This window comes from Canis lupus, chromosome 10 (assembly GCF_011100685.1).
Source record: "Canis lupus familiaris isolate Mischka breed German Shepherd chromosome 10, alternate assembly UU_Cfam_GSD_1.0, whole genome shotgun sequence".
NCBI lineage: Eukaryota > Metazoa > Chordata > Mammalia > Carnivora > Canidae > Canis > Canis lupus.
In genome coordinates, this window is record NC_049231.1 from 56,629,522 (window position 1) to 56,845,520 (window position 215,999).

Here is a 215,999-nt window from a genome sequence, read left to right on the forward strand (position 1 = left end):
AGAGTGAACTGTGGGGATGGTCCAGCATCTGTGCAGAGAGGAGGATTGGGAAGAGGGTCCAGTTTCCGGGATGCCTGTATACCTACTTTTACCCCAACTTCTAGCACACTAGGTCAACTTTTGTCTATCAGTCACATAGGGTTTCTGTGATTTTCTTTCATTTGGCTTTACACCTTTTGAAAACCACCACCTAATATCAACCACACTAAGCGCTGTCCATGTTTTTGCTCTGTGTCGGATGCTATCTTGGCTACATCATGTAGGACGCTTTCCTCAAGGAGTTTACAGTCTCTCTGGAAATCCCAATTTTATGTAATGGTATAAAGGAGGAAACAAAATAGGGTAGGACTTCAGTGTTAAATGATGTGTTGGGGATACAAGTGACTCACAGTTTTAAAGTGGAAAAAAGATTCCTGGGCTTTAGAGGGTGAAGATCCACGTCAAAAGTTATAGAAATTTCTACCTGAAAAAAGTGATATTTGAGCATAAGTTTAGAGAAGGAGAGAATTTGAGTGAGTGGGGAAGGCATTCCAAGCTGTGAGAAAGACCCTAAACAGAGGTATAGAGTTAGGAACGCTCAAGGTCAATTTGAGAAACAATAAATAGAGAAAACATATGCATGACTGACAGTGTTTCCCATTTTTTAAATTACTTATTCAGACAGTATCCTGAGCAAGAACAATTTCCTGTGGTTTATAAATAGGTACCAGTTATTTTAGTGGAACATAATGCTGATGATCATTCATGGAATGTTCCACAGAGACTTCAGTTTTCTGAGGACCAGGGAGAAAATGTATAAATGTTTAAGGAATGGTCCAGAACATGAAACACCATTAATAAAAATCAAATACAACACTTACACAGAAACTTAGTGTTCTTAACGAGGTCCTTGTCTCCTTTGCTCTTTCTCCCTCCTGGATTTGTTCCTGATTTATGATGCGGAGGGCCCAAGGCTTCAGATGACATGTACCTCTGGATATGAAAGAATGAGAATAGAAATTGGGAGATAATAAAATGGATACAAGAGATGACATCATTTTTCTGAGCTCATAGAATGGGTGGTGCCAATGTTATGATTCGGAATGCCTATCTCATGTTTTCTTTCACCCAAGATTTCCTATCCAATTCCAAAACCAAGAAGCCACTAGAATGGTACAGAATCTCAATTCCAGTGATTCCTAAGATGAGAACATTTTTATGAGGCTGATATATTTCATAGGTTGGAGATCCCAGCTCCCCATGCTTGAGAAACATTCCAATGTGTATGACCATGTTATAGGTCACGCAAAAGAAAGAAGATATTTGTATTCATTATGGTTATGGTTATGGATGGATTTGTATTTTATTGGAATTAGTTAGCATCACTCTCAATTTTCCTGTGCTGTTCTATTTTTTATTGTTTCCATAGCATTTGTATCTACATATTGTTCATTTTGGCCTACAAAAGATTATGAGTGAATACATCTTTTTTATTTGTGTTTTTCCTTTGGGTTCCTCTTTCTATAGGCTTAGGGCAAAAGAAGTGATGGTTATCCTAAATTTTCCCTAAATTTATCCTAAATCTTATCCTAAATTTGTAGCAGCAGCAAAGTATTTTATTATAAAAACTTCCTTAGGAAAAATATCCAACAGTTAATCTTGTCTATATCTGAAGAGATCCTTAACAAATATCTCCAAAAAGTATGAAATGATACTGCCACTAGTGATTTTACAGGTTTTTGCAAGAACTTGGAGTTGTATATAAGCCTCTACCCACACCCCAGCTCTCTAAATAAGAATGAATGCTATAAAGTTGTCTTCTTGTTCTTATAGTTGGGTTATTTTATGGGTTAACAAAATCAGTACCGATAGCCTTTCTGGACATTCCAATAATCCTCCCACAAGTTAAAAAAAAATACTCCTAAAATTGAAAAGGAAGTTCCATTCAACTTATCAAATGTAATAACAATTGCCTACAAAAAACTTCCTTTGACAGACAGAATTTGTAGTCAGTAAAAGAGTTATTTTCACACAGCGCTCAAGATTTACAGGATCCTTTCTTAATGACAAAGGGTTTCCTTGGTCTACTCATGCCGTGTGGGTAAGTTTTACATTTCATGAGGCAATTTGAAGGAAAGGGTGAAGATATGTATGTTTGTATGTATGTGTGTATGTATGTATTTACTTAAGACAGAGAGCATGTGCAGGAGGGGGGTGGGGAAGAGCAGCAGAGGGAGAGAGAGGATCCCAAGCAGGCTCCACGCCCAATCCCACAACCCTGAGATCAAGACCCCAGCCGAAATTATGAGTTGGACACCTACCCAACTGAGCCATCCGAGTCCCCCAAAGGTATTCTTTTTGAACATACTGTCTTTTATGGTGATACAATAGCAACATCAGATTATAAATTAACACTAGCTAATCAGAAATTAAATTTACAGGCATAACCTAAAAAGCATGGCCAACATATACTTTTTGGTTCCCAACACCCCAACATCTTTATCTTGAGGTGTGAGGGAACTAGGATAGAAATTGGTAGATTTGTACTTTAGAAACCAAATCAGGTTTTCCCATTTTGATACTTAAAGACAAAGTCAGAAAGCAAAACCAAACTGAAACAAAACGTATCTGTTTTCTTGGATATGGAAGTTTAGATAACTTGTGTGCGGTCCTCAGAAAGCAAGATTCCAGTGCTCTTCATATTTTAACGTTATAGACCTGTAAACAGTGCCTGTATGCCCAGCTGATCAGGAAACACAGCTTTCTTTCCTTTCTCCAGTATGTTCTCTCCAGGCATTGCCAAACTCATATACCTCCCAGCACTATTTCCACCGAATGTGACTTGAACGAAGGGCTTGGGAGTGGTGGCACAAGAGAGCATCTTGGTAACCTTAGTTTTGTAAACGTGAGATGTAACATTTACCTCTTGGTTGATTTATGAAGCATGGAAGTGTATTAAGATCTCTGTGAAAATCTGCAATTAAATTAAGGTCTAACTTTGTTGATCTTAGCATTTCCCAAGCTTAGTTGACCACGAACACCATTCCTCTCTAGGCTGTGCACCAGGATTCTGTGGGCTACGTTTGGATAAACGTCAACCTGGGCACGAGCACTGGTTTTCATTCAGACACGGGCCTCAGAGGCTCTCTTTGCCACTTGATAGCTCTGAGAGTCTGAGCAAATTACTTTCCCTCTCAGAAACCTGTTCCCCATCTGAATTATGTGGAAAATAATATGTATCTTACACGATTTTTTGAAGATGCAATATATGCTCAATAAACATTTATCTCCTTCTGTTTACAAACATGGTAGTATAAATCTTTCTGGGTTTCGACATGCATTCCAATATCTTCTCTAATAGGACTATCTTTCTCCAGTCTCATCTCCCAGGAACATGGGGAAGTGTTAACAACACCGCTTTAGAGTCAGACTCTGTAGAATGTAATCTTAATAACTGTATGACATATGACTTGAGTAAGTCATCAGCCCTCTCTGTGCCTCAGTGTCCCCACCTGTAAAATGGGAATAGTAATGGTACTTCCTTCAGGTTGTGAAGATTAAAGGCTAGTGTTGATAAAGTACTAAGAATAACACCTGGCATTGTTCAGAATACACATGGTGCACGTTCAATACTCTATTAAAGCTTCTAGTAGTCTCATTTTCTAATCATATGCTGCTCCAGCCATACTAGACCCCTTGCTACCCAGAGATACTTGATGCTTTCCCATATCCATATTTGTGCTCATGCCTTTCCTCATCTTTTCTTCCCAGTGAAATCATCTATCCTTTCAGGCCTGCCATGCATGCTACCTGCAAGAGGAAGCCTTTCCAGATTTTCCCTAACCAGGTGTCTTCCTGCACCAGGGGATCCCCATGGGGCTTTGTAGTGCCCATGGGGCTTTGTAGTACCCTCCTGGTTCCACGGGGCTTTGTAGTGCCCATGGGGCTTTGTAGTGCCCTCCTGGTTCTTTTTTTTTTTTTTTTTTTAAGATTTACTTATTTATTTATGTTAGACATAGAGAGAGAGAGAGAGAGGGGTGCAGAGATACAGGAGGAGGGAGAAGCAGGCTCCATGCCGGGAGCCCAACGCGGGACTCGATCCCAGGACTCCAGGATTGTGCCCTGGGCCAAAGGCAGGCGCCAAACTGCTAAGCCACCCAGGGATCCCCCTGCCCTCCTGGTTCTTACCATGTTCGACTCTGTATTCAGTTTTATATTCCTGGAGGAGCACTATGCACACATACACACATGACACTCATCACCCAGTAGTGTGATCTAGCAGGTACAACTTCAGGCTGAGAATCAGTAAACTTGGACTCTGGTCTCAGGCCAACCACTCTGTAAACCTGGGCAAGTTACTTTACAGGAACTTTGGTTGCCCCTCTCTTAAAACAGTGGGTTGGATTAGGCCAGCTCTAAAGCCTGTTCTTATCTCTACCCTTCTGTAAGTCTAGTACACACCCCAGCCATCTAGAAGCCTGTGGAATTTTAAGAGAACAGAAGGGACAAAGCTTGAGCCAGAAATGTCTGATCAGAAACCCTTATTTGCACTGTTTATAAAAGCAAAAGACTGAAGCAATCCAAATAGATAAAGTGTGGCGTATCATGGAATATTATGCAGCTGTAACAACAACAAGGGATAAGGAACCTTACCATAAGGAAAGCTGAGGAGGAATGACCTCCAGGAAGCATGAAGTGAAAAAAAAAACCCAAAAAACCCAAGGTGCAAAACAGTGTTTTTAGAACGCTGCCTGTTGTATGATAAAGAGAGGAAATTATAAGAATATACATTTGATTTAATTTATATAGGCCTAAAAAGACACTGGCCAGGTGCCCTTGGAAGAGTACACACAAAAAATGTTAAAAATGTTACCCATAGGAAATGGGGTGGAGTATAGAGTGGGTGGGAATAGGGGAAGAGTGAGAATTTCGAAGCACTCCTTTTTTTTTTTTTTAAGATTTTATTTATTCATGAGAGACAGAGACAGAGGCAGAGACACAGGCAGAGGGAGAAGCAGGCTCCATGCAGGGAGCCCGATGTGGGACTCGATCCCCAGTCTCCAGGATCACGCCCTGGGCCGAAGGCGGTGCCAAACCGCTGAGCCACCTGGGCTGCCCCGAAGCACTCCTTTTAATACCATTTTGATTATGTATGTATGAGTGTAATCTCTACACCCAGCGTGGAACTCGAACTCACAACCCTGAGATCAAGAGTTGCATGCTCTTCCTACTGAGCCAGCCAGGCACCTGTACCATTTTGATTTTTTTTTTAAAGATTTATTTATTTATTCACGAGAGACGGAGCGAGAGAGAGAGAGAGAGAGAGAGAGAGAGAGGCAGAGACACAGGTAGAGGGAGAAGCAGGCTCCATGCAGGGAGCCCGACATGGGACTCGATCCCGGGTCCCCGAGATCACACCCCGGGCCGAAGGTGATGCTAAACCTCTGAGCCACCCGGGCTGCCCCCATTTTGATTTTTTAATCAAAAAAATGTGATTTTTTTGTGAATGTATTGCCTCGTCAAAGAAAAAGTTAAAAGAGAAACCTCTGACTGTGACAGTGATTTGCAACAAAAACAAATCTTATTTGTACTTTTCAGTGAGGCTAGGGTCCAACTAAAGAATGATGTGCTAATTTATTGCTGAAGCCTTCTAGAATATGAATCCCCATGACATACTTGTCAGTGGAAAGGTGAAATGTTGGCCCTTTGGGTGTTTTTGGAGTTTTCTTCTCAAGCCAGCCACCTTGGTTCCCTAGTTCATGTCACCCGATGTAGACTCTCAGCAACCAGAGGCTTCCACTCATTTGGGATGTAGCCAGTGGTCAAGCAAAAGGTCTTGGGCTGCAATATCAGCACCCCCTGTTCATTCTGGAGGATCTGGAGAATTTTGTTGAGGAGAGGAGGGTGCAGCCTAGCAAATTCTCAAATCCTCTTAGAGGGCAAATAGAGGAACAGAGGACTCCGAGAAGGCTCTGAGGATGGTTAAAGATGATAGCTAGCGTCTACCCTCCACCTAAGACACAGTTCAGGGAGTGCTTTCAGAGAACTTTTCCAGCTTGCCTACAGAATCTACCCCTCAGAGAGTGTAGACCTTCCTCCCAAATGGGTGAAATTCCACGTTCTTTTCTAATTTAAGTAACCCACCACCCTAAGAAACTTAGACCTGTAGATATTTTTGTTTCTCCCACAGAGTCCCGCAGCAATGAGAAATCCAATGCATGGCATTGTCAGCTCGCTTTGGCCCCAGGTCCCATTTGGAGAGAATCCTGAGGTGAAATGACTTGCAGCTGAGGTAGGCCCATGCTTAGCCAGCACGTACTCCAGCAAACCCCAGCACTCACTCTTGGCTCCTCCTGGGAAGGCTTCAGAAGAGTTTTTCAAAGCAGACCTTGTAAAAACAAATACCCCCACCACTACCCCCATCTCCTGTCCCCTTCAGAAAACAAACAACAATACTGCTCTGTTCACCGGACACAGGGGGATTTTCTGTTTCAAGTATTTTTTCTTATTTCATATTGGCAGCACTTGTTAAGGAACCGATGACTTTCAAGTTGCATGAACTTTGAAACATAAGCATATAAGAATCCAGGTGCTTAAAACTTCCTCACACTCAGATACATCCTTATAGCCTTCATCTAAAAAAGTCTTTAAAGTTTTATTAAAATGATTTCAGTTAGAAAAAGAATGCCTTCCATTCCATATTTTGAGTTATTATGTTTGCTTTTAAAGCTTATAAGCAAAATATCTTGAGATCCTATTTCTTTTCTCAGACTTAGAAACAAACTTAGAAACTGGGTGTCAGATCTGGGTTTGAATTTTGTTTTCATCACTTAGGAGCTGTAAGACCTCAGACAACTAACCCAATTGATTTTGCCCCAATTTCCTCATTGGTAAAATGGGGTAATAATAGTATGAATATATGTAATAAACAGTTAATTAATAGTAAAATGAGTACATGTACTTAGAGTTCCTAGAGATATACATGAGTGACAAAAATAACAGTGTTAAACAATAAAAATTATTATGCTTTGGGGCACTTGGGTGGCTCAGTCAGTTAAGCAACTGACTCTTGATCTCAGCTCGGGTCTTGATCTCAGGGTGGTGAGTTCAGGCCCTGCATTGGGTTCTGTGCTGGGTGTGGACCTTACTTAAAAAAAAAAAAATATTTATCATACTTCTTATCTCATTTGGAGGAAATGCTTACAAACTGAAATTGATTAAATTACAGTATTTTCTCATTTTTGTGATCCTTTAAGGGTTCCAATTCCAGTCTTAAATAAATGCTTATCATTAAAATTAAACTCTTGTTTGCTCTAGCCTGTGTATAAAAAGAAAAAACCCAAGAGGAGAAACCAGCCTGCCAACCATGAGAACCAAGCAAGGAAAGAATTTCATTGCCTCCACAGCAAATGTTCAGATAGTCTCAGTATTGTATTGTCATGCCATGAGAATGAGGCATAGCATTTATGCTGTGACTGGGCATCCCCACCCACTGAGAATCTGAGGGCATAGGATAGGAAATGAGGATACTCGAACATCAAAAATATAATTCGGGGGCAAAATGGTCAAGATCTAATCACTCAATCCAGACAGAAGAGTTTTTCCTCAAACCAGTAGCATGTTAAACTTGTCTGACCTCTGTGGGGAAGTGATTTTTCTTTTTTCTTTGTTCCTCACCCATCAGCCTATGAATTTCTGCAATTTCTCGAATGAATTCTAGGCATGAGTCTAGCCCACTTCTGGAATCCTGTACACAGTGTGGCAAACTATGTCAAATTAGAGGGGTGGGGTTATCTTGAGGCAATGGTCTTCTGTTATTGCCAAGGTCATCTTTGGACTTCCAAAAGAATGACACCAGTCATGAAAATATTAGCCATGCCTGCCTCCTGTTCACAAAGAGCAGCATGGCTTGCCACCCATAGATATCAAGGCCATTGTGATAGAGGCACTACGGAAAGCCTGGAAGTTGGAATCTTGACCTCACTTTGGATTCTTGATTGGTAGCATATTCCAAATTTTAGTTACTTTTCTTCAGTTTTCCTGAATCTAGTGAGGAGGCCAATTATTGGAGTCCTCATTGACAATGTCTGGAACAAAGTTGTCCAATAGAAATATAATGAAAGCCACATACGTAATTTAAAATTTTTGCAATAACTGTATTTGAACAAATAAAAAGAAATGGTAAAGTTAATTTTAAAAATAGATTTTATTTAACCCATTATACCCAAGGTAATATCATTGCAACATATAATGGATATTTTAAAAATTGACATATTTTACTTTTTTTTTTACTAAGTCTTTGAATCTGATATGTATGTAGATTTCACAAAATTTACAGCTAAAGCAAGTGGATTCAAGTATCTAAGTTGTTCCAAACACAGTTAAAAATTTTCTAATAACTGAAACCAAGATCCAATTTTTAAATTTAAATCTCAGTTTATTAAAATTAAATAAAATTAGAAATTCAGTTTCTCTGTCATTCCAGCCACATTTCTAGTGGCTACTGTATGAGAAAGTGCAGAGAGAGAAAATGAAGAAAGAGGGTGCAATGTTTTATGGAGGGTCATCACACTTGGAGCTCATCCTCAGTTGGTACATGCCAAAGGGAGGTTCCAGGTAGCTTTTTTCCCCCTCTAATTTCTTCTTTGTTCCCAACAATAAAGACTCAGAGTCACTTTTATATTTCTGTGGTGGAATAATTAGACTCAAACTGCCTGAAAATAGGCAAGTGGAGTAATCAGCTTATATATGAGAAGTAAATTGTGACAAACCCTTTTACAAGAGGAGCACGTAGGAAAGTTTTAAAGAACGTGCATAAGCCCATTTATCTGAGGTGACAAGTAGTTCATTGGTTATTGAAAAATGATGTTGAAGTTGAAAAAGACTTTCACTTTTGAATTAAATTTTTTAATTTAGGTGAAATCCAGATAACATAAACCTAATCATTTTCTTTTTTAAAAAAAGATTTTATTTATTTATTCATGAGAGACACACAGAGAGAGGCAGAGACACAGGCAGAGAGAGAAGCAGGCTCCCTGTGGGGAGCCCAATGCTGAGACTTGATCCCAGGACCCTGGGATTACCACCTGAGCCAAAGGAAGATGTTCAACCACTGAACCACTCAGGTGCCCCAAAACTAACCATTTTAAAGTAAACATTTCAGTGGCATTTAGTATATTCATCAACTACCACCTCATAATTCTAGAACACTTTCATCACCCCCAAATAAAATCCCATACCAATTACGTAGTTATACGGCATCCTCTCCCCTGCTCTTCCCCCAGTCCCTGGCAACTGTCAGTCTTTGTTCTATCTCTATGGATTTACCTATTCTGGATATTTTAGATAAATAGAATCATATAATATGTGACTTTTTGTGTCTGTTTTTTCCCCAGATTGTAGCATGTATCAGTACTTCATTCCTTTTATGGCTGAAAACTATTCCATTGTATGTATATACCACATTTTAATTCATCCATTGATCGATATTCAGGTTGTTTCTACCTTTTGACTATGGTGAATAGCGCTATTATGAACATTTGTGTACAAGTGTTTGTTTGAGTACCTGTTTTCAGTTCTTTTGGGCACATACCTAGGAATGGAATTGCTGGGTATGATACTTGCTGATACTTGTTATTTTCTTTCTTTTTTTTTTTTTTAAAGTAAAACCATCATAGAGGGTGTGAAATGGTATTTCATAGTGGTTTTGTGTTTTTCTAATGACTAATAATGTTGAACATATTTTCATGTGCTTAAAGGCCATTTATGTATCTTCTTTGGAGGAAATTCTATTCGGGTCCTTTGCCCATTTCTGAAATGGATTGTCTCTTTGTTGCTGAGTTGTAAGAGTTCTTTATATATTATGGATACTGGCCCTTTATCAGTTGTATAATCTGCAAATACATTTCTGTTGTTCTCTAGATTGCTTTTTCATTTTCTTGATAATGTTTTTTGATACACAAAAGTTTTAAATTTAGATAAAGTCCATTTGTCTATTTTTATTGTTATTGCTCATGCTATTGTGTCATACCTAATAATTCATTGCCTAATCTTTGAGGCACATCTTGAAAAAAATAGACTCATATCTGGAAAAGGACATAAAATTTTACTTTACTTGAAACCTTTGAATGTACATTCACCTGCTAATCTGTTAATAGTCAAAGGGTTTCTTCCAACATGTTTACTGAGTGAAAGACCACTTTGTTTTTGCATAAGCCACAGCTATCTGATACACTTTGATTTCTTTTAAGTTGACTAAAAACTTAGAGACACTTTGCAAAGCAACTTGACTCTGGCTATTTCAAGGATTTTATAATTTCCATTCCTACTTAAATTTTATTGCTATCTTGTCCACATATAAATTGATGATGGTATTTTTAGCCTTTAATCAGACATTTAAAAATGTGCAACTTAGTTATTATTGAAAGGAGTCTCTGCACATTCATATTTAATTGGTTTATGTAATGTTCAATTATAATAAGTATAATTATTAAGCAAAATAGGTTCAATTGTAATAAGTATAACTGGTATAAATAAATTTGGGAATAAACCCAACTGGCTTGGTAAATATATAGCACAATGGTGGGACTTGAAAAATATAGGTATAGCAGAGTATTGCCTACAGTCAAAGTATGCTTGATATGCCATGGATGTCAGTCAATATGCTCACAACACAGAGGGAATGAACAGTGTAATCCACCAAGTGTGTTAGCTGAAAAAGGATTAAGAGAGTATTTATTATTCTAGAGTTCTTGATTTAGAATTATTTAAAACATTTTTATTTTCATTTTTTTAGGAGAGTTTTAAAACTGGTAAGATATACATGACATAAAATTAACCATTTTTTGCCCTTTTAAGTGTACAGTTCAATGGCATTAAGTACACTTCACAATGCTGTGCAAACATTACCACCATCCATCTCAAGAACTCTTTCATCTTGCAAACAGAATTACTTTTTAATAATATGCAATGCCAAGCACACAGCTCTGATATGCTATTTTCTAAGCAGATACCAGTGGCACTTTGTAGCAGTGCGAACTTAGGTAGCTCATTTAACCTACTGGTGTCTTCAGTTTCTAACCTATAAAATGGGGTTAATATCTTCTCCACAGAACTAACAAAAAGAACAAAAATATATTTGCTAAAGCGCTTTGAAAACTGGAAAGCATTTTACAATTGCTACTTACGGTTATTTTTATTAATAGAAAATTTAAGGATTCATAGAAAGCTGAGTCCACTCATTCTCATCATTTTATAAATATTATTTCTACATATTTAGGTTATTCAGATCTATCATCATACATATATTTTACTTGTTTATTTGTTTGTTGATTGACTGATTGACTTCCATCCTACTAGAAGACCCATGAGGGCAGTGATTTTTTTTACTGTTTTACCCATTGCTCTATTTCAGAGCCTAGAACAGATTAAGGCATATATATTTCTTTTTTTTTTTTTTTTAAGATTTTATTTATTTATTTGAGAGAGAGAGACCACGAGGTGAGGGCAGGGAGGCAGAGGGAGAGGGAGAGGCAGACTTTCTGCTGAGCAGGGTGCCATCATGGGGTTCGATCCCAGGACCCCCAAGATCATGACCTGAGCTGAAGGCAGATGCTTAACCGACTGGGCCACCCAGGTGCCCCAAGGCATATATATTTCTTGAATAAATGAAAGAGTGAATTATTCTATACATCAGTAACTATGATATTAGTGCTCAAAAACTACTCACTCATGATATTGTCAGCTCAAACATGTAAGTCTTTAGGCTTTCCCAGTGCAAAATTAGTATGTGTGAAGCCCCAAGTAGAACATTTCTACTTTGAGGAAACTTCTCAGACTAGTTCAGAGTTGAAAGGAAGTCAAGTTTTGGAGTAAATAGAGATGAAAAATATTATTCAAATTTTCAAAATGTGTTCTGAATTTAACATTTTAGGTTATTATCAGTACAATAAGAGATAGGTTTTAATTGGGTTAATTTAATGTAACCAAAGAGATACTGTAAGTAATCATTCTTTTCTAAATAAAACAGGCAGACTCAACTTATTGTTTTATCAATGTCTGGTTTCAAGTGGAGCTATATGACTTGCTTTGGCAAATGAAATGTTGAGTGGAGGTAACCTTATGTCATTTCTGGGTGGGAGTATTTAGTTGCTGGTACTTAGCCCTCCATCATGCTCTTCCCTTACAGTAAAGAGTGTAGAGGTACCTACTGACATGGAGGTACCATAAGATTATTCTGGAATGCTGAGCTGACACATAGAAGGCAGCCTTCCCCAGAGAGTCTCTTGGAATCACAGCTGATTTTATATAAGCAATAAATTAACCTTTGCTGATTTGGAACTTGTGTATTATACTAAGATTTGGGAATAGTGTATTATAACATAACCTAGTCTATAGTGACATATATATATATTGACAATATTTTGCCCTACATTTTTAAAATAAATTTATTTTTTATTGGTGTTGAATTTGCCAACATATAGAATAACACCCAGTGCTCATCCCATCAAGTACCCCCCTCAGTGTGCGTCACCCAGTCACCCCACCCCCCGCCCACCTCCCCTTCCACTACCCCTGGTTCGTTTCCCAGAGTGAGGAGTCTCTCATGTTCTGTCTCCCTCCTTGATATTTCCCACTCATTTTTTCTCCTTTCCCCTTTATTCCCTTTCACTATTTTTTATATTCCCCAAATGAATGAGACCATATAATGTTTGTCCTTCTCCGATTGACTTACTTCACTCAGCACAATACCCTCCAGTTCCATCCACATTGAAGCAAATGGTGAGTATTTGTCGTTTCTAATGGCTGAGTAATATTCCATTGTATACATAGACCACATCTTCTTTATCCATTCATCTTTCGTTGGACACCGAGGCTCCTTCCACAGTTTGGCTATTGTGGACATTGCTGCTAGAAACATTGGGGTGCAGGTGTCCCGGGGTTTCACTGCATCTGTATCTTTGGGGTAAATCCCCAGCAGTGCACTTGCTGGGTGGTAGGGCAGATCTATTTTTAACTTGCCCTACATTTTTAATGGAAAGTTAAAATAACAATTTATATATGAATATATATATACATTCTATGGGAGAAAAAGCCATATATAATTATGTGGTTTTAAAAATGGAGAGTAGTACTATAGTGTTACAGACACGGTATCAATGAGTTCTAGGTTCCTTTAAATCATCTTGATTTCTGATGTGAGGAAGAACTTCAACAAAGCTGCTTCTAAGGTATTTGAGAATAATCTTTTTGAGTTATCATGATTACTAAGGCTTTTCATCTTTTTCTAGATTCTTTCCTTTCACAGAAATATATGCCTTCTTCAATAATCTCTCCATATTTAGACTATCTTTTCTTTGACCTGTTACTTTTTTTTTTTTTTTTTTGGTCAGTGGTCTACTGGGTTCTCCTAGATGATGATTTTTTTTTCCACCAAAGGGTAAGAATTCAAAATTGTGAGTGATTTATAGTGTATTTATAGTGAAAGTCTGGTGAGAACTCAGGTATTTATAGTGCAACTCCGAATCCTTGCCTTTTACATTTTTGAAATACTTTGGCACTTTACTAGAGTACCTTGCTAAGGTTGCGTGTGCCCTCCCTTTTCGAAAGAAATTTTAAAAAATTAAGTGGGAGTGGAATGGGGTAGGGGCAATGACTCACTCATCGAATGAAGATTTATTCAAGTACTGTTATCTGTGATAAAGGAAGCTGTTAAGAGTCACCATTTCTGAATAATATTGGAAGAATTTAAACAGGCATTTTCCAGAATTGCCATTGTTTTCTTTGGTATTTCATTAACATTGTGGGTGGGGAAGTGCTGCTGAGGGCCACGGAGCAAAATAAGTGAAAGGGAAACAGCTTTCATTCCTGGTGGATTTCCTGTATTACCTAATGAGGGCAGCCACTTACATGTTGATTCTGTACAATTCAATTCAACAAATATTTTTTGAGCACCTCCTAAGTGCCTGCTAGGTACAAACAGTGAACAAACAGACAGACAATAGAACCCTGTCCTTGGGAGAGTTCACCTTCTGGAGGTGTTGATCAACTGATAAAAATGTCAAATTATTTGCTTTTCCCAGTAGTCTTTCCTATGTATCGGAAGTGATCATTGGTACAAACATTCAAACTCGATGGTGAAGCACCGAGAGGAAAAATCCTCTTCACTCTGGTGGAACAATCTCATTTAGATTCATGCTAAAAGATTCATTTAAAAAATACGTGCAAAACCAGAAACCTATCAACCCCCACTCGATTTGCGACATAAGCATGATGTATTTATCTTTGCTTTTAAATTCAGGGGTTGAGGGGCGGATCTTCAGGGAGAAGGGCCCTCTTCCCTCTGAAAGCTCACAGTGCCGCCGCTGGGCACCTACACGGCAGGCCGAACGTCAGTTTCCCTGGATGCTGCTCTCTAAAGAGCGTTTCTATTCGTGGACGCGGGGATGACACCATCTTTTCTCCCCAGCAGTGGCGGTTCTAGAATTTCTACATGGCCTGGGGGATCGGCTGGGTGGGCGGGCAAGCTGATGGAGAAGGGGCGTCGGCACGCGCCCGAGGCCCGGCGTCTGCGGGTCGGAGGGAGAAGCGACGCCCCGAAGCCATCGCGGGGCTGGCACTGCAGCCCGGAGGACCCCACTCCGCCAGGCTGGCTCGGGAAGGGCGCCCGGGCCAGGTGAAAGGGAGCCAGGACGCCCGGAGGCGGGACTTGCACAGACCACTTGTAGGGTCCGTTCGCAGATTCCCGGAGGGACCGGGGGAAGACGCCCTCACAACGAGGGGGAAGAGCTCGACTTGGCCGAGGAACCTCTCCCTGCCCCCCGCGCCCCCGCCCCCGCCCAAGGTTTCCCACGGAGAGGTCCCCGTCGCCCTGCATCAGGCTGGGCGGAACCCGGACCGCATCACCACCTAAAGCCTAAAACCAGCCCCCGACACCCCAACACTCCGCCGCCCTCCGAACGCAGACATCGCGGGCGAAAAGAGGCTGCACAAATCACGTAGAAAATTAGGCTGCCCCTTTCCAAGGCGATAATCAAATTAGCCTCAAATTAAACGTGAAATTGGCCCTCGCCGGCCGCGGGGACAAAGCCCCCATTGTCCCTGGGCCCGGGTAGCGGCGGCGGCGGTGGCGGTGCCCACCCAGCCTAGGCCAGCAGCCCCGCTGGGTCCCCCCGCGGAGGGCGAGGGCGAGGGCGAGGTCGGCGGCGGGCGGCGGGCGGCGGGCCGGGGCAGCGCCCGAGCTCGGCCAGCGCGCGCAGCAGGCGCGGGGGGCGGAGGGCGCGGGGGGGCGCTGCGGGGCTCCGGGCGGCGCCGAGCGGGGGCGCCGCGGCGAGCCGAGCGGAGCGCGCAGGGCGTGCGGGAGGGAGCGGGGCGCGCGCCGGGCTGCGCGCTCCCGGCGTCCGCGCCGCCTCTCCCCGCCCCTCGCCCCCTCCCGGCCTGCGCCCTCCCCCTCTCCCCCCGCCCCGCGCTCCCGCCCAGCCCCCGGAATCAGTGCAGCTGTCGCCGTGCAGGCTGCGGATTCCTCCAGTCCCTCCCTCGGCCGCCTCTCCGCCCGGAGCGAGCGCGCAGCCCCGCGCAGCAGCGCCCACCGGTCCCGTCCTGTGAGCCCCGGCCCCAGCCGCGGACAGCCCCGCGGAGTCGCCTCCCGGCCCACCCGCCCGGCCGCCGAGGAGCGGGAGGAGGACGGGACCCCGGCGCCCCCACCCCCTGACCCGCGGGAGGTAGGTAGATGCGGGGGGGGGGGCGGGCTGGAAGATGCCAACTCACTGGGGCTGCCTCCGGGCGGGCTCCCGGGCGGCGGGAGGGCAGGAGGAGGGGCGCGGGCCCGGGCCGGGAGGACGCCGCTGCCTCGCCGCTGCCCCGCCGCTGCCCCGCCGCTGGCCCGGCGCCCCGGGAGCGGCGTGGGGGCAGGGAGGCTGCGGAGCCCGGGCGGGGGCGGCCGCGGAGCCGGGGGCTCCGGTGCTTATTCGTGCGCGGGCGCTGCGGGCAGGGGCGGCGGGTCCGCAGTGGGGCGGCCGCAGCTCCCCCGCGCGCACCGCGCCCGCCCAGCCCCATCCTCGGGCGCAGCGGCGCCGATTCCTCCTCTGCCTCCGCCGCCGCCTCCCTCCCGCCGGGCGCAGCGGCCCCTGCACGGGGGTGGGTGCGGAGGGCGCAGCGGGGGGCGCGTATTCTCGGGCGCCCTCCCTGCGGCCGGGGCGGCGGGGGCGCAGTGGCCGGGGGATGCGGCCAGGCGTGGTCCCCGCTGCGCCGCGCTGCAGCTGAGCCGGAGGCGGCGGCCCCCCCGCGCCCGCCGCCTGCCCCCCGCCCTCTCCCCGTCCCCACTCTCCCAGGGCTGGGCGTGAGCCGCCTCGGGGCGCCCGCCCTCCAGCTCCAGCCACCGGCCCCTCAACAGGTTTGTACCAGCGCGGGGACCCTCCGGGCCGGCCCTGGGGCGCGGGGGTGGGCCGGGAGCCCCTCTGGTCCTCATCCCTCCCACCGCGCCCGCGGCCCTCTTTTTTTATTTTTATTTTTTGATTTTCTTGGTGGGGGGAGCCTTCCCTTTGTTTTTGCGAGAGGAGAGCTGCCAAGTGCCCGCCGTCCGGTGGGGAGGGGAGCGCTGGCGAGGTCAGAATCCGACCCAGGTCCGTGGTCTTCCCCATCCGGAGCGGGGCCCCAGAGCGGGGACAGGGCGGGGGGGGGGGGGTGCAGCAGAGGAGCCGAAGGGATGCGGTGGGGGTTAGCTGGGCGGGGAGGCGCGTTTTTGGCAAGATGGACGGCTCCCGGTGCCCTCGCCGTGATGCAGCACAATGCCGCAGCCTCGCAGCCTCCCCCGGTTCTCGCTGCCGGGCCCGGCCCCCGCCCGGCCCCACCCAGGCCCGGGGCCGCCGCTGCCGCGAGCCTGTCCTGCTGCTTCAGCGGGATGTGGCGGCCGGAGGACCGGGTCCCCGAGCCGTGGGCGTGGGGCGGGGCGGGCCTGCCGTTGGGGTGACCCCGCCCGCCCGGGTGGGGGGCTGTGCTCGGACGGAGGGGCGTCCTGCGGCGCCAATGCAGGCTGGGGGCCGGCCTGCGAGCTCCCCGAGGTACCTGAGCGGCAGGGAGGGGCTGCGGTGCGCGGGCCGCGGGGTGCGCAGGCAGTGGTGCAGTCGGTATCGCGAGTCGCAGGGCGGTTCTGTGCATCACCCACAGCCGGTGACTACAGCCCGGCCACCACCGATTTCTTCGTTTGTGAAAAAAGTTGATTAATTGAAGCTTCGGTAGCGATGACGTTACAGGACCTCTGTCTTCGGTCAGTTCCTATTAAGAATATGAATGTTCCTACAGGAAACCATTTTATTTTTTGAGACGGGATGATTGATGTGTTTTAGTTCTTACGTATCTGAGACATTTTAAAAAATGTTAAGGTTCGGTCCGTTGTTTTAAAAGGAGCGTATTTTTTGACGGATGGTGAATTGTCTCTTTAACCTGTGTTTGCTTTGCGTGCATCATTTGCCTTTTTTTTTTTTTTTTCCTGTAAATCAAGCACAGTTAACAGATTTGGATTCTTTTTTTTTTCTTTTTTTTTTTAAGATTATTAGGTGAGTGGTGTGATTGTTGCTAAATTGGTATTCAGATTGATGTGGCTAGCCAGGTTAAGCATCCTGTCATGACTAATGGGATTATCATGGCAACTGACTGCGTTTGTGTTTGTATGTATTTTTTGTGTACATATTTTTTTTTTTTTTGCAGATCTAGCCTAGGAGGGGGATTGGAGAGAGGCAGACCACCAAGGCCTCTGTGGCTGGTATCTGGTCAGAAGGAGATGATTCCCAGTGTCCTTATCTGTTTAGGTTGGGAACACGGGATTTCTCTTCTAAATGTCACTGCTACAATTAATTTATTCAATGCAGGATGGCAAATGGGATGCATCTAAATGTCCCCTCTTCTAAAATGTCTCTGTGAAAAAGGGAATTTCAGTATGCTGACTGGAAGGGAAGGTCAATGTTTCAACGCAAGGGCATGTCTACTTTTGTTTTTAAAAAATCTCTAATGCATTCAGCTCAGTGGCATTTGATTTTATGCGTCTCTGCAGAGTAGAACTGAACGTAAATTGCGTGGTTTACGTGCATTATTTTGAGTTTCTCTAATAGAGGGCTGTTAAAATGTAAGATTTTTTTGAATTTGGGTTTCATCATTGCTTCGGTTGTATAAAATTGTGATGTGTGAAGATGCTTGGGAGTATTGTTTCCATGGATTACCCAGACATTTTGGATTTATTATGTTGTAAAAAATATCCTGTGTTGATGGCGCAGGGGTTTAGCTGTTCTGACTTACACACCAGGTGCAGAATTCTGTTAGGTTACAGTCTTTGTAACTGTGTCATCTCTGGACTAACCAAACCCTTCATCTGAGAGTAAGTGTTGGGACAGTGAGGGAGCTGCTGTCACTTGGTCGGCTCCTGCTGTGCAGGCTTTCTGTGCAGAGCATCTCTCCGGGTGAGACTAGTAACAACAGTCTGTGATGTTGTAGGAGCGAGTAAGAAGACCTCACTCTACTTGTGACACATCCTTAGCAGAGCCTTGGCATTGGCGTTTCTTTGGAAGAGTTTGAGTGGTTATTGAGTGCGGTATGTATGAAAGCATGACTCTACGTGTAGAAGTATTATTTTGAGATGGAAGGATTTTACTACTACTAAACAAACAGACATGATGAGTGGAAAGTATTTGATGTGGTTTCAATTAAAATAATAAACTTTTTGTTAAGAGCCTATTAGAATTCGAGAGCTATTCGCACATACATTACGTATGTATACAGTGCTGTGATGCTCCTTTAATTATGTTGGGCCATGACAAACATCTGCGTTATAATCAGTCTTTAATTACTGTCCTGTGGATTTCCTTATGGCAGTCCTGGCTTCTTCAATACCACTGGGAAACCGTTCTTCCAAAAGGAAAGGGCTAATACTCCTTCTGGAAAGGCTACTTCTGTAGGTTTGTCGAAGTGAGTAAAACTTCTCTCGTGGATTTCTCTTTCAAGTTTTCAGGCTTTGCTCTCTCAGAGTACCTTTTCTTTTTCTTCTTTTTATTTTAATGTTTTATGAGAGAGAGAGGGAGGGTGAGAGAGAGAAAGAACACTGTGGGGAGCTGCAGAGGGAGAGGTGAGAAGCAGGGAGCCCGATGGGGGTACTCAATCCCAGGACCCTGGGATCATGACCTGAGCCAAAGGCAGCCGCTTAGCGTATTGAGCCACCCAGGCGCCCGTCTCAGAACACCTTTTCTTTGCAAAAGATCTAGTTTAGTATTCTTGATTTTTCTGGTAACAGTTATCCTGTACCCAGCTTTATATAGTGTAGGAATAGTATCATCCATTTCTTTATCTTGGTGGAGAAAATGAAACTCCCAATTAGAGACACCCATACTTCTGTTTTTAGACATCATTGGAGCAGGTGTTTCGTAATGTCTCCTGCTATGGTAGTAAGGTTTGTGGAACAGCCACATCAGGAGCTTGTTAGAAGTGCAGATTCTTCGAGGTCTCATCCCAGACCTATCCAATCAGAATTTGCATTTTAACAAGACCCCTAAGTGACTTGTGTATGCTTGTTAAATGGAGAAACTGCTCTACTCCTTCAGCCAAGGTACCTCCATATCAAAAGGTTCCTTCTAGTATCTTTCTTTTGTCTTTATTTTTGCTGAAGTATCAGCACATTTTCCCCCTTCTGTCTCTAAGTGGTGTTGAAGAAAAGGATGCGTGATTGTAAATCATTTATTTTTATTTATTTATTTTTTTTGTAAATCATTTAATACAGAAATACTTCACAAAGTTTTTTTAATTTTTAGGTGGAAGAGCCCTATTTTTTTAATAGTTTATTTAGATTACTCAGGTTTTTCAGTTCTTTTCTAGAATACCTCTACAGTTGAAAAACAGTCTCCCCTCCCTGCCTAGGAAAAAAGGCATTGGCTTTGAGACCGCAGAAACTGGAGTCCAGGAAGCTACACCCCTGAGGATAAGGTCCCCTCAGCCCCCTTTGTTGTCCTCTGACATCTTGTTCTCTGTCATCAGGAACTTCTCCTGGTATATTCAGTGGCTTGCCCTTCTGAATGTCTTTTTAAAGTGATTTGTACATGCAAAATAATACTCCTGAAAGATACATTACAGAATCATAAACCAGCGGACACTCAGGCAACCACCACCTAGAGGAGAACCTTATTATCATATATTCATAGTACCCTGTGTGACCCTCTGTCACCCCGTCTGAAGCAACCACTGTCCTGAGTTTTATGCTTACCATCCCCTTGCTCTTCTTTATGGGTTGTCCTTTAAAAAAAAAAATCTTACTTTGTATGGTTTTGAACTTTATGTTAAAGAAATTACACTTTACATATTTTTCTGTGATTTGCACTTTTAGATAAACATTATATTCCTGAGATTCATTCCTTTTGTGGCTGTGGTTCATTCAGTTTTGCTGCTGTATAGTATTCTACTACAGCTTATTGATTCCTCCTGTAGATAGAGATTTAGACTGGTTCAGTTTTTTTGCTCTTATAAAAAGGCTGCTGTGAATATGTCTTCTACTTGTCTCTTAATACATGTGTGGAGATAGATGCAAACACACACCTTATTTGTCTCTTTCTCTGAAGAATGAAATTTGTTGGATGATTGGGTGTGTATATCATCAACCTTACTAGATATGCTGAACTATTTTTCTCGAGTGATTGAACTACTTGTATTCCTACTAGTAGTGTACATGTTACGATCATTCCATAATTTTGTCAGACTACTTCATTTACCAGACTTTAAAATGTCCTGTTGATATTTTTGAAACGTTAACTCATTGTGCTTTTTATTTGCCATTTCCCTGGTTATTGAGGTTAGGTATATATATTATTGGCCGTTTGGGTTCCTCCTTTTGTGAAGTGCCTATTAAGCTTTTTGCCTATTTATCTTTTAGATTTGTTTCTTATTGATTTTGTAGGAATTCCTTATGGAGATTGCCTGCTACTCCTTGTGGATTATATGCGTTTAAAAATTATCTCCCAGTGTGTGTTTTTGTTTTTAAAAACTCTTTGTGGTTTCTTTTGATGAATAGTCGTTCATAATTCCAGTAGAGTCGTAATCGGTTCTGGTCCTTTAAGGTTTGTGAGCACAATTTTGTTATTGCAGGAGAATTTTTTTCAATTGGGAAATAACATTAGTTTTGGAGTCAAACAGATCTGGGCTCAGATCCTAATGCTTTTGTATACTAGCCTGTGGCCACAGCTAGGTTCTGGCCTTAGGCTAGTCCATTACTCTTGAAACCACAGTTTCCTTATCAGTAAAATGGAAATGATAATACTTCCTTATACAGTGTTAGGTACATAGTAGGTGTTCGGTTAATAATAGGTCCACTAGTTTCTCTTCAAACTGCCTGAGCCACTGACCTCTTTTAAATGCTTTCAAAAACTACCTTGATATTTTTATGTCAAAAGAGCTAATCAACAGCTTATTCTGTAATATATCTTTTTAAGAGGCTGTGTTACAGCAGAATTTGTATATTGATCAGCACAGGCTATAAAGACCACTTACGGGAAACCCTTTGTCAGCTGAGGTTCCTGTTCTAGAAAGTAGTGTAATTATAGCTCTTTTTACCCAGAAGCATGTATACTACTGTTCTGTCTTTGCTGTTACTCTAAGATTACTCTGCAGTATTGTTTTTGATGCAGTAAACAATTATTGGATATCTTCTTTTGCCAGGGCTTGAAATTGGGTTAAAGTGATGGTGGTGTGGGCTGGTTTAATGGTAAGATTTAGTTCCTGAACATAATGACCATATGCTTTACTGTACAGAATATATTCTCTGTATGTCCCCAGGAGATAAAAGACTTCTTGTTGATTTGGTGTGTGACTTTGGCAAGCCATTTACCTTTCTGGTCTGGCTCTAAATTTATAAAATGAAAAACTTAGATGAAATTATAGTGGGGGGTTAAAACCTGGCATGTGGGCACCATTCCCTCCCTCCCTGGCAGACCTAGAAAATCAGCCACGACACTCTTTTTCCATAGAGCTGAGATAGAGGCTCAGTAACATTCTCAATATGGTATTCTGGGCAGTAACTACCATTAGATTGGATCTCATGCCTAATTTTTTTTTTAAATTTTTATTTATTTATGATAGTCACAGAGAGAGAGAGAGAGAGAGATAGGCAGAGACACAGGCAGAGGGAGAAGCAGGCTCCATGCACCGGGAGCCCGATGTGGGATTCGATCCCGGGTCTCCAGGATCACGCCCTGGGCCAAAGGCAGGCGCTAAACTCAGCCACCCAGGGATCCCCTCATACCTAATTTTTAAGATCCTGTATATCCCTAAAATTCTGTGATGGTAAGATATTAGAGTGACACAGCACTCTGGCAGAGTTCAAAATAGAGTGGAACAGGAAGAAACCAAGAGCAGGGAGACAGGAAATAGGTGGTTATAAGGGTCCAGAGGTTAAGGGAGCAGGTTATGGTGGTAGCCAAGGGAATGAGAAGGAGGGGAGACAGAGGAGAAAGGCTGTGATGGCCCAATCCTGTGCCAACTGCTTGTACAGTGAATAGATGGGAGGTGACCTAAGTGGATGAGGACACCATGTGTAGGCTGAGTGACCTTGGGTAAACTACCTTGATCTCTCTGTGTCCCTCAGTTCTCTATCTGCATGGTGATGCCTATCACAAAGGATTATTAAAGCTAAGTGAGATAATCTACGGTCTATCCACAATACATTTTAATTATCATGAGACATGGACATTTTGCTTAGTTTATTTCAATTTTATGTTTTCTTTCAAATAAATATTTTGATTTATTCAGAAAAGATACATTCCAGTAAACAATACCATCATTCAGATAAATAATGCTAAGTTCACTCTACATTAAACTTGTCCTTATGTGTCATGTCTAAATTATAGGAAAGGCAAACCTAACTAATACTTATTTTTAACAAACAAGGAAACACTAAAACCCTACTATTTGGGGAAAGGATATGAACAGATAGTTTGTAAAAGAAGAAATCAAGGAAGCTGATAACTAGAACTATATTAAATTGTTCAAACTCACCAGTAATGTGAAACCCAAAACAATTAGATTAATTTTCCCACTATAATTGGTGGGTAAATAATGCTCTCTGGGATGCTATGAAATAGGAGCTCCACATTACCTATTGGGAGAATATTTGGATTAATACAAACAGTAGAAAACACTGGGCGTGCGCTCTCTCTCTACACACACACACACACACACACACACACGGAAACTGTAAATGTTTATACTTTTTTTAATGTTTATACTTTTTACAGTGAAATCGCACTTGTAGTTCTGTTAATCTAGAAGAAAGAAATAAAGATAAGGACAGAGGTGTTTTTGTTTTTGTTTTAGACTTTATTTACTTGACAGTGTGAGCACAAGCAGGGGGAGTAGCAGGCTGAGGGAGCGGGAGAAGCAGGCTCCCCCGGAGCAGGGAGCCTCAATGCAGAGCTCCATCCCGGGATCCTGGGATCATGACCTGAGCAAAAGCAGAAGCTTAACCGACTGAGCCACCTAGGCGCCCAAGGGCAGAGGTTTTTAAACAAGGATTTTCTTACCAGTATTTATAGTGAAAAAGCAAATGAGACATGCTCAAATTATGGCACAGGGTTCGAATGGAATTCGGTATAGTGCTTAAAATAATAGCTTGGTAGAATACTGCTGAGTTGGGAAAATGCTAACAATATAATAATCAGTGGAAATACCTTTATACAAAGCTATGTAATAGGGTATAGGTCCAGTTTTGTTATATTAAATAAGACTGGAAGGAAATACACTAAAATGTTAATGCTTTGCATGGTGGCTTGATGGGTGATTTCCTCTCTTACAAGAAAGGAAATCCTATGACTTAATGTTTCTTTCTCATTCTGAGTTTTGAAATCTTTTACAAATAGAGTACAGTAAACATAATAGACTACCATGTCGACGGTTTTTTAATAATCAAAAAATCAAGCAACACTTAATTGTAAGGAAAAAGGGAAAGAAAAAAACCTGGCCCCTTATATATCATTATTAAGGAATAGTTTAAACTTCTAAAGGATTGTGTTATCTGTCCTTCTGTACACGTTTCTAAGAGCAGAGGAAAAATGAGTAGGTTAGCATCTTTAGGGTATAAATCTGAGAGAAAAGTAGAGCATTCAGATGTGATGGAAGGCTGATTTGACTACACTAACCTGAGTAGAGCTGAAAAGGTGGGGAAGACCAGGCAGGATTCTTTAGTCTTTCCAAACCGCACGCTTAGACAAAGAGGGCAATGGGATTCTGTGACATTCCTGTTCTCACTTGTGGGAGCCCAAGCACCACTGCTGAAGCTAATTTTGTAACCCTAGGACCATCATGTTTCATTGGAATTGCTCAGGAAAGTAGACGAAATTCTAAATGAAAGTTTTAAAATAAAAATAACTCCAGATTTATATTACTTCCAATTAATGGTTTCTTACCATTTGGGAATATTGTAGGCTAAGAGTGAGAGGAATGAATTTTAATAATATCCTTCCTTCTATATACGAAAGGAAATTCTTATGTATGCGTATATATGATATTGCTTCTCTCTCTTGATCACATGGGTGAGAAAGAGAGATAGGTGTATGTATGATTGAGTAATCTCCACCATGAAAGGAGGCAGAGGGCTATTTTAAGACTTCTAAACTGGGGAATTTTGTGGAGATAACATTTTAAAAGTGGGTCTCAGGAATGAATCACACTGCCCTTCATCTTTGGGGGAAATGTTTGGGATGAAATAGTTCTTCTGTTTTATTGCCCAAATTCCCAACTGTAATGGCACTTTGTAAAAGGTAGCTTGTAGAAATGAACTAATTTACTTCCACAAATTTTGTGTTTTTTTCTACCATCAATTATAGGTGGTTGATTGAGAAGAGTTTTAGGCTAAAATAAGATATTAGAATTTCAAGATTACTTTAAAATTGACTTTTGTTTATAGGTGTCATAATTCCATTCTTTATAAACTTTAAGCTATGAGATTAAACACCTGAATTACTTTTAGGACCATTTTACATTTCTGATGTAGAATCTTCCTTCTGTTTCTGATCTTTAACTTGAAGCCATTGGTTGGGCTGTAAAGTCTGTATTAGAACATCATTACAGATTTTTACCAACAGATGAACTAGGATGAAATGCAGAATGATGTATAAATAAGCGTAATTTATTCTTTGGCAGCATATATGTATAATTAAATATGCCTATGTTTAGAAAGTGGCTCTCTCTTGGTGATGGGATTATGGAAGAGTTCTAATTTCATCTCTCCACATTTCCCAAATTTTTGGAAGTACTTGACAATAAACTCTTGCTTTTTATCAAAAAATAACCTAACACCATGATAAGCCTCATTTTAGATGGATAAAAGCTAGCAAGTAAAAAGATTATCAGCTAAATATACCCTTTGCTATTCATTTTTTTTTCTGCCAGAACTTAAAGAAAACCAGTCTTAATACTAAAAGTGTAAAGAGTGCTGAAATTCTGAAAAAAAATTTTCCATTCCTTATTTAAATGCGCAGTTTGTTAGACTCTTGGTATTTTATTACTTCCACAGAGTGTGGGAAAAGATGGTAGGAACTGGGCCACAAGGGAGCCGGGTAAAAACATCCTCCAGGAGATCAGCCTCTATGGCTATTGCCTCTGGCTCTGAGTGACAGTTTCTTGTTGTTTCCTTACCCTCTTGGGTAGCAGTTTAGGGATAATTGTTGTCCTAGTATGTTTGCTTCAAGGCCAAATCTGAACATTCAAGAGCTGTACATTTTTCTGGAATGTTCTTTTATCAGCTGTACTGTTTTTGGGGTGGGATGATACATATTCTTACCATGGTTTACTCCCCCTCCCTCTCTTACTTAAAGGGGAAGGAAAACCTAGATTCTTCCCTAAAACAATGTTTACTTATTTTGATCTGTGATGTTTAAACATTTTCCATTGTATTTTTAAATCTGTAACATGGGAGTGCTTTTATAGTGAGTACAATAGTCTTAAAAGTTAAAATATTCATTTTTTAACCTTAGAATCCTTGAATATTTGACAGGGTCTGCTACCCTATACAGTATGCATAGTTTTTTCTGAATGGCTTATGAAGAATATGTATTTTCATAGTTATAAATTAGCATAAAATCATCTAACATAAAAGCTTTAAAATATTTAATTACCAAAATAATAAATGTTTATTGTAGATCATATGCAAAACAAAAGTGAATACAAAGAAGAAAATTGAAATTCCAGTGACTCCCAGCAGCAGGCAGTTAACATTTTGGTTTTTAGCCTATTAAACTTTTTCCCTGTGCTGCATACTCCTCTCACAAATAAGGGCCACATTCTCAATCTTAGGCTAAAGATGTCAAATTTTGGCAGTCTAAATAATCACTTGATGATCTTTATTCCTGTCAATACACGTAGCATGACAAAACATAAAATCTTACTACTGGTCTTATTTATAGCTATGGCATGGACACTGTTGCCCTGAGCTGTTTTTAGTGGTAGGGATGTTAAAATGGTAAAGAAACAGAAAATCCAGATTTTATTATAGATACGTTTCTTCTTTGAAAAAAAATTTTTTTATAGTGGAAAAATACCAGAAGTTAAGTTCTCATTAGTTAATGTGTGCTTTCTGTTTTGTTTTGGAAGGAATTCTCATCAGAGTTGCATTAATTCCCTTGAGGGACATCTCCATACGCTTCGGACAACATCTGATTTTACTTTTATCTTCAGATTTCAGAGAATCTTTAAAACAGCTACCTCAAGAGTGTTACACATGGAATGGACATGGTTATTAGAATATTGGTTTTCAGGGTAATTGTATGTACTGAGCCAGTTTTGGTTGTAACTATTGAAAGCATACACTAGAGCTCAAGTTTCTTAGGGTCCTGTATTGGTTGAATTCTTTAAAATTCTATCTTTGGATCTAGGATCTGTTTCAAGGAGAAAAGGCAAGGTACTTACTAGATTATGCAAGCCAGTTTAAGCCCTGGGACATTGTATGGATGGAGGTGACTTGCTAGCACTTCTTTGTGGCCTTAATTCTATTTGGCCTCTCCTGAAGAAGGTGCTAAGAGGGTTTTTTCATGGGCTTAGGGAAAGGAGTGGGAAGGGAGGTGAAATCCCCTTTCACTAGGAGAGAAAGCCCTTTCTGGCAGTTTCTATGCAGTACTTTGTGGTTATTAGTCTTGGTTGGAGTAGTAGACCTGCATGAAAAGTGGCAAATGTAGAATACTGTAAATGTTTATACTTTTTCTTTCTTTCTTTCCAGGTTTTTCTTAAACTTTCTTCCAGGTTTAAACACCGAAGGCCAGTGGTAGCTCCTTTTACAGTTTAGACTGAAACTTGGCTGGGCCTGGTGATAGATGGAGCAGGATGGGGGGGTTGGGGCTCAGCTGTACTACATGGACTTCCTCTCTCCAAATAAGGGATTCTTCAGAAACTCCCAACCTGATGGGAATCATTCTTTTTGAGGACAGTCACAAATTACCAAGGGAAATGCTTGATGGTTAATGTGCCTGGGCTGTCTGAAGCCTGGGGTAGGGATCTCAGTGAACTTCCAGGCAGCTGCACACATTGGGTCTAGCGCTTGGGGAGGCAGGGTTGAGGCGTTGCTCACAGTGGTCCCTGCACCCCAGGGTAGGGGGATGCAGAGGGGCTGGAAGGTGGCCTTATCTGGACTTCTGAATGGATGAGTACACCTGTCACTTTTTTAGGAAGCAAGTGGTGGTCAGAAGTATCAGTTGGGTAACTTCTCTGAGAGGGGCCTGGTCCTTCTCACAGTGGGGTGACAACTCTTTGCTGCCAGCTGTCCTTAAATACCCAACTTATCTCCTGGGGTGGAGTCAAGGATGACCATGATCCTGGAGCAAAGACATTCGTGTGCCTTTTGAGCAGAAAAGAAGCTAGCCCACGCTTTGTGTTTTATTCTTTGTTTTAAAGGTAGGTTTTGTTTTTGTTTTTGTTTTTTTGTCTGATTGCTTGTTTTTAAATCAGTACCCACTATTAAAGGAATTTCTGAGTTTCCCTGATAATTGGGATGATTTCTCATTTTTGAAATGTTTACTTTGCTTTCGAAGTGTGTGCTCCTGACTTCAAGAACACTGATTTTCATCCTAGCTCTTAAAATCTCATTCGTAAAGGTTGAAAGTTTAATTAGAGAACAGGTTAATTTATCATCTTATTCTTGAGGAAGACTATTCTTATCTATCAGTTGAGTATTTTATATATATATATATATATATATAGACACATATATACATATGTACATGTTTTCAGCTCTGAAGAATTACTTGGTTAGCGTATGTCTACATGAATATTGTATTTCTAAATTATAGTATGTATTTTTGTTGGGCTCTACTCTTATTAAAGGAAACTTGTTCATGTAAATAAATCTTTAGTGGATTATATTTGAGAACTGATTCTCAGTCTTCTCAACTTTTAAAGTAAGTAGATATTTAACGTAAAGAGTATATTGATAGCTGGCCTATCACTGGAATGTTATGCAGCTGTGCAGAGCATGAGGATCAGATGTGCTAATTAAATATATTTTTTTAGCAAGAATGGAATGTAGCAGCATGTGGTTAACCATTCCAGTTTGTTTTTGAAGAGGACTTTTTTTTTTTTTTGGCCAAATATTAACAATTAGAGAGTACTTGGCTTAGAGGATGTATTGCTAGGTTAAATTATTTTTTAAAGGAAGTAATGGGACTCATTAAATACTGAGATGATCCTTTAAAAAATACACTGATTAATCTGCTTTAAAATGTAAGCAGTTAGAATAAGACTAGGGTTTAGTATCTGTAGTTAAGGCATTTCTTTTTTAAGATTTGATCTTGCTTTTTTACCCCTCCATATCAGTTCTCTTTCCTTAATTGGTTAGTATTCGACCTTTTTTGGGGGAGTGGAATACAGATTTCTCCCAAGTTTGAGCAGTATTCTGATACTTGTTTTGGGGGCCAGTGTAAACTGGATCATTTGGACTAAACTGTATCCACACAGATGGTGGTCTTACTTTTTTTTAGTCAGACATTGTGCAAAGTGATCTGATGGGAATAAATGGCAGGTTGGTTGTGTAATGTGGCAACATCTTACTTAGTGTGTCTTTAGAGATAAGTGGGATGTGATTCCAGCAAGGCTGTGCATAAGAAGTTGGAATGCGTTGGAGAACTGCCAAGAGATTGGGAGCAAACTGTATGACAAGCACTAATGCAGCCTTGGCCTGTCTTAAAATAGCTACAGTTCAACAAAATATCTTGAAACTTGTCATTTCACTTGAGCAAAATCACTCCTCTAAATGTATTACCAAGAAATAGAAATGGTTGCTATCCACCTTAGTTTAGTTGCATTTCTTTTTATTTACGTTTTGTTCCAACAAAAATAAAAAGGTAAAAAAGATGAAAAAAAAAGGATAAAAAATCTTGTGCCTCTATGCAGGAAAATACTTCTGTGTAACATATTATCTTGCGTAGTTTTATCTAGACTAATTAGTGATGTATTATCCCAAATGTCACCTTGAGGTTCCCCTGCCCAACTCATCCCACTTGCTAAATGTAGTTTGAATAGAAATTTGAGCCCTGAAGGCAAAAAAAAAAAAGCCTTGTATTTCATATGTCTGATAGTCATGGGGATATGAATGATTGATGTTTGAACATTAGAACCTTGTAGAAGCATAGTAAAGGGCATTGGTTACTGTCCTGTGGAACCTTTTGGTTTTTTTCTTTGCTTATTCCTTTTTTGACTCTGTATTAAGTTTTTGCAGTTTATCTGCAGTACTTGATTCTTGTTTGTAATTGATTTACTTTCTAATTCTGTTCTCTCCATTTTAAAAATATAGGCTTGTTTTTTGAAATCAAGATGATACAAACAAAGGAGTTAGGGGTGTGCAGTCTTTAGGAGGGGGTCCTATACAGGTTTGAGCCTGATGGTAACACGATCAATCAGCACCTGCAGAGGGTGAGGGATGTCTAGGTGTAGAGGCTGCCTGAGGAGATAATCCAATCACCTCATCTATTAGCTTGGGTACTGTGAAGATGACGCTTTTTAAAAAGCATTATTTAGATGACTGAGTGGAAATAAAATTAGAACAGAATGGACCTGGATGTTAAATGTATTATGAAAACAGTGAGTGAACTTTCTCTAGAAGGGCTTAAATATAAATTTTTATAAAGAATTTCTTGAAAGATGTTATTACCAGATATCTTAATTATCTTCTAACTTAAAATCCATTTGAAATTTGGACATAGACTAATTGCAGTAATTTTATAAGCCTTTTTTGCGTACCCTGCAGAATGGCTTTGTTTCTTAGATATTTCTGTCGTCAAATTTATAAGTTCTGAATTTTGCTTTGTCACTTTCAGTATCTTACACAGATTTTAGAGGACCTGTTCGTATATGGAAACATTATTTCTGGCTCTTATGTAAGTGCCTTTATACAGAGATTTGTAGTTTATACTAATTAGGCTTTTAGTCAGTAGAATTGAGGCTATTTTTCTAGGTAGGCTTTTAGAATATGTAAGCAACATTTTGTGTTTTTACAGTGTGGAAAAATATTTTTTGGAAAACGTGGAGGGAGATACTTAGCTTCTTTAGAGGTATTATCTTTTCATTCTTGGATGGCAAATGAATTTATATGGTATTATTGACAGTTTGGAATATTTATTGAGCCCATGAATTCTAAATTTATGTTTTTATTTCTCCCTTCTTTTACATATTCCTTGCTTTTAAACACACTCTTGCATAGCCGGATTGGTAAATTGAGTTCAGAAGATGTGAACAATCAGGCAGAATCACCAGTTTTTTTTTTTTTTTTTTTACTTAACACTCCATTATTTGATCTGCTTGTGAAACTCTGCTTTGGATAGTTTTCCCCTCAGATCATCCATTGAATTGGAGTATGTATTCCTTTAATCTTGCGAGAGATTTCAAGAAGGCAAAAAGTAAAATATTTGAATATCCTCTTCGTGGGTTATTGTCGGAATTAAAAAATTCATCTCAATTTTATGCCTGCATATTGGATGTCATCTCTCTGTGTTTGTATGCCTTGTATTGGCACAGGCTCATAAGACTGGCAACAAATATTTAGCATTTAAGATATTCCAGACATAAAAATTTATGGAATTTGCTTATAAATGTTAGGAGTTGTACAGAACAAAGCCAGGGTTTTAGTTGGCTCTTTGTGCAGGGTGAAGGCAGATGGAATCATTACAGAAATCTGCTGCAGATTTCTGGAGTAGACAGGTGAGGGCCACATGGAAGTTCATACCAGGGGTAGATGGAGTAATGAGTTGGTTTATGAAATGCTAGCCATCTTAGATGTTTCTACAGCTGTTGTCAGCTAGCTGAAAATAAATTCAGCTTGTTGGAAGGGTAAGAGTTTTGCTATCTGAATAGGCCTGCATAAAATAGTGCTCAGGTGCCCATAACAATGTCTATTTTAACACTATTAGAATAAAAAGTGGTAATAAGCCAAATGCCTATCATTGGTAAGTTAGAGAAGGGAATATTTTGGAGGCAGTCCAATGTAGTGGTTAAAAGTGCTGACCTAGGGGCTGCCTGGGTCTGAATCCCAAGTACAGGAGGGACTCACTTTGTGACATTGGGTATGTCATTAATCCTACTCTGTCTCAGTTTCTTCATCTCTAAGATGGGGGCACTGATAATGCAGACCTTAGAGAGTTCTTAGGATTAAATAAGTTGGTATAAGTAATGTGACAGTCTAATGCATGGCAAATATATAACTATTAGTTATTATATTGACAAAGATATTACTGAAAACATTCTAATATAGGGAGCTTAATATAAAAGAATAAAAGTAGAACACAGGGTTATTTATTTATTAAATTTTTAAGATTTAAATTCAATTAGCCAACATATAGCACATCATCAGTTTCAGATGTGTTCAGTAATTCATCAATTGCGTATAATACCAGTGCTCATCACATCATGTGCCTGCCTTAATCCTCATCACCCAGTTACCCCATTCTCCCCTCCAGCACTCTCAGTTTGTTTCCCAGAGTTAAGAGTCTCTCATGGTTTTTCTCGCTATCTGATTTCTTCCCATTCAGTTCTCCCTCCCTTCCCTTATGATCCTCTTGCACTATTTCTTATATTCCACATGAGTGAAACCATATGATAATTGTCTTTCTCTGACTTATTTCACTCAGCATAATATCCTCCAGTTGCATCCACATCAATATAAATGGTAGGTATTTGTCCTTCCCCAATGGCTAAGTAATACTTCATTGTGTGCGTATACACACACACACACACACACACACCACATCTTTATCCATTCATCTGTAGAAGGATGTCTCGGCTCTTCCCACAGTTTGGCTGTTAAGAACCAAAGATTATTTAAATGGTAATCTCCACTATGTGGAAAAACACACACACAAAAAGGAGGAAATACCCCAAATCTTAATTTTTTGTGGAGTATGGTAGTATTGTGATTTTTGTTTTCCTTTAAGTGCTTTTCTGTATTTTCCAATGTTCACTAATAATCGTGTCTTTTATAATTTGAAAAAATAAGCTTTTTTAAAAGTCCATGTCACTCCTTGCAAATAATTAGTATGTTAATTATAAGAACATCCTGTTTATTCTTTGCAAGTTCTGACCTACTATTTGGCCAAAGTTTGCCTCCTAATTGTACAATACTTTCACTTTCTTATAAAGTGCCTCAGGGTAAGGAAACTCCAAACTATTTTTTTTAATTTTATGACTTAGATTTTTCTAATTCAGATTAATGGCATATTAAAAAGAGCATAGACACATGTTGTTGCATGAGTGCCATTTATTAGTGATGTTTGGTTTTCTCATATGAAGGGGAGATGATGCCAACAATTATCATCTACCAACTATCACAGTGTCAGGACTAAATGCAGTAATACGTACTCATTTCTGGGACATTACATGCACTCACTAAGAGATGCTACTACCTTCATTGCAAGTGTCCTACCCACTCTTGCCAATAAACAAACTAAATTTGGTCACTTCTTGTTTTTTTTTTTTTTTTTTTAAGATTTTTATTTATCCATTCATGAGAGATGCAGAGGGAGAGGCAGAGACACAGGCAGAGGGAGAGGCAGGCTCCATGCAGGGAGCCTGATGTGGGACTCAATCCGGGGATTCTGGGATCATGTCCTAAAGCCAAAGCCAGCCGCTCAACCGCTGAGCCACCCAGGTGTCCCAAATTTGGTCACTTCAAATTAGTCATACCATGGTGTTTAGTTTTAACTTGCTGATCTTTAGTGTTTAATTTACGATTCTGTAGACTAAAGTGGGTTTCTTAAAAATTCATTCTTAATATGCTTATTCTACTATGCTATATAATTCACATATTTTTGTGTGTTTATTTTGCCACTTCCAATCAGTTTACATAGCTCTAGTCAAGACTGTTCCACTCCATACTGTATCAGGCAGTGTAAGCTTGATACTGCAGTGACAAGCATCTCCAAAATCTCAGTGGCTCAAAGCCATAGATGTCCTTTTCTCATTCATGGTATATGTCCATCATAGGAAAGCAGGGGGCTCGGCTCTACCGTTTTCTAGCTTGGGAACCCCAGGCTGATGGGTCATACAAAAACCATTAGCCAGGACTAGTCACATGACCCTGCCCAACTGCAAGGGGAGCAGGCAAGTGTAATCCATGCATGTGACCAGAAAGAAGAGACTGGGTATGTGTGATCATTAGAAGTTTCTGACCAAACATAGATAACAGAGTAGCTGCTATGGTCTGGCTTTACATTTCCCGTCGGGTTCTTTGAAGTACTAGCTTTATCATATATGCTAACGTGTGTTATTTAAAAAGAGAGTGCTAGGCTAAGTCAAATATGATAGATTTCTTTAGTGAAGCACTTCTCAGAGCTTTCATAAGCTAATAGGCATTCTGGCGGGGAGAGAAAAAATATATGGTGTTTCCCAAACCTACCTGACCTTGGAATTTTTTTTTCCGTAGATATTCTTAGGCTTGGGGTTCATAGAATATGCTTTGGGGTATGCTAGTCTGTTCTCATACAGAGCAAAAATACTAGAGATTCATTTAATTATTACATACATTAGGAAGAACCTTTGTTTTTGTTGTTAGTAGAGTTGATTATTTGAAGAGTCTGATTTCTACTGCAATGAATCAAATTGCAGTTTGGTGGGGTATTTTTGTTTTTCTGTTTTTGTTTTTTTTTTTTTACTCATTGGTTACATGCTCATGTTGAATCTGCAGGATATTTTCTTCATTGAATTGCTTTTGTATTCTAAACTTACCTTTGAAAAGAGAAAGGTAAACATGACCTTACATCTTAGTTGTTAGAAAAGATTAAATTGGTTTGAACAGATGACCCAAACACACATAATTTTTTATTGGCTTCAACATTTTTCTTGGTTCCCTCTGACTTTCCATAACAAATTTTCTAGAAGTTTTGACACTACTGAAATGAGGGCTCTGATAAGAAGCAGAAAGACAACTTTTGTCAAGTGGTATTACATATTTCTCTACCAGAAGGCTTTGGATTTAAACACGGTATTTGTTGCCAGGGATTTTATGCCTGCATATGTAACAAATCTCAGTATGGAAGTTTTCATTTAAATGTGGCTGTAAACTTCATGTAATAAAACTTTAGGTAAGAAGAACCTCTTCCTGTTTCATAAGTATGCATAAGTAAAACTTCATAATGACCAACTCCCCAGACCTTTGAGTTTATGGCTTTTCTTTTGTCTTTTTTTTTTTTTTAAGTGATGAATTCAGTTTCTATTAGAAATTTTGAAATCCGGGCAGCCCAGTGGCTCAGCGGTTTAGCGCCACCTTCAGCCCAGGGTGTGATCCTGGAGACCCGGATCAAGTCCCATGTTGGGCTCCTTGCATGGAGCCTGCTTCTCCCTCTGCCTGTGTCTCTGCCTCTCTCTCCCTCTGTGTCTCTCATGAATAAATAAAATCTTAAAAAAATTTTTTTTTGAATTCCAGGCTACGAATTCATTTTTAATTTTGTCTTTGTTTTTTCCTTTGTAAGTGAACAGGTGCAGAGGGCAATTGTTGTTTCCTGATAGCAAAGACACTTAAATCTGTCAGCTAACTCAGTAGTACCGCGCCACCCAGCCGCTTTCCCACTGCCATTATAGTTGGGACCTGACCAGTAAACCTGCCTTTTGAAGGTAACATACTAGGATTTGAGGCAGGAAAAACCTTTAGAGCCACTGTTCCCAGTCTTGTCCTTCTTGTTGACTTTAGTTCCATTTTAGAGAAAGCATTCATGATCCATCACAAAAACAAACATTAGAAAGCATTTTTTCACGTGGCCTGGGGCTGACAGAAGTCAAACTTAATATTTCCAGGAGCATTACAAATATGAGGGCCATTGCTGCTCCCCACAGGTCTATTCCAAGCCTACTCCCAGGACCCTTGCCTGTGGCAGGTTTTCCAGGCGTCTGATGACCTCAGATGCTTGTGTTGGGTTTCAGTAAAGGTAGCCTTTGGCTAGGTCTGCTTTTGAGAGAGGATTGTTTATTTCCTTACCTTTAGGGACTTGTAATATGCCCCATCATGGACCTTTTGGACCTGCTAGGAAGCCAGCTGTTAGGAGGTTTGTGGTAATGATTACACATTGCAGGTGGCAGCTCATGGTCATATGGTAGAGAATAAGTAGACTTAGAAACTTGAGAGCTGGGTGGGACCATGTGGATCTTAGCACCTCCGTGCCTTTGTGTAAAGGAGACAAGCTTGGAGAGGCCAGGTGAAGCCACACAGACTGGTGGTAAGGGCTTGAAATCACCACCTCTGATTATTTGGGCCACTTGCAATGCATTTTAAAATTACACGCATGAGGTGAAGGTATGAGTTAATACTCATGTTTGCTGTTTTCACGCTGTCAAACTAGCATTGATGTTTATTGGGAAACATTTATTGGGAAAACAGATTGTTTTACCATAGATTAAAAAAAATAAGAGGGATCCCTGGGTGGCTCGGCAGTTTAGTGCCTGCCTTTGGCCCAGGGCGTGATCCTGGAGACCCGGGATCGAGTCCCACGTCGGGCTCCCTACATGGAGCCTGCTTCTCCCTCTGCCTGTGTCTCTGCCTCTCTCTCTCTCTCTCTGTGTGTGTCTCATGAATAAATAAATAAAATCTGAAAAAATAAAAAATAAGAGAGTTGTTTTTGAGTTAGGGGAAAAAGGAATGCCCATTGTGAATGGAACTAAAAGTTGGCATGTACAGTATACCCACCTTTGTCTTAATAGAAAGAGCAAACAGCTGTGACCTGGCTGCCCAGACTAGGCTGGAGGAAGGTGAAGGTCATTCCAAAGTAGAAAAGGATCTGGTTAAATATTACTTTGTTAAGTTGAATGTGTTTAAAAATGTTCAGACCCAGGGATGTGGATACAGACAAACTGAGGAATTCTCTGTGCCCACACATGGTTTGTGCTGTGAATTAAAGGAGGATAAAGGACAGTTTTGAAAAACGTGATCCTTACCAGCCCCCCATCCCCTCTACCCCACATTAATTTGTACGCATGTAGGAAATCTGGGTTATGACGGGTAGAAGTAAAAAGAACAAATCCCATTGTCCCAGTCTTCTCCTATGAAGGTAAGACTGGGGAGACTATCTTACAGTGGTCAGGTTCTCTTTCTGGAGCCACACTACCCAATGGAAACCTGCCTCTGCTGGTTACTGAGTGTGGATCTTTGGTACATGAGCATATAATTTATCATCCAAAACAACAGGCATAAACTTGGGCTATCCGAGGCAAAGCAGGTAATATGGTCACCTAGCCTTACCAAATTATTCCATCTCCACAGTCTCATTTCCTTCACATTGTAAAACGGGTGTGATGATAGGAGTCCCTTCTTAGGGGATTTGGATTGAGTACAATAGAATGCATAAAGTATTTGGAATGTTGCTTGGCACATAGTAACTGTTCAGTAGAGTCAGCTATTTTTTTTTTGTAAAGACTTTATTTATTCATGACAGAGAGAGAGAGAGAGAGAGAGAGGCAGAGACACAGACAGAGGGAGAAGCCGGCTCCATGTAGGAAGCCCGATGTGGTACTCGATTCCAGGTCTCTCGGATCACACCCCGGGCTGAAGGCTTCACTAAACCACTGGGCCACTAGGGCTGCCCAGTAGAGTCAACTATTAAAAAAAGACTATTATTTAGGATATTTAATTCACATAATAACCACTTATATATTCAGTTTACTTTCTGCTCACTTCATATTATTTCTCCATAGCAGATGTTGCTTCTAATTTTATTGAGTGAATAATAACATTTACTAATGACTTCTTCCACTTATGGAACCTACTCAGACTTAATTGTCTTGCTTTATCTGAGCCCTTTACTCCAATAAAAGCCCTGAAAGTAAAATTTACTGTTACCGTGTCAGCTACCCAGGTATCTGCCACTTAGTTATGTAATTAGCATCTGTGGTCCAGAGAAGGAAGGGCATTGGGGCGCTTGTTTATCCGGTTGTGGGAAATTAGTAATCATACTAGAGATACAGTTTTTATAGTTGGCTCTGAGATATAGGAATGGTTGGGTGGTTGAGTGAGGGAGATGCCAAAACTATGTCGCCTTTTTACCTCTCTCAAGTTGGATTTTCCCAGCACAGTGATATGCAGGGTTGCCAGATTTAAGAAAAACAAAGAAACCATAGTGCCCAGTTAAATTTGAATTCCAGATAAACAGCATGTCTTTTTTAGTATAAGTATATTCCATGTAATATTTGAGGCATACTTACACTAAAAATCCATTGTTTATCTCAAAGTCATCTTCAATTTGGCATTCTGTATTTGTCTGGCCATCTAGTCCTGCAGTCTGAGACTTTTTACCATATTCAATCTAACCCACATTCGGATATATATATACAAAAGTATAGTCCAGTGCCTATTGCAAATTTTGCGTGAACTTTAAAAACGTCTGTGTGTTTTACTCTCTGTTGGAATGGGCAGTTCGAGAAGTTGTTATGAGGAGCTGCTGCCGGGTATCCACTAAGGCCAAGATGGAAAGGAATATAGTCTGGTTTGCCACAGCAGCAGGAATTACATTTGCTCTGTGAGAGCTTCTTGGCTGTGAGTATGGATGGACTTAAGCCAGCCCTTTCTCCTTGGAGGGAAGTTAGTTGGTTAAGGTGAGCTGCTGAAGCCTTGGTCAACTTCAAGGAGTTTTCGATTTTGTGACTGAATTACATTAGTAATAATGTGGAAAATGAGGGGTGAGTTTTGGGTCATTTATGCTTCACTTCCTCCATATAGAAGGAACAACTTTTACTGTCATGAAGAGTGACCTTCAGATATTCTTCCCATTAAACTCTCCTCTTCCTGTTTTTGACTTTCGATGCTGCTGCCTAGAAAATGCTGGTGAATTTTATGCTTCAGCCTTGGAACTCTGTCAGCATTCAACCTGAAGGGCACTGTATGCCTTTGGGAAATGTTGATTGGAAGATTAGAGGCTGCAGGAACCTGTCTATTTGCTTTTCCTTTTTTTTTTTTTTTTTTTTTTTTTTTACACTCTGGGTATAATGCCTCTGTTAAATCTCAGAGAAAAAGCTTCACCAGGTTAATGTTACACTTGGTGAAATTAGTAATGGCGACAGAAGGCTGGGATTATGCCTACTGGAGAAGAGTGAGCCAGAGCACATGGGTTTTGGACCTTTTGGACCAGTATTGACTTTTTAATTGCTGCCATTTAAAAAGTTTAATGTATTAAATGAAAAGGTACAAGTTTCAGGTTATCCTTTCAGGAAAATGAACAGGGGCAAGAGCTTACTGTTGACACAGATAGTATGTGGGTGGGTTAGCCAAGGGAAAATAATCCAATTAGAGCTGTTTGTTCCAAGTACCGGATCTGGAGGTGTATTTTGTTGTTAACTGGTGGCTTTCCAGAAAATAAATTATTTGTATGCAGAGACTTAGGCTAGCCAGGCCTCAGATGCCGATAGTTATTTTGAAAAACTCTTTTCCTTCCTTGTTTTACTTTCCTTTTTGAGCTGTCTCCTTTACTACTCATTGCTTTCTTAGCCCATTCCTTTTGGACATGGTTTTGCTCTTGAAGAAATTCTTGTAAATTTGTTGTAGTCTTGTAGGATTGACTTGCATGATGAGTGGAATATTTGGCCTAATTGCTTACATAGGTTCATGTATTGTTGGATGAGGATTGCCTGTTAATGGTGGAAATGTTCACATTTTAGAACAGTGATTCTCCATCTTGGCAGCACATTGACTCACCTGAGGATCCTTTAAAAATGCAGATGTCTGGTCCCCACCCCCAGAAAATTGTCTTTCATTATTTAGAGGTACAGAATGGGCAGCAAGACTCTGAAGAGCTCCCTAGATGATTCTCCCATACAGCCAAGTTTGCATACTATCCTCTGGTCTACTCTCAGGATCATAGCTCGGGCATACAGATGTCCTTGGCTACTTACATTCATGTTAATTAAAGGTAACTAAAACTTAAAATTCAGTTCCTCAGTCACACTAGCCACATTCCAAGTGCTCGGTAGCCACATAAGGTTCACGGCTACTGTTTTGGACAGTGAAGATCTAGAATGTTCCCATTGTGGCAGAATGTTTAGATTTAGGTTAGGCACGCCCTGTAGGATGTCAACAAAACAGAGTGAAGCCATAAACATTTGAGAGGTCTGACACAGGAAAGACAGGCTTGGAATCAAGCTAATCCTACAGGACCTGCCAGTACTGAATTACCAGATACGTTTTTAGCAGCCTTTTTCTCAATGGCCCTTTGGCACCAGGAGCCCTGCAGCAGTTGGTGCGATGGATTATGTGTGGCATCTTGCTGAAAGGCCCTGTTTAAAGCAAGCTGGCCTGAAGGGGTGTGGTAAGGGTGGAGGGCAGGAAAATGTGAACTCTGAGGAGTCCAGGGCCAGGAAGGAGAGAATGAAGCTTTATTCCTGCAGAGCTGAGGAACTGCCCTTAAAGGGACCGAAGCATTGAGAATTTGGGGTAAAACGAGGTGAGAGGGAAAAAGTCCCTGTGTTGAGGAAATATCTTCCCCATTTGTTTGCCTTCTTGGCTCATGTCTCATGCCTGGGAGAGAAGAGAACTAGGTGATGCTAGCTCATATTTCCAGTACTATTTCTATGGTGGGTTCCTGTATTCTCGAGGGGGCAGATGGGAGTTGAGAGGATGGGATCAAACTAGATCATTTTTTATTCAGACATATCACATAAAATCCAAGTAGGGTAGGGTCAAGGAAAAAGAAAACAGTAGAGGAAAAATGAAGTATGCTGAAGGATGTATATTTTCTAAGTGATGCTTTCCTCAGGCAAGCTCTTTTTCTAGAATCTGCCTTCTTTCTGAAATCTACTTCTTCTTCTTTATTTTTGGCAGCATGTTAAATTCTGTTCCTCTTCATTCCCAGAATGCTGTTTTTTTTGCCTCATTATAAAGGGTGGGATGTCACATGTCCTGCTTGGTCATACCAGCTGGGGTGAGCATTGAGGGTGATCTCTTGAGACCTGTTTCCTCAGATTTCAGTGTCCTGCATTATCTCATCCTAGTGGCTTCTTTGTGATTTATAGTTTCCTCCGTCCCTTCACCATTAAAAAAAAGTCCTATCTCTTGTTATATTTTTGGCTGCAGAATAACTCCAGATGGTACATTTTGTATAGGGAAAAAAAAGTAACAGAATTTTTCACACTTTTCTGTGAATTAGTTTCCTACTTTCAGTTTTAATGAAGTTACTAATCTTACAGAGGACTCATTTGTAAAGAGACTAATCATGAACAAACATGCTTGTAAACAATATTCCATTGGCAAAAGTTAAGAGTATTATTTTCCTTACATCTTTGTATCATTTGTTACTGTCTTCCATCTTTAGCATCAGATGCTAAAATAATCCAATTTTCTCGAGATAGAAAATTAAGAAAATGAACTTTTAATGATTGGGTTTGACATTGAGAAATGAGTTCCAAAAATGAGATCAAATAAAATGATGCAATTGAAAGTACTTTGAAAAACACATGGTAATATAGAGATGTAAGTTACTGATTTTTACAGTTGTAATTCTGACTTGAGAGCTGATCTGTTTCAGATGATGAAGAGCTTTTGCAAAGAGCAGGCATACAAAAAACCCTAATTGGGCATGTTTTGCAAAATATTACTGAGTGTGGATTATTTATAGAAAATGTTCTTTCCTTTGAAATGATCTTTTTACTGTGGTTTTGAATTAGTTGGATTTTTCTGGATCATGGAGAGGACCTATGATCTATTCTTTGAGCCTACCTTTTCTTTTTTAATTTTTTTTTTAATTTTTTTGAGAGAGAGTGCAGGAGAGGGAGAATCTCAAGCAGGCTCCCCCGCCCAGCAGGGGTGCTCACATGTGGCTTGATCTCATCATCATGAGATCCTGACCTGAGCCAAATCAAGAGTCGGATGCCTAATCAACTGAGCCATTCAGGCACCTCTGAGCCTTACTTATTTTTAATTCTCACTGTTTTTCTAAGAGTTTGAGAAACACCTGAGCATTCATCATTCATGCTGATCTCATAGGACTACCCTAAGAATCTGTTTAGCTTTACCAGGTTGATGATGCAGAGAATAGGAAACACTTTCAGATATCTTATAGACAGATCGTTAATTCCAAAAATATTTAAAAGGCCTTCTCTGGTTTGCTGTAATTTAGGTAGCTCCACAAAAAAGGGAACAATCTTGAAATCATAGAAATGGTGACAAGAAAGTTCTTTCACAAGGTAGTTTCTCCAGAAATTTCTGATTGGGAATAAGTGCTTTAAAATAACTTGGATGCTCTGATTAATCCACAACATCTGAATTTTCCCTCAGTAGTGTATGTATTTTATGGAACTAAATTGGACCATTTCCTCAGCAGCCTAGATGGGCGTGAGCTTCAGTTAGAATGTTGAGTGCTTCTCTTTGCTGGGCTCTGTGTTGGCACCAGGGACCAGAAATGAGACAGTTTTGCCCTCATAGGACAAATGTTCAGAGGAGGAGGGAACCAATAGCAAGTCCTTGTCATTGGTGTAACTGTGGACACAGGATTGGGATGTCTTATTCAGATAGATAACCGATATGAGGTGCTAGGAACAACTTTCTGATAAAGGATGGTGCCTGAGATGATTGTGAAAGAATGAATGGTGTTAGCTGGAAAGACGAGGGTGTGGAGGAGTCTCTGCCCTAGGGAGTAGCGTGCACAAAGCCACCGAGAAAGGTAGTGTGCTTGGGGGAAGAGTTCTCTGGCTGGAGCAGAGGGAGTGTGCTGAATGTGGCTGAGGCAAGGTTAAAGGTCTCACATACCTTGAAAAGAGGTTTTGCCTCAAAGATGAAGGGGAAGGGTTTTGAAAGATTTTAGGCAAGTTTGTGTTTTTCAAAGCTCACTCGAGCTCCAGTATGGAAAAGAATAAATTTCATGAGGGCAAAATGGCCGAGTGTAGGCGGTAATTCAGTCAAGAAACCGTGAGGGACTTTACCAAAGTTAGGGTTATAGTTCTTAATTGGTGGGGGGCTGGTCCAGAGAAATTGTTAATGGAAGACCTGTAGACTGACAGGAAGGCTGAATCCCCGAGCCACTGCGTCACTGTGAGGGTTTACCTTCTCTTCCACGTGGTCCTACGTTAGGAAGAGTCTCTAAATCCCCAGTCAGAGATTGAAGATTGCCCACATTATTAACGGGTCTTTATAATTTTCAAATATTTTCTCTTCTGATTACTCCACAATTAAGTCAAAAAAATTTATTACCTACTAGGTATTATGATTCGAACAGTTGTGGTTAATGTTGTTGGTGAAGAACTGATTGGAAATTGTTGGTCATATTATGTAAGGATAATTTTTTAGGGTGAGTTTTTTTTTTAGGTAAATAATGTACCTGAGGAGTAAAATTTTCAAATCATATTTTAAGTGTCTCCTAGCCAGGCACCATTTAAATTAATTTTCTTAAAATTCTATGGTTTGAGAAATTATTTTTAAGTAACTGACTTCTGATTTCTCTTTTCTGAATCCTAATGTTCTTATTAAGCTTTACTTAGAGGCCCTTAAAGAAACCTACGTTCTGTATTGCTGATGATCATAATTCTTTAGATGTTTCCAGAGAAATAATGTGGTATTTTAGGAGTTAAAAAAAAAAAAACAAACAAAAAAACAAACAAAACCCGGGGGATCCCTGGGTAGCTTAGTGCTTTAGTGCCCGCCTTTGGCCCAGGGCGTGATCCTTGGAGTCCTGGGATCGAGTCCCATGTTGGGCTCCTGCGTGGAGCCTGCTTCTCCCTCTGCCTCTCTCTCTCTCTCTGTCTCTCATGAATAAATAAATAAAATCTTAAAAAAACCCTATAAAATATTTGTTTTGAGGAATACATTATAATGTACATTATAATTTTTAAAAAACTTTTAAGACATGGGTCTCAATCTCAGGACTCTAGGATCATGCCCTGAGCCAAAGGCAGATGCTCAACCGTTGAGCCACCCAGGCATCACTAAAAAAAACCCCTTCTGATTAGGAAAGTAATACATTTAAGAATTTTCCTGTAATCCTGAGGCCATCCCTTATTAACATTTTGATATATATACTTCTTCCCAGTCTTTTTAATTCGTACTTGCTCATGCACATACACTCACATAATTATACTATAGTTTTTAAATAATTGTGCTGCTTCTATTACATCATAAGTTGTATCCATTTGAAAATAATTTTTGAATATTTTTTTTCATGGCTGTGTAAAGTACCCATACAGCATTCTATTACTGGGCATTCAGGTTGTCTTCAACTTTTTTGCTGCTATAAAAAGCCCTGTGATAAGCATCACCGCATTTACATTTATTGTATTTGAAGATTTTATTTTTTAATTTATTTCAGTCAGCGTGAGTGTGCACATGCACATGTGAGAGGGAGTGAGGGAGAGGGACAAATAGACTCTGTGCTGAGCGAGGAACTTAACACAGGGCACGATCTCACAACCCTCAGATCATGACCTGAGCCAAAATCAAGAGCTGAACGCTTCCCCTAAGATCAGGAACAAGACAGGGATGTCCACTCTCACCACTGCTATTCAACATAGTACTAGAAGTCCTAGCCTCAGCCATCAGGCAACAAAAAGAAATAAAAGGCATTCAAATCGGCAAAGAAGAAGTCAAACTCTCCCTCTTCGCAGATGACATGATACTATACATAGAAAACCCAAAAGACTCTACCCCAAGATTGCTAGAACTCATACAGCAATTCTGCGTGTGGCAGGATACAAAATCAATGCCCAGAAGTCAGTGGCATTTCTATAACAATGAGACTGAAGAAGGAGAAATTAAGGAGTCAATCCCATTTACAATTGCACCCAAAAGCATCAGATACCTAGGAATAAACCTAACCAAAGAGGTAAAGGATCTATACCCTGTAAACTACAGAACACTTCTGAAAGAAATTGAGGAAGACACAAAGAGATGGAAAAATATATTCCATGCTCATGGATTGGCAGAATTAATACTGTGAAAATGTCAATGCTACCCAGGGCAATTTACACGTTTAATGCAAACCCTATCAAAATACCATGGACTTTCTTCAGAGAGTTGGAACAAATCATCTTAAGATTTGTGTGGAATCAGAAAGGACCCCGAATAGCCAGGGGAATATTCAAAAAGAAAACCAGAGCCGGGGGCATCACAATGCTGGATTTCAGGTTGTACTACAAAGCTGTGGTCATCAAGACAGTGTGGTACTGGCACAAAAACAGACACATAGATCAGTGGAACAGAATAGAGAATCCAGAAGTGGACCCTCAACTTTATGGTCAACTAATATTCGACAAAGCAGGAAAAAAGTCTCTTCAATAAATGGTGCTGGGAAAATTGGACATCCATATGCAGAAGAATGAAACTAGACCACTCTCTTGCACCATACACAAAGATAAACTCAAAATGGATGAAAGATCTAAATGTGAGACAAGATTCCATCAAAATCCTAGAGGAGAACACAGGCAACACCCTTTTTGAACTTGGCCACAGCAACTTCTTGCAAGATACATCTATGAAGGCAAGGGAAACAAAAGCAAAAATGAATATTTGGGACTTCATCAAGATAAGAAGCTTCTGCACAGCCAAAGAAACAGTCAACAAAACTAAAAGACAACCTACAGAATGGGAGCAGATATTTGCAAATGACCTATCAGATAAAGGGCCAGTATCCAAGATCTAGAAAGAACTTATCAAACTCAACAGCAAAGAAACAAACAATCCAATCATGAAATGGGTAAAAGACATGAAGAGAAATCTCACAGAGGAAGACATAGACATGGCCACCAAGCACATGAGAAAATGCTCCGCATCACTTGCCATCAGGGAAATACAAATCAAAACCACAATGAGATACCACCTAACACCAGTGAGAATGGGGAAAATTAACAAGGCAGGAAACAACACATGTTGGAGAGGATGTGGAGAAGGGGGAACCCTCTTGCACCGTTGGTGGGAATGTGAACTGGTGCAGCCACTCTGGAAAACTGTGTGGAGGTTCCTCAGAGAGTTAAAAATAGACCTGCCCTACGACCCAGCAATTGCACTGCTGGGGATTTACCCCAAGGATACAGATGCAGTGAAACGCCGGACACCTGCACCCCGATGTTTATAGCAGCAATGGCCACAATAGCCAAGGTGAATAGCCAACGTGAATGGATAAAGAAGATGGTCTCTGTATACAATGGAATATTACTCAGCCGTTAGGAACGACAAATACCCACCATTTGCTTCGACGTGGATGGACCTGGAGGGTATTATGTTGAGTGAAATAAGTCAATTGGAGAAGGACAAACATTATATGGTCTCATTCATTTGGGGAATATAAAAAATAGTGAAAGGGAATAAAGGGGAAAGGAGAAAAAATAAGTGGAAAATATCAGAGAGGGAGACAGAACATGAGAGACTCCTAACTCTGGGAAACAAACAAGGGGTAATGGAAAGGGAGGTGGGTGGGAGGTGGGGGTGACTGGGTGATGGGCACTGAGGGGGGCACTTGATGGGATGAGCACTGGGTGTTATGCTATATGTTGGTAAATTGAACCCCAATAAAAAGAAATTAAAAAAGAGTCGAACGCTTAACCAACAGAGCCACCCAGACCCCCAACATTACGTTCAAATTTTTATCTGATTTCACCTTCCCTGTAGATTCCTAAGAGGGAAATTCCTGGATCTAAGGCATTTTATTTAACACCTGTTCTAAGGTTATGTGTTCCTGTGCCTCCTGCAGGTGTCTGAGTTACTACCCTGGTGTTGTCTGACTTAATTCTGTGGCAGATGCCTTCAAGACTAAGCCGGCTGGTAACAATTTTACATGGGATTTGGTTTTTGTTACTTGAAAGGTTTGCTTCTGTAGCATTTATGTAAATTACAGTGGTCTTCATGCTGAGGAATCATGGGCATGTGTCTTAGGTCTCAAGCAAAGCTACTCCCAGCCTGCGGTAGAAATATAATTGACTGCTGGGTAGATTTCCTTGTTTTTCATGTGGAATGAGAATGAAATTTATTGGTTTGTATAAACTAGAGCAGAAAAGTTAATAGAAGTAATACAAGCTGTCTGACTCTGTTTAGCTCTATTATGCTTTTATACTTACAGTGTTTAAAACTGTGTTTAGAAAAGTGTTATGCAGTGTGATGTATCCACAGAACATTGAATAGAGTGTTTACCAGAAAACCCAATCTTTTGAAGTTTAGGTAGAACCAAAGAGCAGTATTCTTATAATTTCCACTGTATTCCAGATTACTCTTACTTTTATATTATATAAACTGTATGCTTTTATCTGTTCTGAATTTAAATAGGTTTAAGTTGGGGGAGAGGGTCCTAGACTAAGAATATTTCCATGTAGAAATGCTTTTTCTATTTTTAGCTCAAGTTGTATTTACTGGTGAATAGCCTTTTAAAGGAGAGGCCCTTAAGTCTCACATCTAATTTTGGGTCCCAGTAGGGTAGCTGTCAAAGGCACAGAAAGTTAACATAACTTCAACAAAGTCACATGAGTGGGTTACTGTCTTTTCTCAGAACACATACAAAGAAAGGGTCCTTCTTCAAGACTGACATAATCAGTGTCATGCTCTTTCTCACAGCACCACTGTAGAGAATTACAGAGAAAGAAGCAATTAAATGGTGCCATCCAAATCCTGAAAAGAAGGAGGTTCAATGTAGGGGAATTGGGCAATGGATACAGTGCAAATTTTTATATAACTCTAATTGATATAGGCGTGACTCATTTGAAGTTAAAAAACATCAAATGTGAAGACTGAATTTTAAAAGTTACAGAAAAGGATTATTCACATTATAAAATGACTCATCCCTTGTAAAAGGATTTATTATCTCTCTTTTAAAAGGATATTCCCCTAGTGCATTTGGGTACTTGTCTGTTCATTGTGTTTTGTTTTTTGTGTTTTTATTTAAGATTTTATTTATTCATTTTAGTAAGAGAGAAAGAATACGAGTTGGAGGGACAGAGGGAGAGGGAAAGAGAATCTCAAGCTGACTTGTGCTGAGTGTGGAACTTCTGCATGGGGCTTGATCTCATGACCCTGAGCAGAAACCAAGAGTTGGACGTTTAACTGACTATGACACCCAGGAGCCCCTGTTGTTGTTTTTTGGTGGGGTTTTTATTGGCTTTTTTTTTTTTTTTCAGTTAAATTAGAGTACTCCATGATGAAGTTTCTTAAAAAAGTACTGTATGACCTATGGAATGACCCAGGTGTTCTGCACGGTGTTTATCCAAGAGAGATGAAAGCAGGTGTCCACACAGAAACTTGTACACAGATGTTCATAGCTGCTTTATTTGTAGTAGCCCCAAACCAGAAACAGTTCAAATGTTCATCACAGGTGAATGTATAAATAAACTGTGTTGTACGTGTATAAGGGAATACTACTCAGATATAAAAAAAAGATGAACTATTATTGTCTATAACGACATGGCTCAATCTCAGAAGGATTATGAAGAAGCCAGACAGAAAAAATCATACTGTATGATTCTGTTTATAGAGAATATACAAACTAATCCAGATCCAGAAAGCAGATCTTTGGTTGTCTGGGGTAGGGGATGGGAATAAGGGAATTGGGACAAGAGGATGGACCACAGAAGAGTATGAGGAAACTCCTTGTAGTGATGGATATGCTCATCGATTATGGTAGTGGTTTCATAGGTGTATACATATGTCAAAACTTATCAAATTGTGTAACTTATATATGTGCCATTCATTGTATTTCTTATATGTCAATTATACCTTAGTAAGTCCCCTCTCCTCCTGTCTGCTGGCTCCACTACTCTGTTGTATGCCCTCTAACCCACTTCAAAGTCCAGAACATAGGCAAGAATGGGTCAGCATTATAGTCCAGAGTGCAGAATGCTGGAGTATGTGGGCATAGGGGTATAGTGAAAGCCCTTGCAGGATGTAAGCTTGAGCTGAATGTGAGAGAGGGGTGTTGGAGCAGTCTGGGAACTGCTTGGATGAGGGTATATGTAGGTTTATGGCAGGGGATGAGATGGGAAAAGCAGGGGCCTTGTATGTTTTTCATAGTGTGAAGAATGTTGAAAGCCCTGGAGCATCACTGATGGGGAAAGACCAAATCAGCTCAGAGCCCTTACCCGAATCTGGGAAAATGAAAAGGCAGGAATCTCAGGTTTAGAGCTCAGGGAACCCTTAGAAGATGCTACTTCACAGTCTGTTTGAAGAGTGTTTCTGCCGGAGAGAACCCTGTTATCCAAGAGGGAGCTGTCTTGCCAGGCTGTACTCTGTCCAAGAAACTGCACACCACATTGGAATCCCACCTGTACAAATACTTAAAATTTCTCATTTCAAAAATTAAAGTGTTCTTTGTAGAAACTAAGGAGAATATAGTTTTCTTAAGAAAAATAAGAAAATTTAAATTGCCTTGTGTACCACCACCCAGTGCTAACTTTTAACATTTTGGTATATACTATTCCAGATGAAGTATGTTTTCAAACAAAAATAGGATCATAACATACGTATTTTGTTACCTGCTATTTTATCTGATAATTGTTCCATATTTTACATATATATAATAATGTTTTTATTTTATGCATGAGTCTACATAATATATATATGTAAATATCATATATATCATGATTTATTTAACCAAGCTCCTTTTGGGGATTTTTTGTTGTTGTTAAAACATTTTTAAAATTCTGGGAACATCAGGATTTTATTTAAAAAGGAAATCAAAGAATGTACAGTTTATTAGAATTTTGTTCAGACATGTGCTTTTTTTTATGTCACAGAAAAATAGCCTTGGTCTACTGGATGTTATTACTAAACAAAGGGGAGAGAGGTCCATTTTTAGAGTTACACACAGGAACATACAGTGGTTCTTTGTTACTCAGTGATAATTATTTCATCTGTGTTGTTCACAGAAAGTAACCATTGATGTGAACTCTATTGTTTCTAAGGAAGATTTCTTCCTTATCAGAAATAAGAAGTATAAATAAATTAAAAAGTATAAATATCAGAAATAAGTTAAAAAGTATAAATAACAATAATAGTTAACATTTTTTGAATGTCCCTTGTAATGTAAATATTTTATGTGCATTAACTCAATTCTCAAAACAGTTGTATGAGATACAGGTTCAATTATTATTCCTGTTTTATAGATAAATTGAAGTACAGAGGTTAGTAGATTACCCAAATAAGTGATCCATTTAGATTATGCAAACCTACTCAGTGTCAATGTCACTAGTAAGCAGAGACATGCAGATTGTATAGTGCTGGTGGGAAAGTGCCTTTCTGTAGGGCGATAGATTCTCTTCTAGAAATTTATCCTAAGAAAATAACGGGCAAGGTTACAATGATATAACCACATTCATGAAAAAATATTGGGAACAGTTGTCCACAAAATTGCGTCTTATACTAGGGACTTGGTTAAATACAGTATATTTATACTGTTGAAAACTGCTCAGCTATTGAAAGTGATGGTTTGGGCATATGTTTCCAGAAATAATTGTTGAGGAAAAGTAAATAGGGGTAAAGATGTAGTGTGGAACGTGATGATCCAACATCTATGCACACTCAGCGCCTCCTTGTAGGTATTACGGCTCCCTGCCAGGAACCAGCATACTCTGCCTCCTCTGTTCTTTTGCAGTGCCAGAGAAACTAGTCATCTTTTGACTTAGAGGATGCATCTCCAGAGAACCTCTGAAGTTTCTGTTGAGGAACCCTCTAGGGTTTTCTGAAAATAAGCATCATAAATGCTTGGTTTAGAAAAGAGAGAGAAGGAATGACGAATATCTTTTGTTATAGATCTTCTGTTAACTTCATTTAACAAATGCAGAATCAGGATTTTACAACTGGGAAGTTCAGCCACAGCAGAGCTAGGAATTTTTCTTTTCCCTGTCTTCTGTAAGCCTGCCTGAGTACCTTCCTTTCCTCCCCTTGAGACTTGCTCTACTCTTTACCTCTTTAATGTCACGTCCTACCAGAATTTACCTATCCAGGGTCTCATTTTGCCTTAAGTCCCCTTGCATACAGATGTTTCATTGAACAATGAATGACTCGGTGTGTTACCCTTCTTAGGTAGTTTAACTTGAAGGACTGCCTTTTTCATTAACCACCCCCCCCAACCTCTCCCCTTTATGGCAGCTCACCCTGAATTCTTCTCCAAGACAGAGAATTTAAAGGCTGTCTTGATACCCAAAACTTTGTTTCTTGTGTTACAGAAAGAACCTAGTGTGGTGTGCTTTGTACATTTTGAAAAATATCTGCAAATATTTTGAGAACTGAATTTTGGGAATGGCTATCCTCTGGCTGAACCCTGCTTACAAAATCCATAAATACAGTGTTTCAGTTCTTCACAGCAGGACAGGTGCAAGTGTGCGCCAGTGAGCTTGCAGCCAGAGACCATTTCTGCAAACATCCTGCCAGGAGAAGAGTAGAGAAAAACAAAAGGGAAAAAAAAAAGTTTTAGTTGGCTTTCTTGTTGAGGGCATCCATCAAGAATCATGGTGCTGTCAACTGCTTTTATATATATTTTTACTTAAAGAGTAGGTTTTAGAGTCCCTATTGGAAAAACCCTTTGTGTTACGTTTTATTAGGTTGGGTTAGGCATGGAGATGGGACTTGAGGTCTGGAGCCAGACCCACATCATGAGGCAGCAATAGAGTCTTGCCTAAGAGCACAGACTCCTGCTTCCAGTGGGGCTTCCTGCAGTGATGGAAGTGTTCTTCATCTGTGCTGTTCAGTATGGTAGCCATGAGCCACATGTGGCTTCTTCGTGCATATGGCCAGTACACTGAGGAGCTGAATTTTAAATTGGACAGCATAGGATAGTAGACACAGAATCTGGGTCACTTGGGTTCACATCCCAACTCCACTAATGTTACCTCTTTGACCTTTGATCTGTGCTACAATTTTCTCATCTGTAAAATACAAAAAATATAATAGTCCCTTCCCTTGTAAAGGTTGTGTGAGGATTAAATGAGTTAACGTTTGTAAAGGGCTTAGGCCTGGCACACAGAGCTATGTAAGCATTAAATAATGCAAATGTACATACCTCCATGAAGTTAAAAATCAAATCCGATCCATACTGTATTTTCTTTTTTTTTTTTTTTTAAGATTTTAGTTATTTATCTGAGAGAGAGAAGCAGATTCCCCGCTGAGCAGGGAACCCAATGTGGGGCTCAATCCCAGGACCCCAGGATCACGACCTAAGCCAAAGGCAGACAGACACTCAACCGACGGAGCCACCGAGGTGTCCCCATGTTGTATTTTCTTTCAAGAAGCTCCCAAGCATCAACAGTGTATTTTTCTTAAAATCCTTTAAATACAGTGGAGATCAGAAAAAGTCATTTATTCTCTAATTACTTATCGAGTACTTACTTTGCGCTGAATGCTATGCCAGATGCTGGAGATAAACACCGGATGGCAGGGGGACGAAAGAGACCTGTTCTTACCCCTCACCCTAATAAAATACTTAATAGTCTCGCAGAGTTATGTCATCTAATGGATATGGAACATTAGATTGGGATGGGACTTCAGAAGTAGGGTAAATGTTCAGATGTAGACTTGGAAACCTGGAGCTACTGTGCGAGCTCCCGGCCGGCTGGTTGTGCTTTCAGCTTTCCTCTTCTTTCTGCTAACTCATGCTTCTCATTGCACCTGTGGGGCCAGGTGTGCCCTGAGGAGCTCATGGCCTGCTTCACAAGCCTGGCTGTAAAGTTACCCTGTGTTCTCTGCTGTGAAGGGTTGATCTTTCAATTCTCAGATGATGATCCTTCTCCTGTTTGGGATCCTGTTTATAAAATAGTGGCAATCTGATTTAGTAGTTTTTATGTTGGCTTTAATTTTCACTCCTTAGCCAAAAAAAAGTTGGAAAACCATGTTGCTCCCTTCATTTTTTGTTTGTTTGTTTAACTTTCCAGGTTCATGAGTTGGAAAAGTCTCTGCTGGACCCTGTCACTGCATTTGGTTTGTGTAAACCTTTTTTTTTTTTTTTAAATAATGTCCCAACATTTATGAAGTACTAAAAATGAGAGGCCTTGAACCATAATTGACTTGACATGAAGTGGACAAAATGAAGGAAGGTTGACTGGTGGTTTGCCTGTTGATTGGCTTTCTGCACTTGCTAAAGAAGTGGAGAGAGGAGAAGAGAATCCACCAGTTTGCTTTACATATGAAAAGTATTAAAATGTCAGCCACTGACATAAGAAAAATTGTTTAAAGTTAAGTCTCTAAATGATGTCCTAAAAACACAACATTTGTAATTATCTAATTAAACTAATAAAGGCTACAGGTAATAGAAGTAATATGGGACGCATTTTCTGGCAGATAAACCTTGAGGAACGCTCACATCTGCACATGATTACGAAGCCCTGTTGCTCCTTCACCTTCCCCCTTCCTTAGCCCACATTTCTCACTATGAACTAATAGTACATAACAATAAAATCCTGGATGGCAGCCAACACTGAGTTTTGGCTAACTTTTAGAGTGTTTGTGAAAGTTGAAAAAGCAATGCAGCTGTTACACTGGGTACTTTCCAATGGAGGATATGTTTTCCAGATGAAAACGCAAATAGTAATTGAAATGTAATCAGTATTTTTGGCATCTTGGTATTATAATTCTTTTCACTTTTTGTTATGTTAATTGTTCATTTCTTAAGATTTGTTTTGTACTTTACTGTGGTCCATAATAGGCTAAAAATGAGGGAACGAACGAATGTTTTATTTAGGCAGTTGGTCGTTCTTTGTTTTCAAAGAAAACAATGACAAGTAGTCTCTCTCATTTGTTAGCCGAAGCCTTCAATAACCACAACGTGTTCGTTTTAAGATATTTTATTGTGAGGTTCATGTTTCAGGCCACAAGAGGGAAGAAAATCTAAATCCCAAATACAGTAAATACAGTATCTAAATTTTAGAGTGGACTAGAAACTTCTAGGACATTCAGGTTAGGCTGCAACATCAGTGTTCCTCAGGTGTTCTCGGGGCCAGGCTGGCTGGAGATGCCCCTTCCTCTGACACACTTGCCTCACACAGTGATGAGCTCACCTTTTTTTTTTTTGCCCCATCCACACCCTAGCAGGGGAGGAATGCAGATGGCAGATGATTTCACTGATATTTGGGGCTTAAGAAGGCTTTTGTATCGTTTAAGCTACGAGGGCCTCTAGTTGATCAGTAAATCTCAGCCCTTAGGTTTAAAGGGCTCCATGCCCACCCAACACCTGAGCCTAATTAAGTAACAGAATCATCACGAGGAATTGTGATGTTCGGCTTGGGCTGGGAACCACTGTTCCAGTCCAGACCTCTTTACAGATGGGGAAACCGAGGCCCTGAGCCTCAAGGTGACGTGTCCCAAGGCCCCTTCTGGGACCGGCCTGAACATAGGATACCTGGTTTCTGGAAGGGGTGTCAGAGTCTCTGATTCCAGATCTCTGGTGAGCTCCTCAGCCTCCTGGCCCCATGGAGAGCCTGGCCAGGCGGCAACAGTCAACAGAGAGTTGGACCCCAGTGAGGATGAAGCATTGATCACCCCATCCAAGGAGAAACTGCCCTCCGTTTTCCCGCTGGAGCTCCCACATTCCTCAGTGAGAGGCATGATAAACGTCCTCAGGTTCTGCTCTATTTTGTTCCCCCCCAGAAACAGAGAGGTTTGTAATTAGCTAAAATGAGACAGCAGCTTCCAGACCACTTGCTGTTTATCACAGAAGAGTCTTCGGAATAGCCAGTCACTTTTGCATATGTTACAAACCTCTTTCTCCCCTTTTAGGGAATAATACATATTATTTCGGCAGTGTTGGACATAACTGATGATTTCCAATGCCGCCTGTGTCCATTAAGGATAGTTTAAAGCAGTTAAGTGCTAACCAGGCTGGACAGCAAGGTGCAGGTCCGTGGTATCAAAAAGAGGGATTGCACCCCATGGACTCTGAAGTGGTCTGCTCCAGCCCTGGTTGTGTTGGGGGCCTTGTGTGAAATGCCCTCGTGGCTTGCCTGCTTCTGCCGGCCGCTTGGGTCAGTGCTGCAGCTGCACAGGGACTGTGGTAACCTGGTGGAGCAGCCTGCCCGGGAGGGGCTGGCCTTGTGGGACAAGAGGAAACAGATAGGGAGCGACTTCTGTGTATAGAGACTTTTTGGAGAAAAATCTGATCACATTTTTGCTAAGTTTTTACAGCTCGCTGAGAATTTGTGCCGTGGGTGATCATTTAGCATATTTTGGGACATTCGATAAACACATTTGAAAGCAAGACTGGATTAAAGGGCTCCCAGACCTGCCATTAATCCTTGTAATATGACAGCATCCTTTTCCACATGTAAAATTCGGAGAAATAAAGACAATAAAAATATATTTTTCTTTTAAAGGATATCAGAATTCATTCATCTCTTATCTAAAAGACACTTACTGGCCTCTGATATGGGGACCCCCCCCCCCATCCCCATCTCCACCCCTCACCATGAGAGACAGTAGCTATGATGTTCGGGAAGCTGGTGGTTTTCTGCTTTGTGGCCCCGAAGGCCTCACCTCTGCTATCATCTGGAAGCTGATGGTGAAGGTTTGTTATTCTTGTCAGGAGCCGGTTCCAGAGACCTAAGGAATGTAGCCGGTAATGGGCAGCTGGCATCAATTTAGTGCTGTGGGATGGTCAGGCTGACAGAGTGGTCTGGCTGGACCTGCCCACCCCTCCTGCGTGAGTAGTTGGTTTACATCAGAGGAGGCTGCTCCTGACATTGCTGTCTGTTTCTGGCAAGGGAGGCATGGCAAGAGATGCAGGATACCTCCTGCTATTTAGAGGAAATGAAATAAATACTTCAGAGAATACCTTTTGGGGCTGGGATGTGTATACATGGGTGACAGCTCCCAGCCTGCTTTTCCTGCAAGGTTCTGTGCATAGAGAAAGATTAATGGACTTAGCCTGAAGTCAGACAGAGGTGTGTTAATGAAAAATCTACCTCAGTGTAAAACCAAGGGCATACTCTGGCTTTGTTCTGTGTGTGTGTGTGTGCGCGCGTGCGCGCTTTTTGGAATGAAAGCAAGGGGGAGTGTCTCCTCCATTTGTAAAGCCTGCTGAGCTGGTTAGCAAGAACTTTCTGGAACTTCCAGAGGGAAGTTCCTAGAGAGTGGGTGAGTGGTAAGCAGTTGCATTGAAGAGGACCAACGCTTGTTGGCCTTGTCTCCATTAGGAGCCAAGGGGGGAGCTCTGCACAGACTCCTGAGCTAGTACATCACCCAGCTCACCTTGAGAAGAAGGCACTTGTTGTCATTGCCATGTTCCCTCCGTGGCGGTGAGGCAGGAGAAGCACTGATATTCCCTGCCTGTGTAGCTGACCTCTTCCCTGGCACAGCAGTCACTCTGGATTTGACACAAAGAAGGATTTTAACAACTGAGTACATTTTAGTCTTCTGGTCGGTGATTGCTAAGTTAAAAAAATCTTGCCCTGTGGAGCTTATTCTCTTGGGCTGATTAATTTTTTTAAAGGGCTGATTAATTTAAAAATGTTTTTTTTGGAGCCTGGTCAACTAGTCTCACCTGCCCCAGGACTGGAGTCTCCATTCTGATGTATATTATACTCCCATTTCTTCGCAGGCTCTATTTGAAGGTAGAAGGATCTCATGGGAACTTGGCCAGTCTTTACTCCACTGTGTAAGCCACTGGCTGCCTTCCATAGTGTGAGGGGTCTCTGCCCCCTGGGTTAGTGCCTTTGCAGTCAGAGCAAACTAAGCAGACCAGTACTTTCCCTGTTGGTCCTCCTCTAGGCACAGTGGGGCAAGTCGTGTTTTAGAAAAGTCTCTGACACTGGCTGCCTACTCCTTCCCCTGGAGGATCCGGGGATTTAGCAGAATTTGAAAGTATCCAAGGCTTAGAGGCAAGAAATCTCCATAAGCATGAAAATGACCATCCTTGTAGGTTACTATTTTGATCCTTGCTCTCATCACTGGTCTCACAAATAGGTCTTTCATTCCTGGTCTTTCAACATACCAACCCTTTTTGAGAAAACAGCAGTATCAAAAACATCACCAGAAAGCAAAACCAGACAACTTCTGGCAGAGAAACTACTAAATGCCTAATTTTTCATCATCCTATAGCTGAGTATGGTTAAAGAGAATGGCTTTCCCATACTTTCTTGATGCTTCCAAAAGTATTCATTTACTTTTTTCAGAAATGTTTTGGTGCAGTCATGATCTGCCTTTAGAAAGCAGGTAAGATAACACTTCCAGGAACTGTATTTAAAACAACCATAGCAAAACAAATTCCATAGCTGATGTGGTACCTTGGATATTATTTTTTTAAAGATTTATTTATTTGAGAGAGTGTGAGTGGAGGGAGGGGCAGAAAGGAGAGGGAGAGAATCTCAAGCAGACTCCCCACCAATCATGGAGCCTTTGCTACTTGGGGCTGGATCCTGGTACCCTGAGATCATGACCTGAGCCAAAATCGAGAGTCAGACGCTCAACCGACTGAATCACCCAGGTGCCCTTGATGCCTTGGTTATTTGATTTGGTTTGTCACCAACTCATTTTTTGAGGATGTAGCTACAAAATGACCAGTGCTAGATGTGTGTGTATTGACTTTACACTAGGTGGGACCGATGAGTTTACATCCCCTCCACTAGAGCAGAAACTGGATCAGAGAATCACCAAATAATCTCTTAAGGAAACTACTCGAAATGTAATGCCCTTCTCCCTAAACTGAAGAAGCAAAGAGCGGTTTCATTTAAACAGTATAAACAAAGGATTTATGAAGCACATTATATTCTGACATTCCAACTTTCTTAAATAAAAACTTTTGCTTTTTCACATCTATATAGATGTCAAGAATGCCTCTGCCTTTTGCTTAGGACAACACCATACTCAATAATATGTTCTGAGTGACAGCATCGGCAGTAGTTTCTAATTGAAAGTTTTCTTAGAGGACACCTGGGTGGCTCAGTCCTTTGAGTGTCTACCTTCAGCTCAGGTCATGATCCCAGGGTCCTGGGATTGAGCCCCACGTTGGGCTCCCTGTTCAGTGGGGAGTCTGCTTCTACCTCTCCCTCTGCCTCTCTCTCTACTTATGCTCTTTCTGCTTTGTCTCTCAAATAAAATATTTTTTTAAATAGTTTTATAAAGAACATATGTTTTAGTTGGTACTTTATGATATTAATAAAAGTATAAGGTTGTCTAGTAAAATAATTATTTTGATAAACATTTTCAATGGTGCACTTGAGATTAATGTTTATATCAAAATGCAAAAAAAAACAAAAAAAACAAAATGCAAAAGCCAATTTCGAAATTTTTTGCCCATTTTTTTTTCCAGCGGGGTTGTGCAATCCGATGAAAATATTTAAAAATGTTTGCAGAAGAGTACTTTTGTTTTAAAGAGAATCAAAATATGTGGAAACACAAAGACTGACTATAATTAAGGTAATAGAGATTCAGTTAAAAATAGGAATGGAAAAGTCATTCTTTTGAAATATGTCTTGAGCCCCATTGAAGAGAGTATCATGCATACCTTGGGAACCAAGTTTCAAGTACTGTAGTACTACTACAGGGTGCTGATCACAAGAATGGTTAATACTTTGTGGTTAACCAAATCATAGTGGCCTGCTGGTTGGAAGCATTCATGTATAGCCCGGCTTCCCACACGGTACTTGGTTTCCTCTCCAACTTTCCTGTCAAATGCTACTTAACCACCCTGTGTGAACTGCTGGTGATAGGGGAACCAGCTCTCCAGGCAACCCTCTGCATTTTTGGAGAGCTCAAGTTGTTAGAAAGCGCTTTCTAACCCTGAGTCACTATGAATTTGTTGCTTCCTGTCTGCCAAGGAATTTGTGGCAGCCAGTGCCCACATGAGGCCTCTTGAAGCTCCTTATAGATACATGCCCAATGTCCCCTTAAGACTTTTCCCCTTGTGAGGTCCTAGCTCCAGGGCCTGGACTCCCAGGTGTCTTTTTTTTTTTTTTTTTTTCTTCTTCCCAGGTGTCTTAAGAGCCTGGCTACCCCTTTCTCAATACTCAATACAGGATTGGTCAGTGCCCTGGGGTGTAACTTCATTTCTAACAACCAAACTATGTTTGCACTACCTGCTGCTGGTACTTTCGATTGAGCTTACCATATTTTCTTTGGACTGCTGTCAATTTTCACCTCTTCCAACTGTGGGTACTTTAAATGTCTAAATGGACTACTGTATGTGTTTTTGAACAGTTTTGAGTCTCCTCTGGGTCCAAGGTCCTTCACTGTACTAACTATACTTTCTGAGGTAGTGAGGAAAGTCTTGTTGGTGCCTGGGCCCTCGGTTATGACTCTGCCCATAACTTTTACCTTTGAGCCCACACCCCTTGAGTATGGCTGTTAAGACAGCGATGTGATTTTTATTTGGGGAATTCATCTCTGTAATTTAAATAGACATTTGAAGTTGTCATTTGAAGTTTTTCTTTTGGTTAGTGAGGGAAGGTTAAAAGTGGTAATGTGGTAAATATAGTAAGAAAAAGAAATGCAGATAATTCTTGACCATTGAGGGGTTTATTTTAGAATTTTTTTTTTTTTTTTTTTTTTTTTTTAGTATTTACAGCTTTCATTTGAACAAATTTACCATTGGACCCATTAGAATTTTTTTTTTTCTTTTTACAGCAAGAAAGTAAGGAAAGTGGTAGGGAAAGTGCTTGTAATACTCTTGGAAGATGAGAAGATTTTAAAGCTTATTCATTAAATTTTTTTGAAGGATCAAATATTCAGGGAACTTTTATTTTTAAAGGGTAAATCAAGGGATCCCTGGGTGGCGCAGCGGTTTGGCGCCTGCCTTTGGCCCAGGGCGCGATTCTGGAGACCCAGGATCGAATCCCACATCGGGCTCCCAGTGCATGGAGCCTGCTTCTCCCTCTGCCTATGTCTCTGCCCCTCTCTCTCTCTCTCTGTGACTATCATAAATAAATAAAAAAAAAATACTTTAAAGGGTAAATCAAATAAGGCATTGCTTTCATTGACCCAAACATGCATGCATAATCCATCCTTAATATAAAATGTACTCAGTTAGAAAATTACATGTGAAATACAAAGGGAATTCAACTTTACATATGTAAAATGATTGCTAGCTGTAGCAATTTAACAGTCAAATTAATGAAGACATTGTACAATTAAGAAAAAAAAAACCCAAACCCTAACATCTTAAAGTCAATTGTCTATAGTAAACCAGGGGAAATTCTAATATGGAATGGTTTGACTCAAAGCAAAAATAAGGTACCTGCTATAAATTTAGAACAATAACTTTCATTTTTAAAGTTACAAGAAAATAGTATTAGCCAATCAAGACACTTGCTTCAAAGAGGGAAACAAGTTCAGGGTTATTGTCTGTTATGTGCTGGGTATTGTATGTAGGGTTACATTGATAAAAAAGAGAGAGGGGGACACCTGGGTGGCTCAGTCGTTGAGCATCTGCCTTCGGCCCAGGGTGAGTCCCACATCAGGCTCTCTGCATGAAGCCTGCTTCTTCCTCTGCCTGTGTCTCTGCCTCTCTTTCTGTGTGTCTCTCATGAATAAATAAGATCTTTAAAAAAAAGAGAGAGGGGAAATGCCTAATAGTTCATGGAGAGTACAGTGTATAAGGTGAGGTAGTCATTTAACAAATAATCACACATGTAATTATTTTCTGTATATGCCATGAGGAAAAGACACTAGCAAGAGCATGTAATAGGAGGCCTTGAGTTGGGACTGGGAACTTCAAAAAAGCCTTCCTAGAGAAGGTGATGTTTAGGCTGACCTGGTTCTGTTAACCTAATCTTTAAAATCATAAGTTATTAAAAGATAATAGTTCTGTTGCTAATGAGATCAGAAAGCCTTCCTTAATTACAGGATCCTTTTTGGATTGGCCTTAGCCTTTGAGGGCATGAAAGACAGCATCAGAGTTCATTCAGACATCCCTAAATGTCTGGCCACCACTGGGGTACCCACCCCCTCCCCCTGATTTTTTTTCTACACAGAATCCGAATGCTAACAGAATTTATTGCCTCCAGCTCTCAACTTTGCTCATCCTGTTCGTTCTTTACTCTGTTGTTGAGTTTGGCAAATGAAGTAACTAACTTCTTTGAAAGCATTTGGGAACGGGATAAACAAAATGCATGTTATGTTATAGATATTTTGGGGAGTAGAAAACTGGTTTATTAATAACACTTCAAGGAGATGAAAGTCTAGGTTTGAATTTGTTCAAGCGAGGAGTTCAAAAATGCAGTTTCCAAAATCATATCACTAGAGGAGCTTTTAAAGACAATACTCTGAATGCTCTAGTTCTTGTTCTTTTAAGCCTATTTTCTGCTGTTGGGGGAACAAGGAAAGTTGCTGGTTTCCTTTGCTCTGGAACCTGATTACAGACTTGACCAGATGAAACCTTATTTTCATTTTGAAGTGATTTGAGCAATAGCAAATTTGAATTGCAGACCCATGCCTCTGTAGCTTTGGATAGGCCATGCTTTATTCTATGCCTTTGTGAGAAGTTTGGTGGGGTGCTGGGTTGGTGGTTCAGTTGGTCAGATTATGGTCTGGCCCTTGTGGTAGATGTGTTTGGTCACCTATGATGAATGCACGCCCTTAGTTGTGTATCAGAGAGCTCCTCCGTGATGCTAAACTTAGCATTTGAACACTGTGGCTCCTTTTTCTCACCTATTAGTGTTTAAATATTTTGGAAAGCCAAATGGATCTCCACATTTACTTTAACTGACCTCTGTTACCAAACTTCACATTGAGCCCCTTTGGAATCAAGCTTTTGAAAGTAATGTGCAGAATTCTAATGGATTTCAGCCTATGTAAATTGTTAAAAGTTGTTTTTTCTTAAAAGTTTTTTTCAAATTGATCAGACCTAAATTTTAGTAATAGAGGCTTGATCATGTTAAAATGATAATTATTGGAATGTTTTTTTCTGGAATCAATGTCACTTCTCTTTTCCAAGTATCATAGCCCAACCTTTAGTCATTTTGTTCATTTGAAAGGTTACAGAGTTCTAAGTGAGTTTGGGAAACATTTACCAGGCATATACCTGGAAAAGGCTTGCTACTGAAGCATTAACCCAAGCGGTGAGAATTATTTGAACTGATCTCTGAGAAAATTTAACCAGTAATATTTAAACCTTGGGATTTGGATATTAGACATGCCTAGAATTTAGGTCACTTTGCAAAGGGGGATGATTCTTAAAACATTATGTATTAAGATTTATTTATTTATTTATTTATTTATTTATTTATTTATTTATTTATTTATTTATTTATTTATTCCAGATGAGATTGTGAAATTAGTGGTTACTCCATTCCTATCCAAATATGACCTATCTTATTTTGCAACATTTGAAAACAAACTTCTTGCAAAAATGCCTCCTTTCCTAAGTGAAATTGAGTGAAGAGAAGGTAGCCCCTTATGTAACACTGAGAATTTTACTGGGTCCAGGATATATATTAGGCAGAAAGAAGCAATGCGTTTCAGAGTTGTTTCATAATTGTTTTTGAGCACCTGCTGTAGTTTAAGCAAGATATGTTGGTGCTGGTGTATAGCAATGAACAGAACAGAGAGGATCTTAGGGTATGTGTGTGTGCGCTACATTCTTCATTTCCTACAGTGTTACTTTTCATTGCCATTTTACATATTTCCTTCATTTGGTCACTATTCCAGGTAGTGGAGATTGGCATTTTCACTTGATAGATTTGCAGAGAATTTTGGCCCATGGCTACTTTAGAAGGAAAAGTCAGCTTCCCAAATAGAAAACACATTATTGCTCCTCTATTGTTTGGGCACACGTGATACTGACTTATGAAATTTCACAAACAATAACACAGTGAAATGCCAGACTCACTGAAATTCAGGATCAGCAGTTTGGCAGCAGTACCATTACGCCTATATTGTAATGTAATTTAAAACTATCTGGGAATAAGAGACCCAAATATTTATAGTTGACTCAGAAACCCCCACATTGGCCATCAGATCTTTGTGTTAGGTCTGCACTGAGTTAGTGATTTCAATTTTAATTGCTTCTCTCTATAAGGAGAATAAAAACAGGTTTGGCCTTTAATTGCCAGTGAGAAATATTCATATATTTAGTAGAAATTATTGAATATTTTTGTTTGATTCAATTTAGGTGGTTTTGAGACTTACAGATAGACATTGGAAAAGCTCTAATCTGTTTTCAAAATAAAGCTAAAAAAAAATTTAGGACTTGCAGATTTATATTTAGAATCTAAATGGTATCACAGGCAAGAAAAGAAGCAAGGTATTTTCTTTAAAAATTTAATATACAGGGGCACCTGGGTGGCTCAGTGGTTGAGTGTCTGCTTTTGGCTTAGGTTGTGATCCTGGGGTCCTGGGATTGAGTCTCATATCGGGCTCCCTGCAGAGAGTCTGCATCTCCCTCTGCTTATGTCTCTGCCTCTTTCTTTCTGTCTCTCATGAATAAATAAATTTTTAAAATCTTTAAAAAAAGAATAAAATTTTAATATACAAATAGTAAAAGAATAAATTTCTACTCAGTATATTAAGAATTTTCATTTAAGGTACTCAAATAATAATTCTTTTATAATTCCACTGTTTTTTCATGCAGTTTACCTTATAAAATTGAAGAAGGTCTGAGAGAGGCCTTGTTTTCCCCCTTACATTTTAATCCTCCTTGTAGAAATCTGCTTTTGGTCATTGTGTAATACAAATTATTAAGCTATAGAGATAAATTCTTTTTAATAGAGTGCTTTAAAATAAATTATGGCCAGTATACTGTTTGCTGGTGAAATCTTTTAAAATAATAAATTTCCTTTATAATAAGGGTTAATTTTGCTCCTCAAAGAATCTGGGTCTGTTTTATAAGGACACTAATAATCACCTCCAAATGCCATCACATTGGGCATTAGGATTTAAAATAAATTATGGAGGGACATAAACATTCGGTCTGCAGCAGGTGCTTTGTAATAGGTGCTTTAATTTGTGAATATTTTAGACAGAAGATGGCTAAATCATCATCATTTTGCTTAATAACATATATTAGTGTTTGGGGAGAGTAACCTACTATGAATTTTTACATCAAAGACATGATATGTAGGATAGGAAAGTTCTTTCTACAAAGAAATGTGTTCTTCATCTTCCTATCTTCTAAGGCTACTTTTAAGTCTTTGTTTACTTAAAGGTGATATGTGTTTTTTCTCAGCTTGGCCGTGCATTTCAACCTTTTTTTCGTTAATCCTTTTCTCCACAAAGGAGTCTTTTAGATACTTTTTTAAAGATACTTTTCCCCCTAATCTCCCATCCATGAAATTTTAATCCTACTCTGTAGATACTCTGTATCTTACCTCAAAAAAAGCACATTTTTTTGGCCCCCTCTCCAAAATAGGGTTAATAAGGCCTTTGGCTGGCTCAGTCAATAGAGCATGTGATGTGATCTTGGGGTTGTGGGTTCAAGCCCCACATTGACTGTAGAGATTACTTTAAGAAAATACAAAATAAAATAAATAATAAAATAAATAAAGTAGAGGGCATCTGGATGGCTTAATCGGTGAAGTGTCTGCTCAGGTCTTGATTGAGTCCATGTCTGGCTCTCTGCTCAGTGGGGAGCCTGCTTCTTCTCTCCTGCTCCCCCTGCTTATGCTGTCTCAATCTCTCTCTCTGTCAAATAAATCGTAAAAAAAAAAAAAAAAAAAACAATAAAAAAACAACCCAACAAATAAATGAGGTAGGGCTAATAATATTATCTACCTCAAAGGGCTGCTGGGAAGGACTGAATGAAAAAGCAAGTAAAAGTATTATGCCCACAAAAAGTAAGCCAGTATGAAAATTAAACTATTTTAAATACTATTAGCATTTTCTGATGATTTGTTAGACTCATCTGCTTTCTGTATTTTAAAGATTAGATTGAATTCTTGTGGCTCAGGTTTCAGAGGTAACAAAGATATTATAGATTTTGAGCTCATAGCTGTATATGATATGATCTAGTTGTTTAACTGGGCCCTGGTTTCCCCATTTCATTAATTAAGAGAGAAAACAAGTTGGTTGAAACGTTGAATATGCCTATGATCCTAATAAATGTAAATGGATTGTATTTGCCCACAAAAATGACAGAAACACTTGGATTAGATTTAAAAAATAAGAGACATAAGTAAAACCTAAAACAAAATAGAAGGTGAAATAGTAGAATGGAAAAGATAAACCAGGCATATATTACTATCAATAAACATAGATTTATTAACATGTGAATAGGGAGAAAATAGGCTATTTCAGGGTTAACAACCTATCAAGAAGATAAAATAGTTATGATTTGTATGTATCCAGGGAATTATAAGGAAAATTTGATAACTCCACACTCAGTGGGAGATTTTAACCTATTCTGTCATTGATAAATAAAACAAATGAAAGTTAGTGTACAGTATTGGAGACCACCTTTGTTAACGGTGGTTAATTATTAAATAGGTCTCTGAGCATACTTCTCTCTCAGAGTGTTCTTGTTCTATGAATATTTGGCTAGTTTATACAACTGTATCATACTTTTTGTATAGTTGATGTGTTTCTGTAAAGCTTCAAGTAAACTGGTAATTTTAAAAGTGAATGATACTGGGGTGCCTGGCTGGCTCAGTTGGTAGAGCCTGTGACTCTTGATCTCATGAGTTTAAGCCCCATTTTGGGCATAGAGCTTACTTAAAAAAAAAAAAAGTGAAAAAATTCACTTTTATAAAATACTAGGTACCTGACTTTGTTGTCACTCTAGAACTCACCATTTATGTATTGGTTTTGTGAGCAGACAACTCTGGATATTTAAGATGGAGTCTTGGACTTTATTGTGAAGCCAGCTTCATGAACCTGAATAACAGTAGGTTTGCTGGGTTTATCCAACCCTGTGATTTCTTGCAGCTATTTCTCTTTGTTGGCCATTTTGTGCGTGCTGCAGAATGCCTCAGTGGGCACATTACAAACAGGGTGTGACTCAAGTCTTACTTTCTGGAGGCAGAGCAGTTGAGAGGGTTGGGGCAGATCTCTCCTGGGTCTCTTCCTGGAAATTGTCAGACCCACAGCTTGATCTCTTCAAAGTCCCTGAGCAGAATTTTTTTTTAAAGATAGCACACCAGCATTCCGCCGTATGCTTTTTCAAGTCTTTTATGAGTAAAGTGGGAGGGTTTTAAGTGTTTGCAGAACATTTGGGTCTGTGGCTTCTGCCAAAATAATTGTTAGCATATGGGTTTCTTCCTCAAAAAGGATTGGCAAATGTTAGTTACCGTTTTCATTTTCATTTAATTTATTAGAGCCTTTAATTAAAATTGGATATTAAGGAGGTGTGTGTGTGTGCGCGCATGATGTGTATGTGTATAGTGCCAGTGAAAATCCCATTTATTCTCTACTTGTTGCTTTACTTCTGAAATCTGAGTACTTCAGACAATTCTTTTGTTGGGTTAAAACTAAATTAAAAAGGGAAACATAAATTTTAATATGTACAAGGAGAAGCACCTTATTAAATCTCTTCACATTTATCAGCAGCCTAGTCTAAAACTGTGACTTCCTTGAAAACAGAGTGCCCAGGAGATCTATGTAGCTCAAATGAATATGTGTTTTGGCCTTTGTGCCTAATAAAGATAGTACCAGAGTGGCAGCTTGAACTGACATTGCGCCTGTGCCCTCACCTTCCAGACCTCCACCTACCAGTTTCCTAGCCAGCCACAAATAAATAATTAGCAAGCATTTAATGCTTGCTTCTAAGCACCCCACTAGGAGTTGAGAAGATATAAGGACAATATGATGGGAACATGACCTCAAGAGCCTAGTGACAATAAGTAAATAGAAGTTTTGTACTCATGAGAAAGTCTGATAAGTGATAGGTCAGTGGTGTATAAGGTGTCTTGCAAGGGAGGACATATGCAGGGTTATCCAAGGTTGTCTTCATTCAGACCAGGAGGTAGTGGTAACTGATATGGGGTAGCTTCCTGGATAAGGTGATACCTAAGCTAGGATTTGTGGGGAGAGGAAAAAGCTATTTCCAGGTCATTTGGAGGTAAGTCAAGAGCCTCCTCACTTTTTTTGTTTTCTCAGGAGCTACCAGAGCTTAGGACAGGAATATTGAGACCAGGCTGGAGAAGCTGATCAGAGTCCCCTCGTGAATCGTCCCCTTTCTTCTTCAAAGGTTTCTGGGCATTATTCTGAAGGCGTATGCCTCAGTGGGTTTTAGTCACAGGATTGAAATGATTAGAGTTCATTTGAGAAAGGTCCCTCTGGTGGCAATGTTGGGGAAAGGATAGGGATTAAAATTTGAGGTGAGTTGCTGGTAAAAGAAAAAAACTGTTGCTTGAGCTAACTCCTGAGGTATCAGGAAAACCAAGCAGCCTTGGGAGCTGAAGATGGGAGATTGGGGAGAGGTGAGGGAGCATTGCAAGGTGTCTAGCTGAGGTAGCTGGGAGAAAGAAGGGTGCCATTCATTGAGAGAGTGATGGAAAGGAAATGGGGTCTGGAGGGAGGAATTATGGGCTTAGTTTTAGATACAGACCTGGTGAACCTTGGATTTAGCGGTCCAAGGAGCAGCTGTGTCCAGAAAGGAGGAGCCAAAGATTAGGGGGTGGGTAACGTCACCCAGGGAGATTTTGTGCAGAAACAGAAGCACAGGAAACAAGGCAGTGGAAAAGAATAAAACCCTGTGCATTTATCCAATATCTATATCACCTGGAAAACAGATTTAGCACCTTGGAAAATAAACAGACATTTAAAAAAAAACAGATATTTTCCCTCTGGGCTTTGCCAGGTATTGATTTATGGAATTTTAATCAATAAAGAGGCAAACTAATAGAATACTACTGAAACTTGGAATAGTAATGTTCTAGCTTTTTTTTTTTTTTTTGATGGTTATGACCATATGCATGGAGCATATGCACAAGCTATAAGAACCTATTTGCCTTCTGGGTCTAGGGTAATCATTTCCTCATCTATATTTCTGTTTTGCTTTGCCAGTTTGAAGAAATAAAATTATTGTCTTCTTACTGAAGCAGGAAATGATGAACCTTTTGAATTTTTTGTATCTTTTAGAAAATTCCAGTTTATAGGATGTAGGGCTAGAGAAGAATAATTCAGTGACGGGATTTTGGTTTGCATATTCCTTGTTTTTACACATGCATGTGCACATGCACGCGCACACACACACAGACTTAGGGCAGGGAAGGTAGGTATGCACTCTTAACCATCTTCTCAAAACCTAGCCCCTAGCCACAAAAACTTGGGTATTATTTATATTGCACCCAGGATATTACTGATTTTTATTTACTTGGGGATTATTTAATGAGTTCCTGCTGTGGTGATCAAGTCAGAATCTGGGCCCTCACTAAGTGCATTGGGGGCATTGAGAACTGTTCTCTGAGAGAGTCGATGGTCTTGCCAACCTTACACACTCCTCTCTTGCTTTTCAAGTGGCAGACCCACCAGGCAGATGGCCAGCTTTCTGTTCTTCTGTCCTCCTAATCTTCCCACAGCCATTTCAGAAGTACAGATTATTTCACTGGCTGTGGGGACAAATGGCTGATAGAACCTTGGGAAAATCTAGCCCTTTATAGATAACCTACTGGAGACACCTCTGTGTGTGATATAAACTGTCCTCTCAGCTGGCACTTGTTGAAGTGGGTTGGGGTATAATGGTGTTTCCAGTGTGTTGGGCTTTTTGGAATCCCCGTGCTACGGGCACACTCATCCATGTCTTTCCTTGACTCTGACTTTTCCTTTACCCTTAGTTAGGTCACATCTTTGACTATGGCCCTGCTGGGGTTTGGGATGTTTTGCTTTAACATTGCCCTGGGTGGGGGAGGAGGGAGAAAAGCTTCCATTATAAAAAAAAAATCAGCTGTTTGATAAGGATATTATCTTAGGACAGATGGAGCATACTGAAGAAAAAAATGACTCTGATATCCAAGTACTTAGACACTCAAGTGAAATACTGGATAAAAGGAATAACTAACAGCATTGATATTTCTTTTGGACACAGACTTCTGCTTCCCACTTTCCTCTTTGAGGAAAAATGGTGTTGTTAAAGAACAAACCATTAAGGAAGAATTTTTAGGACAAAATGTACTTACGTGGTTTGAACAACTTATTTAAAGCTTAGGGAAAGGATTAGCACTTGCTTGTTTAGAAATCTGTGGAAAGCAGTCACTGATCTGGGGATAAGTCAGTGGTAGGAAGAGGGACACATGGGGGAAATGGTTGTAGTTGGACTTAGGGAGTCCGGTGTGGGAGTCAGCATAGGTTAGTGGTGGCCCTGGAGGCCCTAGTGTGGCATGTTCTCATTGGTCAGCAGGTGGCACCAAATAGCCAGCACTAATCCCGAGAGGTATGTAGTGTTTAGATTTCACCTTGGGTTGGGTTAAATTGCACTTTCTCTACTTGCAGAAATTTGGAATTCATAGTGCCTTCACATTTTTTTCCTGTAGAGACAGCATCCTCCAACGCTGAATTTTATGAAACCCTTTGTATTGACATAGTTATGAAAACTAATCACCTCCAAGGTCAAATGGTACATGACACTATTGACTTTTCTGTTTTTTTGAAGGGCGTTATGACTCAGTGTTAAAAGCAACCAACAGTAAGATCAATAGAATATACGTATTGGCCTAGGTTTCCATAATTTTTTGTGTTTTTATGAAATTGGTAAATACATTACTAATGTACATGTTAAAATTAATCTACTGGTAAGTTTATACTGCTGGGATTGATTATATCTATGAGTATCCAGGATTTTACTCCCATCCAGAGCGACAGTGGGTAATTATATGGGTCATTGGCTTCTTCATTCCTCCAACAAGCTGTCTGTTTCTCAACATAATGTCTTTCCTTTGCCTGGAATGCTATTTCTCTTGATCTGAGTGTGACCTGTTCTTTTTGACATTGAGATCTCAGTTTAAATACTAACTCAGAGAGGCTTTCCTTGACCACCAGATCTGAAATAGTCTTAAACTTTCTTAAACTGAGATGTAATTGATGTATAACATTATGTAAGTTTAAGGTGTACAGAATGTTGATTTATTTCTGTATTGCAATATGATCACTGTAGCATTAGCTAATGCATTTATCATATTATGTAATTAATATTTTTTCTTTTCTTTTTGGTGGTAGTGGTGTGAACAATAAGATCTATCTAGTCTTTTAACTTTGAAATTTATGAAACAGTGTGGTCAATCACCGACTCTATTGCCTCGCTCCACTTTTTATTTTCTCCCAACTATTTTGCCTTGTGTGCTTCTTGTCCGACGACTCCTAACAAGGCCTTAGACTTTCCTGGGGCTGAATCCTTATCTTGTTTACTGTTATCCCTGGCATTTGAAACAATGCTGAGCATGTAGTAAAGCTCTTAGTACATTCTGGTTCAGCGGATGCATCATAGCTGCATTGAAGAGGGAAGTAGCTAGAGCCTAAGATGGTCTCCCCTGCAGGACCCCTATGCAGGACCCTGACCAGATGGAGGGAATGCTCCCCACAACCAACCCTTAAAGGTCCAATAAAATAAAATAAAATAAAATAAAATTAAATTAAATTAAATTAAATTAAATTAAATTAAATAAAGGTCCAATAAAATGACTCAACCACTGGAAAAAAAAAAAGAAGAAGAAGAGGGAAGTAGCTATATTTAAAGCTAAAAGTATTCTCATAATTCTCTGAGGGTATTTTGATAAAGTGAGGATAGCAGTGGACCAAGAGTTGAGGCCTAGATTCTTGTTTCTTATTTGTTCCTGTAAAATCCTGTGCCCCCTGGTAGGTCCCTGAGAACTGGGTATTGGTCATAGAATTTGTAAATAATAGCAGTATAGGGATCCCTGGGTGGCGCAGCGGTTTAGCGCCTGCCTTTGGCCCAGGGCGCGATCCTGGAGACCCGGGATCGAATCCCACGTCAGGCTCCTGGCGCATGGAGCCTGCTTCTCCCTCTGCCTGTGTCTCTGCCTCTCTCTCTCTCTCTCTCTATCATAAAAAAAAAAAAAAATTAAAAAAAATAGCAGTATAAATAATTGCAGTCATTTCTTATTGAGCCTCTATTATGCACTGAAACTGTCCTTGTTGACTTCCATTTACTATCTCATTTGATTGTTGGCACAAATTTTCTAATAGGAAAATGAGATATTTAGGTGAAATGATCTGTTCTCTTATATAACATTGTAATAATTTCTAAGAGAAGCTAAAAGGTTATAGTTAATAGTGGTATAGAGTAGAAATAAATGAGTTCATTCAGAAGCCCCACGTAGGTATTCATCTAGCTCTGATAAAATTTTATTTTTTAAAGGTTTTATTTATTTATTCATGAGAGACACAGAGAGAAAGGCAGAGACATAGGCAGGAAGAAGCAGGCTCCTCGCAGGGAGCCCAATGAGGGACTTGATCCCAGATCCCAGGATCACGCCTTGAGCTCAAAGCAGACACTCAACCACTGAGCCACCCAGGTGCCCCTCCAATAAAACCGTAAAATTGCAAAGCTTAAACTTTATGAAGAGGGTAGAAACCCATCCTGTATTGGGTATCTGTATCTCACTCAGTCCTCTCAACATGGAGACTATCATTCCTCTTTAATGGTGGGGGAGACTGAGGCTCAGAGATGTTAAGTACCCTGGCCAAGGTCACACATGTGTTATGAGGCAGTGGTGAAGTTCAAAATCAGCTTTGCTTGACTCCAGAAATCTGTTCTTGATTGGTAGCAAGAGTTTCAGCTCCTACTCACCTTTATCCCAGCGGGTTTCATGGGCACCCAGTGCATATTAGATGTCTAAATAGGTTTTCTTTCTCTTTCTCAAAGAACTCTAAGAAGGATCTGATGTGGAGGAGCAGCTGAGACAGTTCAAGATGACGACCACAGTAGCCACAGACTATGACAACATTGAGATCCAACAGCAGTACAGCGATGTCAACAACCGCTGGGATGTGGACGACTGGGACAACGAGAACAGTTCTGCAAGGCTCTTCGAGCGGTCCCGCATCAAGGCTCTGGCAGGTAAGTCTTCTTGGGCCCTGTTAGAGGCCCACGGGCCCTTAGAGCTCTGTTTAAAATCACCCACCCTGTCTCCCCTATAAGAAAGTCAGCTTGCCTCTACTTAAATATGTCCCAGGAGGGCAAGCTGACCATTGCATAAAATAGACAGCTCCATATTTGGAGACTGTCCATCCTAAGCCAAAATGATTGATTTTTCAAACTGCCCTGGGTTTATAGGGATTCTCTTCTTTTTTAATATTTCAAAATAATGCAACATACTGGACTATATGTGGAGAAATATACAAATTAGCCTGTGTGCTGAGTTCCTGTGATACAGTGGTTGACCTGGCCTGTCACAATAATAGAATACTTTGAGTGACCAAGGAGAATTTGTGTCACATGCAAGGGTTTTAGATGTAAAAGAGCAATATCATAATCTGGTAAGGGCACATTTAATACTGTAACAGGTAAGTTTGCCATTGATTTATTAAAGTCAGCAGGAACACAGCCTTCCTTTTGTGATTTCTCACTTGCAGTTGAATACTTAGAACACACTTTCACCCTAGCCCTAATTGGGGTGGGCAGTGTCTTGTCCTGAAATTGCCCTGAAAATCCAGAAAAGGTTCCATCATGACGAAAACTAAGCAGTTCTGAATATATTTAAACCACAGATCAGAGTGGAGTCTATTTGAGGTCTTGCATCTGTACTTTGAGATTTCAAATCAAATGATTTCCTAATGAGAAAAGTGGGTTAATGATTTTTTTCTTAATATCTTTGATTATTATCCATAAATTGTAACCATGTAAGCCAGGTAAGCTTTTTGTTAATTTTTCATATAGCTTTTCTTGTTACCTTTATGGTGTAATCTGATTATGATGTATGTGTCATTCAGAATTCTCTTGATGGTAAGCAAAAGTAAAGTGATCTTTCTTTGAGCTTGCCTGATTTAAGGGCATAAATGAGTGATTAAACAGAGAGTCACTCTAGAAGATTTTCTAGCTTATTCATTAACATGGAACCTTATGAAAACCATAATCCTGACTTGTGCTGTGGATTGATTTGTACTTTAATCTCTTAACGTCTTTTTCTTGAGTCTTCATTTAAGTCTTTAGGTCAGTATCATATTGGTGGCAAATTAGGTTTGATCATGAGTCATTTACTTTCTGGTTCTAGACTGTTACGTATTATCTCCCTTTTAAGGAGAACTGTATCTGCAGTTGTAGAGTAGTTCCTTGCTCTTTGTATCTACTCTTTCGTGCAGTTCCAAGGGAGATTCCCACCTCTCCTTAGTATTGATCAGTTGTCCTAACCCTAGGGTGGCTTTCCCTCTGTGTTGTCTAGGTCCCTGAACTACTATAGTTATGATAGTAATAGCATTTATCGTGATGCTTACTGGTGCAGGTACTGTTGTATATATTAACAGTTAATCCTATAACAACCACATATGAGAGGTGTTATTATTATCTACAGTGTATAGACGAGGAAACTAAGACCTAGAGAAATTAAGTAGCTTGCCCAAGGTCACACTGCTTATAAGTGGCTAAGGCAGACTGGCTCCAAAGTGTATACATTCCTATTTTTCTATATTCAGTGGAATATAAAATGATTCAAAGCTCATTGGCATAGAGTATTGATAATGGGTAATTGAAACATGTTTTTAAAAAGATCTTTAAAAGGCTCAGGAATGAATCTTGTGATCTAGAAGAAGTCATGAGTAACCATGACAAGTTATTGAAAAGAAAATGTGTTGCCTCCAGGTTAAATGATGTTTAGAAAAGAAAAAAAAAATGCTTTCAGTGAATCCAGAAAATATCAGGAAAACTATGTTTATTCAAGTTTCTTATCATCTGACTTCCCATTCTGTGGGGACAGAAAAATCTCTGAGCTCTCTAAGAGTCTTGTATACTGAAAAAAAGAGTAACAGAATTAAAAAAAAGAGAATAGTCCAGCAGTGTCTGGAACACTGGTTTCACAATGTGAGCATGCATCATAATCACCTGGTCATCTCGTTAATTGCTGGGCCCACCCCACAGAGTTTCTGAATCAGTAAGTCTAGGATGGGGCTTGATAATAAGTATTTCCATCAGGTTCCCAGGTGTTGCTGATGTGGCTGATCTGGGGAATCACATTTCGACACTGGTGTCGAGTATTGATGGTTGACTGGTCTCTTTCCCTGGGTGTCTGAAACCATTACATCTAGACCTAGTTAAAGTCTAGTAAGAATTAAAGTATCAAACTCAACAGTTATGTTAAAGGCACACTTTAATGTGGGAGTGGTGTGGAAGGCTGGTACCTCATTTTGAGAAAAGAGAAGTATCTTACTGCCTCCTTATAGGGAAGTTGCATAGTGACAGATCCAGCGTGAGGGAATGCTGTTGTAGGGTTTCTGTTACAAATGCATGTTCTAAAGTGAGGAATCTTGGCTAGCACAGTAGAAATGTATATAACAAGTTTCCTGTTCCTCTTAAATGCTCTACATGTTGAGTCTTCTCTAGACTTCAATCTGAATTCTGAAGTGATATATAAAAGACATTACTGCAGGAATTCATCTTTTTACAGCACATCTTGTATTGATAGTGTAACCACCACCTTGGATTTTGTCCTTTACTAAGGCAAACTGCTTGCTACTAATTTTTACCCAGTTTACAAATATTTTCTATGATTAGGCTGCTGTGTATATAATAGATGTTTTATACATGTAACATACTATTATATATGAAATATTGTATATTCTTTCTATGAGTTATAAAAACTGTTCTTTCAGTTTTACTTGCCTTCTTCCTCTTGCTTTTAACTTTGTGGTATAATAAGAAATAAGTTTTGTTTTTGTCCTCAGTCCTGGCACAGAACTCCTAAAAGCCTCGGAATTTGCTGAGTGTCTTTCGTTACTCCTGAAAAGCCTTCTTCCTCACACCTGGATATATGTTAATGGAGGTGACTTTAGAGGAAGGCCTCTAGATAGCGTTAGGATGGGATTGGTCACTGAAATGACCAAATAATGATAAGGTGGAAACATTCAGCCCCAACCACCAACCTCTGGGAAAGAGGGGGGCCTGGAGATTGAGTTTAATCTCAATGGCTGATTTAATCCGTCGTATCTACATCTTGAAACTTCCATAAAACCTCCTAAATGACATGATTTGGAGAGCTTCTGGATTGGGGAACACATTAGTGTGTTGGGATGGTGGTGGGTCCTGAGAGGACCTGAAAGTTCTACACTCCACACCGTACCTTGCATATAGACCTCTTCCATTTGGCTGTTTCTAAATTGTGTCCTTTATAATAAACCAGCAAACATAAGTATTTTCCTGAGTTCTGTGAGTTGTCCTAGTAAATTTTTGAACCCGAGGGGGGGATGTTCATGGGAACCTATGAACTTAGAGCTCTCAGTCAGAAGTATGGCTTGTGTCTGGCATCTGAAGTGGAGGCAGTCTTGGGAGACAGATCTCTTAAGCTGGAGGATCTGCGCCAGCTCCAGGCAGTTAGTGTCAGAATTGAATCACATTCTGGGACACCCGTTTGGTGTCGGAGTATCAAACTCAATAAGATATTTCACAGAGGAGATGGCCTCTCTGGTACAGTGTGGAACATGTCTGTGTTTTAAAGACGTAGGAATCAAGCCTGCCGTCACTTGTCAAGTGCCGGTTTATCCTCACAAAGATGAGTCTGGAGCTGGGTCATTTCCATTGCCCAGGGAGCTTTGCATCTTTCCATTTTCCTTAGACTTTTTTGCTTGAAAATTAGTAAGATTGACAGCTCAGTCACTCATCACCCCTCCTGTTCTTTAGTATCCGAAAGAAACACACGTGGAATCCTAGGGAACTGAACTCTGCAGTCTTCATAACGTGTCTGAGGAATCTCCTGGGGGAGTTGGAAACAGCAGCTTTTTCTCAGCAGTAGAGAAGAGCTTCCTATGAAAGTTTTCCCCTCACTCTAGTTAGGTGAAGGGGAGCAGGTCTCTCAAATCATTAGGTTGTAAAAGGTCAAGACTTAGGAATGTTTTAGAAGGTAATGACTGTTGTCACGTGTTCACAAATTTAATATATATATGAGGCTGGGGAAATTTATGCCTATGCCTGAATGTGTACTCCCATTTATAATTTAGAAGTAAGATGAGAAAAATTTGGTACATCGTGTTGTGTAGCAGAGATCATGCCATGCAGATTCAGCCTTAAGGCAGAGTGCTGTGAAGTGACTTTTATGCATTCTGTAAATGATTTCCCGCATCCCATGATGGCATACCCACATTCCTGACCTCTGACCAAATTGCCCCAGTAGTATGGAACATGTGGTGATGAAGAAAGTGATTCAAAATAAGCTGGGCTTTTTGCAAAGCAGCATTTTATTTGAAATGAAAATATAAAAGCTAATCTTCTAAAGGAATGTAAAAGGTAAATGTTTTCTTTTTACAAGTGATGTGTTTATGGTTGGAGGTTATATTTTTGTACAATCAACACAAACTGGGGTAAGTAGGAAAACTAATCTTTTAAAAACTACATTTCACTTGAAAATATTGATAAAGTTGGGGCACCTGGGTGGTTCGGTTTGTTGAACATCCTAACTCTTAGATTTTGGCTCAGGTCATGATCTGAGGGTCATGGGATTGAGTGCCCCCCCCCCCCCCCCCCCCCAGCATGGAGCCTGTTTAAGATTTTCTGTCTCTGTTTCCCTCTGTCCCTCTTCCTCCTTCCCCTCCCCCTGCTAGCACATGCTCTTTCTCTCAAAAAAATTTTTTTTTGATAAATTAGAATTAATATCTTTATACCAACACTCATAACAGTGAATTTTAAAACTTAGGAGGGTATACACCAAAATAGTATTTCTGAATGACTTTCCTTTGTATTTACCTGTATTTGAATTTTTTCCTGAAGTAAAATCTGAACTATTTTGTAATGAGGAAAACAAAGCATAAAAACAAAATCTTATATCATATTCAGGAGTTTTAATTTTCCCCCCAAAATCATAATATAGAAAAGTGGTAGGAAAAAGCCTGTATATAAATGAATATTTTTTAAAAAGACAGAAATTAAAAACAAAGTTCCTTTGGGAATTGTCACTCATCAACATTTATGAGCTAAAATTATGTCTAAGAGCCTTTCTACTAAGCTTTGGACTTGGCAGGAGAAATTGACCTTGAGTATCATGGTTAGTAGAGCATCAAGGACAGCTGATAACCATAGAAAAATAAGCTGAAGGCACCTAATTGTATCCTTCCCCCCCATGGAAAATCTAAGTTATTAGTTGCTATATGTATAGGCCAGACTCCTGTTAAACATAGTCATTTGAGTGACCAAGAATTTTGGTGGAGCATTTAATCTGCTAAACCACCGATATGTTTTAAATATTTAGAACATTGTTGTCTAAAAGAAATTTAATACTAGCCACTTGTGATTTTTAACTTTCTAAGTAAGATATTTTGGTTAATCAGATCATCCAATATATTATCAAATCAATGTACAGTCAGTATAAGAAGTTAGCAAGATACTTTACATTTTTTTCAACTAAGTCTTTGAAATCTAATATGTATTTTGCTGCCCACGTTTCTTACGGTCAGTAGTCACGTGTGGCCAAGGGTTACCGATTTGGACAGTGCAACTCGAGTGCCTTCACACACTTTTGTTGGCTAAAACTTTATAGATCCTGCCAAAAAACCGTGAGCTTTAAAACAGTATCAAGTATTTGGTCTAGGGTATGTTTATAAAGCAGTAAGTAGTTGGCCACTTGGCTATATGTGAATTAAAATTCTGATCAGGAATAATGCATCAGTTGAATCATTATTGTAAAAATGAATACTTCTCTTTTTGTGCTTCCACTATGATTATTAAGTGGATGTAAGGTAGCAACAGACAGATCCTCTAGCACATCTACACGCTGTTGTTTCAGCTGAAAATTTGGCACTGATCTCAAGCACTGTTTTTGGATGTAGAGGACTGAATAGTACACTTGTTTAAAAATGCTTAATTCAAGGTCCCCCATAAGTTGAGATTCACTAATGTAGGAGGGAGCACAGTAGTCCAGATTTTTAATGCATATGGTACACTTTTGAAAAAAATTTCCTGGGACATGGTCCAAATGTTCTCACTTAATATTCATATCTTCTTATCTCTGAGTATTTCCCCCCAAAGTGAAAATCAACTTTTATCTCTTCTTTAAAATAGTAGTCTGCCCTTTCTCCCAGCAAGTAGGTCAGAGTTTATGTTTTGATATCTCGACACCTAAGAAGCCTTCATGTTTGGCCCAAACTGAGTATAGCGGTGTTTCCTGGCAGGAGGAGCACATTCTTCCTCTAACCCCAAGCCTTATTCCCGCTGCTGTGTGGGTGGATCCTCCTGGTCTTACAGGTGATTGAGGCCCCCCCCCACAGGCCCTGTCACTGTTGGGGCCTTCTAATTTGTAATCTCCAGGAGTGCAGAACATTTCTCTGGGCCTAAATTATGATGCTCATTAAAATTAGTAGGGAAACTATGGGCAGCCAGGGTGGCTCAGCAGTTTAGCGCTGCCTTCAGCCCAGGGCCTGATCCTGGGGACCCAGGATGGAGTCCCACGTCGGGCTCCCTGTGTGGAGCCTGCTTTTCTCTCTGCCTGTCTCTGCCTCTCTCTCTCTCTCTCTCTGTCTCTCATGAATAAATAAATAACATTTTTAAAAAAAACAAAAAACAAAAAACAAAAAAATACCCCAAATTCAGACTCAAGGTTTTCTCAGAAGGAAAAGAGCTGAATTCCACATACTGAGAACTGGAGCAGGGCTTGCCATCACTTTTTACCCAGTGGCTGCAAATTTCAAGCTATCATTAAAGTTATGTACTTAAATTATTTACTTAGTTCCAGAATAGATTGACCTGTACATAGATGGAGGAAAACGTGCTTTAAAACCTTAAAAGATTTTTTAAGTTTACCTTTTCCGAGAGATATCTTAATGTCCTTTCTACCTACAATCATGAGTTTTTAATGAGGTGGTTTAGATATTGGCTTTATATTTTTTATGATCTCATATAATATGATGATTTTACTTAGAAACTTTGCAGAATTGGACTGATAATTCACCATCCACTGCCCCTGCCAAAATGAATATTTATTAATTTATGTGTATTCACACACACACACACACACATATATACATGTATAAAATATTTGACTTCTTTCTAGTGAGAGTACAAAGCCAGCATGCTATTGAATACATAAAGAGATTTGTAAAACTTGGTCTAGAATTGTCTCATTAGGAAGATAAAACTGATTTACATGAAACATTAACTAAACATGTATGCAAATACCAGAGGGGTAGTAGTATAGACAACTCATGTAATTTAGAGGGAAAGGGTGATCACACGAGGAAAAACTCAAGTCATTTTAAGAGGATGGATGGAGTTATGTAAAGAACATTGGAACTTGGGGAGGGGCTGGAGCTCGAACCTTGGCACAGCTGCTTTGTTTCCACCGCCATAAAACCGAAGAGGCTAGGCTGCAGATCGCTGATGATCCTTTTCATTGAAACAAAAAGTCTGCTTTTGGCTTCTCAAGCTTGGATTCATTCCTCTAAAATTCGTTGAGATCTTTTCTTATTTGCACACCCTTCTGCCCTGTTTAGATGGAACACTTCTATGGCCCCAGGGAGAGGCTTCTTGCATGATGAAATGGGTTTTTATAGTCAGGATTAATAGGGCTTTAATAGCTATCCATTATTTTACTCATTCACTCTTGAAGCTGTTTCCCTACATTTTGCATTATTTGAGATTATTTGAGAGGCATGGTCCCTAGCGCACAGTAAGTATACTATTATTTGCAAAATCTGAATCTGAAAGAGCATTTCCTACCAAAGAGGTTCATGAAAACTGTTGAGGAGAAAGTCAGTTTAGGTCATTACATGTAGTTCCAGGTTATACTCTCCATCCATTTTCCTGTGTACATACAGCTTCAGTTGTTTCATGACCATTGAAGGCAAGAATTGTTTCTTGCTTGGGTACAGTTCTCGGGTTTTCTTTCCTTCCCTTTCCTCTGACTGCTGGAGACAACCCATCCCCACTCTGGCAGTCAGCCTGGGTTCCTGCTACTACTGTTCCTTGTTCCCTTCACATTCCATTCTCACCTTAGCAATGCTGACATCCCATAGTCGCTCTGGTGAATGATCCTGGTGGGGAGCACCAGCCTGCCACTCCCCTCTTTCATTATACTTCACACCAGTCCCTGTTCCTAACCCATCCCCCACACTCCCATACCTGCCCATTCCTGCCCATCTTCTAGAGTCCTATTCTCATTTCACAGGCACCTGGCAGGACTTCCCTTGGTCCTCTTGCTCTTATTCCTCTTACTCTACCCATAGCCTTTGCCTTAACTCCTATTCGCACCCCACCAGAATACTTAACTCAGACTCTTACTTTTAAGGAACCCATCACCATTTCTTTTTATTTATTTTTAAAGATTTTATTTATTTATTCACAAGAGACAGAGAGAGAGAGAGAGGCAGAGACATAGGTGGAGGGAGAAGCAGGCTCCCCGCAGGGAGCCTGATGCAGAACTCAATCCCAGAACCCCGGGATCAGGATCTGAGCCAAAGGCAGACGCTCAACCACTGAGCCACCCAGGTGTCCCTCCAATCACCATTTCTGTGAGAAAATCCCATACATTTCATGGGTAATTTGTGAATGAATTTATTAGAGAATATAACCTATCTTTTGTTGGGGACTGCCTGGGTAAGCAAGAGGAAAAACTTAAGATTTTTTTTTTCTTCTCCTAGGTTTTTTCTGGGTCTCAATCTGCAAATGTGCCCCAGCCCCATCTGTCTGACTTTTAAATATCAGCTTTATTGAGATCTAATTTACATATCATAAAATTTACTTCTGTAAAGTATACACTTTAGTGGTTTTTAATACACTCACAGAGCTATGCAACAATCACTACTAATTCCAGAACACTGTTGTAACCCCAGAAAGAAATCCCATACACATTAGCAGTCACTTCCCATTTTCCCACTCTGTCTAGCTTCAGGCAGCCACTACTCTGCTTTCTGACTATGAATTTATTCTGGGCATTTGATATAAATGAAAACAGGTTATATGTGGCCTTTTGTGACTGGGTTTCTTTTACTTAACAACATTTTCAGGGTTCATCTCTGTTATTGCATATATCAGCACTTCGTGTCTCCCTCTGCTTTTTTTTTTTTTAAAGATTTTTTTTAATTTATTCATTAGAAACACACACAGAAAGAGAGAGAGAGAGAGAGAGAGAGAGAGAGGCAGAGACACAGGCAGAGGGAGAAGCAGGCTCCATGCAGGGAGCCTGATGTGGGACTCAATCCTGAGACTTCAGAATCAAGCCCTGGGCTGAGGGCAGGCGCTAAACCGCTGAGCCACCCAGGGATCCTGTCCTTCTGCTTTTTTTTTTTTTTTTTTTAAGATTTTATTTATTTATTCATGAGAGACACAGAGAAAGGCAGAGACATAGGCAGAGGGAGAAGTAGGCTCCCCACGAGGAGCCTGAATGCAGAACTAGATCCCAGGACTCCAGGATTACCATCTGAGCCAAAGGCAGATGCTCAATCACCGAGCCACCCATGTGCCCTTCTCACAAGACATATCTAGTAAGAAGTTGCTACAGCCAGTTTCAAAGAGGTTACTGCATTCTCGTCCATGACTTTGGTGCCTCCCTGTCTCATCACTGACTTTAACATTTTGATTTTTATGTATTTTAGTGTTGCTTTATGTCTATTCTGACTGGGGTTTGTTTAGCTTCTTGGATGTGTGAGTAAAGGTTTTAACCAAATTTAGAAAATTCTCTACTTTTTTTTTTTTTTTTCTTTCCCAAAGCTACCCTTTCAGCTTCCCCTCTTTTTGGATCCAATTACACGTTAGAATACAATTATTGTCTCAGCTCACTGTGGGTATTTTTATGTACAATCTTTTTCTTTAGTCTCTGTGCTTCCTTTCTACTTCTATGTCTTCACATTCACTAATCTTCTATAGTGTCTAATTTGCTACTAGTTCCATTCAATGTACTTTTTACTTTATATGTATTTTTTCTTTATACATGTTAATTTTATAATGTTCTCTATCTCCTATTTCTCTCTTCGTCATGCTCATTCTTATTTTATCTTCTTGAATCTATGGCACATATTTATAATAGTTTTATATTTGTAAATGCCTTTTTCTGATTATGTCTTCTCTGTCATTTATGAGCCTGTTACTATTGATTGTATTTTCTTATGATTTTAAGGAATATTTTACAGCTTCATTGACAGGATCCTTGAAGTTGTGAATTTTATCTTACTGAATGCTAGATTTTGTTGCATTTCTTTAAGTAATGTTGAACTCTATTCTGGTGCACAATTAATACTCAGGATCAGTTGAATCCTTGCTTTTAAGTTTCTTACGGTGACTTTGAGCAGCCAGCCATTAGTTGAGAGTAAATTTAATCCCTCTATTAAATACTAATCGAGCAGTTCCTGGGAGCAGGTCCATTGTAGATATCTGAAAGTATTATGGACTTAGGAACTTCTTCATTTCATTGTTTGGTGTCTCATGTGGTCATTATTTGTTGCTTTTATTAAATTCACATACATAGTTTAACTCCTTCACCAGTTTCTACTAAAGTAGACCTGTGAACAGGTTACCATCATAGGAAGATAAAAAGAGAAAATATAACTTACATACAGGTCATTTGTAAAGTCCTGTATGGTTTAAAAATAAAACATGGCACATGGTAAGAAAAAAACAAAGTGTCAAAAAGTAGGGTTTTTTTTATTAATGCAGTTCAAAGATCTAAGGTCTTATTTAACCATCGTCTTCGTTGATACCATTCAGTTTAGTTTTCTGATTTGTAGAGATTGATGCTGGGTAGATGTTAAATAGTTTCTTAAATTACATCTTGATTTTTTTTGACACCAAGTTGATTAAAGAAGATGGTTTTGATTATTAAACTGCATATTTGTCAGTTTTGACATGATCCCATTAAATAGTAATCTACTGGGAAGGATCTGGGTACAAGGTAATAAGCATTTGACTGTGTCTTCTGTTGGCTTCTCTGAAAAGAATCCTGCATTCAAAGTTATTTTTGGTTAGTTCTTTCTGGTTGTCAGGAACAGAAATTCACTTGAATTATCTGAATAAAAAGGATATGAGTGTGATGGAATAAGGGAGGAGTGGGGGAGGGTTGGTGCAAAATTTCAGGCTTACGAGACCTAGAAATCCTTTAGCAACCTGAGGCTGCTGTGGTGCTGGAGGCAGATTCTCCCTCTTTCACCTGAGCTGTGTGCCTCATTTGTGGGAACCCTGCGCATAGTAATAATGTCTGCCCCTTCCTAACTCAGCTCATACATGGCTTTGGTGTACTGTAGTTCCAGATCTCCCTCTTGCCAGTCTGTTCTCTTTTTATCTCATTGCCAGATAACTAAATATCCTGGTTTTCTCTAGTTTAGATTTCTGTGAGGTTGAATATGGAGATGGGGCTCTCATTTGGCTCAATAATCTTTTTATACCAGTATCTAGTGACCAGCTAGGTACTTAAAAATGATTACATACATATTTTTTTTTTATTTACATTTTAAGGAGGCTCCACACCCAGTGTGGGGCTCAAATTCACGACCCTGAGATCTAGAGTCACATGCTCTGCAGACTGAGCCAGCCAGGTGCCCCTACAAATGATTACTTTTAGAAGAGGGGTCCATGGGGTGCCTGGTTGGCTCAGTCAGTTAAGTGTGTGTCCGACTCTTGATATTGGCTCAGTTCAGGATCTTGGGGTTGTAGGATTGAACCCCATGTCAGACTCTATGCTGGCTGTGGAGCCTGCTTGGGATTTTCTCTGTCCCCTGTCTCTCTGCCCTTCCCTTGTTCACACGCTTTCTCCCCCCCCTTTCTCTCTCACCTGACCATAAAAAGAAAAAAGAAGATGATGTATCTGCAATACTGGTGAAGAGCAGGAAGCCATATGTACAAAACACACTAGCCTCATCCATCCACAACTTAGAGGGCATTTGGCTGGCATTTAGAGGCTATGGTTGGCCTTTCTTCTTTTTTTAAGATTATTTATTTATTTATTTGAGAGAGAGAGAGAGAGAGCGAGCAGGAGTGAGGTGGGGAGGAGCAGAGGGAGAGGGAGAAGCAGACTCCTTACTAAGCAGGGAGCCTGATGTTTGGCCCAATTCCAGGACCCTGGGATCACAACCTGAGTCAAAGGCAGATGTTTAACTGATGGAGCCACCCAGGCACCCCTATGATTGGCATTTCAAATGCAGAATTGTGGTGTGGTGGAAGACTGTACTTTATATTGGGACTTTTGGAGAAAGACGCTGGGGCATTCTGCTTGAACAAGCAGAGTTACCCAGCCAATCCAAGGGCAAGGCAGGGTATAGACAGGCCCTGGAACCACAGAAATTAAGGCTTTCCATCTCTCAGTCTCTTGTTTTTAGCTTCTGCCTCCCCCCTTGGAGGTAGTCCTCCAGGTGACAGAAATAGGATTGTTGTCTGCCCCTGTACTTTGCTATATCCACCACTCTCCTCGTTCTTCTAGTTCCAGTTGGAAACATGATGTGGTAGTGGTGGAGTTTGATAGGAAGGCTTTGACCAAGGGGCTACTCCTGAACCAGTGAACTGTGGTGCAGAGTATGGCAGCTGTCTCTGGAAGCATATGCACCTGTTCCTGAAAATGGAGGTGAGTGCTGGGTAGATGACAGTAAGTAACAATAAATATTCACAGCACATTTTCAGATAGGTTGATGTTCTTGATTCAGAAATAAAACTTATAAAAATGACAAGGTGACTTTTGCTATTGTCTGATTGCTTTCTTTTAAAAAAAAAAAAAAAGAAAGAAAAAAAAGAGGAGTGCCTGGGTGGCTCAGTCAGTTAAGCATCTGCCGCCTTTGGCTCAGGTCATGATCTCAGGGTCATAGGATTGAGTCCTGCGTTGGGCTCCGTGCTTAGTGGGGGTCTGCTTCTCCCTCTCCCTCTGCCCTCCCCATATCCCACCGCTGTGTGTGCTCTTTAGTGCTCTCTCTCTCTCTTTCTCTGTCTCTCTCTCAAATAAATAAATAAATAAATAAATAAATAAATAAATAAATAAATAAAATAAATCTTTGGAAAAAACAACAACCAATAATGTACAGCTTCCTTTAAGATCATTGAAAAAAATAAAGTTCATGAAGAGAAATGAACATTATTATCATTTCAGCTTTTTGAATATTCCTGTAGTAAGATGCTTCATTTGCACCTAGGTTGTTAACTTGTGAATTTGACAATATGGTTACTTTGAAACAGTCTCTCCCATTCTGTCTTCTTGAGGCCTCAAGAATCCGCACACCGCACACCGTTCTTAGAGTATGACAGGTGCCCAGTAACAGAGCATCATTCCAATTTTTTTAGCATTACAACAATGTAAACACCATATTAACATGCTCCTTACCCACATTTCATCTATTTTGGGGAAATAGATCATGTGTATAAAATAAGCAGTAAATGTGACAGGATTACATAGAAGTAAGTGTTGTGATGCTTCCCCAAAAGCTAAATCTTTTCTTCTTCATGTTGAAAAACATGTCTCCTTTCTGCAATTCCTCTTCCTTATTCTCATTGGTGTAATCTTCAAGGGAATTTGCTGAGCTTGAGTTTTTACCTTTTTCCTGCAAACCTGTGAATTTTCAGAACCCTGAGGTAGTGACATCATTGGGGGGATGGACACATGTTATTGGGTGAGGCTGAGAAAAATTTTGCCACACAGGTTTAAATTTCTGCAGACTCCTTAGATTTCTTGAGCACCTGTGTGAAATTGCTTTACTAGCCCCATGATTGTGTCTGCAGGCATCTAACAGCCTCTGAGAGATGTCGAGCCATATGCCAGTCGCCAGCCCTCCCTGCATTACATGTTACCTATTGGATCACCCTTCAGGAAGCCCAAGCCTCTCCACTATATCTACCCTGAGCCCCAGCTCCCCTGTGAAGCCATCTCCTGGGTGGTTCACACTGACCTTTTCAAGAAACTTCTTTGGCCGTTGTATTTCTATGTCCCACCTCCTGAGCCCTGTTAGTTTCATGTGTGTGCCTAAGGTGAGTGGCGCCATTTTCTCTCTCCAGCCGATCACTAAACTCCTTGAAGGTAGTGACAAAAATACTTCTTTCAGCATTTCCTCCAGTGCCTCATGTAAATCAAAATGCAATTAAGTGCTTTTACTTGTCAGATTGAGGAGTTCATTCATGGTCAGAGCTACCAAGGATCCCACTTCATTTGAGGAAAATTGGCTCCTAATTTCTGTGATACCCATCAAAAAGTTAGTTTCATATATTTAAGAATTTTACATTAAAGGGTAAGAGATCACTCCTTTTAAAAGTTTGACACTATCTTTTGAGATACTTTTGATGCATATTATTGAAACACTTTTTTAACTTTTTAGTAATAAGCTGAAACAGAGCAGGTTGATTATTAGAGTCTGGAGTTTAATCTTTCTCTCCCCCAAGAGTATTTGTCTTAGACTTTCATTCTTGTAGGATCTCATCTCACTACTACAATATTAACTTCTAGAGATGCTTTTGGAAGTTTGGGGGCATCACTTTCAAGCTGGTACAAACCATTACACAGAGGATCAGGTCTCTTTCACATGATGCTCTCACTCTGGCCCCTGCTTCCTTTGTGCTGCAAGTGTGTGCCTGTAGGGTTTTACACTTTATTGGCCAGAAAAGCTAGAGCTAAAGTGTGTCCACTCCTTCCTCAAGTCGTTGCAGTGTTTCTGGACCTCTTTCAAAAGCTCTCTCTTTATCTTCCATGTTTCAGGATACTAAAGGTGCTTGATGAGGGCACCTCTAAAGAGGCACTCACTCCTAGGTTGGCCTGCAGTTTGCCTATGTCTTTCCATGTGTCAGGTAGCCTCGAGTGGCTGCCAGCAGTTGGAGTTTGATAATTTAATGGTTCATTACAAATTTATAAATGCTGGCCACAGTTGCCCTCCTGGAATAATGTCTTGTGACTTTAAGGACATAGGGAATTTGGTGAATATGGTGGCCAAGCATGACAGGGAAATGGAACGCTATAATCATAGTTTATGGTTCCTAGAATACTTTTGTTTCACTACAGCAGCCAAAAGCCATTCATCTGTCCCTCAGACTAGGCTACTAGTAGACTAGAGTGCTGTTGTCATTGTTGTTGTTTTAACCAGTATGTAATTTAAACCTTTTCTTCTTTGGTTAACAACAACAAAAACTATCTAGCAACTTTCTAGGTCCACAGCACTGGCAGTGTGTCATTTAGCCAGCTCAGCCGTTCATGAGTTTTTATCTTTTTTTTTAGATAGGTTTGACAGTTCCATGGGTTGGCAGTCCTGAAGCTGATTTTGGAGAAGTGAGTTTACGGACCGAATCAATTAGCCCCTTTATATGTCCCTATTATGAAAACACAAAATTTTATACTTGGAATTGGCCACTCTGGATTAGTGTGTGCTTCCAGCTTCTTCCCTGAGCCTCTAAACATACCATCCGTGGAGCTGTCTCTGAGCATTTGAAGGCCAGCGTTGGTAGGGATGCTTGTAAATAATGTAGAGGTATTCAAGACTGCCTTGAGAAATACAGGATGGAGAAGAGGCAAGGCTGGACAATGCACTTGATACTTACTCGAAACCCAAAACCCACAGCACTGAATTAACAGGTGTGCTTGTGCAGCTTTCTTTGTGCATTTAATCAGGCATAATTTTCAGGTGTGCCCACATGAAGATCCTTTTTTTTTTTTTTTTTTAAGCACCCCCCCCCCCTTCACATTCAGGGAGCCATTTTAATTGGCACACCTAACACCATTGTTGTCTGAATTTTATTACGGAGGTTGAAGTTTCTATGTTTTTTAAACTGAACAGAAGAAAACTTCAGACTGATCATGGTGATCTAATCTATAACTGGCTTAAGATTTTGACAGAAAAAAATTTGAGCACAGTATCAAATGGGAATATATTTTACATGGTAATCCATACACACAAAAATTTATGTATATGGTTATGTTGCTGTATTCACCCACTTTTAAGTTTCACAATATAATGCTGAACTTGAATTCATGAGATGCTATGATATTTTCTGTTCTATCCCACTTTTTAAAATGCTATTGATCTACTAATTAGAGTTTTTAACAGGAAACCCTGTGGTAGCAGGTGCATTTAAAAGGACATCAAAGTGGCCTCTCTGTTTTTAAGCTGTGTGAATCATGATTATTAAATGAGTAAGGTGAGTAAGGTTTTTTATTTTTTTGTTCATTTATTAATGAATGACTAAGTGAGGTTTTATTGAACACCTACCAGGTACTGTGATTAGTATTAGAAGTACAAAGATAGATGATTAAGTGAACACAAATCTGTGGTCAGCATAGAAGATTTTCATTTCTGATGGGAGAGGCAGCATCAGTAGATAGGGAATTTTAGGCTCAGCAAATGGTGCCATGAATGGTGTGATGGTGCCTGGTTCTCTCAGGGAACCATGTGCAGAGGTACAGAAGGAGCTCAAGGTAAAAGTACACCAGCAGATGAGGAGGGCCTTGAATGCCATGCCAAGGACTTCAGCTTTTATCCTTTTGGCCAGCGGTTTTCAACATTTAGCCCAGGAGAATTTGTATTTTCAGATAGAATTTAATTTGGTGCCTTACTATGTTAAATGGCAAACTTGGAGCCAACCTGAATGAAACAGAGTGGTCTCCCCTAGATTTCCACCTCCAGGGGTCCTGAAGCCCCTGATGACTTAACCTGAGAACCAGTGGAGGCCCTGGACATGTGTCTGATGAGGAGCTCTCTGGGGACATTGTGGGGGATGGCTTGAAAGAATGGCTGGAGGGAGAGGAGCCATCTTAGGAGAATGTCTTATTTGTCCAGGGAAAAGGCGAGGAAGAGACCCTGAAGTTGGAGCAGTGGCAGGGGTCTTGAGAGAGCAAGGACTCAAACTGTTGAGGTAGAGCCCCGGGGACGTGCTGTCCAGTGGGCTGTGGAACACAGGAATGGGAGGAGGGAGGAACACGAGTTTGATTTTGGTTACGTATATAAAAGCTGCATGCTGAGTTTTTCTTTTGGTGCCAGAGGCTTGGGGTAGATGAGGGTTGCGTCGGGTATGTCGGTCATGAATCTGCAAAGCAGGCTACTATTGGGTTGGTTTGTTTGCTTTCCTCTATCACATAGCCTCCAATTTTTAGGATCCTATCACATTCTCCTTAGCTCATATTAGTCTGTATTCTGTCCAGCATTTGGAAACTGTATGGGCCCCCACGCTCTCTCAATCTGCCTTTCTGGATGTGTGTTTAGAGGTCCCCCTAGGGCCTGAGCACCCAGTGTTCTGGGGGTCTGCATTCAGGCACCCAGGACTATGTACCTCAGGGCTGATGCTGAGAAAGGAAAATGGCTTTAGAGGCCTGGGGTCCAAGATTAAATCCCTGTTTAGTACTTACCAGCTCTAAGGTGGTGAATAAGTTCTAGAGAATGAGAATTGTAAAGTCCACCTTGTGGGATTGTTGAGAGATCTTACAGTAATGTGGAAGGCACCTGGCTCCATGTCTGTATGCAGTAGGTGTGCATGTGAGGTATTAATTACAACATTTCACTATGAAAATAAACCTTCTGGGGCACCTGGGTGGCTCAGTCAGTTAAGCTTCTGACTCTTGATTTCAGCTCAGGTCATGATCTCAGGGTTGTGAGATCAGACCCAGCATCGGGCTCTGCACTGCTGAGCATGGACACTTTGTGGGATTCTTTCTTTCTATCTCTCCTCTGCCCCTCCCTCACTTGCTCACTCTCTCTAAAAAAAAACTTCTAAAGAGAGGGCTCCTCTCTCCTTCTGCAAGGAGGCCTTACGTATTGAGAAATTTTATATATATATATATATATATATATATATATATTTTTTTTTTTTTTTAAGATTATGTGTATGTATTCACGAGAGACCCACAAAGAGAGGAGGAGACACAGGCAGAGGGAGAAGCAGGCTCCATGCAGGGAGCCCAATGTGGGACTCGACCCCAGAACTTCAGGATCATATCCTGAGCCAAAGGCAGATGCTCAACTGCTGAACCACCCAGGCGTCCTGAGAAATATTATATTAATGCAAGGCGGAAGACGAGAAGTCAAGGTGGGAAAGCAAGAACACTCAAAGAGCACATGTCATGTTCTGGTGGCCTAAAGACAGTGGTGACCTGTGGCTGACGGCTGTGGTGTTTAGAGGGCATTGTGACCTTAGGCTGCCTTCTGGAGGGGCAGGAAAAGCACTGAAAAAGACTTCCATTTTCTTAATTAAAAAAACAAAAAAACAAAAAAAAAAAACATACACACAACCTGTTATGTCCCATATGTTTGCATCTTCTCTTACATTTACCTGTTTAACATTTATACTCTCTGCACATTAAAATGATCACAACTTCTAAATATTTACTGTGAGAATGATTCCGGGGGAAAGTGCAGTAAAAACATTTAACAACTTTTCTTAGAACGGAGGTTGAGGAGTTACTCCCCGCCCTCCCCTCCCCCTGCAAACAGCCAAGAAAGTTGGGGGTGGGGGAGAGAAAGATGGAAATGGAGTGAGAGACCTGTGTTCCCTGGAGGAAGAGAGACATGCTCAGTGAAGAAAATCCCAATTGAACAGACTGGTTCTGACTGGAGGAGGGCTGGTCCTTTGTGGGGGTTATTTCATTTTAGTGAGTGTTCCTCCTTGTTTAGACAGCTGTATTTTGGTATCGGGGGTAATAAAGAAGAAATATTACTAGGTTTTCAGTGGGATTACTTATAATACTTAAAATTTGTGGATCACTTTCATCTTGGAGAAGATTATAAAAATATTACTATAACATTAACAATAGTCTTAAGCAGGGGGCATTAGCCCCATTTTACAGATTTCAAAATGAGGGTTTCTGACCTGGGTTATTTGTCCCAGCCTGCTTGCTTTAGTACTCATAAATCAGAGGCTCCTGTGGTCCAGGGTGGTCATTGAAAGCCTCCAATGCCTGTCTTTGGCCTGCTTTTTGTTGTTGTTGTTGTTGTTTTTAAGATTTTATTTATTTGGGGGATCCCTGGGTGGCTCAGCAGTTTCGTGCCTGCCTTCGGCCCAGGGCGCGATCCTGGAGACCCGGGATCAAGTCACGCGTTGGGCTCCCGGCATGGAGCCTGCTTCTCCCTCTACCTGTGTCTCTGCCCCTCTCTCTCTCTATGTCTATCATAAATAATAATAATAATAAAAGATTTTATTTATTTATTCATGAGAGATACAGAGGGAGAGGCAGAGGGAGAAGCAAGCTCCCTGTGGGGAGCCCAGTGAGGGACTTGATCCCAGGACCCTGGGATCACAACAGGAGCCGAAGGCAGACATTGAACCACTGAGCCACCCAGGTGCCCGTGGCTTGCCTTTTCTAACTCTATTGGAAATTGCTCTCCTTTGAATATGTATTTGTAGGTCTCTGAATGTCCTTTAATTCATGGGGCAGTAGAAATCTTGTACGTCTCCTTACAGTTATTCCGTAGTAGAGAATCATGACTAAGACGGAGATCCCTTGAGTAAACTTAGTAGATGAGAATTGTTGAAGGAACAGAAATTAGAGCACAGTTTTTTTGTGTTTTGATTTTAAGTAGTGAATACTCATTTGTCACAGTGGCATCAGTGGTGATTGAGCTTATTTTAAAAACCTTTCTCAATAGGACACACATTTCCTGTACTTAACAGAAAAGCAGAGTTAAGAATCTGATATTTGACAGTATTTTTTTCTTTTTGTTTGGGTCAAGCACAAGTGAAATGTGACCAGGTTGAAGGCCGAAATGACATATATATGCAAACATTTGTGTTAAATAGTATACTAAAAGGATACAGAATGAATTGTTTTACATGATATGGAAATACACACTTAATCCTATATATGACTCTTGGTAGGTTGCACAACCTGAAAAAAAACAAACAAACCAAGTACTTTTCATTTTTAAGAAGGATAAAATTAAATAAGTGAAGGTATCCTAAGACCCTACCAAGTGACAGATACAGGCTGGGCACTTTTATGTAACATGCTTACTATCTAGGGAAAACAGTTTTTTAGTTCACAGAGTTTCAAAAAATTGTGTGTTTGTTCACTCATTTAAAGTAAGCTCTATGCCCAGTGTGGGACTTGAACTCATAATGCTAAGATCAAGGATTGTGTGCTATCCCGACTGAGTCAGCTACGCGGCTCTGCATCACACAGGATTTTTATGATATTTACAGAAGTGGCTTCAGATAGCAGGCCATTGTGGGTACTGTTATTGCTGTCTGGACATCTGGCGCCACCGAGCCTGGGTAGTGGAGACATGAGAGAAGTCATCCAACTCTCTTCCTCAGTTCCTTCATTTGCAAAATGAGGCGTGAGCTGGTTAGATCCCAGGGTCCCTTAGGCCTCTAAGATTGTGTGAGAGCTCCTGGGCAGTTAGCAGGGTAACATCCTCTTGTTACCAAGGTGAGTTTTGGCCTTTTCCTGGTGGTTTCTGTGTATTCAGTGAGAAGCAAACTGTGCATGGATATAAGGATGATAGCAACCTTTGTCCTTCTCCAGGAAATAAATGCCATATGACTCAGACAGAAGACGTAAGTCCTAGGCTCTTGTTAATTTTTTTGTTACCTTTTTATGTTTGATGAGTCAGAAATGCAGGTTCTTATAAAGTGTTACTGAATCTTTGATTATAATCACTTCAAATTACAGACCCCTTTCCTGTGTAATGATTTTTACCATTTGCCCTTCCATAATTTAATAGGCAAGATAGGAGGACATCTTGATCAGTAAAAACCTTGGTCTGTTGCTTCGTGAGCCCTCGTTACACTAAAATTCTTCTTTTTTTTTTCTAACTTTTTAAAAAATTTTTTAAAAAATTTATTTATGATAGTCACACACAGAGAGAGAGAGAGAGAGGCAGAGACACAGGCAGAGGGAGAAGCAGGCTCCATGCACCGGGAGCCTGATGTGGGATTCGATCCCGGGTCTCCAAGATCACGCCCTGGGCCAAAGGCAGGCGCCAAACTGCTGCGCCACCCAGGGATCCCTCTAACTTTTATTTAGTAAGTAATCTCTATCCACAATATGGGGCTCAAACGTACAACCCTGAGTTTGGGAGTCACATGCTCCACTAACTGAGCCAGCCAGGGGCCTCTATGCTAAAATTATTCTTGACAGAAAACTATATGTGCCCCACAGTGACAGGACATCAGTATTCTCTAGCTGGGTGGGCAAATATAAGTATTGTTGGGCAGTTGACACTAGAATACCACAAAACCTTAGAGTAAGGAAAACCTGTCTATTTAATGTCCACCAGGGTGATCCTGTGCACATGTGGGCCTGTGTGTACATACACACACCCACACCCAAAGTGTGTCAGTGTGTACACTCCTTAACTATAGTTTCTGTGACTGGCCTCCTTCGTGATGTCGAACTAATGACTTCACATGACATCTTCCAGGTTCATCCATGTTGTGGCATGTGACAGGACTGCCTTCTTTTTTAAGGCCGAATAATACTCTGTTGTATGTATGTGCCACATTTTCTTTATCCATTCATTCATCAGTGGACATTTCGGTTTTTTCTACTTCTCAGCTCTTGTGAATAATGCTGTAGTGAGTATTGGCGTGCAAATATCTCTGAGTTATTGCTTTCAGGTCTTTTTTTTTCTTGGATATATACCCAGAAGTGGGATCACTGTAGCATATGTAATTCTATTTTTAATTTTCTGAGGCTCCTCCATACCATTTTCCACAGCAGCTGTGCCATTTTACATTCCTACCAACAGTGCACAGGCATTCCAATTTCTCCACATTCTTTACTGAAGCTTTTATTATGTTATAAAATAAAGTATAGTGGAGAAAGGCACCTATCATGGTCAGAATTTGTGTTTTTTCCTGGTAGATGGTAATTAAGAGGGCAATAAAAATGGTTATAAAAGGTGAGTAGAGAGGTGATTGTAGATGAACATGTTAGGCTTGAGAAAAGAGGTTAGTCTTCTCTTAGCTCACATCACTCCTTACTGGTTACTAAAATTCTGGTATTAATCAAGGCACATGAGTGGCTCAGTGGTTGAGCATCTGCCTTTGGCTCACGTCGTGATCCTGGGACAAGATGGAGTCCTGCATCATCAGGCTCCCCACAGGGAGGCTGCTTCTTCCTCTGCCTATGTCTCTGCCTCTCTCTCCGTGTCTTTCATGAATGAACAAATAAAATCTTAAAAAATTCTGGTATTAATCAATGAATCCATTTGTTAGATGTTTTTAAAAAATGCTTCCTAAATAAACGGTTTCCTCAGGATACCATAAGAATTATAAAGAAAAATCCAGTGCAGAAACTGAAAGTTCATTGGGGCTGACAGTGTGTTTGATTCTGTGTTGGTCTTTCAGGTAAGATTGAAGCTGTCCATGATCTGGGTCTTCATTCTGTCTGTGTTGGGACATGCAGGATATCAGAGAACATGGAAAATAAGGGTCATCTGCCACTTGGTTTGAGAGCCTGTTGGCTCCACGTTGGTGGAATCTGGAAGATGAGGTGGGAGAGGGATGAAGATGGGCTTTTTCTGATTTTGAATCCTGGGCCCACTTCCCTGACAGCTGTGAGAAATGCCTGCCACTTCCTCTGTCCTCAGCTCCTGGATTGGCCTAGAAATGAAAGATAGCAGGAATTCAGAAGGCCTACTTTGTGACTTCTGGCATGCAGTAACTTACTGTGTATCTCTGGGCATACCTCTCTGTGCCCCATTCTCCTTCTCTATAAATGAAATGGCTGGCTTAGGTAAATTCTGGGAAAGACCTTCTTGACACCTATTAGGAGGTTGAGCTCTCATCTTCTATTTGTGAAGGGTTAACCTGTAGACCAACGGGTGTTACATAAGGTGGAGTAGGCTTTGCAGTTCTCCGTATGGTGCCAACTCCCTCACAGAGCCTTTACTCTGTTCAGGCTTCTGTTCTGTGTTCAGGCTTCTGAAATGGCGAGTCGTTTTCAAGCAGCTGCTGCTTAGAGGACCCTGGGCCTGGGGTTCGGAGTGAAGGTTATCCAAGAATTGCATCTGCCCTAAAATAAGTTGTGATGTATTTCCAAGAGCATTATATCCAGAGAACTATAGAGCTTTTCAATTTCAGATCCCCTGGTTTTTAGGGAGAAAATTAGAGAAGCCAAGGGACTGGCTCAGGGTCACGAGGCCAGTTAGTGACAAAAGCTGAGACTGGATTCCATTTTTCACTTCTCTCGAGTCTGTGACTGGTGCACTTTTCATTATTTTAATTAGGTTGATAAGACGGGTGCACAAGAAAAGCAATACTCTAGGGCAGTGCATGATAGGTGCCAGACAAGGGGGGTTGACGGTGCTGGTATAGGGTTTCTGAGAAGGAGCAATCATGTTAGCTGGGATAATCTGGGAAATCCTCCCGGAAGAGGGAAGTTTTGAGCTTGGCTTAGAGGATAGATAGACTTTAGACAAAGGAAGGGGAGCACCCAGAGCAGTGGTATGGAGATAGGAAAGCCCAAAACAGGTAGTGGGATGTGGATCAAGCTTAGCTGAAGCAGAGGGACAAGGAAGAGGAAGGGACCGAGGACTGGCATTTAAATATTGAGTATCTGTCGTGTCTTGCACAGTGTCTGGTCCTTTACCCCTGTCATTTCAGCGTCCGGAGTGGGGAAGTGACACCCTGACCAATGCTTTTGTTTGAGGGCATCACGTTTTCACCCCATCAGTACTTGGGATCTGTCTTCCTTAGAGTAGAAGTTACTTTGACCTAGGGGAAAGTACCTGGTTAAAAATGGAGAGAAGAAAAGTGGGAAGAGTCGTTTGTTTCTGCAAAGAAGGTCAGAGGTAGTCGATAGTCAGTAATTCTTTCATAGTAAGCAAGCCTGGAGTCTGCCTCCCAGCTAATGGCAGCTGGCGGGCCTTGGCGCTCCTGAGTGACCAGGCTGTCCATGAATTATTCAGGGCCCGTGCCCAGTGAGTGGCTGCCTAGCGAAGTCTTGTGGGAAGGAGGCTGTGTTATCTCGTTGAGAGATTGGCAGAAGCTCAGGTGCTGAAGAGGAAGAAATGACTGCACCCTTAAAATATTTCACATTTTAACATGCCAGGGCCGCACACAGTGTTCCATAGCCCTACAACCGGGTAATCAGGACCTGTTTTTCAAAGAGGAAGAAATACCCCCCCCCCTCCCACCCCTAATTAACAAATACAATAACCTACTCTCTCATGTTACTGTGGCACTTGTTGGCAGGGATTTGGCTAGAAGCCACATTAAAATTGCAGATAAGACAGTAGAGCCACAGAGTGTGTTCGTGTGGGAGAAACCCTACTTCGCTCTGTTTTTATCTCAGCCAAGAAGAGAGACGGTATTGATCCATTGGGAATGGTACTTTCTGTAATTGTCACTGTTACTGTCACTAACTTGCATTTGTTATACGCTACTGTGTGTGTGTGTGTGTTACCCCACCCATCTGTCCATTCGAATGACCTATTTTCTTAGCTTAGTTGACAGTGCCTACAGAGAAGAAATCACTTCTCCAAACTTGGTGGGTCCCTCCAGTGGCCTGTGTTCCCAGATGGGCCTGAGCACATGTTAGATAGGTTGACTTTTACTCTCTGTAGACCAGGAGGTATGGGGCTTGTGCCCTGACGATGAGGCTCGCATCCCTTCACTTCCTCTTCTTCCCTCTTTGCATGCCTGTTTAACATGCTTTCACCTTTTCTCATTACAGCCAATCTATGGTAAGCTTCTGGAAAAGGTAACACGGGTATGAAGACCTGAAGGCAGGGTCCAGAGGCCTATTTTCACTAGGAGTAGATTTGTAGCTCCTCTCTTCCAGTTTTTACCCATGAGTCATGCTACCAGGAAACGGCGTCTTCTCACTGCCCCATCTGCTTCCTTGTAAAACTCTGGCCTGATGGCTGTGAACACCTGTGTGTGTCAGCCTTTTTCCCTCCATGTTGGAGGTGGGAAGCAGAACCGAAAATCCTGGGCAAGAGCAGGCCTGGCCCCGGCCGCATTCCTCAGATGTTCTTTTCCTTTGAACCACTCTGCCTGTAGCATAGGAGCCCAGTCTTGGCTCTGGGTGGTGTTTGATTCACAGGCATAGCAACACCTGTTTGCCAAAGGTGGGGCCTCTGGACTGGGGCATTCTTTTGCCCATACAGGGGAGCTTTGCATGTGCAGGTAACAGACGCGATAAGAATGCAGGGATAAGGTTTGGCTGGGGTAGATTATTCAATAAACTACATTCCTTGGGTACTTGTTATTGAGTGTAACTTGCCATTTTTCTCCTTCTCAGCAGAGATATCAGGTACTTTATATTCGTTTCTGCTGTGACCAGCTAAACAAGAAATGGACTAAAGATATAAATGGGAATTAGATTTGTTCTGGTATTTCAGATGCAGCTGTGTAACTAGATAATTTCGTAGAAGGGATGCGCGCGCGCACGTGTGTGTGTGTGTGTGTGTGAGAAAAAAAAATCCATATCCTCCGGGGAACAGAGCTAGCAGTTGCTGGAGATGAAAAATGCCTTTAGTCTTCCGTTTAATTTTTCGTCTGGGTATTCTAAGTCCTGAAATATCAAATGTTAGCCTCACCTCAAACATTGGCCTTTGTAAAAACATAGGCCCTTTTTAACTTGTTTCATAGTGAATGTTGTGTTCTTGTTATCCGTGAGGTATTACTGCTTTATTTTTATTATAAAATATGATTTTGAATATGCCTTTCCCAGTGCAAAATGGGGTAAGTGAAAGAGAAGGGAATGGGGTTTGTGAGTACTTCCCAGGTGGAGGACTGGTCTTACATTCTGAATTGCCCTTGTCCAGAAATCCAGAGGGGTACCACTCTAGGCCCTGGCCTGAGATCAGTGATGGTACAGGAAACCTACAACATCCTCCAGCCGGTAGTCTCCTTGGTTGAAGAGTTGGCTGAAGGTGATGGTAGAATTAGTTTTCGAAATTTCCTCTGTGAGGAGTTTAAATCCTAGCTGCTCAGACAGCGTGGCTGTCTTCCCAACATTTCACTTTACTAAACATTTCTCAGTTACAGAAGAACTCTGTGAAGTTGGTCCCGTTACTGTGTCAACATCTTAGGCTCGGGGACTCAGAGTTAGAAACTAGCAGAGCCAGATTCCTAGATCCCAAGTCAGTTTTTAAGCACCTTTCTTCCTCTAAACCCTGACCCAAATGCTCTGTGGGTGGTGCTCTGGGAGGAAGCAGGGGAATGATCTAAGCCCTGATCTCCAGGAGCCCATGAGGTCCTAAGGAAGCACTGCTGACTGCTTCCAGCTGCCCAGGCTGTGGGTCCTGTGTGCAAGGTGCTGCTGGGGAGAAAGGGAGATGTTCTGGAAGGGGTGGCAGGAGCTAGCAGTGGCACAGAGATGTGTTCTCATAGTGGGGCTTGTTGAAAAAAAATTTTTTTTTTTTTTTTTTTTTTTTTTTTCCGGGAGGGCAGGGGAAGAAGGTTTCTGGTAATTCTGTTTTCTATTTTTGACTGGATTCATGGTGGTATGTTTGATTAGTTGGTTGAGCTTTCTGGTACATGGGGAATTTCCCTTTGAATAAGGGATGGGTTTTTGAGAATACACTTACTGAGGCAGGCTTTGGGAGAAAGGACAGTGGTAAGTAGGTAGTAAGAGGGTGGGAGGCTCTCTGGGCATTATACAGTAGAGGGGAGGCAGAAAAAGAATGCCCACAAGACTGGGAGAAGTTGGCAGGAGGCTGGTTGGAAGAGACGGTGGGTGGGCCAGAGAGGTGAGACAGATCACATAAGCTTCAGCTCCAGGGAGCATAAATGCACTGGCATAATTTGGAGCCTGCATCTCTATCTGGCCACACCAGCGGAAGAGGATTATTTTAGTAAAATTATTTTGGTTTCCTATAAAGAAACACTCAGGAGAAATTGGCTGTGGTCGTCCAGCTGTTGTGCAGATGAAGGAAAGGCAGATCTGGAAAGGGCAGAAAATTTGACAAAAACAGTTTATATGTGAAGCCTTGAATTCTGTCCCTCCCTGTTCCCACCCCCTTCTTGCCCAGCTCTTGGGTTGGTTTTTCAAGTTCTTGAATGTGTACAGACCCCATCACATCTTAGCCTGTTGGCCATCCTCTCCCAGGCATTGCAGTCTTGCTAATGTTTAGATGTTCAGGAAATGAACACTCCATAGTTTACCCTTTGAAAGTTGCTGTAATGCAGGGAAAGTGTTTGTCTTTTTTCTTCTCTTTCTCATTTATTTTTAACTTCTCAGACTTCATAAAACCTCTTGGAACAAACGTTCGTTGGCTTAATCTCACCCCTTAGTGTTCCCATTCATATGCTACATGCTAAATCATACAGGATCTTAGAGTAGAGGTCCTTCACGTATGAGAAAAGAACAAAACCCACTCACAACAAGAGAACCCTCAGAGTAGAAATTCTGTGAGAATTAGCAGAAAACATGCCTATTCCTGACCCCAACTAAGTGTTGGAGAAGTCCCTATGGAGGCTTGCTTGGGTTTTAGGTATCTTGAAGCCATTTACCAAGTTTTTTAAGGTTTTTCTGAAAAGCTTACAAACCATTAGTAAGCTGATATTAAACTCTAAGTACATGGGATAAGTAGGGCTAAACTTGGTCAGTCTGGGGCCCAGGTGTGGCTCTGCCATTCATCGCTATAGGGCCCTGGGCAAGGCATGGTATGTCTCTGAATCTCATTTGCCTTGTCTGCAAAATGGACACAATACCTACTTCATAGGTATAGTCGGTTGAGAAAATGTATGTGAAAGCATTTTCTAATTACAAAGTGCTGTAGTAATGTGATACTGTTATTATAGCCAATTGTTTATATGGAGATGGATGATAATTGGGACTACAACAATAGTCTCCAAGAGAGGGGAGATTACTTATCACTAATAAACACATTTAGTATCAGAAGAAATTTCTTTTGACTGTAGACTCCAACCTGTTTGATCTCTAGGTGAGGACTAAGGCCCAGCAAGGGTTAGACACACATGCAATTACTCTGCTTCTCCGTGGCACTCAGGAGGTGGGGTGAACTGGAGTACTCTGGCCTGGGGTCTTTCAGCACACCCCAGCACTTCTAATTTGTGCTGTCTGCAAATAACCACGGGGACTTGGTTTTGCCATTCTGGCACCACGAGGATGATGGATACACATTGCTTGGCCTTCAGTTGCTTTGATCCCATAGCTGACTGTGCCGGTCCGTTGTGGCCACCTTTCACTATGCCTTGGGGTCTTGGTGCAGCTGGGAGGCAGGCACAACTGCTTCTCAGAGTTGGCCACGTGTGTTGATATTCCCTGGCCTGGGTGAGCTCTCAAGACACTAGTTTTTTAGATGAGAAAAGATAGAGGGGATACTGAAATCACAGGGTCTGTTTCTGCAGAAAGCGTGGTTGACTACTGAGCATTCTGAAAACTATCTTGCCTCCCCTTCATGTTCCCTTCCACATGCTGTGTGTTTTTGCCATAGGTGTCGTCTTCAGGGTTCTTCTTAGAGCACTACTGATAAACTGTGGGTAGGACCTCTGGCCTCTTGCTTTCTTAAGTTAGACTTGGGTAAATTCCTTTAAATTTCTTCTTTTCCTCACAATGTCCCTGTCCTTTCCCTTCTGCCTCTGAAGGTAAAGGTATCTGCTCTTGGCTAAGGCTGAGCCCCATACCTTTGAGCCCTTTTCCCCACCGGCCTTTTCCTTCCTACACCAACTCAGGGGTGAAACCTGTGCACAGAGGATGAGCTCAGCTGGACCCTGGCCCAGAGCTCCTTCCCCTGCTCCTTCCACTCCCATTCCTTCCACCACCTCTACGTTCTTGCTCTTCTTCTCTTTGCTTCTCATTCTCTCATTCCCTGTAACCTTAAGCTTTTATTACTCCACTGACCTCTTCATTCACATACTAGATCACGTCTTCTCTGACTTCTTGTTCCTCCTTCTTTTTGCAACCTGTGATGCCATTGTACCCCCCCACCCCCTTTTTTAAGTATCTCTTTCTTCTCTTGGAGTGTCATTCCATAGCTCTTTGGTATCTCCAATGTTTTTTCTTCTTCCTCACAGACCCTGGCCTTCCCCAGGGCTCTCTGCACAGCCACTTGCCTCTTACCTACCTTCTCAGGTTTAAGCCCACGGCAGTCTCTCTCACTGCATGGGACTCTGTTCTCAGCCTTGATCTCCTGCTCCACCTCCTTGGCGACTTCTGGTGTTGCCGCCCCTCAGTATTGCAGGTAACTCAAATTCAGTGTATCCAAAAAGAAATGTTCAATCCTTCCCTACGCCCCACAGCCAGTTCTAAACAGCCCAGAGTCTTCTGCAACCATAGCCTTTGAACCTCCCACCCACGGACAGTTTGTTACCAGAGTCCTGTAGATTAACTCTTGCATCAGTCCATTCCTTTTTGTTCCTATTGCCTCACACTGACTAGTCCTTTGACCCAGAGAATGCCAGTCACCACCCCAGTGACCTTGCTGCTTGCATTCTCTCTCCTTTCTGCCCATCCTGGCTGTCCACTGCCACATTAATCTTCCCTAGAGCCCATCCCAGACCCCATCCTCCTTTGGCCGAAAAGTCTCCTGTGGTTTCCAGCCTAGGCTTAGTTCCCTCAGGGCTACCCTCCTGCCTGACAGTCCCTTATGCTCCATTCAGACCGCAGCACTCGCTGGTACTGTTCCTGGGACAGCCCTGTTGGTGCCTTTACTTGTATTGCTTCCCAACCACTCCTCACTAGGGAGAGGAGGCTATGCCCTTTCCCAGCCTGTTGATACTCTACCTGTGTTTCAAGGTTTGGTCACAATGCCAGTCCCTCCTGGATTGTTTCTCCCTGTCTTCCTAGAGTAGTGTCTCCCTAGGCAGTAGTGTCTCCCTTACCCTCTGAACTCTTACAGCTGCCTTCCTTACCCCGTTTCTCTGCTGTCTGTTTGCATACTTGTCCCATCTCCTCTGGCCAGGAACTCTCCCGGTCATCTCTGAATCCTCCCCTGGGCAGTGTGCCTTGCACACAGTTGGCGTCCAGTAAATACTGAATGGAATAAGGAGTGAGTGCGTCTGGCCTTCCTTTACCTCCTCCCCACTGTTGAGTTGGAGGTGGTCAGATGAGTCATTAGGGTTGTGACCTCTTCTTCCCCTGCCCCATCACACCAAAAGATTCCCACTTATCACCTTCTGTCCCTGCAGGGTTATTAAATCATGCCCTAGCCTCAAAATCTTTCTTTCCAATACTTGGCATGTGCTCACTCTGCCTGGCTTGTTCTGAGTCTGCTCTTTATTATTGAGTGTGGCTATACTACTCCCGGCCTCTACCCCCATCACCTAGTACGTAACCTAGCTAATTAGAAAGCTTATTTCACCTACTTCCCCATACCACAGGGAGCTGAAAGGGAGACTCCAAGAGTGGTGACTCATACTCTATTCACTAAGTGGCTTAAAGATTAAAAATAAAGCATTGTAAATTGGCAAGCACTTTGCAGTCTCATTGTCTCGGCCCACAGCTGGACTCTTAGAGACTTAACGCTTCATATTTAATAGTGAAGTACATTTAATATTAATATAGAATGTATTTAATAGTGAAGAAGGCCTGTTAAGATCTTAATTAAGAAAATTCTCCATTTTACTTTTTTGTTTTTTAAGATTTTATTTATTTGACAGAGAGAAAGAGAGAGAGAGAGAGAGCGCACAAGCAGGAGGAGTAGAGGGAGAGGGAGAAGCTGGCTCCCCATGGAGCGATGCAAGATTCCATCCCAGGACCTCAGGATCATGACCTAAGCCAAAGGCTGACACTTAACTGACTGAGCCACCCGGGTGCCCCTCCATTCTACTTTCTGTGGCTTTGATGTGATATGTGAGGGAAAATACGCAAGAGGTGTATTTTTCAAAATACACTCCTAATTTTGAAAGGTATGATGGTTGTCAGGGTATTTTCACATCATTCCTTCATTGACCTTGTAGAGGTAGGTATTAATTATCCCTGACACTGAAGGTTTAGAAGGAATCCAGGGTTTCTTCTAAGGTCATAGATGATTAAGAGCCTTGGCCAGGACTAGAAACTCAGGTCTTGGGAATCCTAGTCCAGTGCTTCTTCCAGTAACCCCACATTTTGCTACATTCCTGTCTGTCAGCATTGTGAATTGCAGCTGTGAGCGGTTAAAAAGGCTTTAGAAATTACATCCTGGATACTGAGAAATGTCTTCAAATCCAGGACCTCCTTTACAGAGCTAAAGGTGGACACTGGATGTGTTTAAAAGCCTGTCCCGTAGATGTTAGGAATGGGAGTTGTTCAGCTGAGCAGTTAGGCTAGTCTTTAAGGTTTAACTCCGGCTTGGGACAGGATGCAGTTGCTTGAATTACAAGTGCCCTGGGGCCTAAAGTAATCCTGCAGGGAAGGCCCACCCCTTCGATGCAGTTTGGAATCCCTTAGGAAAGAAATTACCTTCTTCAGGGAGTATTGCTGCAGGGCCTCCATGTGGAAAAGCCAAAATGTGTGATTTATTGTCTGCCTGTAGTTAGTTGCAGGGGTGGGGTGGGGTGTGTGGGGGGGGAGGAAGTGGGATTTAAAAACTAGGGTCAGTTATTTCCCCCCAAATACATTCTGATCACTGTTCTTTGTCGAGCATTTTTAATTTAATTTAATTTTGTTTTGGTTGAGACTGATGGGAGAAAAATAAAAGAGGGCTTTAACATCTTGAAGAAAGCAAAAGTTTCAGGGGCCTCGTTTTACAAATCACAGTAGGATCGGAGGGGTCGTTTCTGTTCGGCCGCCGCCCCCGTGGGTTCGGAAGCCCCTGGGCGCGCGCGGGGACCCCCGCGGGGTTTACCTGCCCGCGTACCTTTCTCCCACAATGCCTTGCAGGTCCGTGCTCGGGTCGGCGCCGCCTGGAGCTCGTGTGCGAGGCGCCGCGATGGCCGCGCGAGTCGGCGGAAGGGACCGCTCCGAGCGCCGAGCGTGCACCTCCCCGGCTGCGGCCCCGCGCGCTGCCCGGCGCCCCGGGCTCGCTCGCCCGCGGGCCGCCCCGCCCCGCCCCGCCCCGCCCCGCCGCCGCCCAGGTGCGCCTGCCCCCGTGGCCGCGCTGCCCGCAGACGCCGCGCGGGGGATGCGCTGCCCGCCCGGCCGGGCCGCCGCCTTTTCGTGTGATAGTAATCGGAGACTTTTCCGTTGCAGGAGGCTCCCAACAAAAGATTGTAATTGCAGCAGCTTTGTTTGGGAAGTAGCCCGGCGGCGGGCGCGTCCTGGGCCCGGCCGGGTGGGCGGCTGCGGCCGCGCTGGGCGCCGGCGGGGTGGGGGTGGGGTGGGGTGGGGGCGGCCTCCCCCGCGCCCCTCCGCGTGGTACAGCCTGCGTCTCCCCGACAATGCTGTTATGCTAATCAGGTGACATCACCGCCCGGCGCTCGGAGAGTGGCTCCCGATTAAATTACAAACCGGCGGCCGCCGCGGGCAGCCGGGAGGAGGTGTGTGTGCTGCTCCCGCGAGCTCCCGGGCGCGGCGACCGGGGCACGCTCGGGATTGGCCATATTTTAAAATATTTTTAAAGTAGGACTTGCACCTCCTTCCCTCCCTCCCTCCCTCCCTCCCTCCCTCCGCCCTCCCGCCCCTCCTCGGTAATTTATTTTAAGCTTCTAGTCGGGAGCCGCACAAGGAAGGAAAGCAACAAGGGAGGAGTTAGACCCCGGAGCGGTGACTCCTGGCCGGGCTGAGGTGGCCTCTGCTGCGGCCGACTCGCTATCAGGTCCGTCTGCTGGACTTTCAGACCGGAATGGGGCTTGCCTGAGCTCCAGCCCTTTGCGCCGGGGCCGCCGGGGCCGCCGGGGCCGCCGGGGCCGGGAGCCAAGGCGTGCGGAAGCGGCTGCGTGGTGGATGGGGCTTGGAGGGGGCCGCCGCGGGAGTTCCACGGGGCAGCCCGCCGGGGCGTTACGCCGGGCATAATGGAATTGCAGAGGACGTCCAGCATCTCCGGGCCGCTGTCGCCCGCGTACACGGGGCAGGTGCCTTACAACTACAACCAGCTGGAAGGGAGATTCAAGCAGCTTCAAGGTAAGCCCCCGCCTCCCAGAGGCCGGGCCTGCCCTGGGGCTGTGCCTACGGGGGTTCCGAGATTTTATTTGTGCCATATGGTACGTGACCCTAATGAAGACGGGCCGCCGCACGCCCGGCCCTGAAGCCTCTGGTTGGCTGCGAGCACCCCATTCACTCCTTAAAGGAGACAGTTTCTCACTCTACTCTAGAAAAGCCACCATTTGGAGTCTCTTTCCCCCTCTCCCCTCTCCTCCTCTCCTCTCTCTCTCTCTCTCTCTCTCTCTCTCTCTCTCTCATCCTTTTGCTTCTGTTGGTTGTCAGGTATCATCTGCTACCCGCTGAGCACCTATTTTCTGGCCTCCTAGCTATCCTTGCAGCTCAGTGGATCAATGGTAATAGACCTATTAGTATGCAGACATTTAATTCTGGGTCACCTCTATCTCCCAGCCCCCCCCCAGCCTCTTACCTCTGGGAATCCTAAAGGTGTAAAGTGCACTGCTCAACACCCAGTCCTGTAGAACAATAGCAAAGGGGAGGAGGGAGTGGTCTTTTTGTTCTTAAGCCTTGGGTAAATTACAGTTTTGATTCCGAAGCCTAATTTTAACTCTTTTGATGTATTGTGTTGGGGAGAGCCTTCCCATCAATTTAGTAGTCTATGTAATTTATAATGAAAGCCAGTTATTGTCATTCCATTGCTATGGGTTGGATTAGTTGGATCAATTACAGGTTTCTTGGCGTCTATATTAGTCTCCAATAATTGAATGAATCCAGTATTTTACCGCATATATTTTTATAGAAAGCAGGATCCTGTGTACAGCAGCGTGTGGGATGATGGGCCTGTAGCCCTCCGCTGCGGTGGCCTCTGCAGCCCTTCGCTGTCCCTGCCCAACTAGAAGGCCTGGCTGGCGGTTTCTCAGAGCTTATACATGAAAAAGGACTCATAACTGAAAACAGAACTCCTTCCGTTTGGAAGCCCCTGGAATCGGTTGTAGGCCAGGAATGGCTCTAACTAACGCTGTGAAACAGTGGCCTTTGCACACTCTGTGTTTCTTATTTGAACTCTTCTCAGAGCCACAAACACGGTTCCTGTGAGGAGGAGGAAGGAAGGAAGCAGCTCAGTCCTAGAATGTTTTCATTGGGAAGAGGAGAGAGGATATATTTCATTCACAGGTTTATTTGTCTTGTGAAATAGTTGACAGTAATGACACTTGTCTGGAAAACAAGAGGCAGAACAGAACGTGATTTTAAACATTTGCTAGTCTATGCTGCATTCTGGGGCAGTTAGCAGAAGCTCCATTCCCTCCAGGGAATGGTTATGTGTCTTTGCTTCATTCCCCCTTGAGCTCTTTGAAGGTGGAACTTGCTTTTTGGAAAAACTTGGGGGGGAGGGGGTTAGAGGCAGTTTGCCTCTAACTGGGAGAGTAATGGGAAAGAGTAATGGTATTTTGTCTGTTGTTCTTCTGGGTCCATGCTGGAAGCCCCATAGTTTTAGGTTTTGAGAATTCAGTGTACCTCTAGTAAGCATGTCTAAGTCTCTCTGCTTCTCTGTGTCATACTGTGGAGGATGAGGCACCCGATGGTGGATCCTTGATCAGAAAACCTATTACCAACATCCAGTTAGTCCACTCCTTGTAGTAAGATAAAATGCAAAGCCAGGGGGAAAATTTAAGGTGTGGGGAGCAGTGTACTCATAGGCCCACCCGTAACAAAAGGCTGTTATCTGAAAGCTTTGGTGTGGGGAGCAGTGTACTCATAGGCCCACCCGTAACAAAAGGCTGTTATCTGAAAGCTTTGAGGATGGTTGTAAAACTGCTACCCCAGAAGGGTGGAGTTTACACACAGGAAATGTCTTAAACTGTCTTCTCTGGATAGAGGAAAATTTAAAAAAAAAAAAAAAATCACCATGCGCCCCTGATATTTTTGCCTCCTTACCGTTTGTCAAGGAAATCCCTTCTAAAGGGGTAGACTTCACATTTTGTGTGGTGACTTTTTTTTTTTTTTTTAATGACTTTTGCTCCCTCATGTAGCCCAGATAACTTTATTTCTAAACATTGTGGTTTAGGAGTTACACAAGTTTAGTGTTGGTATTTCTGTAACAGAAAACCACCCGTGTTAAGGAACTGAGAAAGGGTGAATTAACTTTCAAGTATGGTGGATCCCAAGAGAATTACAAACATGACTTGCCCCATAGTAACAACAAATGGAACTGATGGCATTTTAAGCAACTTTAGGAAAATTTTGGCTAACACCTTTTCCCATCCCTACCCCCAGCTTGTGTTTGTTCTTCAAATTGTCACATCTTTGATAATACATAGATTATATCATATAATTTAATTTTATACATGCCTCCAAAGTAACCCCTCCCCCCCTTATTTTAATCCTGAGTATCATCCTTCCTAGCACTTAAAACCCAGTATTGAAAACTGGTCCTTTCAAATGATTTTTTTAAATGCCTGTTATACGAATTCATTCATTTAGCGTCTCTGCCTGAAAGTACCGTGATTTTGTGGGAGCTATTTCTCCATTTTTGCTGTTTTCAGATATTTTCACAAATCCTAAAAATTTCAAGAGGGACCAGGGGAGGAGATTTGATGTTCTAGCTAAGGGAAGTATGATATTAAAATGTGTTTGGTCTACTAGGATAGTAAGCAAATAAGTAAACTTATTTACACTCTGATTTAGGGGACTGAGTGTGGTGTGATGTCTTTCATACTTAGTACTCCTGGCGTAAGACAAGAGACAGGACCTTCAGCCTCTGGTGGCTTCAGACGTTAACCACCAACACCCAGCACACCTAACAGACACACCCAGAGTGCAGGCTCACTCTCTCTTTCAAATTGTTCATCTGCAAAATTAAGTTACCACCTTTTTCAGAGCCTGTTTTTGTATCTTCAAAGTTGGATTAGTTTTTTCTTTTTTAAATAAAAGAGAAATGCAGGAAAAAAAACTTAGCCTCATGTGTTTAGAAAAACGTTTGTAGTAACAGGTTGATAATACCTTTTCTCCAGTTTCAAATCAGCCAGCTTAATTCTTTATAGCAGAATATTGCTGCTCTTGTACTCAGAAGCTATTGCTTGTGCCTAAGGTGTAAGTTAAAATCCAACCTCCTTAACTTGGCGGTGGACCCTCCCCCATGTGGCCCCACCCCAACTGCTTCCTATTCTGGCACTTACATTCCAATCCTACCTTCCAGGTAGGCAGGCTTACAGCTCTTCATAAAACCAAGCCCAGGGTTTTTGGCTTCATCCATTTGCCTTCTGCCTCAAATGCCCCACTCATCCATTTACCCATTGAAATCATTCCTGTAGATTTCTAAGTTGCTCATATTCCAGTTATTCCATAAAGCTTCTTGTCTCCTCTTTTGGGGTTGATGGGGAAAAAGATTTCATTGCGTGCTTACCATGTACCAGACATGTTAGTAGGAGCTTTGTATGTGGTATCTTGCCTTCATAACACACCTGTGAGATTTTAAAGATGAGAAGACAAATAGCTTGACCAGGGGTTGCAGGCATTATTGATCTCAGACAGCACACATTGTTGTTCTCTAACCTTCTTCTCCTAGACTTTTAGATATTAATGTTCTTTTATTTCTGCAATAATGACAATAATAATGATAATAACAGTAATGAGGTTATATTGTGAAATAGGCACCCAAACCTGATTCCTCTTTCCTGTCTGCCTGCTTCCCAGAGAGCACTGATTCTCTTGGCCCTGGCAGTGGAGTTGTAATGAAGACAGGATCTAGTTGAAAAGCATCAAAATGAACTTCTTCTGCCGCCTTTGCAGCCTAACCCTGACATCTAGCACCTGATATTTCTGGAGAAGGTTCTTTTTCTTAGCTTTTCGGCTCCATGAACTTGTCCCTTCGTCCAGAAAGTGTTATGGGGGTAGTCGGTCTTTAGTGGGACGTAGAAGGAGACTACAGAGGAATTTAGAACATGCTTTCTCAGAGTTGCCTTGTTCCATTTTTTAGGGGGTGGGGATGGGGTCCTGGTTTCTTTTTTTTTTTTTAATTAATTTATTTTTAATTAATTTATTTATTTATGATAGTCACAGAGAGAGAGAGAGAGAGAGGCAGAGGGAAAAGCAGGCTCCATGCACCGGGAGCCCGATGTGGGGGATTCGATCCCGGGTCTCCAGGATCGCGCCCTGGGCCAAAGGCAGGCGCCAAACCGCTGCGCCACCCAGGGATCCCTGGGGTCCTGGTTTCTTAGGGGAAAAATATTGCTGGTCTTATGCCCACAAATTGTGAAGAAAATTTATTTTCAAGTTTTTAAGAACTTGCCAGTTTGTTAGGGTACCTAGATGTTTGTCTTGCATAATGTCTTAAACCTTACAGAAATAAGATTGCCGAGCTTACACCTCCTTCTTGTCATGAAGAAAATTTAAAGGTTTTAGATATAAAGTATTAGCCTTCAAATATTTCCGACTGTGACAGTGAAAAGAGTTGGTGACAAATGAGAACTCTCTTGGCGGGGTGGGGGCCAAGATTTAAAAGAACATTTTTGGGTTTAACGAAAACATAAAAGATTGGCTTTTTGCTCTGGATACCTGCCAATAGTATAGCTATTCTAAGGCCAGATAACTTTGTGCGACAATTCACCAATTAAAAAAAATGTATATCTTCTGCCAGAGTTTCAGCTCAAAATTTGGAAGTTCTTAACAGATTTGTGAATTAGAATCTTTTTTGAATGATGTAGTAATAATTACTATTAATATGTACAGCACTTAACTTTAATATGTATGATCTTGCGTAATTAACTAAATGAGATTATTCAAAGTACCCAGTGTGGGATCTAGTACTTAGTAAGTTCTAAGTAAGTGTGCATTTATTATTAATAATATTTCTTTGGGGTAGATATTCTTATTTCGTATAGGTAGATAGGCAGATCATTTGATTCAAATCAATTGATGTGAAGCTACATCTTCAGAATCCAGGTTTTCTGGTTCCACATTTGAAGGGTCCAGGACCACAAAGTGGGTTAGGTATGAGTCACATCACCCTTTCCCTAGATATCATGAATGCGTTCTGGTGGCATGGAAAATTAACGAGCTCAGGACTGCTCAGATTTCTGGACATGTGGTGCTCTCAGTTTTTGGTGGGCCAGGAACTCTGATGGTCAAGGGAATAATGATTCCTTTAGCTTAAGTTCACTGACTGGGATCTCCATTAGGAGGACTGTTGGAGGCCAGCGAGGAAGAAGAGGAGGTGATCGATAACTCCCTTTGAGGAAAAGAGACCATTTTTCTTACAAATTGAATGACCTGACTGCTCAGGAAGTTTTCTGATGACTCTACTCTTCTCCCCTCTTCATATGCCTAGGGCCTCCACTGCGTCTATGTCTCTTATAGTCTCTTTAGCGTCTTACCCCTCCCCTCCCCACCCCCACAACAACTGTTGGGTCTCCCTAAAGCTGGGCCCTGATTAGAGCTGTCTTCTGTGCAAAAAGTTTTGGGAGTTGACTCTAGCTGACCTTCCTATCTCCAGCTCTTGCTACTCCTTCCTCAACAGCACTCAGGATCCCCTAAACCTACCCTGCATTTTCCTGCCCTTGAGAGGCTGTTCTCAAGGTTTCTTGCACTGGGAGTTATTTCTTTAGTCAGGATTACTACTTTTGAGTTCCAGTTTAGATGCCACTTAGTTCTGAGTGTTCCCACAAAGAGGGGAGGTCAGAATCTCTGCTTGGGTTCCCTTCCTGCAAGATTTAAAGTTTAAGTTCTTGTTCGTTTTGTCATTTTCACATAACTGCTTTTGGGTGCAGTTTATCTACCTTTTTGTTTTTTCTACATTTCACAGAGTTTTAGGGGCATAAAGACAAATGCCTGATGTAACCTGTTTTACACATAGCAGTTACCAAGTCTGTTAAAGAGTAAATAAATGAAACTGTTATTATGGACGTCTTTATTGCAGTGGTTCTCAAAAGGAGGTCCCCAGACCAGCATCGATGTGATCTGGGAACTTGCTAGTAATATAATTTCTCAGGCTAGACTTCTGAAACTCTGGGGTGGGGCCCAGCAGTTGGTGTTTTTATAGCCTGCCAGGTGGCTCTGATGCACACTTAAGTTTGAGAAATCCTCCCTTATTGGGTCATTCCTACAATCTTTGTGATTTAGTGATGGGGAGGAACCAACTGCGTGGATCACTCCTAAATGGGACCAGATATTATATCTGATTTACTGAACAATGAAGAGTCGTGAAGAAGTATGTTTAGAATAAAATAGTTTAGTAGTGGAAAGGCATTTAATGAGTCAGGAATGGCCCCTGTCCCCCTAAATTAGAGAAGCCATTTAACATCTGCAGGCCTCAGCCACCTCATCTGCCAGAGGCACCAGTTGTCTGTAGCAGTTCCCCACTGAGTTGATGTGAAGATCTATCCAGAAAGATCCAAGCTTAAAAAAAAATTAAAAGATCATAATATCTACAGGTTGTGCAAACAGTTCATAAGGCATCTCAGTTCCACTTAGGTTCATAGTAAAGAATCTGTTGCATTTCACTTGAAAAGCAGAAATCCCAGTAACTTGGTATCTGGAAGGGAGGCCAGTGGGGAGGCCTCCTGAATATCTGAAGATCAGGTCTGCTTCCCTTACTGAATACCTTGCAGGTTTACCTGCCAGGGTTGCATTGAACAACAGATGCCATAATCTATATGATGTTTCTTTGAAAACATCCATGTACTATTTAAAATGTCAAGTGTGGTTATTGTTTTCATCATATTTTCTTTTTTTCCTCATCATATTTTCTTTTAAAGAAAACTACTATATATGAACGAACTCCTAAGAAGTCCAGTATGGCACAACAATTTAAATATGGACTTCAGGGTTTGTTTTCCTCTCTTCTGGAACATGACACAAATAGTGACAGAGCTTCAGGTTTTCAGTTAACCATAGCTTTACAGGCATAACATCTATTCAAAGTAGAATCACACTTGTGCATGTAAGTCAGGTAGATCTCAGCCTTTTTTAGTTCTTGGTGTCTTTTCTCCCTCTTGCCTGGCAAGTTTCAATCAACAGATTTAACAGATGAAATAAATGATAATAGATAACTACCTTCAGTAACTTTTGCTAGATTGGCTTAATTAAAACCCTGCTAGATTGGCTTAATTAAAACCCACCCTGGGTACCTGGGTGGCTCGGTTAAACATCGGTTAAACGTCTGTCTTCAGCTGGGGTCATGATCTCAGGGTCCTGGGATTGAGGCCTGCATCAGGCTCCCTGCTCAGCAGGGAGTCTGTTTCTCCCTCTGCTCGCTCTCTCAAAAAAAAAAAAAAAAAAAAAAAAAAATTCTGGCAATTGTTAAACCAGTTCATGGGTGCAAAGGACTTGCCATTTAAAAGCTCAGTAGTTGGTCACTAAACTGGGCAACTTCAGAGCAAGAAAAATCTAAGAAATACAATGATACAAACGATTCTTAAAAATGGATTGCATTTCTATTAACAAAAATTCGTTGATTGCCTGCTTTTCGATGGGAACTGTCCTCTGGTTAGGAAGTGTATGAGAAGGTGTATTTCAGGAATGCTGGAAATGCTGGTTGGGCTTACTGAGGAATAGAAGTAAGTGGACAAAAAAACTTATTCCAGGTTTTAGGGACCCAAGGTAGAGAACCATGAGGTGTGGGACCAGGGTAGGAAAATGGAGCAGGTTCAGGAAAGTGGAGCAGGTTCAGAGTGGCCAGAGTTTATAGAGTGCAGAGTGACAAAGGGCAGGTCGGAGGGGTACTAGAAGGATAATTGAAAAGCCAGAGGATACGTGATCCTGTAAATCAGGTTAAGTCGGTGGAAAGCCACTGAAGGATTTTAGATAGGAGAGTGATATGTTCTGACTTTTTTTTTTTTTCCTCCGAAGAAAGGTGAGTCTGATGGCTTAGTATGATGATTGCTTTAGAGGGTAGTGGTCAAGAAAGAGTCTGGAGACCAGTCGGGAGGCTCTTGGGTTTGTAGGGTGAGAAACTTAGAAACAGCATAGACTCCTCAAATTCTGAACTGCAAGGTTAGAACCTGGTTCCTTAGAACCTGGTTACTTAGTGTGGTCTACAGATGATCTGAGAGTTTGTTAGAAATCTCTCAAGCGCACCCAGATCTACTGAGTCAGAATTTCATTGTAACATGATCCCTGAAGTGCTGCCTTGGAATAGTCTCTTCTTGCCTCCTTACCCTTATGAGCAGAGAGGGAAATAGTCCCAGAAGGGTTATGACCTTCCTGAGGTTTAAGGTTTATGTGTTTTATAGGAAGTATGCATTAAAGGTAAGATTTTCATGTTTTTTTTTCTTTTAGGTAAACTAGAGCATTTTAAAGTAACTATAAAAATAATCTTGCATCTAAATGTATAATAGTTAATTAAAGAAAGTTTAGTATTACCCTAGATTACAGGGCTTTAAAAGCCTGGTTGGTTAATTCCTAGCTTTGTAAGTCTTTGTAGAATTTGGCTGGGATTTTCCTATTTACTAATCCTGCAGTTTTTGAAATTGGTGTGGTTAAGAAAAGCACAATTTCTTTTCATTTATCCATTTGGTATTAATGGAGAACTACAAAATTCCCTGGGTTCGTTTTCTTTACATTCTTTCAGAATTTCAGCACGGTGTTCTGGGAAGTAGAGTCTTGCTAAGTCCATACCTGCTTTATGACTTCAACCTTTTATATACTTCTAAGTTGTTTTTTTTTTTTTTTTTTTTTTTTTTTTTTTTTTTTTTAGAGCAGAAATACACCCCTTCTCCGCCCATGCTCCATCTTGGTAAAATTATCCTATATTAAACCAATGTTACTCTTCTTGCCTTTGATTAGACTTCAGACCGCTTTCAAACTCACCCATGCCTTCAGGTATGGCTGTAAAAGTGGATTTAAAATACACTAAATAGCTGTTACTTGATAAGTGCTCATTTCCTGTGAGTCCACAGGTAAAGCTTTAAAATTAGTGGGTATTGATTAGGTAGGAGAGAAAAAGCACCTGCTGAAACTTGTTGGCAGGAAGTTTTTGCCGCTTAAAGAAGAAAGAAAAGGGATGGGGGAGATAAGTTACTTCTCTTTTCCTCTAGCACCACTCCAGAACCTTCCTGAGGCAAAGGCCACAAGTAATGAAAGTAGTAGGAGTTAGGAGGCCATTCCGATGATCTTACCACAGCAGGATTGATGGTCATTAATGGACAAAGTTAAATTTCTAGCTTTTCTTTATGTTACTCCAAAATTCTTTTTATATAATAATAATTTCATAGTCAAATTATGATACCTTTAAAGGAGAGAATAGTTTAAGATCCTGCAATCCCAGGGGCGCCTGGGTGGCGCAGTTGGTTAAGCATCCAGCTCTTGGTTTGGGCTCAGGTTGGATTAAGCCCAGAGCAGACATGGAGTCTCCTGGAGGCTGTCTCCCTCTGCCTCCCCCTGCTCCTCCAGGTGCTCTCTGTCTCTAAAATAAAATCTTAAAAAAAAAAAAAACAACTGCATTCTGAGCAAATTCTTACTTTTCAATAGTTCTTATCTGTATGCATTATATAATTTAACAGTATTAGAATATTGATTCCAACTTTTGGTGTTTTGTTTCTGTTTTTTACTTAACATTATATCATAAACTTTCGTATTTGGTTATTTCTGTGCTTCTTGCCGAATACTGCCAAATTGCTTTTCAAATCAGAGCAGGTTTTTTTGTTTTTTTTTTTGTTTGTTTGTTTGTTTGTTTTACTAATCTGAGCCTGTTCACTTGCCTTGTGATGAGGGTAATACAACTTTTATGAAGGAAGATTGTCCTAAGAATAAGTGAGTTTTGGGGTGCCTGGGTGGCTTAGTTGGTTAAAAGCATCAGACTCTCGATCTCAGGGCCATGAGTTCACGCCCCATGTTGGGTACCACACTGAGTGTGGAGTCTACTTAAAAATAAAAATAAAATAATTTAAAAAAAGAGTAAGAGAGGTTCTCCATGGAAACTGTCCCAGTACCTGGTACATGGTACTGGGACATGGGCCCTCAGTAATCAGTGGCAGCCATTATTATAGGTCCTGGTCAAATGGCAAAGCAGGGCCCAGTCTTTTGAACATAAGTTGGATATCTTACCCCACCCAAACCCTGAAACCTGTTCTGGGTGTGGTTTCCTTTAGCATGTTAGAAAAGTGTTTGGTTTGCCTGAAAATGCACCCAACTGAAACACCCCCTTTTGTGTTTCTCTTTAGAAAGTAGACAAGGCTGACGGCAGTCATTTGAGTCTGATAACTTTTGATGTAGGTTCAAGGTCGCAATGGTATGGCTCTCTTAAGTTCATAAAAAGCATCTAAGGCAGTTACATCTGGAGCCAGAGCATCCAGTGCTTTGTCAGAGAGAACTACTGTAGCCAAAGTAATATTAACCACCCTCCATAGATTGGTGAATGCCTCTACTGTGTGTGCTTTTGAAAGGCCTTTCTTAGCCTTTCTCTCTCTCCCCCAACCTTGTTTTCAAGAGGCATAGGGCCTTTAAGTGGCAAATCCAGTAATCACAGTAGCATAGAGACACACAGGCCAGCCTATATTTGGCTTCACAAAGGCCTTGTGAAAGATCTGGCCTTAAAGTCTCTTTTACTGCTGAAATGATGCAAGTGGAAAGTTAATTTGAGGATCACTGAGGCACGCTTTATTCATGAAGAATGTGAGCAAAACATAAAAAGTCTGCAGGCTCTGTTCTTCTCTGGTGGTAAGGAAATTACATAGGCTGTGTCATTATTTGGGTGAATTTTACCCCCACCCCCCACGGAGTGTAATTGTGATGGAATTTTGGAGTGAGAGCTGTCGCGTTAAGTACAGGCTAGTTGGAGTGTGTGTATGTTTGGCCAGAAATCCTTATACAAACCATAGGCCTTATTTTGGTGGCATGATGTGCAGAGAGTGGCCTTGGCGTATTGAATTAGTTTTTTTTTTTTTAAGAGAAACTTTGAAGATCTATTTTAATGTACATGAAGTCTTTGAAGGTCTGCTTAGTCTGTTTGAACTGTTAAATCCCAATGAGTCTCTAGATCTCTGGTGTGATTGTATAGGAGTTGAGAGGTGAGTACGAGTCTAGTGCAGTGTGTTTCTGATGCTTGAAAATGGTGCCCTGATTTCTATTGAAGGAGAGGTTTATTCCTGCAGAGGTTTAAACGACTCACTATAAAAACTTCAGTCTTGCAGTGCTAGAGGGAGATTATGCTTTATCTGCGAACAACTGCCAAGCAGATGAAATCCCAGCTGCACAGTCTGTGGTGGAGACTGGGTGGGAGTGGCCGAGGGAGCAGAGGAGGAAAGTGATCAGACCCTGGCAGTGGTGGTGGCGTGGTGCACAGGGCTGCTGAGGGCTGTTGGGAGGCGGTGTTCAGCGTTAGGACATTTTATCTCTCAGAAACACAGCGTGGTGGAAAGCATCTGGACCGTGGAGTCACATAAGCCAGCATTCAGATCCTGACTTCACCAGTGACCTTCCTGGACCCCGTTTTCTTGATCTGTTAAAAACTGGGAAACATAAGTAGCCCTTGGGGTGGCTGTAAATCCTAAATTAGTACACCGTATTGATTGACAAATTCATCCTAGTTTTAGCCGTGGCTGTTCCTTCTGAGCACTCTCCCCATGTCCCAGGCAAGCCGAATGATGGGTCACCATAGTTATATATGAAAGTACCCATGGCTGAGTACGGAAGACACACCGCCTGTGTGTGTTTGCTCATCCCTGTTATGCCTCCCTAGTGCTTGGTGCATGAATAATGAATGAATGGAGTGATGAAGGCAGTAATATATATATATATAGTTGTTTTAAAGTGAGTTAGTCACTCTTCCTCCCTGTGGCCTCTCCTCCCCTGAGAAAACAGTGGCCTCTTCAGCCACATAATAAATAATGTGTTGAATGAAAGAGTGAATCACATGGTAATGGTTTTGACTCTATGATGTGGCTAATAAACTAGAATTTCAGGAACGGCTTATGTGTGTCAATTTTTTTGATAAAATGAAATTTTGATAAGACTCTAGGGACATCCCTCATGTAGTTCCTGTGGTCTGCAGAGTGCTGGGGAATTGAACTTTGGTGAGGAGAAGAGAAGGAAGCCTGTGGTTCTTGGAGAGATACTCAAGTTAATTAGACATCAGGTTGTCTCTTCTTGCTGCTCTTTTTACTTTTTCCCTTTGAGATGGAGCAAGAGTAGTTGACCCAGGAGGTTAGGGTCATACTAATGTCATCCAGGTACCTAGCTAGAGAGGTAAAAGTGTACCCTGTGAAACTGAAATCCGTTTTCTGGGTGTGGTAGCCATTCATTCAGGTTTTTGTATTGTGTGACTGTAAATGAAGGCAACTTTTCTAACAGCAAATATGTCTTTGCTCACAGTGATACAGCATGAGTAATGTTTTTCTAGAAGCCAGGCAGTTAATAATACTCTAAGCAAACAGAGGCAGGGCCTCAGAAATGTAGATACCAGATTAATGTGCAAGCTTGGCCTTTTAAACTGTTGAAGAAATAGCCACGAGAAACTAGTTTTGGCCAAAGAATTGCTTCCTAGCCCTCAGTGGCTTCCAGTCCCCTCCCCTCTCCTTGGGGGGGGGGGGGGGACTAAAAAAAAAAAAAGGTTGGTTTTCTTCTGCAAATATATATGATTTCAATTTTGACACAGGAGGTTAGTTTTTCATTTGAGCACAAGGAAGCAATTTTTAAAAGTCCTGCTCATTCAGCATTGGGCCTGACTGTAGCCAAGCTTGACTGGGAGTTCTTGGCCACAGACCCACATACAGCAGCCCTTATCAAGGTAGTAAATTCAGTTGGCTTTTTGGGAGAGGGAGGGGCACTGGAGCACCAGCCTGCTGGGTAGGGCTCTGGAGCTGGCTGCATTAGGGACTCTGTGCTACCCTACAGTCTGATGGGAGGGCGGGTCCAGATCTCATCTTCACCATTGTTGTTATCCAGTGATTCTGAAGTGACCTTTCTTACCTCATTTTCCTGTGAGCTCATAGTTGTCTGCAGGCATAAGTTATGTCATGGATTCTTGCTCAATTTTTCTTTGATAAGGAGCAACTCTTGCTCACCAGTTGTTTTTGGAAGAAGAAACTGAGATACAGGTCATTCAGTGATTTAGCAGTTGATTTGTGATCTCCTCTCTTTATCCCCCCTCCCCAATGGGAATTTACAACATAACTTATTTGCTAAGGTCTCGTGCATTAAAAACCAACAAACAAAACTGTTGGAGTGGGAGACCGTGATCTAGAATAATTATTGGCATTACCAAACTACTCTGTTCAATGTTAAGCCTTATGGAGGACTTCTCTGTAGCTTGTTGCTAGGCGTTGGGGTACAACTTCCATACCTGTTCTCAAGAGGCTCACAAACAAGTCAAGAGATGGGAAAACAGATACAGTTTTTGGAATAAGATTTGAGTGGGTGAACATGCAGAAGAGGGTGCTTTATACACCTGCAAAATAGAGAATACCTGTCCTGCCCTCCTTATTCATCCAGAGTTGCTTTGAGAATCAGTTACAATAATGTGTATGAGCACTCTGTGAAAAAAACAAATTCGTAATCTAAGAAATTTTTGTGCAGGGAACAAATGGCAAGACTTTCTTCTCAGTTTCACTCAGTGTCCACTGATGAAGGAAACACACCTTTTCAGTAACACTTGCCTGTATTTGTTAAATACTTTTATACCTGACTCTGTACCATTTATTATACGTATTACTTCATTGCAGGCACAGAAGAATGCTAGAGGTAGGCATAGATGTTATCTCTGTTTACAGATGAGGAAAGCAAGGCTTGGAGAGATGAGGTAACTTGCTCAGTGTCCCTGAGGAGGGAGCAGTGGGCCTGGCCATCACACCTCGCTGTGTGTTCACGGAGTCCCATTCCACTCTGCTTCTGTGGAGATAGTTATCTTCCTAGGAGGACCTGGGCGTGGCTAGGTATGGAGGGAGCGGTTGGACCACGTCTAGCAGCAGCCTACATGGTTTCTTGAGTGTGCTTTGAAGCAGCTTCCTCAGTCCTAGCTCCTCAGAAGGCATCCTCCCCTGTGGGTGTGGGACTTATGATGTGGTTTCCTTTCCCCTGCCTCTGGAGGTCGGCTCTTCTCCACAGGGTCAGGAAGTCCATGGGTGGCTGATAATGTGGGGTGCTGGAGTCACTCGTGCCCGCCCTGTGTTCAGGATAGGTCACGCTTGTGTCACCATGTGGTAGGCCAGTGGTGCTGTGAAGGCCTGAGCAATGCAGTGTGATTTGGAATCGGAGGTCACACCCTTGCCACCACATTGCTCATGAGTCCACTATACCTGTGATGTAAGAATTCAAGCACAAGCTTCTTTCTCCTGCACTGAATATAACGTTAAAACAGGGCAAAGGGCATTAGTGGGCTTTCCAGCATGAGCCATGTGCTTTCATATACGTATTACTTATCCTTTCAGTAGCCTTCTGAAGTAGGTAGTGTCATATCTGCCCTGAGGATTGAGGAACTTGAGGATCACAAAGGTGAAATGAGGTGGCACTTAGCCAGCAAGTGACAAATGAGTGACTTTGCAAAATTCTGTGGCAAGAGGGGGCCATTTTCAACATTTCTTTGAACTTGAAGTATGTGTTTTTTCTGTATAGGAGAGGCAGATGGCATAGCATAGGTGTCTATCAGAACATGGGTAGATTTTACTGACTTTAATTTCATTTAAATTTTGTTTAAAGTACATGTATTTATTTAATTCTTATTAGGGATTCAGCCAGATTGATAGGTGTTTTATAGTGTCACATTTAACCAACAAATTGAATATGCACATTAAAAATGAAAAGCTCACCAATCCGGTTTCTTAAGTATCAATTTCTGATAAAACTGCTTGCCACCGATGAGTAAATCCTTCCATTAATAACAATTAATCTGCTAATTTGTTTATCGTTGATATTGCAAGGAGCATAACATCGGGAGGGGTAATGCTTCTGCTTACCTTGAAGGTCAGAGCTGACATCCATCCGTATTTGATAAAATCGCTTAGGGTATTTGGGAAGATGTTGAGCCATGTAATAGCCCAAATTCAGGTGATATTAAGCCTTGATCTATCAGGATCTTTTTAAATACATGCACATAGGTAGGAGCCAGTGTTAGTACTTTGAGGGCTCTGGATTTTGAGTTAGAGATTAAAACAAAAACAAAAACAAAAACCTGCAGCCAGAAATCTGTGATGCAGTGATGTGGTGACTGACAGTCCAACTGCGACAGCTCATCTCTTTTTTTTTTTTTTTTAATATTTATTTATTTATGATAGTCACACATACAGAGAGAGAGAGGCAGAGACACAGGCAGAGGGAGAAGCAGGCTCCATGTACCGGGAGCCCGATGTGGGATTCGATCCCGGGTCTCCAGGATCACGCCCTGGGCCAAAGGCAGGCGCTAAACCGCTGCGCCACCCAGGGATCCCGCGACAGCTCATCTCTTAAGGTATCAGGGAGACTCGTTTGAATCTGTCTGCAAACCTCTGAAACAAAAGGAAAGGGGAAAATATGTTTCCATACTTTTGGCAAACCGAGTCCCAGCATGCCTCTGCTTAGGCAGTCATGCAAACCTTGTCCTTCTTCCTTTCTCCTGTGTGAGACAGGAATTGACCTGTAGCATGAAAGAAACGTATTTGGGTGGGCGTTTAGGGCAACTTCCAAAACCTGGTTCAGTTTAGGTTATGGTGGTGGAGTAAGAGGGGAGGCTGCATAATGCTGTTGATCTGCATTTTATTTTGGTGTCCCTGAGATCTGCCTCACCTCTCTGTTGCTGCCGTGGCTCAGTGAGTGACTGAAAGCTAGAATGTTGATGGGAGGGGAGGTGTGTGTAGGCCCAGGAAGATAGGTGTTGGCTCTAGATGTTGCTTCAGTTTTTTTACTTGGTAAATAATGAATTGTCATCTAGAACTTGTCCTCAAAACTCAGCTGGCATAACCTGAAAGCCACTTGCTTATAATGTGCTCTAGTTGATGTGCTATTGCAGACTGGCTGTCGGGATAGAGTAGCATGTGCCTGCTAATGAAGAATACATGCTGTGGAGGAAGGCAGGATAAAAGTTTTAGAAAACGCTTATAGCTCTGACGTCGCTGAAGGAACCATCCAGTCCATCCACCTGTTTAATTGACAATCCAGCAAGCAAGCAAATGTCACAGTGAGCAAGTTAAGATGCTTAACCCTCTAGAAACACCTGTACAAGAGACACCGTCACTGCCTTGAATCACATTCTAAAAGGGAATACTAGGTAGAAAGTGGCAGGTGTTCTAAGATGTGAACATAGGTTGTGAGATGTGAGAGAGACTTTTTTGGAGTTGACATTTGAGCTGCAACTTTAAGACTAGGATTAGGGAAAATGAGATGGTGAGTGCTTGGGGGGTAGGGATGGGACATGACCAAAGGGAGCTACAGAAATAGTGAGGGGTTTGGGGGGAATGGTTAGACATCTGCCTATGATGTGATATATATTTTTCCCTTTCATTTCAGTTGTTAATGCTTATTATTAGTAGTTGGGGTTTTGACCTCCTTTTTGTTAGCCAACATCCAGCTAATACTGGTACGGGTACAGAGAATCAGGTGCTTAGCAGCTGATAATGGATGAAATGACCTTGCCCAAGTGACATGCATCTCATTTCTCTTACCTGTTAGAAAGGGTTGTTAGATCATCATCTGATATAGACATGAAAGCTCCTGCAAATAAATGTATGGAGGGTATTTGTGGTATTACATAGTTTACCCATATAAAACGTGGTAGTACCAGTAATCACTGGTAATTTGATTTCACCAAATGCTCCAGCAAGGCTTTGCTGGGTAGATGCCCACTGCTAAAAAAACAAAAACAAAACACAAAACCCACAAGCATTTCTGGCTTCTGTGTCCTCTCACAGAGTCAGTCCTGTTGAGAAACTAACAGGCTACTGAGGAGGAGAGCAAAAGAAAAACCATACTTCATGCAGAGAGAAGGAAAAGCAGGTACCTACCTAAACTCTAGCCCGGTGGTGATGGTGGTGTAATAGTGGTAATAGGAATACAGCTAAGGTGCCTGATACTTATTCTCCTGCACTTTTCTAAGTACTTTGCATGACTTGATTCATATGCTTCCTACAGCATCCCTGTTAGAAATTCCCCATTTTGGAAATGGGGAAACTGAGGTACAAGGCTCCTCTGCCCAAGAACATTTAGCTAGTAAGTAGTAGAGTTGGGATTCCAGCCCACGCCGCCTGGACTGGACTCGGAATCCCTAACCAATTTGCCATGCTGCCTCTTCAAGAGCATTTCTTTCGTGACGATTAAGGCCCTTGCTTTTGTATATCTCAGATCTCAGATCGTTTTGTTAGGACTTCGCAACCTTGATTTGGTGAAAAGTTGAAATTCCTGACCCAGCTCCAACTGTAAAGGATTTGTTGAGACTTTTCACTCTTAATTGTGGCGGGGATAGTGAAGGGCAGCATGGTAAATGCAATATAAAATTCATGCCTTGCCTAGTTTTGGAAGACTTCCTTCCCTTTTCTTTGAAAAGGTAATTCTGGCAGAGTAAGAGGGACTGAGCTGACCATGCAGACTCCTTGATCCAGACCCTCCCCCTACCCCTTCCAGTAGTACAGGATATTTGTTACCATGTTACATATTACATACTCAGTACTCTCCACTTCCATTTCAGCAATTTTGGGTTTTTGTTGTTTAGACATTGGGGGGTTTGGTAAATGGTGTTTTGTTTTTGTTTTGCCTGGTATTTTGCCAGTGTGTACATTATTTGTAGAGACTTGGAGAGCTTGAAATGAAGGGTAGTAGTGCTAGAGTAGAATTTGAAGTTAAAGATGTGATGTTCACTCCTGTAGCATAGGCTACACAGAAAGTAACCCTGGAGTGCAGTGTTCAGTGGTGATGGTGTTACCTAGGAATGTGGAATTGGGCCAGAACCCACATTTAAGTTTACAGGAGTGTGCTGATTTTTCTTAGTTTTAAACATTTTCAGCAGCTCAAGCATTTGTTGATTTATTTGGTCCAGGTTACCTTTTATTCTGTGATGTCCATGTGTGAATAAAGTAGATCATCCCAATTTCTGGTTCCACTGCTACGGTCTAGTAAAAGTAAAGACTTCCAGCTGCTTGTGTTTTGTTTTCAGGCCATCTTTTGATTCTTCCCATACCAGATATAAAAATAGTTCTTAGAAGGAACACCAGTCCATCCTTACTTGTTATACTCTAAAACTTATAAGCTTGATTTTGTTTTGCTATCCATTGTGTTGTAAATTTGGTGTTATGAGGAGCAAGAGATTTATGTTTATTCTATATAATTCCCCCCACCCAATTCCAGGAATGATTTAATTTGGCCTAAGCAAGTGTATCTTGATCATTTTAAAAAATGCACGTGTGATGTTTATGCTGCTTGCACAGTCTGGAATCACAAGACTCATGACAGGACTGTTGGGTTGGTTAGTGAACGCTGGGTTTGTTCCCTTCTTTGGGTTCTTCTCTATTTAGAAAAACGTGAATATCTTTCTTTGGAAAACCTGACGGTTGTAGTAATGAAAGATGCCATATCACTGCTGCATATCTGTTTTTTTTTTTTTTCCCTCTAGAAATGTTCTTTTGATGGGGCTATAGAAAAGCCCTCTTATATGACATGACGTATGTGTTGTAAACTCAAATTGTCACTTCTTTTGAGAATACACCTTATTTTATGGAATTATATAGTTCAAGTGATCTCTAACCTTTTCTCTGGGATGCAATATGCTTAAAATGTAGAAGGAGCTATGACAAGCATATACTCAGGATGGATTATAACAGTTTCCATTCATTGTGTGGTACCCTGTAGGTGTAAAGAGTGACACCCGAAGAGAGAATACAGCATCAGATTATCAGCTGCTTTTGTTTTTAGGATTGATTCTGTGGAGATGACAGCAAGTGTGTGGCCTTTATATGGGTAAACTATGTAATACCACAAATCAAAACGTTTTTGAAAACACCTGATCCCCGGTGAGAGTTGCTTTGTGTCTGTATGGTAGGAACAGCATAGCACGTAGAGAAATCTTTAGCTCTCTCAATGCCAAATCTGTGCACGGACCAGAACCTCACTTAGTTGGAGCACATGACTGAAGAGTGGGCATATCAGTGAGTATAAGTGTTGAGGTTTGGTCCTGCTTTTGAATTGAGAAGATCTGCTGTGTGAAGTTCTGAAAAGTACCTTTACTGTTGACCTTGGGGTTTAGATAGAATCTAAGTCTTAGAGCTTTGATGAGAATGTAGGAACCGGTTCTAGCCAAATGCATGGACTGAAATGACTGTATTGTTTGTCAGGTCTTGTGAGGAAGTACAGTGTGACAGTGAGGCCCCAAAACTGTAAAAGTAAATAGCCTACAGCAGTTAACTATATTTATTTTAGAGACAGGTTATAAACCCAAATCTCTGTGCTGAACTTGAATGAGTGTTTCCTTTCTCCTCTCCTGGGGTAAAAGCTCCTGATGAGAACTGCTCTCTGGTATTGCTGGGACAAAGCTGTTGTATGACCTTCTTTATGTAAATGACTGGCAGGGGAATATTTTCATTTACTTTAAAGCCATGTATGAAGGTGATTTGCAGGCTGGTCCTGATAGCCTCTGGCCCCTGTGGTGGGAGGGAAGCCAAAGCTGAAAAAATGGAAGCTTTCAAATGGTTAGAGAGAAGCCTTGCATATACCCCCTTTATGACAGTGATGGCTATAAGGCTGTTTTTCTTTGAAGTGGTACCCCCTATGAGAGTTACTTGGGTGACTTTTTGGTTCCGTAAGGAGATTTTGTTTCTTGGTGCTATGCACAGTGGTCCTTACAGTTAGGACTGTGTGTGAAACTATCAGGGAACCAGCAACACTTAGAGGCTTCTGGCCCACTTGTAGCTGGGCACCTTTCATTTTAAATGCCCACTCTGGTTCTTCACAGCATGTATCTTAAATAAAGGACGAATTCATTCATATTATGGGAAAGCAATTTGAAGCACAGGCCTTGTGAATTGGGACGATCAGTAGTATTGCCATCCACTGCTTATGTGTGGGTCTGGGACAATGGGGTGGGTGTGGTAACCCTGGTATGTTCTGATTCTCTTAGCTGGAAAATTTTCCCTCTTTCCCTCCTTCCTTCCCTCATTGTTTGACAGAACGAGAAATGTATTGCCAGAAATGAATTAATTCTGAAAGGACTTGGGTTCTTACCATAGGTGTCCAGAAGTATACCAAGCCTGGAGGCGGTGAAGGTGAGATGCACACATAACATATAATGATAGTACAAGTGTAGGGTGGAGAGCAGAGGAGCTGCTCATAGTCTCTAAGTGCTTCTCTCTCATGACTAATAATAACCTTTTTAATATTCTTAGTATTGGGGATGAAGGGATGTTCGAATTGAGAATTTTCTGTAAGGGCTTCAGTGAGACACAAGTTGGTAACTGTCCAGCTCGCCCAGGACAGGGGCTGCCTTTGGTGTTGACCAATTGGTGTTGCTTTCCAGGGGATTGTGGCTGACACTGAGCTGCCACCATGCGTCTGGGCTTTCATGATTACTCCTCAGCTGGCGAGCCAATCCGTAGGTGGCACAGCTTTCGTGCTCTTCCCTACACCCCCACCCCCCACCTCAGGCCCACTTTGAGGTCTGATTCAGGGATTTTCCTGGGGGTATAGCCCCACAGTTTTAAAAACCTGTTCAAGGCCAGAGCTTATAACAAGAGTAGAACCCTTTTCCCCCTGTCATTACTACTACTTCCTTACTGACTAATTAGCCAACTGCTGCAGATCTCATTAAACTTCATTAATCCTGAGCATCTGTCTATAGGAACTGCCTCAAGATAAAAAGAGGAAACTCAGCTAAACGTTTTTGTTGCTGCTAATTACCCCAAGCTATACTTTTTATTAATTAATTAATTACTCTGCTCACTTCCAAACTGAATGAGGACCTTTCCCCATGCCAGACAACTGGCATTTCACTCTCCCCTGGCTGCAGATATGATGCTCTGTGGTTTGGTGTATGGGATACCTGTAATTATCAGGGCCAAGAATAAGGTGGCTCTGGAAGCCTGGTTTTGTGTAACCTCAACTCTTCAGAACTTGTAATCAATAATTGATTTTTTTTAAAGACGCATTCTTTAAATTATCTCATGTTTGTTAAAATACATAATGGCAAAACAATTACAAAGCCAGTTTTCTTGACTCCTTGGTTCCAGAGTCTAAGAAAGAATTTTATTTTTTTATTTTTATTTTTTTATTTTTTATTGTTTTTTTTTTTTTGAGAAAGAATTTTAATGGAGGCTGAGATGAGAGTTGGTTATTTCTATGTTGTAAATACAGGTGACATTAGAAATGGAAAATGCTGATCTTGGGTTTGGATTGGTGGTGACCCAAAGCCTAGGAGTCCTTGGTGGTACTCCTCACAGGTGTCAGGCAGGGCAGAGAAGCACACTTCTCTTATTGGGACTTGCCAAGAGTTCCTGATGGAATTGAAAGCACAGTTGAATGGATGATTCTTTTTAGTCAGGGCTTCTGCCTTGAGTTATAAGTAAAACTCCTGTTCAGATTGGCAGGAGTTAAGTTTGCAGGATACCTTAAGACATTTAACTCCATGTGCTGCCTTTAGATGGTGAAAATGATTCACCAGTCAGGCTTGACTACTGTTTCATCTCAGATGTAGGGAAAAGTCCTTGCAACATAGAATTCTGCCTAGAGCAGTGGGGACTGGCAAGGCCAACCTTGATTCAAACCCTTGGGATTGTGCTTTGTGACTTTGGGCAATTCACTGAACCTCTCTGAGCTTTAGTTTGCTCTTACGCAACGCGTATTTGATAAGAGCACCTACTTTTTAGATGGTAGATGTATGAAGTCCATGAGTTTCAGTGCTTAGAAGAGTGCTAGCCCTTACAGTACATGCTCAATAAACCCTAGGTATCCTGGTGGATTTGGAAGACAGTAATTGCATTACCTGATCATTTAGAGCTTCCCACTTAGGTAGCTAATGCCCTGGTAGATCAGTTCCACTGGGCTCTGATCTTACCTTTGGCTGATTGTTGATGTCACCTAGACTCAAACCTCAGCTGTGAAGCTTTGACCCCTTGAATCACCTCTGGTCAGATGATCCTACCTGCTTTGCTCTTTCCTCTCTTTTGCCACTTATTACTGCAAATGTAATTAACTGTTGATGAGGCTGGTGTGTTAGTAAACTGAAAACCCCTCCAGCATGTATCTTAATTTCCCATTGCTTTGTACAGTAATTTACAAATACTTCTTGAAAATGGAATTTGTTTTTCCTGCAGATCAAATCTGAGGTGGAACCTGGTTTGCAGAGTGCTTCCCTAGCATCCTGTAGACCTCCGTGTTTCTTCAGTGAATGTCACTTATATTATTGCTTAATATCCTCAATTCTCCATCTATTAAAAGGAAGAATTAATATTTGTTTACCTTATTTTGCTTATAAATGTTTTATAAAATTAAATACTGATTTGGCATTCTCCAGAAGATAGGCATGAAAATTCAGGGTGACATTTTATTTATTTTAGAGTACCCACCGAAGACAGCATTTTGCATATGACCTTTTGTGGCGCCCTGGGAGAATGTTTTCCTCCAGCAGGTGCCCTTTTTATTCCGGCTCATCAATCTCAGACCCATTTGTGAGCCTCGGTTCTCTTACCAGGTTAAGATGAATTGTATGTTTTCCCCTCAAGTGGAAATGCCCTTTGAATATTTCAGAACTGGTATGTGCTCAAAACAACTAAGTGCAGAAATACAGAAGTGGAAATCCTCTAGTCTCTGGTTGTGCTCTTTTGAGACAATTATAGTTAATAGTTTGGGAAGTAGCCTTCCATACCTTTTTATTTGTGGTAACTTACATTTAAATATCTATCTAAATATATATATTTATGTATCTTATAGGATCATGCTAAATATATGCACTGTTCTGTGACTCTTCGTTCTCGGCCATCTTCCCCAAACCTTTGTACTGCAGATTTCCCTTAAACTCTCTCTCTCTCTTTTTTTTTTTTTTATGATTTTATTATTTATTCATGAGAGACACAGAGGGCGGGGCGGAGGGCAGGTGTTGCAGAGACACAGGCAGAGGGAGAAGCAGGCTCCATGCAGGGAGCCGGATGTGGGACTCGATCCCGGGTCTCCAGGTTCAGGCCTTGGGTCGAAGGCGACGCTAAACCACTGAGCCACCCAGGCTGCCCATCCCTTACTTTTTTTAATGCATACATGCAATTCCTTTACATGAATGCATCATATTTTAATTAACCCATTAGTATATATATTTAGCTGTTTCTGGCTTTTTCTCTATTGTTGCTGATACCCATTTTTTACAATTTTTTAAAAGAAATCTGCAGTCTGCGTCTCATATCTTTGTGTGCTTGCACAAGCGTTTCTAGAAAGTAAGTATCTACAGGTGTCATTGGTAGATGGAAGAAATGCATATTTTAAGTTTGATATTGCCCATTTACCTTCCCATTAACCACATACCAGTGTGCCCTTTTCTCCATGTTTTCAGTACGTGACAGGATTTGTTTTTCACGTCCAAGGGATAGAGTTAGTTTATTTTTGCCTACTCACCTAGTCCTGTAAGTGGAACTTTCTGCCACCTCAGCAGAACATCTGTGGGCTTCGAGCCTTTCCCACCCAGTTCCAAGATTATTATCTTTATACAGGGTTTTGAGGAGAAATAACTAAAGTTTTCATTAAGCAATACAATGTCCCTGAAGAATAAATCAGCTATAGCAGTAGACTTTCTAGGCGTATCTAGGTAACAGCAGCAGAAATACTTCTCCTGTGATAGGGTTGATTTACCCTCCCCCATTACCTCACAAGCTGGCAGCGCTACAGCCAGGTCCGCACACCTGTTACAGGGACCTCACTCTGTGGGGTGGGAGATAAAGCCTTGCTTATAGGGATGGGAGGGTATGAATGTGGGGGTCCTGCATGTGGGGGCACATTCTGGGATATTGTAAAGATATGTGTTCTGTTTTGTGGGAAGAGATTTGCATTTAAGGTTAAGCAATACTGTGCAACAGGTTTACGTTTCCACAGCAAATAGACCAACAGAAGAACCCAGCTCCCTGTATATGCCCCCGCTCCCCTCCCCCCACTATTGTTGCTTTTTTCAGTTAAAAGAATTAAGGTAGATAACTAGCTGTAAGCTGTAAAGATTCAGTAGGGTCTAGGTCACACTTTGTGCACTGTCTTACATGGAACATAAAGCTTTGATTAGTGTTCCTATTAATGAGAAATGGGTTTTGACTAAAAAACAAAACAAAACAAAAAATACCAAAATACTATATACTGAACTGTCCTCCTTTGATTAGGGCAAGGAATCCCTTGGAGCCACCCACCTGTTGATTGGGTCATGATACGGGTGAATCTGAGTTCATGTCTTCAGTTTTTCAGTCCTCTTTATTGAAACAAGGGAATGTACGTTGTGTACTTAAAGGATCTGCCCGCCAAAAAACTGTATTATTTGGCTTTATAAGAAATCTTGTGTAACCATTCTGTGTGTGAAGTTGAGTAAAGCCACAAAGGAAGTTACCAGAATTGTTTTCCAGTGTTTGACCCTGTGAATGATAACTTTCTCTTTTTCATTTTAATATATCTTTAAAATAGCTAAATGGTGGTTGATAGGGGTGTCAATTGTCAAATGCTTTGAATTCTCAAGGAATTGAAAATTTCTTGCTGTTTTAGGAGAGGACTTTTACTACTTGAAGATGCCCTTCCTAGTGCTTTCAGACTAGTTACTCAATAAATGGTTTTCTTTGGTTAATAGATTAACCCAAGATGAAATAAAAATGAGAGGAGGGGCCTGTATGGCTGAATGTTGGCTACTAGTGTGTAGAGCATGTGCTGTTGTACATAGAATAATTTTTTAGGCGGTGAAATAGTTGAGTGACTTTAAATATATAACGGAGGCTTAGGTCAGAGTAAAATTCAGTAAATTACTTCCTGAATGAAGAATACTCAATGAGAAGTGAACATTTTGGTTTGATGCACCAGAATATCACTTAGAAAATAGTGTTAAACTCGAAAATTCTTTAGTTCAGTCCAGGAAGCAGCTTATCTTTAGAACATGCATTTATTTATTAATTTATTTTTTAAAGATTTTATTTATTCAGGAGAGACAGAGAGAGAGAGAGAGAGAGGCAGAGACGCAGGCAGAGGGAGAAGCAGGCTTCACACAGGGAGCCTGACATGGGACTCTATCCTGGGTCTCCAGTATCACACCCTAGGCCGAAGGTGGCACTATACCGCTGAGCCACCCGGGCTGCCCCATTCATTTGTTTTTAAATATAACTTCCCATTAATTGGAGCCTTGTCCTGATTCTATAGTGCCAAGTGATAACTTGGCATCACTGTAACATTCTTTGTTCCAAAACGGTAATCCTTTGTAGATTAAATTTACACATATAACCATGTTTGGAAGAAGGACTTTCATGATAGATTATCTTAGAAGGGCACTTCCACAACTAAACTCATTTAGGAAGTGATCATGTTAGTAAGCACTGTACCATCTGTGAAAAGCAGACTGCTTTGTGGTGACCTTTAGGTCTTTGTCCCCTTCTTCTTAACTTTGTGTGTCTCTGGTTTAAAAAAAAAAAAAAAGTTTCTTGAACTTTAACTCTTTGTAATAGTGAATTAGAGGTGAGTTGGACATCTTTGTAAAATAGCACAACTATCAAAAACTCATGAGTGGCTAGAACCGGTGCAATAGCCTACTGGCAGCATAAGCCTTTTTGAAAGCACTGAGGTAGAGCAGTATATCCTTTTGAGTCTTGAATTTATTACAGTAATGTAACTCTAGCGTGTGAGAGAGAATTCTGTCTATCTCCTTGAAATGTTGACCCTAAGAATCCTGGAAAACAGGAAAAGAAAGAAAATCATAAGCAGGGGCCAGGGCACACACTATTTGATTGTTAATATACTGGCTCAGACCAGCTACATTGTCCATAAAACAGTATCGCTACCTTTTTTGCACATTGCATGAAAAAATTCTCTTTCACCACTTGCACTTAATCCCAAGGTTCCTATACTAAAAACCTGCTTTTTAGCCCTTGAAAATGTAGTAAAGGATTTTTTTTTTTTAACCAGTGAATTTGAGTGCCATATGATAACCTGGTGAGGATATATTATTTACTGCTTTAGTTATTGCTGAGAAAAGATCACCCCCCCCCATTGCAATGAAATTACCTTTATAAAGTTTTAGCATACCCATTATGGTTACTTCCCTTTAAAAAATTCTTTCCTAGTTTGTGTTAATGTTAGCATTCTCCCGTGTAAGTTGGATAAAGATGTGGTGTCTCTTTAGTTCTAAGCTTTTTCCATCTTTTGAGGATATTACAAATAACCCTAATCTACCTGGGACTTCATATTTTTTAGTTTCTTTTCAGGGAGGAATGCGGAGGGGGGGGAGAGGTGATGGAGAGACTAAAGCATATATCAGGGTAAGCACCAAGGATCTGAAGCTTCTGCGCACAGGAAGTGGGAAGTTGGGAAATCTGGCCTCTAGCCTCCTGACTTTTCCTCGTCGCTTGAACCTGAAGGTATAGCCGTGGGTTCTGGCCTGTGGGAATCCACTGTGTTGTGTCCCTCCTGATTGCTGGGGTAGTACTTTTAATCCTGTTATTTCAAGGTTGCCAGAAAAATACCCTTCAGCTGGGGAGGGGAGAGAGCCTAGATTTTACCCCCTTGACTGATCTGACATGCCGGCAGAGTCCTAGTAATCCAAGTTAAAAGAAAAAAATGTGGCACGTCAATCTGGCTGCATGTTTAATAGTAGAAATTAAGTGGTCCCCAATATGGAATTCTGTTTGTAGCAAGTGTTCAGTGCGGGTTTGCTAAGCTGATTTTGATTTGAAAATGGAAGCTAACAAAGGGAATACAGGACTAATGACACTATAAAAATGTTTAAACCAGAAATTGATGAAACTTTTTCTGTACAGGGCCAGATAGTAATCATACTAGCTTTGGGGGGTGGGGGGCTACATAGGGTCTCTGTCACACCTCCTCATTCTCCCTCAGTGCCCCCCCCCCATATGGAAAAATAGTCTAGCCCCTCGGCTGTGCAAAACAGGCTGTAGGTCAAAGTTTGCTGGTGCCTATTTTAAATTGATCTTTTTAGTTGTGAAGGAGCTGACCTGGGTGAATGAGTGTTGTTTTGGGAGGCAGTACCTTATTTTCCTCAGGCAATATGGGATGGTGGTGTGAGGAAGGAGGCTTTCAGATTCTTCACGGTTCACATAGCGGAGGGTACTAATCCTGGACGTGTCTTTGCTAGCCACGTGCCCTCAGATAGATCTCCAAAATCTCTCTGTGCCTCATCTAGTTAGAACTAACATCTTAATAAACAAGGTGAAGTTAACGATGACCCTAACACACAGCATCTACCAGTTCATAGGAGCTGGGTAGGACTGACTTCGTCCTTGGTCCTGCTGACTTTCCTTGGCTGCAGCTTCAGGGAGAAATGTCAGGCTCATGATGATAGGGCTTCTTGTATATGAAAGTACTTTTGAAATGTGCCACCGATTTTCAGATAAATTTTGTGAATGGTTTCTGGATATTTCTTCATGTGTCCTAGGCTGTTGGGTTTTTTTTTTTTTTTTTAATCTTTATCGTATTGGGTTTTTTTTAAAGATTTTATTTGAGAGAGACAGCATGAGTCAAAGGAGGGGCAGAGGGAAAGGGAGATGTATACCCCCTGCTGAGCAGGGAGCCTGATGTGGGGCTCAATCCCAGAACCCCAAGATCATGACCTGAGCTGAAGTCGTAACTGATCTTTTCAGTTGATCAGTCGCCTCTATCATGTTTTGTTTATTAAGACATATACAACAAACTTCAGAAACATTTTCGTCAAACAACAATTACAGTTACAAACTTCCATGGATTAAGTTGCTTTTATTTTATATATTAGGTGGAGGAGAAATCTGTTATTGGTGTCAAATAAATGAGGTGGTGTTACTCAATGTCTATCATAATCCCATTGCCCAGGGCTTATGAAACCTATTATTGGTTGTAATCACTTAATGACTGTGTAACATTTGGCACACCGTGCCTCCATTTCTTCCACTGTAAACTGGGAATAATAATAAATACATCTAATAACAGTGGGTCTAAATAAATCAATAGGTTTAAAACGTAAATTTAATATGTTATTGTTGCTACTGTGGCAGCTGTAATAATTCCTTTGGAATCACCATTATGAATCAGGGTACTGACAATTCACATTTTTAGTAAAATAAATAATCATTCTTTTTTAAAAAAAACTTCGTTAATGGGTTTTTTGCACTGGAACCAATTTCCTTTTATCTTTTATTTTTTCCTATGAAGCGTTTTTAATATTTTAAAATAAATATAAAACATTAGCATATGTTTCCAAGTTCATCTAGTACTCCTACTGAAGTGAATTTCCCCACGAATCAGAGTGATTTGATGAATTTGGTTTTATTTATTATTTTTATTTTTTTGAGTGTACTTGACACACAATGATTTGATAGCTCTGTAGGTTATGCTATACTCACTCAAGTGCTGGTATCGTCTGACACCATACAACACTATTAGAGTGTCATAGACTGTATTCCCTATGCTGTGCCTTTTATTCCCTTAACTTACTCATTCTATAACTGGAAGCCTGAATCTCCCCCTCCCCTTTACCCATTTTGCCCATTCTACCCTCTTCTGGTAATTATCTCTTTTCTGAATTTATGGGTCTGGGTCTGCTTTTTGTTTTATTTGTCTTGTTTTTTAGTTTGTATATATAAGTTAAATTTTTCTATTTTTTAAAGGCATTTAATATTCCCTCCTGGTTTTGGCATTTTGTACCATTTAATTCACCCTAGTTCTCAGATTTGCTCTTGTTAAGAACAATTAGTGGGGTTAAGTCCAGCCATTTGCTTTCGGAGTTCGCCCCTACAATCACCATAGCCTCCTCCACAGTCTTGATTTTTTTATAAATTGTGACTTTAAGGGGCTCACCATGACAGAGAGGCTGGACCCTTGGGAATCGGCCTTCTTTTTCAGTTCATTATTGTGAGTCTCCCTCTGCAGGGCCTTAGTTTCTAGTTGACAGAATTGGGCTGGATTACTCAAAAAAAAAAAAAAAAAAAAAATAAAAAGACCTGCTGCTGTAAGCCACAAGCAGGGCCTGCTCCACTGATGTAAATCGAAGGTGCAAGGTTATATAGAGTTCACAGTTGTTCTGTAGTCTGTATACCAGACTGTGAAGTGTTAGCAGAGAATTGTGTATTTGCTACACATGCATTTAGAACAGATGTTTACATGTGTTTTGTCCACGAAGCAGGTTAAACTGTTAGGAAAAATATTTTAACTGAAGTTCTATTTATATACAAGTCAGCAAACATAAATTGAAGGCACACAGACTAACCCAGCACAGGGAGGCCTTTAGTCAAAAGATTAGTTTCCTTCCTTTTGCTGCCTCAAGATAACAGTTTGATTCTCTATTATCAATACAGCCAGTTGCCTGTTTCCGGTTTCCTGCTCTGTGTGTTTTGCATGTTGCTCATGGGAAATGATTTATTTATTTTTTCAAGCCAAGGCACATATGGGAACTCCACCCTACTGTAGTCTTTTGTTTTAAATTAGGATTCTTTTTTTAACTCAAGGATTGAGCTTTAATGGATAAATTGTTAAAATTAGTATAAATTAAGTCTTGTTACTATTGGCCTATTTGGCCATGTTGAAATAATGTTATAATTACACCCTTATATATTTTGCTGCCTCATTCTACTGTTTTGGAATGGGATGGCGATTGCCACAAAACAAAACAAAATGAAAAATAAAGATTTCAAACTTTTCAGGTTAGCTTTGGATCTCTTTTATTCTGAAAGACCATACCACAAAATTGCATTTTTATCATTTATCGGACATTGAGGAACAATTGCAAGAAGCAATTGAAAGATTTTTAGTTGCTGTTCAAGGATAACATTTAACTTCCTAGGACCTATCTCTGATTTGAAATTTCTTTCATTAGTAATTTCAGTAGGACCACCAGTAGCAGCAGGATTTATTGAGTACCTATTTGTTGGGCATTGGAAGTTTGCTGGTTTATTTAACAAACGTTTGTGGTGTTTTTTTTTTTTTTTTTTAATATTTTATTTATTTATCCATGAGAGACACAGAGAGAGAGAGACACAGGCAGAGGGAGAAGCAGGCTCCATGCAGGGAGCCTGATGTGGGACTCGATCCCGAGACTCCAGGATCACGCCCTGAGCTTGAAGGCAGATGCTTAACTGCTGAGCCACCCAGGCGTCCCCGTTTGTGGTGTTAATAAACTACATGCTAAGCATATATATGGTGAGGCGCTAAACAGATGTAGAATTGGATCCTTTACCCCCAGGCAAGTTACAGGCTAGTTGAGATAAAGGACACAGGAGATAAAGAGATCATGTCCCATGCATGATGGCTTGTTGGAGGGCTAATCTTGGGCAGGGTCATCAAGGAAGGATTAGGGATAGAGGAAGTGCCTTCCAGGTTAAGGAGAATGATGTAAACAAAGAAATATGCAAAGTGTAAGAGTTGAGAACACAGCATAAGACCTCTCAGATTAGAACATAGCTGATGTGTCAGGGAGGATTCCAGAGAAAGCATGTGCCTCCTTTGGATTCCCATCTCAGTGATTTGGACCCTCTTGTGGATGGCTGGGAGCCATTGAAGGTTTTGGTATAGTGGTGTAACTTTGAGAAACCACTGTTTGGGGAAAGTGACTACAGCAGTAATGTTTAAGGTGGATAAGAATGAGGGATGCCTGACTGGTCCAGTCAGTAGAGCATGAGACTCTTGATCTCAGGGTCCCAAGTTCCAGCCCCATGTTGGGTGTAGAGACTAAATAAATAAATACTTGAAGAAAAAAAAAAAAGAGGGTAAGAATGAGAGAGGCATGAGGGACTTCAATAATTGTTGAAAGGATTCTTATAAACTCTCAAAAATACATCTTGAAATCATTCTCCTGACAACTGATCTTGTACTACTTTGTAATATCTTTTGCTACTTTGTTTTACTTTCTACTTTGTTTCCCTGGCTAGACTAACTAGTTCATTGAGGGCAAGGGACCTTGACTTAGATGCAGAGTTCTATACATATAGTAGGTGCTTTGTAAATACTGGAGCTTACTAATACTCTCGACTTCAGGTTAGTCCTTACCCAGATAACTGTAATATTGTCATTTAAATAGCTAGTCATGGAGCAGTGTTCATGGGATGCTGGCTCTGTCACCTCCTTTTGATTTGTCTTCAGCTTCCATTCTGGTTTCTCCATTCCTTCTGTGAACCCACATCTACACCTAACTTAGCCATCAGTCTGTACACAGAGAAATTGTACATGATTGTACCTCTTCCTTAAGCCACTATCTTACCGCAACTGAAGAAGATCCTGATGAGAAAATATTCTTGGTTTATACCAGCAGATTCATACTGTTTGGAAAGTAGAACGATATGCTGTCTAAAGCCAGGTATAAACCTACCTAGTCTTTGAGGGAATACTGAATAGGGTCATTTGTCAGTTCCTGTTTCTGTATTTCCCTGATTTTCCATCCAGAAATGTTCCATGCCTTCAGGCCTTTCTTCACCCCCGGCTCCCATCCCCTTTCATAGCCAGAATTGTAGCATATGGTGAATGTGGTTGTGTTTAGCACTATCATGGGGTGTTGCCAAAGATGCTATACAATTATTTCTATCACACAATGCCCTTCTGTTCATCAGAGCTATATCTGTCTCCTTTAGCTTAACTTACACTAAAATGGTGTTCGTTTTTCCAGTTGCAGCAAATTCTGCAGCATAAATAAATGTTGAGGCCTTATCCAGTATGATAATGGTCATTCCCTAAAAAGCACAGAAGTTAGTTAAGAGCTTCAAAGGGGATGGTGATGGAGAGGATGTTCAAAGCCTTTTGGTTAAAATTAGGCAAGAATATTTCTGTTATAAACGTTTCATCTCTTTTCAGTAAGCCATCTTTGTCCAAACACAAAAACAGTGAATCTAGGTACTTAGAAAAGAAGGTGTAGCCATGCATGCTAATTTATTTTAACCTGACTGAACAGTGGAAGAGACAGCAACACCCAAGAACACCTAGCATATGCCGGCCCTGCCCCTAGTGGCTGGTAATGCAGAGCAGCCCTTATCTTCACCTTGAGCTTTGGTGGAGATGCCTTTTGTGTCCCACCTCCCTGACAGAGGTGTGCAGAGGAAGTGTAAGTTGCTGTTCAGATGCATGATGGTGAACTGTAGGCACACCATCTTACCAAATATTGTTATTAAGAAAGTGCACCATAGTAGAATTTTACCTACAGTTCACTTCTTCCAGGGATCAGAAGCTGTCACAGGTGTTGGCCACTCACGCAAGGTTGAGTTTTCTCTTGTGCTTCTCAGAAGTTCTCATTTTCCAGGTGGCTGGATAATTTTTCTGAGCCTGTGGTGCCAAAGAATTAGCTGGCTGGATCTTCACCTGGAACCACTTCTGATTCTCACGTTTTCAGGGCTCTGAGGACGTTTTGGTAGAATTGGCGGGTCTGGGAGGCTTATTTTGAGAGTAGCTTTAAGCTTTTCCTGACTCCTACTCCTGCATTAACACATAGACTCACAAAGCACCCTTCTGGTTCTTTCTGCCCTTCTTCACCCAGTTCCCCTTGTTTCCTATCTCTGGGCTGCTAGCACTGCAAGCGCCTCAAGTCCTGTCTTCCATCCGTCCATATGCATTGATACCAGGCTGCCAAAGTTGGTCGTGTCCTCAGGTACCATCTTGGTTTTCACTCCATCTCTACCACATTGTGCCACTCATTGCAAAGAGATATTGGTGAGGAGTGCTTAAACCTGAAGGCCCTTATGTGGAGGAGTGAGGAGACCCACATTCCCTGTAGCTCTGTAGGTGGAGCGAGTCTTACTGGGCCATAGAGACATATCTAGACTGGTTTGAGACACTGTCCAATAATTCGAGTTGGAGTTACTTGGTGATGGATCAAACCCTTTCACAAAATAAGGACTTGGGTTAGGATAGTGAGGTGATAGATGATTCTATATCTTGTGTCATGCACACATGTTTGGTTTTGTGTTTTAATATTGTGCTGGAGGCATTATGGCATAGTGGTTGAGAACCCAGGCTTTGGAACCAGCCTGCCCAGAAAGTTACTAATTCTACGTGGTGGAGTAGTTATGGGAACTATAAAGCACATAGATAGATACCTAGGACATAGTAAGTCTCAGTGATGCCACTATTATTTTAATAATAAGAAAGAACAAGCTATTTTCTTTCTATACAGCTATTAATAGTGTACTGCCACGTACACATACATAGTTTTCTCCCTTTCTGGGATTTTTAAATAGCTAGCCCAGGTACAGTAGAAGGGATATTTTTGCTTTTGAAAGAGGTGTGCAGAGGAAGTGTAAGTTCCTCTGTTGTTTTAGAGGACTTCTAAAGCCCACCCTGCAGGCGTATGGCTTCATGATCCTGGATCTCAGATGATGTGAATTGATGAGAGCCGTTCTCTGCTGGGCCAGCAGAGGAGGAGGTGATTTAGTGAACAGTTACAACTAAGCCAGGTACTATGCTGTGCACTTCACCTCCTCTCATCTAATGCTAGAGCCACCTTAGGTCAGTCCCTCTAAATAGATACATCGTGGAGGTGGAGGTGGGGGCCATGGACCGACACAGCTGAGAGGTACTTAAACAGAACAGGGCTTGGAAACAGCACTTACCAGGTTAGGGACAGAGTTGTGTGTGGCGGGGGGGGCAGGAGGCGGTAAAGATGGGGGAATGGTGAACCTGCCCCAGCATCAGGCTCAGCCATGTCAACTTGGGGGATTTGGCTTGGGGGACAGAAATGCCCACTGTCACACTGGTGCAGACTGAGCCTACCTCTGTGGTTGTCCTGGAGGCAGAGGCAGTGGCAACTGCTACTGCTCTTTCTGGAAGGAAGTAGTAAGTGTTTTGTGGGATGAATGGGGTTGAGGGTAGACAATTCTCCTGCTACGGCCAACATGCAAACCATCAGAGTCACAAAGCCTTGGGGTGTAGGCTAAGAGAGTAATGACACCCCAACTCAGGTATCTTTCTCTGGGAAGTGTAGTCTGAGGCACTACGAATGCCATCTCCTTTGGTGGGAGCCCAGAATGTCTACACTAGGATTTCCCAGCCTGGGCACTACTGACATTTTGAGCTGGATAATTCCTTGTTGTGGGGGCCGTCCTGTGTACTGTAGGATGTTTACCAGGATCCCTGGCCTCTACTCACTGGATGCCACTGTAGCACCCACCCCCAAGGCGAGACAATAAAAAATGTCTCCAGACATTGCTAAGTGTCCCATGGGAAGTTGAGAACCACTGGTCTAAATAACCGAATCAATATGGAGTTTGCAAGGGCTCCCTTTTCTTGTTACCAGATTGGCCTCGTACAGGTAGAACTGGAGTGGGCTCTCCTTTCTTCGCTCCTCCCACCACTTCCTCACACAGTCTGGCACAGGGACAGCAGCGCAAGCTTGGAAACGCCTCTGGACTGTCTTCCATCCTGCGTGCCAAGGGCCTCCTGCTCCTCCTCAGGCAGGCGGCTGGCCTAATCTTCCCCAGTCTCGCTGGGTGGTGAGTGCAGGGGTGATGTCATTGTGCCTTCCCAGGAAGGGTGGAACAAAGGACGGAGTCCCCAAGGACACGCAGCCTCATCCTCAGCTAGTCTGGCGGGTAGATTGTTTTCCCTCCCCTTCCCTCCTTCCGGCCTCCGAAGTGTTTGTTGTTCACCAAGCCGTCATTGTAAGAGGACACCCTGGGCTGCCTGGACTTCGTGTCTCTCTGCTGAGCCTGTTTCCTGCCCCTCGTGTGCCATGACAGTGTTGGTTCTGGTCCAGTGCCTTTTCCACTGGCACGAGCTAGAGGAACTTAGGCCTTAGGTGACTTAGCTAGCACGCATACGCAACCTGGGGCCTGCTCAGAAGCCGTGGGGAGCGTGTGGGGAGCGTAGGAGAAAGCAGCATGAGGACAAGAGAGCAGCAAGCTCTCTTTCCTCTCCTTTTTTTTTTTTTTTTTTTTTTTTATAAGTTCTCCTCCTCTTCTCTACCTTTTTCTTGTGCTTCTGGGGACCCGCAGAGCACTGCTCACACAGATCCTCAGCCTGTTTTATTTCTGCTTGGTCCCTTCTCTGCTCCGCCAGTGACCTCTCCGGGTTGGGCCGTAACTCAGAGCTCCGTGCTGGCGGAGTGAGTGCACTTACTGTCTTTTGAAGCAAATCCTTGGAATCCCCTCGTAAAGGAACCTGCTAATTCAGAACCTGAAAGAGGTCAGGAGTGTTTTTCTGTAATGTGAGATTCACCAAAGGAGTGACGTTTGGCTGAGGAACACCTTTTGTGCTTGTTTATTTAGAAATACCATAATCTAAGCAGGTTTTCATTTTGATCTTGTTCCCTTGATAGGCTGGGTGTGGTAGTGACTTTGAGCCCAAACCCTTTAATAACCATCTCAGTACCCACCAAGAGCTTTATTAAAGACATTTCCCACTCCAGGGTAGCACATAAAATGTATTACAATTAAAAAAAGAAATTAATTGACCCTAAATACATCTGAACCATGAGTTACTTGCTCTTGGTGAAATGTACTTAGGAGAAGCTTAATGTCTTTGTATTCTGCTCTGGACCAGCTCTTTCAACACAGCCAATTTTTGTCCAAAAAATATAGCTCCCTGTGTCAGTGTCATGAAGTTGCCATCCATCATGATGATTGTGTGATTAATAATGCATGTGATCTTCTCTCTGTGCCTTACCATGATGTTACTGGTACAGCTCCTTTTTCATATGCACTGTGTCCTTTATACCATTTTCTCATTTCCCCAGTCCTGCCCTCTCTAATCCTTTGTCTGTTTTGAGTTGGCCTTTGTCCTAGGAAAAGGCCCTCTTTCCCCGCTGGACAGACTGACTGTTCCTTTAGGGAAAGGCTGAGCTGTGAGGAGTTGCTCCCTGCAGCAGGTGGCCAGCTGCCTCACCTGCCAGGCTGGCAGCAGTACAGGCTCACCCCCTGTGGTCTCTGCCTGGCTCCCTCCCTGTGGTGGAGTGTCTGGGGGCCTCAACAGAGCCTTCCAGGCAGACCTCCCAAGATGCTTTGGCCATGCTGGGAGCCCAGTATCCCCAGGCCACCAGGTACATGCCTTGTAAGCAAGAGTGGCTTTTTAGTTGTCGCCTAGCAGTGGTGAAATACATTAAAAACAAAAAAACAAACAAACAAAAAAAAACTATTGGGGTCTGCTCTCTTTTTTTTGAGCCTGACGCAGGACTTGATCCCGGGACTCCAGGATCACGCCCTGGGCCAAAGGCAGGTGCTAAACCACTGAGCCACCCAGGGATCCCCTGCTCTCTTTATTGTAGATTAATGCATAAACATCTTGGTGGGTTTAGGCTTACACCAGAAGAAGTAGATCTGAGGTCTTCTGGCATAAATTCATGCTACAGAAACAGAAGTGGGGTGGGTGACTGACAGAAGGGTATCTCTAAAAAAAAAAAAAAAAAAAAAGTCAGTGAATACAAATGGATGTGGGGTACATTCTGTGTATCCCTGTTGAAGGTTTCAGCAGCCTGCATTTAGAATATTCTGCGGAGGCAAGAAGATTGGAAACCTGTTTGTATGGATGTGAAAGACCAGTTCTGGGCAGATGTGTCTAGAGTTTTAGGCTTTGAATTGGACGGAACTTGATCACTGAGGCTTAAACTTAATACTGTTTCCTGGATGACTTGGATGTTCAACTACCACACTTTAGACCATAAACTAGCAGTTGCCTTTTCAATGAATGGTTGAAGTTTGGAAATTATAGCTGTCCACTCATCCTATAGAAGGGGACCCTGAACCCAGTATGTCAAAACATTTTTGGCGAAACCTTGGCCCAGGTCTTGCTCTCCCAGTGCCTAGTCTGATCTCTTTGTACATTACCATCTTACCTGCCATTCTCTCTGTTGTTCATGAAGCATGTTGATTTAGCAGGTGAGAGTGTCATTGCAAATCAAGGTCATGAATAAATTCATCTTCTGATCCTTTGTACATGAGGGAAGAAATTTCTTGCTGTCTCCTTAGCATTTCTACCCCATATCCCTCCATATACTAACACTCCTTTTGGAGGTATAATAGTAGTTGTAACATATCCATTAGAAACTTTATCAAATGTTATGCTCCTGGGCAGGGCTGCACCAGACCCTCCTGTGATCTGCTGTATCCTCTTGGCTCTCTTAAGCAGAGAGGAGAGAAAATGAAGTGAGTGAGAGCAAGGATATTCTGCTGGTGGTGTGCTTAAAGGCTCCAGTATCTTCAAGGATTGTGCAGTTCTTATATTCCTAAAGAGTTGATCATGCTTAAGGGGACCTAAGTTGAGGTTTCTTTCCCTTTTTTTTTTTTTTTTTTTTTTTAAGATTTTATTCATTAATGAGAGACACACAGAGAGAGGCAGAGACATAGGCAGAGGGAGAAGCAGGCTCCCTGTGGAGAGTCTGATGCAGAGCTCTATCCCAGGACTCTGGGATCCCGACCTGAGCCAAAGGCAAACACCCAACCACTGAGCCTCCAGGTGCCCCTAAGTTGAAGTTTCATTTACAGTTTTGTTTTCCTGTTCTTCCTTTGGCTGGGGTCTTGTGACCCTGCTGGCACATAGATGCTGCTGCCATGCTGTAATTGACAGTAAATTGAGCTCTCTTCTACCTGCAGATGAGCGTGAGGCTGTGCAAAAGAAGACCTTCACCAAGTGGGTCAATTCCCACCTTGCCCGAGTGTCCTGCAGGATCACAGACCTGTACACTGACCTTCGAGATGGACGGATGCTCATCAAGCTGCTGGAAGTCCTCTCTGGGGAGAGGCTGGTAAGTGAGAATGTTATTAAGTGACTTTGCACCATAGGTTGGAGAATGTTTTTGAAAAATCAAGTGTGTACTTGTGTTTCCTGGTGAATTTTGCAATTAATGATTGAGGTTTTTGAGAAAGAGAATCTGGATACGTGAGATAAGCATGTTGGGGAAAAAAACCCCATGTACCATTGTGAGTCTTAGGTGTTGTTCTTGAACTGTAATTAAGCGGCCTCGTTCTGGGAATTTGTGAGGTTACTACTACCCCTAGTCTGAAAGATCTTGGCTGATGTCCCCTGTTTAACAGGGCACAGTGCTGGAAATTGAAGGGCCAGACTTGAGTATTGGCTCCAAGATGAATCTCTGTCCCACCAGATCATGGAATAATTTTAAAATCTGTTTCTTACTGATTCTCTGGAAAATCTGAGCTGCCGTTACCAGGTGGCAAGAATTGAATTCAGTAGTCTCTGATGTTTTTTGCTTTCTTCCTTGCATACTTTTTATTTTGGGGGTGGAGGGAGAGGCTGGTGTTGTGTCATCTCCTTGGAAACTCTCAGAGCTTCTGATCAATTCGCAGTGCCTTTTTTGGGCAGGGGAATTGTCAGCCTACGCTGAAAATCCTGTCCCCATTTTGTTTCCCAGAGCTACTGCGGCCTTCTCTGATGTGACTTTTGTTTATGAACCTTAAGCCAGTCACCATAACTGACCCAACAGGTTTTGTCTCGCCTTGGTTTGAAAATAGATGCCATATTATACCAGAGCACATGTAGTTCCATAGGTGGTGATGGGACTGAGCCAAAAGCTGACGCCCAGGGATAGAGCCCCACATCTGTAGTGACATCACCAGGAAAATATGATGCTGGGCAGTTGTCAGGACTGCCAGAAAGCCTTATTTTTAACTTGAGCTCCACCCCATAACTTGACAGCCACGTGGGCCTGTGTGCAGACTGACCCCCACACCTCTGACCATAGGCAAGGGGCTAAGGTTGTACCCTGCCCTACCATTGGCCTACCAAAAACGTAGCCCCTCAAGCCTAGGTAAAAACACACGTTTTCTCTCTCCCTGCCCCTCTATTCAAAAACAGAGTCCCTTAAAAGATAAGCGCCAGCTCATCTGTAGTGAGTTTTATTTATGCTCTTTGTTCCCCAAGCATGCAGGTCTTCTTACCTCGTCATCTTTGAGAGTTTCGGGTGGAGTCAAGCTAAACAAACTAGAAAAAAAAAAGGAGGCTTCTGCCCAGGATCTGATGGCTGCCCTGAAGGTAGTTTTTATAGAGTGAGATTATGGGCAGTAGGATTCATGTGGAGAAGATACAGGCCCATCATTTACTGCATTTTGATTTGTTTTTTGAAGTACGTCTTTGTGAGAACATAGGTTTGAATTATTGTGATCTGCACCTTTAATTTTTTGGGGATTTTTTGTTTTTAAAAGTTTTAAGTAATCTCTACACCCAATATGGGGCTCAAACTTAAGCACCAAGATCAAGTCGCATGCTCTACTGACTGAGCCAAGCAAGCGCCCCTAAATTTTAATTTTTGTAAGCAGACATTTCCCCCTGCCTCTCAATTTTTTTTCTTCTTAAATGTTTGACCTGGTGTGATTATTTAGTGATTTTATTTTGTTTGATTTTGAAACTAGCTAAAAAAAAAATCAGTAAAGGTTATGTGGATAGAAATTTGAACATTTGTTTTGGTAACATTAGGGTCCAGTCTTCCAGGCTGTATGTAGGAAGGAAAGTGTTCACCTTTGAAGATCCATAACTCTTTAACACTAAGAAGATTGTGTCCTTGATAATGTCCCCATAACAAATGGGATCAGTCTCATTGCCCTTCATTCTGAACAGGGTGACAGGAACTTTAGTAGGGAAAAAGAAAGCAACTAACAAAGCATAATTCTTAGTCACATGCAGATCCCCTCCCACTCCTCTCTTTATTTGCAGTTAGCAATACCTTGTTTTCCTCCCCTTCCCCTTCCCCTTCCCCTTCCCCTTCCCCCCCCCCCCCTTTTTTTTTTGAAGCCATCCAGAGACCTAGGAGAGTAGGGAAGGGGAAGAACATCGGATGGGCACCATTCCCAGCCTCTCAGGCAGTCAGTGCCAGAAATTGTGTTTAGCATTGACATACCACTTTGTGAACCCCCAGTGCCTTAACTTCTTGAATTATTCATTCCTCACAGCCAACCCTGATTATAGGTTGGGCAGTCTGATTAATCTTCTTATTCCAAAAATACAGATACCATAGATAGGGCTAAAGCTCTTGTTCATTCAGACTGAAGATTTTCAGCCCATTTGGCCCATGGTTTATTTGGTTCATGGTGCTTTCTGGAGGGAACACTCTGCTCTGGCTGCAGAGGAGCTGGGGACTCAAGTTAAACATATTCTCTGAAGGAGATGACCTTCTAGAGGGCTTGTCCCAAAGGATCCTTGCATATTCAGAGTATAAAACTAATGAGATGGTTAGAGCTTCCAGGCTCGGGTAAATTCTTGTCCACAGCTAAACGTGTATGGTCAGATAGCAACTCAGTCAGCTCTGGGCTTTCTGCACCAATGATCCCAAACCCTGTGTGACATGAACATTTGCCTTCCATCTGGACCTGTGTCTTAGTCGGCATTTTAGCCCTTTGCCTTACCATCAGCTTGACAGGAGATAACAAATGAATGTCTGAGGAACTGCAGTATCTAAATTTATTTTATTAATAGATTCTTGGAGCCAGTTAATCCTTTACAGAGGAGGAAATTTGTCTGAATTTTACTGAGTAAAAAGGTTCAAAGAAACATCAGCTTAATGATCCAGATAATTCCACTCTAACCCCGTCCACATTTTGGCTCAGTAAAATTTTGAGTTACATTTCAGCAAGTTTTATTTTTATTTTTTTTTTTATTTTTTTTTTATTTTTTTTTTTTTTTTACATTTCAGCAAGTTTTAAATAGGCATTTAGGTTATCAAGGCACTTGATTCTTCTGTATTGGGAATGTCATAAGGCAGAAATCTCCTTCTGTGGTCCTGGCTTGGACAGGATGTATGTCTGGAGATGTCCCTGTCTTCACCATGTCTATGTTAGTCTGTGGAGCAGTGAGGAAATTCTGAAGCTGAGTCAAGGAAGCCTTTCTTGTGTGTGTGTGTGTGTGTGTGTGTGTGTGTGTGTGTGTGTGTGTTTTATGATTTTATTTATTTATTCATGAGAGACATACAGAGACAGATACATAGGCAGAGGGAGGAGTAGGCTCCCCTCAAGGAGCCCGGTGCAGAACTTGATCCTGGACCCGGGGATCACCCCCTGAGCCGAAGGCAGATGCTGAACCACTAAGCCACCCAGGCGTCCCCAAGGAAGCCTTTTGTACTTGGGTGGGGTTGGGTTGTTGACCCTACCCCCCCCCAAAAAAAAGGTTTTTTTCTCCAATATCTTAATCTGAATTATAATGGACTATAACTCTTCATAAAGATGTTGTGTTAAAATTGCCTTAAAAAATATAGGCCCGCCCTTGACTTTACCATCATCTGAGCAGATAAAAGCTGTGACCACAGAACCTGTGCCAGTCACTTTGTCATTGGTCCCAGACCCCAGGACCTTGGGAATAATATTGTCAGACGTGGACTTTGGTAGTGAAGTGGAGCCAGCCCATAGATCACAGCTGAGGTTTGAGGCTTGCCTGTGCCTGCCCCCTTTCCTCCATGGGCTTCAGCAATAAAGAATGGTTCTGAGACTGCCAGTTTTCTGCCTTGAACCTGCCAAACAGAGCACTCACCTCTGACCCAGAGAGGACAAGGATTTCTGAACACCTCTGCCCTTCCCCCCAGCCTCTGCCATTTCCAAAGCACATATCACTGATTTTTGCTTGCCCATGATTTTCCTGTCTTCTTACTCTGTTAATCAGCATCAAAGAAGAGAAATCAACAACAATGGGATTTCTTTTTTCTTTGCCACCGTTAATTCCAAAACAGGCTGAGCTAGGTGGGGAAGATAGATTTACCGCGAGATTTGTTAAGCCTTAAATCCCATGTTGAACTGCTGTGAGTTTTACATAAAGCCTTTGTTAGGAGAGCCATACTGGCATGTGTTGTTGAAATGGGGTTTTGTGAACTGGCCACAGAATCTGCCTTTCATTTGTAATATCATTTGTTGGGGAGAATTTTCTTTTGTTCTGAACAACCGGCCACAAAAGAACACCCCATTAAATTGCAGCCGAATTTTACTGCTATTAGTGCAAAAAGTGAGTTAATAGTAATAGGTACACATGATAAAGTACGAGTTGAATGGTTTCAGAGCCCTAGAGTTCAGAAGGGGCATTGTGCCTTCTGGACAGCATGTCAGGCAGCCCTAGCAAGTGGGTGGGGTTCCAGCAGGATCCAGGAGGAAGGGTTCAGATGTGGATGGCCAGAGATGGTAAGAGTCCGGTGTCTGCTCTGAGGGACAGTGAGGAGCACATTTGGTGGTGGGCATCAGGAAGGAACTGGTGTGGGAAAGTATCCCAGCAGATTGTTTTTGGAAGGAGTGATAATGGTGACTTGAGCATGTATTGCTTTTACTGTGTACTGTCACATCCGTGATCTAAGTTCTCCCTGTCTGACAAAGTGGCAGTTCGACTTTATGGACGACGTAGGGAGAAGTGACCAGGATCTTGCCCTAGGCCAGTGTCGCTAGTGAGTAATAGAACATGAACTCCAGTCCATCTTCCTTTCCCGCTGAGCCCTGCTGAAGGAAATCATAATTGGGAGAGGTCCCAGCCAGAAAGGAGACAGGCAGGACCTGGGGGAGCACAGTGTGGTGTTCCTTGATTAACTTTCATTGGACAAAAATCTATTATACTTTTGTTGAGGGTCAGAGCTTGACTTGGGGCCTTAGTGTGAAGTGAGTTTGGCTATGCATTATATTAGAGGAGATTGTGGGATTAGTGCTTCCCATCCTACCATCTGTATTCAGTAGAGCTGTGTGCGTGGTGAAACTGTTCTTGATCAAAAGACAAAGACATAAGCAGGTGTCTGTCACATTGGTATGTGGAGACTAGTTAGTGTCTTTTCTCCATTTCCTCTTTCACTTATCAAGGGGTCAGTGGGCACATTAGGATTCACCTTGCACATTAGCAAGCTTTCCGCTTTCCAGCACATACATTGTATTTTATAGCTGGCCACTTTTGGTGACCACTAAGTTAGATCCCTCCATTTCGTGGGTTCTGAGAGAGAATAAGGGCCAGCCAGGCCATCCAGCTGGTGTGTGGTAGCCTCTCCTGCTTCCCAGAGCTGGTGATGTGTCCACCCTGCAACCCTTGGAGAGCTATTGCTCTTGAAGGTGACTTCAAGGTGACTTGGGATATCCATAGAGAAAATCTGAGGGAGTGGCAGTTACTAGGGTGGCCCAGCTCCCAGGGGGCCTACCAAAAACCCCTGCAAGAAATCCTCCTCTTTGCCTTCCTCTTTTATTCAGGGAGGTCACATCAGCTCTGGGAAACCTTTGTTTTCTCTTTGCCATCTATAGGCTCTGACAAAACCCTGCCATTGTGATTATTCTGTATTTCTGCAAATCCTGACACCCTGCAGGGTATAATAGACTCAAACTCAAGGATGAGCAGGCCTTGGAGGCAAAGTGGTAGACCGGGGACCATCCGGCTCCTTTGTTCTTTTCTAAAGGCATTGGGTCCACGTATGATTTGCCCAGGGCCACACTGCTTCTCTGAGGCAGGGTGCCGACAAGTTGCTCTAGTAAGCGATTAGAATTGTGTTTTCAGATGCTAGCAGTGGTTCTTTTGCCCTATAATTTTCACTCCTTTGGAGTCCGAAAAAAAGATGGGTTTGGGGGTGAGGCTATGGTTGAGAAAGATTTGGGACTAGAAGGGACAGAGGGAACCTTGGGAAGGAAAACAGGAAAAGTGCCTACAAAACACCAGGAACATGGGCCGTGGTGTGGGATGAGCAGGGAAGCTTGTTAAAATGATTTAAAGGAGGATCCGTAAAAAAGGCATTTCCTCAGAGGAACCAATCTCCTGCTGCCACTGCCACTGCCATTGCCACCACTACTTGTTTCTGAGTCACATATGGGGCTGGTATCGATCCTTGTTTCCACGTGAACGACATTTCAGGCTGCTGCCCCAGAAATGACCTACAGGACAGAAACACACATGTTGCCGTGGGAACGCGCCAGTGTCACGGGAAACATGACAACAATGAATGGAGGCAAGACGGGGGACACTCCTTTTCTTGGCACGATCAGTGGCTCTTGGGGCGTGGTTTCAGGAAAGTGTTTATTACTGAGGACTGCACCCCTCCCCCGGTTCCATTGTGTTCAGTTTTCTCCATTGTTATCTCTCTTCTCCTTTTAAGAGGATGGAAGTTTAGTAATATAAAAATAGCTCTTAAAAAAATGAAAACTCTCTGCCAGATGGGAACTGAGTCTGTTTCCTTTCACGTGGCAATATGTGCCCCTCTTGGTTCTTGGTGTAGCATGAAGAGAATGAGCTTTGGAGTCCCTGCCGGCCACTTAGGAACCAGCTTCATGGATTACTCCCATCTGTCTAAACCAGCGTATTCCCCTCCGTAATGTGGTGATTATCTTACAGTGTTACTGTGAGGATTAAATGTGATAACTGTTATTAACCACCTCACAAAGAGGTTAACGGAGTTGCTCAGTCAGTGGCAGCTGAGAATTTTTAGATCTTGGGAGCTCTGCAGTTCTGGTGACCAGTTTGTTTCAGTGTACTCTCTGTGAGATCATTCATACTTCTTAAAATTAATTTCCTTTAACCATTGCTCCCTGAACTTGCCCATCTTGCTGTGCCCTAAAACATGCTAGCAGCCCTCTCTGAAGCAAACACAACAGGAGACCTGGCAGCTGATATCCTTAGGTCTTAGTCCTGGTCCTTACTCCCCCTCCTGTCAGGCCACCAGTGTATCACTTAATCTCATCATGTCTTATTTATTTCTTTGGTTTAGAAGGAGTGACTTGTGCCAGTGAAGATGAGTAAGCTTCAACTGAGTTGCAATGCGGGGAAGTGTTGAGAAACGTGAAGGTGGTACAGTGAGTGAGGTGGTAAAGCACGTCCACTAATTGTGACTGTGTAGTAGTTAGCCCAGTTTGAATCAGTAGCTGCAGCACAGTAATAACATTTAAAATGTCTGTAAATCCTGTTTCTCAGACTTGTTTCCTAATGAGCTTTGAACTACAGGGTTCTCATTCTCCCTTAAGTGTCAAGGTTCGGGTACTTTCACATCCTTTTCCCCCTCCATCTGGACACCAGCCAGCCATGTTTTTCTCTACCACTCTTCCTTTTCATTGCAGTCCAGAATTTAATTTGGGGTGTCAGTATTAGAGGAACAGTATTATCGTTATCACTGTTTGAAGACATATTTTCTCCTGGTGTTGAGCTTACCTTTCGAAGCGGTTTTGTACCTCTATTTGACAATCAGTGATTAGTTCTCGTCCACGTTAACTGTAGATTTTTGAAAGTAGTGACGGGTACATAGGTAACCAGCGTATGGAGCTTGTTTGGTGAATCTTCATCCTCGTTACCTTTTCTGGATAACTGCACACAGGTATGGTATGGAACATTACTGATTCCTTTGGCTGAGACAGCTTTGTTGAGCCTGGTGTCGATGCACATCTGGAGTTCCCATCTCCTTCATGACAGATTTCCAGATCCTGAGCTCCTGAGGGTGGCGCACTTCTTGAAATCCACTCCGTGGATGTGCTTGAGAATGTTGATGGTGTATTCTCTGGTCACTGCCTCGTGGGGAACAGAATGGCCCTTCTTCTCGCCACCCTTCTTTGTAGGAGCCATTCTGTGGGGCCCTGGTTGGAAAGGGAGCAAGCTTGCCTTTCACTTGAAGTATGTCAACTTCTCAGTGGGAAAGTTCTGTCTAGAACCTAAATATTTCCTGTTGCCTCTGGAGAGGTGTACTATATCTAAACACAGGGAAAGGGGAGAGTCCTTCTTTTTTAAGTAAGTAGAATTGCTGGGAGGAAAATACTTGAGGTACTCTTTGCTAGTAGAGAGACATTTTGTGTGTTTGAGAATGCCATAATGATTAGTTTACCATTTCCTTTATGTGTAGCAGCCCTTTGAGATAATTATTGGTATTCTAACCATTTATGGGTAAACAGTTGAGAAGTAAGGCTCTGATTTGCTAGAAAGCGGGGAAATTTTAACAAATACGGCATTTCAACAGCATGGTTGTTGTATTTTGTATTCTATGCCCAATTGTCCAACTGAAGCATATTGTATAGGGCTGGTTTGCTCATGTTTGATGATTGAAAAGATAAAAGGCATGAGCAGTAGGAAATTTTAGGGAAAGGGAGTTCTTCCCTCTGCCCCAATCTTGGATTGATTTGGGGAGAATTGCAAAAAAGAGGAGTGGTTCCTGAAAGCTTTCCCTTTTTTCCCCCTGACTTTTGGAAGTTCATGAAGTTTGTTTTTTAACTATTTGAAGGAGTCTGATCTTTAACCAGAAGAGGTTTGTCTAAAATTTTTTTTTTTTTTCCCAGTTCCTTCCTGTGTCTTATGCCCTGGTATTTCCAATGGCTGATGCTTTTCAGGGACCTGAGTTGCATCTGGGTCTGCAGTGAACCATCCATAGCTCATCTGGCATGGCTAGTAGCTCCCACATGGGGTCCCTGTGATGTGGCATTAGACTTAGTCAACCTGCAGGGAAATGGACCTTTATCACCATCCTCCTCCACTTAAACCTTGTACCCACATTCATGTGGGAAGGAACACATGTTCCATTGAGATTTTGAGAGAGAATAGAGGCTTGGAAGGTCTTGTGTGTTTGCATTTGAGTTTTTCAAGATCATTCTGAAAAAAAGACTGGTTATACCTGATGGAGCCTGGGAAGATAGTGACAGCCCTCCAGTCTACTCTCTGTTCCCCTCCTCTTTAGCCCCTTCTGATTCTATCCACATTGCTCCTCTCACCCTTCAAGGCACACTTGGGGACTGTGTGCTACAGTTAGTAGGATGGCCCTGTCCTCATTGCTCTGCAGGCCTAGACGCCAAGACACTTGGGGATTGAAGCCACACTAGTCAGCGGGCTGACAGCTGTCTTCCTAGTCAGGTGCACAGTTGTTGAAAAGAGATGAGAGGGAAAGGCCCCAGGACAGCTGAAAGAAGCGTCAGCTTGAGGCGCAGCCCAAGCTAGCGGGGCTATGCTGGGAAATAGGAAGGAGAGGAAGACGGAGCCAGGCCAGGCAGTGGGGGCATGAGCTTGCTTGAGATCCATGGAGAATTTCCTGTGCGTGTGTCTTGATCTTTTCTTCATTTATTAAAAATATTCACCTTCCCCGAGCGTCTTGGTTTGGATATAACTGGGTAAAAAGAAGAGACATTGGGGTATTCAAATTAGACTGCTCTCATACTGTCTTTTCCTTTATCCTTCTCTGTGAGTCACCCTTTCTCTCAGCCCTCCGCAACCATCATGAAACTGCTACTTGGAAATTCTCATTTGGTAGCGTGTCCCCTTTTCATTTTGAGCCAGCCTTAGGAAACAGCCCGGACCCGCAAGTAGCAAATCTATTTTTATGTTTAGAGCAGTCAGAAAAATCGTCAGGGGTGTTTGCCATGCATCTGTAGGAAACTGGGTGGCAACAGTAGCTCTGAAATCTTTCATGGAGACAGGGTTCCTTTCTGTCTGACCTTCTAGCTTCTGTGCTCATTTGTAAATTGTGTTCCTTGCGTGATTAAGCAAACCTCTGAAGAGTGACCACCGTCCCTTAAGTTTTCTTTTTTTTTTTTTAAGATTTTATTTATCCATAAGAGAGAGAAAAGAGAGGGGGAGAGAGAGAGAGAGAGAGGCAGAGACACAGGCAGAGGGAGAAGCAGGCCCCATCAGGGAGCCCAACATGGGACTCCATCCCTAGGATCACACCCTGAGCCAAAGGTGGCGCCAAACCACCGAGCCACCCAGGCTGCCTATAAACTTTTCTCTTGTAAAGATGTAAATACTGTCCTTGTCCTGAGTTAAGCACACAGGTGTTTTAATATTTTGGTTTCGGTAGGAGACTACTGCAAGAATGGGCACATGCAAACTCTAGGAAGCAGTTCCTAGCCTTTCTCTGCACTGTTGTATAATGTTTCCACCTTCTGTTCTCCCGTTTCTAGCCTAAACCCACCAAGGGACGGATGCGCATCCACTGTCTGGAGAATGTGGACAAAGCCCTTCAGTTCCTGAAGGAGCAGAGAGTCCATCTTGAGAACATGGGCTCCCATGACATTGTCGATGGGAACCACCGGCTGACCCTCGGCCTCATCTGGACCATCATCCTGCGCTTCCAGGTAAGGACACTTGGTCTCAGGATTCTCCCCATTCCAGAGGGATCAAGAAGACCAGGTTGAAATGGCATCCCAGAATCAGGTGTGTGGAGCTGTATGTCGCATGTAGCCACCTGTAGGCACATGGCAGCTTTTCCTAAAAAGTTCTCTTGTCAGATAAGGAAGTTTCTGGGCCACATCCCTGCCCATCACTTGTCTGGTACCTCTTCCAAATGCCTGGTGTGGCCTTCAGGAGCAAAGATAGAAAGATGTGGTTGATGCTAGCTTACTGGCACTAGACTGGCTGAACTTCACCAAAACGTAGCATGTATCATGGAATATTTTTAAGTTTATGACACAGGGTGAGCTCCTTTTTCGTTCTTATTCTCCTTTAGATGCAAGGAAGCAGTTTTCAGGGGAAATGTGCAAAAGCCTTAGGCTTGTTTGAATCGATGACAATTTTATGGGTTTGTTATACTCAAGGGAAGGCTCTAAGTATAGAAGTACTCTAAGCCAGAACGTATTCTCAAGGTCATTCTGTCCAATTTCTTCACTTTGTGAGGAAAGGGAGGAGCCTTATCCAGAATTACGAAGCCAGTCGGGACTGCAGTGCTTGCTTCTGACCCTTTAAGAGAGAGAGAGCTCAGAATTTCAGCACTGGTGAAGCACCTTTGGCCTGGTTACTGGTTCTTTCTTCATGCAGTGCTTCATGCTCATGCTTTTCAATTAGAATTGAAATGCAGGAAACACTTCTTACCAGAGCGTCAGGTTACTCTGCAAACAAATGTCCTAACAGTCCTGTCTCCTGGGTGGCTCTGTTCTCTGTGCCTTTCCTTCCTGCTCCACCCCTTTGATAGAAAGTCTGATTGATTTTTCTGGCTAAATAAAAATCTCACCAAAAAAGGGCAAAAACAAATCAAATTATAGCTCTTTGTATTCTTCCTAAAACTCTGAAATCAGCGTGTAACCAGTCGTTTTCTCATTTCCCCTGGGAGTGGGTTTGAGTTAACAGTGTTCTGGGTGTGTATGTGGGAGGAGGGGTAGGAGCTAAAACAGCCATATCCAAAGAAACTCCCTGAATCGGTGGTTCCCAAGCCTCCATGATCCTCTAAGGCCTTGGGATAGCTTTTTACTAATTCAGATTCCCTAGGTCTTAGTCCCAGTGATTCCAGTTAAATGGTTCTGAGGAGAGAACCGCTGTTGAAGATGACATCATGAATGGAGTTAATTATAACAGTCAATGACTGTTTTGCAAACAGAACTCAATGTAGGTTTCTGTCATTTATTTCCTAAATGATTTGAAAATGGAGTGAATACCATTAAATTCATTAATTATAGCACTCATTCTTAGGCCAGCAGAGGTGGAATTAGTAGGACCCTCTGAGCTTCACCTGTTTCGTAGAGTAAAAAGTTTTATTTCTCTTGCCTTGGCCTGTAGTAATCAGAGCGTGGAAGGGCATCCTGATGGTGGCCTCTCTTCACATCGGGTCATTGCCCGTGTTGGTTAGCTGGCACATGCAGCCCTTTCCAGGATTCTCAGCATGAATTGAGTTGAGTCATTGACTAATTAGCTTCCTGACAGCTTGTCTTTTTCTGCAGTTGAACTTGTAAATGCTGATATGTACTTTCTCTCTTTCCTTTGAGGCAAGATAGGCTGTTGATGTCATTGCATGGCCTGCAGTGTTGGTGTCTTTGTGACCTGGCTTTCTCTAGCAGCTGTATTAAATGTTCACTCATTCCACAAATATGTATTGATTCTACATCAGCCAAGGCCCAAGCTCACTTTCTGCCTTCTCTGAAAGCCTCCCCGTATTCTCCAGAGATCTCTCTCTCTCCTCCAGCTCCTGAATATTATACAGCCTTGTCTTACATTCCCAGTGCGTATGTGTGCACACGTGTGTGTGTGTGTGTGTGTGTGTGTGTCTGTCCAGAGCTCCCAGGACGTGTCCTGCCCTGTCTGTGCATAGCAGGTATCCATTAAATACTAAACATGACATACAGGTTTTATGCTACTGTCGCTTTAGAAGAGAGTAAAAGGATGTTGTGGGAAACTGAAATGAAAGTCTTTGAGTTTGCCTCGTGTAAATAGGGAGCTGTCTTCATTTCAGAAGGATATACGGTGTCTCTAAATGCCAAGTCTGGAAATAGAGTCCCTTCTTCACATAGAAGCATAAGAAGGTCGGCAGGGGTTAATGTGTAGAATTCCACCTGCCTTTCCTGATGAGTCTGTGTCTTACTCCTTGAATTAGGTTATTCTTTCACATTTACTTTCTGCACAGGAACTAATGATTCTAATAATAGAGTTTGAAGTTTATGCAGACTTACACTTCATATACATATCACAGTCAAAAAAGGATTATTTCTTAGAAGTATAATTATTTCAACTTCTAGGTGTTTTTCCTAGTTGAAAGTTTCTGACTTTTTAATCTTATATTTGTATGTTTTACCCTCCTCTTACCTCTCTTCCAAAAAAGATTCTGGGGCATGTGTTTAGATTAAATGGGAAGGACCATTACAGACCAGGAGAGGAAAGCTTGGAATAGCTAAAGCTAAAAAAATGACAGATGGCCTTCTAGACCAATACCATTTACGCCCAATCCTCGTCCCACATTGTAGTATTATAGGCAAGAATTTAAAGACAAGCGGTATTTAGAACATTTGTCTAAAATCACATAACTGGTTGGACAGTCTCTAATCCAAAGAGCTAACTTTTAAAGTTCCTTATTATGAGCTCAGCACTTCATTTACCTTCTTCATTTAAGTATGCAGTAGCGCTGTGAGACAGCCATTGTTGCTGTTGCCGTTCATCAGATGGGAAGCTAAGGAGCTTGCCTAGTGCCATAAAATAGGCGGTAGAGCCTGGTTTTAGATTCAGGCAGTCAGACGTTGGTGCCAGTGTATAGTGTAGTTTTTATGCTCTCCATGAGTGGCTTATGAATGCAGACTCTCTTAGTCCATTCGAGCTGCTATAACAAAACAGCACAGACAAGGTAGCTTACAAACAATAGAAATTCATTTCCCATAGTCCTGGAAGCTAAGTCTGAGGCCACGCCAGCATGATCTGGGAAGGGTCCTATTCTGGATGGCAGACTTCTCACCAAGAATTTCTCTAGGGCCTTTTTTATAAGGCACTAATCCTATTGATGAGGATCCTACCCTCTGCTAGAACCCCACCTCCTAACACTGTTACCTTTGGGAGTTCAGATTTCAGCGTAAGGGTTTGAGGGAATCAGACATTAAAACTATACCACAGACCATGGAAGCCCACCATGTGTGTGACTTCTCTGAGAATCTGGGTCAACTTTTAGGAAAAGGTAAATATACTGTCTTCATCAATGGAGGATGTGCACCCTAATGTGAAAAATATTTGGTTATAACAAACTAGAACCAGATATTTTTCTGGGGTCTGATGAGGTGCAGGGTGTTTATGCTGAGCACTTGTAGTTGGAAAGATGGGCTATTTTGAGGTTAGAAATGACCCCTAAAGGGGGTTTCTGGGAAGTCATGCAGGTAAGTAGTACTTCTCTCTGTGCCAAGGAGAAAACCTGGTTGGTGTTTCTGTGAGATAAACCTTGAAGAAAGCAGTTTGCTTTGGCACAGTAGATAGTCTGCACAGCTAGGTTGTGATCTGAAGCTTATTTTTCATGTATATAGATCTGTTTTTCTGTGACTGCCATTAGGCAGCTGACCCATCTATTCGGCTCATATATCTTTGTGAATCTTAGATCCAGGATATCAGTGTAGAAACTGAAGACAACAAAGAGAAGAAATCTGCCAAGGATGCATTGCTGTTGTGGTGCCAGATGAAGACAGCTGGGTGAGTGTGAACTCACAGGGGTTCAGGGGCCACTGCACCCAGGACAGAGTCCCGCTGCAGTCATCACTTCTGAGGTGTTGACAACTATCTCTTCCGCTACTTCCATCAAGAAGTCTTGTTATGTCGTAAGCAGTTGATAACTGACATTTCAGCTAGCTCACAGCATGGAAGGAGTTCTGATTGATATTCTGGACCTGTCATCTCCACAGTCAGTTTCCCTCTCTTTATTAAGGAAGCTCCAGAGAGCAGTATATCTTGAATTTTAAAACCCTGAAACCATGTTAAAGAATCACATCCGTGATATTTTAAAAAAGCAATTGTGGGTTTTCTCCTCCTTTTATTATTTTCTGCTTTGGGGAGGTTTTGTACAGTCAACTTAAGAGTAGTCTATATACATTATCTGTCTCCGTTTTCTTTCCCTTTATTCTTCCATTGAAATTTTAGTGAAAATACTTTTTTGGGGAACTGCATCTGTTCTATTACTCACTGAAATTGTTGGGGCTCATGGTACTAAGAACTGATTTTGTACTAGGTAACTAGAGAGTTGCTGTCAGAACTACTTTGAGGACAGTTATAACTGTAATGAACATGATCAATTAATGGTAAGTATGGAACTCATAATAAAGAGGATATGCCTAATAAGGGGATCAACTTAGTTATAAGCCTTTAATCAACCACAGATACAAAGTCTGTAAACAGTGTAGAAGAGCTGAGTGTCTCATGAACAGGTAATCCCAGCTGCTTCCTTTCTGTCTGTGAGAATTCAGACCTTGATCCCTGCAGGGTCCTAGTATCTTTGCTGGCAGGGGCAGAGAGGTCTCAGAGGTGTCTGGATTGTGGTCATTTTTCCTTTTGTAAGCATGGTGTCTTAAGTCTAAGACCCAGTTCATATCTTTTGTCCGACTGACTTACCAAGAAAGAGAAGCCGAAGCCATGAGGATATGTACTTTATTTTTATAGCAAGCTGAAGTTGAAGCAGTATTTGTTCTGATTTGCTTGTCCTTTTAATATTCATTGCCTCTCATTTTTATAGTACTTACAGACTTTTTCTTAAACACTGCATTTATAAAACTATAAATCTTTATTTGGTAATTCTCTTGTGCTTTGTCTTTGTTAGGTACCCGAACGTCAACATTCACAATTTCACCACTAGCTGGAGGGACGGCATGGCCTTCAATGCACTGATACACAAACACCGGTGAGTCGTGTTCTTAGAAACCATACTAGCAGTTGTGGGGTAGAATGCCGACATTCTTCTGTCCATACCTGGGTGACTTTTGATCCTCATATCCATTGCCTTAGATGTTGCACCATGGTGGGAATTCCTGCATTCCATGTGAGGAAAATGTAAGAGGATATGTAAATTCTCCTGAACAAACAAGTTTGCCCATTATCTTCAGCTGTCTTAATAAACTTTGAAATGTTTGTTCAAAAATCAGGTTTCATTGTTTGATGATTAAATAATATTACAGAGTTTACTCTGCTAAGGTGTGATTTCTGCCTTTTGCAGTAATGATCGTGTTTATTGGTCACATGTCTTTTCAACCCATGGTTTTTGTCATGTTCCACTGTTGTTCTGCATAGGCCTGACCTGATAGATTTTGACAAACTAAAGAAATCCAATGCACACTACAATCTGCAAAATGCATTTAACTTGGCAGAGCAGCACCTTGGCCTCACTAAGCTGTTGGATCCAGAAGGTAAGACCTCGAGAAATGAAAGGGGGCTTTTAGCATCTCTAGTAGTGAGGGGCTAACTACTTCCTGTCAGTTCTATTTGTGCAGCATGCCTCAGGAATTATTGAAGAGAGAGGAGCTTCGTTGTGGTGTGAGAATTACTTGAGGATTTGTGCACAGGATTATATTTGAAAAGGCCTTGAAACGACAAGTATGATTTAAATGTGTTCAGAAGGAAAGGGCTTGCTAGGCAGAGGCACTTGCACGAGCAGAGGTGCAGAACCGGGAACGAGGAAGGTGTATTTGGGGACTAACAGTTCTTTGGGAGTGGTGTTTAGAGTAATAATAGGAACTATCCCTGGAAAGCTGGGGTGGAGCCCTACCACTCAAAATTTATAGAGGTTGTTCAGCAGTCACTGAAGTTCTTAGCAGGTATGCTCAAGGAAGGGAACCTGCTCTAGGTGATCAGTGAATGCTTGTTGGCCTGTGTTCATTCCAAGGTGGCAAGCAGCCTTGGGATGAGTGGGTATAGACCAGGGGGTGGGGGTGGGGTGGGAGGACGTGTAGGGGGCCGTGCAGTGTTTGCTGAGTAAGGAGCCTGATTATGGTGCATCAGGAAGGGGGAAATGTGCTGGTGGAAGAAGGACTAGGACTCCAGTCCTCTCTTCGGGCTGCCTGTCTGGAGGCACAGCCTCCCGTGCTCTGCCTAGAAATGCTCTCTCTACTCCCAGTCCCTGCAGCAGGACCCCAAAGACCGACTGCAGGCGACATGGAGCTGACCTGGGTGGGGCAGTCCCTCAGGTTGTAGCTCCTTTAACAAAATCCTAATTCCAGGCTTTTAGTGTGAGTTCTCAAAGGTACTTTGTCTTACTTTGAAGAGCATTTGAAATATAAGCGTATTTGTTCATAGTGCTGGAACTTTTTAGATCACAGCTCTTAGCAACTACTAGAGAGAGAAAACCAAGTGAAAGTTTAAAGTTCTTATAAATATAGAACAGGAAGTTTAACTCCCCAAGGGCAGATTGAGGTCATGAGGCTGCCAGGCAGCCTTGCTATTTTCCAGTGCATCAGATTCAGTGATATGTTCGCTATACAGGAAGCTGAGATAAAATTATCTTTGTGCTAACCCACTAAATGATTTCTTAATATAAACAGAAAACTAAAATTCCTTACGCTGTGATTAATCTTCCTTCTTAACCCCTACCTTAATTATGGGAAGAGATTTTTCCTCAGCACTAGCTCTTTGTGCTAAATAACCTTTTTCTTTTTTTTAATAACTTGCTCATTAGTTAATCTTTCTAATCACTTCCCAGTATGAAAAAGGGGATAGATGTTCCCCAGATCACAAGACAAGGAGCTAAAAAAAGGCAGTTGATGTCACTTATCCTGTGGGTTTGACCTTGATTATTAGTTGTCCTTCGCTATTGTTAGTCGCCTGGTGCCCCGGAAAGCATCAGCTAAGATATAATTGCAGACAAATTACAAAACCACAAGGTTTTTACCTGCTCACATCTTCACAGTTCTGTTAACATTTTGTGTGTGTGTGTATGTGTGTGTGTGTGTGTGTGTGTGTTTCCTTCTCCCCCGTTTCTTTCTCCTTGGGGCATGTGTGGATGGGGCTGAGCAGATACACAGTTGGCCACAGGGACTACTGGGGTGGAAACAGTAGCTGTTGTCCAGGCCCCCACTGCCATAGGCTGCCTTGGTGATGTTGGGCAGGAAGCTTTCCAGCTCTGTGCCCTACTGTTCTTATCTTTAAGAAAAATAATCCTGCCTCACACAGGGCTGCCAGGAAGATGGAAGGCACACATGTGAATGCATTCTGAAAAAGAGCCTGATTATCAGTTAAAAGCCATCCTGTGTATTCTCTTTGTTGTCTGTCCCGAGTTAAGTACTTCACCCAGTATTGCCACACCTCAAACACTTGCCATTTTCATACATTTATTCCCTCTCTTAGTATTTACTGACTACCCACTTTATACAGGATAACACACCAGGAATTTGAGAGGTGGAGCAGCATAGGGCTTAACAAGACACAAGGTTCCTACCCTTGAGGACTTAGTCTTATAAAACAAAGAAAATGTGTATAAGTAAATTACCTGGCAGAGAGTAGACTGTTTATCCATGTAAACAGAAATCTTTAAGGGAACAGAGGAGACCGTAATTCCTACTAGAGGGATCAGAAACAGCTGTGTTGGAGCAGTAACTTTTCAGGTGGACCCTGAGGGATAGGAAGAAAGTGATGGGATGGGAAATGACATTTTAGGCAAAGGGAAATTGTGAGTAAAGTGAAGGAATATTGGGAATTGTGGAGCGTGTATGGGAAATCTTGAATAGTCCCGTTTGGTTTAGATTGTGCCTGAGAAGAAATATTAGGCTATAGGATTAGAAATGTCTAGAATAGTGGTTGGCTCTTAGGGAGCCTGATAAACAATGGAAGGAAGGAAGGGAAAGTTATGGCACATTCTAGAGGATTAAGGGGCTTAGACTTTATTTTTTGTAGATTGTAGGGTACTTTTGAGTAATTTTGAGCCAGAAGAAAGTGTGTTTACACTAGATCAACCAGGTGCAGTGTGTAAAGTAAATTGGGTTGTAGGGAAACCCAGTGAGGAAGCTCTTGCTTCAGACCTGGTTTTGGGACCATGAGAGTCTAAACCATGAGTGACAATAAAGATTCCATAAATAAAATCATCTGGACTCAGATTTGGTGATTAGTGACTAGCTGAATAACAGGTAGCAAGATAAAGATGTGCAAAGACTGAATGACTGGAAACAGTTCTGGTGGCATCAGCAGAAATGACGGTTTAAGCAGCACAAGCCCAGTTTGGGAGTAGAAGTGGGCAGGGAGATGAATGTGGTATGTCTTGCTAAGAATTCCGACTGAATTCTTACTGTATTCTTCATTTTTCTCTAGTAGTTTTGCGTATATTTTTGTCTTCTTGGTAGCTTGGGATCCTGTAGAGGAAGGATCCTATTTCTTAAGACTTCTATGTCCTATTGCAGTAGTAGACGGCATTTATGAATATTCATACCATAAAAGAGTGAGATGGTTTCATCCTCATTAGCCTTATAATTAATGCACTGATGGCAGAACTCTCAAATATACAATATTGAAAACACTGGCCTATTTCAGTGTTGAACAGTTGTTCTGGGTTGTTCCTGCTGCCTGGGTGGTAGCACTTGAGCAGCATACTGAACAAAACCTTCTCCGGGTTACAGATATCAGTGTGGACCACCCTGATGAGAAGTCTATTATCACCTACGTGGTGACTTATTACCACTACTTCTCTAAGATGAAGGCCTTGGCTGTTGAAGGAAAACGAATTGGAAAGGTGAGTTCTCACCAATTTTATAAGTTGTGAGGCATGATTAAAGTTCACGTCTTCATGTACTGCCACCCAGCACCTGTTGTCCCATGCCCTCATCAGTTGGACCTGGAGCAGGTTGTGGCGGACACTCCCAAGAGGCAGGGAAGTAGGCAGAAGCCTCTTCATCCCTAAGAGTAGCGGGAAGTAGGAGTAGCAGCTACAGTCGTTAGGGCGAGATCAGAGGGGCATCTCAGACGCAGAGACCTTCCTCCCCCCAACCTTACCAGAAAATGGGGTATTGAAAATCTGATGAGTTGGCCGATGTCATGGGTGTGAAATCCTACTTATTCCAGTTGAAAAGGCCCCACTGTTAATGCTTTTTATTTCTCATTTGGCTGATGTTCACCTGCCATATATTTCAAAACACCTCAGATCAGGTGACATTGTCTTTTCATTGCAACAGAATGGAAAATTCATGGACATTCTTGAGACAGGACCAAGCAAAACAGAGTCCTTGTTGTTTTTCAAGGATCCTGGGGCTGAGGCAACAGGAGTCATTCAGAATCTTAAACCCTTTGCCTGGGGGTTGGGTGGTACAGAACCAATTACACTTGAGTTAAGCTGTCATTGCTCACAAGTAATAGCTACAGACTGAGTGCCTATTAACACACAGTTCCTCGAGTTTAAAATGCTTATGCCAGAGTAGTGTAGAACTGTTTGAAAGCCAGTCATTAATTGTGCACGTGCTCAGTAGGGTTATAATCCTGTTTTCCTTACTTGGCAATATGATGTTCTGTTTTTCTAACTCCTGTTTACAGGTGCTTGACAATGCTATTGAAACAGAAAAAATGATTGAAAAGTATGAGTCACTTGCCTCTGACCTTCTGGAGTGGATTGAACAAACCATCATTATCTTGAACAATCGCAAATTTGCCAATTCTCTGGTTGGGGTTCAACAACAGCTTCAGGCATTCAACACCTATCGCACTGTGGAGAAACCGCCCAAGTAAGATGCAGATTGGAGTGTATTACCATGAGTGTGGGGAAGGATGATGGTGGCCTTGGACCCTTGTTTCCTAACTTCCGTGACCTCATCTCATAATGAATGCCTCTCACCCCAAGGGCCTGTCTTACTCCTTTTCTTCTGACCCTGACTGGCTGGCTGAGCTCTGTTACAAACCAGGCCTTCTGTGAGCCCTTCCCTGTAGATGGTGCCCCTGGTATGTGTGGTATATTAGAGTCCTAGGAAATGGTACAGTCTCCAGTCCCTTATCCTGATGTGTTTCAGACACAGGTATCCTGGTACCTGATGTGTTTCAGAATTCCCTCTTTTCTGGATTTGAGAGAAGTAGCTGAGTACGCATATATTGTTTATTAGAAGACTCACGGTGGGCCTGAGACCCATTGTCTCCCATTAGTAACCCGTTGTCAGGCCTACTAATAAGTCCTAGCAAAGTGTGTAAATATGATGTGTTGAATAAAGACAGACAATAAATAGTTTTGTATCTGTTTAGTTCAGTTTTTACCATCCCCCCAAATTGATTTTTCACGTCTTTTCAAAGTTCTAAGTGTCAAGTAAGGATTTTTTAGAGTTCCCACGTCATTCCTCCTTTTTCTGTAACCCAGCTCATTTGTGAATTCCTTGTTGCCATTTCTGAAGCACTAGGTAGTGATTTGAAGCAGTTCTTGCTGAATGTATTCAGCTGTGTGTCCTGAATGAAGTCCATCGTCCAGGAAGTATAGTCTAAACCTTGAATGAAGTGATTAATAAAAGAATGGCACTGTGTGCCCCCAAGTATAAATCTCAGTAGCAATAGCCAGCCCACCAACCCCACCAAAATTCCAGTTGGGCGCATTTTGAGGTCTATAGTACCCAAAAACTAATGCACCATGTTTTCTCTACTGTGAGTTCCACATAAAACAGACCAGACATAAATTGCTTTTAAAATTGCATGGCTGTGTGAAATGTTTTTTTCTTCTTCTCCAAGAGCAAATGAATTTTTCCCTCTAAAGGAACACTTCTTTTTTTCTTCCTTTGCTTAGGTTTACTGAGAAGGGGAACTTGGAAGTGCTGCTTTTTACTATTCAGAGCAAGATGAGAGCCAACAATCAGAAGGTCTACATGCCCCGCGAGGGCAAACTCATCTCTGACATTAATAAGGTAATGTCGATCCCTTTTAGCCCTGTGTAGGCCCTGATCTTCTGCAGGCTTCAGGTTCAAGGGCTAGATTGCCAAGAGGGCAGTCTGAAAGGTTCCAATCCGGCCTGCTGAACTGATGAGTGACAGCAGTGGCTCGGGTTTTGCAGGGGGTCAAGCACATACTTGTGGTGGGCTGATCTCTTAGAGTTCTGGGAAGGAATGTTAGATTTTACCAAACCAGTCTTAGTTCACTCTCTTTACCTTGTTACTTTCATCTGTCCAAGGCAGTCAACTCTAGCGTCTTTAAACTTCAGAAGGGAGAACTTGAAACCTTATTTCATATATCTGGAATCTGTAGAGGTTGGGGCTTACAATTTTGGCTGTTTATATCAGAGACTGTCCAACAGTTTCCATGTTTTGTCTTTAATTAAAGAATTTCACAGCGGACATTATATTGTGGTCAGTTTTACACATTTAGATTATTTTAAGTAGATGTTTTTTAAGTAAGATATATTTCATAGAGATTAATTTACTGTGGACATTTGGTGAGGATTTTGAAAAAAAAAATGCTTAGGTGTGTGAATTAAAAACAAGGGCTCAAAAAAAAAAAAAAAGGTGGGGTGGGGTTGCCTGGCTGGCTTGGTCGATGGAATGTGCAACTCTTGATCTTGGGGTCATGAGTTTGAGCCTCACATTGGGAGTAGAGACTACTTAAATAAATAAAATATTAAAATAACGAGTGGCTCGAGGTGGGGTGAATAAGAGATTCATAATACGATTTTTTTTTTTCTGAGAAAAACCATTTATCTTTTTTATGTAATCAGAGCTATTGAAGATGATTACTTTATTTCCTCTCAAAGTAAGAGATTTATAATTTAGTTATATTGCTCCATATCTACACTGTTTTGATTTCCAAATATAATACAGGACTTTTAGATATAGATAGGATAGAGTGTTCCCATGAGGCTAAACTGGAAAAAAAAAAAAAAAGATTTCTTTTCTCAAGGCTTAAGAGTCAGTGAGGGTGGAAACGAGATGTCCCTTTTAAAAAAGTTCTTGGATCTTATTGAGGAGTACTAGCTGTTGATTGTAGCCAAGGAAAGTTCCTTGAACACTGCAGGAAACTGTTCTCTTTTTTTTTTTGCCTCTGTAGGCCTGGGAAAGACTGGAAAAAGCAGAACACGAGCGAGAACTGGCTCTGCGGAACGAGCTCATTAGACAGGAGAAACTGGAACAGCTCGCCCGCAGATTTGATCGCAAGGCAGCTATGAGGGAGACCTGGCTGAGCGAAAACCAGCGTCTGGTGTCTCAGGTTCTGCTCTAGACCTTTATTCGGGGAACTGTTCCTGGGGTCTCTAGAAATGCAGACCATACCCGAGGGCCGCAGGACAGCTGCTTATCAATATATATACACTGTTCTGAAGTAACTTGAGTCCTCTTGCTCACTTCCCATGAAGAGGATGTTTATCATTTCTAATATACTTTGTCTTCTGTTTATCTAACTTTTCATAGATTTGGAAGCAACTCAAGCAGAATTTGTTTAGAGCCAGTGAGTGAGTGTGAACTGCTCACATTTATAAATCTTGGAAAATTTCTCTTACCTTCTATCTTTAACCATCTGATCCTTCAAGGCAGTTGGACTGGTCATGAAATAAGTAGAAATGACTTTCCTTTCTACCTGGCTTCACACAAACTGTCACCTGCTCCAGGCACATAGGTATAAGGTGCTGGATACGAGCCTATATCCCTCTATAAAAAGAAAAGTTGCTGATTTGCTTTGGGGGAGGGCATCTTAGCTCTAGCAGGAAGTCCTAAGTATCCTAGGAGAGGCAGAGACCAGCAGCTGGCAGGGTTCAAGTCATTGTGGCTCTAGGACCACCAGAGATTGTGTTCAAGACTCAACTTTGTTCTAGTTGTATGGCTTTCTTATTTTGTGTGTGTGGTTTTCTTTCCCCTGTTTCTCTGTAGGACAACTTTGGGTTTGACCTTCCTGCAGTTGAGGCTGCCACGAAAAAGCACGAGGCCATTGAGACAGACATTGCCGCGTACGAAGAACGCGTGCAGGCTGTGGTGGCCGTGGCTAGGGAGCTTGAGGCAGAGAACTACCATGACATCAAGCGCATCACAGCAAGGAAGGACAATGTCATCCGACTCTGGGAGTACCTACTGGAATTGCTCAAAGCCCGGAGGCAGCGTCTCGAGATGAACCTGGGGTTGCAAAAGATATTCCAGGAAATGCTCTACATTATGGACTGGATGGACGAAATGAAGGTAGAACTTCAGTGAAAGGAGGCCAGAGCTGATGCAGTGGGACCTCTCTTTTTTGACCTACCCACTGACCACACACCGTATTGTGTACCCTAACTGTCCACTCTGTAAAGCCAAAGGGGGCCCCATTACCTGTGGGAAGGTTGTTAGGTCAGGAGTTAAGTGGAGTGTGAAGTGTGAAAAAGTTGTATTGAAAACCAATTTCATAGCTAGGGGTCTGCTACAGTGATTTAGATTTAATTTAGAACTATTCCACAGTAGAGAATCAATCAATCCTATGACGGTTTTCTGTGTTTTTAATTCTTGAGAGTTGGACTAGCTTTCCATCTCATTGACGTGTGTGAGTGGCTCTATCTGGGGAGGGCCCAGGAAGGTAATGTGGGCAGACGGGATAGTGGTAGGCAACGTGGGCAGAGTGTGGGTCAAGAACCAGGTGGCCCCTGTTCACGTTGTCATGCAGGGGCTATGTAGTCTCCTTGAGCCTCCTTTCCTTGTTTTTAAGTTGAGATCAGTGACAGCAAGGATTAAATGTGCTGTAACATGTGTATACATCATAAGATGGGCCTGGTTGGAAGTGGCTGCCAGGGCCAGTTTGTGCTTCCTTTCTTAATTGACAACCCTGAGCATAGACTTCCAAGCTTTCCTCCTGCCCAGGAAGAGACCTGCCATTGTGCCAAGTCCCTGTCCCTATTTGTGTTCTCTGCTGCCGGCCATAGAAGGCTCATCCACGTCAGGCAGTCCCCCAGCTGGAAGGCATTTAGCTCTGTAGCTAGAACAGAACAGGGCGGTTTATAGACTGTACAGTGAAGGCCCCTTTATCTCAGCATTCTGTGTTCCCAAGCTCGACCTTATGCAAGGAGTTTCTTCCTGGGATGTAAGCCATCATTTTTTGCTTAACCTCTTGAACTATTCCTGGCAGAGGGATAGGGTCACCTCATACCATCAATTTGCCCCCTTATTGTCCCAGATTTATGGTGTTCTCAAGTATGGTCTGTCTTGACCTTTCAAAGTAGAAATGTTCATTAAAAACTAGCAGGGAGGCGCATTTCATTTTATAAATCATGTTTTACATTATAGTTCAGATTTTGGGCAAGAGACTTCCCTCAGAAGTAGGAGTGAAGTAGAGATTCCATCTGGAGAGAATGTCAGATGAGGCCCCCAACTTGGGCTGATGGAAGGAGAAAAGAAAGCATTAGTGGATTCAAACTTACACCGAAGAAATTGTGCAGGCCCTAGTAAGCGTGAAGCCACCTGGCCTTGTTTTTACTTGATTAAAGATGTGGTTGGTTTGTAAGCTTTCAACTAGATTTTTCTCCCATTGATGATATAAGTATTACAGAGGCACATCAGTAAGCTTTTAACTGAGGAAAACATCCATGTAAGGGTTCAGCAGCTTCTGGGAGATTTCTTTTCATTTTGAAGTGTAATAACTTCACCATTTGTCTCTCATCTTCTGGAATATTGCTGCGGTGTTTTTTCTTCCAGCCCCAATTCACACATTGTACTGGTTCCCCCTGCCCCACTCCCTTTTTTTCTATTCCGTTCTGAATGTATTTTTGACTTGCTTATTCCATCTAAAGTAGATGATCTTTACTTTATTACGTCTCTCCTGATGCTGGCTTTCCAGTTTGTTTGGTTTTATTCCGATTTGCTTGTCACTCTCCTCCCCTGGAGATGCGGTGGGGTAGCTGGCTCGTGAGAGGCTGCAGCGTGGCTGCTGGTTCTCAGCTTGTCCAAAAATGATGAGGCCCTGAAGTGAGGGTTGTATGCACAGATGTGCCCTCTGTTTTCTCTGTGCACAGGTGCTATTACTATCTCAAGACTATGGCAAACACTTGCTTGGCGTGGAAGACCTGTTACAGAAGCACGCCCTGGTTGAAGCCGACATTGGCATCCAGGCAGAGCGGGTGAGAGGTGTCAATGCTTCTGCCCAGAAGTTTGCAACAGATGGGGAAGGTAAGGGGGTAGATTCTTGCAGCCATTGCTTCCTCGCCACCAGAGAGAGACCCATCCTGATAGAAGTAGATGAGCTGTGTGTGCCAGTGGGGTGTTTGAAGTTACTGTGCTGTTGCAGTTTCCCAGTAGCTTGGTCTGCTACTATGTCATGGGTACACGAGGTGCAGTAGGGTGGCTTTCTGGATACTTTTAACTCTGTCAGGCTTTTCTGAAATGGACCTGTGTTTGTGTTAAATACCCAAGTACTGCTTGGTTGACAATCAGACTTTGCCTAGACCACCCTTGATAAATAGCAACACCCTGGTGTGGCCGCTCAAGCGTCTCATGGCTTTCACATCTAGTTGTACGTATCCTTTGTTAAAGGGTGTCTGAAAGGATTTGGTTGTGTTCCTTATATGTGAGAAACAAATGCTGCTGACCCTTTTCTTATGATTTATGTGCTTTTTTGGTTCATAAATGATCACTTTGCATTTGGGGCAAAAAAAAATAACACTTACCATTGCCACCCTCATCACCCACCCACCTCCAGTCAAGGCCCTAAAAGCTTCTCCATTGCCTTAAAACGTGGCCCTGCACTGAGAATGAAAACTGATCATTTGGTGGTGAGAAAATGGGTGTAACTCACTACTTGCAAACGAGCAGGGACCTGTGCTTAAACTGTTGTGCTCTCATGTTCCTTCCTCGGCCTTAAACAGGTTACAAGCCCTGCGACCCTCAGGTGATCCGAGACCGCGTGGCCCACATGGAGTTCTGTTATCAAGAACTCTGCCAGTTGGCGGCTGAACGCCGGGCTCGTCTGGAAGAGTCCCGTCGCCTCTGGAAGTTCTTCTGGGAAATGGCAGAAGAGGAGGGCTGGATACGGGAGAAGGAGAAGATCCTGTCCTCTGACGACTACGGGAAGGACCTGACCAGCGTCATGCGTCTGCTCAGCAAGCACCGGGCATTCGAGGATGAGATGAGCGGCCGCAGCGGCCACTTCGAGCAGGCCATCAAAGAAGGTGAAGACATGATCGCAGAGGAGCACTTTGGGTCAGAGAAGATCCGAGAGAGGATCCTTTACATCCGGGAGCAGTGGGCCAACCTGGAGCAGCTCTCGGCCATTCGGAAGAAGCGCCTGGAGGAGGCCTCGCTGCTGCACCAGTTCCAGGCGGATGCCGACGACATCGATGCTTGGATGCTGGACATCCTCAAGATCGTCTCCAGCAATGACGTGGGCCACGACGAGTACTCCACACAGTCTCTGGTCAAGAAACACAAGGATGTGGCAGAGGAGATCGCCAACTACAGGCCCACCATTGACACGCTGCACGAGCAGGCCAGCGCCCTCCCCCAGGAGCATGCCGAGTCTCAGGATGTGAGGGGCAGGCTGTCGGGCATCGAGGAACGGTACAAGGAGGTAGCAGAGCTGACGCGGCTGAGGAAGCAGGCGCTGCAGGACACGCTCGCCTTGTACAAGATGTTCAGTGAGGCTGATGCCTGTGAGCTCTGGATCGACGAGAAGGAGCAGTGGCTCAACAACATGCAGATTCCAGAAAAGCTGGAGGACCTGGAAGTCATCCAGCACAGGTGAGTGGGGTGCTGCTTGTGGTGTGGGGGCTACCAGCCGCCCCTCGTTACCACCTGTGACCAGGGAGGTGAGTACCCTGTTGAATTGCCTTTCCAGGTTTGAGAGCCTTGAACCGGAAATGAATAACCAGGCTTCCCGGGTCGCCGTGGTGAACCAGATTGCACGGCAGCTCATGCACAGTGGCCACCCAAGTGAGAAGGAAATCAAAGCCCAGCAGGACAAACTCAACACGAGGTGGGTGTGCAGCCAGCAGTGTGCTGCTCCCTGTGTACCAGACGCCAGACCAGGGAGGGCGAGGTCACTTCTGAGCCTTGCTGTCAGGAATTTCCCACACAGGGTCACTGATAACGTGGCACTGATGTCACAGCATTGGCATCTGCCTTTCGACATACCTGAGTTTTGCAAGAAATGTCTTTTGGGGTGATGCCATTCAAGGCAGCCTGGCACCTGCCTGGCCCCATATAGGAAGTAGGGTATTACTACTGTGAGACCTGTGCCCAGTGTGGAGGACCGTGACATCCAGGTGGTACCTCTACTGTGCCTTTTGAGGTGATTCTGGAACAGAATTCTAGCATGTTTTTAGACATAATTGGCGAGTGGAAGTCCTGATTACCAACTTAGACCTTTGTCCTCATGTTATCTGTCTGTTGAATAAACACACTTGAATAGATTGTGGTAGCCTCAGTTCTGAAGGTTACTGTCAGGTATTTTGAATTTGGAAAATATTCATTAGGTATAGTTCAGAGATAAGTAAAACTCACATGGCAGAAATGCAATTTCAGAAAAGTCACTGACTCTTTGGGGGACAGGTGTGTTATTACTGCCCACATTGGAGCTCTTTGAAACAAGTACCTGTTCATGTCAGGCTTTTTCCAGATCATATGGTGTCCTTTAAGCTGTTTGATGGTATTTGGTGTCCATAGACTGAGATGATATTCCCAAAAGCATTTATTCATAGCAGAGACGGAGTGAAAAAAAAAAAAAAAAAAGACAGCTTTGACCATCACTGTTAATGTCTGCACAGCCGTGAGCTGTCAGCCTGTCTCTGACACGGCTCTGTCCATGTCCTTGTGCTCACAGGTGGAGTCAGTTCCGAGAGCTGGTTGACAGGAAGAAGGACGCTCTTCTCTCTGCCCTGAGCATACAGAACTACCACCTTGAGTGCAACGAAACCAAATCCTGGATTCGAGAGAAGACCAAGGTCATCGAGTCCACCCAGGACCTGGGCAATGACCTGGCTGGCGTCATGGCCCTGCAGCGCAAGCTGACCGGCATGGAGCGGGACCTGGTGGCCATTGAGGCGAAGCTCAGCGACCTGCAGAAAGAGGCCGAGAAGCTCGAGTCTGAGCACCCTGACCAGGCTCAGGCCATCCTGTCTCGGCTGGCCGAGATCAGCGACGTGTGGGAGGAGATGAAGACCACCCTGAAAAACCGCGAGGCCTCCCTGGGAGAGGCCAGCAAGCTGCAGCAGTTCCTGCGGGACCTGGACGACTTCCAGTCCTGGCTCTCCCGGACCCAGACGGCCATCGCCTCTGAGGACATGCCCAACACCCTCACTGAAGCTGAGAAGCTCCTCACGCAGCATGAGAACATCAAAAACGAGATCGACAACTACGAGGAGGACTACCAGAAGATGAGGGACATGGGCGAGATGGTCACCCAGGGACAGACCGACGCCCAGTACATGTTTCTGCGGCAGCGGCTGCAGGCCCTGGACACTGGGTGGAATGAGCTCCACAAAATGTGGGAGAATCGGCAGAGTCTCCTCTCCCAGTCCCACGCCTACCAGCAGTTTCTTAGGGACACCAAGCAGGCCGAGGCCTTCCTTAACAACCAGGTACTGCTCCCCCACCTTTGCTTCCTTCCTGGCAGAGCAGCCCCTGTTTGCCCTTTGAAGCTTTCTAGCCAGGCTGCCACTTCAGAGCACCCCTTTGTGGAAACAGAAGGTTAATGGAGAGGCTCCCCCCAGCTTCCAAGGCATTGAGACCCCTCACACTGTGGGGTATGGGAGCTGAAGGTTCCTGCAGAGTCCCGTTCTGTTTCAGTGGCTTTCAAGAATCCCTTAGGTTCTAAGTATGTGCTCATAGTATCGCATTAAGTTGGCAATATTCTGTAAGACAGTGATCCAGTTTGACAATTTGAAAGGTACAGTGAGGGGGTTTTTTGTTTGAAAAAAAATTTTTTTTTTATCTGCTTGGGGTTTTTTGTTTTGTTTTGTTTTTTGGTGCGGGACTAAGTGGTTCTGTCTTCCTTGCTCTAGGAAGAGTCAGGGGCTTCACCCAGTGACACAACAAGGTAGGAACCAGAGAAAGGAAACAGCTAAAGATAGTAGCCAATATCAGGGTTGTTAATCTGTCTTTTCAGGAGAGAGTTTGAACAGTTTGTCGCCACTGCCTTCATGACACATGAGAGGACCCTGGTGGCTGATGCATAAAGCGTTGCTTAGTTTCTTCACTTACTTTGGGAAAAAAATGTAGCGAATTGAACCACTTAAGGAAATTAAATTCCTTATGGTGCCCCACTAGGTTTTTCCCCTCCCAACCTTTTGTTTTCTCTGATCAGATTATTTAAGTACAGCGGAGCATGCGTTACGAAGTGTGTTGTATGGAAACCAAGGACCTAGGAAAAGGTGCTTTCATTATTCTGGAAACGAGTTGTGTATCTCGATGTTTCATCCTGCTCTGATTTTGGTTTTCTCTCTTTGCAAAAGGAGTATGTGTTGGCCCATACTGAAATGCCCACCACCTTGGAAGGAGCTGAAGCAGCTATTAAAAAACAAGAGGACTTCATGACCACCATGGACGCCAACGAGGAGAAGATTAATGCTGTTGTGGAGACGGGCCGGAGGCTGGTGAGCGATGGAAACATCAACTCAGATCGCATCCAGGAGAAGGTGGACTCCATTGATGACAGGTACGGCACTCCAAAGCTCCTGAGGGAGTCCCAGTCCTCTAAATCGTTAGCCGAAAGTCCTTGGGAGTGTGAGTATCAATCTTCCACTGGGTGGGGTATGGACAGCTGGTAAAATTTAATCTACCCACCCCAGAAAACTAGTAAGCAGTACATCGGTACCTAGATACGTGGTTCTCATGGTCAGGCATGTACAGGTGTCCACAAAAGAAAACTCTGAGGAGCCAAACTAATATTTAATCAAATATTTATGAGAGCTGTGATGCCAGTTAGCAATCCGATATAAGCTATGCCCTTCCGGAGTTGATATGTGGAGCCTGTCGCATGATGGGACCCTGAGAGCCACACTTCCCCAGCTAAGCCCATGTTCACCTTCATCCATGCAAGGATCCTCTGAAGCCTTCCAGGAGCAACTAGGGAGGGGCGGCGAGGTTTACTTGTCCTGAGTACCTGGCAGAGCCACATTATCAGGGCCCTCTCAGAAAATTGGCTTGGATAATGCCGTAACAGGATTTTTTCATGATGAGAGAAAAGTCCCTTTCGTCTTCTGCCAAGGCATCTCTAAGATTTGATGCTCTTATTTTTATTTATTTACTCATTTATTCACAGTTAAGACTTTTCTCCCTGACTGAAGGCCAGCGTACTCTGTGTGTACCTTAATTCTCACCCTGCCTTAGGCTGTTATTAAGGTGGGATATCAGTGCAGATCAGGGTTTGGCTGCACCAGCACAGGCTGGTTCTGGCCTGGCCAGTTGCATCCTGGTTTAGCCTATCTGGGTCAGTCTCTAGTTTCTGTTCCAACTGATCTTCTGTGGTCCCAGTTTGGGCTGGATTTAAGGGCTCATTGTGAAACTGATGTCCTCAAGAAACTTCTTTTCTGGCTCTCAAGCGCAATGAAAAAGAAGAACTTTTTGCTGAGAGCGTTTTCCTTGCTTAGCTTCTCCAAGAAGGGTCTCCTGGGATCCTGGGCCATATGAACTTCCTGTGATATGCGGTGAAAGGGGCAGTGACTCTCTTCTCAAGAAGACTGAGCTTTTGGCTTTAACATTTCCAAGTCTGTCCTTTTCACTGATTCATAGCCTCAACCACGCATTTGAAGGGTGCTGTTATGGAATAGGATATGACATACGTTATCATTTTGTATCTGTTGCTCCTCAAACAGCTAAAAAAAAAAAAAAAAAAAAAAAAAATTCCTCACCAAACCCTTGATTGTGAAAAGCAAAGACTAGGCAAGGTTTTCCTAACTTAGAGAAAAAGAATTTCCTTTTTTCCTAATGTTAAACCTCGAGTTATTTTGTAAGTCTAATACGTCATGCGTGTCTGTGTTCGATGCATACAGCTGGTTTCCTGAGGGCAGACTTGGCGGTTAGGGACACGTGCTTCCAGGCAGGCGTGCAGCTGCCTTGCAGTTTCCTGCGTGTGTTTACACGTCCCCTGATGCTGCAGCTGTGAGGGGTTTTTGGAAGCAGGTGATACTGTCAAGGCTGGAGACTCCTGGATATGAGAGAACATTTCAGCAGCCCTCAAATGTGGTTTAGCCTTCCTTTTGCCCTTGACTCGGAGCCTGGGCTCCTGGGGTCCCAAAGACTTCTTCAGATTTCTGTCTTAAAAAAGAAATGGAAAATACTATCTATAGTTGGAAGGGGGGGCGGGGCTTTCCATTGATCTGCCCTCAGGACAACTACGTCTTCCTCAGCTGGTGTTAACTGCATTCTGGTTTCACTTGTGTATCCCCAGAGGCCTCAGGATCAGAAACTGACCCCAGAGGATACTTGCCTGTTAAAAAATACACAAATACGTGAGTTCCAGGTGCTATGGGGGCACAAGCTAAGTAAATACCTGGACCTTCAGATCTAATCTCTTGTCCAGAAACATTCTGATGCTCTTGTGAAGCTATTTTCATAAAATGCAAAATCATTATAATGTGCTTACGTTCCGGAAATCTTGCCGATTTCCGTGGAGCTTGTTGAAATGAAAAAGTACTAGAACAAAGACACTGGCTCTTAACAGATGTGGGTGGGGTGCGAGTGACCTTTAACGTGCTCATGCCTGGGTGGAGGGGAGCCTGCTGTCCAGGCTTGCCCTGAGGGTGCAAATGGGTGAGCTTCCTGGCTCGAGAGAAGTTCCAGCCATGGTGCAGTCCTGAGAGAACAAGGAAACAGGATCCAGCTTCATAAAGCCAGACCCTGTCTCACTGCGGGGAAAAGCTTTCGTATTACCCATCTGTTTTATTCAGGCACCTGTGGTTCTTTAGTTTTTTACAAGAACCACAGTTAGACTTAGCATCTGCCTCAGAAGATGAAGGAGCTTCTGACTCTTACTAGAGGGGTAGAAAGTGAGAAATGGAAATAAAGCAACAAGTTTAACCTCGCCCCAAACAAAGAGCACCTTTAGGACTGTAAAAAACTGCGGTCAAGTTTCAGAAGGTCCTTCCCTATAATTAAATCCATGACCCAGCCTTGAAAGGCTTTCCTTGAATGCCATTGGTTGCCAACTCTCAGTTCTCTTGAGGGTTTTCTGAGTCTGCAACAAGTGTCATGCTGCCCATGTGGCTGTTGCCCACTCTGCAGAGCTTAATCCCTCAGACACCATCATTGTGTCCTCTCGGAGATCTGTCATTGGGACATGGGGCCCTAAGTCACCCTTCCGCCTTTCCCTTCTCCCTGGTCCCCATAGAAGAGAGAGACTGCCTGGCCAGAATCTGTCGGGTGTCTGTGAGACTTGAGTATGTAAGCTCCAGTCAGACTTCTGTCTGGTTGTGCTTCTGTCTTCGTGAGACTTCTCAATTATTTGAGAATTATTTTTTTTTCCATCATTGCCATGAGCTTCAAGGGGGTGTGTCCTGTTGTAGCTGCCAGTTTCTAGTCCCTCCTCGCCTTCTGAGCACTTGCATGTGGCTCTGTGGAAGGGACTGGGGTCTTTCATTCCAGGCTTTGTGCCTGACTCCAAATAACCTTCCTCCTGAAGATTGGCTTTAGCTTCTTAAAACCCCCTACCAAGAGTGACTGGAATTTGAGGTTCGGAAAAAAGAAAGTTAAACTTTTCTTAGACATTCCTTCGTCATCCACATTTTTAGACACCTAATTCCTTTAGCCCAAATTCACTAACAGTCTTTAAATAATTTTTAAAAAATTTTTTGGGGGATCCCTGGGTGGCGCAGAGGTTTGGCACCTGCCTTTGGCCCAGGGCACGATCCTGGAGACCCAGGATCGAATCCCACGTCGGGCTCCCGGTGCATGGAGCCTGCTTCTCCCTCTGCCTGTGTCTCTGCTTCTCTCTCTCTCTGTGACTATCATAAATAAATAAAAATTAAAAATAATTAAATAAATTTTAAAAAAAATTAAAAAAAATAAATTTTTTGGTATCTGAGAAAGGATATCAATGCAGTAAGGAGGCTTTGGCCTTTGTTTTTTGTTGTTCTGAAAGCAGTAGAATGCTGAAGGTGTGGGAGGAGAAGCCACAACCTTTCGTCTCATCCATGGCGCTTGTCAGTTTAGTTGCTGCTTTCTGACCTGTGCACCACCATTAGACATGCATACACTCTTTCCATTTAGCATTACTTAAGAAATATTTTTCTATTTTTGCATTTTGGTAGTATTATTTCCACTCATGTTCTTCCAGTTGTTCTGTAGTCACTGGCACCTTCTCGAGCAGAGAGCATTTCCCTTTGGTTCCCCAGGCAGATGAATACCGGCCCTGCCACCACAGTCAGTTGTTTGCCAGCATTCACTGAAGGTCCGTGTCGCCCATGGCATCACTGTAAGCTCTTTCTTGCTCCCTCGGAAGGTTCTCATGGGTCACTCAGCAGCTGGTGCTCCCTGGGCTGCTCGTGGCATCCTAGAGAATCACAGATTATGTTCTCCTCATCCCTCTGTGGGAGCCGAACAAGAGAGACTCTGCGCAAGCACACATAGCAAGAAATTGCTTTGAGGCTCAGAATGAAAACCCAATGTCCTTATCTACCCCAGTTAATACCCTTCACTAAGTCTGGCTGGCTGGCTGGCTGGCTTAGGTTTCTTGGGAATATTGGGGAAGCTGTATTCAGGGCATGGGTGCTTGGTTGTCTGTGCAGTAGCTCCTCCCTGTAGCCACAGAGCTGCATCAAGGCCATCCTCCTCACGGCGCTCCCAGCTCTCCCGGCATCCACATAACTGGTGTTCACAGTCTCGGGTGGAGAACCTGAGCCACCTCAGGAGGGAGGTGAGGGAGGCTTGCTGAGCGGTTCTGGCACCACAACGGCGTGTGTGAAGAAGCCCTGTGGACAGCATTCAGGCTGGGCAGCCAGCACCCCCATTTGCCTTGTCATTCCCCAAGTTCAGCTCCTCCCAGTTCTTAGGAATTTTTGCTTACGATTTTGTGCTTCAGCTTCATTAAGCCTTGATTACCCTTACCTGTTAATAAAGAGTGGGATCTAGTAAGTAGATAATCTCACAGGTCTCAACATTTTCATTCCTGGTTCATTGTTGGGAGGGCAGGGAGGGTTCTCAGGATGGGCAAATATTTATCTAGGAGACATAAATTTAAAGCCCTTTGTATTGTTATCTATGGTTTTTTAGCCATGAATTGTCACTCAGTTTCTTGAAGATGAGTCTCAAATTCTCCCACAATGCCTCAGATGGGGACTTGTACCGAGTGCATGCTCAGATTTTATCCCCTAGCACCAGATTAGGAAGCACTGTATTTGCACGGTTCATTTGAGGACATCCGCTGCCTCGGAAAAAAGAAAGTTAAACTTTTCTTAGACATTTCTTCCTCTTTCCACCTGTCCTGGCTTGGACAGCTGTTTTGATCTCTTTTATACTGTGGCTCACTCATTTGGAGGATGCTAAATTCTCTTCTTTATTTTGCCTTTTTGACATAATGAGAGCTGTACAAGCCAACTGCTTTTATCATATGTAGAAACCCAGGGAAGACATTGAGTTGTAAATTCAGTATTTCAACATGCTGTATTTCCTCTTCTAAAAATTATTTTTATTATTATTATAACAGACATAGAAAGAATCGTGAGGCCGCCAGTGAGCTTCTGATGAGATTGAAAGACAACAGGGATCTTCAGAAATTCCTGCAAGATTGTCAGGAGGTATGTCTCCCTTCAACCCCTCCCTTCTTTCCTTCCAAGGAGAGCGAGAACACTTGGAAGAAGAGCCCTTGGGATTATAAAATTAATTGAGACCCAGAAATTCATTTCCAGCTGGGGTAGTGTGGCACCTCATCATTTCTCCAGCCTACAAGCTACCACTTAGAATAACTAGAGTCTTTCTAATCTAGAATAGTTGAGAATTCTGCTATTACAGTGGACCATAGCCAATCGTTGCTTTTTTGTTTTAATTTAATTAAACTTACATAAAATCCAGAATGTAATTCTTCCATCATTCTAGGTGTATTTTAAGTGCTCAGTAGCCAACTGTGATTAACAGTTGCCACATGGGACAATGCAGATCTAGAACATTTCTAGATCCATGTGATATCCTAGAATAGTGTGTAATTTTAAACTATATTTTAAGTATTTATTTAAAAGAATACACATTTAGTGTTATGGAAGGAGAGAGCTAAGGGGAACTGGAACTCGCTACCCAGGTAAGAAGCAAAGATATAAAAAAATTAGGCCTGAGTTTCTTACTCACCAAGGACCTTCAAACACCTACCTTTCAGATTCCCTGGATACGTGTCTAACGTGGCAAAAGCAGCGATCCTGATTTTAGACTCCTAAGTTTTACCATGTGGTATTAATCTGATGATTCTCTTACTATTTCATGCTCCCCTGATACATGCATAAACAAACTTGGAAAACTAAAGTTAGCCAGAAAAATGCAGTCTCTGCAAGCCAGTTAGAGAAAAGCCTCTGGCTACTTCCACATGTTCATGAGTACATGGCATTCTTCTATCTGCCAGAGAATAACAGTGAGACTCCGTTTTATCTGGTTTATTGGGTGAAATCCCAGTTCTGGAGGCAGAAATGGGATGAAGTTCATCCCAGTGAAGCTGTAGGGACCTTGGAGGAGGGGTATTATTGGGCGTGGGGACAGAATCAGCTTGTGTGCGAAGAACATGACTGCGATATCACAACACCTTGCAGGCAAGCATATGGCTGTGTGTTAAAAAGAAATACAGCCCCAATAGCAGTCATGTTAGATCGTGACAAGTGATCCTTCATGTCCATTTAACTGCTATCTTACTGTGATTCTTGTAATATGCTTCAGCAGCTAAACCTTCAGAAAGAAAGCCCCTGAACTATGTAGGTTAGGGTCTGTCAGCTTTCTGTGCCACTCTGATGAATCTCGATCTGTGAGGTAATTGCCTGGAGCCAGACAGGCTGAAGACAGGAGTGTCTCTTCAAGTGATGCTCAAGCATTAATAAGCCTTTTGGATAGGGTGCTCATTTTAAAGAGGTATTTGTGTCCCCCAGACAGGACATAGAGGAGAGCGATGGGACCTGAAGTTAGCTGGGTAGGGTTGCATGTTGTTCCACAGTGAATATCAAGTGGTTTTTCAGCCCTGGAAGGATGAGGAGCTGTTTGCAGCCTGGGCTTTGCCTTCCACACACTGCAGGTCCCTGTATTACCCCTTGATAGTTCCCTTGTAGTACCATGGGTGATTCATTATAACTTCAGGCCATACTGAGGGAGAGGTGGGAGTCAATAGAATTCCATGCTTTTGCTTAAAGGGCAAGTTTAGTGAGATGAAATTCATGGACCTCAACTTGGACTTTTTGGGGAAAAGCCAGAAAATGAGCAGGAGATGAGATAAGAGGAAGAACCCTTGAGAGAAACCCCATTGAAGTTTCCCTCTGTTTGCCATTACATATATGTGGATTCATAAGTAAAAACGTTTGGGGAAACTAAGTGGATAAAATGATCGTCCTTCCCAGTGGAATCACAGGAAATGGTCATTAGATCTTTGTTAATACTTGTTCCAAATTAGCACCCTTGGCTATATGGAGTTCCCGCCTTGATATACACCAGTGACTGTTGGGTGTGCCTGGAGGCCTCCATCCTATGATTGCCCCTTACAGTGTGCAGAAATGTTTTGGCTGGGCTGCTACGTCCCAGGAATGATATGCAGGTCTCCTTGAGACTGCTCTGCCAAATCTTCCTGGTTTAGCCTTTTTCTCCTTAAGCTTCATTAAAAGTTAGTACAACTGTAGGATCGGCTGGAGTTGCTGTCTCTCACATGAGCATGTACGGTCTCTATGTAGTGATGGAATTTAGATCAGGTTTGAGGGCTCCAAATCCCTTGGTATAGAAGTGCAAGCAAAGAGGTGGTTCCAGTATTCTTTGGCTGTGAACTCTGCATCATTCAGCCTTGTTAAAATACATACCCTTGTTTAAATGTCCAGCTCTCAATTTCAGTCAGGTCATGATTTCAGGGTCACTGGGCATGGTGCCTACTTAAGATTCTCTCTCTGTTGCCCTATGCCCCTGCCCTCACACTCTTTCTTTGAAAAATTAAATTAAAAAGTACCTTTTAAGCTAGGATCTTGGAGAACAGAGTGTCTGTATGAAACAGCTTTGCATTTTAAAAATCTACCTTTTAAGTTGCTAGAAACTTCCACAGTACCCAGAGATCAGATTTACTACCATTGCTGACTATAGGTATTGTCCAAAGTCTAGGGAACCTTCTCAGTGAGTGCCTTGGCCAGAGCAAGCACAGGTTGTGAGATCTGCCTTTGTTGCCACCTCCAAAGACCACCGGATGGGGAAATTTACTGCAGCCCCCCCCCCCCCCCCCATTCCCACTTGTGGGTGGGGACGTAAAGCGCATCAGTTTTTGTAGTGGTTATTTCAACGTGAATTCCTGAAAAGTGATTTAGGAGTTACTGCTTTTCTGTTTTATTTCCTCACATCATAGGGAAACTGTATTCAGAAACTGAAGGTGTGGTTTGTGTGGGGTTTTTTTGCGGGGGGTGGAGAAGGCAGTATAACTAGACTTGTGTTACAAGGGGTAGCAAGTTCTGTTACTTTGAGCTTGATTCAGTGATCAAAGCATTTTTCCAATCCTTCTCCAATCTGCGCAGTGTTCTTTTTTGCAGAGAATGAGTATATTCTTAAATGACCTTTGTAAATGCCCACAAATAATAATGGTAGTTCTGATTGCAGAATGCTGATGAAGGGCTGATGAACTAGCAAGTTCCATAGATCCATTTCATTGTGCTGTATTGCGTGATGCTTTATCTGTAGGATGATGTGTTCAGCAAAGAGCAGATTTGTTTATAAGCCTCTGATTTTTATGTAGCTCTTTTTTTTTTTTTTTAAATCTCTCTGGGTAGGTGGTTATGAATAGCAAAAATATGTGAATGTCCTTTGCACTTTGGATAAATGCCTTCTATTGTGTTTAATCTGTGTGCATGTGGAAGACGGGAAGTTTTACCATTTGGTTCCCTTTTAACCTCTTTCCCCCTTGGACTGAATGAATGGCCATAGTAATTCAGATTTTAGCTACCCAGATAACTGGGGAAAAAAGGTAATTCTTTTAAAGTAGGAAATTTAGTGTCTCTATTGTGTAACCAATCTATGGGCCTAGCTTACAAAGGGCTGTATGAGATTTATTGGTTTTTCACCTCAGTAAAGAATGACAACAAAAATCTCCCCACCTTTTGCTTTGTACCCCCCCCCCCCCCCCCCCCCGTGTGGTGGATGCATATGCTGAGAAAGGTAGAGATGGTGCCCGGGAAGCCTGGAAATTTGCCCACATTCAGAGCCAGTGCTGCTCCCGTGACCGGCATTACCCTCCTTGACATCCTTTTCAAAGAACAGACTTTCTGTTGTTTAAACAAATTTATGGGGAAGCCTTTCCCAGCAGCAGCCCTGAGTGTGAGTGAGTGGCCTTGGAAATGTTGGTCCTGTGAGGGTTCTTTTCATTTTTCTTGCCATTTCTCAACACTGCAGAGTGGACCATGAAGGGCTTAGGGTGCAAATTTGTTGTATAAGATGTGGGCTTCTTATGGTCACACAGAAGGGACATGGTCTCTGAAGACCTTTGGTTCTGGGCTGGTCTACATTCCTTTGTGTATCTTTCTCTTAAGGCAAACAAAAAGCTCTTCCTGGGTTAGTTAGCACTGTGTATGGGGGTAGGAATTAGAACCTGGCACAGCCAACTATAGGCAGTAAGGAGCCGAGCGAATTGGGATGAAAGCCAGCAAGGGAAGTGTGTCCAGGGCCTGCGGCTGGGCTGACTCCCACCCTCGGCCTCACGAGAGAACTCCCTTCTCAGATCTGTCAGCAGCTGGCAGGCTTTGTGAGTCTTTGCAGAATTTAGATCCAAAGAGACATGTTGGGTCTCAAAATCAAGTCCTGAGGAGTGTTCGTGGCCTGAATGGAAGACTCTTTACAAAAATAGAGGCTATAGCAAAAGAGGTGAAGGTGACTCAAACTTTGAAGGAAACTTTAAAGAGGGCATCATTGTTGCCTTACTCCTACAGTGAGCAAGTTATTTATGCTTTTTGGCATTCCCATAGATACACTGTGAAGGGAAAGGGAGGAATAAAAGAGTGAGGGTTCTGTGTTTGGTCTTTTTCATATATAATAGAAAACTAAAAAGAGTAAAAAGATTACCGAATAGAGTAAAAGGCAGTTAATCATGATTAACATGGAATAGCTGGCACAAGTATTTGGAAGAGAAAGAAGATTGTGACTTGGACTGGTTAGGGCAGAATTTTAAACACAGGCCTTTGAGGGGAAGGCTGGTTACGCGTGCCAAGCACTTTGAAAGCTGGCTCAGAGAGCTTTTGTACTCCTGGATTTAACTTTAGATACATACTTCGGAGCCAGGCTCAGGTACATCTCCCGTACAATGGAGTTAACCAGTCATGACAGGTCAGAGTCGTAAAGTAAATATTTGGTTGTCTGTTGACATGGAAACGTGCAGTATGCATAGTACAACATAACACAACTCTTTCCAGGCAGAAAAACGGCTGATGTCTGTGATCACAATCTCTGAAACCTTTCTGATTTTTGTTTTTCCTAGCTCTCTCTCTGGATCAATGAAAAGATGCTTACCGCCCAGGACATGTCTTATGATGAAGCCAGAAATCTACACAGTAAATGGTTAAAACATCAAGCATTTATGGCAGAACTTGCATCCAACAAAGAATGGCTTGACAAAATTGAGAAGGTGAATTAAAATGTTTGATGAGGCTCGTGTTTCTTTGGTGTGGCCACAACATGGAAGTGAACTCCTCTCTTTAGCACATTCTCTTGCATTTTTGCATCCTATACAGAAGTAATACAGCCAGGAGCAGTCCCTCTTACTAATTCCTGACTTGTACCCACTAGAAGGGAGAAAAGCAGAAACCCAGCCAGGTGTGGAACAAAACGCTTGATTAGCTTTTTAGTGGGTACTGGCTGTTGGGTTTCTTTTGTTTCTCACCTGCTGCAGATGATGGGCTGCGGGCCCCCTGGACCGAGTCCCTACTATTTTGATTCATCACGTGTCCTGGTCTATGAGAGACTGATGATTTGCACAGAATTTAGAAATACTATGTATTTTACATTTTCCCATTTTTCTAGTGTGACCAGGCACTACCATAACTTAAAATGTATCATTTTGGCACAGGGAGATTGTGTGCTGCATACTGAACGTGAAAATGAAGTTCCCCACCCCCTCTTCTCTTCCTCAGGCTTTTTACATTGTTTCGTACTCTAATGGTTAAATTAACGTGTCACGGTCTTTGGGGGCCGAGTGGAGGGGAGGAAATCCGAAGTCTTTAGCACTTCCTGCTGCCCCCGTTGAAACTGTTTGATCATGCAGTGGTCACTTCTTGCTGTCCTCTGTGAGAGCCATGTAGTGTCCATAGACTAGGCCCTTGTCCATTTATTAAGCAGTAACCTTACATGGAAAGGCTGTGTGTTGAATTGAATAGGTAGACCACAGATTAAATATTTTAGGGTGGTTTTTCTTTTTCCTTTTTTTTTTTTTTTAGGGTGGTTTTTCATAGTGACCTTTGTTCTCTAGCAAACTGTATTTATTTATGTTTTCCAGGAAGGAATGCAGCTCATTTCAGAAAAGCCCGAGACGGAAGCTGTGGTGAAGGAGAAACTCACTGGTTTACATAACATGTGGGAAGTCCTTGAATCCACCACCCAGACCAAGGCCCAGAGGCTCTTTGATGCAAACAAGGCTGAACTTTTCACCCAGAGCTGTGCAGATCTGGACAAATGGCTGCACGGCCTGGAGAGTCAGATTCAGTCTGATGACTATGGCAAAGACCTTACCAGCGTCAACATCCTGCTCAAAAAGCAACAGGCAAGTGCATGAGGCGACCACATACTTGGGCCTGTTTCTGTTTTATTGACATCGTCTTTACAGTCTTAACTTGCACACCATGTCGTCAACCACCTGTCTTCTGTGTGAAGGGGCTTTAACCCAGCAGAGTGTCCTGACAGCATCATGGCCCATTTCTAGAATCAGCTGGAAAGGCATAGTATCGTAGAAGTATTTGGGTGTCATCATCTCAGTTGACGGATAATATTACCATTTAATAGTCGAGAAAATACTCATTTCAGTCAGTTCTGCAGTTTACACAAGAGAAAGCGATCCTATTTCCATACTTGCTGTATAACATCCAGTAAATATTTGTTATCTTAGTTGGTTAGGGTATTTTTTTTTTCTGTAAGATTTTATTTATTTGAGAGAGCGAGCATGAGTAAGGGGTGGGGAGAGGTACCGGCAGAGGGAGAATGAAGAATGAGACTGCCTGCTGAGGAGGGAGCCCGATGCAGACTCGATTGCAGGACCCCAGGACCGTGACCCGAGCCAGAGGCAGACACATAGCCAACTGCCGGGTGTCCCCACATCAAGGTACTTTTTAGATGGGAACAACAGGAAAGTTGTTGTCCTTGTAGGAACCAGGGCAGACTCAGTGGACCCTCCTGGGTCCACTGTCCTGGCAGGAGGCCAGCTATCTCAGGGGTTGGGCAGGACAAGCCTCATGCAGGAAAGTCTTGACCAGATCAGCCCTGAGGCTTTGTGTCTCCCGGAGCTTCCTGATGCAATAAAAGGAAGTTATTTACTCACTTATTTGGGGACATGATAGTACTGTATTCTAAAGGCAAATGAACTTACTTAAAATTTCTAGAAAACAGCTTTAGTGAAGCTGAGAAAGCAGGTTGGTGTCAGAATCATGTGCGGCTCCCAGGCCCAGGCCCCGGCCCCACGGTCCTGCTTGGAACCAGTCACTGTGGCAGTGTCTTTGCCCAGTGCTGAGGCCTGTTTCTTCAGAGTGATACCCACCCTTCCTTTTCCTGAGTGATGCGGTTTCTTGGCTACGTTACCATGCGTTAGGGAGTTTTGTTATGGGTGCTCTGTCCTTGAGGCTGTTTACTTCCTCGCCCGGGAAAGGAATCCAGTTGTTCCCAGACGCAGCCCCCTCGTCTCACAGCCATCTGCGTGTGACGTTTCCTGAGTGAGACCCCACTGCTTTCATTTTCCTTTTGTAAATAAGCAATTAGCATGTTTTCATCTCATGATCTAGTATTAAAAAAAGAAAATCACCCTTCTGATTGAAGAAATTGAGAGAAGACAGTAAAACTAGCTATCCTTTTAGCCTAAAAGAACTGGAACCTTGAGACATTACTTTTTCCTGACGATTACATGGGTTTCCAACATCGTTATGGCTTGTGAACCAGCAGCTGAAGACTGTCCTTTCCCCATAATTAATCTTGTGTTTTTCTTGTCATTTGCCTTCTAAGCTCCTGGACAAACTTGAATATTGTTCGGGTTTAAATACAATGGAAAGTGGGGGCACCGGCGTGGCAGAGTCGGTGAAGCGTCCGACTTTTGACCTCAGGGTCGTGAGTTCAAGCCACATGTTAGGTCTATCACTCTGGGTGTGGAGCCTACTTAAAAAAAAAAAAAAATCCTGGAAAGGGAATAATTGATAGTTTGATAGATGTTAAGAATCCTTTCTTAGACTCTCCATTATATAAATTTATGCTCAATCTTCCATTTTGGCCAGTTCCCAAAACAAACATTTTATAGGACTGTGTATGTCTTCCTTGTCTCTAGTGTGCCACCTGGTCTCTTTTCTGCCTTCAGATGCTGGAGAACCAAATGGAGGTGCGGAAGAAGGAGATCGAGGAGCTCCAGAGCCAGGCCCAGGCCCTGAGTCAGGAGGGAAAGAGCACCGACGAGGTGGATAGCAAGCGCCTCACGGTACAGACCAAGTTCATGGAACTGCTGGAGCCCTTAAGCGAAAGAAAGCATAACCTGCTGGCCTCCAAAGAGATCCATCAGTTCAACAGGGATGTGGAGGACGAGATTGTAAGTAGACCTTCACCACACAAAGGGCTTTTTCCGTAAGCCTCCTCACCTGACCTGCCTTAAGCCTTGTTCTCATTTCTTGTTAGGCTCACTTTGGGCCGCATTGGTGAGCTGGACTATCGAAGCCCATGCTTTTATGTATTGACACAAAATGCAACTCCATTGTTTCCTTTGATTTCCTAAAGATGTGCTATGGTTTTAATGCCTCTAGAATAGTAGTTTTAAGGATAAATTAGGCATGAGGACTCCCAGTGAGTCTAGCAGTGAGGATGAAATAGGGTCTGAAAGACTAGCCCTTGCAATGGGATTGTACACACCTTCTCTCTCTCAGGCTGGCCTTCCTGCCGATCCTCTGTTGCACGTGTTGACATCAAGCATTTGTTCTTTTTGAGACGTCCTAATCACCTGTATTTACAATTCTTTCCAGTTGTGGGTTGGAGAGAGGATGCCTTTGGCGACTTCCACGGATCACGGCCACAACCTCCAGACTGTGCAGCTGTTAATAAAGAAAAATCAGGTAAGTGTTTCTGCTTGGGCTAGCTCAGTCTGATAAATATTTGCTCCAGGTTACAGGGCAGAGAACAGTGAAGGTTCACTGTTTCCCCTCGGCACTCACAGAGCAGCCTTCTGTCGGGGCCCAGCAAGCCTTATTTGTGTGTTCCCCACTCCCACAGACCCTCCAGAAGGAGATCCAGGGACACCAGCCTCGTATTGATGACATCTTTGAGAGGAGCCAGAACATTGTCACCGACAGCAGCAGCCTCAATGCTGAGGCCATCCGGCGGAGGCTTGCTGACCTCAAGGAGCTGTGGGGCCTCCTCATCGAGGAGACAGAGAAGCGCCACAGGCGGCTTGAGGAGGCGCACAGGGCCCAGCAGTACTACTTCGATGCGGCTGAGGCTGAAGCATGGATGAGTGAGCAGGAGCTGTACATGATGTCTGAGGAGAAGGCCAAGGTGAGAGAGGTTTCTAGTCCTGCCCCAGGGAACCTCAGACTTGGGCTCGGAGGTGCTTTTCTATTTTCTGCTGGTAGCTGTGTCTTTGTGAAACATCTCATCATTGCCTTTGAGTGTCACAGAGGACACTGTGCTGCATGAAGGTGACTGAAATCTGGTGTTTCCCCTTGATACAGAACCTTCTTATGTGAGCCCTGGTGTGTCATTAAGACTAGGTTTATCTTGGGGATCCCTAGGTGGCTCAGTGCCTGCCTTCAGCCCAGGGCGTGATTCTGGAATCCTGGGATCGAATCTCATGTCAGGCTCCTGCGAGCCTGCTTCTCCCTCTGCCTGTGTCTCTGCCTCTCTCTTTCTCTTTGTCTCTCATGAATAAATAAATAAAATCTTTAAAAAAAAAAAAAAAAGGCTAGATTTATCCCTTTTTTTTTTTTTTTTTTATGGATATTTACCAGAGTCCTTTTTGTTCTCTTTAGTTAGTAGAGTTATTTAAACTTTACAAGATGCTTTTGAGGGATCCCTGGGTGGCGCAGTGGTTTAGCGCCTGCCTTTGGCCCAGGGCGCGATCCTGGAGACCCGGGATCTAATCCCACGTCGGGCTCCCGGTACATGGAGCCTGCTTCTCCCTTCTCCCTCTGCCTGTGTCTCTGCCCCTCTCTCTCTCTCTCTCTCTGTGTGACTATCATAAATAAATAAAAATTAAAAAAAAAAAAGATGCTTTTGAGATAGTATAAAAATTTGTAGGGTTCCAGAATGCTGTCATCTACCTACATGTGGGTGAGATGGTGAGGAGTCTCAGCCAGTCAGAATACACTTGGTTTCATAGGCTTTACCCTATACCTCAGAGAGGTCTCCCCACTCACTCCGGATGATCCTTGTGTTCGTGTTTCATGGGGCGTCCCACAGTCTGGTCCATGTTGACACTCCTGAAAGGCTTCAGTGCTGCACTGCCTGCATACCACACTTGTGCTTTTGTTCTTACTGATGATTCTTCTTCCTATGCATCATGCAGTCAGCTGGTCCTACTTGAGTGTGGTATTGGGCCAGAGGGGACGATGGTGGTTGTGACCTTCTCCCTCTTTGCAGGATGAGCAGAGTGCCGTCTCCATGTTAAAGAAGCACCAGATTCTGGAGCAAGCTGTGGAGGACTACGCAGAGACAGTGCACCAGCTCTCTAAGACCAGCCGGGCCCTGGTGGCTGACAGTCATCCTGAAAGGTGAGTCCTGTTGTGTCAAGACGAGACTGGCCTGTCGGTTCCTCCCAGTGAGGGTCTTCTACCCTGATCCAATGCAGATGGAAATGGCAGCGTCCATCTTGGATAACTGGTGATCTAGATCTTTGGAAAGCATCTTTCAAATAGACCCAGTAGGCCTGTGCTGAATGGGAAGGGTGAACTGTTAACATTAGGAAATTGTCTTTGTGGGTTAAATATCTCCTCTTGAAAAATGATTGGTATCACAAGTCAGAAGTATAGATTGACCTGCACAGATACAGGTTATCAAAACCTACCTTTGGGTTGAAAGTCATCCAGTTTAGTTAAGTGATTACTTTTAGGAAGAATAGTAGACAAGGATACACAGACCTGTAAAATAATAGGGCTCCCACAAAGAGTTAGATGGTAACACTTCCTCACATTATCAAGTCCTTCAAGCACCTTGGGAATAAAAAGAAGGGTGTGTGGTACTTCCCTACTTTATACCACACTCACATACTAATTTTAATGGCAGTCATTTTAGGCTTGCTATGTAACTGCCTTTTATAACTCAGAAAGGAAAAGAATCGGCTTTGTGCATCACCCAAAGCAAGTTGAAGATACCAGTCAATGGCTGTGTTGGTGAAAGGGGATCTTCATGTATTCGTGATAGGATTCCCAGAAAAGTGGCCTTCCTAGTCTCTAGCATCGAGCATCAAGAAGTCTTGTCCCTTTGATTTCCTGTTACAAGAAAGTCACTCTCAGGACCTACCTGACAGGAGCGGCCAGGAGCATGCACCCCAGAGAAGGGGGAGGTGTGTGCCAGACAGGAGTATCATCCATCCCTTGGGTCACATGATTCTTAAGAATGGAAGATGGCTCCTGGGTTTTGCATTAATTTTTAACGTCAGAGGAAATCCTGACTTACAGAGCCAGCAGTTCAGAGAGTTAGGGTTTCTCCTCCCTGCCTCTATCATCACAGTCAGGATGGCCTTCAGCCTTAGTTATTGTGTTTTGTTTACATGTTGGCTCTAAATTACTCAAGGTCAGATTTCAGAGTTTTATTTTTTAGGCTAAATAGGTGAACCAGAAGTTTCCTTCAAGAAATTTTATGTAACATGCTTTCTTGGCATTTCCACTTCATTTGTTTTCTCCCTGAAAAAAATTTGACATTGAAGGTCATTTTCCTGCCGCCCCTCCCCCCACCCTCTGTTCCAGTGAGCGCATCAGCATGCGGCAGTCCAAAGTGGACAAGCTGTACGCCGGCCTGAAGGACCTTGCTGAGGAGCGGAGAGGCAAGCTGGACGAGAGGCACAGGCTCTTCCAGCTCAACCGGGAGGTGGATGACCTGGAGCAGTGGATCGCCGAGAGGGAGGTGGTCGCAGGGTCGCACGAGCTGGGACAGGACTACGAACACGTCACGGCAAGTACCCTGGGCAGAGCAGACGCGGCTGTGCCACGTGCACTGGGCATGGGCGGCAGCTGGACTCCTTATCTGTGAGCACATCAGACACCTTGGACTCTCGTCACGGGTCACAGGGTTTAGTTTCAGCTCAGCTCTTTTATCACCAGGCAACTTTGACTTAGCTTGTTCAACCTCTCTGTGCCCTTTTCTCCAGTAGTGAAAGGAGATGGAGCCAGGGCCTTGCTCTGCTGCAGTGAGCAAGAAGGAAGCCTGATTGAGTTTTTAGAGCTAAGACCTGTTAAGTCATGCATATTACTTGTTTCTTTCCAAAGGACGTTCATGTGATTAAGAAATAAAATGTTCACAGTAGTCTCACTGATTTTTTTTCTTTTTTTTTTTTTTTTTTTAATGCTCATCACCATTTCAGATGTTACAAGAACGATTCCGGGAATTTGCCCGAGACACAGGGAACATTGGGCAAGAGCGCGTGGACACGGTCAATCACATGGCAGATGAACTCATCAACTCTGGACATTCAGATGCCGCCACCATTGCTGAGTGGAAGGATGGGCTCAACGAAGCCTGGGCTGACCTCCTAGAGCTCATTGACACAAGAACACAGATTCTCGCTGCCTCCTATGAACTGCACAAGTTTTACCACGATGCCAAGGAGATCTTTGGGCGCATACAGGACAAACACAAGAAACTGCCCGAGGAGCTTGGGAGAGATCAGAACACAGTGGAGACCTTGCAGAGAATGCACACTACATTTGAGCATGACATCCAGGCTCTGGGCACTCAGGTGGGTCAGGGAGCTGCCCAGGGTCGTGGGGAGCGTCTTTCTGCATCTCTGAGCATCTCTCTCCATTCCTTGGCTCCTCAAAACGTGTTTCCAAGAAGTACCCAAATTAAACACACACATTGTGAAAATGCTCCATCTGGGAGAACTCAAGTCTGTGACGTTCACAGTGCACCACATGCACAGACATCATTAAATGACCATCTCCACAATTAAACCAGGCGCACATGCAACCATTTGCAAGTTACAGACCTCTTCTAACAAGAATTTGTATTATGTTAGCATAATCATTCACCCAGAATCATTTGCACAATAATATCTTATTATTTTCCATCCACCAGGATCTAAGTTATATGTTGGGAAAGAGGGAAAACAAGAATCTAATGTTTTAATACACCTGGTCTCCCCACTCCCCCACTCTGAAATGGCTTTCAGAGACTTTCTTTAAAAGATGCTTGACATAAAAAAGAAAAAAAAAAGATGCTTGACAGTGATAATAGCACAGCAGTGAGAACCTGTCGTATAATCACTTCCTAATCTCTGCGTAGTTTCTTATTTAGTCTTAGAGTACTTTTAGATGAGAAATCAGTTGTATCTTTTTCTCATAGATTTCATGGTTCTAGGGACAATGCCAGCCCTGAGAACCTTAGGAGTTTTGTTCTTGTCACGAATGTGTTGATAATGTAGGGCAGGGATCAGCAAACTTTTTCTGTAGAGGTACAGATGGTAAATGTCTTCAGCTTTGTGGGACATATGGTCCCTGTTGCAAATCCTCAGCTCTGCCAATATAGCATAGGTGGCCCTAGACGATATGAAATGAAGGAGCTTGGCTGTATAACAGTAAAACTTTATTTCTGAAAACACGTGGCCCAGATTTGACTGTGGGCTGATCCTGATCCAATGCCACCAGCCTTACAATTTCCGGTGTGCTTTGGAGTTTGTTCTCTGGAGGGCACCACCTTTGCCACCATTGTCTTCTCCCCTACCCTGAATTTGCTGCTTCTAGAAACAGGTCACAGTCGGTCCTCCCTGCAAATTTTTTTAAAATTTTATTTATTCATGAGAGACACAGAGGCAGAGACATAGGCAGAGAGAAGCAGGCTCCATGGAGGACTTGGGACTCCAGGATCATGCCCTGGGCCGAAGGCAGGCACACTCAACCACTGAGCCACCCAGGGGTCCAGGGGTCCTTCCCTGCAGATTAAATGGCTTCAGCTCTTCCACCTTCCACCAAGGAGGTAGAAGGTATGGAAAGCATATTTAAAAAGAGATGCATGGAGTGGCTGAGGGTCTGCATGAAGCAGAGTTTAAAAGGTCCACCATGTATCATAAGGATTTCTGATCTTCCCTTCAGAGCTCATGGACTCCCCAGCTCTGTGACAACTTGCCGTATTCAGAACCTCGTCAGCTTCATGTTCAGGGGCTTTCATTGTGTATAAGGTCCTGGGGAACCACGTGGTTACATTCTCACCTGTGCCTGGAGCAAGGCCCCTGGAGAGGGGCAAACCCCAGTTTGAATTGAGGCCTGTTGTTCTGGATCGCTGCAAGTTTAATTTATTTCCGTTCCCTAATGCTTTGAGGATTGAGATGTTGGTTGCAAAATATATATTCCAATAAGAGCTAAGTGTTCTCTAACTGTTATTACATAGAAAAAAAGAAAGCTGGGGGGAACTTTGGGAATGCCTAGAAGCAGAGCTAGAACACAGCTTACTGGCAGGAGGTCTTCCCTCTGCACCTGTGAACAATCACTTAGTTTTAGAACTTCCAAAGACTCTACAGATGATAGAGTTTTGATCTCTTTTTTTTCTTCATTAAAGCCCTTCACCTTGTAAGACTCAGATTGCTGAGGGTGAGGGAGGGCAGGAGTCCATCCACTCCCTTGAGTCTTTTAAGTGTCTGTCTCACTGTACCTGCTGGATGAGGCCATTTACAGCTCTAGAAGTATGCATGCCCCTTCTGCAAATACAGACCCAGTCCAGATTCCTTGTAACAATTTTTTTTTAAGATTTTATTTATTCATGAGAGACAGAGAGAGAGAGAGGCAGAGACACAGGCAGAGGGAGAAGCAGGCTCCATGCAGGGAGCCCGATTCCAGAACTCCAGGATCATGCTCTGGGCTGAAGGCAGGTGCTAAACTGCTGAGCCACCCAGGGATCCCTTCCTTGTAACAGAATTAGAATAGAGGGAGGCCCTTGGTACAGGCTCACAGAAGCTAGTGGTATGTCCTTCCTGGTCATTTAAATCCTGTGCCAGCCTAGTCTCCACTCTGCATGGGAGCCACAGGACATTTGCACCCAGTAGTGGTCTTCAGTGACTTCTCAGAGCACTAGTTCATTTGAGGGACTTTTGTGATCCCTCCTCCACCATGTTTTTGGTTGGTTGGTTGGGCTTTTTTTTTTTTTTTTTTTTTTTAGAACAAATTAAAAACCAGAGGCACAGGAAAGCAGGAAAGGATTTTGGTTTTTTGTTTGATTTTTTTTTTAATTGTTGGTAAAAGATTTGGCTTATCATATAGGAAATTCATTTTTCAAATTATTTCCTACGAATTTCCTATGGTAATTTGAATTATACCCTGAGCCATAATCATAGAAGATTTCTAGAAGTGAAGATGTGGAAATCACATCCTCACAGAAAACAAACCCTATTGATTCTTTGCATCTCTTAGAGGAATTTGTTTTCCTTATGTGCCTCCACCTAAAGTCCTTTTGTGTGGTCAGGGTCAACATCCACCTCCCTGAAAGTGCCAATGTTGTCCATCCTTACCCCTTTCTCCCCATGTATATCCCCTAGGTGGTAACTATCTGCATACTCCCCTCAAAGACCTCTAAAGGCTCCTGTAGTCTGGGATGACACTTGTCTGTGGACTTTGATCACACAACCTCAGTAAATGAAGATTAAATGTATATTCTCTTGTATATGTGTTTTATTAGATGTTGCATACAGTATGGCACTAGTAATATATATAAGAGGAAGAAGTCTAAAAATACAAAATAGCCACAGTTATGACTTTCTCTTATAAAGGCCTATCTCCCTTCCATTCCCCCTCCAAAAAAGGTGAAAGCCAATCCTTGTTTTTCCCCCTTTATTGCTCAGAAAGTAGGTATTAGGCACACTGTCTACACTTTCCTTTTTTCTACAGAGCCATCATCCTGGAACACTTTACATGAGTATGTAGAGCCCTTCCTCATTCTTTTCCATGACTGCAGAAGAGCCTCTTGTATGAATGTGCCATCGTTATTAATGTAACCAGATTCTCACCGATGGACATTTATTTTCAGTTTTCTGCCTTGACAGACACTACTGCAGTAAATAATGTGTATTTCATTTCCTAAATGTGAATAACTATACGTAGGATAAATTCCCCAAAATGGAATCATAAAACCAAAAGGTACCTACATTTGTAATTTTGATGCATGCTGCCCATGTCCTTCTATAGGAGCTGTAGCCCATTGTCCTGTCCACAGTCAAATCTAAAATCTACTCACTGGCAGATACATCATCGGACTTGAATTTTTGCCAACTAATAGATGACAAACTACAGTATCTCCATGGAGCATCTTTTCCTAAGACCCATTTGCATTTCCTGTTCTGCAAAGTTTTTATTGAAATTTGGCTAGTGAAAATGTCACCTTCTTGGATGTCAGGTTTTTTTTGAGCTATGTTAGATATATTTTTGTTTTTCTTCTTTTTTCTTTTTTTATTTTTTGTATTTTTGTTTTTCAATTTGAACTGGCCCATGTGAAAGCTCTTACAGCAATAATAGCACATAACAATGGAAAACTTGTTTTCAGAGTAAATTCTTCATGGCTGTTCCTTGTTCATGATTTAAAACAAAAACAAAAACAAAACCTGTCTGTACCTTGTAGGAGCATGTTACGTGTTGATTTTTAAATATGTCTGCATATGTCCTCTGTGCTTTCTGTACCATCTTTATATCCCAGGCTGCCTCCAGCACACCTCACTCGAGTCTCCTGCCTGCATTCCCGTAGCATATCGTTTGTCTTATCATTTACACTGAACTCAGTAATGCAGTTCAGTACATTTCTGGTAAACTTGGGTTTTTCCAGGGTGGATCTCCCCAATGAAATTGTGAGCTTCTTGGGGTGTAGGGGCTCCATTTTGACTCAGTGCCTTCATTAGTGCAAAACAGCGTGTGGTGTGCGTGAAGGGAGCAGTGGGGCAATGGAGAGAAGGCCCACCCATCTGATCTGACTTGTCTCCCCCTGTGGCTTTGCAGGTGAGGCAGCTACAGGAGGACGCAGCCCGTCTCCAGGCAGCCTATGCGGGTGACAAGGCTGATGACATCCAGAAGCGGGAGAACGAGGTCCTGGAAGCCTGGAAAGCCCTGCTGGATGCCTGTGAGGGCCGCAGGGTGCGGCTGGTGGACACGGGGGACAAGTTCCGCTTCTTCAGCATGGTGCGAGACCTCATGCTGTGGATGGAGGATGTCATCCGGCAGATCGAAGCCCAGGAGAAGCCAAGGTAACCCTCCTGGCCTCCTGTGGGTGAGAGGAGATCCAGCTTTGCTGACCCCGGGTAATTGTTAGAGGGATCTTCTAGAGAGAACCAGGGGCATCTCCCAAGAGCTTCGGGGCCAGAGCAGAGGTGGTGAGGGATTTGGGAGCAGCGTTAATTGCTTCCTTTGTCTCCAGCCCACAGTTACCAGGGAACCAGAACACAGTGTTATCCAACCCTCTCTCCTACCCCCCAGCCACCACCCCCATGCTCCACCCTAACTTCTGCCCTCCTGCCCTTTCTCTGAGCCTCATGCTTCATTCAAGTAGTCCTATACCTTGGGTGTGACTAGCTCTCTTCACTGGAATGAGGTGGCTTTTCTGTGTCTGAGATTAAAAAACACTCTGTCCCTTTTCACATGCATTTCTAAAGGTATCTCATCCTCACCATCTGCTTAAATGGTGCCTTGAGACAATTATTTAATATTTGTTCCACATCTTCTCTTTGGCCATGTTTGCTGTAAGGCAGTGGAGAGCAGCTAAAGGACGAACAGGCAGGCACAGGCACAACCTCCAGTCCACCCCTGCCAGCTCCAACCCCCGCTGTAATTAAGAAGAAATCTTTTATTACCGTATATATAAAAAGCAGTTGTATTTCCCAGGTCAGGACTTCTAGGTTTTGATCCCTGAAAAGTTCTAACGGCGTTACAGTCATTGATTTCCAGGCTGGTTCCGGCTCTGTGTGCCTCTTTGTGCCTGGATAAGGAGGAGTTATCAGCTGCTCTTTGGGACACACATGTCCTGAACTTTTGGCACTAACTCCTGAGGTACAAAATTGTGAACAGAAATTCAGTGGTTTTTCTGGCACCTGCCTAGCAACCATTTTGAATTCCTCAAATGAATGCACGTGGACACCCGCACACACACGCAAACGAGAGAAGCTTTATGTCGCGTTAGGTTGCATTGCTGGTCCTGAATTAGACTGTCATTATGCATCCGCTCTAGTGACCCAGCCTGAGCCCAGACTGTGAATCAGACCTGAAAGACATACTATGCTGTTGAATAGTTTCCTTCAAATTAATTGTGTTTTGAAACCTGCACGTTGATCTGGAAAGCTTGATCTCCTGAAAGAGGTATTATTTATGTAATTTTAGGGATGTATCATCTGTTGAACTATTAATGAATAATCACCAAGGCATCAAAGCTGAGATCGATGCTCGTAATGACAGTTTCACAACCTGCATTGAACTTGGGAAATCCCTGCTGGCGAGAAAGCACTATGCGTCTGAGGAGGTAGGACGGCTCTTTGCTTCAGACCCTGGGGTGAATGCAGCGGTCTGAAGATGGAAGATGACTTTGTTTTGTCAGTATGTACGTATGTGTATATGTGGACACATACGTGAGAAACCCGTATTCATATACGTGCATGCTCGCACATATTTTGAAATCCTTTGCCTCTCTCCTGTGTGTGGAATAGTTATATGGGAACACTCTTGGCCCAGAGCCGATGAGTCTGGCTCAGAATATAGTTTCTGCAGGCCCCAGGCAGAAGTGCCATCTTTTGTCACCTCCTCCATCAGTACTCATCCCTTTCCTGTCACATGTGCCCTAGATCAGTTTGCTGTTAGTGGAGGGTTGTTAATTCAAGTTAGGAGGATGGTAATAAAGGGATAAATGATGAGTCAGCATGTGGTGCCCTTGAAGGGATAGGGTGTTCTCTCAGAGAGGTCAAGGCTTTGCCCCTCTCACCGTGCATCTCTCCTGAGTGTGATAGCGGTGTGGAGCCCCTGAATCTGGAGGGGGCTCAGCAGCTTTGGGTGGTGCCTAGGCTGCTTCTCAGCCCCTCTGGAAGGCCTGTTGCCATGTTTTTCTCTCCAGTACATAAATAGACTGAGTAGTCCTTAGGGATTCCCTCTTTTAGTAGTGGTCTCTGCAGAAAATGTGTTTTTCTTCTGCAAAGTGGTCCACTAAGGAGAATGCTAAGAGGACGTGTACAATCTGTTAAGATGTCCCTGTTTTCCTCCTTTTCTCACAGATCAAGGAAAAGTTACTGCAGTTGACGGAAAAGAGAAAAGAAATGATTGACAAGTGGGAAGACCGATGGGAATGGTTAAGACTGAGTAAGGACCTGCTTAATCTTCCCATTCTTTTTTGGGTGTCCTTTGGCCACATGCAAGTTTAGTTTCCTGCTGTGATTTGATATATTATCACGTAATGATTTTTGGAGTCCTAAATGCTTCTTTCCTAATGCTGTTTCACCATTTCATGCTAAGTATTTTTAAGTAGTTCCCTGTGGCATATTCATTATTTTTATCCCATGATTGAGCTCAGTGTTGTAAGTGGGATTTGGGTATTCGTCAGGAACAGCATGGGAATGACAATTTGATCTCTCTCTGGGACATTCCAGCTTGAAGTCCCCTCCTCTAGCTATCTTTAAGAGGAAGTATTACTACAGTCAAGAAGGTAGAAAGTTGTCCTGGTTAGTTCTTATATCTGGTGCTCTTCGTAGAAGGTTGGTAACTTAATAAAAGCTACCAACTATAAAAGTTTTACAGTGAACTGGGCATCATTCTAAGTGTTGCATATGTTTTTCTGTATTTACTCCCCAGGGGACCCTCTGAGGAGATTCTAATTTTAATCTGATTTTATAAAGAATATATGAGGCACCACAGAGTTTGTACTGTGCAGTATTGGGAATAGCATTTAATAATAGGTACGAACACTGAAGGTAGCCCAGCTCAAGCATTGTTTACTATATTTTGCCATTCTCTGTCTGGGGCCCTAGCCTCTGCTAGTATAATAGAAGCCCATTCTCAGAGACCAGGGGTGCTCACTAGAAACAAAATCTGGGGGTTTTTTTCTAAAAGGTTTGTAAAATGTCAGATGAAGGCACCTCACCCTTTTGGGCTACAATCCTCTTTTGAAAAAGAAATCCCGCTCTTGACCATTCTTTGAATAGGATTTGGTCTATAAATTTTGAGAATTCCCAGGGCACGTTGACTTCAGCAAAGCCTGTATTACTCCTCACTGTGAACTAGGCATGAGGTTGTATGCTGGCATATGTGATGAGGGGATGAGCCCCTGGTGCAGCAGTGGCATCTTCTCCTTGTGGCCTTGTTGAGGGCTGCCAGACTGCTGAAGAGAGGCAGCTAGCAGCTCCTGGCTGCCGTTGCTGCCCACAGTCCATTTCTCGCCCGTATAGCCCCAAGCATCACCACGTGGCCACGATGCAAAGCCCAGTTCTGACCTACCCCTCCCTTAACCGCAGTGCGTGTCCTACTGTTTCTACTCACATGTGGAGGAACAGAATGAAGAAAGCAGAAGCCTCAGTCCATATTGTCCCCACTTTTAGAGTGCTCCCTGTATCCTTTCCTCCCTCTCAGCCTCCAAAATAAAACCTACAGCTACCACCTCAGGAAGGGGGGGTGGTGAATGCCTGCTTCATCAGCGTGGTCTGGTGGTGTGTGAATTGAATTCCCTCGGGGTCTGAGGCTCCGGTCACTGAAGTAGGGCTGGGTGAGTAGAGCATACCTTCCAGACCTGCGCTGTCCACTGTGGTAGCCCCTGTCCACATGCGGCTCTTGAGCACTTGAAATGTGGCTGGTCCCAATTGAGGTGTGCTCTCTATATAAAACATATCAGGTTCCAAAGACATAAGGAAAAGAAGTTCTGTCTCAGTCTTTTTTTATATCACTTACATGTTCAAACAATCATTTGCTCTATCAGGTTTTCTAAAATATACTTTTTCATTTCACCTATTTTCAAGTTTCACCTGTTTATTTTCTGCGTGGCTACTAGAAACGTTAAAGTTGACTTTGTAGCCCGTATCACACATCCGCTGGGCTGCACTGATCTAGGCTGCAGACTGGCTGTGCGGGCAGCTGCCACCAGAGGGCAGCGCCGTCCCCCCCCCCCCCCCCCCCAGCACCCTGCTGGCCCGCTCTCACTCTTGGTACCCTGTGCAGTTTTGGAGGTCCACCAGTTCTCACGGGACGCCAGTGTGGCTGAGGCCTGGCTGCTCGGGCAGGAGCCATACCTATCCAGCCGAGAAATAGGCCAGAGTGTGGACGAGGTGGAGAAGCTCATCAAGCGCCACGAGGCTTTTGAAAAATCTGCAGCCACCTGGGACGAGAGGTTCTCCGCCCTGGAGAGGCTGACAACGGTGAGTGGCCGCTGGCTGCTGGGAGTGCTCTGCCTTTTGGTTCTCCTGGGCAGCTTCTGTTCACCTCCTAGACCTGAGAGTTCATATTATTGCCCTGTTTTTAGAAGCAGTGAGGACCTACCTGAAATTGGTTGTTTTCTTGGTACAGAACCTGGGGAGGCTTCCAGGGCTACTGTTCACTCAGTTGCTTCCTGAGTACTGAGATTTGTGATCACTTTTATAATAGCTGCCTGCCTGGGAATTGATTTTGATTGATTGGGGTTCGCTTTTCTCTTTTGGTCTGCTTTTCCTCTTAGATCTCAGAGAAGCTTTGGTTTATGGGGGACCTTAGCCATATAGTTTCAGATTTTTCAGAATTAGAATTTCTATCAAGTAGTAGCTGACTCTTAGACCATTAAAAATTCTCCCCACTCTGAATCATTTCCTCTGCCACCATTAAATTAAACCTTTTAGGATAAGGCTTGCTCACTGGTGTTTCCCATGACACTTGCACTTCTGGTAGAAAGCTGATTCTTTATGATGTACAAAAATGGAGTTCTTTCCAATTTCTGCAGTTCTGGGATTTAAAACATATTTGCATACTTTTGTGTTAAGCAGAATATTTTTAGTGCATACCTACTGCTTATAAAATGGCTTAGTTTCAGTTACTACTCTGTGGCTTTTTGTGCATGTTATTTGACTTTGGGCTAAACACAGATGCCTACTGCAGCATAAGAAGCCTCTCAGTGGTGTTTGTCTGAGCTCTGATGGGAAATCCAATGGAGAGCCTCATGCTTGGGTACCTTCTCCCTGAGCTAAGTTGAGAGCTGCGTAGTTTATTTAGAAATTAAGCCCAATGTTCCAGGCGATGCACAAACCCATGGAATAGTCCTGTGTCGTCACTGGGGTCTGTTTCCTGTAGTTTGAGGTTATAGCTGCAGTTCCCATGATCCCAGTGCCAACCTGCTGGGTGTCCCGTGTGATCTCACATAGACACCTGAGACCAGAGGGCTTTCTGGATTCCTCTAGTACCCTTTCTATGAGAGAGTCCAAGTTTGGGGCTCTGCAGAACATTATCACGTTCTCCCTCAGTTGGAGTTATTGGAAGTGCGCAGACAGCAAGAGGAAGAGGAGAGGAAGAGGCGGCCGCCCTCTCCCGAGCCGAGCACGAAAGCTTCTGAGGATACTGAGTCCCAGCAGCAGTGGTGAGTCACAGGCCACCTGCACTGCTCGAATCTGAGCTTCACTTGCAAGTGAGCTTCGGGGAGCATCTTTGTTAAGCTCACCACACGCACATCTTGTTAATTCTGTAAAGCATTTAGAATCTATGGTTACCCCAGATAACACTGGAGAATACGGACTTGTCCGCTGTCACACTGGTGTGTAGGTGGCAGAAGCGGGAGGTAGACAGCTCCCATTCCACTGCTTGCACACACATGCACATGTACACACTCACTCGGAATTTCCCTGTGAACCACCTGGATTTTAGGCCAGTGGTTATGTGATGATGCTTTTTGAAAGTAATTCACTGAAAGAACAGAAATCATGGTCTATTTCTGAAAAGCAAATTATCGTGTTGTGGTGAGAGCCCCATGCCGACCCTGAATGCCGCCTGGATTGGGGGAGAGGGCATGCCTGTGGTCTTACTCTCTACCTAGAGTTGATTTGGAACACTTGGGAAGTTCTTAAAAAGAAATTACGTGGTGTAAGGGGGGGGTTGCACATGTGTTTCTGAGAGAAAATCTGTAATAAAATTGAGTGATATTGTTCTCCCTCATTCTCTCTGTTTTTCTCTCTTTCCGTTCCTCCCCTTCCTCTCCTTCCCGTTCCCCTTCCCTCCTCTGTCTTCTTTCCCCACTTTACCTAACAGGGATACTTCAAAAGGAGAGCAAGTTTCCCAGAACGGTTTGCCGGCTGAACAGGGATCTCCACGGGTTAGTTACCGCTCTCAAACCTACCAAAACTACAAAAACTTTAATAGCAGACGGACAGCCAGTGACCAGCCGTGGTCTGGACTGTGAAGTTCACTACCATTTGTCAAGAACCACTCTTTCCAAATCCTGTTGGTTTGACCTTTTGGCTTCCACTTCACCCCACAGTGTTAAAATTTTCCTTAATTCATAGGCTTCCTTGGTTTCATATTTGTTTGCATTTAATTCATGTTTATTTGAGTCTTTTAACTGATGGATGCTCAGTTGCCTTAAAGCAACATACTTATTTTTTGTTTATTTATTGTGAGCTTTTTACTTTATTAAGATTTTACAGCGAAAGCCTTACATGAGTAATTGAAATTAAATGAGATTACAGCAAACTGAAGAAGAAAACTAGAATCTGAAAGGTATGACACATCCAGTTATACTAACAAGGTGCAATACTGCGCTACACATAGCCGCCTATACAGATGTCATTAACCTGCCATAGTTTAATAGTAACTAGGAGGACTGGGGTATAAGGAAGGAGAGACTCAGTACTAAGATTAAAACCTTAAGTCAGCTGCGTCACATTCCATGAAGGATGTATTTGTTTATTGAAAATAGAGGAGGGAGGGTGGAGTTGGAGCTACTTGGGAAGCTCTATTAATTTTAGGCATAGAATCTGAAATTTTGAGACCCTTGAATTATTTATTCCTTTTTCCAAATGAGTTCCTCTCATTTTTCTCTGCCAAGACCTGAATTGAGAAACTCTAAGCTTACTTGCAGCAAGTAATGCAGCCAGCCTCAGGAGTGAAGTGCCTGTTGACCCTGCCACCACCTTTGTCTTGGTCACTGTGAGCACAGCATGGCAGGTGGCAGCAATTCTCAGCATGTTTTGGAAGTCTGCCTACCAGACTTTCAGGCCTCTCCATTCAGTTGATGACTTCAGGGTGTCAAACTGTGTTTAAATTTTTCAAACAAGTGGAACAAAAGCCATTCTAGTTCACCCTGATTACTTGAATGATGCACTTGGTGGACCACCCCTAGGAGCCATTGGATGCCACCTGGCTTCAGAAGTAATTTTAGTGTCTGTGTAGACAGAAAACTCCGTTGTATATCTCGAATGGATCTTCTCATTTATCATTTTCTTACGACTTTTTATGGAGTTCTCCAGTAAGTTTTTTAGGATGGCATTTATCAGACCACCAGCAGGGATTGAAAATGTTTTAACAGAAATTCTGTTCCTTAGGAATAAAAGCATATGAAAGAGGTGATTTCCTGGTACTGATACAGACAGAACAAACCAAATCCATACTACACCCAAGCCTTGTGAGACAGTCACTTGCTCATTTGCCATATTTAGATGTTAGTGGAATCATAAACCTGTTTTGATATGTGTTTTCCATGAGTTAAGTCTGATTTGTCTTTTCATTTCATGATGCATGTCTTTTTTTTTTCTTTTGTCAGGATAACATCATATAGCATCTTGTTTGTTTTTCCTTATTTCTATGTACATATCTATCTACTTGCGACTGTAGATGGGTATATAGATAGATGCCAAGCTTCTTATGTTCTGGGGGTAGTGTGCACCATTATTGGGTCTCTGCCTTAAAACACACCAAAATTCATGTTAGAAAAAAACTACTGCTTTATCTTTGGTCATTAGGGAGCCCTCACATGTGTTTCTGGCTCCAGATTCTGTGTTATTGATCTATATGTATATATGTGAAGTTTCCATATATATATGTTTAAATTTTTTATCATCTGGAATGATACCCAATTTTATGCTTTTTGTATTCAGAAGACCAAAAAACAAAACAAAAGAAAAGACAAAAAAACTCACCAAACACATAAGCACACAGAAAAAGTGCTATGATGTTTTTGGCATTTGTTCTCATGCCTATTTTTATCTAGATTTTTAAATTGTAGCTTGCCAGGACAAGTTTTTTATTATAATTGGATTGGAAGAAGAAAAGCCTTTTCATTCTTTTGAGTTGTGATGCAGAGACTCAAGTTAATGAACTTGAAATAGTGTTGCTTCATGCACTTAGAAAACCAATCAGGTGTTTCTTGTGCTACTAGTTGTCACGTTGCATTCGTGTTCACCTCCTGATTTAAAGATCTCAGGTGTACCCGGCCACTAAAGCACTCTGGACTAATCGCTAAAGAGAAGCAACATGGGGTGGGGGCTGGGGGGAGATTCACATGTACGGTCATAGCACTATGATTTGCTTTTGATGTTTGTCTCTAGTGGTGTGTTGTCTGTTGGCATGCTTAAGCACATGTCCATTAAAATTCATTTTGTTCCTTTTATTTTCCTTGTTTTCTTGGTTTAGTGATTCATTTGCATAAACATTAATTATCTCTGCATACTGGTTTGGGGTTTTCTCTTTCCTTCTAACTCTGAAGAAAAAAATTTTTGCTGCAGAATTTCCCCCCTAGAAGAGACTTCCCTGGCCTTTGCCTACCTTGAAGTCTGACCAAGTGCTATAAATGTTAGCTTTTTCTCAGCAAATGCCGCTCCGTCCAGGTCACTGCTGTCACTAGCAGTTTTCTAGCCACAGCTGCAGCACTAATTTTTTCTTAACCTGATTTCTATACACACTAACCCTATGTCTCCCTAGACTCACATCTGGCACAGGCCTTTCAGACCAAACTTCACACTTCCTTCCCCCCAGAAGTTTCCTGAAATTCCACACTAGAACAGATGTGTCAACTTCAAAATCCACTCACTTTCTTTGGACTCAGGATTTTTGGGTTTTTTTTTGTTGTTGTTGTTTTTTTGGGGTGTTTTTTTTTTTTTTTTTTTTTTTTTTGGTGGTTATTTCCCCTCCACATCTCTCCTTTAAAAATGAAAGGAAAGAGAAATACTAAAATAGCCTGTTGCGCATAAGCCCACGTCTCCATGGTGTCATTTAACACAGAGGCCAGGATGTTCACATGTTCACCCCCTCCCCCGTGCCTTCCACATTGCTATGTGGGTCAAGGGTTTCAATCAAAAATGCCCTTAAATTGCAACGCCTCTGGTCTCACCCTCAACCTTAATGCTGACGGTGATAGTTTTGGATAGACGGAGTAGACACTCGAGACTCCACCCAGCCACGTAGAGCAGGCCTAAAGGAGTGATCCCGTTCCTGAGAGTTGACATATCTGAGTGTTGAAGCAGTGGTGGTCATTCTCCCGTTTCTCCTGTTGAAGTTGTTGCTGCTAACTTGTCATTTTGGTTCTGGGCAGCAGTGGTGGGGGACGTTATCTAATGAACGTTGCCATTGACACCTCCGTGTTTGTCCGTGTACGAGGGGTGCAGGTTGTCTGTAATCCACTAAAGCGTCAGCCACACCCAGCTTTAGTAACTCGCTAATCCCGCGCCCTGGGTTATCCGCCGGGGCCGCGCCAGTTCATGGTACACAGTTGATGGTATACAGGCTGAAAGCGATAATGAACCGAGACCCTACTGCATTTCCAAAGCCGAAAAGCCCTGAGGGTCACAATATAAATGAGCTTGGGAAGGAACAGCTCCCGAAGACGTCTCCAGCCTGACGGTCAGAGCCGCGGGAAGCCTGGCTGTGTCTGGGCTTTCTCGTCTCAGTGCAGCAAGGCACCGTGATCAACCAACACGTGATGGGGAAGGCCCTGGTTCTGTCTGTGTTTGGGGGTAAATAGCCGTGTGGTGTTGAGTGACTGTGATTGGCTTTTCCAGCTCCTTTAACACAAACTACAACCCACTCACGATACAACTCCGGCAGATGTGGTTAAAGTGATGTTTGTTGACTTGCCTCATTTCCTTCCAGCTCTTAAGTTCCAAAGTCTAACTGGGATGGTAGATGTGAAATGCATGACTGTCGTCCTAATTTCTGCATGTGTTTATGACGATGTGTTGAGGGGAGGGGGGAGGAGAGCCAGAGAGCATTTTCAGAAACCGGAGGTCTTTCCTTGTCTTACTCTGGGGGAATGCTGTGTAGTTCTGATAGAGTTGTCTATCGATCTGTTTGTGAATGCCCTTTCGCTTTAAACTTCCAGCTCTTCTGGTGGCGTCCTTGGTTGTAAGGTGGCTGCTGTATAACGTCCACTCTCTCATATTTAATATGTGTGATTGTTACTGTTGTCCTTTTGTTTTAAAGTAACCATAAGAGGAAATGATCTGAGTTACATTAGAGAAAATGGATTGATCCGAGGAACAGAGTGCAGTAAAACTCATACTGGCATTTCGCTTTTCTCATTTCCCCATAAGCGGGCGGGCATTAATCCCTTCCCACCTTCTAATGTCCTTGGTGTCCAGCTGGCTTTGTGGGATGTTGCAATGGTTTTACTGTACTGCCTCGATCTGTGCCAGGCATTTATACACAGCCACGTGTGCGAGTCAGAGCGTATGTGGTCACCCCTGTGGCTCACGGGGTTCGCTGAATGGCCTCTCCACTGTCCCTATAGATGGCAGAAACGGTGGACACAGGTGAAATGGTCAACGGCGCCGCGGAACAGAGAACAAGCTCAAAGGAGTCCAGCCCCATCCCCTCCCCGACCTCGGACCGCAAAGCCAAGACTGCCCTCCCGGCCCAGAGTGCTGCCACCTTGCCGGCCAGAACCCAGGAGACCCCTTCGGCCCAGATGGAAGGCTTCCTAATCGGAAGCACGAGTGGGAGGCTCACAACAAGAAAGCCTCAAGCAGGTAACGGCAGCGAAGGCTCAGGCAGCGAGGTGGGAAGCCAGCCCGCCTGCCCGGTCAAGGTCGAGGCACCCGCTCACGAGTTGAAAGCGGGGAGTGTGCACTTGTGAAATCCATTTGTTCTCAGCTTCCTGGGTGTGCGTCACTTTTTTCCTTGGGAATGACATTGGAAAGTGGGAGGAGAGTGCTTTTTTAAGGTTAATTAAACATGGATGGGAATAGCAAAAGGGGGGCCTTGGTCATTCTTCCTGAGAAGAAACAGGCTACGTAGAGGTAGGGGAATTTCCCTAAAGTGAAGTGTTCTTCCTTGAGGGATTTTTTTTTTTTTAAGACACTTTCATTTTCCCAGCCTTATCTCCATATCTGTATTCACTATTTTCCAATAAGCCCTACAGGTTACTACCTCAATTTTACAGATGAGGAAACGGAGGCCTTATGTGGTTACAAAAGCTCACCCTTTAGAAACCTAGTGTATGGCATAGCCTAGGTGCAATCGCATTCCAAAGCGTGCTTAACCAGTCAACTGTTCTGCCGGGACCAGCATGTGCAGTTGTACAGGTTGTATATTAGACCAGGAAATCCCATCTAAGTTGAGTACAACATAAATTTATATTTTAATATAGGTAGGTGGCAGTAAAATGTCTTCTGATAAAATCAGCCTCCCATGACAGTTTGCCTTGTCATGGGGGGAGGGCTGTCTTTTTTCTGATTGATCCCGAAGGTACTACAAGTGCTAACGGCCCTGGATCTGCCTCCCCATCGGGTTGCCAAGCCTCATCAGGATTAAAACCGAGGTGCAAGGGCTAGCTGTTGCAGGACAGGCATGTTTCAAATGAGGAGCCTGCCCTGTACAGCATTACCGCAAGAGGGTACTGCAGCAAAGAGGACTGACCCCAACAAGTCTTTCCCGTCAGAGCCAAGAGTATCTTTAAGTAATAGAAGAGGGCACCATGTTTTTCCGGAAACTCAGAGAAGTAGCCCTGGATCACCTGCCTCTGTAGCACCATGTACACCCTCCCAGCAGTGCACTGGAGGAATTTTCTTATATTGTTTAGTTTTAGCAGAATTTAGAAAAGGCCTTTAACAAGGGGTCACACCACGTTGTGTGGGGGTTGCTTTCATGTCAGTCAGATTCTTAATTCTTGAAGGGAGTGTGGTCTAGAACCCTGATGATCTTCTCTTTACTGCTCAGGTCCTGGCACAATGTTTATTGTGTCATAAATAACCAAGAAATGGGTTTCTACAAAGATGCAAAGACGGCTGCCTCTGGAATCCCCTACCACAGCGAGGTCCCTGTGAGTTTGAAAGAAGCCATCTGTGAAGTGGCCCTTGATTACAAGAAGAAGAAACACGTGTTCAAGCTGAGGTGAGAGGGGCCACGTTTCTTGGTTGCCGAGAGCAGGTGTCTGTTATCACTCTCGGGGTTGGTTTTACCCGGAAGGTACTGTGATCATTCCTCCTCCCTCCCATTTAAATTGAGCCTTGTGTAGCTTGTCACGTGTCTGGGTTCGGATCTTTAGGGACTGCGGCCCATCACCAGCTTCCCTGTGGTTAGTGGTGCAGCTCAGCCTTGAAGAAAATGAGCTTTTGTTTTGATAAGCTGGAACTTACTGTTCCACAAGACAAGGTGAGCTGTTCACATGTCACAATTGAAGGGAAGCGTTTACCCATTTTTGCACCTTATCCAGACCTAGGAGATACTATTCTTCGCCCACAAGATAGCTGGAGATGGGTCACAGGAGTCATCCCGGAGCTGGCTGAGATCAACAGAAGTGCATGTGTGGGACCTGGATCTCTGTCCACCCCTACTTGCCCAGCAGATGTTCCACCTGCTTCTGGGACCACCTCGTTCCAAATGTCTCCAGCTTATAGAGTACATACACCTCTTCACAGAGTGGATCCAAGCTCAGAAGTTCTTCTTATACTTAGAAATGGGGAGAAAAGCCGTTTTATCATGTAGGAAGTAAACGTGTCAGTGTTTAGAATGTTAAGTAGTTTAATACTAATTTGATCTGTTGCTGTGGGACCTGAAAAGCTTTGGTCTTCAGTTAGACGTTTGTGTCCTGTCAGCTGGACTAGGCCAAGGACTGCAAATGAGTTTCAAGGGTATGACTTCTTGAGCTCTTTCAAGGAGCCCTGGAGGCAGGCTGTCTTCGGGTCTTGGAACACTACAAGTGTAAAACAGGGTGCAGACAGCCTGGCTCCCTGGCTGCCTCCCTTCTTTGTTCTCCCTGGACGCAGCTTCAGAGGGTCAGGATTTTGGCAGAGGGCGCTTACCCTCCTCCCGACCAGGAACACGCCTTCCTCTGGACTGCAGTGAAGTGAATGAGCCAGCCCTCTAAGCCAGTGACTCTTCAGTGTCCTAGGGATGGCCTTGCCAGGACAGTTACTTTATGTACCACATAAGCAGAGAAATCTAGGAGACCCTTTCTGTATGTCTATTTAAAAACTCTGGTATTTGTAAATGTGGGGAATACAAGTTCTGTAGCAGAATTTCAAAAGAACTCATTTTTTAAAAATTCCTGTATAGTTAATATGTAGTATCTTACTTAGTTTTAGATGTACACTATAGTGGTTCAGCAGTTCTATACATGACTCAGTGCTCATCACAATAAGTCTACTCTTAATTCCCCTCACCTGTTTCACCCATCCACCCATCTCAAAAAATAGTTGAGTCTATTTTTTGTCTCTTTTCTCTTTGTTCATTTGTTTCTTAAACTCCATGTAGGAGTGAAATCATACAGTATTTGGCTTTGACTTACTTCAGTTAGCATTTTGTGGATGTATCCATGTTGTTGCAGATGCCAAGATTTCATTCTTTTTTATGTTTGAGTAAGACTCCAGTGTGTGTGTGTGAGAGAGAGAGAGAGAGAGAATGAGAGAGAATATATATATGTACCACATCTTCCTTATCCATTCATCTATTGCTGGACACTTGGGTTGCTTCCATAACGTGACTATTATAAATAATGCAATAAATATAGGGGTGCATAGATGTTTTTGAATTAATGTTTTCTTTTTCTTTGGTTAAATAAATACCCAGTAGTGGAATTACTGGATCATGTGGTAATTGTATGTTTAATTTTTTGAGAAATCTCCTTACTCTCCACAGCAGCTGTACCAGTTTGCATTTGCACCAATAGTGCACAAGGATTCCTTTTTCTTTACATCCTCACCAACACTTCTTGTTTCTTGTGCTTATGATTTTAGTCATTCTGACAGGTGTGAGGTGCTATCTCACTATAATTTTGATTTGTATTTTCCTGATGGTGAGTGATACTGAGCATCTTTTCATGTGTCTGTTGGCCATCTCTGTGTCTTCATTGGAGAAATATCCATTCCTGTCTTCTGCCCATTTTTTAATTGGATTATTTGGGTTTTTTAGTGTTGATTTGTAAAAGTTCTTCTTTTTTTTTTTTTTAAGATTTTATTTATTTATTCACGAGAGATATATATATAGAGAGAGGCAGAGACACAAGCAGAGGGAGAAGCAGGCTCCATGCAGGGAGCCTGACGTGGGACTTGATCCTGGGTCTCCAGAATCAGGCCCTAGGCCGAAGGTGGTGCTAAACCACTGAGCCACCCAGGAGGCTGTCCAGTATAAGTTCTTTATTCATTTTAAATGTTGATGTTAAAGAGGGAGCTAGAGAGCACAAGCCAGAGAGGGAGGAGAGGGACAGAGAATTGCAAGCCAACTCCAGTGCTGAGCATGGACCCTGACGTGGCTCAGTCTCACGACCCTAAGATCATGACCTGAGCCAAAACCAAGAGACAGTTAACTGCGCCACTCAGGCGCCCCACTTTATAGATTTTGGATGCTAACCCTTTATCGGATGTGTCATTTGCAATATCTTCTCTCATTCGGTAAGTTGCCTTAAAGTTTTGTTCATTGTTTCCTTTGCTGTACAGGAGCTTTTTATTTTGATGAAGTCCCAATGGTTTATTTTTGCCTTTGTTCTCCTTGCCTCAGGGGACATATCTAGAAAAATGTTGCTATAGGTAATACTAGAGAAAATTACTACCTGTGCTCTCTTCTACAGTTTTTACATTTTAGTTTTCTCGTTGAGATCCTTAATCCATTTTGGGTTTATTTTTGTATATGGTGTGAGCAAGTGGTCCAGTTTCATTCTTTTGTATGTTACTGTCCAGTTTTCTCAGCACCATTTATTGAAGAGACTTTTTCCCATTGCATATTCTTGCCTCCCTTATCAAAGTTTAATTAACCATATAATTGTGGGTTTATCTTTGGGTTTTCTTTTTTTTTTTTTTTTTTTTTTTATTTATTTATTCATGATAGTCACACAGAGAGAGAGAGGGGCAGAGACACAGGCAGAGGGAGAAGCAGGCTCCATGCACCGGGAGCCCGACGTGGGACTCGATCCCAGGTCTCCAGGATCAGCCCCGGGCCAAAGCAGGCGCCAAACCGCTGCGCCACCCAGGGATCCCATCTTTGGGTTTTCTGTTCCATTCATCTATTTGTCTCTCTTTGTGCCAGTACCATACTGTTTTGGTCACTCCAGCTCTATAATATAACTTCATGTCTGCTATCCAGGGTCTTTTGTGGTTCCATACAAGTTTTGGATTGTTTATTTTGTTCTGTAAAAAATGCTGTTGGTATTTGATGGGGATTATATGATTTTAAAGTATTTGTTTTCCCAATCCATCAGCATGGAATAGTTTTCCATTTGTTTGTGTTATCTTTGGTTTCTTTCATCAGTGTTTTTAGTTTTCAGAGACTTTTACATCCTTGGTTAAATTTATTCCTAGCTATTTTATTGTTTTTGGTGCAATTGTAAATGAGACTTTTCTTTTTTAAGATTGTATTTTTAAGGGGATCCCTAGGTGGCTCAGTGGCTTAGCGCCTACCTTTGGCCCAGGGAGTGATCCTGGAGACCCGGGATCGAGTCCTGCGTCGGGCTCCCTGCATGGAGCCTGCTTCTCCCTCTGCCTGTGTCTCTGCCTCTCTCTCTCTCTGTGTCTCTCTCATGAATAAATAAATAAAATCTTAAAAAAAAAATCTGGCTAAAGGTTTATCAATTTTGTTGATCTTTCAGACAAACCAGCTCCTGGTTTTGTTGATCTGTTTTTTTGTTTAATTATTTTATATTTCTTTCTGCTCTAATATTTTTTTTCCTTCTACTGGATTATGGTTTTATTTATTATTTTTCTCAGTCCTTTAGGTAAAGGTTAGGTTTTTTATTTGAGATTTTTCTTGATTCTTGAGGGAATTCTGTATTGCTATAAACTTTCCTCTTAGAAGAGCTTTTGCTGTATCCCAAAGATTTTAGACTTTGTATTTTCATTTTCATTTGTCTTCCTGGATGTTTTGATTTCCTCTTTGATTTCTTGTTTGACTTATTGTTTAGTAGCATGTTATTTAATCTCCATGTATTTGTGTTCTTTCTAAATTTTTTTCTTGTGGTTGATTTCTAGTTTCATAGCATTGTGATCAGAAATGATGAATGATATATACGACTTTGATCTTTTTGAATTTGTTGAGACTTGTTTTGTGGCCTAACATGTGATGTTTTCTGGAGAATGTTCCGTGTGGACTTGGAAAGAATGTGCATTCCATTGTTTTAGGATGGAATGTTCTGAATATATCTGTTAGATCCACCTGGTACAGTGTGTCATCAAAACCAGTTTCCTTGTTGATTTTCTGTTTGGATGATCTATCCACTGATGTAAGTGGGTGTTAAGTCTCGTACTATTACTGTATTACTATTGATTACTTCCTTTATGTGTTTGGGTGCTGCCATGTTGGGTGCATAAATATTTACAAATTTTACATCTTCTTGTTGGATATGTAGTGAAAAGACTCATCATTTTTATTTCTTAATTATTTTTTAAAAGATTTTATTTATTTGAGAGAGCACAAGCCAGGGGTTGGGGAAGAGGGGCAGTGCAAGGAGGGGTGCAGAGGAGAAGGACAAGCAGATTCCCTAGGACTCAGCACCATGGGATCATGACCTGAGGACTCATTTTTTTTTTTAATTTTATTTATTTATTTGACAGCATAAGCAGGGGAAGTGGCAGAGGGAGAGAGAGAAGAGTGTGGGGCTCAATCACAGGACCCCAGGATCATGACCTGAGCTAAAAGCAGATGCTTAACCAATTAAGCCACCCGGGTGCCCCAGGACTCATCATTTTTAAAGTGTTATCTCTTGAATTCAGTTTAGAGCAATGATTAGACTTTCCACATCTGGCCACAGCAAAGCCAGATATTGATATGTTTGGGACATTTTTGATCCTTCCAGTGGATTGAAACATTAAGTTTTATGTATATTATATTGACCCAATTATACAGCTTCTTGCTGTTGCTAGACCTCTGTGGGTCCCGGGCACAGCTGGTGATAAGTACAGAGCTCCGTTGGGCATTTCTGGTCAGATTCCCCTGGCCTGCTTATGTCCTGCATAGGTTTTGAGAACTTGAAGGTTTTGTTTCTTCCTAAGTCAAATCGTGACTGACTTTCTTCCTTCAACTTACAGATTAAATGATGGCAATGAGTACCTCTTCCAAGCCAAAGATGATGTAAGTTTTTAAGATTGATTTCTCTCAGTACTTGGGAGTTTACATGACAAGATTTATTTACAGTGTTCTCTGTGTAAGTAATGATCAGCCATGGCTTCTCGTATCCTCAGTCCCCAGCACTGGAAGGTATTCAGTTCTCTTTGTCGCTAGGAAGCAGCAAATGGCATCACTGTCTGCTTGGTGTGTCAGGAGGGCTAGTTACAGGGCCCTGAAAGTGGTGGAGGAAAACATGCCCACCCCTGGCAGTGGATGAGGCCCAGGGAGTGGTCCCAAGAAGGGATGCAGATCCTGAGGTGCAGTCAGGGGCCTCCCTGCTGCACCCCACTGCCCATAGGCCACATTGTCATGATTGCACTTCTTGTAGGAAGAGAGGATCTGCTGATGAAAAAGCAACATGTACAATGCTGTATATATGAAAAGCCAACTTCTGTTAAATTCATGCAGGGTTGTATGTCTAATGTCCTTTAAATTTTTAAGAAATATAAAAGAAGGAACACAGGGTGCATCCCACCAATGGAGATCAGTCTTCTTGTTCTTCCAAGTTTGTAGGACCACATGACTTAGATTGGTGGCTTTCTAGTCCTGGAAACCAAATTCTCGTGAGAGTTGAATCATATTCGCTCCACTGAGGGTCACGTGGGAACTGCATGTCTCTCTGTTAGCCAGATGCCCCCGTGGGCTAACCTTCCCAAGCCTTCTGACTGATGGAGGCGTATATGGTTGGGCAGGTGAAGTGAGAGTGTTTTGAGCCCATCCCTCTTGGCTGAGTCTCCCCTGTGGTCCTTTGTCCAGGAGGAAATGAACACATGGATCCAGGCCATCTCCTCCGCCATCTCCTCTGATAAACACGAGGTGTCCGCCAGCACCCAGAGCACGCCAGCATCCAGCCGGGCACAGACCTTGCCCACCAGCGTCGTCACCATCACCAGCGAGTCTAGCCCCGGCAAGCGGGAGAAGGACAAAGAGAAAGACAAGGAGAAGCGGTTCAGCATTTTTGGCAAAAAGAAGTGAACTCCTTTCCTTTACCTCCTGCCCTTCTCTTACCTTTTCAGTGAAACTCCAGCATGCAAGCTCAGAACCAACACATTACTCTCTGTGCCTAATGTTCTTCAATGTGGTTGATTTTTTTTTTTTTTAATTTATAGAGCATTTCTTGGGGGGTGGGTGGGGGAAATACACCTAAACACTTTATCTCCAAGTTACAAAAGTTTGAGGTGCAGAGGGAAGACCAGATTTTTTTTAATGAAATTATATAGATTAGATCTCAATATTTAAACTGTTCCTCAATTTTGTGAGGCTGCGTTGGAAATAACCCGCCTCTAGTGCTGTTGGTATGCAAGGCAGCGGTGCTTAAACAATATTTCCTGTGCTCACCAGAGACAAAAATGTACCAATTTCCTGACACCATTCTCTTCCATTTATTTCCAGTGGTTACCTTGAGTCTTGACTATTAGAAGTGCCCACGACGGGTCTAACCTTGATTAAACAGATCGTGTATTATGATCTCGCTGCAGCGACAGTGCAGCTCCATGTTCAATCTACAGACCAAACCGTTTGTATCTGGCATCACTTACTAACACATGCCCTGCGGCTTTTTCTGCGTCACCTGCAAGGACAGTTGAGAATGTCGGTATACCGGTATAAGAGAAGGAATAGAAAATTGATACTGTTTTAAATAATCTGTAATTTCAGTTTTTTTTTTTTTTTTTGCTGAAATACATTATATTGTATGTTTGAGATAATTCTAGTACAAAGTATAATAAAACTAGATGTATAATAAACCCTTTAAATCATTGGTAAGTGTACAAGTGGAACTGAAGCATTTACTGGACAAAGTCATGTTACTCTAATGGTTACTTGCTCGTGCGTTGCCACACTGTGTTATAATTTGCTTCATTACCTTGCTCTTTGATACATAGTGTGCATTTCTTTGTCACTGTAACGATTGTAATGACAAAATTTTCATCTTACTGCACAATCAAAATGGCATTGATAGGAATGAACTCCAGAGGCCGGGCCTGAGCCGAGAGGTGGTCGCTCCGGCCTGGCGCTCAGTCGTCTGACCTGTACCTCTCAACTTTTGCCCTGTTAAATATATGCTATGTCATTAAATGCTTTTAAATCTAGCACGGCGGGTAATTGTTGTCTTTTCTCTCCTGCGTGCACGCCATGTAGGGACATCACAAAGCCAGGAATAGCAAACGGGAAACACTAGACTGTCCCCCTGGGTTCCTGTTTTGTGTTTTTGTGCGTGTATGGTGCACCGGCTTCGAAAACTACAGCAAACAATAATAAATGTGAGATGTTTTGCAGCTACACATTCAGATTTTATCTTTTATTTATGATAAAGCTAACAGCGAACTTGCTAAACTGGAGTTCTGAGGAAGGTATTAGCAAACTTTTCCTGTAAAGGGCCAGAGATGGCCAGTACTTTAGCCTTTGTGGCTTAGACTCCGTCTGTGGAAGCTGCTTACCGTGGAGTACAGAGGCAGCCATCGATGATGTGTGAGGGAATGGGCATGATGTGTTCCAGTAAAACTATTTGTGGACACATACGTGAATTTTATGTAATCTTTACATGCTGTACGATATTATTCTGATTAAAAAAATGTTTTTAATGTAAAATCTGTTTTATATGGATCATACAGAAACAGAGGATAGGCCAGATTTGGCCCATGGGGGCCCCATTCAGTGGTGCCATTATGGGATCACGGGTAGATATGCATGTTATACTTGTCCCTTTTTTTAATCTGGGTACATTGACTCCAGACCACTTGCATATTTTCTTACATGGAGCAGCACAGGATGCTAGTATTAGGGGTTTTCAGTAAGCTGTTCCACAGAGGCCCACGCCTAATGTAATGTCAGTCCTGAGCTCCACAGCTGAATGGCATTGAAGTCTTTTGTGACCCCAGAAACTGGCCCTCTCTCACTCCTTCTCTCATGCATCCAAGCCCATTTATCTCCGTGTGACTCACCCTTGCCTTCCATACGATTGGAATCCTGTCTCAACAGATGATCCTCTCACAAAGTGATTGGAAAATAATCATGATTGGTGACCGCCCACTCTTGACAGAGCCAGCCAGATAACCAGCAATTCCAGGATCCCATAAAAAATATGCATGGGATATCTTGCAGATAGTTCCAGAGGTTCACAGATCCCTGAATACACAACTTGGATTTGGTGGTACTTGCTTTCCTTACCGCATTTGCTGAGGATCCACTGCAGCCTGAAAGGGAAAGATGATGGGCAGTGGGAGCAGCAGCAGCGGAAGACTGGATTCTGTGGGTCATCAGGTGCCGATGTGAACAGGTACGATCAGAAAACCTCAACAATACGTGTTCACTGGATGAGGCTACAGGCCGTAGAGGATCGTGATTATCAATCCTATCATGGTAAATATGGGGTGGGTTGTTTTTTTAATCCTATACACTATTTAGTACTTTGAGGATGGTGCACATTTATTTTTATTGCCTTAGTGGTGTACTATTTTTACTTTTTAGTGATCTAGGATGGGTGATAATACTGCCCTCTGCATCTGAAAAGTGAGAAGCAATAAAATACGACTGTCAGGATATGAAATGAGTGTTGATTGATTAAAGGACGCTGTTGTCTCACTTGACCATCACCGAAGTTGAATGCATCCTCAATTGATGGTACCTCAGGGTTGTGTTTTCTTGGGGGTACTTGGAGTGCTGCTGCTGCTTCCAACTAGTGTCATCTTCAGTGGACAAAATAGAGCGTATCAGACTGGGTGGTGGACACATCGTTACCACCCAGTACTTGGCGCTGTTAGGGTTGGTTGTGTGTGGAGGGTCCTATGGCACTTCTCTCTGTGTATGTTATTTTCATTTTTTAGTTGGAATCATTTTCTTTGGTCTAGTGGTAGAATTCATATAGGAGAGGTAGGATAGGGCTGTGGGGGTGCTGAGTCTGTTAAGTGTCTGCCTTTGGCTCAGGTCATGATCCCGGGATCCTGGGATCCAGCTCCGCATTGGACCCCCTACTCAGAGGGAGGGCCTACTTCTCCCTCCGCCTCAGCCTGCCGCTCCCTCTGCTTGTGTGTGCACTCACCCACGCACGCTCTCTTTGTCAAATAAAATCCTAGTTTTTAAGAAGAAGGGAAGGTTGGCTAAAAGCTTGAGTCTTTCACATCATTCAAACTGACTTTTCTAAGGACACCTGGGCGGCTCAGCCATTGGGCGTCTGCCTTTGGCTCAGGTCGTGATCCCAGGGTCAGGGATCAAGTCCCACATCAGGCTCCATTCGAGGAGGAGCCTGTGTCTCCGCCTCTGTGTCTCTCATGAATATGTAAAATCTTTTTTAAAAATAAAGCGACTTTTCTAAGCATGACCTATACACCAAAAGCCATAGAAAAAAAAAAAAATCAAAGTTCAAGGTTTCTCTCACCATTGAGAGTCACAGTGAAGCCTTTCACTCTCCACCTCCCAGTGCCAACTATCAATGAAATTATCCTTGAAAGATGTCCCATCTTTGGCTGGTGGAAGTCCCTTCAAGTTGGCTTCTGAGTCCTTTCGATAAAACCTGAGTCACCTTTAATACTTTCCTCCCTCCCTGGCATGACAAGCCGTCCCAGGCTCACCAGTACATTTCTTACCCCCAGACCTGCAATCAGAACTCTCTAAGAAACCCTGATTTCTTTGAATGGAAAATGATAATTTCAAAACCATAATTTTTGTGTTAGAACTGCTCATTGCTATTGGGTTGGTCCTTTTTTCTGTGTGAATCAGTAGATAAAAATAATTCATGAGTTCATACTGCAATTCAGGGTTTTTTACTTGACGTTTCCTCTATTATGCCATAATCTTTTCCACCCAGAATCAGCACTCAAAAGATCCGGGGGCATAGAATTAGAATATCTTAGGGTGACTCACTTGCTTTATCACACACATAAACTCAGAATAGCAATACTAA

The 215,999-nt window shown here is 42.4% G+C and overlaps 1 protein-coding gene and 2 long non-coding RNA genes across 3 annotated transcripts in view; 1 reads left to right on the top strand and 2 right to left on the bottom strand.

The window, feature by feature from the left end:
* LOC119876733 overlaps nucleotides 1-17,160 on the bottom strand; it is a 19,847-nt gene extending 2,687 nt beyond the window's left edge. Inside the window, exons 1-2 of the long non-coding RNA XR_005365989.1 lie at nucleotides 17,041-17,160; nucleotides 861-972 (exon numbers count right to left, since the gene is read on the bottom strand). This is a non-coding gene — a long non-coding RNA (uncharacterized LOC119876733). The remainder of the gene's footprint in view (nucleotides 1-860; nucleotides 973-17,040) is intronic.
* A 37,641-nt stretch (nucleotides 17,161-54,801) lies between these two features.
* Nucleotides 54,802-74,221, bottom strand: LOC119873675. Its single transcript, XR_005365988.1, has 3 exons — nucleotides 71,004-74,221; nucleotides 55,583-55,697; nucleotides 54,802-54,934 (listed from the first exon to the last, which is right to left on the bottom strand). It is a non-coding gene; the product is annotated as an uncharacterized LOC119873675 (long non-coding RNA).
* On the top strand, nucleotides 71,126-213,189 carry SPTBN1 (spectrin beta, non-erythrocytic 1). The gene is given in 36 exon segments (XM_038551274.1): nucleotides 71,126-71,273; nucleotides 141,744-141,895; nucleotides 151,962-152,135; nucleotides 155,837-155,928; nucleotides 157,046-157,126; nucleotides 157,513-157,628; nucleotides 160,824-160,936; nucleotides 161,731-161,918; nucleotides 162,956-163,073; nucleotides 164,206-164,364; nucleotides 165,021-165,323; nucleotides 167,123-167,276; nucleotides 167,972-168,842; nucleotides 168,940-169,077; nucleotides 169,924-170,680; nucleotides 171,554-171,756; nucleotides 176,743-176,833; nucleotides 181,717-181,863; nucleotides 182,731-182,994; nucleotides 184,786-185,010; nucleotides 185,438-185,527; nucleotides 185,685-185,966; nucleotides 187,050-187,180; nucleotides 188,375-188,579; nucleotides 188,989-189,363; nucleotides 193,598-193,842; nucleotides 194,969-195,107; nucleotides 195,850-195,934; nucleotides 197,780-197,976; nucleotides 199,048-199,160; nucleotides 199,826-199,889; nucleotides 204,297-204,483; nucleotides 204,486-204,534; nucleotides 205,724-205,897; nucleotides 211,021-211,063; nucleotides 211,856-213,189. Coding segments are annotated over 36 exon segments (7,092 nt in total). The 3' UTR covers nucleotides 212,075-213,189.
* The last annotated feature ends 2,810 nt before the right edge of the window (nucleotides 213,190-215,999 follow it).